Source organism: Eubalaena glacialis, chromosome 1, assembly GCF_028564815.1.
Source record: "Eubalaena glacialis isolate mEubGla1 chromosome 1, mEubGla1.1.hap2.+ XY, whole genome shotgun sequence".
In the NCBI taxonomy this organism is placed as follows: Eukaryota; Metazoa; Chordata; class Mammalia; order Artiodactyla; family Balaenidae; genus Eubalaena; species Eubalaena glacialis.
The window spans coordinates 20,081,656-20,365,854 of NC_083716.1; the positions used below are offsets into that span (position 1 = coordinate 20,081,656).

The 284,199-nt window shown below is 40.3% G+C and overlaps 4 protein-coding genes across 11 annotated transcripts; 3 read left to right on the forward strand and 1 right to left on the reverse strand.

Annotated features, from left to right (window-relative positions):
- Positions 1–1,716: 1,716 nt before the first annotated feature.
- On the reverse strand, positions 1,717–125,984 carry ADD3 (adducin 3). 5 transcript variants are annotated; one of them, XM_061196303.1, is made up of 16 exons: positions 124,143–124,361; positions 123,551–123,656; positions 28,678–28,901; positions 18,170–18,308; positions 16,244–16,395; positions 15,198–15,278; positions 14,190–14,339; positions 13,562–13,705; positions 13,351–13,449; positions 12,039–12,221; positions 11,220–11,477; positions 9,803–9,922; positions 9,272–9,358; positions 6,306–6,429; positions 4,577–4,672; positions 1,717–3,972 (listed from the first exon to the last, which is right to left on the reverse strand). In XM_061196303.1, exons 3-16 carry the CDS (start codon positions 28,870–28,872, stop codon positions 3,680–3,682), a joined length of 2,121 nt encoding a protein of 706 aa, XP_061052286.1. In that variant the 5' UTR covers positions 28,873–28,901; positions 123,551–123,656; positions 124,143–124,361; the 3' UTR covers positions 1,717–3,679. The 5 variants fall into 5 exon arrangements, with proteins under 5 accessions (XP_061052286.1, XP_061052198.1, XP_061052377.1 ...); XM_061196215.1 differs by having other exon boundaries at positions 124,134–124,155; XM_061196394.1 differs by lacking the exon at positions 124,143–124,361 and adding an exon at positions 33,022–33,083 and having other exon boundaries at positions 123,551–123,878.
- On the forward strand, positions 107,111–107,374 carry LOC133093564 (ATP synthase subunit f, mitochondrial-like). The gene is given in 1 exon segment (XM_061193481.1): positions 107,111–107,374. A coding segment is annotated over 1 exon segment (264 nt).
- On the forward strand, positions 122,557–124,653 carry LOC133090992 (proline-rich protein 2-like). Its single transcript, XM_061189727.1, has 4 exons — positions 122,557–122,561; positions 123,235–123,687; positions 123,823–124,105; positions 124,249–124,653. The coding sequence occupies exons 1-4, from the start codon at positions 122,557–122,559 to the stop codon at positions 124,651–124,653; spliced, it is 1,146 nt and encodes a 381-aa protein (XP_061045710.1).
- A 78,168-nt stretch (positions 125,985–204,152) lies between the features above and the next one.
- XPNPEP1 (X-prolyl aminopeptidase 1) lies at positions 204,153–256,945 on the forward strand. Of its 4 annotated transcripts, none has more exons than XM_061196701.1 (21): positions 204,153–204,260; positions 211,684–211,772; positions 216,397–216,521; positions 228,789–228,852; positions 230,053–230,157; positions 233,840–233,932; positions 234,186–234,329; positions 236,566–236,661; positions 238,796–238,877; positions 240,443–240,653; positions 242,468–242,557; positions 243,174–243,224; positions 244,424–244,482; positions 244,613–244,690; positions 246,594–246,665; positions 248,409–248,469; positions 249,964–250,033; positions 250,914–251,087; positions 251,729–251,805; positions 253,005–253,103; positions 256,391–256,945. In XM_061196701.1, the coding sequence occupies exons 1-21, from the start codon at positions 204,199–204,201 to the stop codon at positions 256,517–256,519; spliced, it is 2,031 nt and encodes a 676-aa protein (XP_061052684.1). In that variant the 5' UTR covers positions 204,153–204,198; the 3' UTR covers positions 256,520–256,945. The 4 variants fall into 4 exon arrangements, with proteins under 4 accessions (XP_061052684.1, XP_061052777.1, XP_061052959.1 ...); XM_061196976.1 differs by lacking the exon at positions 204,153–204,260 and adding an exon at positions 204,267–204,356; XM_061196794.1 differs by lacking the exon at positions 236,566–236,661.
- Positions 256,946–284,199: the final 27,254 nt, after the last annotated feature.

The window sequence follows — 284,199 nt, forward strand, 5'->3', positions numbered from 1 at the left end:
GTGAAATACTAGCACCCCCTTTTTGTTTTCTGCAAGCCTTAGTCTCTATCTACAAAATGAGGATAATATCATCTACTTTCTTAGGATGTTGGGAAGGCCAAAGGAGGTAATACATGAAAAGCATTTAGCATAATCTTTGATAAACAGAAGGCACCAAAAAATGACAGATATTATCAGTTATCTCCCCCCAAAATGTCAGTTATTGAAGCAGGCATTATATTACCACTCACAGGCACGAAAACTCCTCTGAGGAGTTATATTCTACCATGGTTTCTTTCTGAGACCACACCTCAACAATTTTCAGTGTGTTCTCCATAGGCACTGAGTCCCTGCTGGTGGTATTGGTATTGGTGAAATGGGACCTGCTGAGACAACTAGGTTGAGAACAGTCTAGAGAGGAGAATGATAAGCAACAAAGTCTTCTAAGTTCTGGGTATTTCACAACAAACATGGTGGTGCCTCGCAATTAAGAAAAGGGAAGTTAAGTTCAAGGACTAGAAACATACAGGATTGTTAGGTCTATTGCACCCTCTAGTGGCCAAAAGAAGATCGTTCTTTTTAAAATCCTAGTTCGGTCAAGATTGCAACTTTGATACTTCACCCTGGAGTTTAAAAAATAACCCACTTGCCTCTATGTGTTTTCTGCCTATGTCAAAAAAAAAAAAAAAAAAAAATGCTGATGTTAAGAAAAACCAATGCTGTCACAATTTGATCCATTTGGTTCTCTTTATTCCCTGCTGAACGAAAATACTAATCAATAGAGGAAAAGGCACAGGCAACATTACCTTTCATGCTATATGGACTCTCAAGTGAGAACTGAAGATAATTGCCTTTGTTGCTTTCTGAAAGGGAATTTTGAAATGAGCATCTTTCTAAAACAGCAGTTTTTCACCAAAGGATTATTTACAAGCCAAGGTAATAATTAAATATGCCCAAGACTATGAATCTATCCTCTGCCCAAACCCTTCATTTTAATAATGGGTAATTATAGCAAAAACTTCAATTAACCAGAACCCTCAATTAACATGATTTCCCCTCTTGCACTCTATTTTTAGGACAAAGTGGTAGAAAAAAATCACAAGAAATCACTCATGTGAGGGATTTGGTTTGAAAATCTTCTAGGACAGATTATGCTATGTTTAAGTAGAAAAAAAATCTTGAATACAATTACACTCACCCCATGATAACCAATACACAGGAAATACATACATAGCTGAACAAGAGCTAGAAGGGAGTAAAATATTTTGTTGAATGTTAATGTGGTGGAATTTTAACCTCTCTATTCTACTATCTTCTTTATTGTTACATTGTTACATAAATAAAAATCAAAGAGAAGTAAACTATAAACTCAACACATATTCTGCAACATTTTCTATTCTACATCCATAGATTCTGAGACTGAGAATCAGAATCCTAAGTCCTTCAAAGATCTCTAGATGTCAGAGAAATAGTTAAGGTTGCCATATCCTATCAAGAAAAAAAAATAGGTCACTTGGGGAATATTTCCTCCAAAATGAGCTGAAACAAGAAGGGTTTTATATAGTTGATTTTCAACTAATTTGAAAATAAATGTATTAGGACATTCCTTATTCAGAAGTGTCAGTCTTACTCAAAATCTCACTGCAGTACAAAACTCAACAGTCCACAAAGTAATTCAGGATAAGTAACCACCCTTGAATTGAAAGCTCTTGATACCAAGTCCATCTATTTAAAATACTGTTTATTTGTGATTTTACATTAATTAGCATTACATCTAAGAGCAATATCAGATAACATTTATACATTTTCCACATGACACAGAGGTTCACTGGCTCATTCTTTATGCCAAAGCAAGTAAATAGAGGCATTAGCAAAAGGTGCAAATAGTTCACTGTTGCATTTAAAAAATATTTATGCACATTGCATTCATTTAATATATATTTTTAAAAAGTAATGGAAAAGCATAGTTCACAGGTTACTGTTTCTACATACGTTGTAATACAACATAAATGATGTAGAACATAAAAGAATCCTCAAATACAGAATTAAGCAACTGAAAGCTTCCACTAAGATTAAAACACTGATTCCAGTAGTTAGTGAGATCTAGAATGAACTTTCCAGGCTCCGTTTCAACTTTGCATCATCATACCCTCACAGTCAAACAGAACCAGCCCCAGAACACACTATAATCAGTGTAATTTTTTACACGCCAACTCACCCTTCAGAAATACTTTGGATTATTTTTACCCACTGACTATTTTGGATCATTGATTTTACATTGATTTGTGACATGACTTGGGTGAAAGGGAAAAAAAACTATATTAAGCCTAGGTTTAAATTTGTATTTACATTAGAAAGAAAGTTAACTGAAAAGATAATAAAAATTGGTAAAAATTAAGAAGTGGTAGTTTTCTCACAGTGGGGGTGGGATTAGACCCACTGATTTCTTCTTGTGCCGCCTTCTGAAGATACACAAGTTAAAAGGAGGATTTGACCCTTTTAAAACTCAAATATCAACTAAGAAATACAATGATTTTGGCAGAGAAGCAGAATTTTAGAAATTTGGGACATGCGTCAAATAAATGACACTTCAAATCCTATCATGACTATGAATCATTATCGAACTAGAATTCTTCTTCTCATGACACCTCTCTTGTTCCCTTCATTTTTCACTTTCTCTCTCATTCTTTTCCTTTCCATTTGGTTACTTTATGAGGGCTTCTTCATTCATTAGCGATACTAAGAGAAAAATACATTATAAGGTTCAAATATGAATCCTGTTATGCCTTTAAATGCTCTAATCCCCTTCTGATACCAAGTCCCTGGATTCTTTAATTATATTTAAGTATACTTAGTACCAAGCAGCCTCAAATGTGCTCTACTGTTAAATGATTGGCTAATATGCTTAGACACTTTTATACTGAATGGTATACAAACATCTCAACATACAAAAATCGTTTTTGCCAGAGTTAAACTAAATAACCCATGTTATGTGTATAAAATCCCCTTTGTTGAAAAATAAGGGGCTTTCTAAACTAATAAAAAAGGAATTTTTCAAAAATTATAGTTTACTAAAATGATGTGTTTTTTTTGCAAACAAAGTTACTTCAGGTGAGGAAATTTTATACTATGAATAAAATTCCAAATGAATCTTTTCTTAAATTTAAAAAAACAATTATGTGCCAGTGTATACTAATGCTATAGATTCTTATCTTAGAAGCTTTTAAAGCATTCTGTTAATGCCCATTTTAACAATGGGAACCCAAAAGGGACAGTCAATAATCATGATAAAAAACTATAATCTGCTTACCAAGTGAAGCAGGTTTTGAGAAACAAAAATTCTCTCGCTTGTTCACTGGTAATTTCTTTCCAACAGATATTACGTAGAAGGCCTGAAGTAATTCAGACAGATATCTGTTTGTGGTGATTATAATAATACTTCATGAGGGCAGAGCTAATCAAAACTAGCAATTGTTTAAAAATTCAAAACCTTTTTTGGACATACGAAATGAGAGATGAATTTGAAAGTGTTTTTCATAATATGTTTTTCTTTTAGTAAAACCTCTTTCCAGTTCTTAAAGTCCAGTTTGCTACATACCCCCAATCTGATCTACCACTGCATATTAATGATCAACTTAAATGTGGTTTTTAAATGTGCAACATCACATTGTAATAATAATAATTACAAAAAAGACTTTATTTAGGCTTCAACTTTCTCCTTTTTTTTGTTCTTTTTCAGAAAAGAAGGAGTGCGGAATTTCTTCTTTTTCTTGGATGGTGATTTTGAAGGTGAGCCTTCAGGTGACAGGACTTCTTCAATTTTTTCTGGAGACTTAATGGTAATCTCGATGTTTTCTATGGTGGTGCTTGTAGTTAACCTGCTCACTCGCTCAGCAAGCTCGTCTTCAACACCATGCACGTCATCCTTGCCATTCACTATCAGGACAGGCATGTCCATGGAGATGAAGCTCTTGGAAAACAGCTCATGGTTTTCTACAAAAGGGGAGGATTTTTAAATTTTATATAGTCAACATCCTTGCTTTATTTTACAAAACTGACATGTTTAAGCAATGTACTTTAATTCCAATAAAGATAGATCATTATTTTAATAGACTATGGGCCTATTAGCATAAAGCTAATGCTCTTAAGTGGTATAAAGAGGACAAAGTTGTTAGACCAAAGAATGAAGGCTGGATAAGTCCAGTTTGATGACTTGACAGTTTCACTGTAAAGCAAGTCAGTATAAATGAGGAAGACAACATACGTACATTTTTCTTTAATTTTGGGGTCACTGGGCAATCAAAATTGAAAAAGATTTCATGCTTCTGATTGGAAGACATATGACAAACCAATTTTAATTTCACAAATTCTTAAAAACTATAGGTTCCCAATATCCAGATTAAGGTAAGTCAATATAAATGTTGAACAAAAGTAGCAGCCCATTCAATAAAAAATATAAAATTATTGGGAGCTTTAAGTAAAATCCATGGTAAACTTACTGTATCAGGTGTTCAATTTCTTTATATGAAGACAAATGACAGAGGGACAGACTCTAAAGATTAAGTCGGTGAAGGCTATGGGAAATTACATTGAATACCTTCTAATTTTTCAGGGATATTTTGCGGTGACTGAGTTTGAGACTGAATTTGTGAAACAGATGAAGCGTCATCTGAGAGTAATTCCTGCTCAGCATCTGTTGGATAAGAGTTTAGTTAAAAGCCATGCAAAACAAAGAAGCATAAGATTTCAGCGAGGTTAGTGCATACATCAAATACCTGCATACACAGGGATGATAAACTCCTCAGCAATGAGCTGAGCATGCTAACAGTTATCCCACATATCGATAATTATGCAGTAAGAGGAGGTTAATGTGTTAACATTTCTGGCTGCTACTGGTAATTTTATACACATGCTTTAAGGAAGCATGGCTAGTGGAAGCCCAGGCAAATGATATGTATGCATTTAACTTTTGCTAGAGTGTTAGAAAACCAAAATACATTGAGCAGCCAAATGAAAAGAAATATGAAAGCTTCACCAATGATGCTACATTAATGAGGCAGAATGGCTCACTGAATTTTTGATCAATATCCAATTAGTGACTCCTGTCAGCAATATGAGTGAGCTAATTCAGGTCATAATGAACGTGGAAGAAACTATAAAGTTATATATAAAAGGTGATGGTTCTATTGTGCAATATTTTTTACCTGGCATCTTTAGGCTTTCAAAAAATAAGAGATTAAAGAGGGACATTTTACAAAATACAAAAACAGAGAAAGTTTCCAACCTTATGTTAGAATAAACAAGTTGAATAGTATCACCTAACATTTAGTGTAATTACATTAATGAGTCAGGGGATGACTTCCTTTTGTGACAAAGACACTAACACACTGATAAAAACTGTTCCCTGGATGATCCAGATGTCATTAGTTCTTTCTACATGATATCTAACTGGGACAAAGATTCTTTAACTATTGGTTCTGTTTTGCATAAAAATTTCAACTGTATGTTGAAGATGCTCTAAAGCAGAGGGTCTTACCCTCTTTTGGGATTACAGACTTCTTGCCCTCCACCTTGCACCCTTGCCTTCCTCAAATCTGTATTGTACAAAATTAAGCATGTATTTTTCAGATGGCTCATGGACTGTCTGAAGCTTATCCAAAGACCCAAGATTGAGAACCCTTGCTATAAAGAATCTCTTATTCTTGAGAAAAAAGGAGCTAATATTCAATTGGCATTTTCATGAACAATTCTTAAATACAACCCTTGCTTAGGGCTCTGAAGTCAGATAAAAGCAACCTCACTAGAGTGCCCATGTACTTAAGGAAAGTCACATAAAAATTCTAGCAGTTTGCTTTATATTTTGATTTTGAAATTAAATATTGACATCTTGAGACATCCAGTAACAATAGAGATTTTACAAAGCATTAAAGCCACATACTTGTTAATCTATAATTATGTCAAAGTAGAAAGTTTTTTTAAAAAGCCACATATTCTGAATGTTTAAATCTATTAATGTATCTACATTTACTCTAGCTAGTGATTCTTTACTCATCCGGGGATTTCACTTTACTATAGAAGACTTTTTGCTAGCAATCAGATTGCTTTCTGAGGAAAACAGTCTTCTCTACATGTTAACATAGATGGTGTGTGGTAGCTATTTGCATTTCAGTCCTACTTATACTCAAGTAAGGACTGGGAGAGAGGATATGGAACAACTGATTGTAAAAGGAACATTAAAAAAAAACCCTGACTGCTCTCTATCATCCAACTCAAGAGGCTCTGTTAGCAGTGTGGTTATCCTGGGCTTAATCTCAAAACGAACTAACCTTCCAGTCCTTGCTGTTTACGTTCAACTGCCTTCTTATACTCTTCAAGTTCTCCTTCTGTGAGATGACTGAAGGGGTTGGGAGGAGCTGGTGGGGCATGATCGTCATCTTCAAACTGCATGGTCTTGCAAAGAAAAACAATGACTTGTTACCAAGAGCTTTACTTATATCTATATATTTATTTATATATATTTACATATATACACAACTTCATACACACACACTTAAATGTATATATGATGTTTGTGACACCCCACCTCACAAAAATCATAAGAAATGATAAAGTAACATGCTTTGTTTAAAATATTCATATCAGATTAATGCTTTTAGACTACTGATCCAATAGACTAAAATTGCCAGTGATGTTTCCTCAATAAGCCTGCATAGGTCAATTTTAATAACTCTGAAAAAAAAAACTAAGCCAAGTTCTAGAAAGCTTCATATAACTAAGAAATATCTTAAAAACCAAGAATTTCAAAAAGCCTTTGAAAAAAGTCTTAGAAAAATGAAACTGTACCAAAAGAACTTTAAATGTGCTATGAAAATAAACTTGTACCTATTTGCTCTAGAAAAGAAATTAATGAGACTTACAGCTAAACCTGGCAGATTGAACCCATGCATTTAAAAAAATTCCTCCCAAAACCCCACTAAAATGATAGTAAAGGAACAACAACAAAAAAGTATAAACTTTTAAGGACAAAAGAATGGAAGATGAGACAACAGAGGATGAGAAGTCGTAACACATTGTTGGAAGATGGAAAGCAGGTGGAAGAATGGGTGGAAGAGCTGAGAAAGTTGAAGCCTTAGCCTTGCAAAGGAGAAACCTGCTCATTTGCCCTGTGGAGGCCTGGTAAGGCTCAGGTATCACAGAGGCGCGGTGAAGAAAAGCTGAAAAGCGGGGACAAGTTAGAAGTGTAAATAAGGAACAGATAGACTCTCAGGTCCCCTTTCCTGCTCCACATAGCTGAGCATTTACTTCTTTCTCATCTCTGCAGAAGATCAGAGGCTTATTCTTCAGAACAACTGATTAGGGGACACAAAACATAGCTGAGGGTTCCCAGGATGATGGTGGGAGACTGGCAAGAGACTAGAGGATTCTCTGGATAAATTAAATGACCCCAGATAAAACAACTACAGATACTAACATTTGGGCATTCCTGAAAGAATCAACCTGGTCCACATCCAGTCACCCTACAGTGGAGCTTGTCAGTTCCCAAGCTCTGCACACACCCGAAGCTTCTGACTGGCTTTCAGTGTCTCATTCTTAAATACAGACAGACTACCACGGATTTCCAGACACTTGAGGAAAGTTTCCAACATGGAGGAAACCAGAATTAAGAAGAAAAAGGGAACTCAGAAGAAACAGACAATAAAGGCAGCCGAAGAAAATTTAAAATTGATTCCCTTAGAGCAATAAGAGAAAATACTGTATCCAGAAAGACCAGGATGTTATTTAAAAAGAAAAAAAAAAAAAGGAACATTCAGGGAATAAGAAGTCTTAAAAAGTAAAAAAAAAAAAATCAAAATAGAAAATTAAATAGAAGGCTTAGAAAATAAAGTCAAGCAAATCTCCCAGAAAGTGGGATTAAAAGACAAAGAGATATAAAATAGGAAAGAAAAAAATCAGAGGCTTAGTCAAAGAGATCCAACTAACAGTATATATATCCTGACAGAAAAAGAAATTGAAGGGAAAAGGACTACTTACTGAAGAAATACTTTAAAAAATTCCCAGAACTGAAGGACATGACTTTGCAGATTGAAAAGGGTTACTACATGCTAAAAGTGGAGACTAAATAGAAATTACTACAAAGCACACCATCATAAAATTTCAGAACAGCAGGAATGCAGAAAAGGTCTTAAAAAAAAAAAGCCTACACAAAGGTACACGAATCACAATACTCTCCTACTTCTTAACAATGATATGGAGTTAGGGGATAATATGGTGATGCTTTTCATTTTATTTGTAAACTAGAATTCTGTATCCATTACATGCACATTTGAAGGTAGAATACAGGTTTTCAGACTGTTACCTCCTATGTATCCTTTCCCAGAAAGCTATTAGAGGATGCGCTCAATGATAAAAGAGTAAGAAAGGAGTCTCCTTTCTTAAGTAGGAGACATACGATGCAGGAAACAGGACTACATGGTGAGAAGCACAGGAATCCTCAGGATGGGCCTGTACATCTGGCCTGAAGAGCACCTAGTCCAGATCTGGACCAGAATGACAATGACAAAGGGCTAGAACTGAGAGATTACCTGTTACCTCTGACCCTATGGAAAATAATATTAAGAAAAGTTTGGGAAGAACTAAGCCCAATGTATCCTAAGTACTAAGCCATTGAAAAAAGGAGGCAACTTTTTCTCCAAGGGGAGAAAAGTTGTATAAGAAAGGAAATGTCATCATGGGATACTACCTGGCTCAGCAGTAAGCGTTTAAAAATATAAACACTGAAAGCTGACTAGACAAAACATTGTGGTACAACCTTACTAGGAGAATGAAAAAGGGAAGCCTTGTGTAAACAGGCTAAGTCCCCATAGTCCATAAAAGAAGTCACTACTGTCTTTCATTAATTCTAAGATGCACTTTTCTCCCACATTTTCTGATCCTGAAATTGGGATTCATCTTATAATTGGTTTCTTACAATTAGGTTTTTTTCTCTTTTAGTGATACATAAAATAATGGTACTTCTCATAGTTGATGAAATAGATTTGATGAAATACAGCTGACGTCTAAAACTGATAAACCAAGAAAAAGCAGAATAAAGATGCTCTTTAGAAACAAAGGTATATGCTAGAATAAAGTCCTTGCCCCTAGAAATTGGGAACTGAAGGTGACATTTTAAGTCTTGGGGATTATTTGACTTTTTAACTTGTGTTTATATTAACTTTAGTAAAGACAGATATTCATATTTAAAAAGCAAAGAAATTAATGTGAAAACAAAGATCATATTGCTTTATGGACTTACAGAAGGAGGCTTATCCACAACAATTCCAGCAAGCAACTGAGATTGTGGTCCTGCTGTTTTCAAGTCATATCGATTTTGTTCTCGAATCTGAATTGAAAAACAGTAACAAGTTCTTGGGGGCAACTCTGCAGGTGACCTTTGGCTTACTATTTGACACCCCCAGGGTAAGAGCCTCTTTAATTCCCACCTCCACAAAGCCCTCTTTTACCATCATAACAACTCACATTAATCTCCTCCACTCTTCTTGATGTGTGATTTCCTATTGTCTTACACTGTTAGAGGACTACATTTTTCACTAATACAGCAGAAATATGTCTAATACTTACTTCTTCCCCGTATAGCCCACTCACCAGAAACTAGAACAGAGCTGGAGGTATTCAATACAAGCTAAAATTATACAGAATTAAATTTCAAATTCTTCTGTATTTAAACCTCTAAGCTTAGCATTAATCAGATTCAGTCACCAGTGATTTAAACATAAAACAGCATAAAAAGACCTCCTCTAGTCACAGAAGATCGACCGTGTCTTACCTTATTTCTCTTTTCTAGTACTTCATTCGGGTTTGTGTTTAAAGGAACAAACTGATTTGGATCTTCAATTTTGATAGGTGTTCCACTACTAACTTTTGAAGAGTCCTCTGTTTTCATCCACTAAAGAATCAAAAATTTTCTAGAATGAAGCTTTGTGTTAAGGAAATATGGTAGGTTCTTGACCACTGTTTATTGACTCCAGTGGGTGGGTGCATACACTGCTAATATTTTAAAGAATTTCACTGAGTAGTTTTTAGTGGTCAATTAGTGTACCTCCCATACTAGTTAGAATAAGCATTCACTTAAAAACAAACAAATGTCATTACTATTCACATGAATACTAAATTATGCCTATTTAAATTTTTTTCTTTTGGCATTTTACATATGTTGGTGAAAATATTTCAAGCATATAGAGCTTGATCTCACATTAACTCACATGCAGAGTTGCCACCTGCATTCAAGTTTTAAGTGATGATGGCTAAGAAGTCATCAAAAAGGACTCAAGAAATCTCTTAAGATTTAGTTTTCCAGATTTCATTTTTATTTTTGGCTGACAGAATGGGCCAAGCCCCTGACCAGCATTTTACAAAGGGGATAATCTTGTAGTAATCTATAGTATAATGGCACCACAGGGGTGGAAGAGCCTTAAATAATTCTTCTCATTTACCCATTATATCCCTTAAAGAAAGCTAATATTCATCAAGATTAATGATGACTGGCCATTAGTTTCTGTCAATAAAATTAATTCTGGGAAACTTATGTTCTTTTACTAGGAGATAAGAAATCAATATAGACTAGGGGAAAAAAAAACTTTGACGCCTAGGTATTTCCATATTAAATACTACTGATTTATATGATAGGATGAACCAATTTTGAGTATCTATAGAATATTTAGTGATAAGCACTCCAAAATTAAACCAAATCTGAGACAAAATGCTGAAAAATTTAAGATAACCTGTATCTTTATCTACAAGATCTTGCCTATGTGCAGTAATTTGCAAAATCTGGCACCGTTAGGTGTTGATAACTTTTATAGTTCTGATTCACAAGTACAATATAAACTACAAAGCAGTATCATGCAATGGGTAACACTGGGCTCCAGAGTCAGACTGCCTGCATTCAAACCCTGATTCTACCATTCACAAATGATTAGTTAATCCCTCTGTGCCTCAGTTTTCTCATCTATAAAATGGAGGAGAAAAAGAGCATCCTTTCCATATTAGGAGAAGTAAATGAGATAATTCATGTACGGCACTTAGAACAAAGTGCCTTGCACAAAGGTTACCTGATAAGTTATAGCGATATTATTGTTAATGTTATATTCTACTTCCCCAATATTTTCAACATAGACCATTCAATTCATCAGTAACTAGGCGAAATATTTAGTAAAGGCAAACCACGTAAAGTAGGGGCATACTGTGATTTTGGTCCTAGGACTGGTCTCCCCATTCCGAGACTCCTCAGGCACATTCACTTTCATGTAGGTATTTGGTGAGTTCAGCCATCTTGTTTTTTCACGCTGCTGCCTCTGTGCCATGTATTTGAGAGGAGAGAGTGGCACTGTATCATCTTCAAAGGAAAAGGCAGTCACAGTTGCTGGGATCTCCACATCACTCTTGTGCCTAGGCTTTTCTCGAATGAGAGGATGCCTGTAAGCATAGCCTGTTCTATATCCCTAGGGGAGGGAAAAACCACATTTGAAGCTATCAAGCTTGTACCAAACACAGCATTTAGAGTCTAATTCCTTAAACAAATGATTCAATAAGACCCTTTTACAGAAAAACAAATACAGGGAAGATCCTTCCAAACTCCATATAACCTCCACATAACACTAGAGTTGAAAATTAAGCAAATTTCAAGATCTGGTTAAAACTGATTTCAGCTGACAAAGCAATTTCCACTCACACAACTGTTCCTGACAAAGGTAATTTCAAAACTGCTCACCAGAAACATTTTCCTAGATATAAACTGGTTTTCTGGAGGCCAAATCTCAGTGCTCATTTAAGTATTTGTTCCTGGGTCTGAAGGCAATCTGCCTTCTGACTCTTAGTGCAAGAGGCTAATAACTAAGATAAGACGACAGTTGCATGTTTCACTGATTCTTAAAATACACTGAATTCCTTCCTAGGGTCACACTCTGGAGTAAGGAGCGTGTTCCAAAACCAAAGGGAGATGGAAACATCTGCTCTTGAATCTGGAAACATGAAATCAAGGTTATGTTCAATTTTTCACCTACCAAATTGTCCAGAGTCCTCATCAGCCCTTCAAACTCAATCTCGCCAACCTTCCATTTTTGATGGGAACCCATATTCACTCCTCCTCCTCCAGATGCTGCCACAGTGTGAGTGGAAGCTTTATACTTCTGAAGATCCAGTACAAGCAGATTGTCTCCTCCACCTGCCCCTGCTAATGCCCGCACCTGTAATCAATGGCAAAATATAGAGGCACAGGACTGTAAAGACTAGAATGAGTATTTCACTTTTAAAGAGGCATAAGTTTGATTCAGCAAATATCTGTAACACTTCCCTCCGGGCTGCCAACAAAGAAATACGCTTGTGAAAGCAGGCAGCTGAAGTATCTTTTCCATCTATCTCTACCTTCCAGGACTCTGACCCTCCCTGATGGAAAACACATTTAGAGCCATACCTTTTAATATATTTCAAGAAACTGAATTCTCTTGCCAAACTTTAAAGTTCTTTCCTTGCAGTTTTCCCATGGCAATCCAGTTAATACTTTTGTTGACAGTTATAATTTTAAAGGAATATAAACACTATACTGTGAATTTAAGAATATTTAGGCGGAAGTCAGCTCATTATCTCAATATAATTAAGCTTTTCATAGCCTCATTTGAGAAGAAGAGCGACCATTAAAGCAAAAAAAAAAAAGAACAAACAAGGTGGTTGTTAAGACAAGTTCGTAGAAAAAGTTTTTTCCCCCTTTTTTGCGGCCTTTCCAATAAATTCAGATTATTACCATTTGCTTCAAGAGAATCTGCTTGATTTTTCTTAAAGGGGGAAATTAGGGCCATTAAATGCATTCAGCTTCTCTGGGGAAAAAGTGGCTAATAAGTAATCCATCATAATAATGAGGCTGAGGCTGTGGCATTGCTGGAAACTGCATGAGTTCATAAAACTTCTGGCACTGCTCTTACACTTTTTATAAAAGTGGCCACAGCACAGCTGATCTTTGATAACTGGTAGTCACCTTTGTTTCTCAATTAGTACCACATCACTAGAGGGTGAAAATGGAGAAATGTGCAACTATACCATCTTAAAAAGTAGGATTATGAGGAAAATGATGTTTATGAAGCACTTAGATTTGGTGTGTCTGTATATGAATTTTAATTTTCTTTCTTCCTGTTTTCAATTCAAGAGATATCTCAGTTAACCCTTTTTTACTCAAGTGAAGCAGAACTTCTCTTAAAAGACAAAACAAAACAAAAAGCCACCAACTGATAGAACTCTGGAAATAAGTAAACACAATACCCAACACAACAAATAACAAAGCAAAAAAAAAAAAAAAAGAGGGGGGTAAACAATTTTTCTTACCTGAATCTCACAGGCTATCTGCACATTAAAAATGTAATGAAAAGCCTCCTCAACTGTTTCTCCAAGTGCTACCACACCATGATTTCTGAGTACCAGCACCTAAAATAGAATCCCAAAGCAATCACTTTAAATAACTGGCATAGCTCACACTGCTTTCATCAACAGTAACAGCAACAAAAATAGCTCCTTAGATAGAAACTCTACTACATACCTTACAACTTGGCCCCAGAACTTTCTGCAGTTGAATTCTCTCCTCCTGTTCATCAAGTGACCCTTGGTAGTCATAATAGGCGACATCTCCCAAGATCAGGGACTCTTGAGAAATTGGAAGGATCCCGCACTTCATGGAGGATACCTATTTGGTTGGGTTCATGCCAAGATAACACACTTAGTTACTAACTACACCTTCATAGGAACTGGATTCTTCAGTCAGCTCAGGAAGCGCTGGCCTATTCACTGTGTTCACCATTCCAGCCCACCTCCCACTTTAGTTCTTCACTTCTTCAAGAGAAAAAAAAAAGACCTTTTGGGGATACTACTCAATTTACATGCTGTGCCAGATATTAGGAAAGAAGCCTTGCTCTAAAGAACTCAATGACCCCATTATTAAACTGATGAGTTCAAAAATGCAAATGCTATCTCTCCAGTTGTTTCCTAGAACAGTAGCATTTACTCCAAAGGGTCTTTTGCTTTCTGGATATGCAGAGGATTAATACTTTGAAAATAACTTCAAATGGTGGGGTCTGAAAGAATGAAGATTATAAAGTATCATGTAAGGAAAGCCATGAAAAAATACACTTCCCAGGGTCATTGTTGATTTTGGCCCTTCAGTGACTTACAGCTGCCGTTGCAAGGGTATGGATGTGTATCACACACTTAACATCAGGACGTGTTGAATAGATTGCGGCATGGGGACTGAAGCCTGTGTGGTCAATTTTCAAATTAGTACTTCCCTGATCAACCACTTCTCCTATTATATTGACTTTCACCTGGAAAAATCAGAAAGACGTAGTTAACTGGCACACGTGCATCAAAGTTTCCTGTGTTTCATGAGCTAAGCCAGGGGGTGGCAAACTTTTTGTCGAAAGCCAGATAGCAAATATTTTAGATTTTGTGGGCCTCTGTTGCAACTACTCAACTCTGCCACTGTGGGATAAAAGCAGCCACAAACTACTGTAAAAGAATGGGTGTGGCTTTGTTCCCATAAAATTTTATTTACAAAAACAGGTAGTCTGCAACAAAACTTAGCATTTAGCAAGAAGCACAGTTTCCAAGAAACTGAATAACTTAAGCTTTTCACTGAAGGTCTGGATAAGTCTGGCATTTACTGAACTGGCTGGAAAATGTTCATTTGCTAATTAACACTATAGCACCAGAACCAACGTAGTTCCTACTCTTCTAGAGGCCAATGACAGTGGCTCGGGGTACAATCATGGAAAAATAAAATGCTAGAATGTCAGACCCTATACTCACACCAACTGAACTTTGTTTAAATCTAGCTATAAAATATACAGACTTTGTGTGTGTGGGGTTTTCTTTGTTTTTTGTTTTTTTTAAAAAAACAAATTACAGAGAGTACAGGGTGAAAAAAATCAAGATTCTCTTCAAAACATGAATAGGTTAACTGATTAGACCAATTCATTTATTAGGCTCTTCAACTACCCTGTTTTTCTTCAACGCTAAAGCTTTTCTTAAAAATCAACATTAGCTTTCCAAATTCTTCCCTGCTCACTAGTAAATGTTCTTCCATCCATACCTTTTCTTGTTCTGTCCTGTATTGAAAGCTAAAATCTGTCAGAAAAGTACAAGGAAGCACAGAAAAAGTAACATAGGAATGAAAATTGTACCAAATTGGAGGCTGTGGCTTCAGAAAAAGACAGGCCTCTGGGAATTATTATTATGTGGTCTTGCTCCTTACTTATTCTTACCTGGGAGAAAGAAAAAACAAAACAAAACAATACAGATTTACTATGAGGTGTTCATATTTTGCAGTGTAAACATGACTAGGAATATATTTACAATGAATAACTGTAAGATATCTGGGGGGGAAAACAAAGCAGAAATTAAAGCTGTGCAACATGAAACTTTCCTTGAAAAGTTTTCTTCCCTCAAGCCCTCAAGTACTTGCTAAAAAATTCTGACATTAGTTTCTCATTTACTGGACTTACCTAAAAGTGTTATTTTGGGGGTTCTAAGGTTATTTAGGGTCAGCTACATGCAGGAGAAACGAATGCCAGTATTGTTCAACCCAATACAATACGGAAATTAAGGGGAAATGGGCAAAGGAAAGAGAATAGATTCTCTTCCTAGGAACGAATTAAGGTGGAACTGGAAGGGGAAACCAAGGAATAGCTGGAGGAAGGGATGAAAAGTTGTAGGAAGACTGCACCTCACATCTGTGCCATTTTCATCACACAATATTTTCATACTTTTTGCTTCCAAATATTGTCTTGTGTCCAAGTGTGGCAACATGAAAACAAGATGATGATGAATGGGAAAAATATATTTAAAAAATACAGACGAGAGAGGAAACTTCCCTGGCCCCCTCTATTTTCCCTGCCCCAAGTGCTTTTTAAAGCATTTTTTAATATCACTGACTCTCAGATATAATTAACACAGAGAGAGAAAATTCTGCCAGGAGGATTTCTTCCTGGATAGGTTCTGCGACTGGTCTGAATTAAGGAAACAATGCAGATAACAAATGGAGAAGTACGCTGGGGTAACTGCAGCCTCTCCCTTAAACATAAGGTTTATATCAGGATGAGGTTGTGGTCCAGCGTGCTAGGTTCAGAGAATAAGGCCTGAAAACCAGACTTCTGAGTAAAGGTGAGGAGAGTATAGCTGCCTTTAAGTTGGGATTTTAGAAAAAGGAACTGAAAGACGAAGGACTCACTGAGATATATGTATTTGCCAGGTGGGCCCATCCAAACAAATCTGCAAGTCTGTATAGGCTGGCAAGTTTACAGCGAGTAAGCTTTTCTCCCTTCATGTACGAGGATGTATCTGTCCCAGGAAGGTCATTGATAGGCGTGACCATGCCGAGACCTAAAAGAGGAAAAATTGTGGAGAAAGATTCAGGTCAAATAATTCCTTACCTGAAAATTAGTTGCCAGGAAGCAGCCTGAGTCCAAGAGTGCCCCAGCCTGTAAATGATGATCTGAAACTTATCAGCCCACACAATGTTGCATTAGCTTATCTTCCTTCAGAGAAGTACACTGAGAGTAAAAATACGTATCAGCTATCGCCTTGCTGTTTCATCTAGTACTTGTTCGAGAGTGATGTTAGGGAGTCAGGCTCACACCACTGGGGAAAAATGGTCACAGGATCCCAATGGTAAAAGCGTTACTAATACTGAGGTTATTGCTAATTTTATGATGAAAAGATCTCAACAGAAAGCTATTGTACCTTTCTAATACCTCTTTTGACTTTTATTCAAACAAAAAATATTTAAGAATGCAGTCAAACAGCAGTCTGGTTTCTGCCCTCACCAAGCAACAAAAACTAGTCTTGATCTCTAATGACCCAATTGCTGAATTCAACTTTCGCTCAGTCTTCATTCTCCTGGACACCATTTCCCACCTCTTTCCTAGAATTCTTTTCCAGGCCTGTGTGGTACTATCGTGGACCTCTTATCCCTTAGCCCTTATGGACTCTTGTTAGGATGCATGGCACATGACAGATAATCAATGTTACAGAAAAAGTGAACCAAACTAGCTCAACATTTTAATTTTCCTGTTGATTCTGGTAGAATGTTTCTCCCAAGCTGGAAGAGTGAGTGATTTTGGAACTCATCGTTCTCACCATCCATCCGCCACCCCCGCCATCACCACATTCAAACCTGTTGCTAAGTCTTCTCTCCTCTTCCTTGGCTATGCCTTTCTCACTGATCTCTTCCTTCCTTTACCTGCAACTACTACTTTAGTTCAAGCACTTATAATTCACTTTGGGACTCTTTCAAAGATTCTTTAACCAGTATGTATGTCCCAACATACTGATCCACTTAGGAGTTCTACCCTCACCTTGCATGTTCCCACCGTCATGTCTCTTTTCATACCATTCCTCTATTTGGGAAGTATTTGAATTTGTTGAACTCCTGTTTGTAAATCTTTAACCAAAGAGGAAAAAAAGGAAGTAACAAAGGAAGAAAGAGAAGGAAATGAAAAGTCCCTGACGGTCTGGGACTCTGTGTACCTGCCCTGGTACAGCAGTGAGTTCTGTGCATGTCTCCCTGAGATGTAAAGTGCTTGGACTCAACGCCTTATGATTCTTGGTATCCTTAGTGTTCAGTCCACTAAATTGGTGCTCTCACTAAAGAACTGTTGAATGAATAAAATTTCCTAAACCCTTTTACACCAAGTTCTAACTGCTCCATCCTTTAAAGTCTGGTTAGTTGAGGCCTCTCTTCTTCCACAAAGTTCTCTCAGTCTACTTCAGCCAATAATCAATTCCAACTCTGAGTTCATAGCAAGATGACTTAGAAAAGGTCATTAGACAATTTCTTACGAGCTGCTTTGTAATTTTTTCCTCTACAGTTACCTTGCAGTTTTAAGCTTTTGTGCATTCACTGTATGTCTCCTCAATTCAAATACGCATTTATCTGGGGCAGGGACCACATTTTATAACTATTTTGTAATCCTCACAAAGTCTAATAAATGTCTGGTTGGTATGAAAAAGTAAGAGATCCTAACACTATGTTACTCTAACTATTAGATGTTATCAACTTAAGGACTGAACCAGATCAGAATATGCTGCTAGAAATGTGCAGTGTACAAAGTAGAGATGAAATTACGGTCTTTTAAACTTTACGAAACTGACGTACTGAGGGGAGGTGAAGTAAAGCCCGAGAAAGAATTGGCCATGATGTAATCTGCAATCTGTTGTAATGCTAGTAATCCAGTTGGATTGTGGCCTTTCTTCATCTGTTCTTGAATAAGACATTCCAGGTCTTCCCGAAAGGCCTGTAATACACAAAAATAATCACTGAGCACATGCATCTCGCTTGGAGCAGAACGACCCAAACATAACTTGCTCTGATGTAATCAGTCTTCTTCCCCCATCCCTCTCTTGAATAGCTTTCATGTACATTATTTTAAAACAAATATAAAACACAAAATAATAAAATTAAAACACTGGAAGAAGAAGCAAGAAGCTTGCTTTCAGGGGAGGGAAAATCATTAGGCATTCTTAATCTCAAAGCAAATGAGCTATTACAACATCTATAATAGACAGGTATAGGTAAAAGCAACTTTGTTAATAATATGCAACTAGAGCACCAAGTACAGACTGATGTAAAAAGAGACCCATTCCTTGCCTCGCAGCTCATTATCTAGGTTAGGACAGAGTTCTTATCTGAATGGGGCATGACTCTGACTATAGCAACTCCCAGCAAAAGTTTTCACTGAGACATAGTAAATCATGGCTTCCATTTTACGATTTCCATGGCAATTCCGTAGCTCTATAAACTCTGCAAGCAAACTTATAAAAGCTGAGAGCTGATTACTCCCCTTATGCAACACTGTGCTAAAGAAAGAACTTTCCCCCCCAACTTTGGGTACTGTATGTTCCTGTTCTGGAGCGCTGCTTTTCTTTCTTTTCTTTTTTTTTTTTTTGCGGGGGGTGGGGTATGTGTGGCAGAAGCAGTATTTATATAAATAAAAATACTGAACATTAAGAGAAAATTTTCTATTCCAGTAACCCTTGAGTTGCTAATATGATTCATTATTTGAAACATCTCCCAATCCTTCACATTAGTTGAAATAGCTGGTTTTGTATTTCTATCACACCCAACCAACACTTATTTTATTAAATTCATCATTTATTCTCTTGCTCATGCTTATATTCATTCATCTTAAACATGAAGACTCTTGCAATATAAACCATCTAGACCTTGCTCTTCCATTTGAGATTGGTTACATGTGTAGCAGAATGCCCTGCTGGAAATTAAATTCAGTTTGTTCCCACTTCACCTAAGAGGGAGAAGGCAGAAAACTGCTTTGGAAACATTACCTCCAAGAGGGGTAGATATAAACACCATGGAGATCACTGGGAAATCCTCCTTAGAAGAGTGACTCTCCTTCAAGTCGTTGAGAGTAGCCCTCCTCAGAAGGCTGGGAATAAGATCTCCTGGAGCAGTTGCTTAGATGTAGCTTTGCTTAGAGGATGGCTGAATACCTCTGAGGTTTTCAGAAGGAAGAACTTTTAAAAAAAATTTAAATAATGGCAGAGAAGCCCATAGTGAAAGTGGAAATGTGGTTGTGAGGCCATGAGGTGGTAGTACATATTAGAACCAATACTGACTCATGCTCGTGTTGCTTTTAGAAAACTTTCTGCTCATACAGCAAATGGATGTTTGAATGATTAATTTTAAAAATACTAGTTGTGACCATATTTGAATTCTGAGTTCATAGAGCAGTTTATACCAGTTAAACATGGTTTTTCTTTTACAAATTCAAGGCTTATTAAATGTAAATCCTTAGCATAATTACAAAAAAATTCTAAACATCTAATTCCATTGACTTTTATCTAGTTCATTTAAATACATGATTTAAACCGGAGAAACTATCGTATAAAATATTCTCTACAAAGACACATTACATTTATCAGAAAACTCCATTAATACATTTCTAAGACCTTGTGAACATAAAATGGTTGTGAGCTGCATATAAGATGGATGGACGCATTCATACTGATGAATAACATGAGTGTTTTACCATGTTTAAGGCTGAAAGGAAAAGAATCTTCCAGATATACTCATTTATCTTTATATAAACTACAGAAAACTTCTAGATACCTGGCAATGGGCCAAAATGCTCTTCTGAAACTATCTTCCCTTCAAAACCAAACTCTATTTAAACCTTCCACAGTTCAAAGCAGCTATAACCAATATTCTTTGATTCAGTGTAAAAAGAAAATTTATACCTACTGTATGTATCACAATAGCTCTGAGAAGTAGGCATAATTTATTTTATTGAATGCACCTTATGTTATTCCAGGAAGAATTTAAGGCAGATTCCATAGATTAACATGACACGAAAATAAATAAAATATAGGTAAGAAAAATCAAGCTAACAAGAAAATAGGCATATGAAGGTAAGATAGAGCCAGGAATGAGGTTAAGATACAAAGAGCATACTATAAAATTGTATCATTTGCTAGAGATGGGCCAACTTTTATCTAAAGTCTCCAGCAGCCAACATGAATCAACACAATCGCTCAATATGCTGGTTTACAAGGGTTTTAAGAAAAAAAAAAAAAAAAACCCCAACTAGTTGCTCAAGAGAATCACGACTATTTATGACCCTGATGAGAAATTTTTGCTGGGTGGATTGAGAAAGCTAAATAAGAAAGGTTGAAAAATTCGTTCACAGAGGTCACAGAGCTGGTAAATGTCAGAGGCAAGGACTCAGGTCAAATGCTTTATTTATCAGTGAAAATGCCTTTTTACTTCCATTAATCCCATAGTATGGTGAGTACCATCCTAAAGCTTTGAGATGATCCATGGTGTCACAGAGGAATGTATAAGCCCTTCTGAAATTAATTAAGAAAAAAATATGAATTTCCCCTTTAAGGCTAGTGAATTGCTTCTATGCAGTATAGGAGAAGAAAATAATTTTCAAAGTAAATGAAATGTCCCCAGCCTTTTTATATAGTTGACAGTGCTTCAACAGATATGAATTCTTCTATTCCAAAAGATTTAATATTTTTTTGTCATGAAAATTTATAACTCAGTTATTATGTTTCAAATATTTCTGAAATATTGTTCAGATAATTACCTAAGCCATAAAACCATCAGTATAAAATTTACTAATGATATAAAATTGTTTCAGCTGGTTTTTAAAATTTATCAGTAAACTTAAGCTTTCGTTAAAATAATAAAAATTTTGCTTGCCTTTATGGTGGATAGTTAATCATATTCCTACTAAAATTCAATGTTAATAAAATAATCCTTTACAGTTGATTCATTTGAATCTCACAACAAAGTCCTGAAATAGGCAATGACTTGCTCACGGTTACACAGCTAACAAGTAAATGGAATACAGATTCAAATCTCGAACTCTCAGTTGGGCACAGATATTTGCCTAATTTTATCAGAGATGGGTTCTATCACTGAAACCAAACACAGGCATACCTCGTTTTATTGCACTTCAGTTTATTGCACTTTGCAGATATTGTGTTTTTTACAAATTGAAGGTTTGTGGCAACTCTGTGCCGAACAAGTCTATCAGTGCCATTTTTCCAACAGCATTATTTTAAAATTAAGGTATGTACATTGTTTTTTTAGACACAATGCTACTGCACACTTAATAGACCACAGTATAGTGTAAATATAACTTCAACATGCACTGGGAAACCAAAAAATTCGTGTGACTCACTTTATTGCAATGTTTGTCTTATTACAGTGGTCTGCAACTGAACCTGAAATATCTCTTAGGTATGCCTGTACAGCTAATAAGGCAGCAGGTGTGCTGTGATCAGAAATATGAGTAAACCTCTTAGGCTAGATTAGAGCATTAGGTTATAATGATAGATAAAGCAAAAAAATTATACAGCAGATCTTGGAGTACCAAAACTTGCCCTCTTATAGCTAGGAATTCTCCCACCAGAGCAGAATGAGAAACTCACTTATAAGCAGGGCAGCAAGATCACATGCTGGGGCTTCTGAAGTCAGATTAAACCAACAATTCCCTAGGGTCTCTACTAGAGAAGAGTCAGGTTAAAATATCAAACAACACATACACATATGTGGTTTTACAGCATAAACCGTCTTCCTTCTCAGATAGAGAAGAACAGAGAAGAGAAGGCAGTCCCTGAATACATGAATACATGAACATGAATAAGGCAGAGTGCCATCGGGGTGATAGATTCTTTAAGGCCTTCAAAACCCAAAATACAGTCTAATGAATTATGACTATAATCTTCAAAGTGTTGTCACAAAAGCATAAAAATGCTTTAAGTTAGTGATATTGTATTTAACCCTATGTATACATTTCCACAAAAACAGTTGTCTACTATGTGCTAGGCACTGCACTACATGCTTTTATGTTATTTCATTAAACTGTCACAACCACCATGTGAGGTCCATTTTTACCAACAAGGAAAAGTGAAGCTCAAGTTAAGTGAGTTTCCTAATGTCACATAGCTATTAAGTGGTGGTGAGCCAAGATCCAAAACAAACGCTATATGCATATATGCATGTATAAAACATTTATATAAACAGATTAAAACTGGAAATGATGAGAAAATGGGCTGACCTCTAACTTAGGTCACAACAGTCTGGTACTCCAGGATCTCTACAATCTGTTAGGTCAATTTTTGGCTGTATCTCCCATTACTACCTCATGCTCTGGTAGCCTATGAGGTTTGCTGAGTATTCTCTGATCACAACTTGTACTTTTCTATCCTTGCTCACTGTATTTCTTCAAATGGAAATGCTGGCTTCTACTGTTCCTCTACCAGATGAATTCTTACCCTTTACTCAACACTCGTCTTAAAATGTCACCTTCTCCTTGAAGTCTCTCCTTTAATCACCACAGTTAGGAGGGATCTCCATATTTCTTCTCTTCTCACCCCACTTTGAATTATTTTAACATTTGCCTATACTACAATTAGGGTAGCTACCATGATTGTGATTTATTTTTCATACTCTACTATACAGTAATATCTGATGGCTGGGACTGTGTCTTTCACACTTCTAGAGTCTCCTGGACACAATTACTCAGTGCTCAATTATTATAATCGTAAGTTAGAGCTTCTTTTCTATATTTTCCTAGATATAAGGAAAGAATGCAAAGAATCTGATCTCCTCTTGAGTTAACGATAGCAAAGATCCATTTCGTAGGTTATTAGCACTGGAATCTGAAGTTCTAGAAAACAGTCTTATCAGTCTGTCACTTGAATGAGAAACTCCTCCTGTGTAATAAGGCTTGTCCATCATCAAATGGGAGAAATTCAGTTTTTTAAAATAAGAAATGACTCTTCACAGAAGGTTATACATTTTTAATTCTTCAACTCAAACAAAATCCTACTTGAAAACTTGGTTTGTCCCCAGAACATTATAGTTTGGACAGCTCTCTCATCAAACACATGTCCAAAAAAGTGTGGTTAAACAAAAAAAAATCACTAGGTGAAAAACAAAATGTTTAAGTTAGAGAGAGGGTGCCTGCCTTTAAAGCCTTCTCTGAATCGCACCTGTTTCATTTGATACTTCTCCTGTCAATGTTGAAGGAGTGATCCTGTAAACTTTGAATTCATAAAGGTATGGATAAAAATAAACTTGTAAAAACACAAAAGATTCAGAGATTTGAGATTCATGTAAGGTCAGAGTATACTTTAAGTATACTCTTAAAGTATATACTTTAAGTATTTACATATTCATGTATACTATACACCAAAAGTAGGAGTAATTTGAAACATCAGATCTTAAGGCTTCTGCATCTAAGATCAGAACTTTCAGGAGAAAGTGGCAATAGATGGAAGATTTTTTATTTTTAAATCACAGAAAAGAGAACCAATTTGATAAAAGAAACTGACTTGATGTGATTATTTTAGTTAAAGCTAAAAAAATTACATAGACTGACCTATAAGTAATGTCTAACTTACGAAAATCAGTTAACAGAATACTGGTTAAGTATCAGAACTGGATTTTAAATATCCACATCTGGATGTTCTACCTCATAGTAATTACTAGAAAGAAAAACTAGAGCAAAAAGGAAAACAGATTACAGACTTGCTGCTCCCAAGGCACCCTGCAATTATGTTCTTAGATCTCTCCTAAAGTGGGATTAGGAGCATAACAAACTTACTTAGAATTTCTCCATTAAGAAATGTATTCATTTGGAAATAGATTACCACTGGTCCTGTTGAAAGGAGAAAACACAAATAAACCAAATTTTCTTCTGGATGATCTTTCTCCTGTATCTATGTGTCTTAATTAATATAAAGCTAAAGGTTAGAATAATATCTTTTCTTAAAGCGGGTATAAAATAAAAATGCAAACAAAGTTAAAAAGAATACTTGCATCTGAAACTTCTGAAGTGACCAGATAAATCATGGTAATTTTGACCAACTATTCTAACTGAGGTGATCTGTTAACATTTTAGGCCTTGATTACAGTGATATTCTAACATGTATATGGCTTTGAAGTTTCTCCTATCTTTAAAATAAGTTTGAAGCATTACACACTGCCCTTTTATTAAGAAATGTTAGTGTGTCATGTGCCTGAGCAATCACCACCTACACTCCTGTTGTCCTATCTTTCAGAGTAACATTACACACTTCTGTTAACAAGTCTAAATTGCTTCTTATAGTGATACGGCTTAAGATACGTATCTTAAGTGATACGGTTTCTTTTTCTGAAACCCACCAACTGATTGTCATTTAAGCAGTCAAGTTCAGTAGGAGCTTGTTGGACAACATTCAAGTGTTTAATGACTCAAAGCCCACTCAGCTATTCATATATCCATCCATGTATTCAGAATTTACTAAATACCTACTATGCACAACGTGCTATTAGTTTTCAACTTACATGATTCTTTAACTTTGATGAGGTCCATCATTTAATTCTAGCAGTTTGCCCTGGACACTTCATTCCGAGACAAGGGCAATCATATATATGTCATCAGAGACATATATATGAGGAATATATTGGTCAAAGAAAACTTATGGATTCTCCCGAGTGCATTAACAAAATCTCTAGCTAAACAAGTTTACTCGCCAGCCCTTAATTTCTAAGAAAAATACTTTCTTAAATTAAAAAAAAAAAAAAAAAAGACAAAAGGCCATGAAATTCCTAGAAAGAAGTAATAACTTGGAGTTAGGATGAGACAAATTGCTCTTATTTTCTCAGCTCAAGGCAATAAGGTGTCATGCTTGTTATCCAAATTTACAGACACCAGAATGTCTTATGATTCGAAACTCTTCTTGAGTTGGGTTGAATTAACTTGAGCAAGAGAATTTGAAGAACAATGAAACAATAATATATGAGTGGAATTTTTTCATAGTTATTGAATGCTTTAAGTGGTACAGCCTAGTGGGTAAGGGTGTGAGCTTTGGAGTTTACATCCAGACCCCACCATTTAACTAAGCTTGTAAAAACTTCTGCAAGTTATTTAATGCCTCTAAGTTTCAGTTTATTCCACTGTAAACTAGGGATAGTAATACTTCTTTGATTGAGTTGTTTTGAGGATTAAATAGGATTTGATACATAATAGGTGCCTTGTACATAGCAAGTGCTTTAAAAAAAGTATTACACTTTGCTTTTATTAGTTTCTCTCCTGATTTCCTTTCTTCCCAAATGAACTCAGCAATTAAAATAGAAGGATTACAAATTTGTTTCTTACAAACATGAATTAGTAATACCTTTGATTTTGATCTTTATTGGTTATGGGTTTTGTCTAACAGAGTGAACCCCAATATTCACAGGAGACACACAAAGGTTTTAAGAAGATTATATTCACAGAAACATTACAAGCTTGGACTTAAAAAAACAAAGAGAGTACAAAAAGGAAAGAGGTCTTTGAACTCTAAAAGCTCTACAAGAAGGAAACAGGGTGAGAAAAATACACAGTTGCAAACACAGGCTACCTTTTAAGGAAAAGGAAGGATGATTCAGAGAGTGGAACCAAAAGCTCAGAGGGCAGAGCCAAGAACTAGGGAGACTCATTCTTACTAAGTAGAAGGACTGAGTCTTCATCAAGGGAACTGCCAAACATTTGCCCAGGTGAATTTCAGAATTGCTATGGACCAGTGACTTCTTTGTACTCCCAATTTTCTCCCTTTTTGAACAGGAATGTCTATAGCAGTTATCTTTGCCTGTCCTACCACTGGGTGTGTGTGGGGCAGATAACTTGTCTCTTTAGTTCTCCGGTCTATAGACTGAGGGGAACTGTACTTAAGAAATTACACTTGAGGAGTATCATCTATACTTGGACCATATTTAGATGATGATATTCTGGATTCAGGCTAATGTTGTAATGGGATGAAACTTTTGCAGGGGTGTTAGGAGATGGTGAGTGTACTTTGCATGTGGAAGGAAGGTAAATAAATTGTGGCAGACTGTGATACTTTTAAAATAAATTATGATCACAGAGTGGACAATCCTCCCCTCAAAAGGTGGAGCTTAATTCCTCTCCCCTTGAGTATGGGCTGAACTTAGTGACTCACTTCTAACTAATAAATATGGTGGAAGTGATGGTGTTTAATGTCTGAGATTAGGACATAAAAGGCATTGCAGGCCCCTCTTTGCTCTCAGATACTTCCTCTGGGGGAGAACACTCAAACAGCCTCAGGTTAAGGTCCATGTGGCAAGGAACTGTAGCCTTTTGCTGACAGTCATGTGAGTGACCCATCTTAAGATCAGAAACTTCCACCCCAGTCAAGCCTTCAGATGCAGCAGCCCTGACTGATGTCTTGACTGCAACTTTATGAGAGACCTTAAGCCAGATCCACTCAGCTAAGCTGCTCCTGAATTCCTGACCCACAGAAATGACAAGCTAATAAAAGCTTGTTGTTTTAAGCTGCTAGGTTTTGTTATTTAGCAATACAGGCCACCATGTATCATTTCCTGTGGTGAAAAGTTTGTTGTATTAAAAGAAATTTGAAAGCCATTGTCCTAAAACATGGCAGAAAGACAAAATGTATACACTTTTCCAAGTCTTTCACAAACAAGATTTTAAATTCACTAGCAAAGATCTAGGAAAAAAATGATCAATCCACAATTCTTTTAAATTTTCTTTGTTTCTCTCTGGGCTAAAAATTATCACTCTTGCTATATGAACATGGAAATGACAATCTATATACCTGCCCTTTCCCATTCTTTCATTAAGTTCCCCTGGGCATAAGTAAAATTGATACTTTTAAGCCAATCTACAAGTAGCAATACACAAGTAAAAACATTAGGTAATCTCCTCACTGTTACACTGTCCTTAGTTTCGTGGAGAAATTATTTTTAAAAATCCCTGGCATAGAAATGTAGTTTGGTACTTTTTCCTTTTAAACTTTAGTTAGAATTGAATGATCCTCTTTGGAGCACTTTCCAAAGAAATCTCAATATTTAATAATCTTGAACAAAATCTGAACTTCATCTCATTCTTTCAGTTACTTTATTCTATATATCACCATAATCCTTTGGCTAATGAGTTTGTTCTTCAAAGTGGAGTTTCTTTATAGAAGGAAATATATCTATATAATTAGCATGCTCTTCAAGTATTTATAAACATAGAAACTAGTCTGCATAAAAGAAAGCACTGAACATTTAGTCCCTCATGATGAATTTTCTGGTTAGTCTCCTTTTCATTGGGAAAAGGTTTCTTTAAGGGTTTATTTAAAGGATAGCTTTACATTTAAGCTATACTTAAATTCCTCAAAGCTTGCCTTGCTTTTATAACTTGTACTTGCTTTTATCTAGGCCACTGATATAGGAGAATTACTCAGGAGTGGAATTCCCCTTTGGCTTTGGACTCAGTCTCTGTGATTAAATCCACAAGGGCACAACAAAAATGATTCACCAGGGCCACCTCAGGCAGTTCTATGTCTTGGTGTTTATTTCAGTACCTAAGTTGGAAATCTAATATAACCCCAACCTGGGCATCGTGGGTCTATGTATGCTGAACTGTGTCTTAAGGGGCCCATGATCTTCATTATACATAAAGCCATGAATTCATTTTGCATGTTAAATCAAGCTGTTCACTCATTTTCTAAAACTTATATGTGACCTTTACAATTCCACTAAAGGTTTGTAAGAAACTTAAATCACTTGAATATGATTTACAAAGTCTGGATATTACTGTGCAGACAGAATTTTCAGCTTGAGTTAAGGTTAGAATCCATGTTTAATCTAGTTAGTTTGGTGCGTATGCATATACATGTGCCTACATTAGGTGTATGTAACATTAGGCTGCCAAATCACAGACATCCTCATGAACCTTAAGTCTTCCTACGCTGCTCTGAGTGTCAAGATACCCAAAGGAAGAAGAAAGTATGTTCATGGGGTGTATCTATTTCTTGGTTCCTAACACTTCACTCATACCTTTATTTTCTTCACAGATATTCAGTCTGTAATGGGGATCCTTGAGTTCAGTAGCATCTTTTGCCCTCCTTTAATGAAACATTACACTCAGAAATCACTCAAAATTTATCCCACCAAGACGATACTAGTTTATTATTAAAGCCTTGCAAATTAAATTTATAAATTAGGTGCTTATTTTGCCTCTGAAAGATTGGGGACAACTAGTCACTCTTCCTCCACTCCTCTTCTAACCTGAGAGTATCATTGTATTAAGGTTTCCAAAGAGGAAGAAAAATTATAGCCTTCAAATTATTTTGACTCACCGGACTTTGCAAGATCTGAGTAACTCGTTTCCTCTGCTCCATCATGTTGAAGTCTTGCCGTAGATCAGGAGACATGTTCCTCTCCCTTATGTATTCTGGGTCATTTTCATTGATGCGGTCAAAATACCTCTCTTTGTGAGGCACGCTGGGAGGAGGAGGAGTAGTGACCACGCCTTGGCTAGCATCTGAACTCATGCTTCAAGTCTGCCAATTCTCCTTGTTATCTGCATTAATAAACACAAAGTAGGACATTCATAATAAATTCATTATTAAATTCAAATTTTACACAGGTCATGCAGCACTTTTTTTTTTTGCCCTCAGAGTAACAGTGGCAACTTTCTTTAAAAAGTAGCTTTTCAAAAAATATTAGAACAATTTTTTAAGGTAAAAATATCTTAGATTACAATGCTAAATTGGAAATTGATATTTTCAGAGCTAGTGGAAACTTGTGGTTCAATTATAATAATGTCATCAACTGCTATATGAATTTTTTAAAGGAGCAATGATCAAAATACCTGAAAGTAAAATGCCACACCTAAGACAGCAAATTTTCACAATTAGTGATTACTGTTAGTGGAGATTCTCTTTCCTCTCTTACTCATGCTTTTACGTTAGACCAAACTCTGGCCATATTTAATGATCACTATTTTATAGTGAATGTAGTTTTAGTTTATTAACACATGAGAGAAACACAGTTGTAAGCTTTTCAAATGATTCAATAAGTTCCAGGGAAAATGTAGGAATTACTAAGGTTGCCAGACTATATAACTTTAGCAGATAGTGCTTCAAATCCAAGTAAGAAAAAATAAAAAGCCATTCAGAAACCACAGGAACAGCTGATTTATTTAATTATTACTGACACTTAGGATAATCCTTGACTTTATGCCAGGGAAACAAATTCATCTGGGCTTTGCTACAGCTGAGCACCTAATCAACCAACTGTAGCTAGATCAACAGGACAGTTATTTAACATCCATCCCCAGCCCCAGGCTGTGATGGCTTGTGCTAGAAGTTGATGAAGTCATCTAACCCGGTGCTTCTCAGACTGTCTGTGGTGAAGGACTTTCTCCAATTTGCTGTAAACCAGTATTTTTGTAAAATACAAAATAATGCATTTAGATGTCACGGCAATGTCAAACTGCACGAAGTTTCTAAACGCTTAATATTATATTCTGTACTTGTCACGGACTGCAGTCTGCAGACTGGCACCGGATCCTGGACCACACTTAGAGTATCACTGACCTAGCAGAGAGTAACAGACACTGCACACTGAAGGAATGCTTCCTCTAACTTTTAGATGTGATTTGGCAAAAGCCTAAATCAAGAGAACAGGACACCACTGATTAGTGTATCCCTTTACCTAGTTGTTCTTTTGAACTGAATGTAGAAAGTGCAAAAAATGTGCAACAAGGAAGAATAAAAGGAAACAAATTTTAAAAAAGAAATTGTAAAGACGGTTTTGCTTAACACAATTTTCTCTACAGGTGGTAACAAATGCAACCTGTTCAATATAAATGACTGGGTAACAGAAAAAAACATTCTCACTACAAAATGGTATTTATTCAACTGATTATTTGCCTAGTAAGAAGAATCACTTCATAATAAGGGAAATTAAATGTGAAAAATTCCAAGTATTCTTTTTCTATTTATGTAGAAAACTAAGGGGAGAGAAATATCTGTGGACCTGAAACTCTGCAGATTCTTCACAGTCTTGGATTCCCTCTCAGCAGAATAGTTTCTAGGTAGATCCAGAAGGGAAAAGGCAAGGGCCACCTTTTTCTTAGGGATCTGAATCCCTGATAAAGACCAGAGGTACCTGATCTCATCTTTTAAGCACAATAACAACCAGTGAGGTTACTGTATTTATCTCTAATAATAGTCTTCTCTGATAGAATTCATTTCTAAAGCTGCCTTGACTCAACTTAGCCCAAGCAAACTCACTGCAAGACATTAAACATTCTTGCATTAATTCTGGTCCTGGAAATGTAAACTTATTCTGTTAAATAATTTTTGCAAAACAATGTTAAAACTGTTTTCTCTTACTTGCCAACATCAATCTCATGCAGAACATTCTAAAAGCTACCTAAATTATTTTAGTGTACTACCCCAAAAATTCATGAAATATGGTTAAAAACACTTTATATCATATGGCTTTAATGAAATTCTGATTTTTTGACTAGAAAGCAACTAATCAGTGAAGGAAATGTGAAAAATAAGCTTTTCTATAACTGAGTCTTCCACATCCTAATTCATTAATTTAAAAATTGGGAGAAAACACTCAACTAAAGAATGAATATCTGATCATTATATGTGTTCTCCACAGGATACATGGCCATTTTTTCTTCTTTTTAGTATAACATCCACTATTAATGGAATGATCCTGGCCATATTATATTCTTCCAAAAATTAGGTTTTTCTACACTGTTATTAGACTGGCACTAGCCTATGGCATTTTATTTATTTATTTATTTATTTATGGCTGCGTTGGGTCTTTGTTGCTGTGCGCGGGCTTCTCATTGCGGTGACTCCTCTTGTTGCGGAGCGCGGGCTCTAGGCGCACGGGCTTCTGTAGCTGTGGCTCAAAGGCTCTAGAGCGCAGGTTCAGTTGTTGTAGTGCACGGGCTTAGTTGCTCAGCGGCATGTGGGATCTTCCTGGACCAGGGCTCGAACCCGTGTCTCCTGCATTGGCAAGTGGATTCTTAACCACTGCACCACCAAGGAAGCCCTAGCCTATGGTATTTATCATCATCTTGCTATTATCCAAAAATGTGGTGCACACAGCACCAACTGTAAGAAACTTATTTTCATATCCAGCTGGGTTATCAGCAGTCTAAAGGTCTAACCAATCTTTGGAACATAGTTTTCTTAGAAGCTTTTTATAATAAGGCCATTTGAGCTCCTTAAAATAGTTTACTGCTAGCAGATAAAAATTTCAAGGAGAATGAAAGTTTTTAAAAAAGCAAACAAACAAACTCACATATATTAGTAAATGTCATGCTGCTCTGGCCAAGTACAGACTAAGTGGGTACTCAATAAATGGAACATCAATTAATAAAGAAATCAATTCTGTTTAGTTTACCACACTAGGTCACTGGCTATGAATAAGTCATTTTTAAAAAAGAAATTCCACAAATATTGTCTTCAGTTGGATTTTAACCTATTCCTCAACCCCAAAAAGCTCTATTTAGCCTAATGGAGGAACAGAGTTAGATAATAAGCTTATGTCTAACTGAATTTGCTGATGCTTATAAACTAATTTTATTAAAACACAGCAAAAAGCAAGGAACTGTTGTAGTAGATTCATTTTGTTGTCCCAGCACTGGTTTAAGAAACTGATAATAGAAACATTGATAAGTAAAAGCTTAGAGTTTAAAGAACTCTTGATGAATGCATTTTTAGATGAGTAAGGTAAGGAGGAAAATATATCTAACCACCCATTTTAATAATAAAAGAACGTATTATATACATGTAACACTTTATATGGTTTATACCATGCTCTTACACCTTTCTATCTTATTTTACCTTTGCAACTACACAATGAGATAGAGGTTAATAATCTGGAGGTTCAGAGGATTAAATATCCTGCCAAAAATCACACTGCTTATGTCATAGGCAATATTCAAAGCCACAATTTCTGTCTCCTAGTCCGCTTTACAATGAAACATATCATAAAACATAAGAGGGCTACAAAATTTTGAGACTTTTAGTCTACATTCTGTCCTAAATATTAAACAATTCAGAGTTTATAGAATCTGTCAAAATTGAGGAAATGACACCAAAAAGGGGAAATAGGATTAGAAATGACTCAAAACACTCTGACCTTTTTAAAACTTCAAAAGCTCATTATTGAACAGACTTGTGGTTGCCAAGGGGGAGAGGGGTGGGGGAGGGATGGATTAGGAGTCTGGGATTAGCAGATGCAAACTATTATATATAAAATGGATAAACAACAAGGTCCTACTGTATAGCACAGGGAACTGTATTCAATGTCCTATGATAAACCATAATGGAAAAGAATATGAGAAAGAATGTATATATATGTATAACTGAATCACTTTGCTGTACAGTAGAAATTAACACAACATTGTAAATCAACTATACTTCAATAAATTTTTTTTTTAAAAAGCTCATTATTTAGCATGGCTTTTTAATACAAGAAGTTTCAAAGTTTTATGTACTTGGAATAAGAATTGAGAATTTATAAGAAGGATATAGAAATAAAGAATAAGAACACTAGTTTGCCATTTTGGTGCTCTTCTATACCTAGATACTCAACACTAAGAGTTTTACACAGATTTTTAAGCCAATCATAAGCAACAACTGATTATTTGCAATTTTACATACCAAATACTACAGACTGAAGTGCTATTTCAAGCCTGGAAAAAACTTAGGATCCACAAGATTATCTGAAATAAACAGAATTCAGAAAAAAAATAAGGGAAGCTTTCAGCATTATTTACAACAACCAAGACATGCAAACAACCTAAGTGTCCATCCACAGACGGATGGATAAAGAAAATGTGATACACACACACAATGAAATATTACTCAGCCATAAAAAAGAAGGCAATTCTGCCACTTGCAACAACATGGATGGACCTTGATGGCATTATGCTAAGTCAAGTAAGTCATACAAAGAGAAATACCATATGATCTCACTTATATGTAGAATTTAAAAACATCAGACTTATAGAAACAGAGAGTATAATGGTGGTTGCCAAGGGCTGAGGGGTGGGGGAAATGCGGAGATGTAGGTCAAAGGGTACAAACTTTCAGTTATAAGTTCCAGGGATCTAAGGTACAGCAGGATGACTATAGTAACAATACTGTATTATATATTTGAAAGCTGTTATGAAAGTAGAACTTTAATGTTCTCACCATAACAACAACAAAATAAGTATGTGATGTAAGGCTGTGTTAACTAACCTTATTATGGTATTTCACTATACATGTATCAAATCATCACATTGTACACCTTAAACATATACAATGTTATGTCAATTATATCTCAATTATATAGTTACCCATAAGACACATATCACCAAATACCATTATGGAAGATTAGGATACCAAAAGGAAAAGACTAAAGAATTTTTACTCAACCTAATAAATTTGCTTATACAATATAAAAATAAGTGGTTTTTATGCTTAGAGAGAACTCCTAAATTAGTCTGAAATAATGATAAATGGGCCACAGTTAAATAACGTTCTGTATATAAATATGTCAGAGGTCCTCTTTCCTTCCTTCAAAAATATTTATTGAGCATCTACTATGTGCCAGGCCTTGTACTAAAGGTATGGATGGAATGTTGAATCAAATCCTTCTGGGAGCTCCTAGAGTAGTTCAGAGGTGTCTATAACCCAATGAAAAGGATTCTACCCTTCACAAGGGGAAGCTTCCTAGAGAACATAACATTTTCTCACACTAAAGAAGGTACAGGCCCAGGGAAACAGCAATGTGCCAGGGAATAAAGTTAGCAACGGGATAAACAGCACATCTTACAGAAGCAATTGTTTAAAGATTTGGTTAAAAATCAGTCCTACAGGTAACTTAAAGCATTTAAATACATTATTGTTATAATAAAAAGTTACATGAGTTTTAAAGAAACAGGTGAATTTCACACTTGCTTAGAAGGCAATGCAAACTTACTAACAGACTGATAAGGCAAGCCAAGTAGTAATTTCCTACCATTTCTCAGAATTTCGTACAATATCAAGTGAAAAATTGGGTTTCCAAAGTGAAAACTTTAAACTTAATGATTACTCTAGTAATCATTACTTATTAATGCATACACTCTATTCTCCTTCACTAAAAAGTTGACCCAGAAGTTTTTTCATAGTATTTTGTAATAAAGTTCAGTGGTTTTACTAAGACTAGGAAATCAAGTTATTTGATTTCCACTAATTCACCCACTAATGTTACTTTACCCACTAATGTTAAAATATTTCACCCACTAATGTTAAAATATTCTTTTCTGGGAGCTGGGGAATAAAGTAGTCTAAGGAAAATAACAATATTAATGGGCCCCTAAAGATAGCAGCTAAGTAGACTTATTTAAATAGAAGTTTTCTCCTCAAGCTAGTTTCAAGAGTAAGATTTTAGGTCCTTGAGCTTAAAAAAATTCAACAAAAACTAACAAGTCATAAGCAGTATATGTAAAATGGTGCCAGTTTTATTAGTCTGAGGCTGATTTTTCTCAAGTTGTTTTTCAAGCTTCTAAGTCAGAAATGCCACAGAAAATGCATGTGAGTTCACTTAAACCGGGTGTGAAAACCTTTCTACACATTTGTGTCAGTCTTGCCTGACCGGAGCCCTTATTCCATCCTACCAAGAGTTATCGTTCTTAAATTCCATCTTTTAATTTGATCTGATTATGTCTGTCTTTCTTATAACCTTAAATGGCTTCCTGTCATCCATGGGATAAAACTATTTGTGGCTCACTTGTTTTATCTTTCCCTCATCACCTCAATACATAGAAAATACAATTGCTTTGTCTGTAATAGAAACATCCAAGCCTAAACTTTCACAAATATAATATAAAGAAAACCCCAGTAAAACCCACCAAACTATCTTTACAATGCTCCATTACAAATTCTTTTGCTTTTCTTCAAAATTACTGTATACATATAGAAATTCTAGTGATTCTCCAAAAGCTTTACAATATTGTTTAAAATGGCCCTTGCAAGAGAGCCTTCTCAAAAAAATGGTGAAGAAAGTGTACATCCATAGGCAAAGAAAAAAAAAAGAGAGAAAGAGAACCTCAACCTAAGTCTTATACCTTATTAAAAAATTAACTCACTTCTAAATATTAACCCAAAAGAACTGAAGACAGGTATTCAAACAAAAACTTGTACGTGAAATGTTCATAGCTGCACTATTCACAAGAGCCAAAAGGTGGAAACAACCCAAGTGTCCATCAACTGATGAATGGATAAACAATAAATATGGTGTTGCCACATAATGGAATATCTATCCATAAAAGAAATGAAGCACGGATACATCTACAACATGAATGAACCTCAAAAACATTAGCTAAGTGAAAGAAGCCAGACACAAAAGGCCACATATTATACGATTTCATTTATATGAAATATCCAGAACAGGTAAATCCATGGTACAGAAAGCAGATTGATGGTTGCCAGGGGCTGGGTTGTGTGGGGGGCAGAAATGGGGAGTGATTGCTTAACGGGTACTGGGTTTCTGTCTGAGATGATGAAAAAGTTCTGGATCTAGATAGTGGTGATGGCTGTACAGCATTGTGAATGCACTTAACGCCACTGAATCATACACTTCAAAATGGTAAATTTTATGTTATATGTATTTTACCATGATAAAAAATTAACTCAAACTAGATCAAATTAACTCCAAATAGAAACTATAAAGCTTTCAGAAAAAAACAGAAAATCTTCAGGATTAAGGCCCAGGCAGTGTTTATAGATTTGACACCAAAACATGGTCCATAAAAGGAAAACTGATAAATTGAACTTCCCCCAAATTTTAAATGTTTACCTGCAAAAGACCCTGTTAAGAGGATGAAAAGACAAGCCATAGACCATGAGAAAATATTTGCAAACCATACATCTGACAAAGGACTAGTATGTATAATATGTAACAAACTCTCAAAACTCAACAGTAAAAAGAAACCAAACAATTCAATTAGAAAATGGGCAAAAGACATGAACAGCCATTTCACTGAAAAGGATACATGGTAGAAAAGCATATGAAAAGATGTTTAACATCATTAGTCATTAGGAAACGCAAATTAAAATCACGAGATACTACTACACAGGTGCCAGGATGGCTAAAACAAACAAAAAATAATGATAATCTCAGATGCTGGAGAGGATGCAGAGAAACTGGATCCCTCATACCTTGCTACTGGGAATGTAAAATGGTACAGCAACTCCAGCAAACAGTTTGGCATTTTAAAAAACTAAATATGCAATTATGAAATGACCCAACAATTGCTCTCCTGGTCATTTAATCCAGAAAAAAGAAAACATATGTTCACATAATCTGTATACAAATAAAGCTACTATGGCCATTTGTAACAGTCAAACACTGGAAATAATCTAGATGTCCTTCAACAGGTGAATGATGAAACAAACTGTAGTATACCCACCCTATGGAACATTATAATAAAATGGAATGAATTACTGATACACAACAGCCTGAATAAATCTCCAGTGAATTACACTGAGTAAAAAAGCCAATACCAAAAGATTACATACAGCATGATTCCATTTATATAATATTCTTCAAATGACAAAATTATAGAAGTGGGGAATAGATTAGTGGTTGCCAGGGGTTGGAAAGGAGTATGCTCTGGAGGGAGGGAGGGAGGGAAGGAGGGAGGCAGGTACGGTTATCAAAGGAGGTATGGGGGCTTCCCTGGTGGCGCAGTGCTTGAGAATCGGCCTGCCAATGCAGGGGACATGGGTTCGAGCCCTGGTCTGGGAAGATTCCACATGCCGCGGAGCAACTAGGCCCGTGAGCCACAATTACTGAGCCTGCACGTCTGGAGCCTGTGCTCCACAACAAGAGAGGCCGCGATAATGAGAGGCCCGCACACCGCGATGAAGAGTGGCCCCCGCTTGCCGCAACTAGAGAAAGCCCTCGCACAGAAACGAAGACCCAACACAGCCAAAAATAAATAAATAAATAAATAAATAAATAAATAAATAAATAAATAAAACCCAAAAGTTAAAAAAAAAAAAAAGGAGGTATGGTTATCCTTGTGGTGATGGAATACTTCTATGTCTTGACTATGGTAGTGGATACATGAACATACACATGTGATAAAATTGCACAGAACTAAACACACAAACATACATACATACAAGTGACTTACAAGCAAAACTGGGAAAATCTGAATAAGACCAGTGGATTACCACAATGTCAATATCCTGACTGTGAAATTACACTATGGTTTTACAAGATGTTACCACTGGGGGAAAGTGGATGAAGGGTGCAGGATCTCTCTGTATTAATTCTTATAATTGCATGCAAATCTACAATTATCTCAAACTTTAAAAGTTTAATTTAAAAAAAGTCCATTCCATAAGAATGTGATCAACTCTACAGCAGAATAAAGCTTATATTGTAGTTATTTTTAGGTATCTTTTGTACCAGAATGTATTTTAAAAGCAGTTCCATCAATACAACTAAATTGCATCTGAATAAAAATGCATACATTCTATTAGCATCAACTGGTCACTGCAAAATACTTCTCATGGTGATTAGTCTAGAGCAACTTTGGAACTTAACATCTGCTTACATAGCAGTTTACTCAAGTCAAGGACAGTTAGAATAAGAAGCCCCCGGGAGACAAAATCAAATACTGTAAAAAAGCATTTAACGGATACTGTTCAGATTTCAGTACTAGGCTTTATAAGCCAGGGGACACAGCAAGGGGAAACATTAACTCAACTGTTGGCTTTGTAAAGGAACTTTAAAAAATCTTGCTGTGGTCAGATCAATTTAAATATGATTGTTTTCTATCAGAAATTTTCACTTAGTTGAAAATAGTTAAAATGTTCTAGGAGCCTTAGCTGATTATCAGACTAAAAAACTTCTAATTATATTCTAAAAATTTCCTTGTATGTAATCCTGTGAAGAAGAAAGTAGAGTGGTGCAGAGTACTGGACTGAGGACAAAGAGACCAGGACTCAAGTCTTTGCACGTCCACCAAGTACTGTGTGACTTTAGAGTAGCCATGGCACATTCAATCAGTAAGTGTCTGAGCATCTACTACGTGCCAGGGTCCTACTATGTGGAGATAAAAATGGCAAATAAGACACAGTTCTTCCTGCGGTTTGCAGTCTAGTGAGGAATACGAAGAAGTAAGTAAGCAATTACATCATAAAGTTCCCAAGATTAACTGTAAAATAAAAGGGCTATCTCAAAAGACCCTTCAGATTTTCCTAGTTCTAACATCCTGTGGTCCTACTGGTATCCCCTGATCTAGTGCCGTAATGAGGCAGATAAGGAACCTTGATATAGCTCGGTATTCATAACAGCTAGAGATTTTCCAACAATAACTAGGTATTCCTTACTTTAGTGATGGGTCATCACAGCATTTAAAAACTGTCAGTTACTGAGCTCTTACTATGTGCTAGCCACTGGAATTTAAATACATTAGCTCATTTGCTCCTCATAATCCTATGAGGTAGGTGTTATTATCTCCATTTTACTGATGAGGAAATAAAGTCACTGAGAAGTAACTTGTTTCAGGTCCAAGAGCTAGCAAGTGGTGGACCAGGGATTTAAATCTAGTCTGTTGATCTCTAAAGCTCATGGACTTAATCACAACTCAGACCCAGGCAGGGGTAACTAGTAGTTTCTTTTCAAATGCCAATTCCAGCTACTCGGTGGCACTGAGGGGTTGAAAAGGTTTTACTCAGGCCCCAGAAGAAAAAGTACCAGAATTGCCATGGCTTAGAAGGGAGTCAGGCATCTTCACTACTGCCCCCTAAGGAAAGATGTTTTAAGGGAAGTAAGTGGTAGATTCTAGTTTCTCTTAACCCTGAACAACTAATTCTAAGCATAAATATTCCTGCTTCCAGGTGATATTTGGAACAACTCAGTTCTAGGGCTCCTTCTCTTTAAAATTAACCAACCCTATTTTTTAATACCACATATACACAGTCATGCTTTCTACTACTTCAGAACAATATAAACACCAGTGCAAACAAGTATGAACTCCATTAGGGGAAAAAAATTAGTCTTTCAACAATGTTCTCTGAATTGAAAATGATGCAGAAGACAGATTTTTTAAAAAAAATAATGTTATAAAACTTGTTAATACTATGGGTTTTCCTCTGGCCATGCAGATTAGAAACAAGATATCAAGCATAAACAAAATTCTGGCTTTAAAAATCTTATCCAAATATTTATGCAGTAACTATCCAATATGTATGTTTAAAGAACATTAGGTTGAAGACAAAATTAGATAAAACACTTTAGAATGATGGCTTTTGAACTTTTTAAAAATGGTAATCCACAATAAGAAATACATTTTATATTGTAATCACATACAAATACATGAGATGTATAACTGAAACAAATTCAGGACATGATACTTCCCCTTACTATGTAGTATATTCTGGTATTTTCTATTTTAATCTCTTCCTTTTTTTAAAAAAATGCTCGTCAAATTGATTTATGATCTATCAATAAGCTGTTGTAATCTACAGTTTGAAAAACACTGCCCTAGGAACTCTAAGTCATGGTCAGATGGGAAATAGAAAGGAAAAGAAGAATGTGTGTGTGCATGTGTGTATATGTGTGTGTGTTTGTGTGTGTGAGAGAGAGAGAGAGAGATGGGGGGAATGAATATGTGCTAGAGGGATGGAAGGGAATAAGAAATGATTCCTTGATTTTTTTTTTTTTTTAATATTTATGGCAGATTATAGCAATAAGATCCTAGTGCTTTGTGGGATAACTAGATTTTCCTCCATCTGGGCACTTAGAAAGTGCCATCTGTACTACCCAATGTCAGGGTCTGTTTTTTTTTTTCTTCATTTTTCTTGACTCATATCTACTTCTAGTTCAATTTTCAAGACCTCTTTGCTTATGTTTGTAGTCCCCACAACAGCAGAATACTCCACAGCAGCGGCTGAATTGAATTATTTTACTATATCACAACTCCTTCCAAAACAACCTTGTTTGTGTTACTTCTAGACTGGGAATGGTAAAAACAACCCTATGAAAAGTTATTACTTATAAAAAGTCTTTCCAAACTTGAAATTCTTGGTAGTTTTAACAGCTTTCTCTAGAACATAAGCAAAAAGATGGCTGTACTTTCAAGTACCAGGCCCATTGTTTGGTATTTAAAACAATAATCAAAGATATGCCAAGACTTCAAAGCAGCATATTTGGTTAAAAACAACAACAACAAATGCTAGTTTATTTAGTTTTTCTTGATGAAAGTTACTATAAAACTGTGACGGTATTTAAAGTTCTAGAAAACAACTTGGACTCTGCATAAACTATGACAAGCCACATCAGATCGACCATTGAAATTTTATTCATTTTAAACTGCAAAATACATGAAGTACTTTCAACTGCTAGCCAAAATTTTATATACAGCTGACACAGAAATTGAAAGATATGGAAAATTGAACAGAAGTAGATAAAAGTCAAGAAAAATGAAAAAAGAAAAAAAAGCATTGAGTGGCACTGAGTAATACAGATGGCACTTTCTAAGTGCCCAAATGGAAGAAGATTTAATTACCCCACAAAGCACTAGGATCTCATTGCTATAATGGCTACTGATTCTATGAGAGCTCTCTTGGAATTTTTCAGACTAGATTCAAGGAACACATTTCACTGATGAGAGGAAACTATAATCAGAGGTGTTGAATAATTTTTCTAAAGCTACAATTTTTCTAAAGCTCAAGTATCAGATATTGCTATAAAATCATAATAATGACGTTTATTAGTATTACCATATCATTCACAGACTGCCCCGTGGTCATAATTTACCCTCAAATGAAATATAAGAAAAAAACAAGGCCCACCACACACAGTTTATGCAGGTAATTTATAAACAGTATTGACTGAGAAGAATAGACTATAAGGAAAGCCTAAAAATCCTAGTGCTTCTAAATGGATTTAATGTTATGATTGTCTGTCTGTCTAGCATGCACAGAAAAGTAGATGTACAAATGAGGTAGTTGTATAGTGGTGGTTTGCATGACTTAAATACCTAAGGAATACACTTTCTTTAAGTAACTAGATTTTTAATGATTAATAAGTATCTACTAACATATTACCAGTAAATTAAGGATCTGTCTTTTCACTTAAATTCTTTGAAGGCTTCGAAGCAAAAATTAAGAGATCAGTCCAAATCTCTTGTTTTCTAGGTTAGATAACTAATGAAAGAGGTCTTCATACAGAGACATGCCCAATATCATACACCTAACATCATCAGGGTGATCTAAGTTCTCCTAGCTCCTTATGCAACACAATATTGCCTCCTCATAATTGGCCTTCTTTTCTATCAGTACTTAGCAAACCAGATAAATAAGATACGTAAGGACAAGGAGTATTAGGACATGGGCAGACCAAGAAGCTTAACGAAGTAGGCAAAGATGAGTAGTATCATAAAATATCACGGGACATTCCATAAAATTTTGAGTTCCAAACAAAGAGGAACTAAATACATGCAGGGTAAGGGCCCTTAAACTGGTTCAAGTTCATCTGAAAACACCACCACATGGGCAATGATCAGTATGTTGGAAGCTGTAACTTAACCTAGCAGATGACTGCTATGTCTTAATTAGAAGTTATCAGAATGACAATGACTGTGCCCTGGGTAACAATAAATTATGTTCAAGTTTACATTTTTATCTCTAAAGTTAATTTAGCATCATTTTGAAAGAGTTGAGGGCCTTTAACTATTTATAATGAAACAAATCAACCCTCGGAAAAAGTTTATGTTGGCAATAATTCCACTGTATAGATTAAAAAAACTGAGATTTAATAATTTGCCTCAGACTACCAAATATTCTTCACCAAACAAGGAATTATTCACGGTTATAGATCTTAATTAGGTGTGGAAGAGTTGACCAAAAAAGATGGAACGGCTCAAAGGACTGTTATTTCCTAGAAGTATACACAGCTATTACAAACTTAATTACTGTCTTTCTTTACTGGGGCACCTGAAAATATATTATAGGATCACAATATTCAGCACCAAAACAGAAATGGTAAATATTATCAAAGTAGTAAAATAAAAAAATCTTGTATGGCTACCAAACTGGTATAAATGTGAAAATTTAACTCTCTGTGGTCTATTGCCAGAATCCTAAAATTGATCCAAATGGTCCTTAAATTTCTGAATACTTTTTTTGCTCTTCTGAAATGACTTCTGCTGAGTATATCTTTAAAATAAAACTATAAACTCTAAGCTTCAATACAAAAGTCTAGGAAAAAATGAATCTATAGTTGATTAGCAAAAGATACCATTAATCTGGGCCTGAGTCAAAAATGCAACTTAACTCAAAAAACTAAAAGTAGAATAACAGGGCTTCCCTGGTGGCGCAGTGGTTGAGAGTCCGCCTGCCAATGCAGGGGACACAGGTTTGAGCCCTGGTCCGGGAGGATCCCACATGCCGCGGAGCAACTAAGCCCGGGCGCCACAACTACTGAGCCTGTGCTCTAAAGTCGGCGAGCCACAACTACTGAAGCCCAAGCGCCGTACTCCGCAACAAGAGAAGCCACCGCATTGAGAAGCCCACGCACCGCAACGAACAGTAGCCCCCGCTTGCCACAACTAGAGAAAGCCCGCGTGCAGCAATGAAGACCCAACGCAGCCAAAAAAAAAAAAAGTAGAATACCATGTGATCCAGCAATTCTACTCCTGGGTATATATCCAGAAAAATGAAAACACTAACTTGAAAAGACACATCCACCCCAATGTTCATAGCAGCACTATTTATAATAGCCATGATATGGAAGCAACCCAAGTGCCCAGCAACAGACAAATGAATAAAGAAGATGTGGTGTATATATATATACATATACAATGAAATATTACTCAGCCATAAGAAAAAACGAAATTCTGCCATTCGCAGCAATGTGGATGGACCTAGAGAATATTATGCTTAGTGAAATAAGTCAGACAGAGAAAGACAAATATTGTGTGATATCACTTATATGTGGAATCTAAAAAAATACAAATGTATATGCAAAACAGAAACAGACTCAGATACAGAAAACAAACTAGTGCTTACCAAAGGGGAGAGGGAAGAGGAGAGGAGCAAATTAGGGGAATGGGATTAAGAGATATAAACTGCTATGTATAAAATAAACAACAAGGATATATTGTACAGCACAGGGAATTATAGCCATTATCTTGTAATAACTTTTAATGGAGTATAATCTGTAAAAATAGGGAATCACTATGTTCTACACCTGAAATTAATATAATATTGTAAATCAACTATACTTCAATAAAAAAAAATCTGACAATGTCAAGGAAAAAATGCCAACAATAATAAAACAAACTAATAACAGTAACAGCAACCCTTTATGTTTCTAAGGGTCTTGTACTTTTAATGGAAGTTGATAGCTGGCTCAGCATTTATTAAAAAAAACAGATACAAGAAAAGCATCAACTGGAGGGCACAGCTATGAGAGTATTTTGGTCTCAAACTGTTTTAATAATAAAAGCAATACTGCTAATTAACATAAACTACTTTAGCAAACATGAAAAATACATCCTGTGCTTGTATAATTGGAACATAGTAGTAGTTCTGTATAACCATAATACACGTTGTTTAAGTAGGTGCTTGCTAGGTCACACTGAGCAGGGTGATCCAAAGACCTAAGGCATTCACTGCTGGATAAAGCAGAAAATGAATCTAACTTCTTTCTCACTAAGGTATCAGTAGTTGATGAAGAATATTTTATTGATCAACATTACCTGTTGCAAGCAACGGAGAGCTGGACTTCTGTACGTGAAGAGTAGGGGCTGGGGAGAAGAGAGTCAGTCACTTGCTTAGACATTGGTAGGACTGGAAATAATGTTCACCGGTAACTTGAAAAAAACTTTCATTATAAATAGGTCAAATTTACCAGTTGTAATGGCCATGCGAGGGACAGAGTTATAAACTTGAAAACATGTACAAAAAGTTCAGAAGAAGTGTATTTTCTTGAAGCCTAAACTCTATCAATTTTTAGACTTAGCTCAAATTGTTCCCAACGTGAATCATTTGGAAAAGCAAATATAAGACTGATTATATATACATATCTTATAAAATGATGAGTAAAACAATCAACCATAGAGAGAGGCAGTCTCTCAAGTATCTTGCAGAATCCAAAAACACATGGCCTCAGTGCCTTTACCCTCCTTTCTACAAAACATGATGAACGTTCTGTATATATTCCCTCAGTCATCATTTGTCTTCAACATGGAGTGTATTGGAAATGGTTGGGAAAAAACCAAAAGGTGGGTTTTTTTTTTTTTTTTTTCCCTAAGAGAAAGTTGACAGAGACCAGTGGATTGATTACTCAGATGTGCCTCTAAGACATTTAGTTTCTGTTATTATGTCCCCTGGTATCAGTGAAAATTTTTAAATTGAGATCCAGGAAACTATCCAGAACTTGACAGCTCATGATAAATGAGAGGTTTAAAAAAGTGGAATCAGTGGAGATTACGATTTTTAAAGAAAGATTCATTGCTCTCAATTTCTGGAGATACCTTAAATCTTTGGCTCTTTACTATTTAGTAGTCCTGGAAAAAAGCTTTTTTTTTTTTAAAACAAAATTACATGTGCAGCACTGAGCTTGAAAAATTTAAAGCCATTGCTTTTGACATTTTCTTGAGAGCAATGTTTGAGGAAAAATCACTCTTACCTATTACTGCATATCTACTCTGAAACCTCAGGAAACATTTTCCAAAGTGAGTATCAGAATACAAGTAATATAGAAAACTTAATTCCCTCAAATTCCAATCTTACATATACCTATTTTTCAAAATTTCTGAACTCAAGAAATTCTAGTTCCTCATTCTGAAGAAATGCAAATGATCGTACAAAAGCTCATTATTAAAAATGAGTTGAGTTTGCAAAACAAAACATTCACCCAAAAGGCTGGTCTAGAAAACTGATTTGTTATAGTGGATGGTACTTCTAATGGTCCATTCCTAACGTGATTGTTGTGACCAGTGAGGGACAGAAGGGAGGCTGGCACAAAAAAATATGAGGCAAAGTTCCTTATTTTAAAAATTGGAGGAAAATATACAAAAAAATCTTAAAGAACACAAGGTATGAGTAAGTTTCAAGAGTTCATTTTGATCTACTATCAGGTATCCCAACTAAAGACTTCTGGCTTTCATGATTATAACTTATAAAATACAGCTGCAAAAGTCAGTCCAAAAGCTGTAGGTAACTCAGTACATCGTTACTGCAAAGAAGTCATTTGAAGGAGTTCCTACCTCTAGATTTGGCTGGTAAGGAGGATTTCAAGACCATCACAACCTCATCTGTTTTCTTTCTATGGAAAGTCTAATACTGAGTCACGAAAATGCAATTTATTAAGCTTAGGTAATAGTACTTGAAAATTATTTCCAAAAATACTGGCCATAACCCACCATTTAGAACTCTGATAACAGTTTTAAGTGGAAGTCCATGCAAAGAGATGTTTATCAACCTTGAAAATCTGTTTTTATAATAAAAAAACTATTTTTGTGGAACTAGCTTTTTCAAATGAATTATCCTTTAAATCTAAAGTTTGATATTACATCCTGTACTGGGTTGAATAGTGTCCCCTAAAATTCATATCATTACCTCAGAATATGACCTTATTTGAAAATAGGGTCTTGGGACTTCCCTGGCAGCGCAGCGGTTAAGAATCTGCCTGCCAGTGCAGGGGGCACAGGTTCGAGCCCTGGTCCGGGAAGATCCCACATGCCGCGGAGCAACTAAGCCCATGCGCCACAACTACTGAGGCTGCGCTCTAGAGCCCGCGAGCCACAACTACTGAGCCCACGCTCCACAACTACTGAAGCCCACGCGCCTGGGGTCTGTGCTCTGCAACAAGAGAAGCCACCGCAATGAGAAGCCCACGCACTGCAACGAAGAGTAGCCCCAGCTCGCCACAACTAGAGTAAAGCCTGCACGCAGCAACGAAGACCCAACGCAGCCAAAAATAAATAAATAAATAAATATATTTTTTAAAAAAAGAAAATAGGGTCTTAATTTGTAATTAAATTAAGATGAGGTCATATTGGATTACGGTAGGCCCTAAATCTGATGACTAGTGTCTTTATAAGAGAAAAGTAAGAGAGATGTGGATACAGAGACACACAAGGGAAAAAGCCATGTGATGATGGACGGAGGCACAGACCGACCTGATGCAGCCACAAGCCTAGGAACACCAAGGATTGCTAGCAACTACCAGAAGCTGGGAGAGAGACACAAAACAGATTTTCCTCAGAGCAGCCAAAAGAAACCAACCCTGCTGACACCCTAATTTTGGACTTCTGGACTCAAGAACTGTACGAGAATAAACTTCTGTTGTCTTCAGTCACTCATTTTGTGGTACTTTGTTATGGTAGCCCTAGGAAACTAATATACATACTGTTCCAATGGAATTTCTATCTTAATAATACCTATTTTAGGAGGCATTTCACCATCACAACAGTGTAGACAGATAGCACACCTTTGCAAAATCAAAGTCAGCTCTTTAGGAATAACAGAAATCAAAATAGCAACCCGAATGACATTAAAAAAAAATAAATTTATTTATTTTTGGCTGCATTGGGTCTTCGTTGCTGTGCGCGGGCTTTCTCTAGTTGCAGTGAGCGGGGGCTACTCTTTGTTGCGGTGCACGGGCTTCTCATTGCAGTGGCTTATCTTGTTCCCGAGCACAGGCTCTAAGCCGGCGGCGGACTTCAGTAGTCGTGGCTCGCGGGCTCTAGAGCACAGGCTCAGTAGCTGTGGCGCACGGGCTTAGTTGCTCCGCGGCATGTGGGATCCTCCCGGACCAGGGCTCGAACCTGTGTCCCCTGCATTGGCAGGCGGATTCTTAACCACTGCGCCACCAGGGAAGCCTCCCGAATGACATTTGATATACCATTTGATATACGTTAAGGGCAACGCAACATAGATGTCTTCCACAATGGTATGACTTTTGCAAACTATTACCATGTTAGATCAAGAAACAATGTTTCCAAGAAAATCTGAAGCAAGATGATATAAATGTTCTTGTCATATCAGATTCTGAACAGAAATTTCTTTGTAAAACTCCATGAAGATTCACAATGAATATCAACCACAAAGTAAAGATGCAGTGGGCTCTACTGGTTCTATCATAGCTGAAACACTTAAAGCAGTTATCAAATTTTAAAATATTCCAGTCTGATGGAATGTCTTTTCATTAAGCAAGAGTGGATTTAAAAAGTCACTCACTCTGTTTATCAGGTTTCTTGCCATGTGTACATACAAGCTGCATTTCTGCCCTTCTCCCCACATTAGGGACCACTAAACCCTAACCTGCAGATTCAGCATCATGTCAGGCTCTGGGCCCCCAGGATTATGAGAAACCTTAAGAAACTAGTGTAGCAGCTCAGCATCAAGTTAGTCTTGCTGCTGCTGTTCCCATTCTGATGACTGACTTTCACCTTAGCCATACTTTTATCTGATTGTTAATAATCAAACTCTGTTAATCTCTTAGCCACTCCACTCACTCTAAAGCAGCCTAAATCCCTTTCTTGTTTTTCTATCAGGTAACTCCAAATACTTTCAAAATTGAAGATCTATGCCTGAACCCTCTTTCCCAGGTCTCAGTCTTAGACCCTTCTATCAGTTTCTACCGTTCCCTAAGGTAACCTGATGGCTCACACCCTGGCTTACAGTAGGGGATTTCTGATGCCATGCAAACTTCCCTGGTATTAATTCCCCATCTAGGCTTCTACCAGTTGCCACCCTTTGCCAAAACACCCTGTTCCTATGCACTGCCTACAGGTCAGGGTTTGAAACCTACTGTCCAACCTCCCTGACAGTCCATACACCTGGGCTTTTTCCTACTGCCTGTTGCTAGGAATCTGCCCTGTCCTCAAGGGTCTGCCTGGATTCCAAATCTTTGTCAGGCATTCAGCCACTCCGACTCTGTTACTGACACCATCCTTCTTAGTAATTTAGCTTTCGTGTTTTTCTATTAAACAAGTTACACCAAAATTTTAAAAAACACAATTTTTGATGAAAATATGTTTTTATGGGGAGAGAGGGTTAATGGCCAGTAGTCAACATTTCCTGAGCATCTACTATTACCTAACATTGTTTTAAGAAGGCAGCATGTTTTAACTCATTTAATCTTCATAATAACCTTAGACAGGTAGGTGCTATTACCATACTCATTTTACAGACAAAGAAACAGCATACAGAAGTTACGTGTACAAGGTCACATACCAATATGTGTGCAGCTATGATATAAATTCAAGTAGATGGGCTCCAGAACCTGTGTTCTTAACCACTACACTATATTGCTTCTCTACCTTCTACTACCCTATCCCCATCCCTAAACTCCAATGATGTTTTCAAATTTTGAGTCATTTCAAATTTATACCTGTTAAGATCCTCTGGTAAATGTTTCCAACTCCTCCCCTACCCAGCCCCAAATCTAAGTCCCCACCTCTAATGTGAACTCTTTGACAAGATATATGTTTTCATAGGCTGTATTTTCTTACGATGAAGTTTACCTGAATGTAAAAGCAAGAAGTACAGGGTGTGACACTCAGGAATTTGATGATTAGATCAATAATAAATACGTAAAATCCCCCGGTCATTCATCAAATTTCATCCTCTACAAAGTGTAATCTAAATTACAACTATAATTGTGAGCTTTAGAAAGAGGTGAGGGGAGTCCTCTGGATCCTACTATCTAGATTATATATGCCCCATTATTTCATCTAGAACTGTGTTGGACATTTACTGCCATATAGGTTTGTCAATTCATTTAAAGAGGTCTAGGCTCTGACCTGGTATAAAATAAGATTTAGCCTTGCAAAGTAGGCCTAGTCAATATGAATAAGAATCCTGAAAATGTGTGCAGACATTTTGATATTTTATGACAATTCATTAAGAGAAACGAGATCGAGATTCTTTTCTGACATGAACATTGAGGAGACTGAAGATGATGGGAAGATAGAGAGACAACCACCCAAGCCTCTAAGCCACAGCTGGAAACTGGTCTTAATAAAAAGTAAAAGAAAATCTGAAAGAAGACCTAAAAAGGCTAACTGCCCAATTCACGGGAAAAGAGAAAGCATTAAAATAACTCATCGTTTAATTTATGGAGGAAAGTTTATCAAAAACAGCAGGCTGAAAAATACCTTTGTAGGAATAACAGAGAAACAAAACATTTATAAGTCCATATAACAACTCTTCCAAGAAATAAATACTGCCTTCCTTAATATTATCTAATTACAGCCCAAAGAGGAATAGCATCTCTAGAATTTAAAGGGGTTAGAGCTTAATAGGATATAAGGTATTATTACATCTAGTACTACCCCCTCATTTCTCCATATGAAGAAACAGGTCCCAGGAGAGACTCTGACTTGCCCAAGTCCCTCAATTTATCTTACTCAAGATTTTTCATATTATCTAGAGCAGCATATGATACACAGAATGTAGATCATATGATCTATCAATGTAAGAAAAGATTTAAATATGAACTACATTTTAAAAATTCCTTTAACTAAAGGTTTTGGCAATAAACTAATTTCAAAAGCTACTGTACGTTAAATAAAATGTTAACTTTCATGAAAAAGGAAAATCACCTAATGCCTCAAGCACCGGTTTCTTGATTTTAAGGGGTTTGTAGGTATGCATTCAGGGTTAAAAACACACAAAACAAATTTTCTTGATGTGTGCTTTCATAAGAATTGAGTCATTTATACCATTTTAAAATAATGAGAACACTTCTCCTTTAAGCTTTCATGGTAATTCACTAGAGAGAGTAAATTTTATGACTCAGCTTTTTGTGCTCACTCACACATGCCTGAATGGTCCACTTAAATTGCTTGCTATATTTTAAATTCAGGCCTGGAGTAGGATTCTTGTTTCTCTGAGGCTCACAAAGACTAGACTCACAGCTTAGTTCTACAGTGCCTATTTAGCTGGACTTAAAGCCTACATCAAGTAGTTTATTGTCAAAATAAAAAGCTATCTTCATGGAGCTTAGTAACTTAAGTAGCTCTCCAGAGTTTGGTAAATATTTTGTGTCTACTTTTTATATCTATTGTCAAGGAAGGGTTCTATAGAGTGGTGAAGTATTATTTTACACATCTAAAAGGTACTATGGATACTACAATCCTTCAGGTTCATGGTTACAACTGAGAAGCACAAAGCCTCCTACCATAATTTTCCAAACACACAATTTTCTTAGTCATTCCTGTTTGTTTGTTTGTTTGTTTGTGTTTTAAGCATCCTGGAGTCCCATCTTAATCAGGCTGGGGTTTTTTAAAATTCAGGCTCTGAAGATAGCATGGAAAAGGCTTTAAATATACCCCACAGACTTAGAGGAAAATGATGACCCTCCCAAACAAAAGCCATTTCTCTAACTAATGCTTTGCTCACCTTATTTCTCACACACTTGGACTGTTTCCCCTGCTCACCTCCATCCATTCAAATCTTCCACACTTTGTGGTGTGTTCAAAAATCAACTCCTTCCACGATGGCTTCCCAATCTCCTCTATCAGAATTAGCACCCCCCCCTTAGTGTTCCCAAAGCACTTTGTCATAGTCTGTGTTGCTTTTGAATTATTTGAGTATGTCTTTCTGCCCCAGTAACTAGGCCAACATCTTTTTCCTTTCTTCACTGTCTACTAACAGTTATACTCAATAAGCGTTTATTAAACTGAGTGAGGTGAGTAGGGCTATTAAATCATAATATCCCATTCTCTAGTCTTAGAGTAAACTAGGGCAGAGAATCTAGAGCAACTCTTGAAAAGTGGGCTAATCATGGTTTGATCAGAATGGCCAGCTACCCAAATGGTTGAGGTAATGAAAAAGTAATCACAAAAAAGTATGAAGGTATAAAAAGAGCAATTAAAAAAAAATCTATACCTACTGCTGTGTTCTGAGACCAGATACAAATGGTGCTACAAAATGTCATCTTAAAATAACCAAAAAACTACTTATTCAGTCAATCAGTAAACACTAATACAGCTGTTAGGTAAAGAGTATAAAGAGATATAAAGCACAGATCTAGGTTCTGCCCTTAAAGACTTCCCAGTTTTAACTATTGAGAACTAAAATTCTCTACTAAAATTCTCTATTGACCTCATGGAAAGAAAACTGATCATAAAAACCAGTTTATGACAAATGCCAAATGAAAGATAAATGTAAGATATCCAAGAGTTGCTGAGGATTGCTGATCAACAGAATTATGGATTAAGATAGTAAGGGAAGATTTCAATGAAGAGGTAAGGTCTGAGTTTCACGATGTATAAAATGAGGTGGTTTGAAATAGATGACCTCTGGGCTTACCTTCCAAATCTGAAATTTTATTGTAGTCTTATCACATAATTATATCAATAATAGTGACTTGATATTAACTAACCACCCCCTGAAGAGAGTTTTCTTCTTAATCATTATGAAAGTAACAGCTTTTAAAAAGCTGTCAGTCCTCAAGTAAGCAGTATTATCAAATTATTTTAAATATAAATATCCAAAACCGAATGTGATATATCTCACAAGAAGGTTTGGTATTTTGTAGGAGAACTTGAGTTGGAGGCTTTTTTTCTTTATACCAGTTTCTTGGTGTGGCTTCCAAAATTCAAAACAGGCTTTTAAGTGCACACTTTTTCATACCCAAAAGTTGTATTTGAAATCATTTTAATTATTCTTGTCTCTCTGTGGATAGGAAGTGAATAGAGTAAACCTGCAAAAGTTCATCACCACTATTAAAGCACTTTTTTCTTTGTTCTTTTTAACTGTCATGGCTTTTGTACCCAGCAGTTACTGATGATCAAATGTATTCTGAAGCTCGGCCAAAGTTTTTTTTTTTTTCTTTCTTTTTTTTTTTTAGGGCAACACTCAAAACAAAGCAAATATTGGCTTAGTTATGACACTTGTTGTTCTAATACATTAATAGCCTATTGTCCACTGTGGTTGTCTCAACAAGATAATACATTGAAAAACAGCGTTTCCTGATAGGAAGTGAATTCCCACTGTGTGTCACAGGACCCTAGCCAAAAGCAGGGCTCTAAAGGAGAAAAAGCAGTCCTTTCTGAGATTGCACACATAACAGACCAGAGTAATGATTAGACTTTTTCTTCCCTCTTGTTTAAAAAGGCTTTCTGCTTCAGCTCAAACTACAGTCTATTTGACTGATTTTGCTATCATAGGACTGTTTTTCTAAAATGGTTTCAAATGTTTTAGACAAAGTTTGTTCAACATCCTGTAGGCAGCAGTATCCTGCATATTTCTGACTCTGGAGAATTTCCTTAGTCGTAAATGCCACAATGGATAAGGTAACATGACAAAGAAGATATTGGGATGTGTCATAAAGACACAGTGTGACCATTTTCAAGGTTAGTTTCATACAAGCAATTGTTTAAGCCATTATAATATACAAGGTACAATAATTGCAACGGTAGGCAAAAATTGGGGCTCAATTAATCCATACATCACAAATGTGCTTATTTCATTTAGAATTTGATTAGTGAGAAACTGATGTCACTAGCAGATCCACACACAGAAGAGTAACTGACACTGCCCTAACAAGACATTAGTACCCCTTTTTAAATACTGAAAATGTACTTTTTTTCCATCTATTTTCACAGACTCAAACTTGGAGAACTTTCTCTGCCCAGTTCCACTTACCAGTGGATATTGGAAAACTCCAACAATAGAAGAACTAAGAACAGTTGTCATTTTGGTACATTCCAGTGAGACTGTCTCTGTCATCTAGGTTTTCCCACCTTTTAATGCAGTGCTTGCCTCCTAGAAGGTCCTCAACACATTTTGCTAAACTGAACTATGTCAAACAATGACATGAAAATTGACACAGAATTCTAGCATTATTTGGATAACAAATAATCTCTCGGGTTTCAGGGAAGTATACTTACTCAAGGTATGTCAAGCCTTCTGCTAAGAAGCTAGGGTGTCACCAGCATGAAAACACACAGACTCCCCTACCTCCAGGCCAAGAAAATGTCTTTTTATCTTCCTGTTGTAATTATATAAATCAAACGATGAATTCTTATTCCATTTTGCTTTCAGGACAGCTGTCGTTTGATGGAATTATAAGAATAAAATTGTGAAACAGGTAATGTTAAACATCCTACATGTGATGCAGCAAAAATTCCTGCTTCGGTTACTTTATAACTTTGCTGTGTAACTTGATAACTTTGCTGGCAGGATGGTAGTGCACAGTTCACCTCTAAGGCTGCTTCCTCAGCACCAAGTCAGAAAACTTTAGCTATGTCAAGCAACATCAATTTTAGCATTCAGTGAAACAGAGAGATGGATTAGAGGGTTAGAATGTGAAAACAATTTAAACAAGGGGACTGAAGCCAAGTTTCAAAGCCCTCAGGATTAACTCTGAATGGCTGGATTCATTGAAAATTACAAAGATCCATTTTAAAAACAAACATCACCTCAGAATCTTCTCCTCAAGTATTCAAGCTTGATAAAAAGATTTGCTTTTACTTCTGGAATGGATTTTATACTTTTGAAAGTAATTTTTTAGAAAAGGAGAGTTTATGTAAAATATAGTATACTATTCAACTTCTCTCTCTCTCTCTTTTTTTTTTCCCACATTCTTAAACTTTCAAATAGCTTAGGCCATATGGCAGGTCAAACAAATTACAGACCACACAATATACACAAAAGATGTTTTTAATTTAAATAACAGAAACTTCATACAATTTGGGTTATATATCTTAAGTCAATATTAAAAAAATACTATGTAACTATTACAGCTGGAAGGGACATTAAAACTCATCTATTCCAATCTTTCATTTTATACTCAATAGATGGTAAAACTGAGGATCAAGGGGGTTAAGTGACAGGCTCACAACCTCACACTCCAGTTACCAGACTTTGAACCCAATGTTATTTCATTAATCTGCTGAAAAATGACTCCTAGGGCAGTCTTAACCCACTCATGAATGGCTGGGACAGTGGGGCCTACTTTTGGTGTTCTAGCCAGAGGAAGTGAAGTTGGTGAGGGGTTTTTCCATTTCCACACAGCACTATCACCCCTTTCCAATAGCACCTAGGTTCTGGGTTCCGTCCCAAAATGGAGGTAGGAGAGAAGGCTGATAGCCTAAGTATTTCTGATGGGGAGAAAGGGAACAACTTGGAAATAATCCAGATACCTATCAAAAGATGAATGATTAAATATAGTATACCCATCCATACACTGAAGTACAATACAACCATTAAAAAGAATGAGGCAGATACATAATGGTGTGTGTAGTACAATTTTATTTGGATTTTTAAAAAAGATGTCCACTCATATTCACAGAAATTTTCTGGAAAAATAGAGAAGAAACTCCCCACTGGAGCACAGCGTTCAAAGATTAGGGTAAGAAAGAGCCGTTTTGTCATATGCCCTTTATACTGTTTCATCTTTTTACCATGTGCATTTTTTAAGTTATAAAATTAATATTTTTTAGAAGTACATTAAAGCAGAGAAGGGAACTTCTCTAGAGCCCTGGGAAAACTCTGAGGAAGACAAAGATGGGGTCTATCACGGGTAATTTGATACTCTGTATCTAATCTACGTGATACACAGTTTATTTCTCTAGAAAAGGCTTCCTAACCCTTTTCATGTCACGTTAGTTTTCACTAATACAGTGTGCATAAATAAAATTTGTATAGCATACTGGAGTAAAGAGGAGGGGGTTTGGGGGCAGCTATATAATAGGGCTAAGTAAAAAAAAAAACCCACTCCATTTTCTCTATATTACATAATTATTACAAGAAAAAAATGAGATAGAGTATTATTAGATATTAGCTATTGACTTTCTACAAAATTTCCAAATAAAAATCTATCTAGAAAATCTTCTAATTTCAGTATTTAACAGCAAACTAGTTGGCAAGCTTTGCTCTGGAGCAACTATAAAAGTCTAGGAGTAACTATATTCTCCTAGAGTTCAAAGGGACAGCAGAGGTCATCTAGCTCAGTGGATTGAAACACATTTTTTAAAAATAAATCAGAACAGATAATATAGCAGTGTGTGTTTTGCACTGTTAGGAGAAATTTATTTTAGAGATTAAGTGGTGTGTATGTGGTACATGTATTGGGTCGTGATGCAAAATATATTAAAAAAAAAAAAGATTGAAAGCCACTTACCCAAGGCTATACAACTAATAATTGTACACTGAGTATAACAGGCAATGTTTAATAAATGTCTACACGACACCTGTGGCAAGAGGTTCACCTAGTTCCTGCTTGAAAATTTATTTTCTTGTTGAGGACATCACTTATATACTAATTCTACTGCTCAGATATTAAACAGTAAATTTCCAAAATTTCTGATATATACAATTTATTTGAAGCAAAGCTTTAGTTTTCATGTCATTTGTAAGAATGACAAATGCCTTGGTGCCTCTTAATTCCCAGCCTAGTGCTTTTTTCTATGATATCAGGCTTTTACTTTATTCTTACATCCTTGTGATGTTAGAAAATAGCTAAACACATTACTACTACCAAAGAGTAGTAATTCAGCCAAGAGGAAGCTGAAGCAAGGAAATCCTAGGAAGTTTAAGTCCAGAAAGGATGACACAATGCCACCCCTGCAAGCTTTACAGAAATCTGCCGTTTTCAACCCGCAGCTTTAGATTTCAACTAACGCAAATGATTCAACTTGCTTGTACTGAATGGGTGTGTTTACCCCACAAGGGGACACAATGAACACGCAAGAGAGGAAGACAACAGTACAGACATCACAAAGCACAACCTCTCTCCCAACGTGCCCACTTTGATCAGTGCATAATTAAACACTTCACAGGCATTTAAAACCCAACTACAAAGAGAACTCCAATATGCGAGAAGAAAGGTTTGACCCCATTTGCAAAGAAATATTGCTGAATGTGGATCTCACTGAATAACAATCAATCTCCTATAGTTCAACTTACCGTTCACGTCACAAACTCTAGAAAGAACACAGAGGCACAGAGCAGAACTTTGGGCTGCAGCCTTCCCCAACTCCTCTGACAAATACCCAACAGCAGGAGGACAAAGCATCATTATGACAGAAATAAAGGCTCTTTAGATGCTGCCTTTTTTTAATTCAATGAACCCACTCTTACACACAGAGTTCATGCCACGATGTCTCGAAATACAGTATTGCCAGATTATGCTATTAATGAGTCCAATAAATTCAGTGCAATATTTTTAAGCATTTTTATCTTAAATAACTAGCACATTTGAGAGACTACCAGTATTTTCCTTAAACAGTCAATGTCATCCCCTAAACAATTAAGAACAATTCAGTAAACAGTTCAAGGGGGGTAAAAAGCGAACTAACAGGAAAAAATTTAATTGAGTGATAAAGCCACAGGCTCCTCCCCAAGAAGAATATTGCACGTTGCTAGCAGCTGGCACAAAATTAACCATCTATCTTACCTATGCTTCCCCCTAAGCTGTGAGCTATCGGTATTACAATAGACAATTTTGTACTTACTTATTAAGAAGAATGGAAGCTGCCGCACATATCTTAAGCTGGTTTTTGTGTGGCAATTCTGATGCAATGCTGCCCTAAAAATGAACTTTGTTTTAAACAGTGAGATATCCACACGGTGCGGTTAGAGCAGGGGTGGAGCCCACTCTGGGGGAAACAACACACCCAGGCCGACTTCAGTGAGAGCAAACGGCACGTTAATGTTGCCACAACGTTTTTCAGTGCCTCAGAGTCAAAATTAATTGGGTTAAACCCTCTTCATAGAAATGCGGGGAAAGTTCAGCTTTCCTGCCATGGAATGAAATATAGACATTTCTTTTTCGTGAGGAAAGTAAAGATAAAATGCAAGGTAGATCACGCAGCTCAGCCAACAGAATGTTAGGTGGAAGTGGACTACTGTAAAGGAAGTCCAACCATGCCAACTGCTAAGTTTAGCAACAGCAGCTTCTGCACATCTCAAGGTGTCAGCAACGCTGCTCTAGAACTTGACTTTGGCCTAGGTGGCCAAGACAGGGGACCTGAACATTATCAAGCATTACCTATCCTTCTCTATCAATGCTCTAGTTCTCCTGGCAATACAGAAACAATAAAAGCATTTTCTTATCAACTAATTAGCAAGAATTGCCTTCAAAAATAAGGGATTTGACTGATGCTTTAATATTGAAAGAAACACATAAAAGGGGAAATCATTTTGATGAAAATCATTAATATGCATACTATGCTTTAAAAAATTTGCAATCACCCACTTTTGCAAATAATTCCATAAGTTTTGATTTTTAATTTTTTTCTGATTTATTTCCAAATAAGATATTCAGGAGGATGTATACGTACTGTCTAAAAATCTTTAATAGCGTTTAAAATTTCAGTTATTGAAACTATTATTAAACATCCGATTATTGTTCAAAATGACTTTAATCAATACTACTTTCTGTATGCACGTTCAGAGACGCACCAACAGTTACTTTTAACTGAACTCCTATAACCCATGAAATAAAAAAATAGGTTTCTCAGTAGAATACCCAAGCATGTAAAAAATAAGCTATATAATCATTTACATAGAATTTAAAACAAACAATGGAAAAAGCTTTGGGAGAAGACCAGGAAAATATTTTTAATGATACATGTTGTCACATTACCCTCTCCAACTGCTACTCCCTCACACTGGAATAATAAATCAGTCTGGAGTACTGAATATTTCAATATTTTGAGAGATGGCCTAGAACACTGTCTTTCAGCATCCTGCGGGGAGGTGCTGACTGATTTCGTCTGTTGTTGGATTATGAGGTCACTCTTGCCATGATAAGTTAACCCATTCCAAAATCCTCCTTTCATAGTCCAAGTGCCTGATATAATTATTTTTTCATCCATATATATAATTATGAATTGCCTGCTGCCATCCCTTGCTCTTCCCCACCTAACCCCCAAACTGAACAACTCAAAGGTAGCAGTTGGATATTACATTTGAAGAATCCCATCTTGATACTTTCTGGATTTGCACTGCTGGAAATGTCTGTTTTCAAGTCAAACTTCACTTTCACAGCTGCAAAGGAAATGACAAGAGAAGAAAAACACAGCCAATACATATCAGCAATTAATTCCATCCACAACTGCCCAGCTGTTTGTGCATGGAAGAATCAGTCTGTTTCCTTTTGGGGCTTTCACCACTGAAAATTGATACTGCATATTCAGAGACACAAGCTGTTTGTAACATGTCAGGAATGTGCACAAGATCACACAGAGTTGAAGAGACAAAATGAAATCCAGATCTAGTTTTCTTGGGACTTGCCAGTATTATTTCATAGCTAAAAAAAAAAAGAAAGAAAGAAAGAAAAGAAAAAGAAACCATAAAAACACCTCAATCACAGAGAGAGAAAAAGACACACAAAAAAATTATCCTGTCTGAATATCACCCTACCAATAAGGAGGAAAATCTGCCAATGACATCAGATTTAGTATCAAGAATAGACACTCTGATTTATTGGCATAGACAAGGTGTGACACTGCTCGGAATACACATGCCCCTAGTACACTAAATCCAGCCAATACTTTCTGGACTACACAGCTGCTTGCCCAATGTGTAGTTAGCCCTCAAAACAAAATCCTTATAAACGTGAAAGTTGTTGGGAACCAATGCTTTCACCAGTCATGCAGAAAAGCAAGTTTTTCTTGGTTAGTTCAGACATTATTTGGCACCTACAAATACCTGCCCGTTTCAGGGATTCAGGTAAATTTACAGATCCAATCTTCTAGTGTTACAGTCAAGTAATCAAATTTCTCCTTTCCTCTCCCATTCAGTTTTGTGGGTTTTAAATAAAAATACTCTCTGAGTGCCAGAGACTCATGTGCAACTCAAGAAGTATTCTATCCCCTTCTCTCCCTGCACTCCAACTCCAATTTTATCTCAAAATGTCTGTTTCACTTAAGTCTTGTAAAATGTCGTTTTGTTACATTGTATTTTCAAATATACAGTGAGTCAAATAACTTGTGTTTTCAGTATGTAAAATGACTTGTGGTTAATTATTGTCATGAAAGTTAGAGAAAAGAAAAAGATGACATTTTTAGAACAAAATAATTCAAAACATATTTAAGCTATTTTACTGGTTTTTTTTTTAATATGACACTAGGTATCCCATGATTGAATTCATTGTTCTAAGCACCTCCCCTCTCCCCTTTTGCTGCACAAGAGTTCACATACTCCTAATGCCAGTATATTTTCAAGCACAACTTGGATGGCACACTCAATTTGGGCACCACTAGGGGATAGGGCTTAACCAGTGAAAAGAAGAAAAGCTCTCTGCTCCAAGTATGAGAGAGACATTCTGTAATCTTCAGAATGAAGATGCTCTCAAGTGCCAGAACTCAAACCAGCACAATGAGAAGCTGTCTCCAACTAAAGTGCTGTGAAAGCATGAAGTGTGATTTGTTAAAGAAATAGAAGGCATCTCAAACAAGTGGTAGACTGAAAACAAAGCACAAAACCAAAAAAGGTTTTTTTCCTTAACAAACACCATCTGATCGAGGATATATCTGGGGTAGGAAAGGGGAGGAGAAGAAAAGTTTAACCTTTGGCTGATGGTGACACTAACTTATAGAAATATGGTATAACTATTAGTGACTCAAACAGCCACAGAGACGAGCTTTGCTTGGCAAACTTCAGCTCTGTGGGACACAGACTAGTTTGAAATGTCTAAGGGAAGGAACTTTCCCACCTACAAGGTTGGCTGAGGAAAGAAAAGGTCTCTCTGAGCTGTTGAAATCAGGTCACTTAAACTCATGATAGTCTAACTAGAGCCTTGGGTAGCATTAACAAAGACCATTCAGGAGAGGAGGCTGGAGATATGAAATTGTCAGCTCATATTTAAAGTGATTTTTTTCCCTCAACAATTTATTATGATAATATTTAATACTAATATATATGGATTTACTATTTTATTCTTAAAAATTTTACATATACAGCAAATTTGAAAGAATTTTACAGTAAGCACCATGTATGCACTAGCTAGATTCTATCATTAACACCGTACTATACTTATTTTATCACATATCTCTTCAACTACCCATTCCTCTTTCCATCCATTAATCTATCTCACCTTTCGTGCATTTAAAGTAAATTACAAGCATTAGTATACTTTCCCCAAATACTTCAGCATACATATCATTACCTAGAGTTCAGTATTTGCTTATCGCTTTTTTCTTTTGATGTAAAATGTACATACAATGAAATACAGAAATCTAAGTGTACACTTGTATAACCCCAACTCCTGTCAAGATATAGAACATTACCTTCACCCCAGAAAAGTTCTCTCATGCCTCTTCCCAGGCAATCCCCTTCTCCCACATTCCCAGAGGCAATCACTATTTTGATTTTAAAAGTGATTTTAAACAACTCCAAGTAGTCATGCCTTCGCAACCTGTGCATCAGAACATTCTCCACTACGTCACATAACTTATACTTGGCTGAACAAAATGATCAGATATGAACCAAATAGATGGAAGGAGCCAAAGAAGAAATCATAAAGTTAAAAGGAAGTGTAGACTCATCTGCTCCAATTACTCAATTTCTTAGGTGAAGGAAACAAAACTTACAAAGTTTTGGCTGCCTGTACCAGTCATCCAACTACTCAGTAATTTATTGGGTGGGCCTAGTCTAAGGCTCTTAGGCAGCAGCTCTACACTTCATTTTAGGGTGAAGAGAACAAACTTTGGAGATAATGCTGGTTCAGAGGAAGAGCTCAACCACTTACAGGCTATACATCTTAAACAAGTTTTTTGGTTTTGTTTTTTTTAAACTCCTTTGAGTCTCAGTTTTCTCATCTGCAAAACAAGGAAAATCTTAATTCATAAAGTTTTATGGATTAAAAGAGATAACATTTGTAAAGTGCCCGGCATATTGTAAGTGATCAAAGGAAGGAAACACAGGAAGTGGAGGGAAGATTGACAGTACGAAGCACAGTTCAAGAATATGCACTTTCACATATTGCTTCTAAGTCCTTGTGCTACCTTGACATTTGCTCTCATTTTGCATATATGCAAAGAAAATAACAGCACTGAGGCAAGCCGTTTTTCACATCTAAAAAAAAAACAAAGGCTACTCCTTTTCTGTTTGCCCTTATGACAGAACTGGAGTGGTGGGGGGAGAGAAGCACAGACTTTTGACTTCATAGTGACTATATGTACCTTATATCCTTACCTGTCTTTGCATAAACAGCTCCCTTTGCCTGGACTGATCTTCCTTTTATCCACCAAATGAGAAGGTCCAGTTAAAATCTAACCTACCTTCCTGATCTACTCAGAACAAATTTAAAGCTCCTTCATCTGTGTTTCCATAATGCTTTAAATAACAGCATTACAGAACTCCTCATCCCAGCAGGCTGCTTCCATGTGTTTCCCCTACTTGAATGGGAGCGCCTCTGTATCCCAAAGCCTAGCACAGAGCTTAGCATACTGAAACCATCCGTAAGTATCTGCTGAATGGATATGCCTGGGTAAATCGGTATTCGGTTATGGTCAAAGTAGCAAAACAACTAAGTCTGAACACTCACCAAAAAAGGAAAGCAAAGTGCCAGAAAAATGGGGGGCAGGGAGATGATCACAGGGCATATTAAAAGGCATGAAATTTAGAAAAGATTAAAAGCCAACTGTGGACTTCCCTGGTGGCGCAGTGGTTAAGAATCCGCCTGCCAATGCAGGGGACACGGGTTCGAGTCCTGGTCCGGGAAGATCCCACATGCCGCGGAGCAACTAAGCCCATGTGCCACAACTACTGAGCCTGCGCTCTACAGCCTGAGAGCCACAACTACTGAGCCTGTGCATGCCTAGAGCCCGTACTCCGCAACAAGAGAAGCCACCGCAATGAGAAGCCCCCACTAGCCGCAACTAGAGAAAGCCTGCGTACAGCAACGAAGACCCAAGGCAGCCCAAAATGAATGAATGAATAAAATAATAAAATAAAATAAAAAAATAAAAGCCAACTGTGTGTAAACTTTTGTGTTCTCAAAGAAGTGACTGCCACTAAGCAGCTGAAGTGCCACTGGAATAATTCAGTGTGCTGTGTGCTTTATATACTTATCCCATGCACCACCCACGACAATCCTATCAGGCAGTACTATTACGCTCCTTTTATAGATGAGAATACTGAGACTCAAGGAGGTTAAGCAAATAAGGTCACACAACTAGTGGCAATGGAGATAAAAAGCAGAGTAGTGATGTTTCATTACAAGTCATTTTCATATTAGGCCTATTTTACACACAGCGTGGGGAGGCTCTGCATTAAAGAAGACCCAAACAGTTGAGGGGTAACCAAACAGTGCAAGAGATTCAACAGAGGGAGCAAAAGTCAATGGCAGAAAAAAAGGCCTAGACAAAAAACAAACCAAAGCTGAGGTGATAAGAGGTGTGTGACTTCTACGTAGGAGTTATTTTCACAGAACAGTTCGCCGCCCGGAGTTATGAAACATAAGCCAGAGATGGCCCGAGAACATGTAGGAGTGCGAAAGAGTAGCTCTTACTCTCGGCATGGCTTTTTTTCCCCAAACTAATTGTTCTCAGAAGTGATAATACAACATGGATAACTCCTTGATAAAAATGCTGACCATGGTGTTCATGCTTCAGAAGATAATGAGAGCCTCGCCAAGTTGGTGAAATGAACTCTTGTCTGCAGGCATCTCTGGCTACATTCTGTAGTTTCTCCTTTAGGAATACCCTGGTTTTGCCTCCCTTGCAAAGATGGATTTATGAAGGAAAGCTTCCTAGAAGCCTCCACCTTGAAGTTTAAAGCCTCAAGTCCCACAGCCCTCTGGCTTACCTCCAACACAGCACTCATTACACTGACTCACAATTGGCTGTTCACGGATATAGCTCTCACATGTGCTGTGGGAACCTGCAAGGCAGGGTCCCTCAGGACCTAGCACAGGGCAAGTTCAAAAAATATTATGGATGGTAAATGAACAATGTCCTTTGCCTATTTAATATTTGATAGATGGTTATCTGTCAAAAGAGGTAATACAGGATTTAAAGAGGAAGCAATTATAAAAAAGTCATATTATAGAAAAGGCTGGGGATAACTGAGACTTGGTTAATGTTCAAAACAGGTCTTTTTTTCTGGATTAAAAAGAAATGTATTCAACATAACATACAATGATTGGCGAGTTAAGTCTAATGGAGCTCAGGCTGAAATTCAGTAAAACATTGGGTCTAAGATTAGGCATGATCCCAATTTAAGACAAAAATTAACCGAACTAGTGAGCTTATATTGTATCTGAAGGTTGCCAAACTCCAAGTGGAAAAAAATGTGACTTTGACTCAACTATGGCATAATACTTCCAAAAACAATGCATTTCATTAACCACCCCTTAAAAGATGGCAAAGACTACACGAAAAGAAAAAAAAAAACCACAGAAAAAAATGAAGAATAAATATTTACGTGCTATTAAAAAACCTGCATTCACAAATAATTTTTGCTTTGAGAAAAAGTCCAAAAACAGAACAGAAAACAAGCAAAAATAAAATGTAATATGGCCATGCAACATATGAAACATTCATGACACGTGCAATTTCTTGTTAAAAGTATTACTTTTGTTTTGATCTGCACCATCTAAGGGTATGGGACTATGCAGCCATTTTTTAATTGTTGCTTTTTGTAAATATGAGGAAAAAACTCTTTAGTTGGAAAAATATGTGTCATATTTCAAATGACTTACCCAGTAAAAAAAGACATACCAAATTAGTTTTTTAATCTTGGGGAATTTAAGTATTCTCTTCCTTCCAGATTCAAGTACTTAGCTTCAAAGACTGCTAATAAGATAGGTAGGAGGCCAAGCTGACAAATCACAGGATTTACAGGACTAACAATCTTACTTCTCCAGGATCAAGCTCTGGAGCAGGGGTCTAGCGTCCGTGGCCTGTTAGGAACCAGGCCGCACAGCAGGGGGTGAGCGGTGGGCGAGTGAGCAAAGCTTCATCTGCTGCTCCCCATCGCTGGCATTACTGCCTGAATCATCCCCCTCCCCCAACCCCACGGTCCGTGGAAAAATTGTCTTCCAGGAAACCAGTCCCTGGTGCCAAAAAGGTCGGGGACTGCTGCTCTAGAGCACGTGCTGCCCATCCATGACAAGAACCACATCCCATCCTCTAAAACTAAAACAGCTTTGAGTCACCAAATCCTATCATAAGCTCTTTCCAAGACAGGGCAAGAGACAGGTTTAGGAATTTTCTCCCCATCTTCACTCCCATTCCTCAACGCCTCAGTGAAAGTATCCATGGATGGTTGGTAGATTTGCCAACTTTCTATTTCCTCAGGCAAACTGACAGCATGATAGGAGGTTTAATTAAAATAAAAACAAACACAAAAACAAAAGTAGCCTATAAACACATCTCTTCTTTGCATCTGGAGACACTTCAGTTTACTGCATCATACTTCCTGCCCCCAAATATTACTAAAGTTAGAGAATATCAACTTGTTCTGTGCCAAATCTATACTATACTGATTTTAATCTACTCTGATTTTAGATTTTAAAAAATTATCTTTAAATTCTAAGTTGGTTAGTCAATTCATCAACTAATTTCTCTACTTTTCTGCTTAAATTCATTTATTCTTTGAACAACAACTCATTCAACACCTATCATGTGCTACAACTGAGGAGGTGGTACAGTTGGAGAATGCAAGACATGAATGAGACATGATCCCTGACTCTAAAATACTAGCAACTTAGTGGGTTCGGGGAGGAAGAAGGGAGAGTTTCTTAAAAATTTATATAGTACACTGTATTATTACAGATGTATTACAAACTCAGAAAGGAGCCAATATGAAAGATTCCTGAGAAGTTACACTGGAGTCTGGTCTTAAAAGGATGAGTAGGTATGAGGGGTGGGGGGCAGACAGATATGCAAAGCAGCATACTTAATAAACCTGTCCTTTATCCCATGGTTTTACTTTAAATAAAAGTATTACAGATTGCCATTAATACAAAAAGGAAATCAAAATTGTCACTAGTTAACAGCTTAACAGTGGTTCGTATAATTTAAGCTAGAGGAACCCTACAATCTACTAGCAAACCATACAGTTTTGTACCATGTGCTTTTGCTTTCACCCTAATCTTTTGACTTGCATGCTAAGAAAAGAAACTCAAAAGCCATTTATATCCTTTCTTGGAACAATGCTTGTTCTTACACTGCACTAACCAATGACTTAGAAATAATTAAGACCAATTATCTTGAAGCCAGTCCAACTGCAATCTGCCACCCTATCATCATGAAAGGAGGCTTAAGAATGCCCTAGGTTAACACAAAGGTCAGTAAACAAAGACTTGATCAACCTGGCACAGATATACCACACCCTATGAGCTCAAAGCCTTAATGGTATCAAGTATAAAGCATGGTTGATTCAATGGGAGGGGCTAGGAAAAAAAAAAGAAAAACACAACTGATCACAAGCATTGTGTTTGTAAGGCACCTAAATGCTCAAATTCACTGGCCCAGAAAGATGCTGATACATACGAGAAAGATTACTTTCCTGGATTGGAAAATTTGGCTAATCTGATGAAAGGTGAAAAGAATGCCATGTTAAATTGCTGAGAATAGACCACCCATTTTGATCAAGTTACTATTGATGTGAAAATGCTGTAAAGTTAAAATTTAAGATATGTTTCCACATCAAAGTACACATAAGTAACAAATCTCCCATTCTTATGGAGAATATTATGAAGATCATTTACAATGCACACTATATGACAACCTGAGTGAAAAAAATCTAAAACAGAAAAATTAAAGCAGGATTACTTATATTATGTGACTTCTTTACTCTAAAGATTCCTTTGCCAGGTTCTTTTAAATAGCAATCTCCCCTGCATTTAATATTTTATATTAGGATACAGCCAATTTTTTAGAGCACATATTTTACATAAAGCAAGCACTATCTGTACTTTATATTCATGAATTCACACATATAATACCTAAGCTCTGACAAAAAAGAAAAAAAAGACCTCCTGCAAAATGTTTAAACTGAGAGGTTTAATCCTAGTGTAGGAATTTCTCAATGAAACATGTATCTTTGGACAGTGTATAAGTAACTTCCTCAAAATATTTAGAGAAAAGGGGAAAAAAAAAAACCTTATGAGAACTGCTCTTGAGCCTTTGAGAAGGGAGGTGACTAGAGCAGTATAAAAACTGGGTGGAAGAGGAAAAAGGAGGGGCTAAGACAGTAGATGAAGAGACAACTAAGGAGCCAAGAGATAAGGAGGATCAAGTAACTGCTGCAGCAGTCCGAGGCCGGCACACCCACACGGAGCTATGCGGCTTATTTCAAGGGGGTGGAACACTGAGCAAGTGAACAATTTTGGTTTTGTTTAACTGAAAGGTTGAGCAATCCTACAAATGGGAGAAGGAAAAAGGGGTGTTTTTCTAATATAGAAAAAGTTAGGATATAATAAATGGCTACCATTTTTTAAAGTATTAAACGAAAAAGAGAAGTAAATACCTTATATATGAAAATGAAAAATTGAGACCTTTGAGGAAAAACACTATGAAGTCCATGTAAATCCAGAGCCACGTCATTTATTGATTGTCACGATAAAGCTTTTTATCCTGTGGACTACACCAGCCTTCAAACAACAAGATGCCGGCAAAGTATACTGACAAGAATTTGGGGGGATGTGGATCAGTGTAGTTTTTCTTCAATCCAACTTTTGATTTGGCAGCTTATAGAAACAATTCTCAATGGCTGAGTTTTAAAAACTTACTCCAAGATAAGCAGGACTGTGACTCCAGTGGGCTATTTCCAAGCTGCCAAGCCATTAATCTAAAACAGCTCTCGAGTCCTTTAAACTGATTCCTGCTGGTCCAATATAATACATGACATGATGTTTTAAATAAAAAGGGGAGAGGGAGGGGAAAAAGAAGGTCCAAACAGTACCTTTGGAGTTGCTGTTAAGTTAAAAAAAAAACACAAAAAACTGGAAGTGGGAAGCAATAAGATAATACATATTTACTACTATATTTTTCAATCATGTGGCTAGAAATTACAGAACGGATTTTGGATAGGCCTTCTACCAGAAGCAAATTACTTTCTTCAATTTAAAGTTTAACAGCTATTTATTACATTTGCTACACTCTCAGAAATGAAAGCTGATAACAACCCCCCCCATAAGAGATATTTCAAGCTTTTTGCAGATGATTTACTACATTAATCACATCTCTTCATTCGTCTAGGCATTAATGAATACCTTCCTACAGGAATTGGAAAAGGGATACTGCATAGTCAAGTGTTTGCCTTTGTCAAAAGATGTACCTGATAAACCAGTAAGCCATCAGTGCACCTAGACCAGTGTTTTTAGTACAGTCAGAACAGAGCAACCAGCTGCAGCTTTAGCATTCTGACTCGTTGGTTTAACAACAAAAATCTGTAGATAGGGCTCAAAGGAGCAAACCTCTCTCAATATAAAGTCATTACACAGATCATACCACTATTAAGAAATACTCATGGAACTATTCTTTTATTTCAGTAATTTCAAAAAAACTAGACATTTAATTACATCACAAAGCAATATAAACAGCTTAAAACTTATGAAAGAATTCCTAATCAGAGTCAATCAATTTACCAGGGTAAATTGGATCAAAAGGAAAAAGTAAAAGTTGCCTAGTCTTCTGAAAATGATGTTATGAAGAAAAAATTGCTAAATTAGAAATCAGGTTTTCTTCAAGTCACAACTTACAGGGGTAGACAGAAAGAGAGTTCTTTCCAGAAAGTAGGGAGTTGTTATTAGACCTCCCTGCCACCACCCTCCTCTCAAAAGTCAGAATCCTGAAGGGTAATACCCTCAGTTAAAAGGTAGACAAAAAAAAAAAAAAAAAAAATCTGTCCACAAACAGAGGGAATTTAAAACACACACACACACAACCACCAAAAAGCCTTATCTGTCTTCTCCAGAGCACTGAGTGGGAAAAGAAAAATCTCTCCTGAGAATCTGTAACAACAGGTCTATCCTCCCAAGAACTCGGGATTTGAATTTACACACCATCATGGTCCACAAAACCCCACGCCAAGAGAATAACCTGAAGTGATCTTACACCCCCACCAGACACCTGGCGAAAAGGAAACAGATATATTTCGAGAAAGGTGCTCTCAAAAGTGGGCTACCTAAGGATTCCCACAGATAAAATCCTGCCAAGTTCAAAATTCAGAATTACAAAGCACATGCGTAAACAAACCACATTAAACAAAAGTCAGCAGAAACAACAGAATAGAATTTGACACCTCCCCCATGCCCAGAACTGCAGACAATAGAATACTGAGACATAGACTGTAAAATGAGTATTTTCACCATGTTCAAAATCCTTAAAGATAGAATTAGAAGCATGAGAAAGAAACAAGATGTTATAAAGACCAGTAGATTTGAAAAACTACTGAATAATTGAAAAAAACGTAATGAATGGAATAAACAGTAGACTAGACCCAAGTGGAAAGAGAATAAGCTGGAATACAGATTTGAAAAAACTAGCCAGACTGAAGCACAGAGAGACGAAATATGTAAAAGAGAGGCTAAGAAACATGGAAAATAAAGAAGTCCAACGTACTGGAATTCCTAAAGAGGAAATAGGACAGAGGTCATGTTCGAGGAGATCATGCCTAGAAGTTTTCCACAGCTGTCCAGAGACAAATCATCTGTAAAAGACTGACAATTAGATTTGCAGTAGACGTCAAAAGAAAAAATAAATATATGTCATGAGACAAATAATATTTACAAAGCGCTGAGAGAAGATAACTGTCAGTCTAGAACTGCATATCGAACAAAACTATCAAGAGTAAGTAAAATAAAACACTGTCTCACTAAAGTGTTCGATAAGCTCATTAAAGGAACTTTCAAAGGATTAATTTCAGAAAGAAATTAAAACTGGAAGGAAGAGCTGAGATGGAAGAAGGAGTGAGGGAAGAAATTGGTAAACAAGTGAGTAATTGCAAAAATGTTATATAAAACAATTCCAACAACAAATGTAGGGGGTTAAAACAAGAAAGAACTAAAACCCCATCACATAAGATTGGAATGGAGAATAACAGTTAAACTGTTTTAAGATCCTTATATTGTTCAGAAGGGGAGAGAGAGCTATTACCTTTGTCTAGAATATTTTCAAAACCACTAAAATCAGTACTAATAAAACATGACACCCTAATTCTGCCTATTAGTAAAAGATCTGAACAGGCACATCACAAAAGAGAGTATCTAAATGACCAATAAATACATAAAGAAGTGCCCAACATCATTAGTCATCAGGGAAATACAAATTAGAATCATAATGAGATACTGCTATCTACCAATAAGGTTAAAATGAAAACAAACACAATAGACTGTTAATATCAAGTATTGGCAAGGATGTGGAGCATCTGGGACTCCTGAACACTACAAATCCTTGTGCAATTAGTACAAACATTTTAGAAAATTGTTTGGCATTATCTACAAAAGCTGGACACACACCTGCCCTGTAATCCAGCCACTCCTCTCCCAGGAACAGATTCAACAGAAAAACATACATATGAACACCAAAAACAACACAAAAATGTTCATGGCAGAATTGTTTTTAACAGCTAAAAACTGGAAGCAATCTGAATGGCCATCAACGAAATGGGTAGATTATTGTATGTTCATGTAATGGAATACACACAATGAGAATGAACTATTGTTACATGCAGCAACATGGGGAAAAAAATGTTGAGCAAAAGAAGCCAGATACAAAAGAGTAGACAGTGAGTGATTCCATTTATACAAAACTCAGAAGCAAGCAACGCTAAGCTATGGTACGTCAGGATTACAGCTACCTTGCAGGGAGGAGGAAATGCCTGAGAAGGCATATCAGGGTGTTCCTGGTGTTCCGTTTCTTGATCTAGGTGAGGTTACACAGGGTTCACTTTGTGTATATTCACCAAGCTGTAGTACCTTATGATTTGTGCATTTTTCTATGTTATGTTTAACTTATACCTGAAAAAATTAAAACAATTTAAAAGAGAGAAAAGCCTCCTCTCTGTAGCAAAAAAAGCATATACAAATATTGAATCATTATGCTGTACACCTAAAACGCCGTACACCTAAAACTAACATACTGTTGTATGTCAATTATACCTCAATAAAATAAATAAATGTATATATTTTTAAAAAGCAAACAGTTAATCCTTCATTATTCCAGTCTATTTGTCATGGTAGATCTCCATACAAATGGATATTCCTTATTTCTCTACAAGCACCTGGATTTCATCTGTGTATTACAGCAACTATGTGCACTACAGGAAGTTTACTCTGTGTGAAGTATAGCACCAATTTGCTTCACTCCTTATAAAAATACTTCTTGAAGATGCTCTCATTCTGTGTTCCCAAAGGAAGGCTTAACTCCAGTCAATTCTCTCACTTAGACTTCCCCAAGGCCAACTAGCAGTAAGAGAAAAAGAAGATAATCCTTTTCTGCAATGTCCTACTCCAATAAAAGTGAGGGTCACTGAATAAGTCAATCCATTAGCCCCTACCACCAGTCCACTACCTACACTGTCAGGAGGCCACCAGCCTTACCTGTGTCTACTTTGGCTGTAGTTTGTGGCTCTGCTGGATGAGCCTAACCATCTGTAACACTATGGCTTCATCCTTCTAAATCAAAAAGCTCAACTGGCTTACCTTCTTTTCATCTTTCATATTATATAGTGGGTGTTTGAAGAAATAGCCATTAATATAATGAGAGAGACACCTGCATTTTGTTCTAGCAGAGAACTCATGCTCCAAAAATGTAAAATACAGCTGAAGGGACCTTTAAGGTCATCTAGTCCAATTCTCTCTTTTCACCTGTGAGAATTCAGGGCCCTAAGGCTGCTACCTAAGGTCACACAGAGTACTCATCTCCTGACTTCAGGCCAGTACTCTTTCCACTCTTATCATAAAAGTTAAAGTTGCCATTAAGGAAAGAATGCTCAAATTGGAATCCTCTTTCCTATGGAACTTGTTGATTGTCATTCCGCTGAATCATCAATAAACCATTCCATCCCAACTGAGATGAGATACTGAAAAACATTTCCAAGCTATCTGTTTAATGTCAAAAAATGAATTTGCACTGTTGAGAGCAACTTATCAGTGTAACGGACGTTAGAATATAAATCCCAAAGAAGGAAGGAGCTCTGGGTAATTAGTATTGTTCCAGTGGCAATCAAAGATTTTTAGGATGGTAAGATGAAAGACGTAATATCCTGAGGTTGTTCTGAAGCTTTAAGAGAGAATAAAGTGGTAGAATGGTTACAATACAGAGCAAGTATTTAGTTCTTTGTAAAGGAATTGTCTGGTTTATAAAAGAAATAGAACTGCTTCAATTATAGCATGAAAACTTCCAAATGTTCTTGGGACCTTCTTTAAAAAATTTATTCAGAAGGGGTTTCTCCTTGTCATTCAGTCTTTGCAGCACACATATTCCATATTTAATTCACTCTCTGCCTCTAACCCAGTATTTTACTAATGTTCACATTCTAATCTGGGCATATATCCAAGCCCTTGCTCCATGCAACACTGGAATAAACTTTAATATATTAGGAAATTAGAGAAATGAACAGGAGGGAAAGCAAATATATTTTCACACAAAGTACAGGATACAGCTGTGATCTGTCAAGCTTATGGGACTATCTCCTTAGCTAACAGCAAAGTTACAGGACACTCCTTAGCTGAACAGGAAGTAGCAACCTAAAAAGTATAAATGTTCCCAAGCCCCAATTCTATTCCCTTCCCTTCACATATTCAGCACACACTCACCCTTTGACCAGGCCTGTGTTGAACACACGCATTCAAATAGCCTTGATGAAGTGTCAGTAGTCTATGGATGACAAGTATTTTTGAGAGTCCACAAGAATAACCTTTAACCATGACGTCCCCAAATAAAAAACCTATGTTGGTTGTACTCTTCTGAGGAAAGAGGTTGTAGTAAGAATGACAAAACCAGCCTTGGCTCTTAAGAAATTCATATTTGTATGAATGATCTTTAGTTTCCCAGTTCTGACAGTTATTTCCATGGCATCAAAATATAACTAAAAAAAAATAGAATTTCCTTTCACATCCTTTGCAGGACACTATGTAAGCTCACAAACAAGACACCTAACCCAGGCCCAGGGCAACAGAGGTGGAAAGGGAGCATTTCATAGTGGAGCTAACGTGTGATTGTAATATATAAAATTTATATGAGACTTATAAATTATATATATTTGATTTATAAATTATAATTTCAAAGGATAAGAGTTGGCCAAGCAAAGAAGCAGTGAGAGAGTGTTCCAGGCACTAGCAGCCAGCATGAGCAAAAGCAACGGTGTATCTGGGACCAATGATAATTTAGCAGTAGTACAGCAGATCCTCCCTAGAGCTCCACTTTATTTATTTTTAATTATTTTTTTTGGAGTATAGTTGCTTTACAATGTTGTGTTAGTTTCTACTGTACAGCAAAATGAACCAGCCATACATATACATATATCCCCTCCCTTTTGGACTTCCTTCCCATTCAGGTCACCACAGTGCATTAAGTAGAGTTCCCTGTGCTATACAGTATGTTCTCATTAGTTATCTATTTTATACATAGCTCCACTTTAGAATGGGTTTGATACTGAAAAAGTCAGTTAGCTGGATACTTGGATGCTGATTAGAGGTGCTCAGGTGAATCAACAGGAGATCATATTCCAAATGGTAATTCTGCGTATATAAATAAGAGAGACTCAAAACAAAGGAAATAGGGATATGCTCAAATGGGTGTGCTTAGAGAAGGGAGGAAGCGGTGAGCATTTTAACCAAGAAAACACTATAGAATTACTTTCAAAAGAATACCCCTTTTAATTGCTTGATTTTCCCAGCTTACCTTTTAAATCAATAGGAGGAGAGCACACCAGTGTTGCCACAATCCTTACAAAGTGTTATCACCATGGGTCTGACTCACAAAAACAGAGCTCACTCTCAAACAGGAAGTCACCATCTTGTCAATTAGATGGTACACATTAGAAATGAAAAGATCAGCTGTATGGAAAAAGCAATTAAAAAAACATGTGGAATGGAGAGAAGGAACTCTTTTTGAGATTTTGCTCTCTGCCACCACAGGCTCCACAATTTATGAACAGCTGGGAAATTTCCTTTTCACAGGAAGAGGATGAGTTCTTAGTTCACATTAAAGCGGAAATGACAAAAACTGACTGTATCACCAGAAAAAAAGGTGTTTCCTGAAGAAAGGAGACAGAGCACAGCCTTTATTAAAACACACACATGCACACACACACACTCACACACACACACACGAAAAGCAAAATACATGAACACAGCAAGCAGAAAAAAATCTTTTTCAAGAGATAAAGGAGAAAACAACTAAACCAAGGAAATGTTTCACATGGTAGGAGTTAGCCTTAGTGGGATAATCATTTTGCCCCAGTGGGTTATCTCAAGTGCAAATAGGCTTAAGGGGAATGATAAGAACATATTTGCACTTTATATTCATGCAGGGATTTTTATATATATTTTTAAAAATAAATGTCTAGTTTCAGTTTTTCTTCCACACACACACACAAAAAGGATCCATGTTTCATCACTAACTTATCACAAGTTCTTATAGTTAAGATTATTTCAAAGAATTGATGCTTGAATGGTTTGTTCTTTAAATAAATTATACTAATTCTTAAGCATATTCTTTCATTCAGCAAAAAGTATTCTCTGAGTGCCTATCCTGCACTAGATACCAGTTTACATGTTTGAGACACAGTGGAGTACAAGCTTCCTGCCCTCTATGAACTTACACTACTCACAACGGTGAAGGGTATATTTTAAAAATTGCTTTGTCTAGTTTTGTTGTACTGAATAGTAGCAGTGATTTTAAAACTTTACTGCAAAACAGAATCACATGAGGAGTTTTTAAAAATCCCAGGCTGCATCCCATTCCATTTAAATCAGAATCTTGGGGGTGAGACCCAAACATCAGTATTCTTTTAAGCTTCCCAGATGACTTCAAAGAATAGTCATATTTGAGTACCGGTGAACTAGCACATTGGTTCTCACTGAAGAAATGAAGATAAAAATAAAGGATCCCTAGAAATAGATTCCTCTATGTTCTTCTCCTAATCCTACCAACCCAAAGTAAGAAGATTCATTGGGCATACAGGACAATTTTCTTGGTGGGGAGGTGAGATCTACTTGCTATCCACATCAGCAACTCCCCCACCCCTCACCCTAGTCAAAATATAATTCCTTTGGGGGGGCTACCAAGCTTGCCGTTTCTGCCTTCTGCTAGGACATCTGGGATAAGTGGGGACAAAAGAGTCATCTTGGAATATGCTGACACCCATGAAGCATATAGGGGTGCTTCTATAATATGATAATCATAGCATAAGAATTTAATTGTTTAAAAAATTCTGCTTATTGGATCATTTTTTTAAATCTTAGGATCAAAAAGTCACACTGAGGTTCAAATTAGCAAGAAGGGTTTAGGCACCATTAACTCAAGTATACGTTTGAAAAAAAAAAATAATCCAAAATCAAGATGTTTTGGTTCTCAATGGGAAGAATACAGGTAAAATCATTAGGAAATGCCCAAATCCAAAGGTAGGTATTATTAATAATGTTGTGGAATTAAAGGGAACAAAAGCCAAAAGACACAAAATTAAAGTCCTTTATAAAGCAAAATATAGTCCCTTTAATTTTCATATTTCTATATAAGTTTATTTAAAAAGCAATTTAAATTAACTAGTAAGAGCAAAATGGAACTAAATTTTTCACCATGAAAGGTCATTCCCTGCACTTAAATATCTCATAGAAGCTGATTTATAAAATTCTAAAGAGTTCCCATTCTAGACCTGCACAGATCTTTCTAGAGAATATACTTGATGATATCTTAAAAGTTGCATCTAGAAAGTCTGTCATTACCTAGTTTACAAACCCTTGTGCTCCTCCAGTTCACTACATCCATCAGACTTTACAGCCAAATCCTTCAGGCATGTCACTGATCCATTCCTGGTTGTTTTCGTTTCACATGTGAGTCACAAGCATTTCTCAATATTTATACCATGTGTTGTAATATCCACCATACTCAGTTTTTAGTATACATCTTTTCGAAGTAAATATTCTAAATGCTTTAAGCATGTCCCATTAGTATGTCTCAAGAATGTACTTGGTAATAGTCCATGATTTAAAAATAACTATTGGAAAAGTAACATCATACACAGACACCACAAAAATCACCATTTCTAAGATGGTAGAACCATTCATTACAGTATATTGCCTGTTAACCAAACAATACATTTAATCTCTTTTGACATGTTTATGTACAAAGTTCAACCCACGTTACAAAGAATACATTCCAAGTTGAAGACATCTTTCTTTCATCTATAAGTAGAGAGATAAAGAGATCTAGCGGCGAAAAACAAAGACACCTCTTGGTTAAGTAAAAATGCTTTCCCACATCTTTTCAAAGGAAGGAGAAGTTTCCAGAGCAGGCTATTAGGGAAAATTACTGGCAATTATTTTTGGATACATAGCAACAATGTAATACACAGAGAAAAGTTAGTTGTCACATAATAACCAATTAGAAAAGTGTTGGGTGGGATGGGATAGTGAAGGGGAGAGCTAGGGGTGTGAGGGAAGAATATGCAAGTATCACAGATTTCTTAAGAGTCTGTGTCACTGAGTTGCTACCCTCACCCCACCTCTTATCAACAAAGGCATCAAAGGATTTTTCAGCCAAAGGAACTCTTGAGGAAATCATTGGAAATAACCTATTAACCACTGTTAATAACCTAGTGTTTCCTTATAACACTGACCACAGGAATCCAAACAACTTTCTAATAAAGACATGGGTCTGGAAAGAACCAAAATAATCTAATTATAATTCTATCTTCCCATTAGTATCGCCACTGTCCAAACAGTCCTTTTGGAAGCTGAAGACAACCAATCAAAAGAAAGAGTTCTCCATCTGTTCTAGATACATGATGCGGGTACCTCTGAGGAAGGTGAGCTATAAAGTAACTTCATCAAGTTTCACTTGGGAGGGGCTGGAGGGTTGGATTTTAAATTTATGCCAGTGGTTTTAAATTCAATACTTTTGTGAATCTATTCAGTGTTGACTGGATGAAAAATCTGATTTGTCCATTTCCCACTGCCTCTGTTAACTCTTGGTCAGAACAAATTAACACCCTAAACCACAAAGTGCATTTTTCACTTTCTATACCAAATCCTGGAATTATTTTGCAAAAAATTCTATTTCTTCCCAAAGCATAAGGAAAGGTATTCTCCTACTTCTAAAAATTGTATCTACTATTGTTTGTGAACGGGGGAAAAATCCTCAACTTCAGCTGGGCTGTAACCTTCAAAATAATTTTAATTCCCAATATAAAAGGAGGTCAAGACTAATTTTTTTAAACCTTGCTTAGGTCTCACCTGTACTTTCCTGCTTTTTATAAGTATTACTGTTTGTGCCTGAAATTGATCATTAAAGGAACCAGCTGATTAGAAAACATACCATTCAATCCAGGAACAGAAAGTTTGCAAATGCAAAATGGAAGTCACTCTGGTATGCAATTTATTCATGGAACTAATTATTTGAGGCTCATCAGAACCCTTTTGAATTATGTCAGCTCAAGGATTAAGGCTTTCCCTCCAGTCTAAGCCTTGGAACGGAGAGAGGGTGACAGTTATGCAGCTAGTCATCTCATTAAGAACACTTGGGATTGTGATGTGATTTTTGGATTAATGTCTTTGTTGATGTATAAAAACCTGTTTGCAATTCAACAGCCTTCAGGTCATAAGCTCATATGCTACCACAGGCACTATAACAGTCTGCATGTTTAGCTAGGCCAAAAGATTTCATAGTGGTTAGCTTGGATTTACAATAAGTGTTCCATTTTACCATTACTGTCTAACTCCATTAAGAAAATTGGTATGATGAGCTTTTATGTCATCTAATAAAACATACTGTGCAAAGAAAGTCTAGATTGCAAAAAGATTACACAGTCCCTTTTATGCATAGTGCCTTCTAGTTTACAATACACTTTCATACCTATTGTTTCATTTTATGCTCAAAACAACTCTAAAATTATACCTCCATTACACAGATGAAAATCTATCAAGGACACAGAGTTAATAAATAGCATGATTAGGACTGGAATCCAAGTCTTCTGATGCCTGCCTCTTTATTCTTAGGCATACTTTAGAAACTTAAACTTTCAGCATATCAGTTTTTTAAATTAAGGTTTCCTTAGACTTACAATATGAAAAATCAAGCAAAAATAATAAGTTATTAACATTGTAAATATTTATAAAGACTTGAACCTTAGATAATCCCATCACCCCAATAATTTATATTGTGAAATTTTTTCAGTTTTGTTTTATTGTGATAAAATACACATAACATATAATTCACCATCCTAACCATTTTTAAGTGTACAGTTCACTGGTATTAAATACATTCATAATGTTATGCAACCATCACTACCATCCATCTCCATAGCTCTTTTTGTCTTATAAAACTGAAACTCTATCCCAATTAAGAAATAACTTCTCATTTCCCCTCCCCAGCCCCTGGTAACCACCATTCTACTTTCTGTCACTTCAAGTGAAAATTGTAGAATCTCATATAAGTGGCGTCATAAAGTATTGGCCTTTTTTTGACTGGCTTATTTCACTTAGCATAATGCCCTTAAGGTTCATCCATGTTACAGCATATGTCAGAATTTTCTTCCTTTTAAAGGATGAATAATATTCTATTGTAAGAATATGCCATATTATGTTTGTCCATTCATCCATCGATGGACACTTAGGGGCAAACCCGATTTTTGATCGACTCTGCCAAACATGGACCACTGTACTCAGCACTTAGCCCAAAATACACGTATTTTAAAGCAAAGTAATGTTCAGGAAGTACCACATGTAGTAACTCTGAAATTAAGGGTAAGAGTGATAAGCAGCTGAGTGGTCTATGTAAAGACACCGATTTACCACTATTTTCTACATCCACACAATGCCAAAATAATTCAGAACACTTGGGCAAGAAGTTCAACAGTTCAATCAAATACTGTGAATACATCTGCCTGGATGTTTTTATCACTACAGCTTTCTCCTGTTTCTTGTCTTTCTGGTATTTTTTCCAGTTTGACATCACGTCAATCAAGGAAGATTTCAGCAGCATTATAACAATTAATACTATTGGGAACTCACTAGATGCTAAACATTTTACTTGGATTTCATTAAAGAATGAGAAAATTAGCTCCTCAAGACCGGCTTTCTTCAAAGTTTTGTCACAAGTTGGGTGGTAGTTCCAGAATATGAATCTAGGACCTCTAACTCTAAATCCAGTGCTCCATCCATTACACACAAATAATATTAGCATTATCTGATAGTACTAAAATATTTTGTGACTAAGAGTTACAGCTCTTACATTTTATACTACATTCTTGAGTTCTGAAAATGTATTATTATAAAAACCATACTCATATTTACATACCATTCCCCAGAAATAAATTTAATCACAGTTTCTGAGGTTTCCTTTCATACATTTTCTCAGCATATAGAAACAGAAACATTCTTGTTCACACTTTTTTAAAGAAAACCTCATATTATACTGTATATTCTGTTCTACACCTTAGTTTTTAAATTAATAATTATGTAATGGACATTTTATTCTAAATCAGTATAAACAGAATGATGCCATTCTTTAATAGTCACGGTGAATGATTATGCCATCGTCATCCCCCATTTTCAGGTTTTTTGTTTTTGTTTTTTAATCATAACCAACTCTGCAGTAACAGACATCCTTGTACATATAACTTTGCACACGTTTTGGAAGTAAAATGTAAGGTAAATTCCTAGAAATGTCATTGCTGGGTCCAGGGTTAGGGACATTTAACCTCTGATAAATATTGACAAATAACCTTCCGTGAAATTTGGACTTATTAACAGTCTCATCACCACTGTACACATCAGAATTAAAGTTTCACTTATAATTTCTGTTCCAGGGGAATCTTACACATTTCTTTACTCAGTGAAAACATTAATGCTCAAGGAAAAGGAATCAGTGGTTCTATTAACTTTCCTGCAAGATTAGACTACTAATTATCAGTGAAGTTTCCATTTACAGTTTTTAAGTTAAAAAAAAAATCAAGCTAAAAAAACAAATAATTCAAGTACATTCTGTGATATAAACTTTGCTACTTTAAATTTATAGAAAAAGAATAGTCTTGGTATTAGAGCATAGCACTTGATTCTAATAGAGTATTACTAGAAATGCTGACATAAAATACACCTAAACACCCAACAGTGACCTTATAGAATCCAGATAGACAGTTTCTAATAGTAATAACCAAAAAGATAATATATTGAGGAGTGCTCACTGAAAAGTGAAAAGCTTTCATATTCCATATTATTTGCCATAAAAAAGAAATATTCACATTAAGTCCAAACAGAAACTGGCATTATTTAAATTCACCTACCTTAAAGTGAATCTAAAAGCATTCTCTTTATTACTATTGAACTAAACGGGAAAGTGTAGAAAGACGACTAATGGTAAATTGTTGAGTTTAGTTTTCCCCCTTCTACTATGATCTTATGCTCTCAGCCATCTGGATTGTATTTACTGTCCTACTGGGAAGCTACATTTGCTCACTAACAAAAGTAAAAGCTCTGTCTTTCCTATTGTGTTTGCACAGTTATTCCCATGTGCCAGGCCAGGTATTCTGCCCACCTCAGAATGGATTCTTTAAGGCCTCATGATTATTTATTAACGCAACAGAATATGCTATACTTCCTTACAATATCGTTGTTTCTGCACTACAGTTGAACGACGGTTTCTCTAAGCTGTAAGGAAATTCCTCTGTCCTACTCCAACTTCTTCAGCAACCCTGTCACTGTAAGGGCCTTAGTGCCTGTGATAGTTAATTTTATGTGTCAGCTTGACTGGCCACAGATGTCCAGATTAAATGTTATTTCTGGGTGTGCCTGTGAGGGTGTTTCTGGATGAGATTAGTATTTTAATCGGTGGATTTAGTAGACTGCCCTCCCCAATGTGGATGGGCATCATCCAATCCTTTGAAGGCCTGAATAGAACAAAAGGTGGAGGAAGGAGGAACTCGCTTTTCTTTCTGCCTTACTGTTTGAGCTGGGACATCTCATCTCACCTCCTGCTCTCAGACTGAGATTTACAGCATGGGCTACCCTGAGAATTTTAAAATTAAAAATTAACTTATTTTTAAAATAACTATACTTCAAGAACACTGCTCCTGCCATGAAATTCCATTCCCCAACACCCCTCTGTCTGTTCTCTGTATTTATGACTCTGTTTCTGTTTTATCTTTGTTCATTTGTTTTGTTTTTTAGAGTCCACATATAAGTGAAATCATTGGTATTTGTCTTTCTCTGTTTGACTTATTTCACTTAGCATAATACCCTCTAGGTCCATCCATGTTGCTACAAAGGCAAGATTTCATTCATTTTTATGACTGAGTAATATGCCATTATATAAACATTATATATATAATATGTATAACATTATATATATATGTGTGTGTGTGTGTGTGTATGTGTGTATATATATATATATGTATATATATATCAATATACCAATCACATCTTCTTTATCCATTCATCTATTGATTGGCACTTAGGCTTCTTCCATATTGGCTATTGTAAATAATGCTGCAATGAACATAGGGCTGTATATATATTTTGGAATTAGCGTTTTCATTTTCTTTGGGTAAAGACCCAGGATTCCACTGTCTTTAGGATGACAAATACTTCATCTCAGTAGTCATAATTTGTGACCTATGGACAAGCCTTATGGCATATGGTAAATATTACTTCAGAATCATACCGGATCGCAGCAGTGCTTGGATACAAACTCCAAACAAACGAAAAAAGGGACACATTATCCTGGATTATGACAGTATTTCAGGTTTTACTCTTTTCCAATTTTAAACCAATATTTTTCAAACCAGTATTTTATAATGCTTCATCAAGCATTATATGTATGAAGTTCTGGAAGCACAAACATAAAAATATATGATTCTTACTGTCAAGAAGCCAATGGTCTAATAGGCCAGAAGACACAATAATACAAAATGATAAATACTCGCATAAGGTCTCCCATAGGATATACTCAAACTATGAAGTCTAACTTCTAAAACCATAAGTTTCCTTTTTCTACTAAGTATTTAGCAAATTTTCTTATAAAAGATACATAAGAATATCTTCTCTAATTCTCATTCCTTCTAAAACAGAAAAATCAATCCTTCCTTTGAACTACCACAGCTGTTGAGCTGTACCTTCTTACCACTTTGTACTTTATACCATAATTATTTAAGTACACAGCATGTCCTCTCCAAGCGACTTGATATTCCTTGAGGAAAGGAACTATTTCTGATTTATCTTTGTATCCTTTATCCTGTTTAAAATATTTAAAATATTTTAAAGAATTAAAATATTTATTGAATGAAGAATTCAGAACCCCATGAAATAATTTGAAAAAAACATCTTAGTTTCAAGGGATTATTGTAGCTTTTAAAATTTCCTAGTCTACTCTTGAGAGAACTTATTCAGGGGAAAAATGTGGCTTCCAACGGTGATATTTTTTTCCCCCTCAAAGAAAGATAGGTTCTTTTCACCATGTCATTCTTCCTTGGTTGAAACATAAAACATCGGACTAATTTAACCATAAAAATAGAGTAACAGCAAATGGGTAAGTAAAATACATAAACACACTCAAATATAACTTACACAGTAAAGGTAGAAAGTCATAAGGAAAGACTAGCTATACTTTAGAAATAGGGTTGTTAGAAAATACTAAGGTGGGGGATCAATTTCTTTACATGATAATGTTATAGCTTTCTCTGAAAACATTAATTCAGATACAGTTGAAAATAAATCCTCCTTCTTTCAAAAATATACATGCACAGATTTGAAAAGTTTCTATTGCATGATTTTAAAATATCAAAAAACTTGATGAATATATTAATCTTATTTTTTTTAGTGCTTAAAGTTATTTAAAGAAAAAAAAAGATTCATCTGGATTTAAAGGCTAAGACAACCTCAAGTAAAGTTACAGCTACTACAAGAGCAGAAAGTGATGTCCACCTGTAAAGAGCAAGCAGATTGACTAAAAACTGAACTGGCCCAACAACCATACAGACCAAGGTCTCCAGCACAAAACTGAAGTGCAAACAAAATTACTATGTCCTCCCTAGGCTATTCCACAGCCTGGAAATAAGTTTTTTAAATCAACATTCTTGACCACTGAACCAGGATTAATCATTACTGGCCCAGTGCATGTAATTTGCCGAAAAGCTGAAATACATAATAATTCATGAAAAACAAAATAAAAAGTGACCCATTAAAACTCTGAAGTAAAAAAACATGCATTCTACTTTTTTTCTCAAAGTTTTAATAACTAGTTTAGATCAAATTAATTTAAATTTTCTTTGGTAGGTATATAATTTTAGACAAAGAACAAAATCAATTTGTTTTACCATTAGTGGAAACTTTCTTATGAAATAACCGGATGATGGAAATTGCTGAAGAAGTACTTATTTGTAATTACCAGGATAATTAGATTTGGTTCCTGAGTTTAAGACGTGAAAAAACTGATGGAAAAAATTACCAGACAAAATTAGTTATGAGTAAGATTATTATTAATATTGTATTACTGTGCTAAATCTAACCTAAAATCCACATTACATGTAATTCCAGAATATTCCCTGACTAATAATAGCATTATTTTAATTGAAATGAATTATTTTTTCTCCTTTTAAAACATGAGGTTTTTCTGTAAAAATATTTGTAGGATTATTTCTCACATAGGATTTCTCTTATAGGATTATTTTATTTATAGGATTTTTTTCTAGTTCACCTAACATATATTCCTAAACACCTCCAAGTCACTTGGGTCAGACCGAATTTGACAAACACGTTGCCATGAACAAGCAAAACACTTTTGTACTAGTCAAACCTCCTGAATGCCTGGGCTCTTTGTAACCTTCTGGCTCTGCCTCCCTCCCGAGATGATAATATAGAATGTTAGTATAAACTAACTAATAGTTATTTTAATATAGTTGTGTTTTAAATCACCTTATTCTTCTTAATGGTAATGTGGTTTCTAGTTTGCCCACAGAATAGGCAACTGTTTTCTAATTATGACAAGCTCCGATACAAACAGTAATAATGCCTTTAAGAAACAATGTTGTTTGAAAACTAGGACAGAATTCCTTACCTACAATTATCTAATCACAAAGTATATTTTCAAAAAGAATGAGGCCTCCTTTTGCAACATATAAAGTCATAAAATCCTCCAGGAGAAGATTTTTCTAAGATAAGGAATTTAATACAGGGCTCATGGATCCCAAGAGATTCCATGGATAAACTTCAGAAAAATTAATTTGGATTCTCTCAAATTAAATACAAAAATTATATGTGTACTTTTCTGGGGAGAGTCCATAGCTTTCATCAGATTCTCAAAGTAGCCTGCGACCTCAGAAGAGTTTAGGAAGTGATCTAACTAGATTGGGAGTTTTAAGTATGGTTTCTTTGGTACATGCCTATTAGCTGTGAGGTTATCTATCACGAGTAACTTCTTGCTGATTTAAGTACTCAAGTTTGTGAAATATTTGCTTTTTGAAATATATAATGGAGCAGACCTAAAATTATCTTTATATTAACATAACTCTCATTTACTTGCATTTCTTATATGACAGAGACTCAGAGCAATGAATTTGACCATAATTCTGAGCACACTTGTAGAAATGTGCTGTGCATGTGAACATCCTACGTTACACATAATCCTGCAGAAAAAAGCTTGCGAATATCTGATTTGAACCAACGTCCTCATTTTATAGATGAAGAAACTTAGGCTCAGAGATTTTAAGTGATTTGTTCAAAGTCACAGAGGAGTCCTGGTACTTCTACCTATGTAACCTCAAGTAGGGCTGGGATTAGAACGGATCCCTACAAGGGTACTTTTTAGTCTGGATTGTAGCTATAAAAAGAATGACTTTAGACCTTGATATCTGACAAAGTTCCATCCTGGGCATACTTCTTTCACTCTCACCTTCACCTTGGACAACCTCATCTGCCTCCCACGACTTCAACTATCACTCTCCTCTCTCATTCACAAATCTCTATTCCCAGTCCTGTCAAACTCCTTGCTTGCGCTCCAGATCTGTATGTCCAACTGCTCACTTTATATCTCCTACTGCTGTCCAACTCTCAACCTTCACATGTTGAAAAATCAAACTCCTATTTCCCACACATCCTTCTACAGAGACAGAAGAGATCTTTGCCACAGTTTTCTTTCTCTATGCCAGAAACCCCAGAGTTTCTTTAACTGGACCTTTACCTCCTACATCTGGGTAATAACCAACTCCTTCTGATTTTACCATTTTTCCTCTCAGGGCTTTTCCTCTCTCTCTCTCTCTATCCCTGAGACTGCTGATTTATTTCAGGCACTCATTCTCTCTCTCCTGGAATACTGTAATAATTTCTTTGCCTTCAAACTTTCATTCCTCAATCTACTTTCAATATTGCTGCCAAAATGAGATTTTTTAAACCACTCTGACCACATCACTCCTTTTCCCATAAATTCTTCAATGGCTCCCCATTTTCCAAAGAATAAAATCCAAATTCCTTAACATGGTAAGTAAATTTCTCCATGATATAATCTTTGCTATAACTTACTATCTGCTTTATACTGCAATGAAATAATGAGTACTTAAATTTGCAATTAACTCCTAATTATGGATAACCATTAAAAAATTACTGTAGAAGTATACATATATCAACAGGTACATATATTAATTGGTTGTAGATGTGTGCTATATAATCCTGTCAGTGTGAATTTGTTCAATCATGTTTCAGGTAAGCTGGCCTATTAATCACCTCTCAATCTTGGCAAAAGTGTTACATGATCTATCTTCACTAGGTAGAGAAAAAAGCTATATCACATTTTCCCACTGAGTGTATTCTCATCCAAAGCTCACTCAAACAAGCATCGCTGGCAATGTCTAACATCTCTTTATAATATAAAGGTTGGAAATCTGTGAAAATATTAACTTCCCTAGTGATTTACCTAAAAACACCATTAGTATTTGTGGTGGGCAGCCTCTAAGATGGCCCCCAATGAGTTCACCCTCCTGGTGTGCACGCTCTTGTGTAGTCCACTCTCACACTGTATTATGATTGGCCTGAGAAAGCAATAATAGCATGTGACAAGTGATGGTATGCCTGCAAGATTAGGTTATAAAAAGACTGTGGCTCCCATCTTAGATCCTCCCTGCCCCCCCTACACCCCACCCATTCCTTCTGGGGGAAGCCAGCTGCCATGTCTTAAGGACACTCAGACAGCCCTGTGGCAAGGCTCACGTGGCAAGGAACTGAGGCTCCGGTCTTGAGGAACTCAGGTGTGCCAACAACCAAGTGCATGAGGCTGGAAGGAGATTCTCCAGCCCCAGACAAGTCTTGAGATGGCTTAAGTCCCAGCCAGCAGCCTGACCGCAACCTCAAGAAAGAGCCTGAGACAGAACCACCCAGCTAAGCTGTTCTTGAATTCCTGACCCACAGAAACCATGAAATAATAAATGTTGTCTTGAACTGCTAAGTTTTGAGGCGATTTGTTACATGGCAGTAGGTAACTAATACATAGTATTTTGGGTTTTGCTTATTTTAACATCAGAGAGTGCTCATGTATGCTTTCCTCTTGGAAACAATGAGGCACACAAATTCTTTACCCATCTCTAATATTTTACCAGAAATTCCTTAAAGCAGCATTTGTCAAACTTGAATAATACACCAACTTTTAAAGGAAAAAACCCAAACACTAAAAAAACAGAACCAAACATATGACCTTATGATTTTGTCCCATAATGATTAGAAGAATGTATAACTTTCAGCCTCAAAACACACAATACGGAATGTTGAGTAAATCAATATATAAATAACCCTGGCCATGTTTTATCTTCTAATAATAACTTTACTAATTTTATTGATTTTATAAAAATGATTCATGCACAATGTTAAAATTAAAAAATACTAAAACATTTCTGAAAAGTTGATAAAAATCACAAATCTAACAACTCAGAGATAAATTACTGTTAACATTTTGGTAAACATCCTTCAAACACACATAAGGACATCTATCTCTTCTTATACACATACACATTCATATATTCAGTTTTACATACTATATATGCTACTCTGAAACCTAGCAGTCTCATTTGTTGTGACATCTTTCTAAGCAAATAAAGATCATCATTGTTAACAGCAGCACTGTATTCTAATGTCATATGTACTTATCAAAAGTTACTTGATCAGTTCTTTTCAAACAAATTCAGTTTTTTTCCTAGTTTTTCACTATTTTACAGATATAATTTTCATCCTTATGCATACAACTTTTTACATGTTTGCTCTGCTCCTGAATTCTTTGGAGTAGGATTTAGTCAAAGAGGATAAAACATTTTAACACACACGCAAACCTTCAGAAAGGGTGCATCAAGACAATGTGCTTTTCAAGAGCATCTAGAGTACAGCAGCTGTCTTTCACATCTGTTTAAAAACAGCACTTAATAATGGGATAGTTTGTAAGGGCTGCATAATATTCCAGTAGTACTTAATGACTAGGGGCAAATGATAAGCAAATGTTTTAATAAACAAGATACAAAATTGTTTTTACACTGCTGTCCCAGGTTTGAACACTAGTTCTTAAAAGCTACTATGGGTTCCTTCATTATCTCTCTCTTCCCTCACTTACTGGCCAGTTGCAAAAGATCCAAGATCCAGTGTGGGATCCAAAGGCCCTGAGGGATGGAGCCACTGTTTGGATGGGTCTGGATCTCAGAACCACCCCTCTCCCCATTTACACTGAACTACACATAGTGAAAAGTAAACCACTGCATTAAGTCACTGAATTTTGGAGATGTTTATAAGCACCGATAGCCTACTGTAATGTATTAGGCTCTTTCTGTGGGATGATTTATTCCTGGTTTTTATTTACTAACTTGTATCTGTATTTCCTAAACATTTTACAATGGGCTTGTATTATTTTTACAGTCAGAAACAAACATTATTTCAAAAAAATAAAATACACACATGCACACAATATATGCTATGATACGGCAGCAATTTCTTTGGATTTACATAATTTTTAAATCACCAAAAAATTATGATTTTAAAAATAAATATTATATGCCATTAATTTCTTAAGAAGCTGAACTATGTGGCTAGTTACTATCTCAGTATGCCACAAAATTTCTTCATTCCAGTGTCAAAGAGCAGCAGAAGCCCTGCAGCAAGACGGAAACAGTGGTCAAGTGATTTGTAAATGGCTGGCTATATGACTATGACCTTGGGCAAGTCTGGGAAACATTCCACTTCCTACCATGTCAAGTGAGAAAGCTGAACCAGATGACCTTTAACATCTATGAACAGTTCCTTGCACGTAGCATTTTCTTACTTTCTTATGATGCACCTAGTGCTCCTATAACTCTCCGTCCCCCAGAAACCCACCTGCTCATTCTCACAACTCAGTACCTGGCCATTTCTGTAAAGCAAAAAAGCACTAGTCTGATTAACCACGGGCCAGGAAGGGGCTGGGATAACAAAAGAATCTGTATTGTTTGAGGCTAAAGCAACAGTTGCTTGAAGAGGGATAGTCTGATTCTCCTTACCTAAATTCTCACTCAAGCAGGCTAGTCGTGACACTACTTTTGATTGCTGGGCAATGATCTGCACACCCCTCTATGAAACACTATCCTCCTGCCTTAAAATGCCAAAATGAATTTAGAAGATCACATATATGACAGTACCACAGAGAGTGGGAATCATCTATTTAAAAGCTGAAATGAATGGTAACTACACTTATGGTGATCACCTTGTAGTATATTCAGATGTCAAATTATAATACTGTACACCTGAAACATATAAAAAAAGAAATATAGGTCTTTCTGGAAAGGACAAGCAGTATGGAGTTGAAGCAGCACAGGTGATCTGAAGCTGCTCACGAATTTCATGAAGTCTATGGTAGAAGTTAAGAATGACAAGGCTGTCCCTGAAGCTTGAAGCCTGGGCATGGCACTGCAAGCTGAGGCCCCTGTGCCGGTGCTACAGAGCCCTTCCCTAGCAGTGAAAGTAACACCAATCTCCTTGGGCACACCCAGTGGCAATTGCCTAACAAGTCATTACTACAACTATTACTACAGCTCTATGGAATTACCTTTTGTTGCACACACAGTCACGCTTCCTGGCATGGCCCAACCCTGGAGGCTGAGCAGGATCCACTCCCGTCAACCACCTCATAGACCCAGAAGCTCAATCCCACCTCTCAACGACTAACTTTTTTGCCTTTTCTCAAGCAGGGGCAAAGCACCTTTCTTATTAATCTCTCTAAACCATAAAGGATCCTGTTGATGCTGCATATACATGACTCAGGAAGGCTACTGACATGACTTTTGCCTAAAGACTTTCTGGTAGAGCCTACGGTGAGGAGCAGTCCGAGCCTTCTATGGGTGGAGCCTTCTCTGGGTTAAGCCTTCTCTGGCCAGGGGGGTTATAACATTCCCCTGAAATAAAGAGTCTAACCCCATTTTTGATGTTTGACTAATTTTTCCTCCCAGTTTTATTGAGGTATAATTCTTATTAAAAAAAACTGCACATAATTAATGAACACAATTAGATGAATTTGGATGTATGTATATACTCATTTTCCCCATAGCCAAGGCCTTTTTTTTTCTTTTTTCCTTTTTCCTTCTTTTAGGTTGGGGTTCTGTTTTACCTTGCTGTTGTTGATTCACTTATATTTTTGAATTTTATTTTTTTTATAGAGCAGGTTCTTATTATCTATTTTATACATATTAGTGTATATGTCAATCCCAATCTCCCAATTCATCCCACCACCATCACCCCCTATATTTTTATGTTTTTCTAATAAATCTTTTATTTTTCTAATTTTATTTTATTCTTTATACTTTGTTATTGGTCTGCTCTTTTTGGCTTGTTCCCCCCCTTTTTTTTTCTTTTTTCTGTTGTGGTTTTGTTTTACCTTGTTGCAGTTGTTTCAATTATATTTTTATTTTTCCTAATATATTTTTTTATCTCTCTAATTTTATTTTATTTTTTATTCTTTGTTATTGTACCACTCCTTTTTCTTTCTTTTTTTTTTTGCCATGCCACGCAGCTTGCAGGATCTTGGTTCCCAGGCTGGAGGTTGGGCCCGAGCTCCTGTGGTGGGAGCGCCGAGTCCAAACTGCTGGACTAACAGAGAACCTCAGACCCCAGGGAATATTAATCAGAGTGAGGCCTCCTGGAGGTCCTCATCTCAGCACCAAGACCCGGCTCTACCCAACTGCCTGCAAACTCCAGTGCTGGACGCCTCAGGCCAAACAACCAGTAAGACAGGAATACAGCCCCACCCACCAACAACAACAAAAAAATGAAATGACAAAAAGTATGTTACAGACGAAGGAGCAAGGTAAAAACCTACAAGACCAAATACATGAAGACGAAATAGGCAACCTACCTGAAAAAGAATTCAGAGTAATGATAGGAAAGATGATCCAAAATCTCGGAAACAGAATGGAGAAAATACAAGAAACATTTAACAAGGATCTAGAAGAACTAACGAGCAAAGAAACAGTGATGAACAAAACAATAACTGAAATTAAAAATACTCTAGAAGGAATCAATAGCAGAATAACTGAGGCAGAAGAACGGATAAGTGAGCTGGAAGATAAAATGGGGGAAATAAGTGCCAGAGAGCAGAATAAAGAAAAAAGAATAAAAAGAATTGAGGACAGTCTCAGAGACCTCTGGGAAAACATTAGACGCACCAACATTCTAATTATAAGGGGTCCCAGAAAAAGAAAGGATCTGAGAAAATATTTGAAGAGATCATAGTTGAAAACTTCCCTAACGTGGGAAAGGAAATAGTCAATCAAGTTCAGGAAGTGCAAAGAGTCCCATACAGGATAAACCCAAAGAGAAACATGCCGAGACACATATTAATCAAACTATCAAAAATTAAATACAAAGAAAAATTATTAAAAGCAGCAAGGGAAAAGCAACAAATAACATACAAGGGAATTCCCATAAGGTTAACAGCTGATCTTTCAGCAGAAACTCTGCAAGCCAGAAGGGAGTGGCAGGACATATTCAAAGTGATGAAAGGGAAAAACCTACAACCAAGATTACTCTACCTGGCAAGGATCTCGTTGAGATTTGATGGAGAAATCAAAAGCTTTACAGACAAGCAAAAGCTATGAGAATTCAGCACCAGCTTTACAACAAATGCTAAAGGAACTTCTCTGAGCAGGAAACACAGAGAAGAAAAAGACCCACAAAAACAAACCCAAATCAATTAAGAAAACGGTAATAGGGGCAGGATCTTGGTGGATAGGGGCTTCCACCTGGTGGCGCAGTGGTTGAGAATCTGCCTGCCAATGCAGGGGACACGGGTTCGAGCCCTGGTCTGGGAAGATCCCACATGCCGTGGAGCAACTAGGCCCGTGAGCCACAATACTGAGCCTGCGCGTCTGGAGCCTGTGCTCCGTGACAAGAGAGGCCACGATAATGAGAGACCCGTGCACCGCGATGAAGAGTGGCGCCCACTTGCCACAACTAGAGAAAGCCCTCGCACAGAAACGAAGACCCAACACAGCCATAAATAAATAAATAAATAAATAAAACCAAAGTTAAAAAAAATAAAATAAAATAAAATAAAGACTTAAAAAAATGAAAAAAAAGAAGAAAAAAGAAAATGGTAATAGGAACATACATATCGATAATCACATTGAATGTAAATAGATTAAATGCTTCAACCAAGACACAGACTGGTTGAACGGATACAAAAACAAGACCCTTATATATGCTGTCTACAAGAAACCCACTTCAGAACCAGGGACACATACAGACTGAAAGTGAGGGGATGGAAAAAGATATTCCATGCAAATGGAAATCACAAGAAAGCTGGAGTAGCAATACTCATATCAGATAGAATAGACTTTAAAATAAAGACAGTTACAAGAGATAAGGAAGGACACTACATAATGATCAAGGGATCAATCAATCCAAGGAGGAAACATAACAATTATAAATATTTATGCACCCAAAATAGGAGCACATCAATACATAAGGCAAATGCTAACAGCCATAAAAGGAGAAATTGACAGTAACACAATAATAGTGGGGGACTTTAATACCCCACTTACATCAACCAGACAGAAAAGAAATAAGGAAACACAAGTTTTAAATGACCCAATAGACCAGATAGACTTAATTGATATTTTTAGGACATTCCACCTGAAAGCGGAAGAACACACTTTCTTCTCATGAAACGTTCTCCAGAATAGATCACATCTTGGGTCACAAATCAAGCCTCGGAAAATTTAAGAAAACTGAAATCATAACAAGCATCTTTTCTGACCACAACACTATAAGATTAGAAATCAATTACAGGAAAAAAACAGTAAAAAACACAAATACATGGAGGCTAAACAGTGCACTGCTAAATAACCAAGAGATCACTGAAGAAATCAAAGAAGAAATCAAAAAATACCTAGAAACAAATGACAACGAAAATACGACGTTCCAAAATCTATGGGACGCAGCAAAAGCAGTTCTCAGAGGGAAGTTCATAGCGATTCAAGCTCACCTCAAGAAACAAGAAAAATCTCAAATAAACAATCTAACCTTACACCTAAAGCAACTATAAAAAGAAGAACAAAGAAAACCCAAAGTTAGTAGAAGGAAAGAAATCATAAAGATCAGAGCAGAGATAAACGAAATAGAAATGAACAAAACAATAGCAAAGATCAATAAAACTAAAAGTTGGTTCTTTGAGAAGATAAGCAAAGTTGATAAACCTTTAGCCAGACTCATCAAGAAAAAAAGGGAGAGGACTCAAATAAATAAAATTAGAAATGAAAAAGGAGAGATTACAACTGACACCGCAGAAATACAAAAGATCCTAAGAGACTACTACAAGCAACTAGACGCCAATAAAATGGACAACCTGGAAGAAATGGGCAAATTCTTGGAAAAGTACAACTTTGCAAAACTGAACCAGAAAGAATTAGAAAATATAAACAGACCACTCACAGGTAATGAAATTGAAACTGTAATAAAAAATCTTCCAACAAACAAAAGTCCAGGACCAGACGGCTTCACAGGTGAATTCTATCAAACATTTACAGACGAGTTAACACCTACCCTTCTCAAACTGTTCCAAAAAATTGCAGAGGGAGGAACACTCCCAAACTCGTTCTACAAGGCACCATCACCCTGATACCAAAACCAGACAAAGATATCACAAAAAAAGAAAATCATAGACCAATATCACTGATGAACATAGATGCAAAAATCCTCAACAAAATACTAGCAACCAGAATCCAACAACACATTAAAAGGATCATACACCATGATCAAGTGGGATTTATCCCAGGGATACAAGGATTCTTCAATATACACAAATCAATCAATGTGATACACCATATTAACAAATTGAAGAAGAAAAACCACATGATCATCTCAATAGATGCAGCAAAACCTTTTGACAAAATTCAACACCCATCTATGATAAAAACTCTCCAGAAAGTGGGCATAGAGGGAACCTACCTCAACATAATAAAAGCCATATATGACAAACCCACAGCAAACATCATTCTCAATGGTGAAAAACTGAAAGCATTTCCTCTAAGATCAGGAACAAAACAAGGATGTCCACTCTCGCCACTATTATTCAACACAGTACTGGAAGTCCTAGCCACGGCCATCAGAGAAGAAAAAGAAATAAAAAAAATACAAATTGGAAAAGAAAAAGTAAAACTGTCACTGTTTGCCGATGACATGATACTATACATAGAAAATCCTAAAGATGCCACCAGAAAACTACTAGAACTAATCAATGAATTTGGTAAGGTTGCAGGATACAAAATTAATGCACAGAAATCTCTTGCATTCTTATACACTAACAACGAAAGATCAGAAAGGGAAATTAAGGAAACAATCCCATATACCATCGCAGCAAAAAGAATAAAATACCTAGGAACAAACCTACCTAAGGAGGCAAAAGACCTGTACTCTGAAAACTATAAAACACTGATGAAAGAAATCAAAGATAACATAAACAGATGAAGAGATATACCATGCTCCTGGATTGGAAGAATGAATATGGTGAAAATGACTATACTACCCAAAGCAATCTACAGATTCAATGCAATCCCTATCAAATTACCAATGGCATTTTTCACAGAACTAAAACAAGAAATTTTACAATTTGTATGGTAACACAAAAGACCCCGAATAGCCAAAGCAATCTTAAGAAAGAAAAACAGAGCTGGAGGAATCAGGCTCCCTGACTTCATACTATACTACAAAGCTACAGTAATCAAGACAATATGTTACTGGCACAAAAACAGAAATATATAGATCAGTGGAGCAGGATAGAAAGCCCAGAGATAAACCCACGCACCTATGGTCACTTTATCTGTGACAAAGGAGGCAGGAATATAAAATGGAGAAAAGGCAGCCTCCTCTATAAGTGGTGCTGGGAAAAATGGATAGATAATGTAAAAGAATGAAATTAGAACACTTCCTAACACCATACACAAAAATAAACTCAAAATGGATTAAGACCTAAATGTAAGGTCGGATACTATAAAACTCTTAGAGGAAAACCTAGGCAGAACACTCTATGACATAAATCACGGGAAGATCTTTTTTGACCCACCTCCTAGAGTAAGGGAAATAAAAACAAAAATAAACAAATGGGACCTAATGAAACTTAAAAGCTTTTGCACAGCAAAGGAAACCATAAACAAGACAAAAAGACAAACCTCAGAATGGGAGAAAATATTTGCAAATGAAGCAACTAACAAAGGATCAATCTCCAAAATATAAAAGCAGCTCATGCAGCGCAATATCACAAAAACAAACCACCCAATCAAAAAATGGGCGGAAGACCTAAAGAGACTTTTCTCTAAAGAAGACACAGAGATGGCCAACAAATACATGAAAAGATGCTCAACATCACTAATCATTAGAGAAATGCTAATCAAAACCACAATGAGGTAACACCTCACACCAGTCAGAATGGCCATCATCAAAAAATCTAGAAACAATAAATGCTGGAGAGGGTGTGGAGAAAAGGGAATGCTCCTGCACTGTTGGTGGGAATGTAAATTGACACAGCCACTATGGAGAATAGTATGGAGGTTCCTTAAAAAACTAAAAATAGAACTACCATATGACCCAGCAATCCCACTACTGGGCATATATCCTGAGAAAACCATAATTCAGAAAGAGACATGTGCTACAATATTCACTGCAGCACTATTTATAATTGCCAGGACATGGAAGCAACCTAAATGTCCGTCAACAGATGAATGGATAAAGAAGATGTGGCACATATGTACAATGGAATATTACTCAGCCATAAAAAGGAACGAAACTGAATTATTTGTAGTGAGGTGGATGGACCTAGAGTCTGTCATACAGAGTGAAGTAAGTCAGAAAGAGAAAAACAAATACTGTATGCTAACACATATATGGAATCTAAAAAGAAAAAAAAAAAAGGTTCTGAAGAACCTAGGGGCAGGACAGGAATAAAGATGCAGATGTAGAGAATGGACTTGAGGACACGGGGAGGGGGAAGGGTAAGCTGGGACGAAGTGAGAGTGGCATGGACATAAATACACTACCAAATGTAAAATAGATAGTGGGAAGCAGCTGCATAACACAGGGATATCAGCTCGGTGCTTTGTGACCACCTAGAGGGGTGGGATAGGGAGGGTGGGAGGGAGATGCAAGAGAGAGGAGATATGGGGATATATGTGTATGTATAGCTGACTCACTTTGTTATAAAGCAGAAACTAACACAGCATTGTAAAGCACTTATACTCCAATAAAGATGTGAAAAAAAAAATGTGGCTTCCAATGGTGATATTTTTTTCCCCCTCAAAGAAAGATAGGTACTCCAATAAAGATGTGGAAAAAAAAACTGCACATAATTAATGAGTACAATTAGATGAATTTGGATGTACGTATATACTCGTTTTACCAGCTCCACTGTCCAGGTAATAAACTCATCCATCACCTCCCCCCAAAAATGAAACAAGACTTTAAACTTTAAAAGGAAGATGTATTTTCTAAACTATGAAAGGGGATGTTTACATGAGAAATATCAAGGCTTGGAGAAAGTATAAAGAATTCCAAGACTGGTAAAAATATTGTACAGTTATAAATTGACTCCACTGTACAATGCTGTCTCACTGTAGATGGTTAAAAAAAATAAAGGAAACCAATATAAGAAAAGCTAATAAGAAAAGAGGGCTTCTGGAACAGTTCCAAAACAGAAGACAGCTGGCTTTGTTGGGGACAGCGGGTGGCATGAGGGAGGAAAAGGAACGAAAGGAAAAGAGAAGATTCAGAAAGATTTCCTAGTCTAGGAAAAAAACAGTGGTTCTCAAATTTGGTCTCCGAACAGCAGCATCACCTGAAAATTTATTAGAAATTCAAATTATTGGGCCTTACTCCAAACTGCTGAACCAGGAAGTGTGGGGTGCAGCCCAGCAATCTATGGCTTAACAAGCCCACCGGCTGCTTCCAATGCAGGCTGATGTCTGAGAACCATCAGTCTAAAAGGCTTCACACTATCACTGGCAGTAAGAGAGCCGGTCCCTCTACAGGTAACTGGGAAAGTTAGTTCCACACGTGCTGTTTCTCTTTCGTCAGCTCGTCTAGCTTGGCTGTAAAATTTTTGATCCTGTTTCTGTTGCTGAGCAGCTCCTTTCTGGTGGAGTTAGTTATCACTATAATCTTTAGGCTTCCTCACTAAGCAATCCTATGCATGAAAGTAAACTGTGTGGATAAGATATTTACCTTATGTTCCATAAGAGAGCAAGTTTAAGGATCTTGTACTGTCTAACATAATACTAAAGGGAAAAAAATTTTTATATTTCAGTAAAAGAATCTCTCCCTCAATTCCATTTGGGGTTTGATGGTCTAGTCATTAAATACTACTTAGTTTTAAACATGCCATTTTTAGTTATTCAGCAAATGGCAAGCCAAAGCTAACAGAAACATGGTCTTCCAAATACAACTGAAAATAAAATATTGTCTCATGGTTTAGTTTGGTGGTTAATGGGTAAGACAGCTATTTCTTTTCTTGTAGGAGGTTATATTTATACATTACATATCCCAAAACCTGAAACATGGCTGGTTAAGCTTTTTTGGTTTAATTTAATGTATGCACTGGCTCACACTAAGCTTGAATATATTTAGTATTTTTTATTACTCACAATACGACACAACTTTCCAGTTTTCCAACCTGGGGATGATTCAAGATCCACATTTAGCTGTAACATTTTTTAAAATTCTCAGATGTCATTTTTAAGGAATTCATGAAAAGCAAGAAATGCTTAAAATCCATGATGTATATTCAGGTTAGAGAATATAAATAGTAGGTTTTGATATAGATAAGTAATTTGTTTATCTGTAGAGTGTCATTGTCTAAGTTGACAGTCTCAAAACCTCATTTCATAGAACAAATTTCATAGCAGTAACTTGGGTTACTGAAATCTTTGATTTTCCTTCCAGTTCAGATAAAAACAATTACAGACTAGTTTAATTGCTACTAAAATGTCTCTTTACCTAATAGTTGAATTTAAAACAATTACATTTTATTTTATTCTTGAAAAAATATAAAATTAGAAAATAGCTTGCTAAAGAAATTATCTGGCCTATCAAAAGTAAATGTAAATTTTAAAGTATAAGAAAAATTACATTTACAAAAAACATCAAAATGCCCCCAAAATATGAATATCAATGTAAAGAAATGCCTCATAGAAATGAACATTTCTATGTAAAATTATAAAATTTCTATGTAAAGTTGTCTTATAATTTTAAAACAAAAGTTTTAAACACAAGCATTCTATCCCCCAGGCTAAGATATCTATAACTGCCAAATATAATTTGAATTGTGATTTAAAAAAGAAAAAGGAGTAATCAGGGCTTCCCTGGTGGCGCAGTGGTTGAGAACCTGCCTGCCAATGCAGGGGACACGGGTTCGTGCCCTGGTCTGGGAAGATCCCACATGCCGCGGAGCAACTAGGCCCGTGAGCCACAATTTTTTTTTTTTTTTTTTTTTTATAAAAATTTATTTATTTTATTTATTTATTTTTGGCTGCGTTGGGTCTTCGTTGTGGCATGTGGGCTTTTCGTTGCGGTGGCTTCTCTTGTTGCGGAGGCTTCTCTTGTTGCGGAGTACGCGCGCGGGCTTCAGTAGTTGTGGCTCGTGGGCTCTAGAGCGCAAGCTCAGTAGTTGTGGCGCACGGGCTTAGTTGCTCCGTGGCATGTGGGATCTTCCCGGACTAGGACACGAACCTGTGTCCCCTGCATTGGCAGGCGGATTCTTAACCACTGCGCCACCAGGGAAGTCCCCGTGAGCCACAATTACTGAGCCTGCGCGTCTGGAGCCTGTGCTCCGCAACAAGAGAGGCCGCGATAGTGAGAGGCCCGCGCACCGCGATGAAGAGTGGCCCCCACTTGCCGCAACTAGAGAAAGCCCTCGCACAGAAACGAAGACCCAACACAGCCATAAATAAATAAATAAATAAATAAATAAATAGATAGATAGATAGATAGATAGATAGATAGATAGATAGATAGATAGTAATCACAAAAATAAGCTCTGAGATCTGCTAACACATTACTTAAGGGCATTATTCCCCCCCAGTATATTCTAAGAAACAAGAGTTCCATGGGATATTAATACATTTTATCAGACAGACTGATTGATTGATTGATTTCCCTGGTCTATGTGACATATTTAATTTGTGATACACTGAGTTTTTTTTTTTTTTTTTTAAGGTAAACCCAGTACTTAGCAATACTTCTCAGTCTTTGCTATGCTAATGTTCATTATGAGCCTTTAAGAGAAAGAGTGCAGAAAATAGTTTCCCAAACATATTTGGAACTATTTTTCCTGGGAAATCTTTTAGAACTAATGATCTACAGAACATACTGTGGGAAATGCTACTCTGGGGCACGAGGTTTCTAATGTGAACATGAAAGTGTATATTAACACTTATACAGGTTAACTTTGAGGATAAAAAGTAGTCATTAGTTCTTCAGGTCTAATCCCCACGTATGTTGTTTGAATTCTTTTTCATTTGTGCCAAGTTGTCTTTCGCTAAGCCTATCTACCACCACACCTTAAACAGAGTATTAGTTTAAAGCTAATTCTACACAGAGAGTGAGTTGCCTACCTTTACTAGGTTTAACCCATCTGCACTTCAGTATCTTTCTTGTTCATAGAGATTAAGGGGAAGCAAGTTATGATCCCAGGAACTCAAATAGAAATAAAAAACAAATGAATACAATACAATGAACCTACTGTTCCTGCTGTTTATTATTTATAAAAATGCATGAAGTATCTGCACTACATATAATACAATGTTTATACTATATACATTTCAATATAGCACATGAGAATTTTAAAATTAAAATTTAATTTATTTTAAAAATAACTATACTTCAAGAATACTGTTCCTGCTATGAAATTCCATTCCCCAGAAATGGGCTCATCTGATTAGCACAACTGATCTGCCAGCTTGATGGATCCCAAGTAAATTTCAAACTGGCATTTGGCAAAATATCCCTGTAGCCAGCATTTTACATGGAATACAAACTAAAGATGCATTCCAGGATTGCCCTGAGAACCAAACAATTGTATGGTAAGATGAATACATTCAACTTATCCTCATTATGCTAAATTTACAAGATGAGCAGTTTAAATAATACTTCAAATTCTTTGCTTCAATTCTGCTTACATTCATTCTGTGTAAGTCTGTTGGTGTCTAACACTGGATTAAGAAAGACTGCCATCTGGTAGTTATAGCAACCCTTTACTAACTTGGTCGGAAGTTGAAGACCATGAGCCCCAAAGAAATGCAAACCAGATTTATTACTATAAATATATCAAAATCTTTTTAAAAATAGTCATTGAATAGGGCTTTTCACTTAAAGAGAAACATCGTGTGTGCTTGCACACTCATGCATTATATAATCGACCTACAAAAGTCAAGTTTTAAAAGGGGCTAAAAGGATGAATGAATTAAATAAGCAATTAGGTCCACATTCCCTTCACCCACAAGGCTGCCACTGTCCCTTTTATAAAGCCTAGGGATGTGAGCCAAATTAGTCCTACTTGTTGGCCATTTAACTCTAACTTCCCTTTATCATGTGTGTTCTTGGGTACCCATTTTTTCCTCTCAATGAAGTTTCACAGGTAAGCAACACTTCAGATGAAGAGTAAATAACAGTTAAAAACACTAAAAACATGCATACAGCACATGAGCATACCCAAAGTGTTTTCAAACTCATCACAATCTTATTAAACCATGAAGGAAAGTCAGAGAGGTAGAAAGATAATGATTATCTCAGATTCTATAATTTCCTAGGGTTACACAGTTAGGGGTGGTAGAGCTGGGAAAATTGAATCTACACCACCTAGTTAGAAATTTTATTTTCTTTCTAGTATATCACAGTTTCTTTCCTGAAATAACAGTATTTTACAGTTTACACAGCTTTTAGTATTATCAATATAATGTGTGTACATGTATAAAAGGGCTTTGCATTTTTTAATTTGCCCAAACCTCCCTGTGGCCCACCTCCAGTCTAGTTTCACTCCTTGAACCTCTTTGATCTTCCTTTTCTCCCCTTATTTTTTTCAAAGTCACTACCACTTGCTTGAGCCTAAGTGAAGGCAGCAGAGTAAATGCAGCATCCAGCCTTCCAGAGCACTCATGAGTTATGACTATATCTACTCTAATTTATAGACAAGCATGCCAACACATGGACTTTTTCCCCTTGCTCTCATTCTTAATGCAACAATGTCAAGGACACAGCCATTAAACGATGACCTAGGATTATACAAGACTTATCCAGCTCAATACGCTTATTCTATCCCATTATTTTACTTCACCCCCTTTGTCTATAAAAAGCCCCTTCCTTATATGGCCAGTCTCTGAAGTCTAAGATTTGATATTCCTGGCATTCAGAGTTCTCTTCTTGTATCTCTTCCTGAAGGCATCTGAAACATTCTTTGTTGATTGACTTTAAAGGTGGAAGGGATGCTCTTTCACAGGAGGCTTTTAGATTATCTGTCCTGCTCAACAAGCTGTCAATAAGCTTAAGTCTCTCCATTAATGTCTGGGCCACTCACTAGGTACTAGACAGGGAAGGAAAGTGACCTGGAGTGAGGAGCACTGAAGTCATTCACCAAGACAAAGGAAATCAACTTAAAGATCAGTCAACACCATTTGGCAAGAGACCCCTTTACATAGAGCACTCTGTTTCAGACTAAAGTACACACATAGTTAATGGAAAACATGAGTAGAGCATAATAAAGCAGAAAGAACAATGGCTCTGGAATCAGAGAGATTTGGGATGGAATCCTGATTTTGCCACATAGCTGCCACTAGCTGACCCAGGGCAAAGTCACAATGTATCTGAATCTCTTTTGTCATTTATAATTATCAATCTTGAAGAAGTGATGTTAGGATTCAAGATTTTATGTAAAGTATCTAGCACAGTATCTGGTACATGGCCAATAAATAGTAGCTATAAATTTATCTTTTTAATCACCTACCTTCAAGAAGAAGCTAGTCAGGAGATAACAACCGTTAGAGGTTGTGGGCAGAGAAATTTTTTTTGTAATTCCTCATGAAAATAAATAAATACATAAATACATACATACATACATACTTACTTCAAGAATTGGGAGAGTTAGAGAACAAGGAGAGACAGTGGCTGCTTGTAGGCAACAGCTCTCAAAACAGCACTGTAATACAAAGTGGCCCAGCCAAGTCAGCTGGAATAGCTGTAGCTAAGGCATCCTGAGGGAGCATTTCCCTGAACCTCTGCAAGCTCCCAACAGTAAGAACACAACATAAACTCTCTTGTCCTTATAATAGCATTGTCCAATAGAAATAAAATGTGAGCCATAACTGCTTTTATTTTATTTATTTATTTTTTTAAAATAAATTTATATATTTATTTATTTTGGCTGCGTTGGGTCTTCGTTGCTGCGCGTGGGCTTTCTCTAGTTGCAGCAAGCAGGGGCTACTCTTCGTCGCGGTGCGCAGGCTTCTCACTGCAGTGGCTTCTCTTGTTGCGGAGCACGGGCTCTAGGCGCGTGGGCTTCAGTAGTTGTGGCTCACGGTCTCTACAGCACAGGCTCAGCAGTTGTGGCGCATGGGCTTAGCTGCTCCGCGGCACGTGGGATCTTCCTGGACCAGGGTTCGAACCCTTGTTCCCTGCATTGGCAGGCGGATTCTTAACCACTGCACCACCAGGGAAGTCCCCATAACTGCTTTTAAATTTTCTAGTAGTCACATTAAAAACGTAAAAAGAAACAGGGTAAATTAATTTTAATAATATATTTTATTTAACCCAATATATCAAAATATCATCATTTCAACATGTCATAAATATAAAAATTGAGTTATTTTACAGTCTTTTTCTTGTACTAAGTCTTAGAAATCTAGTGTGTATTTTACACTTAACAGTACATCTCAATTAATTCTAGCTACATTTCAGGTGGTCAGTAGCTACATGCAGCTAGAGCTTGCTGTATTGGACAGTGGGGCCCTACAATCCTGACACCAAGCCTGGGCCCAGTCCACAGAATCAACCCCAATACTTGTTACTCACTACCCCACTAGGGACCTTGAAAGCCTTGTTATTAAAAGATCTCACTTTTAAAATGTAAACATCTCTGGAAAAGCAGTGAACTAATTAACTAACATTTCAACAGAGATTATCTGATACAGGTTAGCCACCTGGAAACTCAAGCGTAAGAAAGCAAAAGAAAGCAAAAAAAGGGGGTGCTGAGAAGGGAATCTTAAGGAAACCAAGGACATATTTTGCCTAGTTCACAGGTTAGCCTAGATTCATGCCACTTAATACATGGCACAAATCTTCTCTAGGTTGCCTAGCCCTAGATTACTATTATTATATCAAAAGCTCACACAATCAGTTATGACAAAGATCTACACAAGAATGTAACTAGTAACACCTGTAGGGAGCTGTAAGAAATTGGTAGAGGAATGCCAATCACGTCAATTAACACCATTTCTTGATTGCCAATCAGCACAGTGTATTCCAACCAGGTCAGTGCCTTCAAAATTCCACAAACCTTTAAGAACTTTTATAGTAAATAAGACCTCTGTCAGGGGTCACTAGAATAATGAAAAAGTCTGGACAACTTGAAAAGCTGGTAACTATAAGAATCCTCTATCTCAGGTGTCAGTGACAACAATCCATGCATTTGGACAATTATGCCTTTAGTTACGTTGTTTGTTAAAGTTCACCTATAACTGTAAACAACTTTCAGTCAGGTAAGAAAATATGTCATGTGGTTTGCTCTTTTGCAATTCAAAAACTACTTTCAAAGTCTGTAATGCAAAGTGCAACCAGATGCTATTGGCAAAGAACTGAATCTTCAAATGTGACCGATTTCCAAGAACATTACCACAGATGCGGGCTACACATTGGGTGCACACAAAGCTTTGAAAAGTTCATATCTAATCTAATCATCTATTCAGAACACTCCACGCCTTCCCACATTTCAATGAATTATAAATTTCTCAAAATGCATAGCAAATCAGAAATATATGTATGATTGAAAACTCCCTCTTAAATAGATTCAGAACATGCTATATAGCTAATGACACAGAAAGTCCCTGTTCTATCTAAAAATACAAATTGATGTTAATGTCTGAGCAAGAACAAAAGGTCACTTGCATTGTAACATAAAGCTTAGTCACCAAGTGGCAGCTTTCCTTCCATTTAGAAAAGATTTCCTCAGTTCCAATTACTACACAAGTTTACAATCATCAGTATACTATTACTCTGAAGACAAGCCTTCTGAAGTAGATGCAAAACATAAATTCCAAATTGCAAAATCCCTTGCGGTAAAAAGATAAAGAGGTATCTTTAATAATTGAGATTTTTCTCTTAAATAATTGAAACAAATTTTAGAAACATTTGCAGGTGCTATTTTTACTGATTATTGAAATAAGTATACTGAAATAAAATTGGCAAAATTCATTTCTATTTCAACAATGTAGAGTACGAACTATTTCACATCATTACTTTGTGAATCTTTCAGATAACGGTCCTGAATTAAAATCTCAATTAACCACAATGCTTAGGGACTAGTTTGTTCTGGACAAACATTGAATCCCAATCAGTTTAGTAAATGGGATAGGTTTCTTTACTCTATTTCGACATTTATTTTAGGCATACCTACCTCCTTCCTTATTCCTCTCACAAGCAGGGATTTGGGAGTGGGGGACATAAGCAAGCAACAATCATTTACTCAACACAAACTTATTGAGCACCTCATAGGTACCAGATACACAGGACATACTTCACATACATCATCTTATTTAATCTTCATAGCAACTCAAGAGATAGGTAATTTTATCCCAATTTTACACATGAATAAAGTAAAAAGGCTCAGAGAAGTGAAGTAACTTGCTCAAGGCCAGCAGGATTCAAAGTCAAATCTGTCCTATTTCCACTACGCAGTGCTGACTCTTCCTTTTCTACCCCAGCTCTCTTCACCTACGCACACCAACTGAAGCTGCCCTCTAAAGTTCTCATTCAGTAATACTGGCATTTCTTCAGCAGTACTAGTTTCTGTAAAGGCGAAAAATTGTTAAAACAAATATGATTGAGAATTGTTTTTTCTCTATGGAGTTTTTCATTTTCCACTCAATTATAGAAGAGCATACATAGAGATAGATGGCAAGACTGTAGTCCCCCCAAAATAAATTTCTAGTGGAAGAATCCTCAACACTGATGTGGGACAAAAGAGAAAGATGTTCTAGAGCTGTAATGTCCAATTTGGTAGCCACCAGCCACATGTGACCACTGAGTACTTGAAATGCAGCCAGTGTGAACTGAGATGTACTAAAATGTAAAATAAGTACAGGATTTCAAAGACTTGGTATATTGAAAAAAGAGCAAAATATTTCATTAATCTTTCACTAAATCAATATTTCAATTTATCAACACTTCATTAATATTGATTACATGTTGGATATTTTTAAATTGTGTTCAATAAAATTCACACGTTTCTTTTTATTTTTTTTCAACATGGCTACTAGAAAATTTTAAATTACACTTGTATTTTGGGGAAGGGGACAGCAGTAGTCTAGGGCCTTCATATGAGACTTCAAATCAAACTGTGTACAAAAGCCATCCCTGAACAGAAGGTCCAAACCCTTATGACTAAACCTCTTAAAAGAAAATGTAGTGGGCTATCAAAACACTTTGGAGAAACCCATAATTAATTATTCTGATCATAAATGGTAAATAAATGTCAATTCTTATAGTAACCAGCCAAACATGTGGCTTTCTCACTTATGTTCCTCCAAAATCTAAAAGCCATCATTCCAACTTCTGGTTTCATATACATTCGTGAATACATTTATCTTTATTGCTTAAGACTTGTGCAAAATATTACACTTTTCCCTCTGAATGTTGATTGTAAGTACAGTAGACCAAAGAAGATACAGGAGTCAAAGTGCGCTGACTTTAGCACCCACCTAGAAGTCATTGCTTCCAATACATCCCTGAAACTCCCTTGTGTGCTTAATCATTTGGTTATCTTCCATTAAAGGACCCAAGGAATTTCAGGTAGTTGAAGCGTCTATTTAAAAGACATTTTATTCTCTATAGACCAAAATCTCAGGGAGAAGCACCAATAGAAGCTTTTAAAAAATCAATAATTAACTTAAAAGAAATATGACATGGTTTACATAAAATTGACCTGTAAGGTTTTAAATACAAATACTGTCATCATGAAACACAGCTAGCCCCCAAGTAGTTTAAATCAACTTAAACACTGAACTCAAAGTTCTCCAGAAAGTACTCTGACCTTGTACCTACTCCTATTAACATTGGCTTAAAATCAGATCAAAACACATCTTTTATACTCATAGTAAAATCAAAAGCAATTATATTTTATTTACACACCCACCATAATAATGAGTCTTTTCAGTTCCTGAGAAGGATGTATTACATAAGGCCATATGTAGTAAATATTTTGAAAAGACCAGGTTATCTTGAACACTGCCTACTGAAACTGTTGTCATGAAACCAAATGCTATACCAAAACACTGAAAAAAAAATCTGATAGATTCCATTCAAAGTCCTTGGTATGATGCAACATATGATGGCTAAAAATCTTATTTGATAAATGAGTTTAATCACAAAATTATACTGAAACATTAACATTTCTAATATGACCAATTTCTTCCTTCGCTGTGCCTTATGTAATGGGACACTTAGTTGAAAATAATGGAAAATTGGGGCCATAAATTCTATCATCTATTTTACTGAAACAAATGACCTAAAACTTTTTCTTTTCATCAGAGGGTGGAACTGTTTCTCATTTAAATATGTTCTTTTCCAGAAAGAAAAAAAAAAAATCAAGGCAGCCAAACACATCTAGTTTGAGTTTTTAATATAATGTTCCTAAACATGTCAGTAACATTTACCATGTACATGACTTGCTTCAGTGGTGAGCATGCTTCAACTGGAACAATATATAGAAGATCAGCATAGCTTTTCGTCAAGATAACAAGGAAGTTCACGAAATGGTCCAGATTTTTAGAAGAAAAACTTCTTTACAATACACTCCCTAATTCAATGAAAGATTAAAACAAAGAAAGGTACTAACTATTTCTTGAAAAGCAGCTTCAAATCCCTAAGAGATGAAGGTCTCCCATCCTGCCTAAACCCTGCTCTAAGGAAGGTCAAGTGGAATTCTGGTGAACTCCCTCACCCTAGAATTGCATGAATGGGTTAAGATGGCTGGTAACGTGATAAAGTAGAAAAAGCACTAGACTGAGAGTCAGGAATCACAGTTGTGAGTCTAGATCAGCCACTCTGAACATGTCATTTCACTCAATCAAACCAAGTCCTTCGCCCATAAAAATGAGGTGAGGGTTTCTAAAATGCTATGAGTCTAGATTTCATCCTCCTCCCAAACTTTGCCTCTCCAAATGATAAAGTTTACAGAGAATTCCCACTTCTGCTCATAATAGAAAGTCTGAATGATTCAACAAAGGCAGAATTTCAGCATCCAGTGAAACCTGCAAACCTGTGGAACCCCAATTTCTATTACTGGGGAAAATTCCTTTTTATTGGGTCATGGGGGCAGAGGTCAGCTAGCACCAGTTTGCTGATCCCTGCCTCTCCCATAATTATCACCCCCTCTCCCACCCACCAACATATAATTTACACAGCTGAGGGGTGAGGTCTCTTCCAATTATAATGCAGCTAAATTTTTCACTTTGAAATATGTATCAAAGGCCATAGGTTCTGTGCCCCTTGTCTCAATTCCTGGGTCTTGAATGTCAATCATACATTCAAGATTGAATGTCAATCTTTGCTGCATAATACAGACCTGTATAGAGGGTTTCAAATTACAATCTTGATTAGGAACAGGAATAACAGATTTTGTATCACCCAAAATCTTGATCTTAATATTTCTGATCCAGGAATATAGGAGGGGGAATGGGAAGTTATTGCTGAATGGGTATAAAATTTCAGTGTTACAAGATGAAAAGAGTTCTGGAAATTGATGTTGGTGATGTTTACCCAACATTATGAATGTATTTAATACCACTGAACTGTACACTTAAAAATGGCTAAAATGGTAAATTTTATATTATGTGTATTTTAGCACAATAAAAAGTATTGGCAGACACCCAGGACTCCAAGATGGCATCAGTTGCACCAGTGAAGAAGAAACTCATGGATGTTAAAACAGGGGAGCTGCCAAGTTGGATCCTGAAGCAGGATTTTGCCCCTAAGGGCATTGCTGGAGTGTTCCAAAGAGGTTACCAGTGGTATGACAACAGGTATGTCAACGTGAAGAAAGGAAACACTGCTGGGGTTTCTACAGTACTGGCAGCTTAGGTGCTTTTCAACTACTGCCTTTCTTAGAAGGAACTCAAACATGAGCAGCTCTGCAAATACCACTGAAGAAGGCCCAGTGCAGAGGACACACGGTGCTTTCCTGACCATGACCTTTGCCCGACACTCCTCCTTGAGGAACCTGATCACTGCTGAATCTTTTCATATGCTAATTGAAAACAATGACCAATAAAAGATAACCAGTACAAAAATTTTAAAATACATTGGAAAACTTTTTAAAAGGACCTTTCCACACATAGCACAAATATGAAACTATTATTTACAGTATCTCCATAGGAATGACATTCTATTAAATACCATGGAAAGAAGAAAAGAAACCAAGTCAGGTAATCCCAAGGCTTGGGAGAATATCTTATGACTTGGTGGACAGCCAAAGGCAGAGTCAACAAAATAATGCCAAGTACTAAAAAACTAAAAGTAAAGTTTTAGAAGCAGTCCAGTCCAGCTGGCATAACAGGGTAGATGCACAAAGATGGGAAAGGCTGACCATTCTTTTCCTTAGGTACTAGAGAATGTTTTTGCATGGGAGCACTTCTCAGCTGGAATTTGCTTTGTTAGCATGTTATCACTTCATAGAAGTTACTTGTCATTGCCTAGGGTAAAATATGAGTGAAAGATGATTACAATTACCACCTCCCACTTTCCATACCTTTGCCTTAAGTGGAGGGGAAGCTAGGAAAGCACACTCTTTAATAAAAAGAGACAATGAATCTAGAAACCACACCTATGAGAAGAACAGGGCTGGCTATTTCCCCAGGTTGTTTTGAGCCTAAAGCTATACTTCTTTTGCAGCAATTCAACCACCAGGTGTAGGCAGGCAAAGCCTTGATTCAGGAATTTAAAAATAAAGAATGAAAAATATCTCTTGAATAATATACAAGGAAGAAAGAAAGTGTAGTAGTTCAGGGATGGAGTGACAACTTACTTTCACTTTATACTCTTTTGTGCCTTTTGGATTTTGTTTCATGTCCTTATATTTCATACTCAAAAGTTAATTTCAAATATTTTAAAACGAAATCGATTTCGTAAAAATGTGACCCAAATAGTAAGTTTACCTTAGAAATCAAGTTAATAAAATCATTCTTGCTTTAAAAAAAATTCAGCGAGTGCTCTTGTTTCTGATTTTTAAACTTTCATTATATTGTAATGTCCATAAAATATTTTTTAACTTTATTGAGTTGCTTTTGAATAGGTTATTTTAAACATTACTTAATACTTAGAATTTTTAAGCACAAAAGCAAGTTTTATACTGTGATATTTTAGAAGTCAGTTCTGTCAAATCTGGTATCTTCAGCCATTTATAAAAGCACTGTGTCCTAATATAACACCCTCTTTGTACATGTTTTATTAAAGGGAATTACAAACAAACAAAAATGGCCCATCATGCCTGTAAATAAGCGATGAGAAACATCAGAGGAGCCAAATCTTATATTAGTTGTTTCATTAAACAAATGTGCAAAAATGTCTTACTGGATGGGATTCTCCACTAAATTTACACAGAAAAAAACAAATGACTTTGCACGTACTTCTTTTGACATTTCTAATTGTTTCTTACAGGTGCTTACCATGTGTTACTTTAGAATTTACAAGATAAACCACTAAATGTAATAAAGGGGAAACTTCAAGATGGCACAATGACTTCCTGTAATGACAGCGTACAATACTTAATATTGCAATGCCCAATACTACCTTCAGTTCTTTTTTATTATTCCACTACACAAAAGTTTAAAATGAAACACAAAAGCACAGCATAGGGAGGCAGTTTCATTTGGAAACAAAAATACTATTCTTTTGCCAAAATGATGACTATTCAACCATTTCCAAATGCACAAATGAAAACATATCCAAAGATTGGAAAATTGAGTAATAGCTGACAAGCAGTAAAAATTAAAGAAGATTACGAAATAGTCACATTTCTAAAGTCTTTTATGTATAGTAAGGAAAAGATACATTCAAGACTTGCTGAATCCACCTAATTTCTAGTTTTACAGGTGCATCTTGCCTCTGTCATAAATCAGAGTATTCGAAATGGAGTAAAACACAATATTTAAATTTCTATCCCTGGTGATCAAATGTTCTCTCAACATCTGAACTGTTCAGCAAGTTGTATGGATTTCTGTCTCCAAAATGTCCCATTCCTCCCTTTCTAACCTCAAAGCCATTGCCTCAGTTCATTTGCTTATCTCTAAATGCTTCCTAACTTGCCTCTCCGCCAACACTCTCTATCACCACATTCTTCACAACAACAAATCTCAGACACATCTGATTATGCCTCTCTTTAGCTAAAATAAGTGCCACAGAATAAAACCTAAATTTCTTAAAATAGCACCCAAGGCCTTCATGATCTGGTGCTCTCAACCTTACCTTCCTGTTTTCTCTCCCACCACATCCATCCACAGATCCACATGCCTTTGCATAGCCTATTATTTCGGTCAGTAATTTACTCTCCTCTTCAACATTTAAGAGATCCTCTAAAGCTCAACTCAAATTCCATCCTCCTCCATGAATTATTTCTTCCCATTGGAATAAACATTTCCCTTTTCTGTGCCCACCTGCACTTCCTTTAAACTGTTGCTATAGCATTGCTCTCAGGTTGGTGCTGGAGTCAGTTACATAAGTGTCTCTTTTTCCCACTATGGTTCTGGTCTGGTTCTCATATGCTTCCCTTAAAATGCTGAAAACATATCAAGCCACTCAAATAATACGGACCTCTGTTCTCCAGACGTTTTTATTCTAATAAAGGACTATATGAATATATGTATATTCATAATAAAATTAGGGGGTAAATTTTATGGTATGTGAATTATGTCTTAATAAAAAAATAACATTAGGGTAAGTGGTACATGAAAGTTAAAGACAATCCTTTCCTGTACTTCCTCAACAGGCAACTCTTTGATGGTAATAATGTTTTTAAGAAGGTAAATATCATCTTGGGTTGTCTAAAAAAATTGCTTGGAATTGAGTTCTCCATATTTTTTTTTTTTAAACATCTTTATTGGAGTATAATTGCCTTACAATGGTGTGTTAGTTTCTGCTTTATAACAAAGTGAATCAGTTATACATATACATATGTTCCCATATCTCTTCCCTCTTGCATCTCCCTCCCTCCCACCCTCCCTACTCCATATTTTTTAATTACAGGTATGGAGAAAAAAATTAAGCCATCTTTAATGACTTAAGACCTAATAAACTTATTTATAAACTGGTTCCTGCTCTCTGAAACCCATAGAAATGATAATAATAGAGCCTTCTTTTGCTTATCTAGGTCATCTCCATGAAATTGGGTATTTAAAAACATTTAGATTCACCCATGACTTGCCACCAATAGGATCACAAACTGCTTCCTGATTTCTACCTGAATGATCTAAGTATCTTAACTCTGCCTCTTTAAGCAAACCAAGCTAAACCAAGTTTAGTGTGGTAATTCTTGCTTCATCAACTTTCTACTGGGAAAACAGTTTGATTTTAGAAATAAGACCCATGTAAGTTGTTTCAGTTGTTCTTGTGTACATATGGGTGTGCACATATACTTTTTTTCCTGGTATCTTCCTCTAAAAATTGAGATATAATTCACACACCATAAAATTCACTTTTAAACTGTACAATTCAGTGGGTTTTAGTATATTCACAATGTTGTGCAACCATCAACATTATCTAGTTCTAGAACTTTTTCATCACCCCAAAGGGAAACCCAGTACACATTAAGCAGACACTCCCTATTTCCCTTATCTCCTGCCCCTGGCAACCACTAATCAATCTGCTTTCAGTCACTATGGATATGCCTATTCTGTGCATTTCACACAACTGGAACCATACAATATGTGGCGTTTTGTGTCTTGCTTCTTTCACTTAGCATAATGTTTCCAAGGTTCAACCACGTAGTAAAATGTATCAGCATTTCACTCCTTTTTATGATTGAATAATATTCCATTGCATGGATATACCACATTTATTTATCCATTAATCAGCTGATAGACATTTAGGTCGTTTCCACTTTTTGGCTATTATGAGTAATGCTGCCATGAACAGTGGTGTACAAGTTTTTGTGTGAACATGTTTTCACTTCTCTTGTGTGTATAATGTAGGAATAGAATTGCTGGGTCATAATGGAAACTATCAATATGTTACTATTTTTAACCATTAAACCACATTAACTTTTGGGGGATCAGTCAAACTGTTCCATTTTACATTCACATACACATTTTTAAGGGCAGTAACAACACTTTTTGTTTTCACATTTTGCTTAAAAGTAAATTGTTCTGTCCCTAGAGGAAAAGATTTCCTTTGGGACTAAGTGTCCTTAGAAGTCAAAGTAAATTCTAGATTTTACAAGACAGACTAAACCCCTCCAAAGAATAAAGATGTATACAGCAATACATCAAACCCTTACTACAGCAAAGTTTATTCTCGTCATCAAAGGCATTAAATATGCAAATATTTTTAAATGAAAAAGGAAAATAATGACAACTCCCAATTTTATACAGTCAGCCAATAACTATGCACTGATCTCCACTCACAGAAACATCTACTCCAACATCACTCATAGACATTTCAAACTTAATATGTCTCATGGGACTTCCCCAGTGGTCCAGTGGTTACGAATCCGTCTTGCTATGCAGGGGACACCAGTTTGATCCTTGGTCGGGGAACTAAGATCCCACATGCCACGGGGCAACTAAGCCCATGCACCACAACTACTGAGCCTGCGTGCCACAACAAAGAGCTCGCGTGCTACAACGATAGATCCTGCATGCCACAACTAAGACCCGACACAGCCAAAAGATAAATAAATAGTTTAAAAAAAAAAAAGATAACAACAAAAAAAACTTAATATGTCTCAAACTGAACTTCTGTTCTCTCCTACTCCCCAAAACAGTTCCTCCTGAAAACTTTTGCCTACATCCCAAACCTTGGAGTCAAGTTTGACTTCTTCCACTCACCTATACCCCACATCCCAGTCAGTAAATTCTATTGATTCTATCATCCAGATACATTCAGAATCCACTCAAATCTCACCACCTCTATCAGATACACAATCTTTCACCAAGATTATTGTACCACTATGGTCTAGTGTCAAAACACAGCCAAAATAATCCTTTTAAAACATAGGTCAGATCGTGTCCCACTTCTAAGGGTCATCCAGTGGCTTCCCAACACCAAGTACCACATACTTGGTATTCCCTCTGCCTGCCATGATAGTCCCCTTGATATTACACAGTCATCTCAGTACTCGGGGGATATTTGTTCCAGGACCCTGGCGATACCAAAATCTGTGGCTACGCAAGTCCTTTATACAATATAAAATGGCCTAATATTTGCATATAACCTACGCACATCCTCCCATATACTTTAAACCATCTCTAGATCACTTATAATACCTAATCCAATGTAAATGGTATGTAAATAGTTATAAATACTATGTAAATAGGCTCTGGTACACAACAAATTCAGGTTTTGCTTTTCAGAACTTTCTGGAATTGTTTTTCCCAAATATTTTTGATCTGTGGTTGATTTAATCTGCAGATGCAGAAGCCACAGATACAGAATACCGACTGTACACGTTCTCTTACCTTCTTCAAGTCTTTGCATACATGTCACCTTCTTAGTGAGGACTTCACCTAGCCACTCTATTTAAATTTGCCATTGCCCACTAACACTCCCTTTATCTTCCTCCCCTGCTCTATATTTCTCCATAATATTTATATTAACAAAATATATACTTCACTTATTTATTTCTCTTTACCTCCAAGAATATAAACTCCATTAAGGCAGGAGGGTTTGTCTGTTTTGCTTACTGCTGTATTCCCAGCACTTAGAACAGGGCCTGGCACATAGTAAGTGCTCAATAAATATTTGTTGATTGAATAAATGAACAAGTGAAAGGAAGCATAAAGCTGCTCAGAAGAGCTAAAAAGAGGCCAGAGAAATATTTATGAGGAACTAATATACTAAACATAATAAAGTTGTGATGGGAATGGAAAGCACCATTTCTAGAAAAATATGCTACAATGTTTCTATAGTTGGCTTTAAGAAAAATTGCTATCCTTGCCTATTTCATTGTTTTCAAAAAGGGTCCATCCATTGTCTATTGCCAAGGGCCCTTAGCTTCTGAAGAACTGAAAAAAACTCTGGGAGTTGACAAGTTCCTAGAATGATGATGTCCTTTTCTAAACTGCCACATATACACAGAGCCAAGGACTTTCATGGTCTTGGCTTTCTATTAGATCTATTCCCAGGACCATCATATAGTACAATCATAGGTTTCTTGGCTACCTTCCAGCTAAAGCCACTAATTGGTAAACTCACCTTCCTTAGAACTACAACCACAGCATCTTCAAACTAAAATGTATCTTAAAGTGATCTCAACCCCTTACGTATTTTATATATTTAAAAAACTACAGTGAAAAAGAGATAATGACTTGCTCAAAATAACTTGAATAGTTACACTAAGTATTTTTCAAATAGTAAGTGATAAATACTATTAAATCTAAGAGAATTCAGACACTTGGAACAAATTCTCTAAAATCCAAAACCAGACAATGTTATTTATAAAAGCTAAGTCAAAATTATACCTCATAGTATCAACAACTCTATCTATCCACACATTAAAGTTAAAAGTTATAACAGAACCATCAATGAAACTTTACTCTGGCATTCAGCAAACAGTAAATGATGGATAAATCCAGATTTTAAAAAAATGTACACCTCTTCCCCAAAGGAGGCTTTCCTTGTCCAGTGTTGGGAATGATGAGGATTTCTAAAGTCTTTTTCAAGTACCAACTTTCTTAAGCATTACTGGCTTCAAAATAGCAGTAGAAGGATGTTTGTATGAACCAATCATTTTCACATGGGGTTCAGAGAGAACATCTGTTAAAAGGTACATGATTTTCACCACACCTACCACTCTCTCCCCCTTACCCTGCAATATTCTAACACACCTCCTAGGGAAGTGTGTCCTCAGCACTGTTTCTGATACGAGTATGTTGCAGCCTTCAAGTGCCTTACAGTGAGATGAGACTGAACCACGATTATAAACTATCTCCTGTCATGCTACACAAAAAGGATTACTATTTTCATGGACAGTAATTTCTTGCCAAAACCCTTTCCATGGTCTGCATCTAGTGAAATCCTACTGTGCCTTTAAAGGCCCACCCTTATTCCTCTTTCCTGGGGACCTTTTTCTGACCATTCCATCCATGGTGCTCTTTTCTTGACCAGATGACCTATGGCATTTGTCATCTGTACCTGTCATTTAGCATTCATCACACACTGGCAAGTAACATCTTTTGTATAGTCGTCTTAGTTGTTGCTGGCTTCTTTTACGTTTGACTGGATAGAGTCAGAATCCCAAAGAGTTACATAATTGATATTCCTATGGGGATTTTCTGGACAATAACGCTTTATGCTCTTACATATGAAGGGAAAGAGTCAGAAGTCCCAAAAGAGTAACTGGGTTTTACAATACACAGCACAACCATCACTGAACTATAATTTTAAAAGCTTTGGGTTATACCAAAATAATGATTCCCAACCTTTTAAAGTAATAAGGATGCCTTTTAAGATCAAAATATGTTTTAAAAAACCAAAAACATATTCAATATTAGTCAGGTGTTAAATTTCTTTTAACTGAGAATACATGCATTCAAAAGTATAAGTACACAATGTGAGGTATGGTACTCATTTGGTCTACAGAGCATACTTGATGCGCACAAGTTGAGGTTCCTCCAGGACCAGACTGGCACATGGTTGAATGTTACTGTGCTGTGGACATGGAATATTACTGCCACGTCAAAAAGTACTACTACCTAAAAGTATTTAGGAGCAAGCAAAATATAGAAAGACTAACAAATCCCTACCTACCCCCAACTCTGCTCCTCCCCCCAAATCCAGCATAAAATCCTTCAGTAACTTAACCCTTCCTCCCAAGAAGTAGCAGATTTTAAGCAATGTGAAACAATTCAATGTTTCAATAATAAACTTTTCTTGTGGTTTTAAGTTAATAAATACTATAGCAAAAGGAAAAAGAACATTATAGACAAACCAAATAGCAAATATTGAAAGTCCATCTCTCATATATTTCCTGATTCTAGTGAAATCTCAATCCCATTTACCCATTTCATCACCCTCTTAAAACAAACAAACAAAAACCACCAATATTTTCCAGCAGAGGTAGAAATATCATTCTAACCTCAGTTCAAGTCCTTTGTGCAGTCACCAACAAGAATGAGCTTAAATAAATAGCAGTAGAGCACAGCGTTTAAAGGAATTAGCCCTGGGCTCAAGTCTTGGCTCTGTCACTTATTAACTGTATGATCTTGGGCAAGTTACTTAACTAAACTTCAGGTAATTTATGTAAAGTGCTTAACATGATCCTTGGCAGGTTTAAGGGCTGAGAAAAGTGGTTACTGATTAATTAAGTAATTATATATAATAGATATATAACAAAGGTATTCTTCTTATCATAACAAAGTTTCCTTTCAATTCCTTCTTGTCTGGCTCTGACGGGTCTATTCCAGGTATCATAAACCTCCACTCTTGACCTATAACTGGTTCTACAACCTCCAATTCTACCCATGGCTACTACCATAAGCAGTTTCTGGAAGTTAGGGAAAACATAACAAAAAACAAAACAGGAGGCCACTTGAGCAAGCCAAAAGAACAACAAAATCCACTTTGAAACAGTGAATTCACTCAAGTAGGAATCACTGCCTTAGAACCTGAGACAAAGAAAAAGGCAAAAGAAAAAAACAAACCAAATTATTCAAATACTTTTAAGACCCTTACCTCCAGTTAAACAAATGATTGACAATTTGAAGCCCAAACAAATTTTAAACAACATTATTATTGTCTGCAGGACCATCAATAACCAGCACTACTAATGAAACATGCCTCATTAAAATACCTTTCTTTAACACTTTTAATTTAACAATGATTTAACCATTGCTAGACTATTTTTTAACATTAAGTCTCAACAATTGCTTCAAGTTTCTCCTTTCCCATGCATTCCAACAAGCAGTGAATTAGTTCTTCATCATGTGGTTAGGCCTCCTGCTGGGAAGCATAATTAAAATTAAGCAAGCAACAATTCCACTTGGTGCTAAGATCCTGTCACATCCTTCGATGAAGTTGAGTCTGGTTTCTCCAGGAGCCAGCTGAAAGTTCTGCAACAAAAACTTGGGGCTGCTCAACTCGATGCTGGCCATTCAGTAGATGGCACTCTTTCCTTTGGGCGCAAATTACAAAAGCACCAAGAAGCATGTTCTGTGACATTCAGGTGTGATACAAAACAGGGATTCCCTCTTCAAAGCACTTAACTGGTCATCACAATCCCTCCAGAAACCCATTCATCAAAAGCTGATGGTCCAACCAGACACTTTTAAAGAGCCCAAGGAAGTTCAGATTATAAAACATCAAATACAATATAAAATCACCTAACTCAAGTGATTACCAAGTAATCAGCTTCTCAGAGCCTTTACTATGTCAAGCAGATACACTTTTTATTCAGGCATAAAATTTCCCTTTCCTATTACATTCTGCTACAGAGGCAACAGTCTTTCAGTGGCTAGTGACCAAATCTTGTCTATTAAATATCTCATTAAGGTATTTAACGACAGCAAAGTGTTCAGAGAACTATGATTTTGTCATTATCAACATTCACTAAGACCAATGAAAGATATATTACTTTTGTATTACTTTCAACATTTTTGGTTGAAAAAATTCATGTAATCTTTGATACCCACTTAAAAAGAACCAAACATCCTAATATAAAATTACTGTAGGGCTTCCCTGGTGGCGCAGTGGTTGAGAGTCTGCCTGCCAATGCAGGGGACACGGGTTCGAGCCCTGGTCTGGGAAGATCCCACATGCCGCGGAGCAACTAGGCCCGTGAGCCACAACTACTGAGCCTGCGTGTCTGGAGCTTGTGCTCCGCAAGAAGAGAGGCCGCGATAGTGAGAGGCCCGCGCACCGCGATGAAGAATGGCCCCCACTTGCCGCAACTAGAGAAAGCCCTCGCACAGAAACAAAGACCCAACACAGCCATAAATAAATAAATAAATAAATGGATCAGCACGTTTAAAAAAAAAAAAAAATTACTGTACATCTAGTTTTGCCAAAAAAAAGGGTTTAAATAATATGGATTTCTGATTCATTAATGATATGTCTTTTACTTTAATACATAATGGCTCCCAACTATTACATGACAAGTAAGGTTTCTTACACTTCTGTTTCAGAGATTTTTTTTTTTTTAATTTAAAAAGCAGACAGTTGTGGAGAGAGATGGAAGGAAATTCTTTTTAGTGCAACCTCCAGGTGAAAGCCAAACTTTTCAGCAGTCACACAGGAATCACCTTAAAAATTCCACCTTTCTCTAGGAGAGATAAAACTCAGTCCTAGCAATAAAAGTCAAAGGAGAAAGGCAAGGTAAAAGGAACACTGTTTTAAAATTAAAAAAAGAAAAAAAAGCATTGGGAGTAGGGACAAGAAATAAGAAAAATGTATCGATTTCATTGCCAATCTCTTTCCCGTCCACTCTCACCCTATGCACTTAAGCCCATTCACAACTCCACTTGAGCTCTATCACCCTTCCCCAACCACTTCCTTAGATATTAAAAGGCTGACCTTACAGAATCTTTTTCTTATGTACTAATAAGACAAATGAGATTAGAAGTAACAATGCAGCTTACAGTTGCTGGTTCTAATTTCTGTAGGATTAAAAGTAGAGTGTTCTTAAAGAAGAGTCCCTGGGGAGGCCTTGATCCCAAAATATACTTCTTTAGACATACCAAATAAGCCTAACTACCTTCTCCATGAGGATACTGAGTAAACCTATCTTTTTGCTATGGCATTTAGTCATTCCAGCAGATCAAAAGATGACAGGTTAAGAATACTGTATGGAAAGGGGAAAAGGAAATGCTGTCCTTGCACAGGATGAGCTGAGCCATTGTGGAAGAACTTCACAGAAACATTGCTGATGTGACAAATTAAAGGCATATACTAAGTCCCCAAGACACTGATAAAACTCAGCACTTCTCCAACCTGACTGCTTTCTACATTGTTGGAATTCCAGCTCCCCTAGCAGGCAACCAACAATAGCCATGAGAGCTGAATTAAACAGGCTCCTGAACTCACACATGCACTGTCCTTTCCTCTTCCATCCAAAGTAAGCACTTCCTTGGTGGGGGAGTGAAAAATTACAAGAACAAATTCAAAGGGGTATAAGAGCTAGCAAAAAGAAAAAAGTAACAATTTCACGTATGTTACTTAGAATTAAGTTTTCATATTACTTGCCTTAATGCACATTGTGAGCAACAAATTTTTTAAATTGTTTTATTAATATATACGGTGTGCTTCTTGAGACATTGGTTTTAAGAACACATGTTGTTGTTATTGCCCTTAAGTTTATAAAAAGTGTTTTTACCCCCTGGCTGGCTGGTTGTGGGAAATTTTTTATCTTATGGAAGTCAGTATGCCTATGGCAGAAAAAGTGAGCTGCATAACCCAAGGTTCAAACTGTAGTCTTGTTTGAGGAGGTAGCAATCTTAAATGCTAGTTAATGTACTGCTATACACCAATATCCTTAGGCCCAGTTTCAGGCAATTTAAAACAAGAGGTTTCAAAGTTCATCTTATATCAGGGAGCCTTACCATTTCCAATTAAGCTTTAACTAAAGCCAACTTTTAAAACAAGTAATTGTAAAGTATATGCTGGTGAAACAGATCAGCTTGACATCAGGTAAAAAGCTCAACTTAGATCTAACCTCATTATAAAGATATAACTATATGTCAAAGCCTAAACATCTTTCATAATAACATTTCAGCTATGGCATAAAAACTAGTCTATACAATCTTCCTAAGAAGGAAATTTACAAAAACAAAAAGCCTTTTAATATCAGGGATGGGTTTCATCCATTTTATACCTTTTGGTGATCATGCAACTACTTTTTGAGCTATGCTAGACAACTCTGAAAGCCACATTCATTCTTTTAGGTTTCTAGGATACTCTTTATTAAATTGTTCCTTCAGTGTAGTAAGTCATGTCCTAGAAACCTAAAAGAGATTATTAACGCAGCTTTTCAAAGATACCCAACAAAAAATAGTTTAAAGAAACAAGAGACTGATTCTCATTATCTATGCTATCGTCTAAGACTTTAGGGTAAGTTAAACAGTACTTTCTTGACATTCAAGTATGTTTTCAACTGTGCAATTAACTTACTTTTGAACTTGATTTTGCGACTAGTCCACATATAACAGATCAAGATTAAAATACACATGAAATAAACAAAAAACGCACACACATTTTCTTCTCCAACACTTTCAGTTAATTTTCAGTTAAAGTTGCTGTTCTATGCATGCTGTTGGTATTCAAATATTCACTGCATGAATGCCAAGTGAATCATTTCTAACAAACCTGAAAGAAAGGGCATACCCCAAGTAGTATGGTTACACTCATGTGTGTCCATAACTAGCTACTGCTAGAAGAAAAAAATAAATTCATCTAACTATTATACATAAGGGATATACAAGGGATAACAGACTTTTTTCTTTCAAGCCATAGCCAATGAAAGGCCGATAACATATAATTTAGAGAAGATTCTTAATATATACAACCCATTGCAGTAAAAATTTGAGATTGTCTTGGCTTTCGGCCAAGAAAATTTAGTCACTAGCAGGACCTGAAAGACCTCATAACAATCGCATCTAGAAATACTAGGGCATGGACCCCAAGATCAAATGACAAAGCATTAACATAGAAGACATGAAATAAAGTATCAGGGCACCCATTTTCAATCTCAATGACAAGACACAGTCTATGACTGCTCAATTAATTTCAAATAGGGTGTCTATGTTTAAAAGAAAGAATAGTACTCTTGATTAAACATTTAAAATGTTTTTTATTCAAACTCTACAAGTTTAATATTTCCAAAGGAATCTGAAACAGCACTCAATTTTAATTATAGCAAAAACATATTAGCATTTTTAGTATGAGAAACAGATTAGTGACCTGTGTCTTCAGTACCGTTTGAGCTTTCTTAATTCAACGTATGCTTGTTTTTAAACATTTTTTCCTAATATTACCTTTCACTAACTTGCCAACAAAGGACATATTAGCTCTCTACAATAGTTATTCTAAACATTACGTAAAACAGCTACTAATTTAGGTTATAATTAATTTGCCTGATGTATCCACTACACTGGTGAAGCAGCAACACACAGTTCCTTGAAGAATGTGAATGATAAAGTAAAAGCCACAAGTGACATCTTTCCATGTAAGCCTAATTTTAAGAGGCAACTCAGGTGGAATTTCGAACAAACTTAAGTTAAAATTCACCTCAGGTTAATATGGTGGTGTTGGTAATCAGAAGATGAGGCCTACCGATTTAGTGCAGAACCAGAATCCCTCCAAGGGCCCTGCTGGACCATCTGGAGCCCTACACATCTGGCAAGCTTGAAAAACAAAAAAGACTTTAATCTTTAGCAATTAAAAAGATAACATACTACAGCCCAAATTCTAGCATCCTAGCTAAACATATGTTGTGTGAAGAGAGAATCCTCTTCCAAAGTCAAAAGGTGATTCTACTTAACGCAGATTACCACCATTCACATTTAAACACAACTTGGTGGTACTAACACAGGAGGGTGTTACTAAACAAGGCATATGCACACCTGTAGTCTTGGAGATACTGTGAAGGTACTTCATTGATTTGCTAGAATTACCACAAGTGTAATAGCAGCAGGGGCTACTAGTTTATGCGGGCTCACTCTCAAGCCAGGCTCTGGGTTCAGAACCAGCCCGTCTGTGCCTAGTAGCTGTACAAAATACTTAACCTCTCTATGTCTGTTTAGGCACTGGGTTGTCATGAGGATCAAGTAAATTAAATCATATAAAACTGTGCCTGGCACAGAGGTAGAGCAAATAAATATTGGCTGTTACAAATATCTGCTGAGTCTTCACTTGCTGGGTTGCAGGATATAGCCACCTTCAAAAAAATGTCATCTTATACTGACGATGATAAACACATAAAACACTGAGTACCAGACTATATTCTAAGCACTTCACATATAACAACTCAGTTAAGATTCTGATATTATCATTCCCCAACATTTTACAAACCCAATTTGTTCAGAGTTGGGTTTTTATGCTTTTATGTGACTTCTTCCTTCAACAGAAATGCTTCTTATACTCTGATGACATACATAAGTGCTGCCCTGTACTGCTAACCAACTACTTTGAGATAGGAGAGATTAAACAGCTAACAACCTGTATAGGCTTGAGTGTGACAAAAACACTCAGACACGACAGACCTACTTCAGGAGGCCTCACAACCCCAGAGGTTGGGCCCCACCCTGTATTTAGGTTTTAGGATTGTGTATAGGAGGTCGGCTGATGCTGTGTCCTCTTAGTCTCAAAAGACGTTCTGGTTTTACAAAGACCAAATCCACACTTCAAACATCATTGAGCAGAACCCACATTCATCCCAGTGTAACATTATTGAAAAAGGGGGTTAGAAATAGCAAAGTGTACAGTATAATTTTCTCATTCATTTTCTGAATGTAAAACTTATGTTCTGAAAATACAATCCTTCTATTATGCAAAACAGTTCCTAGATGTCATATGATCACCTATGTCATATGTCAAATGTTTACCAACAAACATTTCCTTCTATCATACCTGTAAAAAGCTGCAACATATTGAATGCCTCATACCCAACTACCTCAAGAACTCTTAAATTATGTTTAACATTCGAAACAGATACACCAATTTTTTTCCTTAAAAGCAACTATTACCAACATGCCAACATTTGCGGTCAATTTAAAGAGTTTTAAGAGCACAGACTGAATTCTTTGGAAAAATGAACACTTAAATATAGCAAAAGTGGCCATTTTTTTTTCTGGTCTTCCCTCTGCAAAGTTAATCTGCTCAATATAAGCAGAGGAAAATGAGTGAGTTACAGTGTAATTACAATGCAATGGAGACTCAGATATAAAAACTTTATACATAGTTAAAAAGTAACTTAACCCTATAAATGAATAGGTCCCATATCTTAATTACACATTTTAAAAAAGAGTCAAGCATCTTATTTAAAAACGACAAATTACGTTGTATTCTTAGTTTACTCTCTTTAACAGTCTCATTGTAAGTCTTCTAAAGTCAAAATTAGGATGTACCCGGTATGATGCAGTTGCACTCCATTCCAAGAAAATCAACCATTTCATACTGCTAAATCTAACATGTCGTACAATTTAACATAAACGTGCCTGCACGTTTATGTAGCTGATTCCTACCCCCCCCCCAAACCTTATCAACTCCTTCACCAAACTTGCATATAATCCTCACTCAAAGCCTCTTGGTTGAGTTAAATTCCATTTCTCGCCATACCGCTCTAGCAGGTCAATTGCAACAGCACATGTGCCAAAGAAATGAGTGGTTTTACTCACGCTCCCATTTTAAACGGGCACCTACTTACAATTAAATCTCTGCAACAAAAAAGTTTACCTGAGGCCATTCCTTCCATTCTAATAGAGGCCTAGCTTATTCTACCTGTCTCTGTGGTCTTGCCTCAGCTATAATAGCATACCCCCAAAGAGGCTGGACACCAGCAAAGCCGACCTGCTGCCAACTCTGCCTGTCACCCCGGGCAGGAAGCGCAACCTAACATGTATACGTTTGTAGGGGTGGGGTGGGTGTGGGTCGGGGGGGATGGGAACGCAAGTTACAGGAGAAAGGTTTGGTTGAATACTTTCAACTTGTAACAGAAGTTGTTTAAATGTGGAAAACAAAACTAACCAACACTCCCTCCCTTACCTCCACCCTTTCCAAGCGCGGGAACCTACCACCTTCCTGGAGCGCACCTTCAGTGCTTAAAGTACCCCGGGCCACCGACGCTTCAGCCAGCTCTTGATTTTTAGAACTCCCCGTCCTCCGGGAGAAACCAGAGGACGCCCGAAAGACTCGGGCCCACCCCCGGCGTCCCGAGATCCTCCCCTGCAGGTCCACCCTCTTCGAACCAGCCCGAGGCTCCCATTCCAGTCCCGGAGGAAGAGGGGTCCACCTGAGGCCGCAGGGGCAGCCAATAGGCAGTCCCCTCCACCCCGCGAGCCGTTGCGTTCCCCACTCCCGCGCGACCCCCTGGAAGGGTCCCCGCAGCCCAGCCCGCGCGGGCGCCCGCCGTCCCCGCCGGGAGGAGCGGCGGGAAGGCCGCGCCTTCTCTCCCCTCAGGATTACCTCGCAGCGCGAAGCCGGCTTTGTGCTTCCCTCCCTCCTTCTCCGCGGCCGCCGGAGCTGCAGCCGCCGCGCGATCCTCCACCGCCGCCTCTTAAGCGCCGCACGGCTCCAGAGGGGAGGGCAGAAGGGGAGGGGGCGTGAGAAGGGAGGGACCTGGGCGCCGAGCCCTGTGTAGCAGGAAGCGGCGACACCTGGGTCGCTCTGCCTCTAGCTCTCGCTCTCTGTTTTTAAAAAATATAATTTAAACCCCCCTTCTCTCCCCTCCCGCCCAGCGGTCCCGCGACCGTTACCGGCAGGCGGCTGGCGCTCTGGCGGGACTGGCCGAGCGCCCACCGAGCGTCCCCTGGCCCCGCCCCTAAGGCCCCGCCCTTAGGCCCCCGGGCTCCCCTGGCTCCACCCCCACAGGCCCGCCCCTCGCAGCCCCCGAACGCTCATGGCCCCGCCCCTCGGAATCACAGGATGTTCCTGGCCCCGCCTCCTCAAGGCCCCGCCCCGCGCGGCCCCTCGCGGCCCCTCGCGCCCCCTCGCGCCCCCTCGCGCCCCTCCAAAGCTTTGGTCCTGCCCCCTGCGGCCCTCTCCCTACCTCCCTCACCCTGTCTCTGAAGCCGCGGCCCCGGGCCCCTACTGGCCTGGCCTCTGGGAGGGCCTGGTGTGGGGCAGCTGCCTAGCATCTCTTCAACGTCCTCCCCGCTAGGCAGCTTCGATTAGCGGCGTCCCCTGAGGGTCGGAGGAGTAAACGACCCCGACGGAAACCAGACTACAAGCGGGAGGAGGGGAGCCTCGGAGATGCCGCCCTCCCTAACCTGAGCGAGCCACCCCCGCCCAGCTCCCGAGGCCAAGACACAGCTTTCAGAGTCAGCTTCAGCCGCCCGCACCGGCTGCTGGGTCTTCAGCGGGAGGCCACTGCTAAGGTTCCACCTCCGCACGCCCCCCGTAGGAGGGGCCTGGGTATTCTCAGCACAGTTGCCTTTGGGGGCGCCTCTTTCCCCTGCTCACCTCCACTGAGAGGCCGGGCAAGGGCTCTCTCCATGAGCTCCACTTGCATCTGTCGAGGGTTTCCACACGGACGTTGGCCCCTGGCCTTGAGACCTTATGAGAGCTGATCTCTTGGAGGTGAAAAGTCAAGGCACCGACAGCCTTCAAAATGAATTCGGGGCCGGGTAAACTTTGCACTCAGTGGCAGGGATGTGGATCCATCCACAGGTGACGCTGGGCCGCCCACCCCGGCCGCCCAGACACGACCTACTCTAGAAATAGACCTCCCAGCAACACACACCTTTCTCTACCACCCACGACTTGCACATCCCTCCCGCATACATGTCCTCCACAGTCACGAATCCACTACCAAGCACACCCTCCGAGCGGCATTCCGGTTATTCATGGTCCCTTGGGTCAACCCCACCCTAACACACAACAACAAACTTCATTCCCCACGCTTATCTCCCTGCGTTTCCAAGGTACTGGCGACAGTCCCCTTCATTTCCTTCCTCTTCTGCAGACTCTCTTCTTCCCCCTCAAATACTTCATGCCATCCCCCTCATCTTCATTCCCTCCCTCTTCCCTAAAAATGTGCTAATTAAAATGTAGTTTCCTCTTCCCACATATGAAGTGTGGGAAATGAATCTTGGCTTGGCACAAACTGTGATTCATTTATCCTCGTTTTCTCTCCCCACTGGACTAAAGCTACAGAAATTTTAGTCTACCATCTCCCATATGCTCAAAATCTAACCATGCCTTATGGTTTTTAAATACCCCTAAAGGATCGTGGGTAAGGCTTCCTGGCTTTGGGAAGAAAATATTGAGAAAACGCTCGGCCTGTCATTTTATGTGGCGTTTTAAAATATCTGCAGTATTTGAGAGAGATACTGGGAGTGGCTAGATGTTTTCTTGCATTTAAAAAGCAAAAAATGAAAAAAGCTTGGCACGCATCAAGGTTAGCCTTTTTATGAATAGCCCCCCCAAAATGTGTTAGGGGTACATATCAGACAATAGTCTCCACTCTACAGGACATTTGCCAGTCACAAATCTAGACCCCCCCCCCCCTCAAAGGAAGACAAATTAACATAATCCATTTTAAGCATGTCTGATGAGCAATCCTTTCCATGATCACTCCCTTTCCCACAGTTTTCGGACAAAATGGATAAAAGATTTGCTTACCCACTGAGGATCCAAGGCTTTCTTGTGTCCAGGGTAGTAGACGTGTGTTATCTTCTAGGTGTGGATTCTGCAGTGCTGCACGGAAACCCACTGCAGCCTCAGACCGGCGGTGGCGGCGGCAGCAACAGCAGCAGCGGCGGCGGCAGCAGCAGCAGTGGCGGCAGCAGCTTCTCCCAACGCTGAGTAGTAAAGTGAGTGACTTTGGTAGAGACTCCACAATTACCACTAGGCACTTGCTTATGAGAGAGGAGGTGGAATCTTTCTCAAAGGAATGGGTTTTGTTTTTCCTCTCCACTATTGCTTCATAAAAGGCAGAAAGGGTGGAAGCAGGGAGTTTTTTTGGACTGAGTAAGGCAGTACAGCTGTAGGAGGTCAAGGTTAAAATTAACTGGGTGATCGAGGGACCAATTTAGTGTGAGTCAATGAAATGCTAGAAGCATTAGTTTTAAAGAGCCCTCCTAACTTCAAACACTGGGGTCCATGGCAAAAATAAAGCCATGTGCCTTGAAACTGAATAGTATTTTGTGTTAATATTTAATTTCCAATCATTGCACTACAATGATAACTATATAAAGGAAGGTTATTTAGTATTTAATACAAGAATGTGAAAAGAATAATACATAAAATAAAACTGATTTACATGATTGGAAACAACAGAGTCCAATCTTACTAATACTTATAAGCATATCTGGAATTTCAATGAATGTCAGTATTAGAAAATATATTATTGTAAATCAACTATACTTCAATTTTTTAAAAAAAGAAAATATATTATTGACAGATACCACTTTGTACTTATAAAAATCACAATATTATTTATAGAAAAAACAAAAAAATCTAAAATAATTTAAGAAAATAATAGCAGGGTACTATTTCAGTGGCAATTCAAAGTTCAGCAAAATTAAGGAGCTCATAAGTAGATAACTTTAAATGCATGCAAATTTACTGTTTACATTATTAGAATGTGATGTGTCCACATATGAGGAAATTGAGAATCTGCATTATAACTTTAAATTTTATTTTAGACAATATTCCTCAATTTAAGCACTCAACATCTGTGATTTTTTTCTTCATAGGTAAGTGAGGAGGTGTGGTCCCAAAATATGAATAGAGAAAAATGTGGAAAATATTCTGCAATTGATTTTTTTGCACAGCCTTTGTTAACTACCTGTGTGATCTTGAGCAAGTAAGTAAACTCTTGTTCCATAGTTCCCTATTTTGTGAATTGAGGATGTTGGATTGAAATTTTCCTTTAGCATTCCAATAGACTATGATTTTATGAGATTTAAACTTTTTTGTGTATGATTTAATGCATGTATCTTTCAGTCTACACTACTTTTCCTGAAAACTTGGATTAAAAATAAATTTTTATTTTAAATGTGCAACCAGAGTTTGTTATTTACCACCATTCCAAAATTATTTTGCAAATCAAGTATCATTTTTGTAAAGTGAAAAAACAGTTTCATCTGACTTATGATTTTGTACCCAACTCTGACAAGTTTTCCTGAAGCAGGACCCTACAGTATTGCTAAGGATACTGACTGGCTGGAGCACAAAATGTATGTTTAATAGCGATGAGAACATAGTTAAAAACAACTGGTGCATCATTGGATGGTAGAGTTGGAACAGAATTTAGAGCTCACCGACTCCAGCCCTGTAATTTCACAAGTGGAAAAAATGGAAACCCAGAGAAGCAAAATGGGGACACAGGGAAGTTAACTCAGTCTCCACTCTTCCCATACACACAAGTCAAATAAACAGCACGTATGACCATATACACTGTTTCACACACCCACACTGGGGGCTGAGCAAGACCTGTCACAACAACAAAAAAGTAGTTTCACTCAGTGACACTATTTGTGTACATGTAGTATAAACTAAAGAGATATATCAAACAAGTGCTTATAATGTGTGTAAATATTAACACAAATTTTGCCTTCAGGCTTGGAGATGTTTATGCTAGAAAGTAAAGAAATTTGTCCAGGGGAATTTTTTTTTAAGTGACCTCTAAGGAAACTCACAACAATTATTTGCAAACTCTTACTTATCTTCCACACAAATGACAGGGCCTTGCACTTGTTTCCTTGCACCCATTGGTGCCTCTGTTCCCTTTAGTCTACATCCTCAAGCATACCTGCCAAGAGGAGAAGTTCATTTTGGAGCCAGGCAGGGGAAAGTACTGTAGAGATTTAATTCTGGCCTTCAGAGATGCTTTTTGGAAGTTGCTTTTGGGGCTAGATGCTAACATTTTTCCTTAAATCCTAATTTGGTATTCCTGATAAGGAACCTGGCACTAACCTAAGCCCACTCTCCCTAGTTTCAAAGGGGCATTACCTTAGATTAGATGACATAACAAAATCAGTGTTTTGTATACCTGGCAAGACAATTTGTCACCAACATTTTTTCTTTAAAAAAGCCTCCTAGGGACTTCCCTGGTGGTGCAGTGGTTAAGAATCTGCCTGCCAATGCAGGGGACACGGGTTCGAGCCGTGGTCTGAGAAGATCCCACATGCCACGGAGCAACCAAGCCAGTGCACCACAACAACTGAGCCTGCGCTCTAGAGCCAGCGAGCCACAACTACTGAGCCCATGTGCCACAACTACTGAAGCCCGTGTGCCTAGAGCCTGTGCTCCGCAACAAGAGAGGCCGCCGCAATGGGAAACCCACGCACCGCAGCGAAGAGTAGCCCCTGCTTGCGGCAACTAGAGAAAGCCCGCAAGCAGCAGCAAAGAGCCAATGTAGCCAAAAAATAAATAAATAAAATTATTAAATAAATAAATAAATAAAAAGTCTTCCTATAGGGAGAGAATTGAAGGAAATTAGTTGCCCAGTTTCTTCATCTGTTTTTATCTTGCTCTTCTGCAAGGAAGGCATTTCATCTACCAGGTGGTAATGGACAATGAAAAAAATGGCTGTTATTTGTATAATTCAAAGCAACCCCTCAAAATTAAATGCATTTCTTTGTATCTTCCCCAAAGTACTGAGCACAGTCTCTTATATAAAGGCACTTAATAGATACTTTAAAAAATGAATACACAAATTAATGAAATGAATAGCCCCCAAAATATCCAGAAACTGATTACAAAGTGTTTTTGTTTGTTTGTAATTTGGATTGTCTAAAACAACTGACTCCATTCTCTACTTCCTTTTTCTAACACAGTCATGACCTAAGAGAAACAAATTCCTTTTTGGAGAGCTCTTTAGGCATGCCTGATTTGTATTCTCCAATTAAATTGTAGCCACAAATCTCCACGTGAACTCTGGGTAGATAAAGCAGTAGCGGGAGAGTCTCTCTGCCAAGAAAGCACTGGATTAAATTTCAAAATTCCGGTGCTCTAGTTCTAGTTGGGAAACCAACTGGTTATGTGACCTCGAACAAGTTTCTCGACATGCTTGTGCCTCAGTTTAGCCATCTTTTAAGTGGTCGTGGTGTCTTATAATACCTGCTGTCCCTGCTTCATAGGGTGGTTATGAAGTTCAAATGATAATAAAGGAAAAAATGCTTTGAACTTTTCAAAGTACTTTGTAAATAGAAGGTATTATTATAGGCAGATGTATTTAAAATCAACTATCTAGTTCAAGGGACTTTACCCTAAACAACCTGTTTTACTACTTACTGGTTCGGAAAGCAAACAGGTTAATCTCTCTCCCTGTGTGCGTGCGTGCATGCATACACACACACACACACACACACAGGCTCGCGCACACACACGCATGCACCCTGCTGCTCCCAATTTAACAACTTCTCAGCTTTGAGCTTTTCCCCTTGGGTCGGGAATAACATCTGCAATATGAAGAGCTAAGAATTTATATAGAGATCCCTCTTCCATCCTTTTCCCCCAAATTTACCTTTTTAAAGCTCTCAGACCGAAAAGTAAACTCAGTGAAGCACAACAGCCTTTTAATACTTCCTAATGTCATGTATTCAATCAGTGGGGTTAGATGAACCATTCATTTTGAAACTTGGCCATGATACATACGTTTTGATCACCCTTTTGTGTCGAGCGAGTCTGGAAAGTACTTGGGGAACAGAGCAGGAAGGACTGACATGGAACTCATGCTAATGAGTTCTCCTCTCCCCAAGGAGATAGAATCGGGACGATACTCAAGGATTCATCAACATATTTTATTAGCACTATGTGACCTATATGGTTTATTTTAAAGGAATTACCTCAGTCAAATGCCTGACAGGTCCTTATACAACTGTTTAAGTAATCAGGCCTGATAAATTTCTGTAACGTTTATAAACTATCACCCTCGGAGTCCTCCTTTTTTTCCTAAAAGTATTTCTTGTCATTTATTCATTTTCCATTTGGTGAGTCTTTTAAAATCATCATGGCTAGATAAATTACTGCTAATACACAAACAACTAATAAACAATTGCTATAAATAAGATACTCCAAATGAGAGGCCCACACATAGGTAGGATAAAAACTCACAAAAAAGCAACTTACCAGTTTCTGTGGAGAGAAATGTAAAATGAATACAAAGTATGCAATTGCTATGTTAAACCTAAAATACATCATTTACCTATATATCTTATCATCTCATGCCTTAAAATTTCAGCTGCTAATTTTTTTTTTTTAGTGTGGCTGTTATATTAACAATTTTTTAAAAATTAATAGTAACCTTTTATTTATTTTTTTATATATTTACTTTTGGCTGGTGTTGGGTCTTCGTTTCTGTGCGAGGGCTTTCTCTAGTTGCGGCAAGCGAGGGCCACTCTTCATCGCAGTGCGCGGGCCTCTTCACTATCGCGGCCTCTCTTGTTGCAGAGCACAGGCTCCAGACGCGCAGGCTCAGTAGTTGTGGCTCACGGGCCTAGTTGCTCCATGGCATGTGGGATCGAACCCATGTTCCCTGTTAGCAGGCAGATTCTCAACCACTGCGCCACCAGGGAAGCCCAGCTGCTAATCTTTAATATATATTACATGATCTTAAAACTGGGTGTTTTAATCCTTATGACACTATTTCTAGAATGTGATCAGGAGCTACCTGCAACAAAATCACTTGGAGTGTTTCCTGAAATTCTGGTTCCTGGACCCTATCCTTGAATTAGAATCTTTTAGGATGTGGCCGTAGATTGAGGGTTTTTTCCAAGCATTCCAGGTGATTCTCATGTGCACCAAATTTGAGTACTGCTATCCTACAGAAACAATGTACTGTGTGTAGAATCTCAGAGACAGGATGAGAGAAACATAGGTGGCTCCTTTTTTATTATGTGAGAAGGGTTCAGAGAAGGACTAACACCGGCTCCACCCTTTCTGCAGTGTAAACTTGGGCAAAAATTTTAATCTCTCTAGGTCCTAGTATCCTCATCCATAAAATAATTCCTGTTCAACCGTGTTGTTGTGAGGATTATGTCACACAACATGTCAATCATAACATATGGAGAGCTTCTACTCTACAGCCTGGCCCGTAATGGAACTTAAGTATTTGTTCATTCCTTCTCTCCTTGTTCAAAAATGAGTTTCCAGGTGGTTTCTTCTTGTCCAGTGTTTTAGTATGCTTGGTAGAGGAATACCAACCAGTAGTTTAACGAGAGCTAATATTCTGAGTACTTATGGTATGCCATTGCTAAATACTTTATACTCATTATTTCATTTCATACCCAGAATAATCCTTAAACATAGGGACTATTATCATTTTCGGTTAAAGGAACTGAGGCTTGTAGAGGATAAGTAACATGCCCAGAATCTCAGAGCAAAGAATTAGCAGAGCAGAGATTCAAACCCAGGCATTCTGGCTCCAGAGCCTGTTTATAATGCCATATGTTTTGAATATTCTCTAAGTGGCTTAGATTCGAACATAGGAGCCAGTCTCTTAGAAGAAAAAAGCAACTGCCAAAATGGAGTTTATAAACCTGCCAGAAATACAGACAAATGAATGCCATCATTTGCCTATCTTAGAAGCCTTTGCCAGTTGCCTATAACAGAGTATGGCACATAGTAGGTGTTCAAAAGTATTGAATAGATGTACGGCAGACCTTTCACCAGCATACTATTTAAGCAGGTGACATATCTAACCTCAAGTTTTAAATTTTCCAGATTTTCTAGATCAGCTTATATTCTGACATAATGCAAGTCACTAAATTTCAGAGCTATGGATAATCTTATCATTTGCAACAAATAGTTCTTGAGCACTTGCAATGAACTATGCACAGTTTGGCACTTAGAGGATTATTTAAAAAAAAAACAACACAGCAACAAAACCTTGAGACATAGCTAGCCTATGCCCTAAACACCCAGCTGGAAAATAAAACACAAATGCATGAAGCAACCAGACTGCAAAATCACTACACATGAGGCAATAAATGTAAAGCTCCTAGCAAATAGTAAACAAGCAATAAATTTTATCAAAAATATTATTACCAATATTATATTATTATCAATTATTATCCATAATATTTTCTATTTCAATAATCATTGTCATAATTATTATAGTTTTATTAACAATAAGAAGAAATAATAATTGTTATAGCTACCATTTAATGAGTGATCATGTGCCAAGTATTGTGCTTGGTGTTTTATATCTATATATATATTTAATCATCTTATCAATCCTGCTAAATTAGTGCCATTAACCATATTTTTTAAATGAGGAAACTGAGGCTCAGAGAGGTTAAATAACTTGCCCAAGGCACATATTTGATACGTATTCCAAAGTCAAGGTAAATAGTGTACTCAAAGAATCCAAAAGGAGTCAGGGAAGAGAGAGATCAATTCCTGCTGGAGAAAACAGGGCGTATGAAGAGCAGAACTGTGACAGGAGAAAGATGGAGGAGAAGGGCCTTTGATGACAGAGGTGGCAGGAGCAAAGGTATGTGTGTGAGTTTCCTGAGACAGGTCCCCCAGCACTTTGCTCAGGCCATGCTCATGGTGAAGCACGACTTGGGTCTCTTCACTGAGCAGGCAGGAAAGTGTAAAGAATGTTGGCAGAACAGCAAGTAAACCTGTCTGCCTGGAATGAAAAGTTTGTGTGGGGCAAAGTTAGAATACATGTAGTCCCCAAACATGACCCTGAAAACTCAACCTTCATTTATGGATAGCCTGTTTAAGTAGCCCCATCTCGAGTTACTTTCCATTAATACACTCACTTCTTTTCATTCATTGAAGCAATAGCATTCTCTGATCTCCTATTATGTGCCAGCCACCAGGTGCTAGGGATAGAACAATGAATAAAGCAGACAAAAATCCTTGTACTCATGAAGTTTTATTGTACTGAGAAAACACAGATGTTAACATGTAAACAAGTTGACAAGTCAGGTTATTTCAGATGCTAAGGACTATAAAGAAAAGAAAACATACCATTGACAATGACTAGTTAGGAAGGATGAAGACGACCTCTTTGAGGAGATGACATTTGAGCTGAGACCCAAATGACCTGAAGTTGTCAGCTGGAGAGAAAAGCAAGTTCAAAGGTCATGAGGCAGAATAATCTTGGTATGTCTGGGAGACTGAGAGAAGGGAATGGTGGTTGAATACTGTGTGCAAGGGACAAAGCACCCCAGAGGTGGCCAGAGTGCTGGGGGTGGGGGTGGGCGTGGGGGGGGGGCTGGGCTGGATCATGCAGTTCTGGGAGATCAGGGTGAGAGTTTGACTTTTGGGAAGTTTTAAGCTAAGGAGGGATTGGGTCTCATTTACTTTTTTGGCATTTTGCTCTGGCTGCTGTGTGGAGAATGGGCTCAAGAGGGAAGTGATTAGGGACTGGGAGGCCAGTTAGGAAGTTATCAAAGCCATCCATGCAAGAGGAAATGGGGTCTCTTTGCAGGGGTGGCTGTGGAGATGAGGAGAAGTGAATGGACTTGGGGCACGTTTTGGGAGTAGAGCTGACATGACTTGAGAATGGATTCATGTGGTGGGTAAGGAAAGGGAAGGAAAGAGAGAAATCAACCCAGAATGACCTCTAGGCCTTTGGCCTGAGCATCTGGGTGGAGAGGGCACCATTATCTAAGACAGAGAAGACTTGAGAAGAAAGAGCATGACAGGTACAAGTGAACACTTCTGTTTGGTCATGTTAAGCTTAAGATCACCCTCTTTCTTCAGAACGCTTGCTCCACTCTAAAATTATCTTGTTTATTTTTTCTATTTGTTCATCATTAATTTCCTCCCTGTAAGAATCCTTGAAAGAGCAGGAACTTTGGTTATCTTGTTCATTGTTGGATCCCTAGAGGCCAGAACACTGACCGGTGCAGAGTATGTGCTCAACAGCTATTGGGATTTGTTGAGTCCCGTTCAGTGGTTCTCAAACATACATCAAAACCACCTGGGAAGCTTATTAAACGTTCAGTATCAGCCCCTGCCCGAAGCCCTCCCCACCAGAACTCGGCTTTAGTGGGTCTGGGATTGCACTCAGGAAACTGCATATTTAGTCAGGACAGGAGATGGGCAGTGGTGTACAATCTAAACCAGTGGTTGAGGTATATTAGTATTCATTCAAATATTTACTTTAGAAACCACATTTCAGCACCATCCCAAAAGACTGAAAAGTGTGGCTTTAGGAATTCAATGGTATTCTCAAGTGCAGTTAAATCATAAGGTGTTCATTTTAAAGCTTTTGAGAGAAAACCATTGAAAGAATCCTGGGGTCCCTCCCACCTCATTTGACTTATGTGCTCTCATTGCAAAGGGTCTCGTAGGAGGCTCCTTCATGTGAAGAACAATGGCTACCTGAGTGTGGAGACAATCCTCCTCTTCTTCCACAGCTCCAAAGTGTGTCCTGCACCCATTGACAGGTACGTGAAATGCCTTTACTTGGTGATTATAGTAAATGTATGTTTCTGTCTGCACAGCATCTGTTCCCTTTTCCACTAAGAGCGCCTCAGTATTCCTTTGTGGAACCTTTTTTCATCCCATTCTTGCAGTGGCAACCTTCCCTTTCCCTGAGCAAGGGATTGGCCTCAAGCTGGACCAACCAGATGTTCTCTCCCTAGCATTTAAATATTGAATAGAATGACACAAAAACTTAAGGAGATGAGAGTTCATTTTGAATGAGGCCCCTGAGGAGAATGTGATTAGATGCTGCTGCAAAGATCTTGCTTGACTTGGCTTCTGTCCTTTCCAAGACCTGATTCTTCAGCTTTACCTTCAATTTTATGAGCCGTGAGCCTTATTCTTCCAATAAATTCCTTTTGCCTAAGTTAATTAGACTGGTCTCAGTTGCTTGCAATATAATCTATGACCCAGCAATTAAAAACCTTGCAATCTGTCATTCGAGGTAAAACTTTCAAAACAAACCCTTCCTGAAAGCAGTAATACATTGACCTAAGTTTTCATTAAAGTGTAAACGTCTTATAGCAGAGACTGAACAGGCAGATGAGAGTGAAAGGGCTCCGTGGCTTGACATTGGTTCCACCACTGAGGTAGGAAAGAAAAGGCTGGCTGGGACATGACACATAAATCCCACTTTACAAATCTGCCCTGAATTTACACATGAGATAAATAGCTTGCTGGAAACTCTCAACACTTTTATTTCATAGCTCCTACTCAGCTCTCCCAGCTTCTGAATTTCTATCTTCAGACTAAACTTTCAGAGTAAGCCTTTCCAAAGCAGGGCATAATTACTGGGACACATAAACCTAACACATCAATTTATGAACATGAGAACTCATAATATTAAATTTAGTTCTCATTTCCTTCTGTGGCCCCTAGGGGGAAAAAAGAACATCCTGTCCTTTTAATCATTTCTGTTAAATCCTAGTCATTTGTTGACCTCTCCCCTCCCCCCATTTAAAAAAAGACCTATAACTCTTTAAGACTCTTAAGAAATTAATAATTTATGTGTTGTAAGCAATATTTTTTTGAACAAGTTTCTCACACCCTCATTCTTAGTGATTAAGCCACAACAGACAGGATGCTGAACAAAGCCAAGAGCGTGCTGAGTGTGAACCACATCCACGGAGGATAAGGAGCACGTTATAGTTTAACAGGAGTAATAAAAATGAAATCTAATCACTTGCAGATTGTACGCAGTGTAAGTGGAGATCAAATGTAAAAAACAGTCTCATTAATTTAAACATTTTAATTTTTAACAGCGGTTGCTATTTGTGAAAACTAGCCATAACAATATTCGGCTATAAATCTGTGCAGAGTCTGCATGGTCATTTTCCTCTCAGATGAGAGGGGTGGATCACCACTCTCATTATTAAAGCATAAAATAGTATTACAAGCATTTGCTGAGCACTTACTATATTCCAGGTACTATTCAAAGTACTTTATAATATAGGTGTCTCATGTAATCTTTACAACAGCCCCATGAGGTATTATCCTATTATTCCTGTTACAAACAAGGGAACTGAAGCACTGAGAAATTAAGTAATTTGCCCAAGATCAAAGAGCTGGTAAATGGCAGAGGTTGGGTTTTAAATCCAGGCAGTAAAATGGCTACAAAATCTGGGTTCTCAGCCCCTTCTCTTACCACCTCCCAACACTGCTTAGCCAATTAGTGAAATAACACCTGGTCTTTCTTTCCACCTGTACTTGAGGCCCTTCTGACCCTCACTTGGAATGTTTAAAACTACATTTTGAAAACTATGTGAACCAGGTAACCAAAATAATTAGGCTTTCCAGATGCCAAATTACTTGGATATTAATTGTTAACTAAATGGCGAGCCTTTCCAGCAGCCTTGACAGAAATTTACTTACCCAGATTTTACAGTAAAATAAATAAAATAGTAAGAATTTAGAGATAAAGTAAAATAGTAAGAATTTAGAGATCTAAACCAAGTCAAGTCTCCAAATGCATGAGCAAGGCCTTTGATTTTCAGATTCTGTTTAAGGGTTTATAAGTTGTTACAGTGGATTTGGGATGGAGGAATGGGTGGCGATCTCTCACAGAAAAGTGGGTTCTTTTTCTGATAGGTGGTTTTTACTTCTTTGCCAGAGAGGTAATTGAGAGACCAGCCTGGGACTTGCATCTGTACTCACCTGGGTACAGAGTGAGGGTGACACATACATTAAACAACTTATTCTTGAACATTCAGAGGCTCTGCAGATACAGCGTAGATTTTCTGAGCCAGTCTCCCTGCAGTCTGACCATGGCACAGCATGCTTCAGCCCAGAAGGCGGGTAGTTTCTTGAAGACTCTTCTTAGTCTTTTTTCTTTTTCTTTTCCTTGAAATGAGTTGTAGAATTGATCCAGTCCTGACTGCTGTCTAAAAGACTGCCAGAGTTTTTACAGGATGTACCTCTAGTTGGGCTTGGCTTTTGTTTTTTTCTGGGAGTATGCCAGCTCCTCTTCTCTCATGCCATTACTTTCTTTACATACAACATTAATACTCTTATTACTGGATTAGGAATCCAAGGCATTAAAAAAAAAAGAGAGAGAATGTAGGGTGACACCAAATGGTCCTGCCCTTGGTGTCTTTGCTCTTAGAAGAGACAGGAGGAGGGAAAAAAAGGAAGAGATGGGAGGGCAAAACAAAGGCATGACTCCCTGCCTCTAATCATGTATTTGTTGTGGGGTATCAAGGTGGAACCTAGGTTAGCTAAAGGCACAAACAAAGGAGTGCAGACATATCTCGGAGATATCGTGACTTCTGTTCCAGACCACCAAGATAAAGCTAATATGACAATAAAGAAAGTCACGCGAATTTTTTGGTTTCCCAGTGCATATAAAAGTGTGTTTACATTATACCCCAGTCTATTAAGTGTGCAATAGCATTATGTCTAAAAAAAGGTACATACCTTAATTTAAAAATACTTTATTGCTAAAAAATTGCCAACCATCATCTGAGCCTTCAGTCAGTAGTAATCTTTTTGCAATAGTAACATCAAAGATCACTGATCACACATCACTATAACATATATAATAATAATGAAAAAGCTTGAAATATTGTGAGAATTACCAAAATGTGACACAGAGACATAAATGAACAAATATTGTTGGAAAGATGTCATCAATAGGCTTGCTCGACGCAAGGTTGCCACAAACCTTCTATTTGTAAAAAAAAATGCAGTATCGGCAAAGTGCAATAAAACAAAATATGTCTGTAAAAGGGATTCAAAATTATGTAGCTAAGTGCTAGAAAGGCTACAGTCATGGAAGTATGTGTGTTCAATGGAAAGGTCAGTGGAAGAGTCACCATGATGCTTGGGTTCCACACTAGTTAGTTGTGAACTTGAGCAGTTACTTAAGGATTCTCAACTTCTGTTTTCTGATCTGTGAAATGGGTGTGGGAATCAAATTATACATTTGTAGACTTGGAAAGGGACTCAGAGGTCATTTGATCCAGCCTCTGATCCACTGCAAGAATTTTGTCTACAGTATTTTTGACAGAAAACCAATCACCCAACCTCCCATGAAAGGGCACTCATAATCTCTTTATTCTCCTTAAACTGAGCTAAGTTCTGTGAACCTCAGGAGGTACGTCAGGACCTCCATTCATTGGCCATGGTTCTTTCCTATGAAGTTCTGAGTTGGCAACTTGGATGGCAACAGAGATAATTACAGTGGAAAGAGAATCGGATGAGCCTGAGTCTGGATCCCAACTCAAGCACTTACCTAGCTGTGAAATCTTGACCATTGCATCAGTTCTATGAGGCTCAGTTTCCTTATCTGTATAATGGAGAAATTGCAACCCACCCTGCAAATTTGTTGGGACAATTAGAAATAATTTATGTAAAATGCCTTCACATAGAGAGAGCTTAATAAAAAGACCATTAAGAGGATTCTTCTTCTTAGAATATATAAAATCAATATCTATTGAGGCCTGAGGAGTTTATGGCATGTCCTTGTTAATGGTTTGTTCTGAAATTTGTTAGCTTTTCCTCTTGTTCCAGTCCTAAATAAATAACCACTTCCTATATATTTCAATACATTTCCCTTCCCAATAAATCTTCTCTTCCTTGTACAATTAGAAAAGGAGAAAGGAGCTTGAATGCAGACTTAATGAAATTGTAGGTGAGTGTATGCTAACCATTTAGGAAAAAAATCCACAGTAGAGGTGGAGTTTAATCTTCACTTTGAAACATGATCGGCTTCTGAGTTTTGCTGTAAAGAAATCATTTGCTTCTGAAACAAGGCATAGTTGCTAAAATGTGCACCGGGAGGAGAGATTGTGGCAATATAGAGAACATGTTCACTTTACTGGGGTGAAAGGAATTCTGTGAGTTAACCCAGAGCTGTGGATCCCACAGTCAGTCAAAACCTCATAGAGAGTTTCCTTAGGAGCAGAAGCTTCAAAGTGTGTCCTCTTAAATTTGGTCATAACTGTCAAAAATTAAAACATATGACTCTTTGATTAGGTAAATCCACTTAAAAGACACTACCCTACAGAAATCCTTGTATGAACATTTGAATGAGATAATTACAAGGATATTCACTGCCATGTGGTTTCTAATAGCAAACAAAAGAAACAACAATCTAAATCTTTAAATAGGAGAACAGTAAAAACAATTTTAATGGATCCATAAAACAATACTATGCAACACTGATGAAGCATGATGTTGACCTTGATATACTAACCTGGCACGGTGCCCATGATATATTGTTAAAGGAAAAAAGTAGGTTGTAGAATAACATGCTGAGTAATGTCGTATTTGTATATATACATACATACATATGTGAATGTACATATACTTGCATGTGCAAATAGGTATAAATATATGTTATATGTTTTAGAAAAAGGTTTGGAATGTGTATCTGAAACGGTTAATGTTAACAGTATGTATTTACTTCTGAGAAGTGGGATTAGGAGGGTGAGGGACACTTTGATTTTTTATTTTAAATGTTATATATTTGAATGTTTTTACATGTGTAAATTTTATTTGTATCATTTTGAAAAACAATGACATGAGAATAGCTAAATTCAGAAACATATATTTAAGCTCTTAGTTACCTTTTCCTAAGTTTCAGGAGTCCTCACTCTGAGAATACTTTTTCAAGGGAAATGGATAAAGTTAATCTGTTCTTTTGGATGAAAAGAGTCTCAGAATTGAAAAATCATCTTGTTTAACTCCCTAGAAATATACCCTCCTATCCAAATCCTCAAGTCAAGGGAGGAATCTGGAACCCCTGACATCCCAGGGTTTCTTCATACCTTTCCACTGCTTCCTTTGGACCTCAGAGAAGGCCAAAATTTTAACTAGAGTGCAAGTGTTTTCCTTGAAAGGAAGTGAGATTTGGTCATGAGATAACTTTCCACAACCTGATGTGTGCACTTGGGGTTAAGTGCTGGTTACTATGAGTAAAGCTCTGTGGCCCAGGAGCTCGCCTTCTCAAGTTCAGCACTGGAAACATCCGTCACCTACCATTTGCCAGATGAGAGTTCAGTTGATTAAAGATCGATGTTAATGAGCACTTGGGTTTGAGTTTTTTCCCAAGGGACAAAATTGCCTCACACACAAAAAATACTCTTCACTAAACCAGACTTCATCACTAACTCCAGCTGGTTGCATCTTGAAACTATTCCACCAGTTGTAAAGGTTAGGGAACTAGAGGGTGTGTGTGATTGGTTAGTCATCAATTTGTTCATTCAGTTATTCATATATCTCTTCATTCAATTGTCAGCAGTAAAACATTGTAGTCAGCAGTCAGCTGGCGGCTTTGAAGTCAGAAATACTTGGGTTTGAATTCCTGGCCTGACTGGTTATAGAATCTTGTCAAATTTCATAACTATCCAAGCCTCCATTCCTCATCTACAAAATAGGGGTAGTTATCAAAAGGTTGTTGTGAGGATTTTTAGAAGAACATTTAAAGAGCCTAGCACAGTACTGGCACATATTATACACACAACCAAAATTTACTACTGTCATTTAAAAAAATATTTATTAAGCACCTATGGTGTGCCAAGTTTTGTGTCAGATTCTGAATTTTTTTTTTTTAAGATTTATTTATTGATTAATTGATTGATTGATTGCTATGTTGGGTCTTCGTTTCTGTGCTAGGGCTTTCTCTAGTTGCGGCAAGCGGGGGCCACTCTTCATTGCGGTGCGCGGGCCTCTCACTGTCGTGGCCTCTCTTGTTGCGGAGCACAGGCTCCAGACGCACAGGCTTAGTAGTTGTGGCTCACGGGCCCAGTTGCTCCGCGGCATGTGGGATCCTCCCAGACCAGGGCTCGAACCCGTGTCCCCTGCATTAGCAGGCAGATTCTCAACCACTGCGCCACCAGGGAAGCCCAGATTCTGAATTTTTAATATGATTAGGATATGATCCTTGCTTTTAAGAGGGTTAAGTTTAGATCAGAGGTGAATTCAGGGACTTCCTGAACTTGAATGGGAAAAAAAAAAATCACATATCTATTTTTCACTAACCTCTTAACTGAAATTTAACATTCTTTTAATTATGAATTTATGCAACAAATCACAGAGGAATTCACAATACGTGTGACTTTGTCACCCACAGAAATCACAGACATTGCCATAGCACATTGTAGTTTTGCAGAAATTTTGAAATTTTATTTAGTGCATCATTACTTCAAAATTATAATAGTTATTAGACCCACTGCTGGCTCTGGGAATTGTGTTAATAAAGAAGCATATACATAGCTATATCTAAAATTTTATAATTTGAAAACTATATATTAGTTTATTTATTTTGTGGTCCTATGTATTATACTTTATGCATTTAAAAACATTGTTTTGAAATGCATACAGAATATAAATTTACCATATATGAGGACATGGTAAATGCATGAGGATGTCCATAAAAGCACTATTAATCACAATGAAAAACAGAACAAAACTACATCTTCATCAATAGAAGAATGGATAAATCAGTGGTGGTATATTCATACAATGAAATACCACCCAGCAATGAGACTGAATAAACAATTGCTACATTCAGCAACATGGGTGAATCTCACAAACATAGATTGAGAAAAAGAAGCCAGATGTAAAACGGAACATACTGTATGATTCAATTCATAGGCAGTTTAAAAACAGGCTAACTAATCTCTGGAGTTAGACATCAATATAGTGTTTACCCTTTTGTGGGGTGGTGGCTGGGATGGGTATGGGACTTTTGGATTATTTATTGATCCAGATGTTAGTAATGTCAATGTGTTCACTTTACACAAATGAATTGAGCTATCCATCTATAGCACTTATTTATAGTTGTTGTACTTTGGTAAACATTTACTTTAAAAAGAGGGGTCCATAGGCTTCACCAGTCTACCAAAGGGATTCATGGCACAGAAAAGATTAAGAACCTCTGGTCTAGATGGAGACACAAATCCAGAGAAATTACTATAATATGAGGTTTCATACACACCCTAGATGTTCTAGGCCTTTCCTGATCCCAGTATTCTATTGATCTCTTAAGTATAATTCATACTTTTGAGACCAAGAATCCTGTATTTGTACATTGAAATTATGGTCACTGCAGCTGTAGGAAAGGAATCACAAAGTACTGTGAAAACACAGAGAAGGGAACCATTAGTTTTGCCAAGGGTGGTCAGAAAGGAATCTCATGGAGGAGGTGATATTTGAGTGGGACCTCAAAGGATAACTCGACTTTCAACTAAAGGGCTTCCTGTCAGAGGGAGCAGCATCAGGAAAAATATAGGAAGCATGCTGTTTGGAGAACATTGAGTCATCTGGTGTGGCTGAATCCTGGGGAAGATAATTGGGGATGGGGGAGGAGGGGGACAAGTGGGAGATACATGAAAGACTGTGTATCATGCTAAGGTGAAGCAACCAATGCTGGCTGTTTGTTTTTACTTGTTGTTGAAGGAAAAGTCATAGAGAAGTGTACCTAAAACATAAGTATACAGCTTGATAGATTTTCACAAACTGAACACATCTATTTTACTAGCACCCCAATCATGAGATAGGACATTAACAACATCCCAAAAGCCCCTTTCACGATCCCTACCAATCCCAACAATTGCTCCTCACTTTATTGAGGTAAGATGACATGTAGAAAGCTATACATATTTAATGTATACAACTCAATGAATTTGGAGATAAATATACACCACGAATCCATCACCACCATCAAAGCCATAAGCATATCCATCACCTCCCAAATCTTCTCCCACCCCGTTTATTAGAATTATCATTGTGTGTGTTGTGAGAAAATTTAACATAAGACATACTCTCTTAGCAAATTTCAAGTGTACAATACAATATTGTTAGCTATAAGAACTATATTATATAGTAGATTTCTAGAACTTATTTAATCTTGCAGAACTGAAACTTTTTACCCTTTGACCATCACCTCCCCATTTCACCTTTCCCTAGCAATCACCATTCTACGCTATGCTTCTATGAGCTTCACGATTTTAGCTTCCACATATAAGTGAGATCATGCACTATTTGTCTTTCTGTGTCTGGCTTATTTGGTTTAGCTAATGTTCTCCAGGTCTATCCATGTTGTCACAAGAGGCAAGATTTCCTTTTTTTTTAAAGGTTGGATAATATTCCATTGTGTGTATGTATCACGCTTTCTTTATTCATTCATCTGTCGACAGACACTTAGGTTGTTTCCCTATCTTAGCTATAGAGAATAATGCTACAAAATGAACATGGGAGTGCAGGAACTCTTTGAGATCCTGATTTCAATTCCTTTGGATAAGTACCCAAAAGTGGGATTGCAGTGTCATACAATAATTCTATTTTTAACGTTCTGAGGAAGCGCCATACTGTTTTCCATAGTGGCTGCACCAATTTACATTCCCACCAATAGTGTATTAAGCTTCTCTTATCTCCACATCCTCACCAATACTTATCTTTTGGGGCTTTTTAAAGAAATAGCCATCCTAACAGGTGTGAGGTGATATCTCATTGTGCTTTTGATTTGCATTTCCCTCAAGATTAGTGGTGTTGAACACCTTTTCACATACCTGTTGGCCACTATTGTGACTTCTAACACCATAGGTTGGTTTTGCTGGGTTTTGTGCTTTATTTAACATATGTACTCTTTTGTGTCTGGTTCTTTCACTCATGTTGATAAGTGAAACATGATGTCATTGTATGTAGTCATGGATCATTGCCATCTAAGTTTTAAGCAGGAGAATGGCTTGGGCTGACCTCTGTGTTAGAAAAATCACTCTAGCAGCTTGGAGGAGGGTGGGGTGGAAAGATAAGAAAGAAGTTCCATGCAGGGAGCTAGAGCAATAATCGAGGTGAGAGATGATGAGGGCTTGACCCAGGGCGCAGGCAGTGGGAATGGAGAAGAGGCGGACAGATCAGAGTCACCCTGAGCTCTGGAGAAGCAATTCAAAACATATGTGCCATTTACAGTGTCCTTCAAACACAGAGGAGAGAGCTCAGAACCAGATCAACATTAATTGACCACAACATTAGTTTGGGTGTTTGTCAAGATTTAAGTGAAACAAGCTACATTCCTCTAAGAGTCTATTGTCATAGATGACAAGGATGAGACAGACCAAAAGCCAAAGAAATGTGGATAAATGAAGCCTATCCCGCGAGACTTTAATGGTCTCAAATGATATTGGAGGACTTCTGCCGTTGAGCTATTTTTCTTAAATATTTTTTGAGTAGTGGAGTTTCAACATAAAATTTAGATTAGTTAGAAAAACAAAATCAGGATTGAAGAGACAGCAGGGATAGGGGAGAATTTTAGCAGAAATTTGGGAGAAATGAGGCTGATGAGAGTATGAGATGGGTATGTAGGGTAGAGAGATGGGGAGATAGTTGGTGAAGCATGAAGTGAGAGCATCTATCTTATTGTTATGCTTCTCAAACTCAGGTATGCACACCCTTGACAACGTGTCAGGAGGGACCTGAGTCATCTGATAAATATGGTACATCTTGCTGGAGTGTCTCCAGGGTTGAGGAGAAGGATGCCATGTATATGAAAGCAAACAATATGTTATGGAATAGAATACAAATTTTATGTGAAGTGTCAAGATAAAACACAAGACTTCAAATAATTTTCTAGCCAAAATGCTTTGACCGGGGACTTCCCTGGTGGTCCAGTGGTTGAGAACCTGTCTTGCAATGCAGGGGACACCGGTTTGATCCCTGGTTGGGGAACTAAGATCCCACATGCCTCTGGGCAACCAAGCCCACGTGCCACAACTAGAGAGCCCGCCTGCCACAACTACAGAGCCCACACACTCTGGAGCCTGCTTGCCACAGCTAGAGAGAAGCCAGTGCGCTGCAACTAAGACCCGACACAGCCCCCCCCCCCAAAAAAAAGTAAATAAAACATTGCCTCTGCTTTAAAAAAAAAATGCTTTGACCTTCAGGCCCAGTGCTACCCTTTGCATTCATTACATGGAATTCAGAGGAAAAGTTTTAAGAAGCCTCATCTCCATCATTCCCAACTCCATGCTGCACTCCAGGATACTAGGACCTCCACTGAACTCAGTTCCAGATTGGGTGTTGTTACTCATTCAATAACATTCCTCTCTTCCTTTACTCATTCATTCCAACAATATTAAGTAAGAGCTTACTACATACGAGGAGCTGAGAGTTGTTTTTCTCGTATAATATTGTAAGCTCCAAAAAGGACTGTGCCTTAAAACGAACAAACAAACAAACAAAACTTAGAGTCCCCTTAGCATTTGTCAAATCTTGCATATATCAGATGTTCTATTTGTTGACATGAAATGAAATGAGATCTTTGCAAAAACCCGTGGAGAAATTAGGAGAGAGACAATAAAGGAGAGAGAATGGGATGAGTATATGTGAACTAACTGCTAACCATATGAACCAAACATATTGTTTCATCCATGAACAACTCTGAGATAGACTTTAAATCATATCCATTTTATAGCCATGGAAGTTGAGGTTGAGAATGAATAAAGTAACTTGTTTGAAGTAACACAGTTAGTGACAGAGCACAGATTCAATCCCAGCTTTGTCTGATGCTAAAGTCCATGGAGAACATTTATGGAGGTGTAAAATGCATATCCCCTTTGACCCAGTAATTCTACTTGTAGGAATTTATCCTCGTGATCTTGTGATTTATAATAAGAAACATATATTTGGTCTACGTCCCATTTCTGGCACACAGCTCCTAAAACTCTTGGAATTTCCTAAGTGATGAGAGAGATAAAGATGTCTTTTGTTCTGTTAGCGAGGTGACTTGTGTATCACACCTAAGGATGGAGCCTGGTTGCCGGAGGGGCAAACCACGTGATTAGAGGGTTGGAACTTTGAGTCACAGCCCCTTCCCTTTCCCCACCTTGAGCTTAATCACCAATGGACAATGATCTTCATTCCTCTGTAATGAAGCCTCCCTAAAAACTCAAAAAGGATGGGGTTCAGAGGGCTTCCTGTTTGGTGAATATGTGCAGTTTCGGGGAGAGTGGCACTCTCAGAGAGCACGGAAGCTCTCTGCCCTTTCCCCATACCTTGCCCTGTGCATCTCTTCTATCTGGCTGTTCCTGAGTTGTACCTTTTATAATAAACCAGTAATCTAGTAAGTAAAATGTTTCTTTGAGTTCTGTGAGCTGCTTTAGCAAATAAATTGAACCCAAGGAGGGAGTCATTGGAACTTTGAGTCTATAGTGGTCAGTCAGAAGCACAGGTCAGAAGCATCTGGAATTGTGATTGGTGTCTGAAGTGGAAGACTGAGCCCTTAACCTGTAGAATTTGATGCTATCTCTAGGGTAGATAGTGTCAGAATTGAGTTGAATTGTAGGACACTCAGTTGGTGTCAAAGAATTGCTTGGTGGTGTGGGGAATACCACACCCCGCCTCCGCATTGTAAATTGGGTGCAGAATCGATAATCCTGTAGATATACTGAAATAGGTGCTCAAAGATACAAACACAAAAATGTTCATTTCAGTGCTGACTACAATAACACTAAACTGAAAATAATCTAAATATTCTTTATTGGTGAATTGGTTGAATAACTTAAGGAACATCCATACAGAAAGAGGCATAGTTATATATACTGATACAGAAGGCTATTCAAGATATATTGTTAGTTGAAGAAAAACAAGTGTAGAACAGCATACATTATTTGATTACATTTTCTCTTTTAAAAAACAAATGCATAAATCATATATGCATGCATGTATAGGCACCAAAAATTCTGGAGGACTACCCAACTTTAACAGAGATTACCTCTGGGGAGGTGATGTGAAACTCTGCTCTGGTGGGAATGAAGAGAGAGGTCTCTTTTTTCCACTTTATTTTCTTTATAAATTATGTGAAAGTAAATTTTAAAACGTGACTATGTATTACTTTCATAATAAAAGGAAACAAGTTAATAAACTGCATAAAAATAAAGCCTTTTTTTTAACACTCCATGATGCATGGAGTAAGTAAAAGTCCCAAGGACAGGGAAACAGGAGAGAAGAGAGTTGAAAAAAAGCAGAAGGAGCTAAGAGGCAAAAGAATCAAGGAAAGGAGAAATGATAGCATTAGGGAAGCTCATGCCAAGGCTTTTATTTTTACTTTTTACTTCTTATTAGTTTCTATTTAAACAATAGAAATCTAGTGTCTCATGGTTCTGGGAACTACAAGTCCAAGATCAAGGTATCGGCAGGGTTAGTTCCTTCTTGGGGCTTTGAGGAAGAAGCTGTTCTCTGCCTTTCCCCCAGCTTCTGGCAATCTTTGGTATTCCTTGGCTTGTAGATCTCTGCCTTCATGTTCACATGGTATTCTCCCTGGGTGTGTGCCTGTTTCCAGATTTCCTCTTTTTGTAAAAACACTAGTCATATTGGATTGGGCACCCACCTTACTCTAATATGACCTCACCTTAACTAATTACATCTGCAAGGACCCTATTCCTGAGTAAGGTCACTTTCTGAAGTACTGGGGGTTAGTTAGGACTTCAACATGTACATATTTCAGCCAGGAAGGAGGACATAAAATTCAACCCATAAAAGCAGATATAAAAATTTTTGTGATCTGTGTGGTGTGCAAAGATTTGAACTTTAGGGTTTTGGATATCTCCACTTTAGAGATAAACCAATTTTTTCCTGTGAAGTAATCAACACACTAGTTTTAAAGTTTTGGTCAAAATCATATTTTATGCAAAGGAACTCTGGGAATATTGAAAAAACTGGAAGACCAGATATCTCAAGTTGATTGGAGATCAATATGAGCTGAGTGGAAGCTTGAGATACTGAGAAGAACAATACATAAATACTTGGTTTTGGTTTTCTTTCATTTGCTGTCTACTTACCCTGCTTTAAAGCAGGCTAATGCTTTTCGCTGCCTGAATGCTCTGAGATTTTACCAGTGAACCTTCACAATTTTACTGAAGTATAATGAGACTATAATAACTGTATGTATGCCTGTAACAAACTGTACAGGAGTTAGACACTTCTCATCTCTCTCTCTCTCCCTCCCTCCCTCTCTCTCTCTCTCCTCTCTTCTTTCCTATTATTTTTTTTAGTTAAAAGAAACTTAACTGTGGTAAAATACACACAACAATAACCATCTTAACCATTTTTAAGTGTACAGTTCAGTATTGTTCAGTATCTTCACATTGTCTGCAGCCAATCTCCAGAACTTTTTCACCTTGCAAAACTGAAACTCTATACTACCCATTAAACAACAACTCCCCATTTCCCAGTGCCCCCAACCCCTGGCAACCAGCATTCTACCTTCCATCTTTATGAATTTGGCTACTTTAGATACCTCATATAAGTGGACTCATACAGTATTTGTCGTTTTGTGCCTGGCTTATTTTACTTAGCATAGTGTCTTTAAGATTTATCCATGTTGTAGCCTGTGTCAGAATTTCCTTCCTTTTTAAGGATGAATAATATTCCATTATATATATCACATTTTATTTATCCATTCATCCATTGATAGACACTTGGGGTGCTTCCAGTTTCTGGCTATTGTACAAAATACTACTGTGATCATGGGTGTACAAATATCTCTTCAAGATCCTGCTTTCAATTCTTTTGGATATGTACCCAGAAATGGAATTGCTGAATCACATGTAATTCTTTTTTTGAGGAGCTGCCATACTGTCACAAGGCTTTTAAATTGTTATATACTTACTGCTTCGTTAGAAAGATAGAAGGCAAGAAGGTGGCTGTTTTTCAAGATATAAACCACACAACACCCAGGGAAGTAGCCTTGCCATCAGTAGAATCAAGACCTTTTTTTTTTTAAAGAACTCTATGACACCTAAAGCAAATGTAGGAGTATTCTCTAGACTGTTTCCCTGAGAAGTGGAGAAGGAAAAGCAGTTGCTGACTAAGTTGCTTAAGGATCTAAGTATTTTCTACTAGGAAATATTTATCCATTTGGTAGAGCTGCAAGTTCTGGGGAGTGCTCTCATTAGAAAACAGCTGATGATTCCAGGAAAACTTGGAAGAATCACCATGGTGATGGAGAGTGACCCATTTAAAGTGTAAGGCCTATTGTGAGTTGAACTTCAATAGATGTCTGTACAAAAGTTTCTGTTTCATTTTTAGTTGGACAAACGATATGAAATAAGGTAACATTATTATTATTATCTCCATCTCTCTTGCAGTCTAATATACTAGGGAGATCCTTCAGCGTCTTTTCCTGGCTTGGCTACTCCGTGGCTGCCAGTGAGTTGAGTAGACCACTTAAACTCTCCAACCTCACAGGGTTGACCTATAGAGCCTCTAAAATCCCTTTAGTTTGTGAATTTACTTCTATGCATATTTATAATTGCTTTTTGTTCGCTACTTACTTTCTCTGGAACTTGGCTGTTAAGCACTCACTTAATCAGACACAGTGGAAAATGAAGAAATAAGCCAAAAGACGCTGAATGGACAAGCACAACATCAAAGTCCATGTACTAAAGCTCCTTCACGTTATTGCTTTCCTGGGACCTCAGGTGCACAGGGTTGTGTTGATCACACTCATGGGTTCACGTAGTCTTTCTTCGTTAGTCTGGACAAGGCCCTTCTCTGTTTATCTTACTCTATTATTTTCTTCTCCTTCATCTCCTATCCCCCTTCTCATTTCCAGCACTGTGCTTGATGGTATAAATAGACTATTGTATTTAATTCTAATGGCAATGCTATAAGGTGGACAATGGTGTTATCCCCATCTTACATATGGGGAAACTAAGGCTTATGGAGATTAAGGGGCAGGGGAAGAATTTCATCCAGATAGACAGATCCAGAATCTACACTTCTAAACTCTACACCATCTAATCAGAAAACTTGTTTAAAATACAATTTGTCTCTAAGTTATTCTGAACTGCATGTAGGAAACTCCCCCTTCCATTCTTCAAAGAAAATGTTAACAGATCTATTTTGAGGCACTTTGCTTTTTCCTCATTCATCTTTTGCAGAACTTGATCACCAACTCAGGTCACCAACTCTTTGGATTTCCTTTTCTTCCTTTCCATTTATCTTGAAAAACTTGGAGTTATAATTGTCAGCTTGGCCCTTGACTCTATTGCTTGCTGGAGACATAACTGAAATGCTAAAAGATAGCATTTCCTCTCCATAAACAGAACACCTTTCCTCTCACATTGTACTCTTTCTGCATCTCACTTGTAAGAAGACGATTGCTGATGTACAGAATATGCTCTTGAAGTCACCTTTCTCCCCTGGATGAAGAGTGTAGGGATTTATAATAGAATGGAGTGCACATCACCTTTTAGGTAAATCCACTCCAAATTGATGGTTAGCTAATGTGATGGCCACTTGACATTCCTGGCATTCTTAACACAACTCTGATATGAGAAGGTACCAGATTGTTAGGGTAGGCTGCATTTTCTTTGCGAGCCCTCGTGGGAGGGGAGGACATTCCTGGGGCAGATGCAGGGGCAGAAGAGGCTAAGGGCTTTGTTGATTAGGAAGATTCTTCCCACAGTAGTCTGAAGATGGATTACCAGGATGGGGAGGTCAGATCATAGTTGAGAGGAGCCAAACTACAAATATTAATGATAATGATGATGATGAGCTTTGGATCCAAGGTTTAAGGTAAAGATAGAATGGGAGAATGCCTTTTGAAGGGGGTGATTGAGAAGATTTGCAGTGGGACCATATAAAGATGCCCAGGTCTGGTTGAGTGGTTCAGGATTTTACCCATATGTGGAGACAGAGCACCCCGGGGCGGTCCTCCTGACTGGTGCCAAGCATCCATGAATCCAGGCCAGGGCCACACCCTGTCCTTAGAATCATCTCTTTACTATCTTCTTCCCAGTTTTAAGGCCATGCTGTTATATAATTTGGATATAACAGCCAGAGGTAATGTTCTGCTTGAGACAATCATATTTTATGTTGGATAGGTTTGACGGGGTAAAAGACTTCTTTCTTCAAGTGAGCATTTTATGCTGTTCATTGTAGAAAGTCCTTGCGGAGACATTTTTGCAAATGATGGAATCCAGCTCTTCCCCTAAGAATTCCCAGACCTTGCAAGAAAATCATGCACCCCCAGCACTAACTTCATTTAGAGTCCCATCAGAGCATTCTAATGCAATTTTTATAAAGTGTCTTTTATTTTGTACTTGGTTCCCCTGTAACAAATGAGTCAGTGATTTTCAAAAAATTTAAAATGTATCCAGAACCTTTTTTTTTTTTTTGTCTTTGTTTTGAACAGCCACTCAGAAGCCAAAACCAGTAACCCTGTCCTGTCTCCCCATTGCTTTGCTGTAAAGATAGCTTTCCTCTGTACGGATCACCATGGTTTCTCTGACAGGAATGAGCAACTCTCAACCAGCCAAACTGTTGACCAGGTGAAAGAAGCACCTCACAAGTCTCTGTAAAATATTGCCCAGGAATTATCTTTAACACTTGTGTGCTCTGTTCCGGGAAGGTCCGAAAACAACAATAATTTAAAAAAGAACTTTAGGGCCGATCTCTTTGTGATTCACGAGGTATTCTACACTAGGGTTTCTTTGGAAGCCTCTTCTTGTGAGTTTAAGTAGGGAAGCTGACTGGAGCCTCACCATAAAACGGTGGTTGGGTACAATAAACCCCTGAGGACTAGTCAAAGATGGATTCACTTGATGCCAAATTCTTTTCTATCACCCAAGAGTGGCCAACGAGACCAAGGGTGGGAGTGGGAATTCACCAGGGCTTTCAACAAAGCGTTCCAATAAATTAAAAAACAACCTTTGTTAGAATGAAAAAAAAGTGTTTGTAATGCTTGTTGGTTAGAGCGCCCTCATGTGTCTCAGCGTGGTAGTATCATTTCAGGGTTTTCAAAGGGCATAAAATGCTCTTCTAGTCATGCCAACACCATTTAATGGCATTCTCTTCCTTCCCATCTGTTTCCAGGGCCACAAATGAAGCTCCTTCTTCTTTAGGTGTTAGAATTTCCAGTGTGATGATTATTTTTTTTACCAGAGGCTGAAAGCATAAACAATTTCAGTTTTCAGAGTCTACTTATATGCATGTTCAATAAATACTTGCTGAATTAGTGCTCATTTAAATCTCAGTTTCTGCCCCAAAGTGAAAATAATCCCAATGCCCATCATCTGGTGAATGGATAAATAAATTGTGGTAACCCATACCATGGGATGCTACTTAGTAATAAATAGGAAAGAACTACTGACATATACAACAACAAAAGAGTGCATATTGTAAGATTCAATTTATGTGATACTCTGGAACACAGACATATCAAATCAGCGGTAGTCAGGGGCTGGGGGAAAGGGGGTGGGATTGGCTGCAAAGGGGTACAAGGGCACTTTTGGGGGAGATGGAAATGTTCTATATCTTATTTGATGTTGGTTACCTGATTGTATACATTAGTCAAAACTCAGAACTGGCATTGGTGGTATGATGCTGAGTATAGCTTCTAAAACCGTACCCTCAAAAAAAGTGAAATTTACTGCATATAAATTATACTTCAATAAGCCTCACTAAAATTTTTTCAATTCCTTAAAGAATCACCATGGACTTCTTCCAATCTACAAATCCCCAACGCTTCTGGGTTAGCCTCTTGGCCTCCTTTTCTTTGCCTATCTGTAAAAGACACCAGGATGAACTCTTATGAGTCTGCAAGTTCTAGCCCAATTCAAAGCCCCAGTGGGGCCAGACTGCACTCCAAGCAGTCTGTTCCCTGACTCTGCCATCGTGCCGGAGACGGTGTGTGCAGTGACACGAAGCCTCCCTGGCATTTGGATATTGAAAAGGAAAACTTCAAAGTTCCAGGCCAGTGCTAGCCCTGCTAGCAACAAGTGGGAACCCACCGAGGGGAATTGAGATCTGGGCCCTGAAGGCAAACTTGTACTGTCAGTTTGCTGGCTTCCCTCCCTGACAGACAACAGCCAGTTGTTCCTGGGCAGAAGCTGTGCCTTGTTCAGACCACCCATTAGTCACAAGACTGAACATTCCACCCCAGGCAGCACCCAACATCTGATTCTAAAGCAAACAGCTTTGGTTCAGTGGCTTCCAAGTGTTCTACCCACCCTCATCCCCGACAGTGGTGACCCACAAATGTTGATCCAGGCCAGTGGTTCTTAAACGTTACCGAGCTGAGAATCACCTACCTTGCTAAGACACTAAATCGTATATGTTCTCACCACACCCACACACACAAAAGTAACTATGTGAGGTGATGGATGTGTTAATTAAATTGATTAGTAATCAATTAGTAATTTGATCAATTAGTAATTTGATTAGTAATCGCTTCACAGTGTATACAGTTACATTGTCATGTTGCATACCTTTTAAAAATCACAGCCTAAATATAACCAGTTTTTATTTGTCCATCATACCTCAGTTAAGCTCAAAAAAAAGAAGAATCACCTAAGGAGTATATTTTCTAAATAACAGTTCCCACTCATACCTGAGGTTCTAGTGCAATAGGTCTGGGAGTGGTCCCTGAAAAATGCATTTTTAAAAATTGAATATTATATAAGGTTCAGGTGTACAACATAGTGATTCAATATTTTTATAGCTTATACTCCATTTAAAGTTATTATGAAATAATGGCTATATTTCCCTGTGCTGTACAATAATATATCCTTGTTGCTTATTTATTTTATACAAAGTAATTTTTTTTAACTTTATTGGAGTATAATTGCTTTACATTTTTGTGTTTGTTTCTGCTGTATAAAAAAGTGAATCAGCTATACGTACACATATATCCCCATATCTCCTCCCTCTTGCGTCTCCCTCCCACCCTCCCTATCCCACCCCTCTAGGTGGTCACAAAGCAGCAAGCTGTTCTCCCTGTGCTATGCGCTGCTTCCCACTAGCTATCTATTTTACATTTGGTAGTGTATATATGTCCATGCTACTCTCTCACTTTGTCCCAGCTTACCCTTCCCCCTCCCATGTCCTTAGGTCCACCCTCTATGTCTCCGTCTTTATTCCTGTCCTGCCCCTAGGTTCTTCTTCTTTTTTTTTAGATTCCATATATATGTGTTAGCATATGGTATTTGTTTTTCTCTTTCTGACTTACTTCACTCTGTATGACAGACTCTAGGTCCATCTACCTCACTACAAATAACTCAGTTTTGTTTCCTTTTATGGCTGAGTAATATTCCATTGTATATATGTGCCACATCTTCTTTATCCATTCATCTGTTGATGGACACTTAGGTTGCTTCCATGTCCTGGCTATTGTAAATAGTGCTGCAATGAACATTATGGTACATGACTCTTTTTGAGTTATGGTTTTCTCAGGGTATATGCCCAGTAGTGGGATTGCTGGGTCATATGGTAGTTCTATTTTTAGTTTTGTTTTTATTTATTTATTTATTTATTTATTTATTTATTTATTTTTGGCTGTGTTGGGTCTTCGTTTCTGTGCGAGGGCTTTCTCTAGTTGTGGCAAGCGGGGGCCACTCTTCATCGCGATGTGCGGGCCTCTCACTGTCGCGGCCTCTCCTGTTGCGGAGCACAGGCTCCAGACGCACAGGCTCAGTAGTTGTGGCTCACGGACCTAGTTGCTCTGCGGCATGTGGGATCTTCCCAGACCAGGGCTCGAACCCGTGTCCCCTGCATTGGCAGACAGATTCTCAACCACTGCGCCACCAGGGAAGCCCCTATTTTTAGTTTTTTAAGGAACCTCCATACTGTTCTCCATAGTAGCTGTACCAATTTACATTCCCACCAACAGTGCAGGAGGGTTCCCTTTTCTCCATACCCTCTCCAGCATTTATTGTTTGTAGATTTTTTGATGATGGCCATTCTGACCGGTGTGAGGTGATACCTCTTTGTAGTTTTGATTTGCATTTCTCTAATGATTAGTGATGTTGAGCATCCTTTCATGTGTTACAAAGTAATTTTTATCTCCTAATCCCCTATCCCTATCTTGCCCCTCCCTCATTTTGTCTTCCCACTGGTAACAACTAATTTGTTCTCCATATCTGTGAGTCTGTTTCTGTTTTGTTATATTCATTCGTTTTATTTTTCAGGTTCCACATGTAAGTGATAGCACAGAGCATTTGTCTTTCTCTGTCTGATTTATTTCACTAAGCGTACTACCCTTTGGATCTATCCATGTTCTTGCAAATGGCAGAATTTCATTCTTGTTTATGGCTGAGTAATATTCCAGTGTGTGTGTGTGTGTGTGTGTGTGTGTGTGTGTGTGCGCACATGTATCAATCACATTTTCATTATTCATTCATCTGTCTGTGGACACTTAGGTTGCTTCCATATCTTGGCTATTGTAAACAGTGCTGCTATGAACACTGGGGTGCATGTATCTTTCCAAATTAGTGTTTTTGTTTTCTTCAGATGTATACTCAGGAGCAGAATTGCTGGATCATATGGTAGTTCCATTTTTAGTTTTCTGAGGAACCTACATACAGTTTTCCATAGTGGCTGCCCCAACTTACATCCCCACCAACAGCATACTAGTGTTCCCTTTACTCCACATCCTCAGAAACTGCATTTTTAATAAGCACCTCAGATGATTCAGATGTAGGAAGTCTAAGAACCACACTTTAAGAGATGATATAGGCCAAGAAAACTTTTTTTTTTAAGCTTTTGTTTTTACTTCAGAAAGTTGAACAATTTCCTTTGGAAATATATGACCTACAAAGTGGTTGAACAGCACCGTGATGAAGAGTGGGGCTCTTGAGTGGAGTTCCTGACTTCAAAGCCCACCTCCACCTATTTTTATCCGTGAGGCCTCAGACATTTTACTTAATCTCTCTACAGCATGTGTGTAATAGGGGGTGAGATCAAATAAGCTGACACTTGCAAAGCACTCAGAATAGTGCCAGAAAGCATTAGATAAACATCAATTATCATTCTGTCTGGATCAATAAAGACTGAAGGGAATACTGCAAACTGTGAACAAAGAGAGTTACTTCAAGGAGCTTTTCATTTAAAGCTTGGACATCTCCAAATACTTCAAATGATAGAAGTAACTATAACCACTTTATGTATGCCAACTTTCCTGCATTCCTAATTTCTTTGCCCTGTTTTAAATATTAAACATATAAGCTGAAAAAAAAAAGAGCTGACTTTAGCAGTACCCTTCTTTGATTGATAGCTTAAGACAACTCATATATTAGCTTACATAATATATGTAAGTATAAGTTGTACGTAATCTTTGGTGATTCTTAAACAGAGATGCAAATCAGAATCATGTGTAGAGCTCTTGAAAATTACAAAATTTGACTCAGTAGAAATTGGAGTGGAGCCTAGGGAATCTGAATTTCTAAAAAGTTCTCTCCGTAGTTTGGCTGTACATTCCAAACTACTGTTACAACAGGTGAAGGCTAGGATAATCTACCTTATTTTATATCTTAAGAAAAAGACCAAGCATGTTAAATACTTTGCCAAGGTGACTCAGTGAATTATTTGTGGAGGTTGGAGTTGGATTTTGGTCGGTAGTTCTAAGGTCACTATTCTCTCCGCTACAGTTTATACTGTAGAAGCCACTTGTATAGGGAGGGATAAGCATAGTAAATTTTTATTTGCTTATGACATAATACTCTGATCTGAATTTTAAATTAGGGCTTCTGATCTGGGATTCTGAATTCCTTTTAAATTCCATCTTTCACCCTCTTACCTGCATGTCCCCATTTACCGATTACCCCCATTAAATCCCTGGAAGTGTAAAAGAGAGTCGGCTCCTGTGGAGCCTGGGTCAAATCCCTATGGGAAATATGCTCATGAACTTGAGGATCCTTTCTTCTTCTCCACTCTTAGAGCATAAGAAACTCTAAGACTACAGTTTCGTCATGGACAAATCCAAGATAAACTGGCACACAAAGTTAGGAAACGAGGATCCCCTAAGATCATGATCCTAAGACTATTATCCTGTAAATCATCAACTGACAAGTTACTGGGACATGAATCAGGAGAATATCCAAAAGGCCATGCTAGTGGTTAAAGGCTGTGGCATTTTGGTGGCCTCTACTCTGGGCTGAGGTTTTTGTGGGCTTCTTTTTCATCTTGGGACATATGAGTGACCTATAAAGTCCCTCAGAAATCATTTTCTTTCATGCATTATCAGAGAAGAAAATCTGTCAGTCTGAGGTGGGAAGGGAGGTGGCCACCAGTCAAGTGAAATCGTTCTGCTGAACTTGAGCCAGGGAACCAAACTGGGGCAGTATCATTTCACTTACAAAATGGCCCAGCAGGCTGGACTCCCTGCCTGCAGACCCTCACACATCACCAACCCCTTGAGAATAAAACAGATCCTTTATTAGTTACTTCTTGGCATCCATTGGCTGCCTTCCTTTTACATTTTCTGTTGCCCATATTTCAATATCCCGCCTTTGCATTCTGCTCCTGCCCTTGTTAAAATACTGTTGTTGGTTTTTTTTTAAAAAGATCCCTTTTAATCAGATAGCTCCTGCTGGCATGAGCTGTCAGAGGTATTCATTTCAGTGGACTCTGGCATTATGCAGCATTACCGTGGCAACAAGATTTAGAAGCACGGTCCTGGCCTTGAACTTGTCATAGTCTCCAACGATGTGAACTCAGCACATATTACTCTCCAGCATATCAAGTTGTCATGCCAACCACAAACAATAAAATCCATCTCTCTCTTCTAGGGTTTTAATTCAATAACTTTTCAAATTGGTTCCTTTTGTAATTCAATTGGCCTGAAATGTAATATATGAATGCATGTGTGTGCGCAGGCACGTGTGTGTTTAACCAGTCACAAATGGTCTTCCACTAAATGACTGGAGATTGGAAATAAAATTTAGGACAAAAGTTCATCAAAAAAGCAAAGAATAACCAGTGCTGGATCTAACAAAAGGAGCCTGCAATTTTGGAAATTCTGACACAGAGGTAACTAAACAAAATCTTAAGAACTGACTTCTGCCCTTAGTATATATGGGACTCCATCGGCACTGCTGCATAACACATTCGATACCCAGAGTAGCTGCACCCCCATATGTATTTAGAACTCCTTTGATTAGTTTTTTTAACATCTTTATTGGAGTATAATTGCTTTACAATGTTGTGTTAGTTTCTGCTGTATAACAAAGTGAATCAGCTATTTGTATACATATATCCCCATGTCCCCTCCCTCTTGCCTTTGATTAATTTTGAGTACAAACCAACTTCAATTCCTTAAAAGCACTCTTATTTTTATACTTACATTTTATTTTCCTCTAAACCAGAAAGCTTTGTAGGAAGCTGTCCCCTTAGAAAGTCTCTTCAGGCAGGCAACTATTTTTATCATTTTAACCTCACAGAGTAAGAAATGGAGACACAGAGAAGTTAGGCAGCGTGTCCACAGCCCCATGGCTAGTAAGTATCAGGACTGAGGTTCAAACCCAGCAGTGTGGTTCCAGACTCTCAACTTTGTATACTGCTTCATTGGATTCTGGTTGACTGTTTGAGCTTCTTTGCAAAGTTTTATGTAAGAAACATCGACTATCTAAAATCACAAACTTTCTAGTTGAGTGCCTTTCACATAATACTTATTCAAAAATATGGTTAGCTTGGTAAAGATTGATCTAGGAGAATCCTAGAATACCAAATTCAAGGCCATTTTGAAAATAAGTTTAAACAATAGGGGCTATCATCACCTCCAACCCATAGCCTTATAGAGACCAAACTCAACTGAGAACAGAACCCGTGTTTCATGGTGTGATGGATATTTTTTTTGGCCTCACCAGAGACACTTTCTACCTTTTCCCCCTGTGTTCTCTGCCCAGGACATGGGACTTTTATAGACTATACCAACCGGGGTCTGTTGCCCTCTGGCTTTGCACTGGGCTGAAAGAAAATGAGAGAAAGGTTGGGGTATTTATTCCATAGCTTGCTCCTTGCCAAGGCACAGTTTGGTAATATTTGCTTCCCTCTAACGAAGACCATTGGTTCTACTGAGCAGCTCTCTCCCACAGCTATAGCTCTTGCTGGGATGTAATAGCTTTCTGCTAGTATTAGTTCCACGATGCTTCACCATTCTTTATTGGTGTCCTGTAACTGAGTGAGTTTTTTTTAATGTTTTTTAAACTGAAGTATAGTTCATTTACAATGCTGTGTTAGTTTCAAGTGTATAGCAAAGTGATTCAGTTATACATATACATATGTATATTATATTCTTTTTTTAAAAAGAATATTTATTTATTTATTTTGGCTGCACCGGGTCTTAGTTGCGGCACACGGGATCTTTGTTGTGGCACGTGGAATGTTTTAGTTGCGGCATGCAGACTTCTTAGTTGCGGCATGTGGACTCTTGTTGTGGCATGCATGTGGGATCTAGTTCCCCAGCTAGGGATCGAACCTGGGCCCCCTGCATTGGGAGCGCGGAGTCTTACCCACTGGACCACCAGGGAAGTCCCTATATATATATATTCTTTTTCAGATTCTTTTCCATTATAGGTCATTACAAGATATTGAGTATAGTTCCTTGTGCTATACAGTAGGTCCTTGTTGTTTACTTATTTTATATATAGTAGTGTGTATATGTTAATCCCAAACTCCTAATTTATACCCCCATGCCTCCCCACCCAACTATCCCCTTTAGTAACCATAAGCTTGTTTTCTATGTCTGTGAGTCTATTTCTGTTTTGTAAATAATTTCATTTGTATCATTTTTTTAGATTCCACATATAAGTGATATATGATATTTGTCTTTGTCTGACTTACTTCACTTTATATGATAATCTCTAGGTTTATCCGGGTTGCTGCAAATGGCATTATTTCATTCTTTTTATGGCTGAGTAATATTCCATATATACATATACTACATCTTCTTTATCCATTCATCTGTTGATGGATATTTAGGTTGCTTCCATGTCTTGGCTGTTGTAAATAGGTGCTGAAATGAACATTGGGGTGCATGAATCTTTTCGAATTAGAGTTTTCTGCAGATGTATGCCCAGGAGTGGGATTGCAGGATCAGATGGTAACTCTGTATTTAGGTTTTTAAGGAGCCTCCATATTGTTTTCCATAGTGGCAGCACCAGTTTACATTCCCACCAACAGTGTAGGCGGGTTCCTTTTTCTCCACACCATCTCCAGCATTTGTTATTTGTAGACTTTTAAATGATACTTCACTGTAGTTTTGATTTGCATCTCTCTAATAATTAGCAATATTGAGCATCTTTTCGTGTGTCTGTCGGCCATCTGTGTGTCTTCTTTGGAGAAATGTCTATTTAAGTCTTCTGCCTGAGATTTTATTAATAGTCCCTCCAATAAATACATCATTTGTCTCCTGACAGGATCCTGGCTCTTAACCCTGTCATCTGGTCCAGTGCTTCTCACGTGAGAATCACCCACAGATCATGTTAAAATGCAAATTCTTATTCAGCGGACTGGGGTGGACCTTGAAATTCTGCATCTCTAACAAGCCCTCAAGTAAATGGACACTCCACAGGCCACACTTTCAGTAGCAGAAATCTAGTAGATGGTCTATAGTTGTCATTTGATAGGTATTTTAAGTTGAATAAAAGAATGATCAAATGAACAACTTGGATGCAATGCTGCATTTGTTAACACTGGTGGAGGAAGCCATGCCCTTGCCACACCTGTCATGTAATAACTTACCCCTGAGGTCCCAGTGTGGTTACAGCAGACCCACCTGGTCACACCAGGAAGCTCATGGCTGGCTGGACATCCTTATCTTTGTCCTTCTCATTGCCAGAGCTATCCTGGTGATTCTCATCATCCCTGGTTAATACCGTTTATGAAAAATAGCAACTACCACAACCAACCTCCAAGAAATTGAATTCACACACATGAATTTTTTTTCTTCACAGATAAAAGTAAAATATATATTTTCAACATCAGAATTGATCCCCCCAAGGGACAATCCTTGCTGAGTGAAAGATGGTAAAGAAGTTAATGGTTTGCCAAACAGTAATTCTTATTTGCTCAGTTTCTGTACAGTCTTGTACAAACAAGTTCTATGGGCAAAGGTAAGGTCACGCTCTAAGAGATTATTCAAAACAAGACCCAACTCAAGGCAAAATACACCTAACTGTGCCTGTAAGCAAATTAAGCTTTCAGGAGATCTGAGTTCCCTTTTACATGTAGCTTAGCAACACACACTTTTTGAACACCTACTAAGTGCCAGATGCTTTGCAGGCCATGATTATGTATACAGTAAAATCTTACTAATTTCAAATTTGAATAAATTGAATATTGTAATAATTCAGGCAGATGCTAACCTGCATTTGGTTAACTAACCATGTGAAAGGATTTACTTTGCCAATAATAGGTCAATAAGTTTGCAAAAATACTGCTTAAGAGAATAAATGATTTTCAAGACTTCTTAATTGAGTTGTTTGCTTTTTTGATGTTGAACTGTTTATATATTTTGGATTTTAACCCCTTATCCATCATATCATTAGCAAATACTTTCTCCCATTCAGTAGGTTGTCTTTTTGTTTTGTCAATGGTTTCCTTTGCTGTGCAAAAGCTTTTAAGTCTAATTAGGTCCCATTTATTTATTTTTACTTTTATTTCCTTTGCTTTAGGAGACAAATCCAAAAAAATATTGCTACGATTTATGTCAAAGAGTATTCTGCCTATGTTTTCTTCTAGGAGTTTCATGGTTTCCAGTCTTACGTTTAGGTCTTTAATCCATTTTGAGTTTATTTTTGTGTAAGGTGTGAGAAAATGTTCTAATTTCATCCATTTACGTGTAGCTGTCCAGTTTTCCCAGCACCACTTACTGAACTTCTCAAGTGTTTTAGGAAGGCATATTTAGGTTTTGACCATGGAGTCACTAATTGATAGATTAATAATGTTGATTATTGTGCCAATTAAAAGCATTCTGCTAAATGCTATGTGATATCCTAGATTATATCTTGGAATAGGAAACTGTGAAATCTGAATAAAGTGTCGAGTTTAATAGTAATAGATATGTTAATAGTAATAGTAATGTGCCAAGTTTGGCTTCTTAGTTTTGGCAAATGTACCACAGTAATATAAGATGCTAATGTAAAAAAAAATCTGGGTGAAGCATATATGGGAATTCTCTAGACTATCTTTGCAACTTTTCCATAAATATAAAATTATCCAAAAAATTTTAAGTTTATTTTAAAAAATCTTGCACATTCATGAAGTCTGATTCTCCAAGAACTCCTAGTAGCAACAACAGAAGCTGTTTATTGAACCCATAAGCTGGTTGGCATATTGCAAAATGTCTTACCCATGTGTTCACGAACTGTTATGAAGTAGGTGTGGTTAGTTATCTTCATTTTCTAGAAACTTGCCCAAAGACACACAGATACAAATTGATGGAGACAGGATGTAACAAGCTCTGTCTAATCCCAAAGCCTGGGCTCTCGGCAACTCCACCACTCCACTGTTTTGCCTCTCTTAGTTTGAGTTTCTCTGGGTAAAAGAGAATTATCACTTATTCACATTGACACCCATCTTTCATTTGAGTTGGTGAAACATGAACCCAATTATTTACACTGCATCTTTAAGTAAACCAGAGTATCACTTTGAAAGTAACCAAACTTAACACACGGTCAAGTTGTCCACCTTTCTGCTTTGTTAAATTGGGCTCTAATTTTTCTGGAGGAGGGGGCTGGGAGGAGAGGCTGAGAGATGCATCTATTCCAAGGAGCTTAGGATGCTTGCAGAGCTAAGTAACTGGCCCTTTCCCCTCGGCTCCTGTCTTCTTTTGCCCATCATATGCTCACCTTGGGATGCTGGGCTTGATGCCCAGGATTCTCCCAGCACTTTTTAGTCAGCCTTTGGCCATGGATTGTTTACTCAGAAATGGAAAAAGGTAGCATGCCATTGCATGATACATGGTCTAGGGTCAAGTATGCAGCTTTATATGCAGAGAGAGAGAGAGTAACTGGTTCCCTTAATACAGTTACTGGAGAGGCCCTAGAATGGTCTTTGTTCCCAAATATCACTCCCACAGGTCCAGCAAAGTGCCTGTGATCAACTAATTCATGTTAAATGCAGTGCACCACTGTCATAGCACACATTCTTCTCACAGCCCCTCACGATTTTGCTTAGGTACACCCCTTCACACATTCCATGGGTCTGTGCATCCCAGCTGGAGTTTAGCCCGCTTTAATCCATCATTCATTCATTTGTGAAGGGACAAAAATTATTACACAGCAGAGTTCCCACCCTTTCCCCCCTCTTGACAGCCAAAGATGATTGTGTAATTGTGAATTGCTCTGCCTTTTGAGAAGGATTCTGTCACTGCCAGCTGAATGGTTCTTTGGGCTTTCTAGATACAGAATCAGAAAGGAAGGGGAAGAGTAGGAAGAGGCATATTAACCAGCAAGAAAGTTTTTGAAGAAGATTGCAGGGTGGGGGCAATTTTAGGTAATGAAACACAAGTACAGTCTTTAAGGCCCATAAGAAAGAAGTGGGGCTTAAAGAAATATCGCTCTATACTATTTTTCCGTTCTTAGTGTTCAGAGTAATACAGATTTAGGACCAGTCTTTTTTTTTTTGCTTTTTGGCTGCATTGGGTCTTCGTTGCTGTGCACGGACTCGTTCCAGCTGCAGTGAGCAGGGGCCACTCTTCGTTGCGGTGCGTGGGCTTCTCATTGCGGTGGCTCCTCTTGTTGCAGAGCATGGGCTCTAGGCACGCAGGCCTCAGTATTTGTGGTGCGTGGGCCCAGCAGTTGTGGCACGCGGGCACCAGAGCGCAGGCTCAGCAGTTGTGGCGCACGGGCTTAATTCCTCCGCGGCATGTGGGATCTTCCCGGACCAGGGCTCGAACCTGTGTCCCCTGCATTGGCAGGCGGACTCCCAACCACTGCACCACCAGGGAAGACCCAGGACCAGTCTTAAATGGATTAAAGACTTGAATATAAGACCTGAAACCATAAAACTCTTAGAAGAAAACATAGGTGGTAAGCTCCTTGACATTGATCTTGGCAACGATTTTTTGGATTTGACACCAAAAGAAAAGGCAACAAAAGCAAAAATAAACAAGTGGGACTACTTTAAAAAGCTTCTGCACAATAAAGAAAACCATCAACAAAATGAAAAGGCAACTTATAGAATGGGAGGAAAAATATTTGCAAATCATATATCTGATAAGGGGTTAATATACAAAATACATAAAGTACTCATACAACTCAATAGCAAAAAAAAACTAATTAAAAAATAGGCAGAGGAACTAGACATTTTTCCAAAGAAGACACACAGGGACTTCCCTGGTGGTCCAGTGGTTAAGACTCTGTGCTTCCAATGCAGGGGGCCCGGGTTCGATCCCTGGTCAGGGAACTGGATCCTGCATGCCGCAACTAAAGATCCTGCATGCTACACAAATGGCCAACAGGTACATGAAAAGATGCTCAACATCACTAATCATCAGGGAAATGCAAATCAAAACTACAAGGAGATATCACTTCACACCTGTCAGAACACCTGTCCTAAAAAGGCAAGAGATAACAAATGTTGTTTCTCACCAATGCTTGTTATGTCTTGACAGAATCCTTCTCCAAAGGCAGAACAGTTCACAATTACACAATCCTTTTCGGCTGTAAGAGGGGGGAAAGGGTGGGAACTCTGCTGTGTAATAATTCTTGTCTCCTCACAAATGAATGAATGTTGGATTAAAGCAGGCCAAACTCCAGCTTATCTCCAAGGGTTCCCTTGGAGATAAGGGAACCCTTGTGCACTGTTGATAGGAATGTAAATTGGTGTAACCACTATGGAAAACAGTATGGAGGTTCCTCAAAAAATTAAAAACAGAACTACCATATGACCCAGCAGTTCTACTTCTGGGTATATATCTGAAGGAAATGAAATCACAAGAAAAGATAGCTGCACCCCTATGTTCATTGCAGCATTATTTACAACAGCCAAGACAAACAACCTAAGTGTCCATCGACAGATGAACAAATAAAGAAAACGTGGGATATATCTATTATGTATATAACAGATAATTATATATATTATTTGGCCATAAAAAAGGAAGGAAATCCTGCCATTTGTGACAACATGGATGGACCTTTAGGGCATTATGCTGAGTGAGATAAGTCAAAGAGAGAAAGACAAAAACTGTATGATCTCACTTACATGTGGAATCTAAAAAAACTGAACTCAGAAACAGAACAGGGACTGCCCTGGTGGTGCAGTAGTTAAGAATCCGCCTGCCAATGCAGGGGACGCAGGTTAGAGCCCTGGTCTGGGAAGATCCCACATGCCGTGGAGCAACTAAGCCCCTGCACCACAACTACTGATCCTGTGCTCTAGAGCCCACGAGCCACAGCTACTGAGCCCGTGAGCCACAGCTACTGAAGCCTGCGTGCCTAGAGCCCATGCTCCGCAACAAGAAAAGCCACCGCAATGAGAAGCCTGTGCACCACAGCAAAGAGTAGCCCCCGCTCACCGTAACTAGAGAAAGCCCACGCACAGCAATGAAGACCCAGTGCAGCCAAAAATAAATAAATAAAATAAATAAATTTATTAAAAAAAAAAAAGAAGCAGAACAGATTGGTGGTTGCCAGAGGCAGGGAAGGGCGGTGGGGGAAATGGGTGAAGGTGGTCAAAAGGTACAAATTTCCGATTAGAGGATAAATAAGCTCTGGGGATGCAGTGTACAGCATGGTGATTATAGTTAACAATACTGTATTATTTATTTGAAAATTGCTAAGAGAGTAGATCTTAAAAATTCTCATCACAAGGAAAAAAATTGTAACTATGCTAGGTGACGGATGTTAGCTAAACTTATTGTGGTGATCATTTTGTAATATTTACATGTATCAAATAACTGGATTGTACCTTAAACGAATACAATGTTGTATGTCAATTATATCTCAATATAACTGAAAAAAAAATCATTCTGGAAAAGCATAACTTTGGGGTAATTGGTCTCTGAAAATTGTTAGTGGTCCAAAGCTGGGAGAACTTAACTTGTGACTCAGCCTTGCCCAGAAGCAACAGCTTACCAAAAGACAGTGAACAAAAGAGATGGAAAAACCAAAAACATTAAGAGACTTGGCATCAAACATCAGTGGCTGCTAACAGCACAGAAAGGAAAGAATTAGACATTAAGTCCCTTCTGATGAAAATAAACACTATGAAATAGTCTTTTAAAAAAATCAAACCTGAATCTAATCAAGACTTCAGATGTAATTTTCAATTTTTTTTTTATGACAAGATGTTCAACTTTATCAATAAACAGGAAAAAGCAAATAATGAAATACTATTTTTTAAAATTTATTTATTTATTTATGGCTGCGTTGGGTCTTCGTTGCTGCGCGGCCTTTCTATAGTTGCGGCGAGCGGGGGCTACTCTTCGTTGCAGTGCATGGGCTTCTCATTGCAGTGACTTCTCTTGTTGCAGAGCATGGGCTCTAAGTGCGCGGGCTTCAGTAGTTGTGGCACATGGGCTCAGTAGTTGTGGCTCGTGGGCTCTAGAGAGCAGGCTCAGTAGCTGTGGCGCACGGGGTTAGTTGCTCTGTGGCATGTGGGATCTTCCCGGACCAGGGCTCTAACCCGTGTCCCCTGCCTTGGCAGGCGGATTCTCAACCACACTGCGCCACCAGGGAAAACCTGAAATACTATTTTACATCCACTGAACTGTAAAAAAAAAAAAGGGAAAGTCTGTAGTCTTCAATTTTTAGGAAATATAGGAGTTAGGAAGGAGTGCGAGGAATATGTTAACTATGTCACAGGGAGGCAATCAGCAAAATCCAGACTGAAGGAAAGAAAGACACTTCTTCAATAAATAAGTTGCAAGGGGGAACGGGGGAAGAGAAATGAAAGGAGATCCTACTGATTTTTTGAAAAGGCCATTGCAATGTGGATCTTATCTGTATCCTGATTCAAATAATCTGTTAAAAGAAAGTAGACATTCATGATACCATTGGCATTGGAACACTTATTGGACATTTAATGATGTTGAGGGATTATTGTTAATTTTTTAGGGATGTTAGTAGTATTGCAGTTTTGTTTTAAAAAGAATCTTTATCTTTTAGAGATACATCCTGAAATACTTGGCGATGAAATGATATGGTTTCTGGTACTTGCTTCAAATAATACTGAGGAGAGGTACAGGGAATGTACCGGGAAATTGGCCATGAGTTGATAATTGTTGAAGATGATCATAAGGTTCATTATGCTGTCTTTCTACTTTAGTATATGTTTGAAATTCTCCTTAAAAAAAAAATTCAACAAAACAGAAAGTGAAGAAACAGGAGAACATGATGTGTCAGTTCTGCCATCACTGTTTAAAAAAAAAATCTTATAATGTCTCACTTTTCAAGATGGTATAAGTCACTTCTTAAAACTTAGTTCAACAGCACTTATTCAATAACACTTATACCACTTTTATCTTTTCCCGGTGGAGTTGCAGAAGAGACCCACTCTCCATTTCTTCCCATTTACAGATAGGATTTGGGTGGGGAAAAAAAAGGAAAGAAATACTACTCTACACTGTTTTCCCTTTTAGGTGTTCAGAAAATGCAGGTAAAGGACCAGAGGGTTGATTTTTTTTTTTTTTTTTTTTTAAATTTTTTGGCCCCACGGCATGGCATGCGGGATGCGGGATCTTAGTTCCCTGACCAGGGATTGAACCCGTGCAGTGGAAGCGTGGAGTCCTAACCACTGGCTGGCCAGGGAATTCCTGAATTTTCTTTTTATTTGTCAGACAGTATTTCTTTGGCAAGGACCCTACCTCCCCTGGACCACAAAGCATCCAACTTTAGCAACAATGCATGTACTTACCACCAACCTCTTCCTCTCGCCACCAGCCACCCCTCTCCTCCTGCCAGCTCTGCTTTTTTGCCCGCAACTCTCTGCTGAGCTCTGCCTGAATCTTCTAACTGATCTTCTAACCGCTAAAGTCAATGCATACTTTCAGCTTTTACTTAATGTCACCTCTCTGCAGCATTTGTCTGCTGCCAACTCTCAATAGCTGTCCCACATACTGACAATCCTCAGGTTCAAGGCTCCAGGTGCTTTCTATTCATTATTTATTTAATCTTCACAACTTTAGGAAGGAGGTTTTATTTCCCACCTCACCCTTATTTAGTTTTGCTAAATAAGTAAACTGGCTCAGAGAAATTAGTAACTTATCTAAGTTCTTAGAGCTAGAAAATGACAGAAGTAAGGCTTAAGCCTAGAACTAGTTGATTCTGAAATGTTTACTATTATTATTTAATAGTTTAATAAACTATTACTATAAAAACATTTTATTATAAAATGTTATAATACTATAATTATTATATTAGTATTATATATATTACATATTTATTATTATCATGCCAGTGGCTTCAGCTTTCAGATTTCATGGACTAGAAAAAAATTTTCAACTTTTTTGGGTCTCTAATGTGAGACTGCCGTGTGTGTGTGTGTGTGTGTGTGTGTATGCATGTATAGTCGTTAGGACATTTAAAATATATTCAATTACAATATATTATCACTATCATTTAATTAAAAAAAGATTTCCCAAATGTATTGATATGGAAATATCTTTACAATTTGTTATTAAGTGAAAAAAGCAAGATGCAGGATGCTGCCTGCTGTATTAAAAATGAGTTTCTATAAACATATCTGCTTGTATATGCATAGAGCATATCTTGAAGTATAAGAAATCAGTAACAGTGGCTGCGTCTGGGTTTGGGAACTAGAACTCTGGGGTAGGAGGGAGGTGGCCTACATAATCAATATTGGAGGTTTTCTCACATTTTGAATTTTGTGCTAAGGGCCTCATGTATTAGCTACTCCAAAAATAAGTAAGTAAATGCAAAATAAATCTCTAAAAGAAAAGATATTGCTATGGTCTGAATGTTTGTGTCTCCCCAAAATTTGTTTGTTGAAATCCTAACCCCCAAAGGTGATTACAAGGTGTGGCCTTTGGGAGGTGCTTAGGTCATGAGAGTAGAACCCTCATGAATGGGACTAGGGCTTTATAAAAGAGATTCCCTTGAGATCCCTAGCTCCTTTCACCATGTGAGGACATAGCGAGAAGATGCAGGCTATGAATCAGGAAGGGAGCTCTTACCTGAAACCAACCATGCTGGCACCTTGATCTTGGACTTGCCAGCCTCCAGAACTGTGAACAATACATTTCTGTTGTTTATAAGCTACGCAGTCTGTAGTATTTTGTTATAGCATCCCAAACAGACTAAGACAGGTATTTTAACATTTTCAGAAATATCTGGCAAACACAATCACAAAATACTTTGAATAAATTTAACTTTACCCTTATTTTTCTCTTTTTGACATGGCTTGGTGAAAACTTGGTTAGGGTCTGACAGTAGCCTTCTAGCTGACCCTCTAGTTCTCACTGATCACTCCCCGGGAATGTATAGATGTGATGTCCTTAAGTCTGCCTGACCCACAGGTGAAGGCATCTCTTTTGGTTGTCCCTTCTAGGCACCCAAAATTCAAAACAATTTTCCCAGCATTAGAACGTAAATAGGGGAGTTAGGCCTCGCTGGAGTCAGTGGTCTGAGATTAGGAACCCGGATCTGAGCAGTTCTCATCCTGATGCAAATTCTTGAATTTGACCACACTTCAGAATCAACTGGGTAGTTTGTTAGACTAGCATCCTCTTAGAGACTGTGTCTCAAGGTAGGGCTGGAAATCTGAATTTTAAACAAGCATCCTGGGGATTCTGATGCACCACTATTTGAGAAGCATGAATAGCTCAGACTGTGTATCCTCATGGACTGAAGATGATGACTGAGTTTTAGTACTAATTCAAGCTTTTCCTAAAAAAAAAAAAAAAAAAAGAAAGAAAAAGAAAAAGAAAAAAGAAAACAACAACAGAAAATGGAGGCCCTGGGATCAGTGACAGTCAAAAGTTAAACAGAACAGTTCCCCTCCCCCTCTACGCCAGAGGTCAAACAGGATGTGTCTCAGATGGAGTCCACTGATGCAAACAGGATCTGGAGAGAAATAGCAATTTTTCCTTTTCATTCTGAACCTCCATCTGACCAGTTCCGGAAACAGTCCTGATTAGGGCATAATTGATTTGGACTCGGTGAGCAGAGCAGGCAGGCCTGCACACGGCCTTCCCGCACAGCGCAAGCTGTGCAGGATCATCTGACTCTTTACTGCATTAAAAACAATGTGATATGACACGTGCTGGTTTTCTAACAACATTTGCAACCTAAGTAAGATCATATAGTCAATGACTGTGCCAACTGTACTTTAGAGGAACAGCAGGGCATTTCTACCCAGCCCCCAACGACAGCAAACAAACTCGAGGCATTGCAGTTGCATGAATACTAACTCTGGTCACACAGGATTTGGGGTCTTTTGCTGGTCAGGAAATGAACATGTATTACTTTCAAAGTTGAATCCGTTATTCCAGTTTAAACAAGGATTCTAAAGAGTTTGCCTTTTTGTTTTTTTCCATAACACACATCATAGAGTGACTATAATTCAAATTTATCGGAGATTGAAAAGACAAAGCAAATAAACAAAAAAACCCCCATCGTACCAGAAGCCTGGGAGGAAACAAGTTGAGTCAGAGAAGAATTCCAGCAGGGACTTTTTGGTCAGTGTGTTAGACTTCTTACTTTCAAGCAGTTGTTTCCTCTTTTTGCCCCAGTCTGTGTCAAGATCCCACTGAATGGCAAATAGGACACCAGCCAACCAAGGAATAACTGCTAGTCTGAAGCATCTCTTAGGTCCACACCATAAATCCTACTGCCTGAATTTACTGTTCCCCAAAATTAAGTCTACACAATCCAATTATCCCGGAAAGTGAGAATACAAACAGTGCTATAAACACTTTATCAGTGAATTTACAGGAAAGCATAGGCATTCTGTCATGAAATATTCTGATATACAAGAGGTTTAATCCATCGCTCCAAATGGCTTAACTTTGCCAGTGTGCCATTTCATTTTGTTCTATGTATACCTGAAACCAATGTCCCTTATGATGAATAAATTAAAAACAACCCAGACATATATTCTATTAGATCCTTGTTTGTATCTTTTTCTATGATACAAAATAAATATGTCTGTGATAACTTTAATTTAAACCTTTGTATTATGGAAAATTTCTAGGATCATATATAAAGGTAGAGAGACTCATATAACACTCTCTAAGTTTATGGCCAATGCCCAGCCTCCACCCCTAGCTTATTTTGAAGCAAATCCACATCATATCATTCATCTATAAATGTTCAGTATGTAGTTCTAAAAGATAAAGATTCTTTTAAAAACATAAACGCAATGCCATTATCATACTATAAAAATTAACGTTCTCTCTTTAATATCAACCAGTATCCAGTCATCTATTGATTTTTAAGCAGAAATCTTACAGAAAGTCATGCTGATGAAAATCTAACAATTCCTGCGCTGCTACTGGAACTGTGTGATTGCCCTCACCCCCAATGCCCCAAGGCAAGGCTGCTTAAGAATCAGATGCACAAAAGTTCTTTCAAGGACTTGAGGCTGAATTCATGTGTCCAAACCTCGCCGGCTGCGGAGACCGGGTTGGATTCTCCAGCACTGTTGACTTTGGTCTGGATGTTTATCCATTCATTTTTCAGACCTCCAGTCGCTTGTTTATCTTGGCCATCCCTTTCCAGCCCAAGACTTCCCACACTCTGCCATCTGGCACCCTCTCTGGTTTCGTTCCCACAGCCCCAGCTCTGAGTAGAAACCCCAGCGGAAGCCCAGATCTTGCAAAGGTCCCGAGTGCTGGGCCCGTGCTTTGGTACCCTAGTTTTCCTGTAGAAAAGAAAGGGGCAAAAAGATATTTTGGAGAGGATTCCCAAGGTTCATTACCAAAAGACTATCAGTTGATAGATTTATAGTCATTGAATATCTCAGTGCCTTGGTGAATATTATCTCATTGTGATAAGCTTAGAAATCAAGTGTAGAACTGTACCTGGTGGTTCCTCTTTAAAAAAAAAATCCACCATATAACTGAATATTCAACTTGCATCTTTAGACCTATAAACTGCGCTAGTCAAGAAAGCAAATTTTTTAGCTATGAGGACTTCAGGATTAACAGAGCACTTTAGATGGTAAAGAAAATTTTTAATCAATCTCATGCAAACTGAAGCAGCAGGGTTGCTGATTTCTGGCTAACAAGTCTATTCGACATTTCCTAAAATTGCTTCCCACTTTCCTGCTGTCTTGGGAATCACCCCTGACTTGTCAAACTTACCTATCCTTGAGGGTTCTATTGATTACTCAGGCCAAAGAGCTTCCCTCCTCACTTCCAACAACAGTGACACCATCTCCATCACCAGGATGTCTTTGACAGTTTCTGAGAACTTACTATGTGCTGGGCACTGTTCTTCATCCTTAGTGTATTATCTCACTTATCTTTAGTGTATTATCTCCATTAAACAGCTCCAGGAGAAAAACACATCACTTTATAGATGAGGGGAATAAGGAAAGAGTAGGTAAACAGCCAAGGGCACAGGGACAGTAAGTGACAGAGCTGGGTCACATGGCTTAGAGGACCTCTCCTCAATCTTTAAGCTGTATTGCCTTTAAAAAAAAATCATATCCTACCCTGTGTATCAACAACATGTGTATGTATACGTACCCTCTCCTTAACATAGGCTATATAAAATTAATTAGTGCAGTATCTAGCAAATACAGGTGGTTGATTCTCTATAAATGTTAGCTATTATTATTGTTGTTGTTACCAGCAATTATTTTTGCCTGGTGCAGAATAGTCTCACTTCCATGCTGAGTGCAGTGGTAGATGCAGAAGCATCATAGTCTGGCCTTATTGTTGCCAGATGTAGCAGATAAAAATACGGGATGCAATACATGGGGCACACTTATACTGGGAAGGTATTTGTTGCTTCTTGGAAATTCAAATTTAACTGGCATCCTGTATTTTATCTGGCAGCCTTAGTCGAGGGACTTAACATCAGTCAAAGAGGTGACCACGGCACTACAGAGGAGGAGGAGGAGGAGGAGAAGGAGGAGGAGGGGGGAGGGGGAGCGTTCCCTGCTCAACCATATGATGCTTATTAGAAGTGTTGCAGGAGTCCTGAGAAGGGAGGGCAGATTGGGTGTTGGGCAACCAGAGAGGGCCTCACAGAGGAGGTGGGGTTCCCAACGCAGGCAGAATGGGCATTTTAAAGGCTTATAGGCCAAAGAAAGGATTAAGCAGCAATAGACCAAGTGCCTTCTAAAATGTGCTTATTATGGAAATAAGTTCACAGAACAGAGCTGAAAGAAAGGGAGATGTCCCTTTACGTTGTTTTTGAAAGTGCACAAGATGGTAAGTTGTCCATGACATTGATCCAGATGTGTTCAAACAGCACGGTTCCTGCAAGGCCAGAGGTGTCCACATTCCTGGTCTCTTGTTAGGAGAAGTGGAATAAGCACAGCTCTAACCTCTGAGGCCCACTAGGCCCCAGAGTAAAGGAGTTCAGATGCGCTGAAGAGTAGGAGCAGTCTGACCTTTGTTGGGGGTGAGGGGGTAGGGGAGAGCATAACTGCTATCGTGGAAAGATGCTCCCTCATAGGCAAAGGTGCTGCCTTAACCCTCTCCTGTGGAGAGTGAGGATCTTCTGCTTAAAGATCCCATGATGCACTGCATAGGGCAGAGCATTTATTCAGTGCCTGTGGAATACAAGGCATAATTTAATTCTCATAAGAATCCTATTTTCTATTGTAATCCTCACTTTATACAAGAAGAAACAGAGGTTCAGAGAGCTCAGATATTTCACTGCACATCACTCAGCTAGCAAGCGGCAGAGCCAGGTTGCAGATTTAAGTCTGCCAGATTTCCAGTCCTGTTCCCTTTCTCCTCCACCATCCGCATGTGAGTCAGTTCTCTGCCAGTCATTTTTAAGGAAACACTCCTGTCGTCCTCCACGTATGTGACAATGACTATGTTCTCACTCCTGGTGAATGTCGTCTTTGGCTCAGATTGGTAACTGGATTACTCCTGGGTACTCAAGACTTCCTTTTTGACGGTGGGGCACGTCCGTGAGTCTTCACTCCCATCCTTGTGCCTTTGGGAGGGCAAATTCTTCCATGGTGCTTTCATCTGGATCCCTCAGGCATCTTTTTCTAGAGTCCTGGGGGGTCCTCGGCACCACGGAAGCCCCCTAAGAGGCCTCCGTCTGGTTTAGTGACTCCGAAGACCCCACCTGCCCCCAGATCCTCTGTATATGGGGCCTCCACCAAAGGAAGAAGAGGAATAAAAATGCATCTAATTAAAGTAACTTTCCAGGTGAAGGGAACAAAATCCAGGCTGATTACAGGCCAAGGGCAGGCTAGCTGCTTTTGCAGATGTCTAGAAAGAGCCCAATTATGACAAGGAGTAGAGGGAAAGACACTTCCAACCATAAAGAGCCAAATGTTGAAGTTGAAGGGCTATGAAAACAATCTATTTAATTTATTGGAACATGTTTTTCTAGCAGCTTTGGGTTAGAGCTGTGATTGCCTCCTGCAGGGATTTGTGACCTCATCCTTTCTTTCCCCCCTCCCCCTCCCCCTCCCCCGAACTGCAACTATAGGGTTTTCCCGTTATAACCTAACATATGGTTTGCAGCAGGAAGTGCGAAATCCCAGTTATGAGTAGAGGCTCAGATTTCAGACTCAAGAGAGACTCAGGTGAGCTACAAGGAATGGCCTTTGTTTCCTATGAAAACAGAGTTGAAAAGAGAGCGTTTCGTGACCCCTTGGTTTGGAATGAGGTAATTAATTCTCCAGAAACTCCCTCTAGTTTCCTGGGCAACAAAATCAATGTGTTGTTGATAGAAAAACTGGGAACAATAAATTGGTTTACATTACAGATTTTCTTCTTTTTCTAAAATAGGGATTTCTTGCCCAACAACCGAAAATATAAAACAAAACAAAAAGCAAACAAAAAATTCAAACCACACACACAGCATATAAACACACACAGCATACACACACACACACACACACGCGCGCGCACGCACACATAAACTTAACTCTTCCTCACACCCTGTGACTCAGCCTCACTCTTTTAAAAAAATTTAAGTTTAGTGCTGTGTGAATATTACTATGCTCGAGAAGATAGGGAAAGAGAAAGGGATCCAATCCTATGCATAACTGTACACAGAACAAGAACATTTTGGGGTAATCTTCAGGCCGAAGACTCTCACTCTAAGTGGGGTGATGGTAGGGTCAGCATATCAGAATTCCTGGGAGATGTCAGAGGGAGGGAACTGGTATGAGATTTGTCAAAAAGTGTTGAGGATTAAAAAAATAAAAAAGACTGAGAAACTGGCTTAGATGGTCTTGGCTTTTTTTTTTTTCCCATTTCAAAACCAAGTAAGTAAAGTTTTGCTTTTTAATGGCCAATTTAAGAACTAGGTAAGTGGTGTGGTCTTCCTGGAAATCCTATTCACAGCACTTTCTGAACTCCTTGTTGAAATCAAAGTGTATTTTTCCCCTACCCCCTCCCTGGGGCAGCAGGAGCTTCTCACTGTATGGCCTGAGCACACAGACGCCAGAAGCAAACTGTTTGGACTCTACCCTGGCTCTCTCACCTTCTGTATCTCATCACATTTAAGATGCCGTTGACTGTAAAACAATCATTATTTTAAGCCTCACTAAGAAAAAGAGCTGCCAACCAAATTATGACACAATGCTAATATGCCATCAATTGCAGGAAATATCCTAATTTCAGTGATGTTAAAATATGACAAAAATTTGTCTTAGAATTGATGAACAATGGCACTTGTTTAGGAAATTTAATCTTTCTAACTTAACCTCTCTCTGTTTCACCTTCCCACTTAAAAGATAAAAATAATAATGGTACCTACCTCATAGGGTTGTTGTGAGGATTCAGTGAGTTGGTTCACTTAAAATGCTCAGACCATTCCTTGACACATAATAAGCGCTGAAGCTGCTATTATTATATTCAATATACACCACTCTAATTGACAGATACTTGCTCAAATGCAGGGTGGAGGTTCTCGTGGTCATCATTTCTGCTAGGGGGAAAAAACAGCATGGTAACACCCACACACTGCAAATTGTGATTTTAGAGAAATGAAAGCAGGCCAAATTAGAAGAACGGTAACAGATTGTTTCTCTCTGCCTTCGTCTCTGGGTGATTTCTTCAAGTACACCCTGGTTCCCATAGAAAAGTACTTGGCTTGTCTGGTAATTGTTCTGTTGTGGGGAGAGTTTTTGTATTCATGATGCTCTTGTGGATTATTTTTGCCAAATTTTTGTTGCTCTAAGCACTTCCTGGAGGCACCCCAGTCACAGGAGGGTTCTGAACTCAGAGGGATGCCAGGCAGGGTTTGGTGCAAACAATCCATGCTCTGCATGGGCCAGATGGTTCCACACAGCAAGCACTGTTATTTCATTGACAAAAGTCAGAAATAAGCTGATTTTTCCGCTATAGCCCTAATAAATGGAAAAGTGAACAACCCTATCTTGATTAGCAGGCCCATGTTGAGGCAACTCATTTCTGCAAATAGATGAACATGAGTGCAAATGAGAATTCCCAAAGTAAATACTGCTTAGATGCAGTTGACTCAAAATTAAAACCCATAAGGGCAAGGCTCCAAGTCCACACATGTTTTCCAGACTCTTGGAAACTCTTGCATTTTGTTGTTGTCCTTAGCCTTCTGCTATCCCTAACTTCCTCCTCAAGTTATTGAAGAAATAGATATTTGGATGAATAGAATGTGATCTAGCTGGCACTAATTTAAAGGCACATGTCTGTTTTTATACCCAACCAAGTTTGATCAAAAAAAGAAACTGTGTGGGAGTTGGCACTAGGGCTTAGGATGCCTAGCTCCAGAGTTTGAGAAAAAGCATTGACTGGGCTTTAGGAGACATAAATCCTAGACTCTCTTTTTGGCCCCAGGGTCACTCTTCACCATTCTCTGCTTCTTAGATTCCTCATCTATAGAGTCTCTCCTAGCCCTGAGTCTTTATGATGTAAGGAACTTGTTTCTGCTGGGTACCTTTAAACAACACATGACAGTTAATTTTGTGTCCAGGTGTTTGGTCAACACTAGTCTAGATATTGCTGTGAAGGTACTTTGCAGTCATGGATAACATTTACAGTCAGTTGATTTTAAGTAAAGCAGATTACTCTTTATAATGCGGGTGGGCCTCATCTAATCAGCTGAAGATCTTAAGAGCAAAGACTGAGATTTCTTGTGATATAAGAAGGAATTCTGCCTCAAGACTATAATATAGAAATCTTGCCTGAATTGAAATCCTATTGGCCTGCCCCGCATATTTAGTATTCAAGCCTGCAACACCAGCTCTTACTTGGATTTCCAGCTAGCTGGCTTCCCTATGGATTTCAGAGTTGCCAGCCTCTACAAATGCATGAGTCAATTTCTGAAAATAAATCTTTCTCCTCTTTCTCTAGATATATATATTTCCTACTGGACCATTTTCCCTGACTCACCTTGCACTTGACCTCCCTATGTGACCTTCTCAGTTTCTGGCTTATTTTTCTGCACATGAACTTGCTTCACTTCTCACCTCTACATTTCTAGTTCCAACCTTGTGTGTTTCTCCTAGATGACCAAGATTTAAACTTTCTTTTTGGCCCAGCTACTGTTTATTTCCTTGAATAAAACTTCCTCTGATCTGCCTCCAATTCTGAGACCTTACTGAGTGACCCCAAGAGACCTGAATAGGTATGACTGAACTCAGCTAGGTACACGCACAACTGTCCACATGCTCACAGCCTCCAGGGCTCCTGCCTTTTTGTGCTTCAGCGGCTTATGGTGTTCTTGCCCTACATACTTCTGCTCAGAAACCACATTCTTTACACAATGTCCCCATACTTTTACAAAGGGTTAAAAAGCAGCTGGACTCATTTCCATCTCCTGGGTATTGTATTTCTTGTTCATGTCGCAGGATATATGTGGTTATAGAAGGACATATTTATTAATTAAAAGAGAGTATGTATAATTAGTTTTCGCTTATTCACAAGGGAGATTTTTAAGTATAGTTGCATGCCTGTGTGTAAAGTTATTTGACAGCAAATGTTTGCAAAGCTCCTGGAGATCCACAAAGGGTGGTTGCTTGGCCAATGCCAAGAATTATTAGAAACACAGGCTTTGCTATTGTTGACTCTACTCTAGAAGACTCTTATTATACAAGTGTTTGCCTTCATAAGGGGCACCTCACAGGAAGTCTAGGACATATTCTCTTTTTTTTTTTTTAACATCTTTATTGGAGTATAATTGCTTTACAATGGTGTGTTAGTTTCTGTTGTTTAACAAAGTGAATCAGCTATACATACACTAGGGCATATTCTGACTTCAATGCATTGCCTGTCGGAATCTAAAGGGTCCTATATATGGCCTCTCAGTCTGCTGTGTCTAGAAGACATTATACATTTTGTTCTCCCTTGTGCTGCAGTGGAATCAGGCTGAGTTTGCGTTATATAACACCGCCGTCTCACTCTGTAATGAGTAACTTCTGAGGAGGAGGCGGCAGGGGGAACAAAGCCACCTGCCCTTTGCCAACCCCTCCATGCTCTGCCAGTACACCTGCAGAGAACTCCAAGGGCTTGGCCTGGAAGAGAGGCCCCTTATTATGTTTCATTGTGTAGATGACACAGGGCCTTTCCAGGACAAGCCAGACGGAAAAAAATCTCTGCTTTGTTTCTTGGCCAGGTTTTACGCAAGGTCTCCTAGGGCTGAGGGATCGTTAAGCAGCTGCCTCGCTGAACCCTTGCCTTTCACTTCACCTGCTTTGAGAAATTTGATCGACTCAGAGAGAGACATGAAATATTCAAAGGAAGCTCCCAGCGACCAATGTCTCAACAGCTTGCAGTGTTTAAATTGGGGACGTGTCACATGTTGGTTACACCTCAGTAGCATTTGTCCACAGTTCAGGTCTGACCCATTGGTGTGCTAAGTCAGACTGAAGTTTCGTCACTGTTCTTAGTTATAAGGTAAGCATCACTCTCTCCCCCATGGTCTGCCACTCTAGGGTGGGAGAGGCTATCAGATAGGGCCCTTTCTGTTGAGATAGAGACCCAATTCAAACTGGTTTAAATGAAACAGGAAATGTATTAGATCAAGTAACTAAAAAGCCCAAGGCTAAGCTGGCTTCTGGGATGGCTGGCTTCACGGCTCGAATGAGGTCAGCAGGACTTGGTTTCTCTCCATCTCTAGGCTCTGCCTTCTGTTTGACTGGCTTCATTTTCAGCAGTCATGTGATGGGCCCCAGCAGTTCCAGACTCCCCCTTGTGGTAGGAAGGTGGCTGCAATAGTTCTAGCCTCCATAGGATAAATCAGGGGTCAGCAAAACGTTTCTGTAAAGGTGACGGATGGGGAATATTTTAGGCATTGTGGGCCACACAGTTTCTGTTGCAGCTTCCAGCTCTTCTTTTAAAGTGCAAAAGCAGCCATAGATAATACATAAGTGAATGAGTATGTCTGTGTTCCAATAAAACTTTATTTAAAAAACATGCAGTGGGCTGGATTTGGTCTGTGGGCTATAGTTTGCCGATCCCTGGAACTAGAGAGCTGCTATTGGAAAAATAGCTGCCCAGCCAGGGGCTAATCTCCCAGCTTTCCTTATAATTGGGTGTGGCCACATGACTGAGTTCTAGCCAACACAACACAAGTGGAAGTTATGTGGACCACTTCCGGTTCAAATTTTTAATAAGCCACAATGCCCCTTCACACTCTCTTTACCCTCTTGTTACCGATCCTAGTCCTTGGACTCTTTAATCAACAGAAATTGATGAGACCAAATGAGAATTTCAGGCAAGGCTTTAATGGGGCTCATGCTACAGCACAAGGGAGCGAAAGCAAGAAACAGGTACCCTTGCCCGCTTCCCGAGAGGAGGTGCTTGGGTCCTTAAATGGGATAACAACAAGGGTGAATCCATGGGTTAGGCAGGAGGTGTAGCTCAGGTGGTCTGTCCACCCTCTTGGTGGTGCTGTGGGCAGGGATCACGCGAAGCACCCTACTTTTTCTCCCGGCACCTCAGAAATGGCAGTTTGTTTGTGGCCTTTTTGTATCTTATTGCTCATAATGGCCCCAACTGCGCATGCGTGCAGTATTTTTAGTCTCTTATAGTTTCTTTGTATCCTATTGCTCAGGGAGAGGTTTGTTCAGGTGCAAAGCACTCCAGTAGAGGATCCCAGGTCCCAGCCTGTCTCACTCTGAGACTGGACACAGACGATGAGGAAGTTCTCGGAGTGGCAGAGCCACAGGATAAAGGAATCTGATTCCTGAATCACCGTGTGGAGGGGAGTCACTCAATTGACCAGGAACAACTGCCTCAGACTACAAGGAGAGTGGGAAATAAATTTCTATGTTGCTCAAATCATTATACACTTCATGTCTATTTTTAACAGCAGTTTACCTACCTTAATACAGAAATTGGTGTAGAAAGGGACTGCTAAGTAAGAAACACCTACATTATGTGGCACTCATTAGGCAGTTGTGCAATGAGAGACAAGAAAATAGAGTGGGCTGCAAAAATGGTGACCCAGGTCATGCAGTGGCAGAATATTTGTTCAGCTGTTGCCAGCAGTCATTTGGAATGCAGACCATGATGAACCTGTAGCTCTAGGGGAAGCCATTAAAAAGAGACAGAATGTTAGTGTGTGTTAGAGTTGAGTTCCTTGCTACTTATAACAAGTTACTACTAGAAAAATATGAGCCCTGGCAATAATTGGCCAGTTTATAAGCAGAAATAGAAGGGACTGAAGAAAGCCTCTGAATTTGAAAAACCTGATTCTGGGTCTCAAACAGTAAGAAATAAGACCAGAAGAAAAAAATTAAAACCCCAGACTTGGAAAGGACAAAAGCCTATTAAGAATTCTCAGTTAAATATAGCAGTTCAACCCCTGCAACAAAGATCAGATTAAGGGTGTAGCCTTTCCACTTGGGTCTATTGTTCAGATGGCCTCAAAGTAGCTGCCATTAAGTTGTGAGAAAGCTACAGAGACTCAGAACTACATCCAGGAAAGAATTTTGGGTGTGGTTATCCGCATTTGGAATTTACTAGAAGCAAATAAATGAGAAGCTTACCAAATTTTTTGAGGGGATTGTATTACTACTGGAGTCACAAACCTGGGTGAAATAATCTTAAATTGGTCAAGCCTTACCCTTTGGTCCTAAATTTGCATGAGTAGAAATTAGACTATGAAGGCTGTGGCGTCTTTAAGGAGGGCATGTCAGAAGTGGCCAAAAAGAATAGTGGGCAAGGAGGGATATCAGGAGGGTGGAGTAAAGGGGCCTGGAGAAAAGTAGACAGTGAATTCCTCCCAAAGAGCCGATTAAAGGACTAAGCAGGGAACTTACCCTTTCTTACCAGGCAGAGTGTCTTCGTACTGTCCACCTAGCAGGGCTCCATCGTGCTATTAACCAAGGACTCTGTTTTTCCCATTCTTCCTTTTTCTGAACTGGAATCTTATTGCAGTTATCAAGTCCTATTCCATCATGTTATAGTGGAGGTGTGTTAGAGGCCAGGTAACTGGTCTTTTAGTTAATAAATCACTGGACTGTGAGGAGCCACATACGGACCTGATTGAGAAAACATTGCATCCTCAAGAATCCCAGACTCTGAGGTGAATGGAGTGACTAAATGGAGCTTTAGGTCGTCTTCCTTGAGAAGGACATGAGTGCAGGCTCTTTATGTGGGAAGAAGGGTGCAGATGGTCAGTTAGTGAAAAGGGTGGACCTTTTCAGGGGTCCTTTCCAGGACCTCTGTGTGTAGTTTAACTGGATCAAGGCATTACGTCACCTAGAGGCCAATGTATAATTAATGTTTTTCAGGGGTCAGTTCAATTCAACAAACAGTTATTGAGGACTTATTACTAGTTGTATCACTTAGGGTGCTTTTGGTTGCAAGGGAGAGAAAATTCATTTCCAACAGTCTTAAAATATAATACAGTGAAAAGTGGAAGGGTGGACCGTGATAGATTGAAGCTATTTACTAAAAATCTATTTCTTCTTCTTGAATGCGTAGCTAGACCACACTTCCTGGGTTACATATGCAGTAGAACACAACTACATGAGTGAGTTCTAGCCAAAAGAATGTGAGTGAAAGTAACACAAGCCATTTCCAGGCCAAGAAGGTCATATGTCACATCCTTGCTTCATTCCCTTTCTGTTGGCTGGATATAGATAATAATGAGATCTTAGACCCTGGAGAATAGTGCAGCCACAAGCTAGAAGGAGCCTGGGTTTCTGAATCAGCACATGGAAAAGAGCTATCTTCAGACTGTTGAGTAAGCGAAAAATAAACTCCTACTGTTTTTGAGCATTTATGAAATTTTGTCACCCCAGCTTAGCCTACTTAATTAATACAAGAAACAAAATAGTCTCTGTGTCTGCTTAACCCTTTCTCTCTCTGAAGACTGGCTTTCGTTGCTCCTCTGTATGTAACTCAGATGTTAGCTGGAGCTTCCCTTCTCCTTGAGTTCTAGGTGAAACTGGAATGAACTCTCAATTCCTTGTCCTGTGCTTATCCAAAGACTTTTCTAAGATATCTCTGAATTCCCAGAGGAGCTTCTGTTCTTATGGATTCCTTTCCCTCTTGAGTTCCTCAGTTCTCTCTTCTGTTCCATAGTGACCAGACAAGAAACTCAACCCTTTTCTGACTTATACACACACATACACATCACACACACCTCTCATTCACACAAATTCTTTATGAGCATGAGAGGCTGTACAGAGAAATTGGTGAGGAAGAAATGGAGGAAGAGCTTACAACCATGAACTGTAAAACTTCAATGAAACAGTAGGTGTCACCATTCTTAAACCACCCACCCCTGGTGAGTTTCACTAGCCCTTCACTTCACCTTATCTCCTTAGTTTTTACTCTTCTCCCTTCCTCTTTCTCTTTCCCCTTTACTTATACCAAGAACCAGACAAAAGCTCTTGGATACAGTGGACAGTTTAACAATTTGTCACCCTGGGAAGACTGATAATTGGATGACTTTTCAAATCCATCTTTGGAGTGGAGGCAATGCCTTGCATGGGGTGCATGGGGGGAGAACAAAAGAGGAGCACCATACTCAGCCTCTGCTTTGTCTTCCTGAGCAATTCCACTCTGGCCCCAAACATGCACAGCTCACTGAGTAAAATAAAAGTATTGTGTTTAGCTTGACCCACTATCCTAAAAAGTTGTTTTAAAACCAATTCTCTGTTTTTATACAATCATGTTCCTGGTGGCTCATCCCAACCTATGTGGCTTATCAGAGTATCTGTTACAAACTTACACTTTTGTATCTGAGAGAAGTTTTGGGAACTTCAAATTTCCCATTTCCTTCACATTTCCAGTGGCATTTTTATAGTGAGGCTTCACTGCTGTTTATAGGTTGGCATTCCAGGCTGTGGCCTACCAACTTCCTCCTAAGACAGCATTGCTTAACTGTCTCCATTTTAGGAGAAAAACCAAGAAATATTTCCCTTTGTCTCAAGCAGTGTGGTTTTCTTCCTCCTCTGATGTCTCGGCACCAACTTATGTTTGTCATTGAAGGATTCCCTAAGTAGCTTATCAAGTTACTTTCCCATACAGAGATAATTTTTTTCCCTAAAATGAATTCTGGTAATAGCATAAAAATGTTTTTCACTTTATTTTACATGGACATGATGGAATATGGCCCTTTTAGCCCTGGAACGCAATTAACTTTGAGCTCCAGAAGGGTTGTCATGTACCCTTGTACAGGTTGTACACCAAGTGACTCTAGGGGGCACCTTTTACACTATGGTCTATGTGCTTGGTAATTCCTAGAGTTGTGTAGTCCACAACCTGTACAACCATATGTTACAGGCCTATCTCAAGGACCATCCACCATCCAACTGTCATCTCAATGGTCTAATTTCAAAATGGTCACCCATTGTGTGTCAGTTCACACCTGTTCATTCCTGTCCAATCAGATATGCCCAAGTTAGAAACATCATGTTATAGACACATGGATCCAGAGTTTCAGTCCTTTTGGGGAGCCTATGTGGGGGCACTGGGGTTATACGGGAGAGAAGGTATTAGATGGGAAGGATAGATGTCTCAAAACATGGCATCTACTAAAAGAATTTGGCATTGGCATTGCCAAGGGCTAGTGACAGAAAAAATGAACAGCCAAAAGGCATATAAATATAGTCAAGCCAATGTTTTTAAACTGTGAGCTATGATCCATTAATGAGCTGTGAAATCAATTTAGTGAGTCACACTTTTAAAAACATAAAAATGAAATTCAAAAGATTAGAAGCAGAGAAGCCACCTCTAATAATGGTAAACATTGTTTTGTGAAATTATGTTTTAGTTATTTGTATACTGGTTCAGTATATAAAGTATGGATTATGGTGCAAAAAATTCAAAACGCCAAACCAAAATCCAAAGCAGATGGTGATCCTCAGTCTTACTTGCCAAGCCACAGGTTTGATGCAGGTGCCCTGGGACATTTATCTCAGAGCGTGTCTCCGGACCTTGTCTCCCCCACTGCTCCTGCCATCTCACCTGATCTGCTTAGCTGACCCATTATTTTGTATCTGGTTCTTGCTTCCCAGTCACCCATGTCTCAGAGTGTCTTCCTCTCAGCTCCATGCCCAGCTCCAACTCTGGGGAGTCCAGGCTGGTTAGACTCCCCAGCATCCCCAGAAAGGGAAAGTTGGACAAAAGACAGCAGTCAGAGTCTTGAAGCCCAGCCCTCTCTTGTCCACTTTTCTTTGGTTCCTGAGCCCACCGTTATCTTGGCAGATGGTAAGTCAGAGTCTCTAGCCTGTAGAAGTAGGGTTTAAAGTTAGTTGTGCTCATCAGGGTCCAATATCCCAATGGCACTAGTTATGTCTCAGAGACTCACTTGTTCCCTGAACTGCAGCCTATTGCTACCTTTGCCTAATTGAAGCAACTGGGCTTTTGCTTAAACTTTTTGCTGTACTCTCTGTACTGGGGTGCTGCCTGGTGCCTAGATCTTGTAAACCAAGTTATCCTTGGAACTGGACAACATCCCTAACATCTCCTACCCCAAAGTCATAGCTGATTAGATCACAGATGAACACTTGTCATAAGGGCAGCTAGTCTACAGGCTCCCCAAAGCAGCCTATAAGGTAGCCTGGTACAGAAGTTCCACACAAGAGGATTAATATTGATTAAGTAAACCAATCAGATGTTCTCTCTCAGAGCTTTGAACTCAATAAGAGAAAGTGAGAGAGTCAGTTGGTAGGAGGAACAACCCTCACCCCACAACCCCTCAGCTCATACTGGCAGGGGAATCTCTAGATACTGAAGCCTGCTGGAACCAGCCTGGAACTTTGGACCCTGTATCTTGTACCTCTGCCTGCCCCTTGGAAATCTTGGTCCTGGCATCATCCTGTCCCCATTGACCTAACACCTAGCCCAGCACCTGGGTCAAGCTAGAGGTCAATGGATGCACATATGAATGTCCTCCATCTCTTTTGGGTTGCGGTGTCTGTGGTATGAGCAGTTAGACGCCCTGACTGTGAGTTCTGGCTCTGCATCCTCCTACCTATGTAACCTTGGACAAGTTACTGGAATCCTCTAAGCCTCCATTTTCTCCTCTGTTAAGGTGAGGGTGGTATTATTTACCTCTTAGGCTGTTGTGAAGTTTAAAATAGCAGATGTGTGAAAGTCTGTACTTAATGAGCCCTCTAAAAGCATTTAGTGCATCTGAGTATAAGGAAGTTACATGTTACATGAGGGTTGCATTCTGTAAGACCTCATGTAAGTAAAAAACAAACAAATTTCATGAAGCAAGACTCTTCCTGGCAAAGGATAGCAACCATCATGTTGGCCAGCTGGCAAGAGAATAAGCAGAATTTCCATTTCACTGGGCTCTCGGGTGAAAAATTTTGCAATTTTGAACAGATTTTTAATTTTAGAGTATTTTCAAATTTTCAAAAAAATGTCTTTATGATTACCTTCACATTATGCACTTTTAAATATACCCCCAATCAAATTTGCTTAAAATACACTGAGCTCTATGATTTGAGAGAGAAGAAAATGAAAAATGCACACTGTGATGCAAAATGAATGGTTCTTCACAGTCCCGCACAGCTGCATGTTCCCGCATCTCATTAACCTCTGGATCTGCTCAGCCTTCACTCTGGAATTTTTAAATGTCATAACAGTGTACTTTCAAAATAATATGCTTGTGTATCCCCCCACTTCCCCAAGTGTGTAATCTTGTCAGCATGTTTTATCTGGTGCCATATATCATGCACGTGAAGAATCCATCTCCCCAAACAAAACATCACACATGTCCACAGTGTCTATAAATTTTGAATCCTGACATCGATGTTATTATCCTCTGACATTTGGATTGGCCTGACTTGGGCATAATTTGGGGGTGATGTTTTTAAGGAATGAAGGGGATGTCACTCTTTTCTTCCTGATGGGTTCCCTCTGGAGAAAGTGATGTCAGGAACATGCAAGACTTAACCCTGCTGGAGAAGGCCCCAGATGCTCTCCCCAGGGTACCAGGAGATTAAGCAGGCCTGATCTGTAAGCATTCCCACTGCAGGGGTGATAACAAGGTCATTCTGTACTTAGGTTTGGCTTTATAATAATACATCTGGCATCGATAGAGTTTCCTTCTTTCCAAGTGCTTTCCTATTTATGATCTCATTTTGCCCTCACAGGAGGAGGAAAGGGAGCTGGTTGGGATGAGCAAACCTGAGTTTCTCCTTCTCTGGGTCTGGGCAAGTCGCTTCTCAGGTTTAGTTTCTCCATCTGTAAAGTGGTATCAGAATTGCTATTGGGTGCTTAGGGTTGGATACGTACAAATGTGCCTGTATAGCCCAAAGCAGGGAAGTGCTTTGGGAAATCCAAAAAGCTATGCAGGCATACCTCATTTTATTGTGCTTCACTTTATTGCACTTCGCAGATGCTGTGTTGTTTACAAATTGAAGATTTGAGGCAACCCTGCATTGTCAGATGATGGTTAGCATTTTTTTAGTAATAAAATATTTTTAAATTAAGATGTGTGCATTTTTTTAGATATAATGGTATTGCACACTTAATGGACTACAGCATAGTGTAAAGGTAACTTTTATATGCACTGGGAAACCAAAAACTCGTGACTCGATTTACTGTGATATTCACTTTATTGCCATGGTCTAGAACCGAACTTGAAATATCTCTGAGGTATGCTTACAGACAGATATGTGCTGTGATGATAAAAGTCATTTACACACTACTTAAAGAATTTAAGAAATAAAACAGTAAAGAGGTTTTCAAGCTTTCTCTTGTGAAGACGACAGATGAATGGTGGTCATGAACAGAACACCTTTCTTTTGTCGGTTCAGATTTTTGCTCTCTCACTTCAAGGGGTGCCTAAACTGTAGGTCAAATGCCTTTGTCTGTGTTGGCTCTTTCTCCACCTCATTCTCTTTCACTCAAGAAAGTGTATCAGAATGCAAGCAAGTGAGATGTTATTATAAGGGTAACTTTGATTTCACTCAATTTATTTTCATTCAATTTATTTTCCAAAAATGCAAACTCGGGATTCTTATAAGTAACAGAACCCCAACCCAAACTGACTTAAGCAAAAGATAAAATTCACTGACTTGTGTCATATAAGAATATGCAGGGGCAGATGCTTCTGTCATGGCTGGATCCAGAGGTACAAATGGTTTTATTGGGACTTAGACTATTTATCCATCTTTAGGTTCTGCTTTAGTTTGTGTTGACATTTTCAGGCAGAATCGCTTCATGAGTGATAAATGGCTGCTGGCAGCCTTAGGTTTGTATTCTCAAAGATTAGCACCCTCTGTGAAAAGAGAGCTTTATTTTCTCAATATTGTAATTCTAGCATAAATCCTAGGATTAAGACTCATTGGGTTGACCTGGAAGCACTGCCCGCTTCCTGAATCAGCCGCAGGGTTCAAGCCAATGGGAGGTGCTGATTGGCTGGGACTATATTGTCTCCCACTCTTTCCACTATGGGGGGATGGGGGATGGAGGTGGGGTCAGTCTTGTCTGAACCACATAGACTGAGTGGGTGTGGGGTATTCCCTAAAGGAAAATTGAGGGGCTGTTATAAGAAACTAGGAGAATGGAAGCTGGGTGGGCAAAACCAACAGATGTTCTCTACAGTAAACATGATACTTAGACAATTATTTTTAAGAAATTACTTAAAACGTACATTACAAATGGGTCGGGATTTACCAGGGTGTTCGAATAGTCTGACTGAAAACCTCTGATATAGTTTGATCCTCTCTTTTTCCAGATACTCTTGTAGCTTGGTAAGTTTGTTTTTGGACATAATGAGTTGAAGTTTTATTTGTGATTTTGACACTTCATTAAAGGTTTTCTCAACATATGGAGCCAACCTAAAGGCTCTTCGCACAAGTTTTCCAAGAAATAAACTGTCCTTCCAAAGGTGAGAAGATTGCTAAGGCCTCCTTTATATACATTGCATCTGTACTTCTTGCTATGTGAAGAAAACCTTACCAAAATTTAATGCCTCTGATTTCCCAACTTTTTCATATGCAGGAACAGTAGAAGGAAGTGCAAGTTCTATCACCTGGATTTAGAGACAAGGAAACTGAAACAGAGAGAGAAAACCAGGCTTATGTGTAGGCAACATGGCTAACTACTTCCATAGTATGACTGAGGCACTTCTCAAGGCCTGCTATTTCTGGAAACCTCTAAAACAAGCAGTTTGTGCCACTGAAGTGCTTTCTTAATGAGATGTGTGTAGTTTAACTGGATCAAGGCATTACGTCGTCTAGAGGTCAATGTATAATTAATGTTTTTCAGGGGTCAGTTCAATTCAACAAACAGTTATTGAGGACTTATTACTAGTTGTATCACTTAGGGTGCTTTTGGTTGCAAGGGAGAGAAAATCCATTTCCAACAGTCTTAAAATATAATACAGATTTATGGATAAGCCCAGTGGTAAGGTGGCCTTCAGGTGAGGTTTGATCCAGAACTTCACCAAAGACCCAGTTTCTTCTTTCTTCTCAGACCTCCAGGCTGTCTGCTTCACCCTAAGGCTGGCTGTCTTAGCATCACAGGATGACTGCCAGAATGTTCTGAGAGCTACATGCTTCCTTATTTACTTCCACTAGGAGAAAAGCAGTTGTCCAAGGAATTTATAAGGGTGAGGCATTTTTTTCCCCAGAGAATCTCCTCCCATCTCACTAGTTCAAACTGGGACATGTACTGCCTATTCCTAAACCAAACTTTGTGGCCCGGAGGATGGGATATGCTGGTAAACAAGGACCATGCCTGGCACTCTCTTTCCCAGACACTGGGGAAGATAAGATGGGCTGGGTTGTGGGGTGGATAAGGGTCTTGGCTGAATGTAAATTTGTCAACAGGAGGAAGGGGAATACATGCAAAAATTCATGTCATTAGGGGTTGTCTTTTTATTAATGAATAGAATGGTATTGAATATTTGTAACTACAACAAAAGAATCAAATTTCAAGGAGAAAAGAGAAGATAATTTTAATTTTGGACATACTGAGTTTCAAGTGCCCACAGAATTATTTGGGCAATACTGTTGAGTAGGGAGTTAGGAATAAGGACCCATTCATTACTCAGAAAGTCAGGTTTGGGCTGGAGATTTAGATAAGGTGGTTAAGGACATGACAGTGGAGACAAGTAAGTTCAGGTTGAGCGTCTAGGGGCAGTGCAGGGCCAGTGCCCAGGGGCAGTGCAGGGTGAGTGAGAAGGAACCCTGACACCTACAGAAGTGGGACAAGGAAGGGGGACCCTGGGGGCTGGAGAAAGTGAGGAGAACACTGTACCAAGAAGGCCTGGGGGAGAGCAGTTCACGGAGGAGGGAGGGATCATCTCAGAGGCCAAGTTAGATGAGGCCTCAGCGGTGTGTGCTCAGTTTGGCAGCTGGGAGGTCTGCGGAGGGATGAGGCAGGTGGAAGAGAGTCAGTGAGGAGAGAGTGGGAAGGGAGGTGGTGAAGGCAGTGACAGGGCTCCTCACCCTGTAAGCCTGTCTCTGAAGGTCAGGGGGAGCTAGGGCAGAACTCAGAGAAGAGGGAGAAGCCTATCTTTTTCCTGACAGGGTCTTAAATGGGTTAGTGCTTTTTGTATCAGGCCATTTAACCTTTTGATGCTCCTCTCTCTGGACAAGGAGGGCAAGTGTGGGCATAGGAGGTGGAGGCTGGGGTCTACTACAGCTGGCAGAGCCTAAATCCTTCCTTCTCCTAGACGAGGTAAGGACTGGTGGTGCCCCAGGGTGACCATCCGTAAAGCATCCAGGAACCCAGGTGACTTCCTGCTCTTCCTCTCCACCCAGACCAGCCCCAGGGCATCTTGGAGTGTCAGCTTGGGCATCCTGGGTGGTAGCGGGTATCTGCACTCCTCTCCACTCCCACCTTCCCCTAAAGGAAGTACTGAGGCTCCTCCAACTCCATACGAGGACCTCCCAGATTGTCTCGTGTGTAGACTACTTCCCACGATGTCCGAGCTTCCCCAGTCCTCTCCCTTTCACGCCTATCTTCACCTCGCTGCTCAACCTTCATCTGTTTCAAAAATCCCTATTTGAGCTGTGGGAGCATCTGGGCCTTGGGACGCAGCATCTGATGAACATCGTTAATAGGCTTTAGCCCCTGCGTGTCTTTCATCCTCCTGTCTCAAGGGACTCACAGGCCCTTCTCCTTTCTAGCTGTTGCTGGTAGTACTCCTGTGACCCACTTCTTCGCTGCCTGTCCCCATGGAAAACACCCTAGGCCAGTGGGCAGTGCCTAAGTTCAAGCTATGGGGACTGGGCCCGTGCTGGTCAGTCAGCACTTCAGAGAGAAAATCTTAAGCAGGGTGTTTCTGGGACTTGGAGAAGGGAAGGGAGAGTTCAGAGGAATGCTTCACAGGAATGCTAAGATTAACGCCTCTAGTTAGCGCCCAGAGGCGCTCCTGCACTCACTGTCCTGCTGCATTGCAATCATCTCTGCACTGGGCCTCAGACCTGGGCAGTTTCTGGAAGCGTGAGCCACTTTTGAGGTGCAAGAAGAGGATTCCAGGAAATGCAGGAGGCCTCAGAGGGATTGAAATACTTGGCTGGGACTAAAGCTGCCCTCATTGGGACACTGGGCGCTGCTTCTGTAACAGGGGAGCATTTGCTTCTTCCCTGGAGTCACCACCACCCCGCACCTCCCCTCTGTAGTGGAGCATCAGGTTACTTGTGGTTCCAAGTACTCCAGGCCTTGCATTCTATCTCTGCCTGTTCTGGGCGACAATTGATTTTAGCATGAGACCAACCTGCTCTGTGCTCAGCGTGAGCATAGTAGGGCCATTAAAGTAGATTTTTCCTACCTTTAACTCCCTCTTTATGCTAATGGTTCAGCTCCAAAGGCAACACTTAGGCAAATAAAATATTTAGAGAACCAATCAACATAGTATTCTGTTCTTTGAGGAATAAAATCAAGGCAATACAGGGAGTCAGAGCTGTACTATCCAATATGGTAGCCACTAGCCACATGTAGCTATTTAAATGTAAAAAAATAAAATTAAAAACTCCGTTTCTAAGTCATACTAGCCATAGTAGGTGCTCTGTAACCACATGTGGCTAGTGGCCACCCTCTTGGACAGAGCAAATGAATATTATTCCTCTCCAGAATGTTCTATTGGGCAGTGCTGGCCTAGAGTAATAGAGGTCAACTTCATAGAATAGGTATGGCTCGGGCTGGGCCTGGACAGATAGCAGAATTAGGTAGAAGAGGAGGGGTAGGGTCTTCCAGGTGGGAGAAACTGTGAAACTGTGCTCAGAGATTGGAATGAACCTGGCAGTTTGGGGCAACACCCAGGGGAAGAGGACTAGCTGGACAGAGACTTCCTTTTGAGGAACCATGGAAGCCATCACCACTGATGATAACAGCACAGGGAATGAAAGGGAGGAGGCTGTCCCCCTCCTCTCAGTTCTCAACCCCACATCCCATCCTTCACACTCACTCTACTCCCTCAGGAGGAGAGGGTTCTGATGGGACTGCAGCTCCTGATCTCCAGAGACAGGCATCTTGGTATCATAACTCATCTGCTCTTTTCGAAAAAACAGCTGGGAATAGACTGGGATGGGAATCTGGACCTGTGACCTGTGACCTCCCTCTCCCTACAGCCTGGATATCTGATGACCTGACCTCTAAACCTCCTTGGCTGAGCAGGGAGTGGGGAAGCTTAGAAGTCAGGCCCACCTGAATTCAAGTACTTGCTCACTAGCCAAGTGCCTGTAGCCAAGCAATTTAACTCCAAGCCTCAGTTTACCCATCTGCAAAATAGGGATGATAATAGCGTTGACCTCACAGGGTAGTCATGAGAGTTCAATGGATAATGTTTGCAAGGGGTGTGGCATAGTTCATGGCAAAATAAATGTTACCTATTCATGATGTTATTCCTTAGACTGAAGCTATTTACAGGTTCACTGCTGTTGTTTCTGTTTCCCTCTTAATTAAAAAAAGTTTATGTAGTAGATTAATCAATTTTTCCTTAATGATTTGTATTCTTTGTGTCTTATTTAAAAAATTTTCCCTACCCCAAAATCTTAAAGATAGTCTTCTGTATTTTATTCTAAAAGTGTCTTTAAGTAAAATTTTAATTGAAGAATAATATGGGAAAGTGTGTAAGTTGTAATAGTGCAGCTCCATGAATTTTCACAAAGTCAACATATCCATGAACCAGAACCTAGATCAAGAAAGAACATCATCAGTTCCCTGGAAGCCCCATTTCATCTCCCTTAGTCACTACTCTCCCGCTAGGGTAACCACTAACCTGACTTCGAATGTTACAAATAGGTTTTTCCTGTTATTGAACTTTATAAAGGCGGATTCAGACAACATCTACCTCTTAGGTGTCTGGGTCCTGTTTGTAAGATTCATTCATGTTGTGCATGAGCAGTAGTTTGTTCATTCTCATGGCTTTATTCTATGCAGTTGTATGGATATACCACAATTTATCAATTCTACTGTTTATAGACATTTGGGTAGTTTCTGATTTGGGGCTGCAATGAACAGTGCTGCAATTGTATGTGCCCTTTGGTGAACCTATGTCTGTCTGTCTGTCTGTTGACTGTGCAGACATAGGAGAAGAATATCGTGGTCATTCTTCACTTGATATTAGAGTCACCAAATGCTAGAGCAGGGACAGGGCTTGGAGGGCATCCATTCTTCCATATTACAGATAAGGGGATTATGGCCCAGTGGGGACAATGACCCCTGAGGTCACACAGTTCAGCATTTGGCAGAAGCAGGTCTCCTAAGACCCTTTCTCCTTCCAGTTCATCCTGTTGCTTCTCTTGAGAGATCAGCTGGATCCTCTTCTCTTTAAGCTCCATGCCAGTCTCCCCTGCCCCCTAACACACACACACACCTGGGAGCACAGTTGCTGTTCCAGGGAACCTGCAGCCTCTTAGGGCATTCACAGTGTGCAAAGGTCCTGAGACACAAGGGAAGGTCCCTCTGAGGAACTGGATGGTGAGGCTGGAGCCCAGAGAGAGGGGCATTGGTGAGGTGAAGGGCTGGACAGAGCCTTGCCCAGCATAGCAGCTTACGGTTTTTAGACTTTTAAAGCCCATTTGCAGTTGACAGGTGATCATGTCATACAACAAAATCTTCTTTAGAGAGCTTTAATCTATTACATTTATTTTTTATTACTTAACACCCACATGATTCCAATTCCACCTAACTTCAAAGAAAGGAAGAAAGACTTGGTTGGTGATGAGGTTATACAATAGAAACTTTTTGTTTTACTCTCTCTCCGTTGAAGAGCAGTTCCTCCTTTGCTCCTACTTCCTGAAGCCACTCCATGGCTGCTTTGTGCCAAAGAGCTGGGGGAGGCCAGGGGGACGGGCTGTTTTTACAGCTGTGCTGAACTCCAACCTGAGAGCCCTCCATCCCACTCTTCACACACTCGGGCAACTCCAGCAAAGAGGGAAAGGACGTAAATCATGCCCTCCCACATGTGTTCCGAGCTCATTTGTCTCTGAGCCTCACCCAAGGGCCTCTTAAGTCCTGACTTTTAAGTAGTGAGCCAAAACTGCCAGGAAAGGTGACTCTTTAGCATAACAGTGAGGCCTGCTCCCGTGGGCAAATGGACCCTGGAGTCTACAGGTGTGCCTTGCTTTACACAATAGAGGCACTGACAAAACCCTAGACTGATGGGACCACACACTGGTCAGGGCCACCACCTCATCTGAGGGAGGAAGAGACTGCTTTTCTCATAAGTTTAGTGAACTAGATGGTCTCCACAACTCCTGCGGTTTTGACAGTCGTGATTTTATGAAGATGTATAGGTATCAGATTTTTAAAATGCACTGTGGGAGTTCACCAGTAATAATAGAACTAACATTTCTTGTATTCTTTCTGGGCTCCAGACATAGTGCAAAGTGCTTGTCTTGTGTTCTTTTGTTTAGTCTTCAGAATCGCCTTTAGGGTCTCAGGTATTCTTTTTCCCCGGGTCACCAATTGGCAATTGATTAGAAGAGCTGCCATGCTGCACGGCAGAGCAAACTAGATGGCACTTCCTGGAAACAAGCAAAGCCCAGAGCCTCATACCTGGGGAGGTGAAGGGCCCCAGCTCACAAGGCGGCGTGCTGTTCCCAGACTTTCTCTTGTGGGGACTTGTGCTCTGAGGCTACATGCTGTCTTGATTTCTCTTTGAAATCTGTGGCGGCCTTGCAGCATCTGCTGCTTATTTTGTGAACTGTGGCCGAAAGGAGGCCCCGCAGAGGCCCAACAGCTTCTCCCAGCACTCTGGTGTTCCTGTTTTGATCATCTGCTGCCCTGATAAGCCTTGCAGAGATCTCAGTTGCCCACCAGTATTCGGCCGTCTGTCTTCTCTCTTTAACCAGGGCCATACAGAGTGTGAATACTCCTGCAGACAGCAAACGCACCAACACCTCACCCAGGTCTCAGTCATCTGGACTAAGAGCGCTGAATTCAAATGCATTCAGGAACATGGCCTGTAGCATGATGAGTGGGGCCCACTAGGTGGGCCCTTGGTGGTGCTGCTCAGCTCCAGCCTGTTTGTTGCAAAAATTAAGCAGGAACCACAGGCCCAATGTTAATAGATCTTTCGGGGGGGTGAAATCTCTTCATTTTTATGAGTTGGCAACTATTTTTTTTTTTAAATCTTAAAATACCATGTAGCCTAAGCTAAACATACCTATGGGCTAGGCTCAGCCCTCAAGTACCCGATTCACAACCTGCGATCTAGGTTTTGACTTGAGTGGCTTTTGTCTAGGAATTATCCAGGGAATCACCTAATTCTTCCCTTTGCTTGGTGTGTGTATGGATGCAGCCCTTGCTCTTGAAATTATAACTGCCCCAGTGTTTGCTGAGCTGGGTTTGCTCAGATCACTGAGTGACTGGGTTGCACTGACAAGACCAATAGTAGAGAATCATCAGAGCTGGGTTCCAGTCTTATTCTGCAAGAAACCAACTATGTGGCATCGCTCACATGAATCTCCTGGTTTGAGCATCCTCATTTATAAAACGAAATCTTTGGTGGGGGGTTGCTTCCAGTTCCGAAATTCCATAAATCTATGGCTGTAATTTACGTGATTGAATTACTTTCTTTTGTTTGTAGCTAAAATATGTAGACTAGGTGCTTAGAGACTCAGGTTTATGGCACACTGTAGAAATAAATCTGATTTACTAGAGTAATGGGGACCTTTGAAGTATACTTTTTCCAATGGCTTCCCTGAAAAGAGAGGCTAAGTAAGGCTTCTCTCTAAAATGAAGTGCCACTTCACTTCCCCAGTGGCAAAAGTCATTTAGAATTTCATTGAAATCTGGGGAGAGTTGACGGAGGAAGGAGGACAAACATATCAATCAAGAATAGCAAGAATAGACAAGGATGTAGAGGAATTGCAGCTCTTATTCATCACAGGTGGGCATATAAAATGGCACAGCCACTTTAGAAAACAGTTTGGCAGTTCCTCAAAATATTAAACATAGAGTTACCGTGTGACCCAGTAATCCATTCCTAGATATATAGCCAAGAGAAAGGAAAACTTATATCTACCAAAAAAAACTTATACATGAATGTTCATAGCAGCATTATTCATAATAGCCCCAGAGTGAAAACAACCCGCATATTGATTAAAAATTTAATTAATTAATTAATCTTTGACAAATAAAAATTATATATACTTAAGACGTACAATGTGATGTTTTGATAAATGTATACATTGTGAAATGATTACAACAATCATACTAACATATCTACCACCTCCCACAGTTACCTTTTTTGGTGGTAATAACACTTGAGATCTACCTTCTCAGCAAATTTCAACTGTATAATACATTATTATTAGCTATATTCATCATGCTGTATATTAGGCCTCTAGAACTTATTTATCTTATAACTAAGATACCCTTTGATTGATATATCCTCTTTTCCCTACCCACCAGCCTCTGGTAACCACTATTCTACTCTGTTACTATGAACTTGACTTAAAAAAAAATTCCATGTATTAGTGAGATCGTGTGATATTTATTTTTCTGTGTCTGGTTTATTTCACCTAACATAATGCCCTTCAGATTCATCCATGTCTCAAGCGGGAGCACTTCCTTCTTTTTTGAAGACTGAATAATATTCTATTGTGTGTATATACCACATTTTCTTGATCCATTCATTCATCAATGGATGCTTAGGTTGTTTCCATATCTTGGCTATTATGAACAATGCTATAATGAACAATGCTATAATAAACATGGGAGTGCAGATTTTTCTTTGAGTTTGTGATTTTATTTCTTTTGGCTATACACCCAGAAGTGAGATTGCTGGATCACATGGTAGTTCTATTTTTAACTTTTTGAGGCACCTCCACACTATTTTCCAAAATGGCTGTAACAGTTTACATTCCTACCAACAGGGTACAAAGTTTCCCTTTTCTCTACATCCTTGCCAAGATTTGTTATCTTTTTAATTTTTTAAAATCATAGCCATCATAACAGGTGTGAGGTGATATCTCATTGTAGTTTTGTTTTGTATTTTCCTGATGATTAGTAATATTGAATACCTTTTCATATATCTGTTGGCTATTTGTATGTCTTCTTTGGAAAAATCTCTATTCAGGTCCTTTGCCCATTTTTTAATTGGATGATGATGATGATGATGATGATTGTGATGCTCCTGCTGCTGCTGCTATGGGTTTGTATGAGTTTCTTATATATCCCAAATGTCCATTTGAATGGATAAATAAAATGTGGCATATCCACACAATGGAATATTATTCTGCAGTAAAAAGGAATGAAGCACTGATAAGTGCTACAAAATGGATGAACATTGAAAGCATTATGCTAAATGAAAGAAGCCAGACACAAAAGATGTCACATTGTGTGATTTCATTTATATGAAATGCTCAGCAGAGGCAACTCTACTAAGACAGAAAATAGATTAGTGGTCGCCCAGGGCTGGGGAAAATGGGAGAAATGAGGACTGATGCTAAAAGATAAAAGGTTTCTTTTTGGGGTGATGAAAATGTTCTGGAATTAGATAGTGTTGATGGTTGCACAGCTCTGTGAATATACTAAAAACCACTTATTTGTACACCTTAAATGGGTGAATTGTATGGTATGTGAATTATATCTCAATAAAACTGTTTAAAAAAAGAATAGTAAGGATAAACATATTTAAATGAAGGAATGGATGAGTAAAGAGTTAAACAAAGGTTGATGAGAAACAGGGGAAAAGAATGTTATATGACTAGGTTAAGTTACTAATATATCTCTTTAGACATTCTCATTTTATTCTAAGAGGGGGCCGCTTTTGGAAGGCAAATTATGATTAGGGAAAGGGATGGTCAACAGTCAGAAATTGTGATTTTCACTCCTGGCTATGGTCTTAAGCACAAAATTGTTTTTCTGGTATTTTTAGGCAGTGTTTTGAAGCTCAGGCAGCCTGTTACTGTATTTTTCAACTCCATTTTTTGAGTTTAACTGGTTTGAGTTAGTAATGAGGATGCATTATGGCAAAAGGGACACTCATAACATCAGCACCAACAGGGCTGCCAAAACCCTGGAGGCCTTGCCAAGCCCCAGTGAGTTGCCTCACACCTTACACAATCCAAATCACCAAAGCAGGAAGAGTGGGGGACTTGCTTGTTTGTGCTAAGTTTGGGGGAGTCTGTGTTTAAGTGCCAAAGGTGAAAACATTCTAGCAAGAAGTAGTTGATTCAACTCAATTGCCAGGGCAATTTCAGTGGAGTGGAAATTCAGTCCGTGCTTTGTCAAATTCTTTAGGAGAGGGAATCACTAACTGGGATGTGTACAGAGGCCTAGCAGGTAAAACAGAAAAGACAACGTGGTCAAATGGAGGGCTCCCTGTCCCATCTCAAGGGAGTAGCCCCTGCTCCATTCACGCTGGTGTTGCTGAAACAACCAGCAACAAGAAGGAAGGACCAGTGTTGCTAAAACCAAACTTCTGATTTTCCAGAAGAAGCTGAAGATGTGGATTCTTATTTTTATTTATTTTTTAATGAATTTACATCCTTTTTTTTTTGGCCGCCACGCCACATGGCTTGTGGGATCTTAGTTCCCCCACCAGGGATCAAACCTGGCCCTCGGCAGTGAAAGCGTGGAGTCCTAACCACTGGACCACCAGGGAATTCCCAAGATGTGGATTTTTAAATAGTGAACATCTCCTTTTTAAATGTTGCTGTCTAATTAGAATAAAAAAAGCAACGACCCACAGAATGGGAGAAAATATTTCCAAGTCATATATCTGATGAGGGACTTCCATCTAGAATATATAAAGAATGCTTACAACTCACTAATAATAATCCAATTTAAAAATGGGCAAAGCATCTGAATAGATATTTCTCCATCAAAGATATACAAATGGCCAAAAAAGCATACGAAATGAAGCTCAACATCATTAGCTACCAGGGAAATGCAAATCAAAACCACAGTCAGATACCATTTCATATCCACTAAGATGGCCAGAATCAATAAGAAAAATAATAACACATGTTGGTGGGGATTTGGAGAAACTGAAATCCTCATACACTGCTGTTGGGAATGTGAAATGCGTAGCCACATTGGAAAACAGTTCAGCAGTTTCTCAAAAGGTTGAACATAGACTGATCATATGACTCAATATTTCCATAGGTATATAATCATGAGAAATGAAAACATATGTCTACAAAAAAACTTATACATGAATGTTCATAGCAGCATTATTCACAATATCCCAAAAGTGGAAACAACCCATGTGTGCATCAACTAAAGAATGGATAACATTATAGGGAATATTGTTTGGCAATAAAAAGGAATCAAGTTGATACATACTACACCATAGATAAACCTTGAAAACAGTATGCTAAGTGAAAGAGGCCAATCACAAAAGACCATATATTATGATTCCATTTATATGACATGTCCAGAAGAGGCAAATCTACAGAGACAGAAAGTGGATTAGTTGTTGCCTAGAATGGAGAGGGTGAAGGGAATTGGGGAGTGATGCTAAAGGGTGTAGGTTTCTTTTTGGTGTGATGAAAATGTTCTAAAATTGATTGTGGTGATGGATGCACAACTCTATGAATATACTAAAGAACTGCATACTTTAAATAGGTGAATTGTATGGTACGTGAATTATATACCCATAAAGCTATTATGAAAAAAGGATACAGTGAGGGCCGCATAAAACTTATCTGCCAGGCTGCCAACTTCAAGTCCTCTTATTAAGGCTTGATCAAATGCATAGCAGGTCTGGAAGGGGCTGGTCCAACCCAAATTCTTAGGAAACCAGAGAAGAGGGTGCTCTGCTAGTTCTAAAGTCACATGACTTTCCAGTGGCTGAGCCAGGGCCAGTACTTGTCTCTTGACCTTGACCTCTAGGCCATGCTACCTCTGTCCAAAGCCTAGGTTTCAGGGCATAGCCAGGAAGGGACTGTGAGAAGTCAACATCAGGAACAGCTGGATATACTCTCTTTCTTTTGCTACATTTTACAAAGGTCCCTCAAAGACTTCTTGAGAAAGGGATAAAATACGGTAAAAAGGAATCCTCTTTAAGGGAAGAGACAAACATAGTGCTTCCCTGAGTGCTAAGTTTTTTGTATAGCATGGGAGGGTGTGTGTGTTTTAGATTCACTTACTCTGTATGTTTCTGATTCATTTACACTTAGCTCATCAATATGTTGTTTGTGCAAGAAACTTTTGATGTCCAAGAAAACCTCTGGGCCTCCTGAGGTTTTTTGTTTTTTTTTTTGAACCAGAGAACTGAACTTTGCCAAGAGTAAATGGAACTCAGATATCAAAGGTCTGAGTTCAGTTTTCATTGAATACAAAGGGTGAGTGGATTCTGAACTGAGCCAAATGCATTCTCCCACCCTTAATTTACAGTACATTGTTTTGGCAGACTCTACAATCCTGAAAGTTGGCTTTTCTTCTCTGATTCCTTTCTAGGGTGTAACCGCAACCCTATCGTTCAGTTAACTTTACAGAAAATAAGACCATATTATAACAATTTATGAGAGCCTCACTCATCACTGTTCCTATAACTATCAATTTTATTAGAACAAATTGAAATGTTTGAAAAGGTTAAAACCATCCTCTGAAGTTTGTAATTTTGTTTGATAGCTTACAGGAATCTCTCTTTTTTTTCAGTCCTCTCATCTGGGTGTTTACGAAAAAGGATGTTGCCCTTCGCCGCAATCATTGGTCCGGGCATCAACCAGTTATCAAGTTGACTATTGAAGGACTACTATTGCATGTGGTGCTCAGATTTGAAGGATGGAACAGGTTCCCCATTCTCTCTTCAGAGGTGAAAGGCTCAGAGAAATGATTAGTACTTTGAATTTCTTTTAAATTAAAAAATAAATCTCAAAAAAAAACAAAGAAGCAGAGCAAAATTAAGATCATCCCAAATTCTGCCACCTTGAGATAAGCGTTATTAATATTTTGTGGATCGTTTTCTTTTTATTCTAAAAAATAAATCTATATCAGTATAGACATATTTATATAAAATTATAAAAATGGGATATTACATTGTTTTACAATCTATCAATACTTGTTCCATTTCTTAGTTTAAGATCATCAATATTAATACAATTATATCTACTTCATGCATAAAATCCAGTTGTATAGATGAAGCATAATTTACTTAAATGATTCAGTGAGGAGTCTTTTGATTGCAAGTGACAGAAAATCCATATCAAACTGACTTAAACACAAAAGGAAATTTTTTGGTTGACATCTGAAAAGTCTAGTGGGAGATCTGGTTTAAGGCATGGCAGGATTCAGGGATCAAATGATGTTATGAGGTTTCCGCTTCTCTTTCTTTCTCTTTGCTCTGCCTTCTGCTGCTTTGGTGCCATCCACATGCTGCATGTAGAGGCAGCAGTTCCAGAGTGGATACATCCAGGTTTTTGCCTGGCAAAGGTGAACAAGGCTCTCTTCCAGCACTCACCATGGAAATTTTGTTGCACTGGTCCCAAAGCAATTTCTGAGCCTATCACTGTGGCTTGTGCCTGGAATCCAAGTGTTTCACCAAATAACATAGACTGAGAATGAGAGAGGGAGGGATGGAAGAAAAGATGGGTCCTTAGAGGGAAATAGGAGGAGGGTTACCAGAAGAATAATGGTGGAATGTTGTGTGGCCAAAATAACAGTTCTGCAATTCATACACTTGGGCATTTAGAAGTCATCTTGTATTGTTTCCTAGGGCTTTTGTAACAGACTACCACATACTGGGTGGCTCAAACAGAAATTTATTGTCTCACAGCTCTGGAGGCTGGAAGTCCAAGATCAGGGTATCCTCAGTGTTGGTTCCTTCTGAGGGCCAGGATGGAAAATCTGTTTCATGTCTCTCTCCTAGCTTCTGGTGGTTTGCTGGCAGTCTTTGGAGTTCTTTGGCTTGTAGATGCATTGCCCTGAATTTTGTTTTCATCTTCACATGGCATTTTCTCTGTGTCCAAATTCCCTCTTTTTATAAGGACATCAGTAATTTGGATTAGGGGTTCACTCTGCCCCAGTACAACCTTATCTTTACTAATTACATCTACAACAACCCTATTTCCAAATAGTGTCACATTTTGAGGTATAGGGGGTTGAGGCTTCAACATATGAATTTTGGGAGGACACAATTCAACTCATAACATGTTTCCACACAATGTTTCTGGCTACATTTAAAACCCATCCAGTCTGAGTTTGAATGATGAATCCAGTTGCCTCCCGCTTTCCACTGTGTAGACTAGGAGGTTGAATGAGGTGACCTCTAGGGTCCCTTCCATATAACTTAGTGATGATTAAGTGCTTGGGGGCTAGGAATCCATCCTGCTGCCTGTATGTATACAACACTCCAACCACTTACTAGCTTGCGGACTTTGGGCAAGTGACTCAACCACTGTAAATCTGTCTCCTCAACCAGTAAAATGAGGATTACAGTCCTTTGCTCATTGGGTTGTTGTTGGCTAGGCACATAGCACTCAGTAAATGTTAGTGTGACTGTTCCACCTCTTCAAACATGTGAGGACTGCAGAGATAGGAGAAGAGCCTGACATAGCCTCAGTGTTCTCACCCTCTGCTGATAATTCGGCTCAATAATTTCTCCCTGAGGTTCTCCTGAAAGAAATTCAAGAAGGGGAGGGATGCTTTGTTATCCTGCAAACAGAAATTCAAATCCAGTTCAGAGAATACAAAGTATTTCTCTTTCTCGACCAAAGCCAGATGCGATAAATCTTGAGCAGCCTCCTCCTAGGCGATGTGATTACGAAATACCTGTTCCCTTTAGGTCCCACTTATCTGTCTCTCAGACATCTCCTTTTTTTCGTACAACTTGATCTTTCCCACCATCTTTTAGATGTGGGCTGGAACCAGTCATTATATTTACATTCTTTTTTTTTTTGGCTCCATAAATTTGGGGAAATGAAGCAGACGGTCTGCTGCTTTCCAAGGCGCCACATCTTTTAGTTCTTTTATACTTTTTCTACAGGGTCTAATTTAGCTTGTCTAAATGCTGATTGAATAACAACTAGAACTCTAAGCTCTTGCAGGCAGCATAACCTACTTGTGATACAGGTGTATCAGGGGTTCACCAAGGTCAAAGCAAGAGGTGCAGGTTGCTTTTAAAAATGTGGTCACTTTCATTTAGCAAATATTTCTGAAGTGCTGACTCTGTTCTGGGAGCTGTTCTAAGCACCAGGGTCAGAACAATGAACAAGAGAGCGACCATCCCTACCCTTGAGTACTGCACATTCTGGGGACATTCACTGATGCAGAAAATATGTAATGAGAACTTACTGCATGTCAGGTATCGTTCATCATTAAACAACACAGATACCATTCCTGCACTGATGGCTATGGTGTGTGTGTGTGTGTGTGTGTGTAAAGTAGGGGGCAGAATACAGTACATATAAATATATTTTTTAAATCATGTTAAATGATAATAAGTGCTACAGAAAAAAACTGAGCAGGTTAAGGGGGATTAGGAATGTTGGGGGTGGTTTACAATTTTAAATAGGGTGATCAGGGTAGGTCTGTTGAGAAGGTGTTACTTGAGCTAAGATTAGAAGGCAAGGGGAGGGAAAGGTGAGGAAGGGACCCTGGATTTTGGGGGAAGAGCAAGTCCAAGGGCCCTGGGGCATGAGTGTGCCTGGCTTTTTCAAGGAAAGCAAGGAGGTCAGATTCACTGGAGCAGAGCGATCAGTGTGAGAACAGCAGGAAATGGTTAGGGGCAAATCAAGCAGAGATTTTAGCCTGAGTGAAATGAGGAACCATCAGAAAGTCCTAAGCAGAGCAGGGACAGGATCTCAGAGTTCAAAGGACTGAGCTGGCTGCTGTGTTTAGGCTAGATTGTGCGAGTGCCCGTGGCATTAGGGAAGCCTGAGTAATCAATCACAAGGGTGAGAAGGTAGTGACGCAGACCTAGAGGGGGGACAGGTGTGGGTAGTGAGGAGCGGTTGGATTAGGGATCTGTTTTGAAGACATGGCCGACACGATTTTCTGACAGACTGGACGTGGGGTGTGAAAGAGGAGGCAGGGATGACTCCAAGATCTAGCCACCGATTGGTGGAGCACAGTTTTGTTTTGGTGCATTGGGCCAGGAGTGCCGTTCGGACATTGTAAGTTTGAGGAGCCTATTGGCCATCCAAGTGGAGTGAGCAGCTGGATTTTGCCTGTATAATGATCTGGGGGATATAGTAAAGCTTCAGGAAGTGAGGTCGTGCTGAGGTACTTCCAGAACCGGCCACGTCCTCCTAAAAGCTAGAACATCCCTGAAGGGCAGCTCATCGCGCCGCAGCCCCTTCAGCCGACAAAGCCCTTCTTTTTCCTCCTTGGGGAATGGCGAGAAAAAGGAACAGAACTGACGCGCCGCGTCAGAGAGAACAGAACTCTCACTCGCCGCGAGGAAAGACGAGATGCGTGTTGGGATGGGAACGCAGACGGGTCCCAGCGGGTGGGGCGGTCTGAGGGGCGGGTGGGCGGGGGCCTGAGGGTGGGCGGGGCCGCGGCGCTGGCGCACGTCACCGAGGGGGGCGTGGCCGGCCTCCTTCCCTCCCGCAGGTCCACGGGAGATCAGCTGGTCTGCGCTGCCATGACGTGGGTCGGGGCACGTCACCGCCGAATGGCAGCCTCCAGAAAGGCACCGCGAGTAAGGTGAGGGCACTCTGCCGCGGAGCCGGTGTCCGGGCAGCGCGCGCCACCACCGGCCCCGAGCGCGCATGTTGCACTCGGGAGAGCAGGGACGAGCGGGTGAGGAGCGGCGGGCTGCCCACCGCAGTCGGGCGCCGGCCGGGGCTGACCGGAGCCCCGCGAGCGAGGCCACGGGGAGGGAGCCATGCAGCCGGGCAAGTTCCGGTTCGTTTCCGGCGGGGTCGCGGGCACCCCCGGGCAGCCCGAGCCGGGTCCCCGGACGAGTGTGTGTGCGGAGCTGCGGCGCTCGGCCTGAGGGGGCGGTGGCCATCGCCGCCCCCTCCCCGGCCCGGCCAGAGGCCCCGCTGTGGCAGGAAGTTGACCCCGCCTGGCCCCTCCCGGGGTTCGAGGAGGCCGGCGAGCCCCTGCCCTCGCCCTTCTACCCTGGGAATCTAATTCTCAAGTTACATGTATGACAGTATGACACCTGCAGTTCGTCTTCCTGATCTGTCACCGCCACTAGGATCGGCAGCCGCGGCCCTTCCCACCCAAATGGTTTCAGAGGCTGTGTACGGGAATACTTGGGCATAATCTCCAGGAAAATCCCACCAATAACCTGCCCTGGGTTCTCCCTGGATTCAGGGAGGTGAGAAGGATAATCCCCTGGATTCACATTAAACAGCTTTCAGCCTGTGCTTCCGCCACAACCAGGGTATATTTACCAGAGCAGCTAACAAAATGGGAGACTGAGAGATACGTTGAGAGGTCACAAAGGCCAGAAGCCAAACTCCCTGGCAATCCACACGGGGTCAGCTCTCCTCTGACCAGTTGCAACTTGAATGAACAGGCTGGACAGCATGGCCAGACTCACTTGCTGAACACAGACCATGGCTTGTGCTTGTGTTTGTGAGTGGACAGATCCCAAGCTGACCTTGACTTGGACTTGGCCTTGCCACAGCATGTTGGGGATGAGTAGAGGACCTGCCCGCCCGGTGGAAGGGTGTCTGTTGTGGGGCTAACCTGCATGGGGAAGGAGCTGCCTATGTGTTAAGTGCTGGAAGTGGGGTCAGGCAAGTGGATAATGAGTTCTCTTTCTAGAAACTTCTAGGCCGAGAAGTAGCCTTTGAGGACCAAGTTGGTCTTTGCTGGATTCATAGAATCACAACATTTTAAGGGTAGAAGGGTCTTTCAGCATCAGCTGAGAGAGCCTCCTTACCTCACACAAGAGGCAACTGAGAGGCTGAGAGAAGGGAGGCCATTTGCCCCAGGCACCTCCCCTAATGGCAGAATTTGAGTGCCATTCAGTGTAAACATGACTTAGTTTAGGTGATGGAAACTAAACTCAAATTGACTTATGTAAGGGGGTGAGCTGGCTTCTAGTGCAGCTGAGTCCACGAGACCACACTGGCATCAGACTTGGCTTCTCTCTTACACCTCTTGGCTCTGATTTCTTCAGTGTTGGCTTCATTCTCAGGCAGACTTTCTCCTTTGGCAGGTTATGACAGTTCTAGTCTGACAGCCCCCACAGAAATAGGGCCCTTTTACCTAATGGTTGGAGCAGAAATTCCAGATCTGATCGTCACTGGACTGACTTGATCCTTATGTCCATCCCTGAACTGATCATTGTGATTTGGAGGGATGGATTGAGCAGGTCTGGGTCCCAGTACTTGGTGGGTGAGTGGGTGAGACTCATTCCAACTCTGTGGACTGAAAGTGGAGAAGAGACGTTCTCAGAAGGAAAACCTAGGTGCTCTGATCAAAAGGAGGGTTGGATTCTGGGTAGGCAAAATAACATTGCCCAATTCTTCATCCTAGAACTTGTTCCATTCTACCCTTGTCTCACCTCACAGGGCATGATTGAGCATTTTGGTCCTTGTGTTGCCCCATCCTGAATGATATACGTGTACGATTCTCATCGTGGACTGGGGGAAGGGGGAGGGTAACAGCACTGCTGGGATTTCTTTAAAAAGAGAGAGGGAGAAAAATGTGCCATAACCATCGTATAAAAAGATTGAATAGGAAGTTCTCTGCATGCTTCTTTCTTCTTACCCATCTCATGGCACATCATGACACTGAGAAGGTGTAGGCTGAAGAAGTCCTGGGCAGGAGAAGAGCACTGAGCTGGAAGTTGGGAGGCCTGGACTCCAGTTCTACCTGTGTCATCCTATAGCCCTGAGGCCTTGAGCAAATTGTTTGATCTCTGTTTCTCAGTTTCTTTCTAGAGGGGGGAGCTGAGCCGGATCATCCCTGAGGTATATTCTAGCTCTAACATTTAATGATAGCCCTGCTTTGACCGAGAGTCTGAGAATGTGTCTGTCCAAGTAAGTGAAGGGTAGATGGATCTTGGACTCTACAGAGACCAGGGTATGACAGGAGCATGACCATTTTAATGTTTAGCTGCTTTGTGGCTCCTTTGATCCTTACAGGCAGGTGGAGGTGGTGATGCTGACAGAGAGAGCTTAAACTCAAGTTCTCTGTGAGCATCAGCTGTCAGACCTGATTTCTGGTCTTGGCTTTGCAGCTCCTGATGTGTATGGCCTGTGGCGAGTTATCTTTGTTTCTTCTCTTGTGAAGTGAATGAATAGGGCTACTTCTGAATAACCTCCCTCCAGCTCTCTTGTCCTGTGTGTGAACCAGTCACTGGCACCAGTTAAATTTGAATAGATAGAGAAATTGACTTCCTTGGCTCACCATCTTGTAAATGTGCGTAGGAAGTCAAGGGAGATCAGGTGAGAATGTGACTTGTATCGCTGTCCAAGCAAAGGAGGTTTCTTACTTTGTAAAATATAACAGCTTTATTGAGATGTAATTCGTGTACCACACAATTCACCTATTAAAAAGTACAATTCAGTGGTTTTGAGAATATTTCCAGAGTTGTACAACCATTACCACGGTCAATTTTTAGAACATTTTAATCCTCCCCAGAAGAAACCCTGTACACATTGCAGTCACTCCTCATTTCCCCAACTCCACCGCAGCCCTAGGCAACCATTAATCTACTTTCTGTCTCTGTGGATTTGCCCATTCTGGACACTGAATATGGAATCAAACAGTATATGGTCTTCTTTGACTGGCTTTTTTCACTTAGCATAAAATGTTTTCCAGGTTTACTGTGATGTAGCATGTATCAGTAATTATTCCTTTTTATTGCCAAATAATATTCCATTGTGTGTTTAGACCACTTTTATTTATCCATCAATTGATGGACGTTTGGGTTGTTTCTACTTTTTGGCCATTATGAATAATGCTGCTATGAACATTTGTGTGTAAGCTTTTTTTTTTTTTTTTCATTTTTGGCATTTTAACATGGAGACAAAAGTGGTAACAATAGCAAAGCAAAAAATAATAAAAAAGACCAATATTTAACTTTCCCGTCACCCAAGTCTCACACTGAAGTTCTATTCCCGTGTCCCCCATCAGCACCACTGAACTGAAAAATCTATTTTAAAGCACCCAAACCAGTCCAGACCCTCTCGAAACCAAGAGCCCCAGCCAGAGCTGTCGCCTCTCTTGGGTCCAAGCGAGAGGAGGGTTCCGGGAAAGGCACCTCATAACTCACGCAGCGCAACACCGGGGACGGTTTCGGGCACAGGGCACTTGGCGGGGAGCCGGGGTGGCAGTCACAGCCTCTGTGCTGACACGCAGGGAAGGGGACCTCTTCCGTGATCCCAACTATTTGGTTACACAGCCAAGTAAACGTGACTAGAGAGTTGGGTTAGCGGAACAGGAACCCGGGCTCAGAAACAGACCGGGCCGCTTCCAGCAGGATCCAGCGGGGGGAAGGGGGTCGGAATAAAGACAGAAGCACAAAGGCGATAAAGGCTGGTTGTGTGTAAGCTTTTATGTGGACTTAGTTTTCTTCGGTATGCACTTAGGAGTGGAATTGCTGGGTCATAGGCTAACTCTGTATTGAATCTTTTCAGGAATGCTAGACAGTTTTCCAAAGCTATTATACCATTTTACATGCCCACCAGCAATGTCTGGGTGTTCCAGTTTTTCCACATCCTTGCCCATACTTGTTACTGTCTGTTTTTTTGTTTGTTTGTTTGTTTGTTTTTAATTATAATCTTCCTAGTGGATATGAAGTGGTATCTCATTGTGGTTTTGATTTGCATTTCCCTAATGAATGATGATGTTGAAAATCTTTTCATGTGATTATTGCCCATTTGTATATCTTCTTAGGAGAAATATCTATTAAAACCTTTGACCATTTAAAAATTGTAATATTTGTCTATTTTTGAGTTGTAATAGTTCTTTATATACTCTGGATACTAGAATCTTATCATATATATGAGTTGCAAATATTTTCTCTCATTTTATGGGTTGTCTTTTCACTTTCTTTATGGTATCCTTTGAAGCATAAAAGTCTTTAATTTAGTGAAGTCCAGTCTATTTTTCTTTTGGGGCATGTGCTTTTGATGTCATATCTAAGAAATCATTGCCTAATTCAAGGTCAGGCAGATTTATGCCTGTGTTTTCTTCTAAAAAAACATTTATGTCTGTGTGATCCATTTTGAGTTAATTTTTGTATATAGTGTGAGGGTAGACGTTCAACTTGGTTCTTTTACATGTGAATATCCAGGTGTCCCATCATCATTTGTTGAAGAGACTATAGTTTTCTCCGTTGAATGGTACCCTTGTAAAAAATTGACAGTAAATGTGACGGTTTATTTCTGAATTCCATTTCATTGATCTATAAGTCTATCCTTTTGCCAGTACCACACTGTCTTGATTACTGTAGTTTTATTAGTTTTGAAATCAGGAAGGGTGAATCCTTCAACTTTGTTCTTTTTCATGATTGTTTTGGTTATTCTGGATTCCTTGCATTTCCGTATGAATTTAGGATCTGCTTGTAAATTTCTACATAGACGCTAGCCGGAATTTGATAGGAATTGCATTGAATCTGTAGATTATTTGGGGGAGTATTGCCATTTTAACAATATTGTCTTCCAACCCACGAACATGGAAAGTCTTTCCATTTATTTAGGTCTTCTTTAATTTCTTTCAAAATGCTTTGTAGTTTTCAGAGTATAGGTTTTTTACCTCTTTTGTTAAATTTATTCCTAGGTATTTATTGGTTTGATGCTGTCATAAATGAACTTTTCTTAATTTCATTTTTGCATTGTCCATTGCAAGTATGTAGAAATACAATTGATTTTTGTATATTGATTTAGTATACTGCATTCTTCTTCTTTTTTTTTTTGGCCACATTACATGACATGCGGGATCTTAGTTCCCCAACCAGGGATCAAACCCGTGCCCCTGCAGTGGAAGCGTGGAGTCCTAACCACTGGACCACCAGGGAATGCCTGTATCCTGCATTCTTGATGAGCTTGTTTGCTAGTTCTGATTTTTCGTGTGGATTCTTTAGGATTTTCTACATTGAAGATAATGCCATTTGCAGTAGAGATAGTTTTACTTCTTTTTTGCTAATCTGGATGCCTTTTATTTTATTTTCTTGCCTTATTGCCCTGGATAGGACCTCCAGCACAATCTTGACTAGAGGTAGCAAGAGTGGACATCTCTATTTTGTTCCTGATCTTAGGGAGAAAGCATTCAGCCTTTTGACATTAAGGTTGATGTTAGCCATGGCTTTTGTAGTATTCTTGATCAGACTGAGGAACTTCTCCTTTTCTAGTTTGTTGAGTACTTTCATCATGAAGGGGTGTTGGATTTTGTCAAATGCTTTTTCTGTGTCTGTTGAGGTGATTATGTAGTTTTTGTTCTTTATTCTATTGACATTGTGTATTACATTAATTTTTATATGTTGAACCAATCTTGCATACCTGGGATAAATTCCACTTGGTGATGGTGTATGATCCTTTTATATCTTACTGGATTCAGTTTGCTAGTATTTTGTTGAGGATATTTGCATTTATATTTATAAGAAATATTTAGGTATCTTACTTTTTAATGAAAGAAAATACGGTTCCCCCAGTAAAGGACACCTCATTCTGTCCAAGGAAATTAAAGTAGCAGTCATCTAAGAGCAGGCCTGGAGGGACTGGTGAAAATGTCTGGCTGTGTGGTGGACTAAGCACATACAAATGTGGTAAAATTATAACAAAACGATTTTTAAGTTCATAGCTGAATAAAATCTAAAACCCTTTCTATAGCCAACAACAGGCTCCTTGTTGCCTCTGATCTTGTCTCCTAACCGCTTACCTCCCTGTCCCCCAGCACACACATCAATACCACACTGGCCTCCTTGCTTTCCTTCAGGTATACCATGCCTTAGGGCCCTTGCACTTGCTGTTCCCCTTTTCTGGAGTGTTCTTCCCCTAGACATCCACATGGCTCCATCCCTCACTTTTTTTTAGGTCTCTGCTAAAATGTCATCTGTTAGTAAAGAGGCCTTGCCTGGCAACCCCATCTAAAATAACCTTTCCTCTTACCTCTCTGACACTGTCTTCCCCTTGCCCTGCTTGACTTTTTTTCATAGAACACATACTCACTGCCTGATAGACCGTTTTCTTGTGTCTGTTGCCTCTCCTCCTATATCCTCCCCTTCTAGGATCCTCCCGCTTTCCCCTGCCCCACCATGTAAACCTCTTGAGGTCAGAGATGTTGTCTGTTTTGCTCACTGTTGTGTCTAGAATAAGGCCTGGATTATAGAAGATTTTCAGTAAATATTTATTGACTGAATGGGCTTGAAAGGAAGAGAAATCCTCAGGTGCCAGAAACGTAGGGGAGCTTAAAGCCTGCATGGCAGCTGGTAAGCTGAGCCTTGAGGGATTATACATGCTGTAGGCCTTCGTAGTTGGGGTCCACGGCACCAGACTATCCTTGTATGAGGACAAGACACTTGTATGTAAATCTCCTTGCTAAGAAGTTAAAGTGAAAATTAATCTCAGAAGCAAACGACAGTGACAGCAGTGCTTGTACAATCCAGGATACGTCTCATTCTCATAGATAAAATAGTCTGTGAGTCTATAAGAAAAAGAATGACCCACGAAGAGGGAGCCAGCAGACCAAGCAAACTTGAGGATTACTATTCCAAGACCTTCTAATGGAGGGTCTGAAATGAATTTTAAAATAAGGGCCCCAAATAATTAAAGCTAAGAGAAGGAATAGAAACCATAGTGAAGGAATATGACACCATGAAGAAAGGACAGGCAAATTTGAAAAAGAACCAAATAGAACTGTACATGTGAAAAATATAGTCATTGCAAATAAAATATTTTTAGACTAGTTAAACAGGAGATTAGACATAGCTGAAGAGAATTCATGAATTAGAGATTGGGATTGAGAAGGTTTACCTGCCATGGTGTTGTTGTATCTGCAAGTTTTATCTGAAACTTATTTATTTCATCACTGATACTGGGGTGAGAGTTTTTCTGACTCACGAAGGAAAATGGCTAAGTCAAGTTGATGTTCCTCTCTGACTAAGCCTTGCCACGTTTACTAAGGTCAAAGTCTGCAATATCCTGTTCTTTCTCTTCCTTAGGGCAAACTACCAGGATTTTCAGCTGAAAAATCTAAGAATAATTGAACCTAACGAGGCAACACACTCAGGAGACCCAGGTGTAGAAACAGGTAATAATTTTGTTTGTTACTGAGATGGAACATCTCAAAAGGATTTTGGATTCCCTCACCCCAACACCAAGTTGGGAGCGAAGAGAGGGTAAGGGATTAATAATTGATCATGAGTGGGGATGAAGGGATATATATCTGGAAATTAAAAACCATTTTGTCTTTTGGTTTCCCGGGTTGTTGGTTATTGTTTTTGTGTGTGTGTGTGTGTGTGTGTGTGTGTGTGTGTATAGCTATTTTTCAGTAGAAAGTCAGAGTTATGGTTTTTGCATTTCCTGTTCTTGGGATGGTGGTGATGGTGGTGGTAGTGGTAGAGACAGGTTGTTATTGAAAAAGTCTTATTCTGATTTTTCTAATTTCTAATATAATCCTTTATTGACCACCTTAGAGATTAGCTTTCAGTTTTCATCATAAGACTATGAAATAAGAAAAGTTTATAGTGTATTATTGTGCTTTATAAATTGAATGGGCATTCAGGAAAATCTTTTTGGGAAAAATTTCTGGAACCATATCCTCTTTCCAGGACTGGTTAGTTATATTATTGGGTTGCCAGAAACCTGAATTTTGAAAAGTGGTGTATTTCTATATTTCTATCCCATGTAAACTGGTGCTTTTCTGTGGGCTACCCAGGAGAACTATAGTGTTTCCTTCTAGTTGACTGAAAAAATTAATCCTGTGAAGCACATTAGAAACCATAACGGATCTCTCTTTGGAAGGTCAGTGCTGCAACTACATGCAATTTTAGGTCCTTTTTCTTTAAAAATGTAGATGTATCCAACACATTTTGGGCCGTGTTAGGAGGGAGGAGAGGAAGGAATGGGAAAAAGAGGAAGTAGGAAAGGGAAAAGTGATAGAATAATTGAATTTAGAGTTTGAAGAGAACTTATCTTTCTTCTTATTACATATGAAGAAATAGAGGTTCAGGGAGCTTCAGTTGTCCAAGGTTGTAAATCCCAGCTGGAAACTGGAACCCACTTGTTTCGATTCCTTTGGTCTTAAAATGCTTTAAGAGAGCCTCTGTTATGTTCCCTAGATAATATGATCTAATAGAGCATGGGCTTGGTAATTGGATAGAGCTTGGGTCCTGGTCCTGATGACCCAGTTGATTTGGGCAAGGATTTAACTCCTGTTTATTTATCTGTAAAATGGGAATAGTGAAATCTCCCTGGGGAGGGATTATTGTGAGAATTAACCACTAATGTATGTAAAGCCCTTGGCCCTTGCTCAGCAGTGGGACAGAGAAACAAACCACCATCTCTAAAGCTATGGATGCTGGAAAAGCAGCTTGGCATCTGTGCAAATGTTAAGGTGCTGAAATTGGAGTAAGCCAGTCCCTTCTATTCTTATAACAAGGCATGTAGGAATCCCAGCTGGTGCTTCAGATTCAGATTCAAATAATATTTCTTGAGCTTCTACAATGTATCAGATGCTGTGCATGGAGCTTTCACACATGCTGTCATGTTAAATTCTTCTAGCCACCCAGTGAGGTAAATAGGGTGTGCTCTTCATGTACTTCCAAGCAGTGAAAAGTCTTTTGTTTGTGATAAAGGCTGAAGGTTTAGGAGCTTATGTCTAAAAGCAGACCCACATATGCAAGAGACTTTCAAATGAGTCATTCTTTTTAAAGCTTGATTTAAAAATACCTGGCAATGTATGGGCTAATTTTACATCATGGCCTAGGTTTGTTGTTCTTGGCTCCCCACTTCCCTGCACACCCTGATTAGCTCTTGGCTGCTTCTAACATTTCTGAAAAGTAATGGGATGTGGAATGAGCAGATGCTATTATACAGCATCTTCTAGGATCTTAGCTTTCTTTCACTGAAGATTCATTACTGTTACGCTGAGTCTGAAAAGATCATAGACACAAAGTTGTGATATTCATTCAGCCATCTTTGTGTGAGTGTATGCATATGTTAGGTGCTTGGCTCGATACATGGATTCAGAGATGAAGTTGACATGGTCCCTGCCTTAAGGAGAAGCAATATATATACCTAATGCACCATTTATCACATTGCTTTCATAGTTAGTTAATTGTGTATCTACCTCTAGTAATTGCAAACACAACATTTACTATATGCCAGGCACTGTTTCTAAGTGCTTTGTATATAGTAGCCCATTTAATCCTCATAAAAATTACCCTATGAGGATCACCAGCCATAATTTTCACCTCCGCCATCTTGACTCATTTCAACTGCTGCCACCTCAGTGGCTGGGTCTTATAACTATACCTGCTTTGCTGCTAGCTGCTCACCCATTCAGTCACTTTTAAGGCCTGTTGGCCTGTGGCCACCTCTCCCTCAGCCACCTTTGCCCATTGTATCCTCCTCCTTGATAGGTGCCTCCACTGCCACAGGCCATTCGTTGCCCCAGCCACTGCCCCTTATCACAGCCTATCTGTTAGTTGTGGTATTGGGAGTTCTTTCATTGGGTCTGATATAGGTGACAGGTGGCTGCATCAGACTCAGGACACCGACCAAATATGAAGGGCATGAAGGATGAGGAAGGAAGGCGCAGGCGAGAGGTTAATAGTGGTGAGGGGGGCAGGTGGCATTGTGGAGGGAAGTGTGAAGATGCCACTGTAGTGGAGTGAAACTGAGGATGCTGGTGATTCTGGGGAGGCCAGTCAAGAGGAGGAATGTAATGATGAGGCAAGAAATGGTGATGAAGGTCAGAATGTGGTGTTGAGGAGGCCGGTTGTGGTGACCAGGAAGCAGAGGATGTCTTTGACTGGCTCCATTTTGCCTTTGATGGTTTTCAGTTTATAATTGAGGATTTTGTGCTTGCCATTGGTTCTGTTGACTTTATTGATGAAGTCAGTAACATAATATTGATCCATACTACAGTCAGTGCTACAAACACCCAGTCGGTGCCATCAAAATCTGTAAGTCAGGATGTGCCCAAATAGAAGCCAAATTCTATAAGGAAATTAATGATCTTGAAAGAAAATATACTGGCTGCTGTCATATAGTTGCTTTTTAAAATTCCAGATGCTCAGGCTGTACTCCAGACTAATTAAATAAGTTCCCCAGGTAGTTCTCATGTGCAGCCAAGGTTGGAATACTGCTCCAAAGGATGTCTACGTTTTTGCTTGACTTTTAAAAATGTTAAATTGCTCAGAAATATGGTTCAGAAACACAAATTTATTCTGAAGCTCCTGAAAGATGTCATAATAAAGTTTTCAGATGCTGGCAAGCTTATGAGGTCATAATAGGCTTCATTTTGAACCCAATGGAGGTATTGACATATAAATTTAGGTCAGGTTAGATACTTCTGATCCCTCTTTTTCAGGTACGTGAGAAATTATAGGCTCAGTAGGTCAGACAAAAGGAAAGGATGTCCCTCTGAAAAGTATTCAGAAGCATCTGTAATGCAGGGATCATGGACATGTTTGAATCATGAATAGGACCATTTCCATTGTCTCTCTCTTTGAGTACTTCTGTCTTTTGGAGACTTCTGAGTGGGAGCCCTGAGGCCAGCAGCTGAAGCTGCCCTTGCAGATTATGAATAAAATGGGGCACTTTTTCAGTGAGTCCCAAGAGTAGTAGTATGGTACCTCGTAGGGGAATCTGTTGGAGATAACCATAAAGACTGAGGCTTTTATAGCCTAAGGTGCTGGTGATGATGGAGAAGCAGCAGATAAAAATGCTAAAGAAAAAAACAAAAAAAGGATCTATACCTAGCAGAGTACAAGCCACAGTGAGCCAGGGTGTAAATTCTTGAAGATAACCTGTAGTACAATAGCCTCAACGTAAATTATTTACAGCATTGTGCATTAGGATGTTTTTGGTTAAGTCAGGTATTTTTTATTTGTTTAAAAAATGGGTTGGCAAAATCCAAAAGTCTGACAACACCAAATGGTGGCTAGGATGTGGACCAGCAGGAACTTGCATTCATTAATGGTGGGAATGCAAAATGGTACAGCCACTTTAGAAGACATTTTGGTAGTTTCTTACAAAGCCAAATATACTCTTACCATATGATCCAGCAATCATGTGCCTTGGTATTTATCCAAAGGAATTGAAAACTTATGTCTACAGAAAAACCTGCAACATGGATGTTTTATTTTTATTCATAATCACCAAAACTTGGGAGCAACCAAGGTGTCCTTCAGTTTGTGAATGAATAAACAAACTGGTACATCCAGACAATGGAATATTATTCAGCAATGAAAAGAGATGAACTATTAATCCATGAAGAGACATGGAGGAATCTTAAATGCATATTGCTAAGTGAAAGAAGCCTATCTGAAACGGCTATATACTGTATGATTACAACAATATGACTTTCTGGAAAAGGCAAAACTACGGAGAGAGTAAAAAGATTAGTCATACCAATGGATTGGGGGGAGGGGAAAGAAGGATGAATAGACGGAGCAAAGAGGATTTTTAGGGCAATGAAAACTATTAAACTTAAATCATAATGATGGATATGTGTCATTATACATTTGTCAAAACCCATAGAGTATACAACACCAACAGTGAACCCTAATGTAAACTGTGGACTTTGGGGGATCATGATGTGTCAATATAGATCATCAGTTATAACAAATGTACCACTCTGGTACTTAACTAGTCATTGAGTGGCGTGGAGCAGTCTGGTTTTGGTACAAACTCTCCTGTTGTTGCAGACAGCAGAATGGCTCCAAAGGTAACTTCGGAGCTGCTTCGGCAGCTGAGACAAGCCATGAGGAACCTGGAGTATGTGACAGAACCAATCCAGGCCTACATCATCCCGTCGGGAGATGCCCACCAGGTACTGAGTGGAGATGGGCTGGCGATGGAACTCGTCAGCCCCTCGTTTCTTTTTATTCCTTTCCCTCAGCCCCAATGTGTTTGTAGGATTCAAGTTGTCAACCCACATCTAAACATGTTCTCCAGGGCTAGGCACAGGGACCTGTGTCCAGTAGAGTCTCACTGAACGCTTATTGATTTGGCCCTGGCTTCCTTATTTCCAATGTATATAGCTAGCTTTCAATAAATTGTGGAAGAATTAGGAGATAAATGAAGGGGCAGAAGTCTGGACCTTTCTGTTGCTGATGCACTTTACCCCATCTCCTTTGCCACATCATGTCCCTAGCAGAATTGTCTATCCTGCCTCCCTTCTCCCCATCCAGACCGTCCTGTCCCACTGGCACAGCCAGAAGGGCAGCCAGAAATTCATCTTGGATCTCCACTCTAGCAGGTTTTAGGGATGATTCTGTATATTACCCCCATCATCCCCCCAGCCACCACCTTTGGTGGAAGCATTTCAATAAGTGCCCTCTATATCTGAGAACACGAGTGATTTAATTATGGGAGAGTCGGGTTTAGAGAGGTGGAGACTGCATGTGATGGGGCTGAAAAGCGGAGGACGAAAGGATTCTAGGATTTACTTTTTTAGGTCATTGAGTCAGCAGGTGTTTGGATGCCTACACCATGGTCGTGGTACTGCAGGGTTAAAAAGACGAATTTAAGTTTGAATTCCTGCCCTCCCCGTGTTTACGGTTTAGTAGAGACCTGAGACGGTATACAAAGTGCTATTCTTCCATAGAGTCATCCACACATATACTTTTTATAGCCTTTGTTTATGTGCCCTGCCTTAGGTATGGTACATGACACAAAGATGAGAATGGTCCTGGTCTCAAGAAGTAGACAGTTTAGTAATGGAGTTAAGATATGCATACACATGTCTATATTGCAAGGTGGAATGTGGACGTGCCATCAAGAAAATCTGGGCAGAGGGCTGTGGATGTTTGAGGGTGAGAGGGGAGGGTGATGGAAGGCTTCATGGGCAGGGGAGGCATGTGAACTGGACCTTGAAGGACGCATAGAGTTGGGTAAATAGAGAAGGGGGAAGGGATTCTAGATAGAAGGATTAGTAGGAGCAAAGGCAGAGAAGCAGGGAAGCTTAGAGTGCTTTTCAGAAACAAGGTGGTAAGTTCCTCTGGCAAAAGCCTAAGGAAGTAAAAAGCAATAGTCAGAAATACTGGTGTTCTAGAATTCTTTAGTTGCAGGCAATAGAAACCACCTTGAAGTACTTTGAGCAATAAAAATGCTGCTTTATAAGGATTTAGGGGCAGGGCCACTGCACTGGCACAACTCCAGGTTGTGAATGGTACTCTCTGGAGTTGTGCCTCAGGTAGTCTGTCCCGTGGAACCTGAGGGCAGGGTGCAGCTGGCCCTCTAGGAGGACTGGAATGGGAGGGGTTTCAGCTCTTGCTGCAGGTAAGTTTCTTTCTGTCTCAGGCAACAAGGTAGATAGTGAATAGATGGCCATCTCACAGTTTCTGCATATATATCTCTTTATCTGTTACTTTCAAGATACCAGATTGAGCCAGAACCTTAATTCCAAATCCGGAGGCCTGGGTGAGAACTTGATTGGTGTAGTAGCTTGGTGTTTACCCTTGGTCACTGTGGGTGTATAAGTACGTGTGTGTGTGTGTGTGTGTTGTGTATGTGTGTGTGCGCATGTTGCATGTGTGCTCACATGTGAGATCATGTGTGGCACTGACATGACTGATGAGAGTCTGCCATGATGGAGGGGGTGGCAGATAAGGGTATTACCGTAAGCTGAAGCAAAGTTCCCGAAAGAGGTCCGCTCTAGCTGACCTCCTTTCTGCCCCTCCTCCAACGGTGGTAAACCATATGGTCGTGACAATATCAGGCCAGTGTTAACCTGGGGACAGCATCAAGATTGGACACCTGCTTGGAGGCACAGGAGATTTCCTGGCCTCAGGAGCAAATGAAGGGCTGAAATGAATAACCAAAGGGACTGGATGATTTGAGGCAACAGCATGACATTCAGGATATTTTGATGTTTAGAACAGAGTTTCCCAAACCGTATTCTACAGCATTCCTGTTGTGTTTTGTAAGGTGTTCTGCAAAAAATGTAGTCAGGGGTCAAGAAAATAGTGAAATGAGCTGAACAGTTTCTTTTTTTTTTATTGTGGTAAAAAAACTTAACATTTAACCATTTTTCACACCACTGTACAATGCATCAGCGTTAACTGTGTGCACATAATTGTACAGCAGACCTCTAGAACTTTTTCGTCTTGCAAACCTGAAACTACAGCCACTGAACCCCTCTCCCTGTCCCCGCCAACTGCCATCCTACTTTCTAAGAATTTGACCACCTTAGGTGCCTCATCTAAGTGGAATCATGCAGTATTGTCTTTTGGTAACTGAAAAAAACTTATTTCACTTAGTGTAATGTCCTCAAGGTTCATCCACGTTGTAGCTTATGACGGGATTTCTTTCTTTTTTAAGGCTAACTAATAATCCATTGTATGCATATACTACATTTTCTTTATTCATTTGTTTATGAACATTCAGGTTGCTTCCACCTCTTGGCTCTTGTGAATAATGCTGCACTGAGCATGGATCTGTAAATGTTTCTTTGAGATCTTGTTCAATTCTTTTGGATGTATACCTGAAGTGGGATTGCTGGATCCTATAGTAATTCTATTTTTAATTTTTTCAGGAACCTCCATACTGTTTCCTATGGTGGCCATGCCATTTTACATTTACCCCAATAGTGCACAAGAATTCCAATTTCTTTACATCCTTGCCAACACTTGTTATTTCTTTTTTTTGATGGTGGTGTCGTAATGGATATGAGGTAATATCTCGTGGTTTTGACTTGTATTTCCCTGATGATTAGTGATGTTGAGCATCTTTTCATATGCTTGTTGGCCATTTGTGTATCTTCTTTGGAGAAGTGTCTATTCAAGTCCTTTGCCCATTTGAACAGTTTTCTAAACTGTAGGATTTCTCAGGGCCTTTAATATATGAGTGTGCACTGTACAACTCTAAGGAACAGATGCAGTATTCAGCACTTTTCCGATTTAAATGTCCATGGAATTCCCACACTCATCTCAGGAGTGGGGTAGGGGACTCTGTTCCATGGAATTCCTTAGTCTGTTGATCTTCAGTAGCACTTTTTGTACCACAGTGGGTTTGAACTTGCTCCTTGAAGACGTGAGAGGAAGGGGAGGTATAAAGAGGAGAGGCCCCTGAAGATGAGGGTTTGGCAAGTAGACGCGGTTGAAGGGGTGAAGGGGGAGGTGGGAGAACAATGTGTAAGTGTAGGAGAAGCAGCAGATCAGGCCGGAAAGGGGCTGTTGGCATGTGAGAAAGCCGAGGTGGCCGTGTACTGTAATGTTAAATTTAGTAGGCGGTGGAGGTAAGGAGAGACTGGTGGGGTTTAGGGTGGGGCTTTGGTAACAGAATTCTTCCATTCACCTCTGTTCTGTAGATGAACAAGATTCACCAGCTTCATAGGAACCAAAGTTTCATCTTGACTAAGGGCTGGATGAGTAGGTAGGGTAGCCAACATAGCTTGGGCCTGAGGAGGTGTAAGTAGCAGAGGAACTGGGCATCCCACCATTTAAGAAGGGCAGACCTTGGCCTTGTCCTCAAGGAACTCCTTGATTCTTCTCCTGCCTGGGTACCTCTGATGGGCTCTTCCTTGCCTCCTGTCAGGCCCAGGCTTCAGCCTTTGGACTTGGGCTTCCTGTCACATGGATTCTCTGCTGGATTCACCAGTGGTGTTTTTCATTCTCTGCCTTTCAACTGATTGGATGCAGCCTGTATGTATCGGTGAGGGCGATCTTTATTGGGTCTACCAATTCAAATGTTAATCTTTTCCAGAAACAACCTCACAGACACACTGAGAAATAATGTTTTACCAGCTGGCTATCTGGGAATCCCTTAGCAAGTCAAGCTGACACATAACATTAACCCTCACAGCACTAGCACACTGCTGTCTGAAATTGAGTCTCTCCTTTGAAAGGGCCTCACAGGCTGTTGTGGAGCGGCAGCCCAACTCCTGCTAGTTCTGCTTTACTTGTGAACCTTCACCTCCAGGTGAGGCCTCATTGTATGGAAAGATTGGACCTGTGAGTATTACTTGCGTTAACCTTTGAAGGCTTCCAGTTAAGGGTGTGCTGGAAGCTTTGTAGTGTTGGTATTTCAGTTTGTTTTCTTTTGCCTGGAGTTAGGATAAAATCTGTATGTTTACTGGTAGGGGACGTTCTTGTAGCCAAGCCAAGTTTATCTTGATGTTCCTGGTCCTGGGTGCTGTTCCTGAGCCAGCTTTTTTTGGTATCATAATGCTGGTTTTTGGTCTGATACTCTGATTGATTTTTTAAAATTCTGTCTTTGACATTAGGTGTGACCTAATAGACCCAAAGCAATTTCTTTTTTTTTTTTTTTTTTAAAGGCTCTAGGTTTCTGGGTTGGGAGAAAGCGAGGCTTTATTTTATTTATTTATTTATTTATTTTTATTTTTGGCTGTTTTGGGTCTTTGTTTCTGTGCGAGGGCTTTCTCTAGTTGCGGCGAGCGGGGACCACTCTTCATCGCGGTGCGCGGGCCTCTCACTATCGCGGCCTCTTTTGTTGTGTACGCGCAGGCTCAGTAATTGTGGCTCACGGGCCCAGTTGCTCCGCGGCATGTGGAATCTTCCCAGACCAGGGCTCGAACCCGTGTTCCCTGCATTAGCAGGCAGATTCTCAACCACTGAGCCACCAGGGAAGCCCTCAAAGCAATTTCTTATTCAGCTTTGGGAATGGCAGCGACACTGGCCAAACCCCAGTGATGTTCCAGGCTTTCCCTCAGTGTTTCACCTCCTGCTAATGGATCTGGAATATCAGAATTGGATGGGTCCTCCCTAAATGAGGAAGTTGAAGCTCTAATCCTGGAAAAATGTGTTTTCCAGCAACATCCTGAAAACACAAGAAGTTAAGCTTGCTTGATATGAGCGGTCACTTTTATTGCAGGAGTCACTATTTGTTTAGGCTTCACAAACTTATATTCTTGTACTCTTGCTGTCCTCTTCTCTCTCACCTCCCTCCCCACTCCCCCCCCCCCATTTTTCTTTTATAATCTTTGGTTATCATTTCTATTGCTGTAGCTTAGCCATCTGCCTTGCAAGGCGGGAGAAGTTGTGTTTTGCTTGTCTGGTGCATATTTCCTGACTACCATATCAGGGCTAAGTATTGGGACAAATGTAAAAGGCAAGCAGTTAGCATATAGGTAAGCGTATGGGCTCTAGAAGCTGTCTGGGTTCAGGTGGCAGATTTGCCACTTAACTAGCTGCTTGACCTCAAGTAAGTTACCTCAAACTCCTAAGTGTCAGGTAATCTCTCTGTGTCTCAGTTTCCCCACCAGCAAAAATGGGACAGTGACATATCTATCTCTTAGGGCTGTTGTTAGGATCAAATGAGTTAATAGATATAAATGCTTAAAGCATGTCTGTCACCTAATAAGTCTCATTATATTAGCTGCTATTTCTGTTGTTGTTATTATTACTATTATAGAAATGAACGAGGGAAAATATTCCCTTAAAGAGGTTAAAGAGTAGATAGCCCCAGTCACAAATCTAACACAAAATGCGACTAGTAAATGTCATAGGAAAGAACTCAATCAGCACTGTCCAGTAGAAATATATGAGGCACATATGTAGTTTTAACTATTCTAATAGCCATAGTAAAAAAAAAAGTAAAAAGCAGTGAAATTATTTTTAATAACACATTTTATTTACCCCAGTATGTCCAAAATTATCATTTCATCACATCATCAGTATAAAAAATCATTAGTGAGATAGTTTACATTTCTTTTTTTATACTGAGTCTTTAATTCCGGTATGTATATCATTACAAAACATCTCAACTTGAATGTGGAATGTTCGTGGGAAATATTTGATCTGTATTTAGATTTCATAAAATTTACAGTTGAAAAAGTGGCCTTACATACCAAAGTTGTTCTAAACATACTTAAAAAGTTTTGTAATAACTGAGCCTTGAGCATCAGTTTTAAAATTTATATTTAAATTAGTTGAAATAAAATCAGACATTTAGTTTCTCAGTCACATTAGCCACATTTCAAGTGCTTGGTAGCTACATGTGTCTGGTGGCTACTCTAATGCTAAGCACAGATTTAAAGTGTGGACTGAACTCATAGGTGAGAGGGAATATTTTAAGCTGGCAGGGTCAAGGAAGGCTTCATGATGGAAATGCATTTAAATTGGAATGTGAACAGGTAGAATTTGGGTGCTTATAGGTAGAGAGGTACAAGAAATACCATGGGCAAATCCATGGAAGTAGGAGAACATGAATAACGATAACCCTAAAGAAGAAAGAATAATAGGGTCTGGTCAGGGCCACTCAGGAGCCACCAGAGTCAGGAGTTTAGGTTTCTGTTAGACGGTAGGGACCCACTGAAGGTCTTTGAATAAGAGAGTGATACGATCAATCAACGGGAGCAGTGTTCAGTGTGGATTGGAGAAGGGAGACACTGGGAACTGAGAAGCCTGTTCCGAGGCCACTGCAGGATCCCAGAGTCGGGCTACAGAGGGCCTGGACGTGGGTGCTGGTCTTAGGAGCAGAGAAGAAGGGAAGGATTTGGAGGAGAAGCGGTAGATAGAGGGAGCGAGGACCTTGCAGGCAGATGACCGAGGGAACTGGGAAGTTTGGAAGCTGAGAGGGTTTGTGGTGCCATCCACAGAAAGAAATGAGGAGCCCCACGTTCCTTGTTTCAGGCCCCGTGGAGAGGAGGGCCCTCGTTGGGATGACTGGTAGGTGGGACTCTGGGTCCTGCCAGGGCTGTGAGGACAGGGAGGAAGTGCTGGCTCTGTGTGACCTGCCGCAGGAGCCTCCTCAGTAACAGAGAGGCTGCTGTTCTCTGGGGCTCTTGCTCCTGTTTCGTTTCAGGCTAGATTCAGCGTTGCTGGAATTTCTCCTACGGGTTGGGGAGGGAGGGTGTTAGAGAAATGAAGAGGAGTCTTGAATTCTGTCCTTTGTGTACTTTCCAAAGCACAGATACACACACCCACACACTGTTGCGTGTTGGAGACAGTACGCACCCCGAATACGTAATTGTGCAAGGACTTGGCGCTCCAGGGCTCTGCTCCTCTCTGTCCTTTGCGACTCTAAGGGTTTTTTCTTTTAAACTCAGAACAACGGTTGTAGTATTAATGAGTTTGGGCCCAGGAGGACTTTTACAGCGAGGAAGTGTCCATTGTCTCTTGTAATCTGGGTGTTTTCATGTACCTTCTAAGCCAAATGTTGGGATTTGTGGGCACTACTGGCCCCAAATCAGGAGAATCATTGGCTGGGGCCAGAACTGCACTGGCCTCACCTTTGAGAAATCTGAACTCTTCATCCTCCCCTTCTGTGAGGACCCTCGTCTGCTTTTGGGCTTGGCTTAGTCCAAAGATCCCGTTCTTGGGGGGGCGGCTCTGCCACCTTGAGCTTTTGGCTGTGTTTATGGTTCCTCCTTCTGGAAGACATGACTCTGATTTTCCGAAACTCTTTTTGATTCTACTCCCATTCCTCCAGGAGCTGGCTTCCTGTTTTTATTTCTTAAATAGGCTCTCTCCTGGGGTGGAGGTAGTGATTTTTATCCCAGAGTGATTTTATTCACCGTATTAATTAGAGTAACGCTAGCTGTGGTAACACATCTCAAAGTTTCAGTGACTCTGTATTGTAGAGCCTTATTTCTTGTTCATGTAGCAGTCCAGAGTGGGTGTTCCTGGTTGGTGGGTGACTTTCTTCCACTAGGAAGAAGAGTGATTCAGGGATCCAGGCACTTTCCATCCTGTGATGCCACCATTCCAGCTGGCGGAAGGGAAGGAGTATGGAGAGGGTGCGTCCATCTTTAACTGCCCTGACTCAGATATCACTTCCCACCCACTTTCCGTTGGTGAGAACTAGTCATGTGATCCCTCCTAGATGCAAGGGGGCCTGGGAAATGAAGTCCTGGATGGGAAACCAATCGTTCTTCAGTGACTTTACAGTAAGGAAAGGGCATGAATCTTTGGGCAGCTATCCGTTTTTCCCACATACCTTGACTTGGTTTCATTTAAGAGACAAGAAAGCCAGTAAGTGGGAGCCAGGCTTGAACATAGGTTTGATTCCTGCATGTAGGAGACATCTATTATGTGGTTGATGAAGGTAGAGGTGAATGGGTGGCATACCTGTGTTCCTTGTTCCCTCAGAGTTTATAATCCACTTGTGCAGATCAGATGTGCACAATCTCTGTGCAGAATAGAAGAGGTTGCTTGGCAGTGTGGTAAAGGCATGGGCTTTTGAAAGTCAGACCTGAGATCAGATCTCGGCTCTGCCACTTAGAGCAGTGGTGTCTTGATTGGGGGGTGGTGGTAAGTAAGTAATTTACTTCTCTGAGCTGCTGATTCTTCTTCTTTTTTTTTTTTTTTTTAAGTCTGTAAATGGGAAGGATGATACCTTCCAGAGCTGCTGTTGGGGTTAGAATTAGGGGAAATGAAGATAGTTATTGGCAAGTAGTCAATCTTAGCCAATACTATTCGTTATCATCACCCAAGGTGGGGAGCATCGATAAGTGCCATTGTGGATGGTTTGGTAAAATTGAGAGGTGTGGGAGATCTCTGAAAGCTGGATGGGTCAGAAAGCTTTGTGGAAGAGGGCATGTTTGAGCTGGATTTGGAGACATGGCTGAGGCTTTTTTTTTTTCTGTAGTTTACTGATATGCTTTATTTGGCTGTTTGTTATTTAAATTGTTTGAATTAGATGCCAACATTTAAAAATTGAGTGATCTCTCACGAACGTACATATATTTAGCTTTTCCTGAAATATTGAAGGTTGGCAACACGTGGTTCACATTCCAGCACGACAGGAATCAGAGCTGAGTAGGAGCTGCTCTCTCTAGAAGAGACAGCCTCTTGTCCTGCTTTACTCATTTAGTTTACCTGCCTGTACCCTAGGGCTTTTGAGTTTGAAACCCCAGTTATAGTCCCTTCTGGCCTTTTTCCTGTTGGATAAAGCATTAGTTTCCTGTTGCTGCTGTGACAAACTTAGTGGCTTACAACAACACAAATTTATTATCTCACAGTTCTGGAGGGCTGGAGTCTGCAGTGGTCAGCAGGGCTAAAGTGACTTCTGGAGGCTCTGGGGAGAATCCATTTCCTTGTCTTTTCCGGTTTCTACAGGGCACCTGCATTTCTTGGCTTGTAGCCCTTTCTCTGTCTTCAAAGAGGTGGCTAAGGTCTTAACTACGGAGAAAGGTTCATCTCTCCTCCTGCTTGTTCATTTATTCTGCAAGTATTGGTTGCAGGCCTAGTGTGTGTCACCTGTGCCCTGTACAGGGACAGTGACGAACAAGACAGACAAACACCCTGGTCTCATGGGACTTACATTCTGTGGGGCAGGACGATAACAGTGTAAAAGAGTCATTAAGAAGAGAAACATCTAAAAAATGCGCTATACAGAGAGGTAGAAGAGGCTGAGTGGCTACTGTAGCTGGGTAGTCTAGGCAGGCCTCTCTGGGGAGGTGACATCTGACCTGAAATACAATGATGGGAAGGAGCCTGCCATGCCATGATCGGAGGGAGACTTTTATAGGCACAAGGAAAAGCATGTGCAAAGGCCTTGAAGCAGGAATGAGATTGGCAAGCGCAAGGAGCAGAAAGCAGGTGGTGTGGCTGAAGCATCGTGAGTGGGAGGATTGTGGGAGGAGAGCAGGGCCGGATCAAGCTATGCCTTGGGGACTGGGCTGGGGTTTGGATTTTATCCTAAGTGTGATGGGAAGTCACTGGAGGATTTTAAGCAGGATGCTAACATGATATATACACATTTTGAAAAGCTCACTCTGAGTGTGTGTGAAGAGTGGATTGTAGGGACAGTGGTCCAGGTAGAGATGAGGGAGGCTTGGACGGGGGGCATATTAGAGATGGAGAGAAATGGACAGTTTTGGAGAAAAAAGCCAACGGCTGTGTTTCTTTGCGGCTTTTTCCTAGTATGCTAAGGCTTTGGCTTATTTTAGGCCTTTTGCTGTTCTCTAGGGAGAATGTTCCCGGGCTTTGCCAGCTTCATGGCTGGGGGAAGAGTGGGAGGCCCGGGCCCAGTGCTTGTCTGGCCTCTGCTTAGCCTGTTGGTGTGGAGGTGACAGCTTTGGTCAGTGATGTCTTTCTGGCATGTTGGCCACTTAGGTCATGTCTAGACTTTCTTGCTCCACCCTCATCTCGATCCCAAACCAAACACATCCACCTGCTGTTAATTCCATCTCCCTTTGGAGAAACTCTTCTCCTGCCTTTGCTGAGAGGCAGCTCCAGGTAACCCCTGAGGGGCCGTGAGCCTCCGCCCAGGCTTCCCCAGGTAGGGGTGGGGCACTCCTCGAGAGCTGTGTCCCTGCGTGCCGGAGCTCAGCCAGGCTGAGCCCCTCATCCGCCTCCTCACTGTGCGTCGGGTGGGAGAGCACCCAGCCAGGGGGACCTCCTTGTTGGTCCAGAGTGCCCCCTCTGTATTTTCCCCGTTGTGTACTCTGATTTTTAGCGCAAGGTTTTTTTTGTTAACTGAGTTTCCTCAGCCTCTTAGCTGCTTTTTCACCACTCAGGAGGAAGAGATTAATAGCATCTCTTCTGGTGCATGTGCGCAGCACCCCCGGGTTTCTGGCGAGTTGTTCTGAACACTCACTTACTGCTCCTCTCACAGCAGAGCTAGGAGAAGGGCAGGAACAGACTCCCCCATGTTGGCCTTTCTTTTTGAGTCTTGCACTCACTAATTCCTGGGTGAATAAACAAAGGAGGGCGCTACAGTTCATAAATGATGCTGGAGGCCACTTCTTTTTATGTCCTTAGTGCTATCTGGTCAATGTTCCCTTGTGTTTTCGGGATCAAACATGTGCTTGCCATTGCATTCAGCAATCTGAAATGACCCGTTGTAGAAATGAGGAACTGAGGCTGAGAGAGGTGAGGAGACTCGTTGCAGACCACGTAGCTGGGCCTGCTAGAGGGCAGGTGCGGCCCAGAGCTCTCAGAGCTCCTTCATCCTGCCATCATGATTCTTTCTGCTGACCCTTCCAGCACCTCTGTGGGTCATGGTCTTGTGACTGGTCTGAGGCTGCGATTGTGGCTGCCTTGGTGAAAGGGGCAGCTCTCATCCACGCGGCAGGACTAGAACCTGGGAGCCGTTTTCCCCTACATCATGTTGACTGTCCCAAAATGCCTTGGGGTCCAGCCAGCAGCCCCCTTCTCTATCCTAAGCATTCTTAACCCTGCCAAGTCCTTTAGCTCAGGAAAAACCTGCTAACAGGAGAAGGAGCAGTGGCTCTGGTCTCAAGTAGATCAGATCCTGGCCCTGCTATTGACGTGTTAGTTACTTAAAGATTCTGTGTTTGAACCTCAGTTTTCTCATTTGCTATTGGTATTATCCTGGAGAGTTATTTTGAGGATGGGAGACAACGTGTTTTACGGGGGCAGCATGGCATAGGGCTTCAGAGTTGAGGCTCTGAAACTGCCCAGGTTCAAATCCTGCCTCTGCTACTTATTAGCTGTGTGACTTTGGACAAGTTACTTGACTCTCTGTGCCTCACTGGCTATTACCAGAAGTTACACAATGTGGCCTCGTACCCTTTCCCCAGGAATGGGAACCTCTTATTTTCTTAGCCCTAATCCCATTCCATTCAGAGGCAAGGGATTATCGGCTGGGAAGGACCTGGATTTGAACATGATGTTTTATTTTGCTGAAGCCTCCTGGGTTAGAGGAAGCATTTCCCTTCGTTCCCTAACAGGAAGGGACAGGGTCTGCGTGGGAGAGATTGGTGACACTGCCTTGGATGGGGGATACAAACAGGAAGTTCAGAAATAAGCTGATATCTAAAGAGACTTAAGTTAGAGAATTATTGGCACATAAAACAGAAATTCGGGCTTTTGAGAAAAATAACAGATGCCTAAATGTCAGTGGCAAAGAAGGGAGAAGGCTATTGGTTTGTTTTTTGAGTAAGATCTCGGTGAGGAAAGAGCAGTTTTGATGTTTCTCTTGACTTGCTTTGTTCTCCAGATGAAAAAATTGAGGTTAAAGGGAACAGCCCTTTAGCCCTTAATTAATTAGGGTCTTCTTTAGTGTGCACTAATTAAAAAAAAAATGTTCAGCTTGCCTTTTCAGCTAGATTGGCAGTGTCTTGAAGGCAGGTGCCCAGCTTTTGCCAGCCTTTGCAGTCCTGCTGGGCTGAGCAGGAGTCGGCATGTGACTGATCAAGGTCCAATTCCTTGTCCTTTTTGTTTTCCAGAGTGAGTACATTGCTCCGTGTGACTGTCGGCGGGCCTTTGTCTCTGGATTTGATGGCTCTGCAGGTGAGTTTCTAAACTCTCTCTTTGTTCTTTTGGTACTTTTGTTTGCCTCTCAAAAATAACTAGACCCAGTTTCAGCCTGTGATATAGAACCAAAAAGAAAATGCAAACCAGACGTCCCCACTGAGCCTCTGCAGAGGGGATGTGGTCCAGTCACCCCCAGCTCCTAAGCTTACATTTTAGTGTCTCTTTTCTCTATGCCTTTGCTTTTCAAGTCTTAAAAAATGTTACTTAAAAAATATTTTTGAACTTTTTACTAACTGTAACATACATACAGAAAAGTGTATCAATTAACCTGAATACCCCTGTGTAACTAGCACTCCAAATAAGAAGTGGGACACTAATAGCATCCTTAAAACCCCCTCCTTAGCCTATTGGTCCTGTGTAATTGTCTAAGCGCTTGACTTTTGGTTTCTCTGTTTTCAGTTTCAGCTTAAATAACAAAGATGAATGTTGAGCTACATTGTTGCCCTGCCCTAACTTTTCCAAAGCTGTTGTGCCCTTGAGTTTTAGGATGGGTTCCCCCCCTCAGACTCCCATCCTTCAAGCTGCTAGACTTGGCGCGAGCCCCTCTCCTCGCAGTTAGCGCACTGCTTCCGTTGATGTAAAAGGCACTTTAGGATTGGTTTTGGCTGACACCTCCGCTGAAAGCCCTGAGTTCTGCTGGGGCTGTGGGAACTGAGGGCAGGTAGAGGTGGGAGGCATAAACTCCCGGCTGTTGACCAACTGCTGCATCACAGTGAACACTGACAGCATCCAGGTGGTCTCTCTTGGGAAAGGTGAAACACCTCCTTTAGGGTGTCTGCTGGAGCAGATGGCTGTGATCACTGAGCAGATCCACCACTATCTTGTTGTTAATTACGAGACCCTTGTGGCCGCAGGTCCACAGACCTCTTTCTACTGGCCTTGACTCATGCTGTACAAGTGGGATCCTTTCTGTGCAGGGACCAGTACCCAGGCTGACTCAGGACTGTTTCTTTCAGAGCTTGGCCCACAGCTGGTTTTCAGTGGTATCATCTTCTCTTGCCTGGAGGTTCTCTTGGAGTTAAAGGCCCCGCTGCCCCACCAGAGGCCCCACCAGAGCGGTGGTGAGGCCACATGGGATCTGGTGCCCCTCACCGTGCTTGCCTGCCTGCTGCCGTTTTGTGCAGCTTCTAGGTGGTGGTCAGAAACCTTTCTCATCTCTTTGCTCCCCTGCTGTAGGCACAGCCATCGTCACAGAAGAACATGCGGCCATGTGGACTGATGGGCGCTACTTCCTCCAGGCTGCCAAGCAGATGGACAGCAACTGGACGCTCATGAAGATGGGTGCGTAGAGGCACCGCCATCTCAACTTTAGTTGGCAGCTCTGGCAGGGGACCCTAGGGCTCCTCAGGGCTTCTGGATCTTACCCCTTTTATGGGGCCACGGACCCCTTTTAGAATCTAAGGTGTCTTAGTCTGCTCAGGCTACCAAAACAAAATACCATAGACTGGGTGGCTTCAACAACAGAAATTTACTTTTTCATTTCTGGTGGCTGGAGGTCTGAAATCAGGGTGCTGTTGTGGTCAGGTTCTGGTGAGAGCTCTCTTCCTGGCGTGCAGACAGCCTCCTTCTCGCTGTATCCTTCCATGGCTCTCTCTCTCTGTTCCCCTGCTTAGAAGGCCACCAGTCCTCCTGGGTTTGAATTCTACCTTACGACTGCATTTAACCTTAATTACCTCCTAAACCCCCTGTCTCCAAATATAGTTACATTTGGGGGAGGGCTTCAATGTATGAAGTTTGAGGGGACACAGTCCAGTTCACGGCACAAGGAAAACCAAGAAAATGACATGCTGATATACACATACCATTACGCGTTCAATTTTGGAAGATCCTGGTTCAGGATACTCATTTCAGTGAGGAGAAACTGAGGGCCAGAGAGGACAGTTGCTTTGCTGCAGCTCACGTAGCTTGCTGTGCATTTGATTCATGCACTGGGGCCTTTCCACTGCTCTTTGCTGCCTCGTGATTCAGAGTGAGATAAAGGTAAGGGGCCACTAGCAACTGAAGCTAGGAAGCTCTCCCTCTGAGGATCCTGACTTGCTTCTGGCAGCTCAGCCATAGGGCAAGAGCATGGGTCTGGAACTTTCTTGGGCAAGTTGCTTCACCTTCAGTGCTTCAGTTTCCTCATATGTAAGGTGGAATAGTAATAGTAAGTACCACATAAAATGGTGAGGATTAAAGAAATAGTATATGGGAAGCATAGAGCTCAGTGTTTATTGGATAATGATTGTGTGTGTGTGTGTGTGTGTGTGTGTGTGTGTGTGTGTGTACTCTTGTATTTTCATTTAATTTTGTGCTGTAGTTTTCCTTGTCACTATAATAGTCTTTTGAAACATGATTTTAGTCGTTGTACAAAGGTCTCTGCCTGCTGAATTTTGAACTTGGACAATAGAAGGAGGGAAAAGGAGCTACCAGGGCTGAGTGAGGAAGAGAAGATGAGGCCAAATCCCTGATATTTCTTGTTTGTAATTGGAAGTAATGAGGAAATCAGGTTGTTACCAGACTCATGGTTCAGGGAACAGAGGGCTGTTGACACTGAGTTGAGTTGAGTTGACTCCAAGATCCAAGCAGTTAGCCTACTGAGGTAGAGTGTGTGTGTGTGTGTGTGTGTGTGTGTGTGTGTGTATGTATGTGTGTTTCACACACTCTCCACATATATGTGTTGTTTGTCTTAGGGAGGGAGGAATTAGGAACGTTTTTATCCTGGCAGTGGATTTATTTTAAATTTCCGTTTCTTTAAAAATATAGAAACATCAAAGCTACAGGTGGTTGTTGCCCCAGTTGTTGTCCCTCTTCTCTCTCTCTCTCTCTGTCACTCACACACACACACACACACACACACACACACACACACACACACACACAGAGGCACTTGGGGCTGTAGGGCTATTATAAATGGATAGGCCACTAGACCTTTACACTTCTTGATTACATGCCTCTGTTGACGGTATATGCGCCCAGTCCATCTGTATTTCAAATAAAACCAAAGATTAATATCTTATTTTTTAAGAAAAATTACAAATGGAAGTCCTAATACTTTCTGCTTGTACCCCAGTGGATCATTCAGTGTGCCTCTGGGGTGTGGGCATCTCTCTTTGGGGCCTAAACTCCAGCTGTTAGATAAGTCAGCGCTTTGGGGTTCAGAGTGTCAGAGGAGCGAATACTGTCTGCCTGTCCTCTAGAACAGCCCCAGTGGATGAGTCCTTCTCCCTTCCAAGCCCCTCTCTAGTTTCTGCCCTAAGCCCACCTCCTCACTGTCTCTCCTGTGTAGGGAGATTCTGGTGGGTGTAGTTGGGGAGTGGTTCATCCCTGGGGTTTTTGCCAAACATCTGTCTGCTAGGAGATGATATGACTTCATCCTGTGAAAGTTATACTAGGGGCATTAAAGAAACTTGGTTAGTAAGTGGCTTGTTCAGCGGTTTGAAAAAAATAGGAAAGAATCAAATAGCAAAATAACAACTCAGTGCCAGCTTCTAGGCAGTTTTTTAGAACAGATTCATGAGCTCATTTCTTTTTAAATATTTATTTATTTGTTTGCTTTTTTTGGCTGCATTGGGTCTTAGTTGCGGCACGCGGGGTCTTCGTTGCGGCGTGCAGGCTTCTCTAGTTGTGGTGCTCAGGCTCCAAAGCGCGTGGGCTCTAGTTTGCGGCACACAGGCTCTCTAGTTGAGGCGTGTGGGCTCGGTGGTTGTGATGCCTGGGCTTAGTTGGCATCGAGGTGGTTGAGGCACGTGGGATCTTAGTTGCCCGACCAGGGATTGAACCCACGTCCCCTGCATTGGAAGGCGGATTCTTAACCACTGGACCACCAGGGAAGTCCCATGAGCTCATTTCTTTTTTTTTTTTTTTTTAATAAATTTATTTTATTTTATTTATTTTTGGCTGCGTTGGGTCTTTGTTGCTGCACGTGGGCTTCAGTAGTTGTGGCTCGCGGGCTCTAGAGCGCAGCCTCGGCAGTTGTGGCGCACGGGCTTAGCCGCTCCGCGGCATGTGGGATCCTCCCGGACCAGGGCTCGAACCCATGTCCCCTGCATTGGCAGGCGGATTCTCAACCACTGCGCCACCAGGGAAGCCCGAGCTCATTTCTTTACAAACCTTTGAACTTCCGTTCTGTGGTTATGTGGTTATCAGTACTCGCTAGGGAGAATAGTAGAACAGTACTATTTCAGAATATGTGAACTTTTGCTCTTAATATTTTACCGAAATGTTAATTGTTTAGCAAAAATTTGATGAAAAAAGTATACATCCGAAACATACAAGATACTGGGTCGAATTAAAGAAAAACGGGGATATAAAAATAACTTTAGTTCCTTTTTTGAAGCTTATTTGGTGTCCTATGACTGTTTGCTCTTGGTAGTTGGGAAGCCCAGGGAGCCAGTTAAAGACACGATGCTGGGTTCCTGTGTGTCCCTCTTACAGTCTTTGGATACGTTTCTCTGCTGCCAGTCAGGCCTGGTTGTCTGGTGGGGGCCTTCACTCTGCAATGCTGCCCTCCAAGTAAGGGGAGGGCACTGTCGTGTGTGTTCCCTTTACCTGGTGTGCAATGTAAGGGAGGCTCCCATCTCCAGCCTTCACCATATCACCACCCACCCTCTCATCATCAGTAGTGGTAAAGTGACCGAAGGCTGATACAAGATGATCTTCACGATGACACCATGTACCTGTATTGCAGCGATTCCTGGGATGCCTTTTACCAGGGGTCTAATGAAAATCCTGTTTCTTTTTTTCTTCTCTCTCACCCATTCCTTATATACCATCTTACTTTATGTTTTCCTTTTATAGCATCTTACACTTTTCATAGCCTTCCAGGATTAAGTTCAGATTTTCCAAGTGCCGTCAATTCTCTTTGAAGAAGGTGCTTAATAAAGACCCTGCTATCATGATGTTGGTGAATTGCCTTCTTCTGGATAGGACAATGAGCTCGGGTCCCCTGGGAATTGTTTCTCATCTGTTCTTCCCTCTGTAGGTCTGAAGGACACACCAACTCAGGAAGACTGGCTGGTGAGTGTACTTCCTGAAGGATCCAGGGTTGGTGTGGACCCATTGATCATTCCTACAGGTGAGTAAGCATAGGCCCTTTCATCTTGGGTGAGGAAGTGAGTTCTAGAGGCCTCTCCATCCTCCCTGTTTGCTTGTGGGTTGTGGAACATTTGGGGGCTCAGCATGATTTGATGTCACAACAAAGGTCAAGGTGAGGAGAAGAGTTAGCACAGGGCCACGGGATAGCCTTTCAGAAGGTGCCAGGCTCTCAAAGCCCTGCTGCCTGTAAAGGGTGTTCAGTTCATAGCTAGACCACGTGTGTTTCTCCTCAGATTACTGGAAGAAGATGGCCAAGGTTCTGAGAAGCGCTGGCCACCACCTCATTCCTGTCAAGGAGAACCTTGTGGACAAGATCTGGACAGACCGTCCTGAGCGTCCCTGCAAGCCCCTCATCACACTGGGCCTGGATTACACAGGTCAGAACCACGGCTGTGCCCAGAAGGCCCCCGACCATCGGCCTCTTCACCTAAACAAAAGTCCTCTGAATCCAGGTCGAGCTTGAGCTGATTGGAGGATTTTGCCCCGCCCTGGCACATGGGGCATTTGATGCAGCAGGAGTTCAGTTTGTTTCCACAGTTGCCACCTACTTGCCACCTACTTTGGCATAGTTTATTCTTGCAAAGCTCTTCTGGGCAGGCCTGTGGGTGCTGCTGAGATGGCTTTTTTACCATTCAGTTGCTAACTGCCCCTCTAACGTGTCTAATATTGGAAACAGACTAGAGGTTTCTTTTCTTTTTTTGATTTAGTCACCTTGAGAGTTTTATTTCTTTATTTAAATTTTTTTTCCTTCTCACATATTTATTAATCCACAATCAGTGTCAACAGCTGATTGGGTTGTATACACACCCCAGCCTTAGCAGATTGTCTTTTGTTTTGTTTTGTTTTTTAAATTAATTTTTATTGGACTGTAGTGAGCCTAGAGGTTTCTAGATTCCATTTCCTTTTCTTCTGTCAGCATTTGTAGGTTTACCTTCCCAGGCCCCCTCCTTCTGTCCGTCCTCTGCTTTAGTAACTTTTGGGTGTGGGTGGGTTTCTTTGGCTTGTGTGACAGTGGTGAGTGAGGGGCAAGCTCTGTGAACATTCTGTGGGCGATGAAAGTGCGATTTACGGGAGAGTGAGGAGTGCAGAGGGAAGGGCCTGGGAGGTGGGGCTGCGGGGAGGGAGCCTTGCTGTAGAAACGGCAGAGGAGAGGTGGATGGGGGATGTCTGGAATGTAGGCACATTGCCCAGAGGGGTCCTGGGAAGAAAGCGTTACAGCCCAGACTCTCAGTCAAGTTTGAAACAGCATTCCCGAGCTGGTCTTCACAGCAGCGTTTGGTTGTGGGGACAGCCCCCAGCTTGCTTTCCTTGTGACACCCTCACCTGAGGGTATTACAGATTAGGGGGATGGGTCCGGTGAGTGGCCCAGGGTCAGCTAAACATTTTCCATCAGCGTGTTCTGAGTTTTGTTCAACTGAAGCAGAGGCTCTGACCTATTGCTTATAGAAGGGGGGAGAGCAGGTGTGGCTGGTAAAACTTCTGTTCAGCAGACACATGAGTGCCTGCTGTGTGCAGGACACTGCTAGGTGCTGGGCGAATAAGACAGATGCCTGCCGTGTTCACAGGTGGCTGCGCCCTGCGTTACATGTGCTGTTTCAGGCTGGGTGGTGGTGGTGGTGGTGCTGATGGGGTGAGCTCCTCTAGGACCCCAGTTTCATCCTGGGGAGAGCAGGGAGGCCGTGGCTGTGTCTGACAGCGCAAGTGTGATTTGGAAGTGGTTGTCACACTGAGTCAGACTGTAGAGAATTCCTCGGTCTTAGCACTGAAAGGCAAGTCTCGTATCTCCAGGAATGTAAAGTGGTAGGTGATATTCCCCTGACCTCTAAGACTCGGTGAGTTCTCTCTGCTGGGTAGTGTGTTCTCAAAGCTCCCTGTACAGAAGTGTAACTAATTGCTGGTTTTTTGGGTTTCTTTTTTTTAATTAATTAATTTTATTTTTGGCTGTGTTGGGTCTTCGTTGCTGTGCGCAGGCTTTCTCTAGTTGCGGAGAGCGGGGGCTACTCTTCATTGCGGTGCGCAGGCTTCTCATTGCGGTGGCTTCTCTTGTGGAGCACGGGCTCTAGGTGTGCGGGCTTCATTAGTTGTGGCTCACGGGCTCAGTAGTTGTGGCTCGCGGGCTTAGTTGCTCCAAGGCATGTGGCATCTTCCCAGACCAGGGATCGAACCCATGTCCCCTGCATTGGCAGGTGGATTCTTAACCACTGTGCCACCAGGGAAGTCCCACTAATTGCTGGTTTAATTGTCTGTCTTCCCCTCTAGATTATAAGCCCCATGAGCGCAAGGACTGCCTGTAGCTCAGAGCTGTAACCACAGTGACCAGCATGGTACCTGCAGATATCTATGCCTGGGAAGTGTAGATGCTTCATAGACATTTGTTGGATGAACAAATGAATTACTTTTTCTTTGAGGCAGTCAGGGCTCTTGACAGTCAACTAGCTTAGAGTCACTTCTCACGTATGGGGCTTGAATCTGGGCCTTCTGTCTGCTCAGATAACATGCTCCCTGGGATATGGTGCTGGTTAAAAATGTTTGGAATGGGTTCTTTCACTTGGCTTCCGCAGGTCCCTGGGACCAGACCAGGGCTGGAGTCGCAAGTACGTTTGTTTCTTGCAGGCATCTCCTGGAAGGACAAGGTTGTAGATCTTCGGTTGAAAATGGCCGAGAGGAACGTCGTGTGGTTTGTGGTCACTGCCCTGGATGAGATTGCATGTGAGTGCTCTGGTTTCACTGTTGGGGTGTGTTACCCAGTCTCTGCATTGGTTCTCTGGGAATCTGTGTGTTCATGCAATTCAGCTTTCTGAGTGGCCAGGGAATAAGCAAAACACTGTCACCAGTTGGGTATATGATATGCCGAGTAGGATGGAGAAGTAATTATAGGGAGTTGGGGAGGGGAATGTAGCTTGGTCTGGAGCTGTATTACAGCCAGGGGCTGATGTTAAATCTGTGATGATGTCCCCCTCTGGCCAGTCTACTCAGGACTGTGACATCTCTGAGGAGGGACATTTCCAACAAACTTTTGGTGCCTGTCAACATTTGTGTGTCTCTATGGGTATAGAAGTAAGATCATAGGAGGTAATTTTTTCTTTATCCTTTTCCTGTATATCCCCAAGTTCTTCACAATGAGGATGTTCTACAAATATTTCTACTTCAGAAAACTCAGGAACTGAAAGTTCTTCAACAAGCCTTTTGGTACAATAGCAGTTTTTTAATCTTTAGACCTTAAACTATCCCCATGGAATTGTTCAGTGCCTTCTAGAACCTGAAGGAATCTTCTTATTCTGTCTGCTATTTTCTGACTGGATTTGACCCAGGGTACCTGAGACAAGGCACTGCCTTATCCTTTGATTTTTCTCACTGGAGAAAGAAAGTTTACTGCACAGTGTCCTAGCTCTCTAATCCCCAGTTCCAAACTTTGTCAAGAGTGTCAGTGATTTATATCCCTAATTAACTAAATAACTTTAACATCAGAGGAAATAACATATAAAGCTAATTTCTCTCCTTTATTATTAAAAAGACACACATTTCCATTGCGGAAAACCTGGAAAGTGCAGAGGAAGTAGAAAGAAGAAAAAAAATCACCTATAATTTTCTTACACACAGAGAATCACAGTTAACATTCTGCACATATACAATTTTGTAGCTAGATTTCTTCCAATGTATCGGGATACTCTAAGCATACATAAGCATAATTTTAAGTGAATATTAAATATCTCATCATATGGTTGTATCATAATTTACTTAACCATTCCCCTACGTATGCCCTTTGAGTAATTTCCAATTTTCTCGTGATTTTGTTACATCCATCGAAGTCTTGGTGCATCACAATCCATGTCTTAGTTTCTGATAATTTTCTTCCAGCTTCTGGTTGGCTTTAGCGGTGGTGTTATGGATTAGAGGGTGTGTGCATGGCAGGGCTTTTGACCATTTTGCCATGTACCTGCCGGAGAGGTTGCACAGGGGTGTATGAATACACCCCTCTCGCCACACCCTCGCCAGCCCAGGTGCTGTCATTTAAAAAGAGTGCTAGTTTGGTCTGATAGGTAAAACATGTTGCCTCATTGCTTTACTTTGTGAAACCAGATTTTAAAATAGAGGCAGTGCTTTTTACGCCAGGGTCTTCTCTGCACTCTCATCCTCAGGGGAGCAAGCATGAGGCAGCTGGAAGTCCTCGGACGAGAGCTGTGCTCTCTGCTGGTCCCTCCAGTTTCTCCAACACGCAGTGACCTCACTAGACCCCCTGACACTGGCCAAGGCAGGTCCTCCACCCAGCCATGGTTCCGGGTGGGCCGCAGGCCCGGGTTTCATTCGTGGGCCGGAGCCCCGCTGACTCACTGCTTTTGTTCCTCTGCCGGGAAGCCCCGCCTTCCTGGGGCTCTTGACCCTCGCACAGAGGGCCTCATCTGGCCTCCCTCATGGGTGGGTCTCAGTTTTTCTACTCTAGGTCGTTCCCCTCAGAAGGGAGCGAGTGCTTGGCTCCCCTCCCCTGTATTTGGGAGTGCCAGAGCATTTTTCTGTGGCACGTCAGGCCTGCTAGGCCTGGCAGGTCACCGCCGGGTGGACCATTTCAACTCTTGTCTGGAGGGCATTTGTTGGGTTTTCTGACTAATAACTCTTCCATCCCCTTCTCGGGCTGGTGATGCGGTAGCATAAGAAACAGTTCTGGTGCCATCATTTGGTGGATGTGAGCAACTGCAGCTCAGAGGTGGGACCAGGAAGTGAGGCTCTCAGCTTCTCGGAGAGATGCCGCCCAGTCCTTCCCTAGCGAGTGGAAGCTCTTCCCTTGCTCTACAGGCTGCCCCTTAAACTCTCACTCAGGCAGGTGACAGGAACTTTTTTTTTTCAGGGCTGTTCAATCTCCGAGGATCAGATGTGGAGCACAATCCAGTGTTTTTCTCCTATGCAGTCATAGGACTAGAGACCATCATGTGAGTGCTGGCCCCGCGCCTGAAAGTCCTTCCCCACAGCTCCTCGGAGCCCCAGTCGCCCCCTTCTGGCCCGCGCCCGCCAGTCTCGGCCTGACGTGCTCTAGTACGCTGCTTTTCTCCTGCCTTTTCCCTTTCCTGCCTCTCTTCCTTCCCCTTCTTGTCTTCCTTAACAATAGATATTTATTTATATCCTGCCTCTCTTTTAATCCTGAAAATGATTTGAAATCTCTGAAAGTCTCTGTAGTACTAGGAGATAAAAAAAAAATAGGTGGTCGAGGACATCAGAACAAAACTGGAGAGAGTGAGGTTAGTTCACAAAATTCCTGCTGCAAAGTCTTGTTCGGGCCATACATTTGATTCCAGGTTTCCTAGCAGCCAATGCCAAGGGGAATATGGGCTCTGTTATACAATCCTGGGTCCACGATGCAAATAGACCCAGTCATTTGGAAGGTCAGAAGTGACACAGAAAAACCCCGAGTTGTGCCTTGTCAGTTTCTCTTTTAAACTGCTGCTTGTGGCCAACCTGCCATTGCTCTTCTTATTTGGATGGCTTTCTGCATTCAGACAACATATTTATTGAGTGCCTCTTATGTGCTAGGGTCTCTGTTAGGTGTTGGGGTGACTGAGACAGACAAGGTCCTGGGTTAGAGTTGCAGAGATGAGAGGTTTCCTGAGGGCATTCGGGCACATAGTGGGCACTAACTTGTCATTGGGGTGGGTACGGGTGTTACTGGAGGGGCCGGGCCTGGCCTGGTCAGAGGAGGCTCTTGGGGAAAGTAATACTGAGTCCGAGATTAAGGGTACATGGGGGTTAGCTAGGTGAGTAGGGGGCGAAGGGGAACGGTGATCTAAGCAGGGGAAGCAGCGTCTTCAGAGGATCTGGGCAGGAGAGAGCACAGTGTGCGTGGAGGACCCAGAGTGGTCCAGTGTGGTTGGAACCTGGAGTGGGAAGCCGGCAGGTGGGCAGGGCCCCGATAAGGAAGGCCTCGTGAGCCAGGTTCAGGAGCTTGGGCTCTTGTCCTGAGGATGCTGTGGAGCTATTGAATGAGTTTTTCACATGGAACTACATGGTCAGGCTTGTAAATCATAAAGAATGTTATGATTGGAGTGAAATTACGGGGTGAATTATGATTGCTGCGAAAAATAGGGTGGATAGGGAAGACTGGAGGCAGGGAGACCAGTCAGGAGGCTGTGGCACGGATCCAAGTGAGAGACGGTAGTGGCCTGAACCTGGGCAGCGACTGGGCCCGGCTGCATTGAAAGCTGGAGAGGTCTGAGGGGTGTTTAGGCTACAGGTTCAAAGATCTCAATGTAGGAGGGAAGGAGGAGCATCAGGGAGGACAGTGCCCAGGTCCTGGCTTGGGGAATGGGGTGGAAGGTGACAGCATACACAGGGCAGGGGACGCAGTTTGGGGAGCAGGATTTGGGAAAGGCATGGAGGAAAGAGAAACTGCTTGGTTTGGATGCCGGGAGGTAGAGCCTGTCGCTTGTGCGTGGGTCTGTGTTCTCGTCCTCTCACTCCTGTGCCCGCCTTTTCTGTCACCTCACCTCTGGCCCCTCTGCAGGCTCTTCATTGATGGCGACCGCACAGATGCCCCCAGTGTGAAGGAGCACCTGCTGCTTGACTTGGGCCTGGAAGCTGAATACAGAATCCAGGTGCTTCCCTACAAGTCCATCCTGAGCGAGCTCAAGACCCTGTGCGCCAGCCTCTCCCCGAGGGAGAAGGTGTGGGTCAGCGACAAGGCCAGCTATGCTGTGAGCGAGGCCATCCCCAAGGTTCGTAGCCCCAGAGACCCATCTAAACCTGCCACTCCAGCTGCCAGGCCCTTTCCAGTCCTGGCATCGTGCGGCTTGTCTTTGAAGCAGAGGTTGTTCAGGCAGATTTCCAGGACTGGCTGTTGGGTCAGAGGTGTCGTCTCCCTGGATGAGCCCTTTGGGCTGGAGTGTGAGGCTTTTAGAACCCATTGAGTTCTGTGTTTTCCAAAACATGACATGAGAGATGATTTTAGGTGGTACACATTCATACTTAGGTTTATTTAAATGTATCTGTTTTAAAAGCGTTTTAACAGTTACCGAGAATGAACTAGTGGTTACCAGTGGGGAGAGGGAAGCGGGGAGGGGCAAGATAGGGATATGGGATTAAGAGGTACAAGCTACTATGTATAACATAAATAAGCTACAAGGATATATTGTATAGCATAGGGAATATAGCCAGTATTTTATAATAACTTTGAATGGAATTTAACCTTTAAAAATTATGAATCACTATGTTGTATACCTCACACTTATATAATACTGTATATCAACTATAAAAAAAGTGTTTGTGTGTACTAGAAAAAAATATGATTAGCATATGAGACCACATATTATAAAAATTGTTTCTTAAGAGAGAGTTGAGTTCAGTAACCTATGTTGATTCAAAGATAGTCTAAAGAAAAGTCTTAGTAAATAAGGGTCCAGGGGGTAGCAGCTAGGGTAAGACCTGTGCAGGTGGTATGAGAGTATCTGAAGTTTGGGAGACACTACACCCACCTCTCCCACCACATTTCATAGTTAAGGAGACCTGAGGCCCAGGGAGGCTTTGGGAGTTGGGGATTTGTCAAAGGTCAAATGATACTGATAGCCCTGCCCTTGACTGAGCCCCTGCTGGGTGGTGCTAAGCAGCTGACGCCTTCCCCCTCATTTTAACTGAGGCCTGGCACAGGAGTTCAAGGCACCATAGTTGTAGCCTTTTTGACTGTCCTGCCCTGGGCCTCTCTCCTCCACTAAGCAGTGGGCCATCCTGGGAGGAGCCCAGGCCTGGCCCTCTAGACCTGGCCTGCCATTGCACCCCTGTCACTGTCACACTGCATGACATAGTTACTCAGAGCTTTACCTCCTTGGGGATCATGCCTGCCTTTGTCTCATGACGGGTAGGTATCTCAGAGAGAGCAAGGAGAGTGGAGAGAGGGAAAGCCCTTTGAGAAGCTCTGTGCTAGTGCAAGTGCAAGGTGGTGCAAAATCCCTCCCCCCTCCCTGTAACACAGGGCTGGATTCTAACTTGTTTTCAAATTGGGAAGGCTCTTCCCCGGCCCTTTAAGGCCCTTTAAGATCAGGCCTTTAATAGTAGCTGATCCCTGAGCAGGAGGCAGGAAGGAGCAGGAGCCTCCCCTCCCCCCTCATCCGTCATGTGCATCCTTAGACAGTGGGAAAAAGCCTCCTTTGTGCAGCCAGAAAGGGGTTGTTTTGGTCAAGCTTTGATCTGTTAGTGAACTCTGACCATGACCTTGGAGGTTTGAAAAGCAGTATCTCTCTGATGGCTGGCAGCCAGCAGTCTCAAAAAGCCACGGGGTGGGGGATAGACGAGAAATAACTTGTTTTATGTTTTTACTTTATCTTTTTGGATGAGCTCAAGCACCTTTCGCCATGCTCAGAGTCACCAACCAAAAAGGGCAGGTCTTCGGGCCCCAGGGGACAGCTGGGTGGGTCCTGAGTGGGAGCTCTTCCAATGATTTGTCTTAAGTGTGCTGTGCTGGGTGGAGAGGTGATAGCCTTGGTCTTGGGTGAGTGGAGCCAGACTCGATTTCCCATATGACTGCCTTTCCCCCCAGGATCATCGCTGCTGTATGCCTTACACCCCCATCTGCATCGCCAAAGCTGTGAAGAATTCTGCTGAATCAGAAGGCATGAGGAGAGCTCACGTGAGTAAAGCAACCTGTGCAGAAGAGGGGATGCATGGTGGTCAGAAGGCCCAGCTCCCTCACCTGCTGTGTGGCCTTGAGCCTGGCACAAGGTGGAAACTTCTCTGAGCTTTCCAGAGTTAATGAGAGAATGAAATAAAATACTGGATGGGCTAGATCTTTACATAATATAACATAAAACACAAAAGGAGATTGATGATGATAGTGTAGGTGATGGTGATGATGAAGGTGAGACCTCTGAAGAGGCCTAGATTTGTGTTTCAAGGCCAGCAGTGGATCTAGAAAGATTTGGGGCCCAGGGACGGCTTTTGACAGTGGCCTGTCTTTCCTGCTCCAGTAGTACAGGAATGACCCCTCTGAGGGTGCTCGTATGTGCTCTGAGGTGGGCCCCTTCCTGATTGTGCCTGAACTACTCAGCAGCAGGGGAGCCCTTTCCCCCATAGTGGAAATTGCTGCACACTTGTTCACAGGAAATGCCTGCATGTAAAGCCCTGATTGCTGATGGTTTGTAGCCCTATAAGTGCAGCCCTCTCAGTATCACATTAGGGCTGGGCTTTGAATCTGCCCATCTGATTTTCAGTAATAACTTTAAAAAATGTCTCTGTTATTTGCACAGATTAAAGATGCCGTTGCCCTCTGTGAACTCTTTAACTGGCTGGAGAAAGAGGTTGGTTCTTAGTCTTTGTTTAACACATGGATATAGATTATTCAGAAATTATCTACATGTGATTCGAACTGTGGCTCTGGTTGACCACGAGGTCTAAGATCTTGATCTAATTTTAGTACTCTCTTTTAATAGTTCTTTGTGGAAATTTGGTGTGTGTGTATTTAAAAATTCTTTAATTATAAATAGTAGTAACAAAGATGAAGCAAGAAATTCCTTAACAGAATGGATCCTTTCTGGTTAAGGAATTGTCTTATAACTAAGTGGAGTTTCATTATAAGAAAAAATGACTCTTACGATATTACAGGCAAGCTGACTGTGTTAAGAGAAAAAAGATCTTTGTGTATATTTTGAACTTTAAGCCATAAAACTTTTTATATTAAATTGACTCCTGGGCATTAGTTTCTTGCCCTTTCACTCCTTGTAGTTGACAGGAAGGTGATTTCTTTGTGCTCTTATTAAACAATATCATATTCCCTTTAAATATTATATAAACAACTCTTTTAAAGTAGCTTAAATTGGAAGAAGAAAATATCACCCTGATTCCCACTGGTGAAACAGTTTTTTCCTCTTTGGCAATTGTTCATCTGTGTACATTGTTTTTTCAACATAAATCATTTTTACATGTCTCTCACTGTACAGCTAAGATTTTGTATTTTGTTTATTTTATTTACTTATCATAGTGTGAGCATTTTCCATGTGCTTTGAGGTCTTTCAAAAAATGATTCAAATAGAGACTGTTTAGTAGCTAGACTGATTTATTTACCCATTCCTCCTATTTTCAAATGTTTAGATTGTTTTAAATTTTTTTTGCACTTACCAAACACCTTGTAATAATATCTTTGCATTTATCTTTTTTATTTATTTAGGATCACTTTCTTAGGATGATATCCTAGGTGGGGATGCTTTTTAATTTTTAAATTTAGGTGTATTAAGTTTTGGGAGGTTTCAGGATATAACACTGAGGGAAATAGTTGAGTGAAAAATTAAATGTATAGAAACGCTTCTACTTTTAGATGGCTTTGGTAAGAGCCTTTGGAAATTCCCTCCTTGTAAAGATGAGACATATGCTGTGTCCTATAGATTGGACAATTGGGACGTGGGGATTGAGGAAAAAGTAAGCTTTTAATGCACCCCCTATAATATGTAGGAGACGGATGAATTTATCACACCCCAGTGGTTTATAAGCAACTTCCTTATAGGTGCCCAAAGGTGGCGTGACGGAGATCTCCGCTGCCGACAAAGCTGAGGAATTCCGCAGGTAAGGATCACTTTGGGGGCCCATGAACCTTGTGTTCATTTCCTTGGCAAGTTAAATGGAGCTGGGAGGGCCCTGATTCTTGGCACAGTAAAAAGCTTTAAGCCACTCTGCTCTTGTCTTTCTGTTCCAGGCAGCAGGCTGACTTTGTGGACCTGAGCTTCCCAACAATTTCCAGTACGGGACCCAACGGCGCCATCATTCACTACGCGTAAGGCATGCGGAGGAGCACGCCGCCTGGCTTTGCTGCTGCTTCTGCGCAGGAGCCTGAGCAGGGGAGAGACATTATTTTACCAGAGGCCCTGGTGCCCACCTCCGTGTGTCTGTTGAGATTGTTCTTATATGGGAAATAAGACCTTGGAGGTCTTATTCTCTCTTCGTTGCTCTAAATCCCCAAGCCTCTGCCTCTTGGGAGCCAACTCTTAGGCACAGAGGTTTCGCATTGACATTCCTGTGATGTCAAACGGGTTGTCCCTCTTTCCTTTGAGGCTGCAGTATCTGTATTCATAATCCCTGAGTCTTAGTAGTTAGAATTTTTAGTGTTTTTCTTTTCTGACAGTGGCAGCCCTCTTGATGCACTAGTCCAAACATCCTGTGAGCGCCATCACCTCCATACCAAAAAGCTTATCACTAGGCTGTGGAGCGCCCTGCTGCAGTTGAAGAGATAATCTGTAACCTCTCTTTCCTCCCCAGCCTATGGGGATTTGTGCCACATGACCTACAAGAGCCCACGGGCCCACAGAACCACGCATCCTTGCACTGTGAGACAAAGGGGGCACTGATGAATGTAGGACTGCTAGACCTGCCTGTAGAGGTGGTGGGAAATGGGGCTCCAGCTTCAGCTTCGCCTGGCTTACGTGGTTCTGCCTCGTGTGGGCATCTTGAGTCCTTCGCTCCCCACCTGTGATGTGCATAGTGAAGGAACACTTGGCTGTCTCACTGTGCTGCAGTGCTGTACGTGGGCACAGATTCCTGCCCCCCGCCTTTTTAATCGCTTTTAGAGTTTTTAGTCTTGGGACAAATTTTGAAGCTGTTGTGTGGGAGACAGTCACAGATATGTGAGTGTACAGTTCTCTCACATTAATGCCTCTGTTCCAACATTAAAATAGCAAAAGGATTTCAGTTTTGTCTTAGATTTAATGCAGGTTTAATTTCCTGGCTGGATACTACTCTAGAATTTTGCATATAATTAACACAATAAATAATTTCAGACCAAGGGGGGAGAATTTTGCTTCTCCTTTGGTGTCTCTTCGTTGTGGCTGTTGGAAGCCTGTTGACAGAGAGGGTGCTGAAACTGGGCCCATGTCTGGTTGTCTTTTCTCCCAGTTGGGCTCGAGTGCCCACTTTCACCCTTATTGCCTGGAAGTGAAGGAGAACCTCTCTGAGAACCTCTCTCGGCTGCAGGGCGGAGACTTGGAATGCTCACGTCCCTTTTAGCTTTTCCCAGTGCAGCATATTGTCTGGAAAAAGGCATGGAGAAATCAGATCACTTTAAAAAATACCTGATGTTCATTTGAAAAAAGAGCTCTAGCATAAGAGCATCATGATCCATTCCATTCCCCAGCAAAAATCCCGTTAGGTTTTCTCCCAGGCTGAGACATTGACCTTCTGCCTGTCTGGTGGTCTAGGAAGCAAGTGGGGAGGCACCTGGTGGGATTAGGACTGAGGGAGGGAAGTGGAGGCTGAGGCAGGGGCCTGGACCGCCTACCCGCCCCCACCCCCCCCAAAAAAAAAGAGACAAATGACTGCGGCTGCTCTCTTCCCACTTCCCAGCTTGGTCCTATTGCTTCTATTGATTATTATTTTTGTAGCTTTTATAATTATCTGATGAACACTTGTTTTCTTCCAGTCACAAATGGAGGAAGATACAAAGAAATATGTTATTTCCTTCTCCTGACCTCTTTATCTGTTGGGGAGATAGGTTGACTAGGTCTTTGAATAGTAGAAGGTTAACATTAGTTGAAATAATTAACCTATTGGGTAACTTTAGTTTGATATAATTTAAGGCTTACATAAAGTGTTCGCACAGTACAAAGAATTCTTGTATTCCCTCCTCCCAGATTCAGGAAGCATTTACATTTGTGGAATGATTAATTTTTAATTAACTTTCTTAGGCCGGTCCCTGAGACGAATAGGACCTTGTCTCTGGATGAGGTGTACCTCATTGACTCGGGTGCTCAATACAAGTAAGTGAATCGGGGCTGCGCAGAGCTTGACTCCACTGAGTCAAGGCAGTTGAGTAGGTGGACAGGCCAGGCTCAGCCGAGAGTGCTCAGCTGGTCATCTCATTCTGCGCCAGCCGCTGATGGAATTGTTTCCATGTCTTGTCCTTTTTTTCACCCCTTGTTGAAACAGCCCAGTTGTGATCCTGTTCCCACAAAAGACTGTTTGATAGAAATGTTTAGTCCTTGGCTGGAAGCTGTTAAACACTAAATAAATAACTGAAAGTAAGCTTTCAGAACCATTGGGAAGTCGTCTGCTCCAGCCCATAAACCACCTGGCAGCTCCCCAGACTTTTAGTGGCCCCAGGGCCTTGTGAAGTGAGGGCTTAATTTTGAATGAATGAATGAGAAACGAGGGTTGTCCCTGAATTTCTGAATTTCCTTCTTCATGCCTTGCTGCTTTCACAGTCGTCATCTAGAATAGTTTCTCAGAGAAACCAAGACTTGGTTGGGTCTTGATGTGGAACCCACGAGGAGGAGCAGGAATAGGTGTTGGCTGCGTTGGGAGAGCACGAGCAAGGCCTTTTACTGCTCTTTTCTCCACTGAAGTTGGGACTTTGGCTGGTGGACATGGAAGCCACAACCTAGCCTTGGGACGTGTGGGTTGGAGTTAATAAAAGCCTAGAGCTAAGGGTATTTGGATTTCTTGGGTAATGGTGTAACTTTGGTTCACGTCTAAATTTTAGCAGGATTCTAGAAGTTACTCTTTCTGTGTCAAGGGGTGGATTAGGGTGTTCTAAAAGATGCATTTGGGTATTTTTAGGGTCCAGTAAACCGCTTGCCATCCTGACAGGAGGAATTAGAGTTTGACCTTCTTTTGCTAGAAACAGGTTCCTATTTACTTTGTCCACCTCCCTTTCATTCATAACCCCAGGGATGGTGTCTTCCATGAAACAGTCCTCACACTGTAGACCAAGAGTGTGTGTGTCAGGGCCTGACTGAGTTCACTCCCACTACACTGGGCCATCCTTGCATTCACACTTTGTCTCATTTAATTTTTTTTTAACAATGTCACTGAAATATAATTCAGCTTACTCATTTGAAGTGTACAATTAATGGTTTTTAGTTTATTCATGGAGTTGTACAACTGTCACCACAATCAATTTTAGAATATTTTCATCACCTCAAAAAAGAAGCACCATTCCTGTTAGCAGTCACTTCCCACTTTCCCCTACCCAGGGAACCACTAGTGTACTTTCTGTCTGTATGGATTTGCCTATTCTGGACATTTCATATAAATGGAATTATATGGCCTCAGTGGCTGACTTACGTCACTTAGCGTAATGTCTTCAAGCTTCATCCAGGTTAGAGTGTGTATCAGTACTTCATTCCTTTTTATTGCTGAGTAATATTTCATTGTATGTGTATACTACATTTTGTTTACTCATCAGTTGATGGATATTTAGGTTGTTTCTACGTTTCGGGTATTATGAGTAATGCTGCTATGAACATTCGTGTACAAGTTTTTGTGTGGACATTGGTTTTCGGTTCTCTTGGGAGTTTACCTAGGAGTGGAATTGCTGGGTCCTAGGGTAACTCCATGTTTAACCTTTTAAGGAGCTGCAAACTGTTTTCCAAAGTGGCTCTACTGTTTTATATGTCCACCAGCAGTGCATGAGGGTTCTAATTTCTCCACATCCTCATCTGTCTCACATTTGAGCAAAAGCTTATCTGAGTGAAAACTAATTTGTCCTTCCTTTTGGAAAGGGATGGAACCACAGATGTGACTCGTACCATGCATTTTGGAACCCCTACGGCCTATGAGAAGGTAAGAGAAAACTCGAGAGGCCCTCTCTGCTCTTTGACAGTTCTCTCTTGTGAAAAGGATTGTATACATAAGTAAAAATTATATGTGGGACAATAAAATAGCTCATTACTGTGGAATCAGGCTTATCTGCTTTATGACATCCATTTAGTTAATTATTGGAGAGATTTTAAAAGCATTCTGTCTGCTAAGGTCAGAGTGGCTCAGATTCAAGTTTTAATAGCTTTGGCCTTCTCTTCAGTCAGGAAATTTCTTTGGGGAAGGGAGTGGGGTAGTGAAATATATGCCTTTTTACGAACAGTGTCTAGATTTGATTCTGAAAGCTACCCCCGTTATTTTTTCAAGTTCAGCATTCCTACTTATAGGCTCAACTCTCTAGGAACCCTCTGAAATGACATGCACTGCTCAGTTTCTGGTCTGTGTGGCATGGAAAACAGGAAACAGCTGTAAGGTAGAGAGATGTGTACCATGAGTCTGCAGACTCGGCTTCATATCTTCTCTGCTGTTTACAGACTCCATGACCTTGAACTCAACACTTAGACCATCCGTAAAAACGGTGAGAAGAGTACTCACCTCCAAGGCTGGCTGTGAAGGTTCCGTGAGCCCAGCAGGTTCTTGGATGACAGTCACTGCTTGGCAAATACTGGCTGAATCTCTGAGTATATCTCTTTTTCCAGGGAGCTCCTTCAGGAAGCTTGTCCAGGGAAGAAGGCTTTATGGGATAGAGCAGGGCAGATTTCCCAGTGTTGGTCCCTTGTGTCATTCATTTGTAGGCACCAGCAAATGAAGAAGGGTTTGACCTTGGGTCCAGATACCTACCTTTGATGTGACTCTTCTTGTACTGTGTTCAATCCAGACCAGATTGAACAGTGTGGGGTTTAGTCCTGACTCTGCACCTTACTGGCAAGCCACTACCCTTCCAAACAGCACTTTTCTTGTCCAGGCAGTAGGGACTAAACCCTGAGTATAGATGGTGGTGAGGTGCACAGAGGTTGAAGCAGGACTTCCTGGCTCCAAGGCCACATGCTGCCACTTACGAACTGCGCGACCTGGCATTCATCCCTCTATGAAGTGGGGATGGCAAGAGTGCCTCCATCGTGAAGTGTGGGATTAAACGTAGTGCTGTACGTATCGTGCCTGGCACAGAGGAATAGCTCAGTAAGTGTTAGCTAGTGTCATCAGTACTTTTTAGTGCTTTTCCCCAGTCTTTCTGAGGCTCAGATGGCAGAGAGTATGGCAGAATGTTCATTACAAGGGAAAGACTGGTGGGGTCGTCAGTCAGTTCTCTTTTATTAAATCGAATTCAAGGTTTTCTGGAAAATTGGTACCAAGGCCAAGGTTTTTTTCCACCACCAGATTTTTTTCCTTTTTCCTCTGATTTTCTCTGTGGTATTGCTACAAAACCTTCAGAGGCAAGGTTTTCAGAACTACCCGAAAACTATAGGATTAAAACGTCTGTGCCAGTCCTGAACATGCCCTCTGGGTTTTCTTTGGCAGGAATGCTTCACGTATGTCCTCAAGGGCCACATAGCTGTGAGTGCAGCTGTTTTCCCGACTGGAACCAAAGGTAGGTGATTCCTTCAATCGTATGGCAGGCTTTTTCTTGTTCAGGCATCAGATGTGTCTAAGTTTGGGTGAAAGAACATGTCCTTCCCTCGCTGTATCAGCCCCCAGCCTACTTCAGGCCCATCCTGGGCAAATGGGGGTGCTGCATGGACTGAGCTGAGAGGACCTCCAGGGAGCCAGGCTTAGGATTGGGCCCAGGGTCAGGTGTGAGCCTCCCTCCTGACCAATTATGGTGTCGGGTGACCCATGTGGGTGGCTCCCAGGGGAGGGCAGCAGGGCATGAAGGCCTCAGGGCCCCAGTGGAAGTTGGTGCAGCCTCCTGTCTGCCCTTCAGTGCTGGGCCAGTGCCTCCTTTCAGGACCCTCACTGGGATTTATTTTACTGAGAACCTGACTTGAGATATATACCTTTTTGCATGAGGATGGGTGGGTGGGCCATTGCATGGGGAGTTGACAAGACCTGGGCCTTGAGTCTGCTTAGGCTGGGCTGGCACTCATCTCCCTGGGCACCACTTTCCTCATGCTTGCAGTCTGGTTAGAATCTCATCTTGTAATTCTGAAACTGTAGGGTCCCAGCGCTGGGAAGGGAACGTCCATGTCATCTACTGCAGCCCTTACCTGCTACAGGTGACCATTCCTCACCAGCATCCTCCAGCTTCAGACTGAGCTCTGACTGGTGGGGGAGCTGCCCTCCTCAGGAGCTCTGACTGTTAGAAAGTTCTTCTTTGTGCTGGGCTGAAACCTGAATCCTCCAGTAACTTTTACCCGCTGGTTTCTGTTTCACCTTCTGGAGCCAAACATAACAAATGTTATCTCCAAAGTGCTTTGCAAGTTGAAAAGTACTGTACAAAATCACCAAGTGGTTCTTAATATGTCTTTCAGGCCACCTTCTTGACTCCTTTGCCCGCTCAGCTTTATGGGATTCTGGCCTGGATTACCTGCACGGGACGGGACACGGTGTTGGGTCTTTTCTGAATGTTCACGAGGGTCCTTGTGGCATCAGTTATAAAACATTCTCTGATGAGCCCTTGGAGGCCGGCATGATTGTCACTGATGGTAGGTGTCCCTCACCTAGAGGGTGTGCGTGGGTCCTCTGGCCTTTCTGAAAGCTCTTTGTTGTTTCTTATATTTTAATTATTATAAAGTAAATTGGAAATAATTTCCCTTTCCTGAATTAAACAACAACAACAAACAACAACCTTTTTTGATTATAAAAGTGATAAATATTCATTGTAGAAAAAGTGAGACTATGGAACGGTATAAAGAAGAAAATGAAAATCATTTGTAATCCAGACACCCAGGGGAAACATGACTTAATATTTTGCTATGTTAGCTTCTTGTCTTTTCCCATATCGTTACCACATCTTTGTGAATGTATTTTACTGCCTGCATCATTGTAGGATGCATTGTCTTATGGATATGCCCCATAATCTATTTGGCGGATCCTCTGTTATTGTACTCCCTACCCTGCAGCCAGTTCTCAGGAACTTCTGAGCCTTTCTCTGTCTGGACCTCAAGTGCCTATTAAAAGTGCCCCGCGGGAGGAGGTGTCTCTGGGCTCTTACACCCAGATTGAGTGGCCCTTCATCTGTTTCTCCTTCTCCTTCGGGGAAGCGCTGTCATCCCAGGAGTCCAAGCTTCTCTGTGCATATCTTCATCGTGGGCTGCTTCTCATTTTGGGGTTTGGTTTGTTTTAGAGCCAGGGTATTATGAAGATGGGGCTTTCGGAATTCGCATTGAGAATGTTGTCCTGGTGGTGCCTGTGAAGACCAAGGTGAGTAATTAGGTTTTTGTTTTTAAAATTCCCTTATTCCTTAATGGGGGAGGATGAGGACTTTTGTCCTTGGAACCAAGAGCATGTCATTCTGGGGCCAAAATGGAGCCTCCTTCCCCTGATAGTGGTGTCTCTCCTGGAATTCATTCTCCTCTGCAAAGCCAGAAGGAAAATCCTTAGTGAACTGGGACCCAGAATTGGACCTCATGGAGCCCCAGGCAGGCCCCTGCTTGATGTTAGCTGGGGCTCTGAGTTTACTGGAGGCAGCTTCTTGTCGTGAAGCCGCCTCTGCTGTGGGGGAGGGGTGCTCGCTTAAAGGCCCCTTCCAGACACTGAAGCAGAATCTCCACGGCTGGGGCCCGGGAACTATTTTCAACAAATGCCCCAGATGATTTTTATCAGGTAAAGCTGAGGAAGCCTGAGTTATACCCTGGGTCGGGCCCCACAGGCGTGGTGCCCTCTGGAAGACAGGTGTGTCACCCTCTCCCCATCACATTACCAAGAGGTCGCAGGCTTTAGGTGCTGGGCTTGACCTAGAAGACCTGTTTGCTCCTCCTCCATGGGTGATTTTGGAAATGGAACAGTTGGAGGGAGGTGGCTTCCTAAGTCTTCAGGGAAGCTGACTGCAGGGGTCTGCTCTCTGCTTGCACACTGACGTCACTCTTCTTGAGAGTGGCCTCTCCCCTCACTCCTGCAGGCCCTGCCAGGAGCAGAGACCCAGCGTGCCCTGTGTGCCCCAGCCATTCCATGCCACGTGCACTGGACAGACCTGTTACCTGTCACCTGATGGGCCTGGCTGGGTCACGGCAGGCTGCGTGGCTGATGTCAAAAAAAGGGATCTGCTGGGGGACTTACGCCTTAGCAGAGGCTCGAGAACCAAAACCAGAGATCCCCCTGCTTCCAGACACCCTCTGTGCCTCTTCTCCATCACAGCAGGCAGGAGTCTTGTGGACCTGCTGCTGGGAGCCCCTCAGCACTCTTTGGCTTTTCCTGGTGGCACAGGCTGTTGTTTGCCCAGTGGAGCAGCTCTTGGAAAGTGGCATCCGCTGTGTCTATTAAAAATGGTGACCAGCGAACCACGTCTTGATTCCTAGTTACACCCGGCTCTGAGGGACGGTCCTGTCTGGTGGGAGTGACCTCGTGGCGGGTCATTGTGGTAAAGAGGAGTAAAAGCTTCTGTTTTCTTCCTTCTCCCACAGTATAACTTCAGTAACCGGGGAAGCCTGACCTTCGACCCTCTAACTTTGGTTCCGATACAGACCAAAATGATAGATGTGGATTCTCTTACAGACAAAGAGGTAAAGAGGAAGCCTTGGGGGAGGGCAGAAGCGTGTGGGATGGGGAGCCGCCCTACGTTCTCCCCTCCGCTCTCATTTTTAAGTTAGAGCCTAGGCCAGCTGAGTTGGAAAATCCTAGGTCTCCTGAGGACTGGAGGTGCTTTTCCTGTATTTTTGGGTCTCGAGGTAGATGTAGCCCTGCTCTCCTCACTGTTGGGGATGGTAGGGCTTCACAGGTGGGAATGAATAGTGTGCTGTTGCTTTCCAGGAGGGCCGGAGCCATAGCTGCCCTGAGGCGTGTTTAGCAAACATGGGCAGGTGTCTTCCCTGCATTTTTGTGGGTGGGTGGGGCCACTGCACATGCCAGATTGTTTTCTTGTGTTGCGTGAAACGTTAAGGAACTGAGAAGCAAATGCTATTATCATATGCCGAGTTTTGTCACAGGCAGGGAGAGAGGTTGTTGCTTTGGGCTCTGAAGCCCGTCACAGAGCAGACGCACAGCAGTGCTCACCTGTCAGGCTCAGAGGGTGACAGGCCTTGGAACCCCTGCAAATCCCAGCACGGGTCCCCAGGCTCATGAGGCCAGGTGAGACGGCAGGCCCAGGAACCTGGAGTACGGCTTGAGGGATCAGGCAGGTGATCAAGGTCAGAGCAGGGACAAGGGTCAAAACAGGGTGGAAACACCCCCCCCCCCCCGGCTTTCTGCTGTGAAGTGGTCAGGCCCAAGCCAGGAAGACAGAAGCCAGAAGGACACAAATTCCAGAGCAAGGCAGGCAGGCAGAAGTCCAGCAGAAAGCAAATGCGTAGCAGAAGCCAAAGGCAGGACAAGCGTGGTGCATCACTCTAGGCATGAGAAGTTTCTGTTACCAGAGGCAGCCACTGGCCTCATCCCAGAGGCTTTTGAGGCAGAAGCGTACCCTCGGTGGCGCCTACGTGGGCCTTGTGCTTGGCACTAGAGGACAGTGCCTCTGAGGGCTGGGGAGCCCCCTCTGCAGGGCTGTGGAACGGGCCCTCCCAGCCAGGAGCCCCCTCTCTGCCTCACCCAGCTCACAGAAGGGTGACAGAGGAAGGTCATCCGCTTGCTGCTTAGATTCCCTCTGTGCTTGGGCACCTCATCTTGACCACCAGTGCCTCGATTCAGCCAAATGTTCCCACTCACAGCACCCAAACAAGCCCTGCTGATGCTGATTTATTCAATCTGTAGATGGATACAGAACAGGAAGCAGCCTGTCAGCAGCACAGTGTCAGGTGTGTCTTTTCAGCGGGAAGAGTCTCTCCTGCGGTCCTGGGGCTCTTCTCCGGTCCCCACAGGGGTGGCTTAGGTGAGAGGGGATGACGACACAGAAGTGAGCATGGGAGCCACCCTGCTTACAGCCCTCTGCCCAAGGAACCAATCTCTCCTCGTGGCCCTCGAGCACAGCTTCCAGGGTCTTAGCAAGGGACCCTCTACTAATACGTCACTTTGCCCTCTTGGAAGCCCAAGGCTGTGGCTTTTGCCAAGTGATTCCAGGTCGCATAGGCCTTGCTGTCCGCATGAAGTGTACCAGTCAGGAGACATTTCTTCCACGTGACCTTCCACTTTATCCAGGGAAATAGTGCATTGAGGAAGGTTAAGCGAGGCCATTTTTTCTTGAGGGAGAGTCTTTTTAACCTGTGACTCCCCCATGACATTGGACAAAGACCAGTGTTCTCTGTCTGGTCCAGTGTTCATTACTGTACCTTACATACCCCAATCACTGAACTATTCTTTTAGCCAATTAGTTTTTATAGGACAGATAATATCTTCTTACCTTGGAATCATTAGCAAGTTTCCACAAATTACAAGTAGAGGACAGTATTTAATATTCCAAGCAGAGTGTATTTATTATCTCTTTTAGCAAAAGTGTTCATTTCCCATATACCACTCAGTAAATCTGGGGCTTCATTCTGTCTTAAGGCATAGTAATACCCCACAACAAGATTCTGTCCATTGGGCTTTTAAAATACCAGTCATTGCCCTTTACCGTCTCCCAAACAGTCTTAGTAGAAACTTTAGGGAGTTTGGGGGTTAGGTCTGCATTCCCATCGATTTGTCACCAGGTGGCAGCAGAGGACTTTCGTTGGACACGAATGTGGGTGCTGCAGGCTGCCAAGGCCTTTGTGACCTTGCTCCAGCCCCCTGCGGGTGCCCCAGCTTGCCCTAACCAAAAGGGTCTTGGGAGTGTCTGTGGCCCCAGGCTTGCTCCTGCCTCCTGCACTGTTGAGCTGCTTTGGACGGCAGGCTGCCTTAAGCCCTGCCTGGCCTTGCTGCTGACATGCAGCCGTTTGCTTGTGTTTGATATCCCACCCCTCTTCCCCACCTCCCAGAAAGACTAGTAGGCTCTTATCAGTGGGCATAGGAGCACCAGTTGGGTCAGTCATCGGCAACACCACCCCGTCTGTCTGATGTGACGTGGTCAGGCCCCCTTCGGGGCAGTGGAGAGCGTGGGTTGTCATTCTCTTGGCAGAACGTGCTTCCCTCCAGCCCTCATCCTCCCTCACTCCTCACCCGGAGGAGATTGGCAGAACCCTTCTCATCAGGTTCAGCGCATCAGTACCCCCCGCCCCGTCCCAACAGACAGACAGACAGACAGACAGACAGACACACACACACACACACGCCAAGTCCCATCGGGCTCCATACTTTTACCTCTTTTTTATCGCCTGGTGTGGTGGCCCCATTCATTTGAGGCTCTGAAAGTCAAGCTTACTCCCAACCCCACCCTGCAGCAGCGCAGTCCTTGACCTCCAAAGGCTTTGGGCGCATCTAGACGGCCACACTCACAAGACCCTCACCGGCTTGACTGATCCTAGTTTATTCAGCTTTGTAGGTGGATACGGGATAGGAAACTCAGCGCGTTGGTGTGTCTTCACAGCAGTTGAGGCAACCAGGGTGGGTGCAGGAGCTGTGAGACCCCTGCCCCCACTCTCGCGTCATGGCTTCCAGGGGTGCTATCGAGAGGGACACCCGGTTACAAGTTACTCTGCATTCAGGGAAGCCCAGAGCCACGGCTTGCCGTCAGGCATTCGTGGTTCCCTCACAGTCACTCCAGTCCACATGCAGTAGATGGTTCCAGGAGCATTTTCACCATCAGCCATGTGGCCTCGTCCCATCTATTTCCAGGGAGGTAGAACACAAGGAGGTCGCTTGTCCATGAGCAGGGAGAAAGGGTTTTGTGCTCCTTTACTCTCATCCTGTGATCTCAGCACATGGGGCCTCACTGCTCGCTGCGCAGCCTTTGGTGAAGGTGTGATGGTGAGACCACGTCTGTATTCCTTCCCTCTTGCAGTGCGACTGGCTCAACAACTACCACCTGACCTGCAGGGACGTGATCGGGAAGGAACTGCAAAAACAGGGCCGCCAGGAAGCCCTCGAGTGGCTCATCAGAGAGACGCAGCCCATCTCCAAACAGCATTAATACCTCCCTGTTTTTTTTTTTTTTAAAACGCTCTAGGGAAAGGAAGAAGCCTGGCCCAGCCCTGACATCTTTCCCCTTTCTCTCCTTCTTCCTTACCTCCCCGTTTTACTTTTAGACTCTGAGAAGAACTCAAAATCTTCTTATCCTCTTTGATATTTTCTTGCAAACACTCGATCTTTTATGATTTTTTTAAAATTGTTGAGAATGAGCCAAGAATAAATTGCTGCCCCAGCAGGAGGATCGCCACAAAGCCAAAAGCTTCATCGGGGGTACGCCCCGAGCAGCTGCAGGGAGTCCTCCGGCCAGTGATGGTGAAGCAGTGCGCGCTCTGTGACAGTCACGCTCCAGGTGCTAGCCCCTTGTTCATGATCCCCTTTGTGCGCACGAGACTGTATTTATGACCAGTGAATAAAATGTCAGAACGCGCTTCATCTGTGCCATCTCTCTTCTTCCGGCACCATCCACCCTGTGTGTGGGGTGGGCTCACGTCCAGGACACGTTTTCTAGGTGGAAGGACCCCTTTGAGGAGAGATTCCCTGGCCTCCCTGCATATTTTCTGACTTAATTTCAAGCCTCTCAGTTTTTTCTCTAGAAAGCCTAATATTTTGTTGAGTATTCTTATTATAAGTTTTTCTTTCCTGATTTTAAAATATGTCATTGATGTACAAAAAAACAACAAAAAATCATGTCGAAAGTGGCAGTCTACTATGGTCTACCCTACAGTGGACGGTGCAGGCGTCTCACTGTCTCACTACTTATAGACAGTGGTCTTTGGCAGGTGCCTGCTACTCCCTATCCTCGGGCGTTCTCTGGACTTGCACGCGTGGGGCAGCCTGAAGGGCCGGCAGAGCTAATGCCTCTGAGGCCTCAGACCATGATGGGTGGGCGTGGGAAAACGGACTCGTCTTCCCCCGGCTGGGATGTCCGAGGCGTGGTCTACACTGCCTCCTGGGGTTCCTCAGTGGGGCTGAGCCCTCCTGGCCCACTGTGGGAACTTGTTCAATAACACACCCTTTATTTTCTTCCTTCCCTTCTGCGTCTTACTTTCCCTTTCTCCCACCAGTGCTTCCTGGAGCCATCTCCCATTAAACCACTTACAGGCAAATCCTTGTCTTTGGGTCTGCTTCTTTAGGAACCCAAGTCATACCCCACAGGTATAACCACTATTTGCTATGTATTTTTGCCCATTTCTTTCTTTGTATTTAGCATTCAGTAATATATAGAATAAGTATGTGTGCATGGATAAAAGAATATCTATGCACACATACACATCACATGCACAGACATTGGGCCATTCTGTACATATGCAATTTCCTTTTTTAACTTGGCAATATATCCAAGTTATTTTTTCATATTGGTACCTATAGATCCAATTATCTTTAATGACTGTAGACTACTCTATTGCATGACTGTCTTCTTTTTAAAACCAGTCTCATTAAATCTCAGACCACATCTTTGATTTGGATGGCTGTGAAAGGTAAGTAGAAAGCATACTTTGGCCTTTCACCAAAGCATGGTTGGCAAGGTCCAATGCTCATTACTTTCTCCACCTGGGGAGCAGCAAATGAAATGAACTAATCTGTATTTACCATTCAGATCCAGGGTAGCAGCAAAGAAAACTTTACTGGTAGGGTGAGCCTAAATTGACAGAGTACCTAAAAATGGACGTGTCAACATTTACACCGCCCCTCCTGCCTTCTTTCAGGGATCATTGATTCCAGCTTGCTATGTGGGAGGAAGCAAGAGAGACAGCTAGTTCTCAGGCTATATTTGTAACAAGGCCAGGAAAACACAGGAGCAGTGCCTCACAATAACATGGGTAGGGCAAAAGAAAAAAGAAAAAAGAAAAAACAGAGACAAAAGAATAGGGATGGGACCTGCACCAGTGGGAGGGAGCTGTGAAGGCTGAAAGGTTTCCACACACTAGAAGCCCCTTCGCGGGCGGAGACTGCGGGTGGTGGAGGGGGAAGCTTCGGAGCCACGGAGGAAAGCGCAGCCACAGGGGTGCGGAGGGCAAAGCAGAGAGATTCCTGCACAGAGGAGCGGTGCCGACCTGCACTCACCAGCCCGAGAGGCTTGTCTGCTCACCCGCTGGGGCGGGCTGGGGCTGGGAGCTGAGGCTCGGGCTTCGGTCAGATCGCCGGGAGAGGACTGGGGTTGGCGGCGTGAACACAGCCTGAAGCGGTTAGTGCACCACAGCTAGCCGGGAGGGAGTCCGGGAAAGCCTGGAGCTGCTGAACAGGCAAGAGACTTTTTCTTGCCTCTTTTGTTTCCTGGTGCGCGAGGAGAGGGGATTCAGAGCTCCACCTAAACGAGCTCCAGAGATGGGCGCGAGCTGCGGCTATCAGCGTGGGCACCAGAGACGGGCATGAGACGCTAAAGCTGCTGCTGCCGCCACCAAGAAGCCTGTGTGCGAGCACAGGTCACTTTCCACACCGCCCCTCCCGGGAGCCTGTGCAGCCCGCCACTGCCAGGGTCCCGTGATCCAGGGACAACTTCCCCGGGAGAACGCATGGCGCGCATCAGGCTGGTGCAACGTCACGCTGGCCTCTGCCGCCGTAGGCTCGCCCCGCATCCGTGCCCCTCCCTCCCCCCGGCCTGAGTGAGCCAGAGCCCCTGAATCAGCGGCTCCTTTAACCCCATCCTGTCTGAGCGAAGAACAGACGCCCTCAGGCGACCTACATGCAGAGGCGGGTCCAAATCCAAAGCTGAACCCCGGGAGCTGTGTGAATAAAGAAGAGAAAGGGAAATTTCTCCCAGCAGCCTCAGAAGCAGCGGATTAAAGCTACGCATTCAACCTGATGTACCTACATCTGTGGAATACCTGAATAGACAACGAATCATCCCAAATTGAGGAGGTGGACTTTGGGAGCAAGATATATTATTTTTTCCCCTTTTCCTCTTTTTGTGAGTGTGTATGTGTATGCTTCTGTGTGAGATTTTGTCTGTATAGCTTTGCTTTCACCATTTGTCCTAGGGTTCTCTCCGTCCGTTTTTTTGTTTTTTTTACTTAAAAATTTTTTTTTCTTAATAATTATTTTTAATTTTTTATTTTAATAACTTTATTTTATCTTACTTTATTTTATTTTATTTTATCCTCTGTCTTTCTTTCTTTCTATTTTTTCTTCCTTTTATTCTGAGCCGTGTGGATGAAAAGCTCTTGGTGCTCCAGCCAGGCATCAGGGCTGTGCCTCTAAGGTGGGAGAGCCAACTTCAGGACATTGGTCCACAAGAGACCTCCCAGCTCCACGTAATACCAAACGGCGAAAATCTCCCAGAGATCTCCATCTCAACACCAAGACCCAGCTTCACTCAACGACCAGGCAGCTACAGTGCTGGACACCCTATGCCAAACAACTAGCAAGACAGGAACACAGCCCCATCCATTAGCAGAGAGGCTGCCTAAAATCATAATAAGGCCACAGACACCCCAAAACACACCACCAGACGTGGACCTGCCCACCAGAAAGACAAGATCCAGCCTCATCCACCAGAACACAGGCACTAGTCCCCTCCACCAGGAAGCCTACACAACCCACTGAACCAACCTTAGCCACTGGGGACAGATACCAAAATCAACAGCAACTACGAACCTGCAGCCTGCGAAAAGGAGACCCCAAACACAGTAATATAAGCAAAATGAGAAGACAGAAAAACACAAAGCAGATGAAGGAGCAAGGTAAAAACACACCAGACCTAACAAATGAAGAGGAAATAGGCAGTCTACCTGAAAAAGAATTCAGAATGATAGTAAAGATGATCCAAAATCTTGGAAATAGAATAGACAAAATGCAAGAAACATTTAACAAGGACGTCGAAGAACTAAAGAGGAACCAAGCAACGATGAAAAACACAATAAATTAAATTAAAAATACTCTAAAAGGGATCAATAGCAGAATAACTGAGGCAGAAGAACGGGTAAGTGACCTGGAAGATAAAATAGTGGAAATAACTACTGCAGAGCAGAATAAAGAAAAAAGAATGAAAAGAACTGAGGACAGTCTCAGAGACCTCTGGGACAACATTAAACGCACCAACATTCGAATTATAGGGGTCCCAGAAGAAGAAGAGAAAAAGAAAGGGACTGAGAAAATATTTGAAGAGATTATAGTTGAAAGCTTCCCTAATATGGGAAAGGAAATAGTTAATCAAGTCCAGGAAGCACAGAAAGTCCCATACAGGATAAATCCAAGGAGAAACACACCAAGACACATATTAATCAAACTATCAAAAATTAAATATAAAGAAAACATATTAAAAGCAGCAAGGGAAAAACAACAAATAACACACAAGGGCATCCCCATAAGGTTAACAGCTGATCTTCCAGCAGAAACTCTGCAAGCCAGAATGGAGTGGCAGGATATACTTAAAGTGATGAAGGAGAAAAACCTACAACCAAGATTACTCTACCCAGCAAGGATCTCATTCAGATTTGATGGAGAAATTAAAAACTTTACAGACAAGCAAAAGCTGAGAGAGTTCAGCACCACCAAACCAGCTTTACAACAAATGCTAAAGGAACTTCTCTAGGCAAGAAACACAAGAGAAGGAAAACACCTACAATAACAAACCCAAAACATTTAAGAAAATGGGAATAGGAACATACATATCGATAATTACCTTAAATGTAAATGGATTAAATGCTCCCACCAAAAGACACAGACTGGCTGAATGGATACAAAAACAAGACCCGTATATATGCTGTCTACAAGAGACCCACTTCAGACCTAGGGACACATACAGACTGAAAGTGAGGGGATGGAAAAAGATATTCCATGCAAATGGAACTCAAAAGAAAGCTGGAGTAGCAATTCTCATATCAGACAAAATAGACTTTAAAATAAAGACTATTACAAGAGACAAAGAAGGACACTACATAATGATCAAGGGATCGATCCAAGAAGAAGATATAACAATTGTAAATATTTATGCACCCAACATAGGAGCACCTCAGTACATAAGGCAAATACTAACAGCCATAAAAGGGGAAATCGACAGTAACACAATCACAGTAGGGGACTTTAACACCCCACTTTCACCAATGGACAGATCATCCAAAATGAAAATAAATAAGGAAACACAAGCTTTAAATGATACATTAAACAAGATGGACTTAATTGATATTTATAGGACATTCCACCCAAAAACAACAGAATACACATTTTTCTCAAGTGCTCATGGAACATTCTCCAGGATAGATCATATCTTGGGTCACAAATCAAGCCTTGGTAAATTAAAAAAATTGAAATCGTATCAAGTATCTTTTCCAACCACAACGCTATGAGACTAGATATCAATTACCGGAAAAGATCTGTAAACAACACAAACACATGGAGGCTACACAATACACTACTTAATAACGAAGTGATCACTGAAGAAATCAAAGGGGAAATCAAAAAATACCTAGAAACAAATGACAATGGAGACACGACGACTCAAAACCTATGGGATGCAGCAAAAGCAGTTCTAAGAGGGAAGTTTACAGCAATACAATCCTACCTTAAGAAACAGGAAACATCTCAAATAAACAACCTAACCTTGCACCTAAAGCAATTAGAGAAAGAAGAACAAAAAAACCCCAAAGTTAGCAGAAGGAAAGAAATCATAAAGATCAGATCAGAAATAAATGAAAAAGAAATGAAGGAAACGATAGCAAAGATCAATACAACTAAAAGCTGGTTCTTTGAGAAGATAAACAAAATTGATAAACCATTAGCCAGACTCATCAAGAAAAAAAGGGAGAAGACTCAAATCAATAGAATTAGAAATGGAAAAGGAGAAGTAACAACTGACACTGCAGAAGTACAGACGATCATGAGAGATTACTACAAGCAACTTTATGCCAATAAAATGGACAACCTGGAAGAAATGGACAAATTCTTAGAAAGGTATAACCTTCCAAGACTGAACCAGGAAGAAGCAGAAAATATGAACAGACCAATCACAAGTAATGAAATTGAAACTGTGATTAAAAATCTTCCAACAAACAAAAGTCCAGGACCAGATGGCTTCACAGGTGAATTCTATCAAACATTTAGAGAAGAGCTAACACCTATCCTTCTCAAACTCCTCCAAAATATTGCAGAGGGAGGAACACTCCCAAACTCATTCTATGAGGCCACCATTACTTTGATACCAAAACCAGACAAAGATGTCACAAAGAAAGAAAACTACAGACCAATATCACTGATGAACATAGATGCAAAAATCCTCAACAAAATACTAGCAAACAGAATCCAACAGCACATTAAAAGGATCATACACCATGATCAAGTGGGGTTTATTCCAGGAATGCAAGGATTCTTCAATATACGCAAATCAATCAACATGATACACCATATTAACAAATTGAAGGAGAAAAACCATATGATCATCTCAATATTCAACACCGATTTATGATAAAAGCCCTGCAGAAAGTAGGAATAGAGGGAACTTTCCTCAACATAAAAAAGGCCATATATGACAAACCCACAGCCAACATCGTCCTCAATGGTGAAAAACTGAAACCATTTCCACTAAGATCCGGAACAAGACAAGGTTGCCCACTCTCACCACTATTATTCAACATAGTTTTAGAAGTTTTAGCCACAGCAATCAGAGAAGAAAAAGAAATAAAAGGAATCCAAATCGGAAAAGAAGAAGTAAAGCTGTCACTGTTTGCAGATGACATGATACTATACATAGAGAATCCTAAAGATGCTACCAGAAAACTACTAGAGCTAATCAATGAATTTGGTAAAGCAGCAGGATACAAAATTAATGCACAGAAATCTCTTGCATTCCTATACACTAATGATGAAAAATCTGAAAGTGAAATTAAGAAAACACTCCCATTTACCACTGCAACAAAAAGAATAAAATATCTAGGAATAAACCTACCTAAGGAGACAAAAGACCTGTATTCAGAAAATTATAAGACACTGATGAAAGAAATTAAAGATGATACAAATAGATGGAGAGATATACCATGTTCTTGGATTGGAAGAATCAACACTGTGAAAATGACTCTACTACCCAAAGCAATCTACAGATTCAATGCAATCCCTATCAAACTACCACTTGCATTTTTCACAGAATTAGAACAAAAAATTTCACAATTTGTATGGAAACACAAAAGACCCCGAATAGCCAAAGCAATCTTGAGAACGAAAAATGGAGCTGGAGGAATCAGGCTCCCTGACTTCAGACTATATTACAAAGCTACAGTAATCAAGACAGTATGGTACTGGCACAAAAACAGAAATATAGATCAATGGAACAGGATAGAAAGCCCAGAGATAAACCCATGCACATACGGTCACCTTATCTTTGATAAAGGAGGCAAGCGTATACAGTGGAGAAAAGACAGCCTCTTCAATAAGTGGTGCTGGGAAAACTGGACAGGTACATGTAAAAGTATGAAATTAGAACACTCCCTAACACCATACACAAACATAAACTCAAAATGGATTAAAGACCTAAGTGTAAGGCCAGACACTATCAAACTCTTAGAGGAAAACATAGGCAGAACACTGTATGACATAAATCACAGCAAGATCCTTTTTGACCCAGCTCCTAGAGAAATGGAAATAAAAACAAAAATAAACAAATGGGACCTAAGCTTTTGCACAGCAAAGGAAACCATAAACAAGACCAAAAGACAACCTTCAGAATGGGAGAAAATATTTGCAAATGAAGCAACTGACAAAGGATTAATCTCCAAAATTTACAAGCAGCTCATGCAGCTCAGTAACAAAAAGAAAACAACCCAATCCAAAAATGGGCAGAAGACCTAAATAGACATTTCTCCAAAGAAGATATAGAGATTGCCAACAAACACATGAAAGGATGCTCAACATCATTAATCATTAGAGAAATGCAAATCAAAACTACAATGAGATATCATCTCACACTGGTCAGAATGGCCATCATCAAAAAATCTAGAAACAATAAATGCTGGAGAGGGTGTGGAGAAAAGGGAACACTCTTGCACTGTTGGTGGGAATGTAAATTGATACAGCCACTATGGAGAACAGTATGGCAGTTCCTTAAAAAACTAAAAATAGAACTACCTTACGACTCAGCAATCCCACTACTGGGCATATACTCTGAGAAAACCATAATTCAAAAAGAGTCATGTACCAAAATATTCATTGCAGCTCTATTTACAATAGCCAGGACATGGAAGCAACCTAAGTGTCCATCATCGGATGAATGGATAAAGAAGATGTGGCACATATATACAATGGAATATTACTCAGCCATGAAAAGAAACGAAATTGAGTTATTTGTAGTGAGGTGGATGGACCTAGAGTCTGTCATACAGAGTGAAGTAAGTCAGAAAGAGAAAAACAAATACAGTATGCTAACACATATATATGGAATCTAAGGGAAAAAAAAAAAAAAAGGTCATGAAGAACCTAGTGGCAAGACGGGAATAAAGACACAGACCTACTAGAGAATGGACTTGAGGATATGGGGAGGGGGAAGGGTAAGCTGTGACAAAGTGAGAGAGTGGCATGGACATATATACACTACCAAACGTAAAACAGATAGCTAGTGGGAAGCAACCACATAGCACAGGGAGATCAGCTCTGTGCTTTGTGACCATCTAGAGGGGTGGGATAGGGAGGGTGGGAGGGAGGGAGATGCAAGAGGGAAGAGATATGGGAACATATGTATATGTATAACTGATTCACTTTGTTATAAAGCAGAAACTAACACACCATTGTAAAGCAATTATACTGCAATAAAGATGTTTAAAAAAAAATCTTAAAAGAGAAATAGGTTACATGTGTAACCTTGGGTTGGAGATACCATGTTAACCAAGACAGCAAACCCAGAAATTATAGAGAAATAATAAATAAACATATTTTATTACAAAAAAATAACAAAAAAAACACAATGTTCACTGTGACTTTAATATTAAATACCTAAGACATAATCTCTCATGAGACAGACATGAAGTGGAGTTATTTATATTCTTTCACTTTAGTATGTTAACTTACTGTATTATTTAAAACCAAATCCACTTTTCTGGGAGCATCCTTTCATGTGTTTGTTGGCAATCTGTATATCTTCTTTGGAGAAATGTCTATTTAGACAAATCATCCATTCTCTCTTTGTCTTTTTTGACAGTGTCACTCAGCCCTTTCATTGAGCATCTATTTCATTGGTGGAACGGGAAGGGATAAGAGAACATGTCTCTACTACTGAAGAACCTACACTGTATTGGAGTTAGAGTTTATTAGGTGGAGATGGGGTCACATTAAACATGTGATAGAAACTGTACCAGCTGGATTCTCATTTGCAAGAATCAGAAACTTTGCCCATATTTAGGAAAAAATGTGGAAGGGAGAGGGATTCAGGGAAGGTTGCTGATAGCATTGGTGTTGGGGCATCAGGAACAGTTGGTGTCAGAAGGCTGCAGTCACTGCCGAATCTGCCCTTCCACCACCCGTCCAACTTGGTGCGACTTGGCCCAGGGTCAAGGTCCCAGGCATGAACATGTGCCTGGTCTAGCCTGGGTCACTGGGTCAGGGTATAGTAAAGAAATGATGTGGCCTCTTGACATGTCCTGGTAGAGGAGGCAGTGCGAGGTGGCAGGGACCAGGACTTAACTTCTGTCAAGATCTTGCACGTGGGGAATTCTCCCAAACAAGCTAACGGAAATAGTTGCGAGGGCTGAAGGCTGGACAGCCCAAAACAAAACGAAACTGTCCTCTGGGGAAACAATGGCAAAACCCACCAATTATAGGGAGATGCTGGTATATATCTTGCTTTATGCAAAATATAAGGTTTAAAAAAAATTATGTTTATAAGGAACCCTATGTCAGACGGGCCAGGATACCACCAATTAAAAGACACTCTTGATGCATCCTTTTGCAAAGTTGTGATGCAACTAGGCTCAGGTTGATTTAGTTTTAGGTGGAATTGTTCTATAAAGGATTGTTCCAAAGGAGAGTCAGCTACATATGTAACTGCACACGTTTAGGAAAGGGAGATCTGAGTTTCTCCTTGACGGTCTCTCTCCTTGAATTGATCTTGACGGAAAATTTCATCACAGACACCATAATCTCACCAGACAATTATTTCTTAAGAACTGGGAGCACTGGGATGTTCTTACTTTTCTTATTTCATGTTTATCTTTTTGTCTCCATGGCTCCTTCAGGGCAGGGGATGAGTCTGAGAAATTTTTCTTTTGAGGTTTCTCCATAGGGTAAACGTTGAATGGATGCTGGTACAGAGGGACTCAAACTCCATCACAAGTGGTATGTTTACAGCAACCCAGGCAATTTTTCTTACCTTCTGCCCCAGAAGTCAGTGCAACATGCTTTTTTTTTTTTTTTTTTTTTTTAAACTGAGTGCCTGCCGTGAGGCACTGCAGTCTCTTCAAAGTCCTGCTTCAGCTCTGAGGGCCTGAGGACATGGCCCACAGCCCATCCTCCTCTTCCCTGAATTCCTGAGTTGAGGACTCTCAGATTTGAACTGAAGCTTTCTTGCTCTGTTTTCTGGTCCTGTCCTGTAAGTGGGTTACAGACTTCTTTGCTGCCTGAAAAAACCCCATCTAGTCTTTTTTAAAGGGAAGTTGCAACTATTGTTTACTGTCACTGTGTGGACGCAGTATGGGGGGGCTACAAACCTCCCCCACTTCTCTTTCCTCTCAAGAAAAGCCAAACGTTTTAGTTCTGCAGCTTCCCAGGCCCCGCTGAGAGTCTATGGACTTCATTCCTTTCACACTCGGCCATCAGAGGGGGCTCTGATCAGAAAGCTGCGACTCGAATCTCTGCCCAGTACATCACGGGACCCAGAACGCTGGAGCTCAATCAGACCAGCAGGGCCCACGGTTGGGGATTTCCTGGCCCAGTCAAATTTCAAGCCAATATAATTTAGAGAGAGAATTTGCTGAACCGGGACAAACACAAATGTATCAACAATAAAACAAACAAAAAAACAACCAAACTTCCAGGACATTATTACAAAATAGATAGACGAATATCGTCTCAGAATAAAGGACTGTCATTTAACTTAAACACACTTTAACTCACTGTAAAATTCATGGTATTCTTTTTTTTTTTTTTTGCATTTTTGGGGACTAGATTCTTGCAAACGTCCTCATTACACATGGCACCATGGATGATGCTGAATGGAAGGAACCAGGCACAAAATAGGGCACACTCTAGAAGTCATATAGAGGCGGGATGAGCACAGGTGAGGCTGATCTATGTGGCCCGAGGTCAGGGTCTGTTTACTCTGGGTGGGGAGTTAGCAACTGGAAGGAAGCATGAGGGGCTTTGGAGCTGCCAGTGATGCTCTGTTTCTTCATCTGGGTGTTGGTTTCATAGCATGTCCAGTTTGTGAAAAGAGAACTGTGCACTTATGAAACATGCACTTTTCTGTATGTATTATACTGGAATTGTGTTTAAAACACACAGTTCATCATTGTCTACCCTGAGCCTTTAGTCCTTTGGGACCTGCTGATCAAGTTCAACCCCACATTCGACAGATGAGGAAACCGAGCCCCCCAAGAAGGGAGGCACCTGTTCTGGGTGACAAAGCAAGTCACTGGCCAAACTGGGACAGGCTCCCCAGTCTGAGGCTTAGCTCGGGGACCCCTCGTTGCTTCAGGCTTCCTGGTCCTTTAGTAAACGCAGTGCTGGCGGCTGCGCTAGCAGGAAGGGTCCCGGCTGCCTTGGGGGGTGGCCTGCCCATGGGGAAGGTGCTCCGTTGATGGGTGAGACGTGGAGTGGGTGTTGCTGATACCCTGTCCTCACCCTGAGGCTCTTCAATTCCCTCTGCTGAAGAGATGTCTACTTCCAACCTGCAAGTCCTTTGCTCACGACAGCTTCATTTTATTTTTCTTTAGAGAAGAAAGTTCTTCTCCTCCCTTTCAAGGCAAACTCTTCTCCCACTTACACCCCTGAGGCCAGCCAACCTGCTTTATTGCATTAATTCCTCTTGTATTGGCATCTTTTATCTTTTTTTCCCCCATAGGGTCTTATCCTTCTGACTGCAGTTATACCCAGTATTTTTCCCTCCTGAAAACAATCCTTTTCCTGGTCCTGATTAATGAATGAGTCAGTACATATTTGGGGAGTGCCTATGCTGGGCACTGTACCAGGTGCTGGATAGACACTGCCTCTGCTCACAGACATGCAGGTCTGGCTGCCTCGCAAGTTGTTTTCAATGTCTTCAGACTTTTTGAGGAAGCTGAGTCCATCTTCATTCTTTCCAGCTCCTCATGTCCTATTTCTCTTCCACTTACTGTTATCTGACTCCATCCTCACTACCATTTTATTTTGTTGTTTAATTAATTCATTTAATTAGATTTTATACAACCAACGTCCTTTGAGTTGGATGAACACACGTGTAGCTTGCCTGGGACAGTCCCATGGTACCCGAGCTCTTATGACTAGCACCCCGTTTAGCTCTCTGAAGTGTTCTGATTTGGATGTGAAGCTATCCGGTCACACTACCTCTTAGTAGTCATATACAGTGGTATCTTCTTTTGCTCATTTGTGTTGAACCTTGTGTCAGTTTTGGCCAAGTGTTGGTTAAGAGCTCAGGCGTGAGTTTAAATCCCAGAACCTCATCTATGCACAAGCTCTGAGCTTCAGTTTATCTGTAATTGGAGGAATAAAGGTAATCGTACCCACTTCATAGGGCAGCTGCTGGCTTCAGGGAGGGAAGCGTTTCAAGTGCTTGGTGTGCCTCTGGGCACGGGGTGAGTGCTCGGTAAGTAGCTTCTGGAATCTCCCCCCTCTCTTGATGTCTGGCCTCCCCAGGGTCTCCTCCAGCTCTCTGATGCTTTCTAGAATCTTCTCTGGCTTTTCAGCCTCTCCTGCCCTAACCTGCTGGAATTCACAGCTCCCCGATTTCTGGGATACAAGCCTAGTCTTGTAATGAAGCGTGTGGGCCATGGCGACAGATGCGCTGGTTCAAATCCTTGCGCTGACACTTAACCAGCTGAGTGTGCTTGGGCATGCTGTTTAACCTCTTGGTGCCTCAGTGACCACACCTATAAAATGGGGCTGCCTACCTCGTAGGGTGGTTATGAGGATCCTGTGGGCTAAGACTTGCACAAAGGGCTCAGCACAATGCCTGGCACCAGGGAACATCCAGTAAGTGTTGTTGCTATGCCCAGCCTCCCAGGTGTCCGAACTGATTCCTTCTTCTCCTGTACCCTGTCTCGTGCAATTTTGTCCATTCTGCCCCTGGGAACCCCTCAAAACTGTCTCCTCTCCCTTCCCATTGCTGCTGCCCTAGTTGTTTCAGAACCTGTTCCTTCTTTCTGACCTACTCATACCAGCAACCCTGCTACAATTCCCTTCCCTTTCCAGTCCATTTTCCATGTAAATAGCAGCTGAATATTTTCTGAAGCACATTTCCGACTGCATCACTCTTCTGCGCTAAAACCTCCTACGGTCCACAAGGCTAGATCTCAAATCCCCAGTTTTGCGGCTCAAGCTCTGCCAGCTGGACCCCACCTACCTAACCAACTTCATTCCCCAGCTTCACCCTTCCTGTGCCTGAAGATCCAGCTCAATGGACTTGAACTTTCTCTCTCACGTCCTCCCTGTGATTACCCATCTCAGAGCTTTGTCCCTGCTGTCCTTCGGGGACACCCACACCCTCCCACATTCCCAACTTCTACCATCCTTCAAAGCCCAGAGGAAACAATGCCTTCTGTTTGTAGCCTGTCCTGATTTTTCCTACACCCCAAATTGGAAGGATTCTCTAGAACTTGTCTGAATCTCTCCAATGACTGCTCCACTTTCTATGCTGCATTTTGTCTGAATATAATTTATCCACCACAGGTCATATGCCACTGTTCCTGTGTCTTCTTGTCTCTTTCCTGCTGTCATTAGCCTTGGCCGTCTCCCTCAGCATGTCCAGGACAGGAGCTATTTAATGCCACTGTGTGCTGGGCCTGTGTGCAGGCTCCGAGGTGGGTGTTGTGAAGACCATCTGAGTCTCCTTCTCTGCTGCGAGGGAAGAGAAAGCTGAGCTGGGGGAACGACGCGTGCACCTGTGTGCACACACACACACACGCATGCAAATGTCTCAGGGACCTTCTCAGCAGCACAGCACATAAGCTGGGGCAGACTGAGGCGGCGCCCCAGAGAACTGGTGAGTCCGGAGAGGCTGCAGAGCAGGAAGAACTTGCCTCGTGGGTAATGGGGGAGCCTTGGCGGAGCAGGGAGTTTGCACAGAGACTGGAAGGCAGGGAGGCACAAGGCTTGGCTGGCAGGAGGTGGGGACCCTGGGCAGGGGGCAGTCTGATCTGTTTCCTCATTCGCCTGAGCGACAATTCCTGTCCCAGCTGTGAGACCTCTCTGAGTCTCCGTTTCCTCATCTGCCTACGTCACGGTCTAGGGACCAAGATCACAGGCTTGGTTATCAGAGTGACCGGGTTTACATCCTGGATCTCCTAATTGTTGACCGAGTGACTTTGGGAAAGTCACCTGAGCCTGGGTTTTCTCATCGTGCCAGGATTGCAGGAGGTAGAATGACAGAGTGAGCCTAAGTGCCTGGATGATCATAAATGCTCGATACGGCCTAGGATGCAATTCCAGAGCCTCAAGCTCTTTGCCTTCTCTGGGGAATGCTGCAAGCTAGGCTCTGTAAGGGCTGGGTACACAGTGCTTAATTAAATCACAGGTTACATCCCAAAGCAAGATGAGTCTAAGGTTAAGTGATGCAATATGCCAGGATGTGTGAGCATTATAGACATAATTATGACCACAGCCCCCATTCTCACGGGGCTTGTAGCCTGTTTAGGGGGATTAAGCCACCTTGAGCCAGTCTGTCGAGCACCTTGATTTATTGGTCAGAGAAGACAGACCAGGAAGGTGAAGCAGCTGGGAAACTTGTCTTAGAGAAGTTTTAGCAGGAAGGTCAGGGTCTTCAGCGTCTCAGAAGACTCTGCAGAGTGAAGACTCATTCATTCAACCGATATTTATTGAGTGCTACTCTGTGGCAGGCTCCATTCTAGACACTGGGGTTACAAGAAGTAAAAAGAAAAGACAAAAATTCCTCCCAACAAGGAACTGAATTTTTCCCTGCAGGAGGAAGTTGCAGCAAAAACAAGCTCGGTATCAGGGTGACCTTCCTACAGCCACTGATTCATGTACAAAACAAAATGTGATAGACCTAGGACTCTAAGTCATGGCTTGGAGTTCTTGCAGGGTGAGGTGGCATGTGGCTGGCGGGCCCTTCGTGACTGAGGTCCTCATTCAGTCACGGTCATCCTGGGTCAGGTAGAGTGACAATACCCACGTGGTGGCCTCTGAGCTCACCTCCCGCTGAAGCTGAATGAGTTAATGAATGACCACCAGGAGGTGCACCATACTTTCATACGTCTGGCCACAGACATGCCTTTCCCCCCCCATTATCGTCATTAGTATCTCTGAAGGACAAAGGGCCAGTACAGGAGGGTGGGTTGTCATGGATCTACTTGGAGATGATTTCAAAATGACTATTCCTCTAGGAACAGATGTGTCAGTTTAGCACCGAGAGTAAAGCTCAATCATGAAAGCATATTGTTATTACTAAACTTCTGGTTAATATTTCCCCCCTTTCACCAGGCAGTTCCTCCTTTTGTAGCGATAATTTTTATACTGGCTTTGAAACCCAAATTCAATGATGTTAACGCTTTGCTTAAACTCCTCCAATGACTTCCCTGGCTCCCAGAATAAAGACCCTGGAACGTGGGGTTAGGGGCCTGCATGATCTGAAGCCATCCTTCCTCTCTAACGTATCGCTTGCCACCCGCTCCCTAATTCTCTTCCCTCCAGCCCTACGACCCTACTTTCAGCTCCTGGCAACTTCCAAATTCCTTCCCCTGGGCCTTTGCACACTCACTCGCTCAGCCTGAAATGCTCATCTCCTCTGTCTTCACCTGTCACCTCCCACTCATGAGTCAGATCTTAGCTAAAGCTTCATATTCTCAGGGAAGTGTTCCCTGATCTTCTAACCAGATCAGGGCTTCCACCATAAACCCTCTCACCACCGCACAGCCTGCTCCTTCTAGCACTTATCGCGTCTGTGAGCCAACATTTATTTTGTCATGATGTGACTGAGGGTCTATCTCCCCCACTAGACTGTGAACTCCACAGTCTAAGAGGCCATATTTTTTCTTCTCACAACTTCATCTCTAGCATATAGCACCATACCTCACACATGGTAGCGAAGTTTCACAGTTAATTTTCTATTCATTCAGCAAATATTTATTGAGCATCCACTACGCAATTCTAGTGATTATTGTACAAAGTGAGAAAGGAAAAAAACCCCAAAAGGTAATGGTGGTGGAATCACCAGAGAAAGGAAAGTTGCAGAGGCAACATGATTTAAAGAGGCAAATGAATAAAATACAGAAGTTAGTAAAATGTGTTTCTCAGTGTCCGACAAAGGCTCTTGGCTTTCCACGCTTCAACTCATGGCTACTACCAGGTATTTGTGGTTTCCCAGGATTACAGACTTACTGATGTAGCCTGCACTTCCCATGAGACATCAAAACAGTAGTGAGGAGTTGTTCAGAACTCTGGGGAATTCAACGGAGAATTTTTATTTCATTTAGCAAATAGTATAAATACTTAGGCAGAGTCTTTGATGGGATATCTCTTACATGTTAGGAGCAGCGGGAAGAGTCTCACCTGTTCAGGCATGATTCAGTCACAAGGCAGAATGTACTTTGGTGACTGCAGGGAAGAGCTAGAGCCTAGATTTTTTTTATGTCAGCTAAGACGAATCTAGAGAATACCATTTTTCAGAATGGAAATCAAATCCTGGAGATGAAGAACTGTTTTTTAAGGGAAGTTTGTTTGCACTGACACGATCACTTGAGAGCATCAGTTTGAGTCTCTGTATCCAGAATTTACTGAATTGTAGAATGAATATACTACATATCATCTGCCTTAGGCATTGCATTGTAAATATTCCATGGCTTTAAATATATGCCATGATTAGGTATGTGTTTTAGTAGTCAAGTGAATAAGGGTTTAAAGCAATGAAATGAAAATATTTCCTTTCAGTTCAGCATATATTCATCTGGGGGCTTTAAAAACATGTCACAGAGAAAATTCTATTCAAAGCTGAGGTTCTCCTGGTGATAGCAGAACTGAGGATGGGAAAGAGATACCGAGTCTTGGTCTTTAGTGTTCCTTCCCATTTTTTATACAAGAAAATTCCCTAAAAATGCTCATAAACGTCCTCAGCTATTTCACAAATTTGTTTTGGTATTAGATAATATTACTCCAAAAGCCAGTTTTTAAATACATTAGTCAATAAAGATGGGGAAGAGGGTTTTACTGTTGAAGTGGCCTTGAAATCAAATGAACAAATAACATTCAACAAATCTCATTGAGCACGTACTATGTATTGAGCTGTTTATTATCCAATTTGAGATGACACTTAGCAGCTCCTGGCACCTCAGAGATCAAGTTAAGATTTATTTGAACCTCTAAATCCATGTCTTGTGAAAGTACATATTCCTCTAGCCTTAAAGGAATGTACCATTTAAGGGGGGAAGTAAGGCAGGTTCAGCAGTAATTATAGAAGAAGTAAAATCTACAGAGGGGAAAGAGGCAAGTGTTTAGGGAGAAAGAGAGAGGAACACTTCCAGCTGGAAGAATCAGAGAACGCTTGGAACTATGGAGATGGGTTTAGATGAACAAAAAGGATACAATTTTGGATCAAGGATATAGTGTGAGCGAGGACATGGCGGCAGGAACGTGTAGGCAGGTACAGGGAAGACTCATCCTTTGATCTGACTGGAGTGAATGGTACATTATGGGGAGAAGTGAGGATTAGGCTGGAAAGGCAAGAGAAGGCCGGATTGGGGGGGACTTTGGAAGTTAAGGATTTTACCCTTTAACCTGTAATCCAAGAAGAAATTATCCAGATGTCCTGTTCTTATCCCCTGACACTAAGGACATTCGCGTATGATTTGAGCACCTATTTTCAATTCTTTTGTGCAAATACCCGGAGGTGGGCAACCTCTGTTCTTAATCCTGACCTGATGGAAAATCCCATTCCATTTTCACAGCTTGGTCCCAGATCCATCCCTCCTGAGGAACTCAAAAGCACCATTTCCCTGCTTTGATTTAAATAGGTCTTATCTTCTCTTTGTTGGAAGGCAGTGTGGGATAGGATAAGGGACACAGGATTAGAAGCCAGGAGACCTGCAGCCTAGGACCAGACCTATCAGTTGGTTAGCTAACTGTGTGTCCTTCAGCTTTGTTAAACCTCAGTTCACTCAGCTCTACCCTTTATTCCTCCCAAGCCTGTGATTAGCACTGAGGCAACTGGAGTTTTGGAGAGTATTTTCCAAATATGAACAATTGCTCCATGTAGGTAGGTACTAGGTCCTTAAAATTTCAAGCCAGAAAGAACTTTTAGAGATTAACTGCTGCAAAATGCTGTCATCTCACAGATCTGAGGCCCAGAGGGGTGGGCTATTTAGGGGCTGAGTTAGGGGTAATCTCCAACCTTCTGACTCGAGGTCTGGGCCCTTTCAACCTCAGCACAGCCAGACCTCCTTCTGAGGCTCAATCAGATCCTTTGTCCTTTCTCCTCTTACTGGGAAAAAGCAAAAGCAAAAACCGTCCCTCTGAGTCATTCATTTAATCAGTTCAGCTCAGATTTATCTCTGAAGTCTGGCTGCTTTGTGACCTTTCCTGAATTCCATTCTCCAGGCGTGGGAGGGAAGTCAGTCCTTCCCCGGCCCCCCTGCTTAGTATCATTGGGAATTCTCTTATTTGTATTCCTGTCAGTGCCACATTTAATGCACCAAAGCTGGCGTTTAAAGCAATAACCAGCCTGAAGTTTATGAAATAAAAGATTGATATCAGCTTCATGAAACTAGGCAAAGGCAATATCTTTTCTATATCTTGCTATGCCTTTAACTCCAGGAACCTTAGTATTTGGTGGTCACTGAAAAATGAAATAGCAATAATAATAATGACAATAATAAAAAAAGGCGATGTCGTCTAAGAACTAGTTTTGAGTAATGTTGTCTTTAATTTCTTTATTGATTTAATGACAAGGGAAGATTAGACCTACTACTTTCTTCAGTTTCCAAGTACATTTTCACTTTTAAAAGAAAGATCAGGGACTTCCCTAGTAGCGCAGTGGTTAAGAATCTGCCTGCCAATGCGGGGGACACGGGTTCGAGCCCTGGTCCGGGAAGATCCCACATGCCGAGGAGCAACTAAGCCCATGTGCCACAACTCTGAGCCTGCACTCTAGAGCCTGTGAGCCACAACTACTGAGCCCGTGAGCCACAACTACTGAATCCCGCGCGCCTAGAGCCTGTGCTCCGCAACAAGAGAAGCCACCGCAATGAGAAGCCCGCGTACCACAATGGAGAGTAGCCCCCGCTTGCTGCAACTAGAGAAAGCCTGCGCGCAGCAACGAAGACCCAACGCAGCCAAAAATAAATAAATAAATAAAATTTAAAAAAAAAAAAAAGAAAGATCACATAGCATGTAGCTTAAAGATTCACATTTTGTTTGTCACCTGGCCTGTTTAAGCACTGGGGGCTTGGGCAGCTGAAATGCATGACCACGGCCACGCTGTTTCCTCACGAGGAAAGAAAAAACCAGGAGATGGGAGAAATATTTGCTTTTCTTATGAAATAAAATATTCTGGAAAGTAAGTCAGCTTTATACCTGTTCTCCCAGAAGGTCATTCCACTTCACAGGGTGGACTATTTATTTGCACGCAGAAGGCACAAGTGACTGTAGTAAGTATAGGTTTTGACATCTATGACACAACATAATTTGGCTTCATCAAACTTCCCAGGCTTATCTCTTGTTACTTACCTTTCAAATCTAATGACTTCGTTAAACTGGACATTTGCCATTTCCCACGTGATTCTTTTCTTTTCTTCTTTTAGTTTTACAAGATATTTTTATTTTATTTTTTGATTTTCTTTTTCCCCTTCCTCCTTTCTTTCTTCTTTCTTTCTCTTTCTTTTTCTTTCCTTCTTTTTTTTCTTCCTTCCTTCTTTCTTTCCTTTCTTTCTTCCTTTCTTTCTCTCCCTCTTTTTCTTTCTTCTTTCTTTTCTTTCTTTCCTTCTCTCTCTCTCCCTCTCCCTCTCTCCCTTCCTCCCTCCTTCCCTCCCTTCCTTCCTTTAATTGAAGTATAGTTGATGTACAATATTATATAAATTACAGGTGCACAATATAGTGATTCACAATTTTTAAAGGTTGTGCTCCATGTATAGTTATAATAAAATATTGGCTATATTCCCTGTATTGTACAATATATCCTTGTAGCTTATTTTGTACATAATAGTTTGTACCTCTTAATCTCCTACTCCTATATTGCCCCTCCTCCCCTCCCCACTGGTAGCTACTAAAAAAAAATACAACTAGTGAATATAACAAAAAAGCAGACCCACATGATTATTTTCAATTTTACTTTTATTCAGTCAGACATCATCTACCCTTTAACTGGAGGGTTTCATCTACTTACTGTCAGCTGGATTTGAGTCTAGTATCTTGCTGTTTGTTTTCTATTTGGGTCACCTATTCTTTGTTCCTTTTTACCTCCTTTCCTGCGTTCTTTAAGATAAACTGAAAATTATTTAGGGTGTTATTTTATCTCCTGTAATGGCTGTTTTAAAGCCCTTTCTGCTACTCCCATCATCCCTTTCATTTCTGTATCTGTTTCTGTTGACTGATTTCTCTCTTGGATTTGGGCCACATTTTCATGCTATTTCATATGACTAGAAAGTTTTGATGGTATGCTGGATGCCATGGTGTGATTACCTGTATTTCACTGTCTTCCTTGATAGCAGTGTTAAGTTGTGTTCTGGCAGGCAGTTAATTTACTTGTGGATCAGGTGATCATTTCAAGGCTTGTTTTATGCACATAGTGAAACAAAAAATATTTAGGGGATAAATCACCTAGGATTTTGTAGACATCAGTGCAAAATCTGGATTTTACTGTGAGTAAACAAGAAGCCATTAGAAAATTTTCAGCAAAAGAATGATATAGTCTGGTTTATCTTTTTTAAAAGATTACTTCAATAAATAAACCCTTATTGAAGCCCCATTAAGAGCCAGGACAAATGATAGGCACTGGAAACAAGACCATGCATGAATATATAGGATCTTCCTGCCCTTGAAAAGCTCACAGCATGACTGGGGCTATTATGCGTAAATGCCAAATGGAGGGAAACTCAGGGAAGGACTGGGAGCAGAGCTGGTGCCTCAGAGAAGGGCTCCTGCAGGAAGTTACTCTCAGCTCTCTCTCCAAAACGCTAAGGCTTATCCAGATGAAAAGAGGAGAGGCGTCAGAGGCAGGCAGAAGGCCTTAATTAAAGGTATGAAGGTGTGTCTTTCTGGTTCAGGTGTTTAAAGAGACTCGCAGAGGGGACTTCCCTGGCAGTCCAGTGGTTAAGACTTCGCCTGCCCATGCGGGGGCGCGTGGGTTCAATCCCTGGTCGGGGAGCTAAGATCCCACATGCCTCGCGGCCAAAAAACCAAAAAAACATAAAACAGAAGCAATATTGTAACAAATTCAGTAAAGACTTTAAAAATGGTCCACATCAAAAAAAACCTTTAAAGAAACTCATAGAAATTCCAGTGTCATGGGAGGGACAGTAATTAGCCCATCTTAGTTCAGCTCACCTTGGAGTTCTTATTAGTCCATCTTGGTGTTCACTGGATACCACCCCGGTCCAATCAGCTGTGACCCAACCAAGGGTACCTTAGTTTCTTTGACATGGGGATGGGGAGACAGTGGGGCTGAGCAGGAAACCCGAAAACTATCCGTTTCAGCACTTGATAAGACACTGTCTTGGATTATTCTTTAATTGACATAATAATTATATTGACTTTGCCATAAGCTTCCCAACGGAAGTGACACCATCTTTTCCATCTTTTGTGCTTTACTCTCACAGCACACATTCAACAATCCCATGGCTGGTTAGTTTATCAACTGATCGGGATTGGAGCAGGAAACACTTTATTTAGAGAACTGCTATGTCCTAATAGTGGGCAGGGCATATTACTAGATGTATTAACATCTCAAAAATTTTCACAAAGACACAGCTGTGGTATCATGGAGGGATACTTGGTCTTTGTCCCTGTTTTCTAGGGCAGAGCTCCTAAAACCCTTGATAAGTGTGATAGGACGCTCTTTTGTTTTAACGAGGTGACTCTTGGTGGACCCTTGGATAGCTTCAGGGTGGGAGCTTGGTCCAGAAAGACCAACCCTTGATGAGACGCTTAGGACTTTCAGCCCTACTCCCCAAACTTCGGGGAGGTTAGGGGGCTGGAGATTGAGTTAATCACCAGTGGCCAATGATTTAATCAATCATGCCTACATAATGAACCCTCCATAAAACTTCCCTAATGATGGGGTTTAGAAAGCTTCCAGGTTGGTGAAGACACTGAGGGGTTGGGAGGGTGACACACCTGAAGAGGGCATGGAAAACTCTGTGTACACCTCCCTCCAGTCCCATTCCCTGTGCATGTCTTCCACTTGGCTGTTCCTCAGTCATATCCTTTATAATAAATTGGTAATAGTAAGTAAAGGGCTTTCCTGAGTTCTGTCAGTTGTCCTAGCAAATTATTGATCCTGAGGAAAGGGCTGAGGGAGCCTCTGATTTATAGCCATTTGGTCAGAAGTATGGGCGGCCAGGATTGTGACCGGCATCTGAAGGGGGCACCGTCTTGTGGGACCGAGCCCTTCCCCTGTGGGGTCTGTGCTAACTCTGAGTAGTCTGTGTCCGAATTGAACTGAATTACTGAATACCCACTTGGTGTCTGGAGAATCAGAGAATTGGTGGTTGGTGTCAGAAAACACCCTGGAACGGCCAAAGGGAAAAGCCCAGCACCAAGGAGGTAGAGAGATTCTCTGAACAACTGGGCTTAACAGAACACACTGGTATCCAGTGGCTTAACTGCTCATACTGCATGAGGGGAAAAAACAACACCTCTCTAAACTACCCTGGGAAGTTAGAAACTGGCGGTACCACCAGGGCAAGTAGCAAAGCAAGATACTGCAATTTTCCAAATGGTACTCAGCTCAGGGTGACCAGTTGGTGGAGGTATACAGCCTGGTCTCAGCATCTTCCAAAAGTCTCACCTCAGGAGCACTGGGCCACGTGGAATGAGGTTTTAACTCTAAGCTTCTCTTTCCATCCCAATTTTGACCTTCCCTGTGAATCCACACTCCCTGTCATAGAAGAAAAGCACCTTAGGGTGCTTAAAGGGACTCACAGAGGGTCTCTGAGGGCGCTGCCCCCAGCGGAGCTTGTCCTTAGAGGAGGCACCCTGTTATATTTAGCTTCACATACGTCATGGCTCCTGGCACAAGCCTGGGCACACTGCAGCCATTCCCAAGGTTTGCTTCGCATGCCCTGATTCCAGGTGAATCTTATGCCTCAGCTTTGTTCAGCTCCAGTGAACTGTGACCCAGGGCTGGGCTCACACAGGAGGAGGAGGACTCTGGCTGCCAAGGCCTAAATGAATTGTGCTGTGAAAAGCTTCGTTCCCTATGAATGAAATGTCAAGCTTTGTCAGACAGCATTAGAGAACACTTCTTCATTTTCACCAAGAACTAGCACTGTCTGGGTGTCCACCGGTGCTGTCTTCAGGCAAATGTGGCCTGCATCCTCTGTGTCTGCAGGAAAAGTGTTCACCTCCTGCACTAATGACAATGGTGGCTTCTTAAAAATACTGGAAACAGATCATCCAGGATGGCTAGTTCAAACCTTGCCATGTTTTGACAAGCCACACAAAAACGTTGGAAGGTACAACTATATGCCCTAGTGAGAGGAGAATGATAAACAGCACTAAAAGGCAATTCAGTCAACTAATAAACATTTACTGAGCACCTACTCCATTCCGAAGACTAACACGGGTAACAAGATGTTAGAATCAAATAAAACATGGCGTCCTATCCAATACAACAAGCTAAGGATTTCTTTACACACAGGCTTATCTTTTTTTCTTTTTAAATAATTATTCCCAGCACTGCTCGTCTACTGTTAGGGATAAACAAAGTTATTAAAAATAAAAAAGGAGTGGCAACTAGAACTTCTGACCAGACTTCAAACAAAGCTTGTTTTTCAAAGAACTGCCTCAGCTTACAACTCTTTTCCTTTTGGCTCCAGCCTCCTAACTCTCTCCTCTCCAGCCTGGGCTAGAAACATAGGCAAAAGCTCCATGTGCTGAGAAAGAACGTTTGATTCCCGAGCGGGCCTCATTCTTTCCTCAGGGACCCTAACCCCATGAGCCTCAGGTGTGGGTTGGCGGTTGCAGAAACAACTTGGATATGAAGTTTCAGAGTCAAACTGCAGCGATGCTGAGTAATGGATCTCTACCGAGTAAGCAAGGATCAAACCGAAGTGTAAGGAGAATATGAAAAAGAATGTGTATAGATGTATAACTGAATCACTTCGCTATACAGCAGAAATTAACAAAACATTGTAAATCAACTGTACTTCAATAAAATAAATTAAAAAACAAAGAAAAAACCAAATCATAATGACTTCCTTGACTACAGCTCCTCAGACCACGGTCCCTCTGACCCCCATCTTCTCCTCAATACACATGCAGAAGCATCCTTTATTCTCATTGTTTCTCACATCTTCAATTCTGGTGGAAAAGTTACCATGTAATATTTATACTGCAAGTTTTAAAGTTCAGTAACCTTAAAGGCAATTCTTCCATTTGGAAGTTCCTGTCTTCTCTTTCTTATTTTCCATGTTAGTAGGTCACAAATAGCGAGGTGAGGCAGGGAGAGAGAGTGGGAATAATCTTCCTTTGAAGAGATCACTGGCCTATCTATCTATATTGCACGTTTGCTTTCATTCAGTTTTTTAAAAATATATATTTATTGTAGAATAATTGCTTTACAATGTTGTGCTAGTTTCTGTCGTACAACAAAGTGAATCAGCTATAAGTATACATATATCCCCATATCCCCTCCCTCTTGAGCCTCCCTTCCATCCTCCCTATCCCACCTCTCTAGGTCGTCACAAAGCATCGAGCTGATCTCCCTGTGATATGCAGCAGCTTCCCACTAGCCATTTTACATTTGGTAGTGTATATATGTCAATGCTACTCTCTCACTTCGTCCCAGCTTCCCGTTCCCAGCCGTGTCCTCAAGTCCGTTCTCTACGTCTGCGTCTTTATTCCTGCCCTGCCGTTAGGTTCATCAATACCATTTTTTTAGATTCCACATATGTGTGTTAGCATATGGTATTTATTTTTCTCTTTCTGACTTACTTCACTGTGTATGACAGACTCTAGGTCCATCCGCCTCATTACAAATAACTCAAGTTCATTCCTTTTTATGGCTGAGTAATATTCCTTGTATATACATCTTATTTATCCATTCATCTGTTGATGGGCATTTAGGTTGCTTCAGGAACAAGACAAGGGTGCCCGCTCTCACCACTATTATTCAACACAGTTTCAGAAGTTTCAGCCATGGCAATCAGAGGAGAAAAAGAAATAAGAGGAATCCAAATTGGAAAAGAAGAAATAAAACTGTCACTGTTTGTAGATGACATGATACTATACATAGAGAATCCTAAAGATGCCACCAGAAAACTACTAGAGCTAATCAATGAATTTGGTAAAGTAGCAGGATACAAAATTAATGCACAGAAATCTCTTGCATTCCTATACACTAGCAACGGAAAATCAGAAAGAGAAATCAAGAAGACACTCCCATTTACCATTTCATTCAGTTTGACAAGGTTGAACTTTACCTGAGCCCTGGGCTCCCAGAAAACAGTGATAGTTAGGAAATTCCCCCGACCTCTGTGTCCCAACAGACAGCTTACCACAAAGAACTACCCTTCCTCATGTGACTTAGTTGAGGCTTAAAGTGCACTCTTTCTCACGGTTCTCACAAGGCTTGGGAGGTGGCTCCCTTATTTACCTGTGACAAGGCCAAGCACAGACCTTTGCCTTTTGTCTGAGCCTGCGGACAAGGCTGGACACAGCCCCTCCAACTTCCTGGTCTTTGTCTCATGATTGATCAGCTGAGGTTAGAACCGTTTGTCCCCCTGAAACTAGCTAACCGCAGAGAAAGACATTTCCTGGTCTGACAACTGATTGAAACTTGTCCTGCTTGCAAAACAACCCCGACTGTAAATCACCTCATCTGTAACTTATTTATTCTCCTTCCCTTCCCATTAAAAGTTAAAGAAAAACCACCCTGTGGAGACATTCTGATCTTGGGATCTTTTTATTGCAATAGCCTGAATACAATCAATCTTCTTATTCATCTGTTTTTTGCCTCCCCCCTCCTGCTTTACTGAGATATGATTGACTGGTTTTTGCCTTTGACAAGCTGCCCAGGATTTACTGAACCTCTAACATACATGTGGGAGGGGGGACAGAGATAACTCTGACACTCTCTCTTCTCTCAGAGCTCATCATGGAATCGAGAAAAGATCCGTGAACCTAAGGAATCCTTGTACCTGGCAGGCTGTAAAAAGTGCTCGGGTAGGTGAAGAGTGCCAGGGTACCTGTGGAGATGGAGAGAGGAATTCTACCTGGGGAATTTGAAATTTAAAATGGGTACAGAAGAGCAAAGCAGCCCCCCAGTGAGGGGTCTCCTGCTAGTGGTACTGAGGCCTGAACTGGGAGAGTTCTCATTACACCTTGCATCAGCTCTCCCCAAGCTATCTCGAGTAAACACACAATCGAAGTACACCCAGTGTCCTTGATATGCAAATATGATAGCATGAAAAAAAAGTCTTCTGGCACCTATTCCAACCAGATTGCTTCTTTCTGTAGAGAAAATCAGTGGCAGATGCTGTCTGCTTTCTAGAGTCTGAAAGTTACCAGAGCAGCCAGAATGAGACCAACTGACCTGGGGCAGAGGGATGTAGTATCCACCCAGCCTCAGAGAGGTGATAAAGGGACTGATTTGCTGAACTGATTGTTGCAGGAAGGTAATTTACACAAACCCAATCTGGTCCTGCCAGTGGAAAGTGGATTGAATGGAATTATCAATTAGTAGTTCATCATGGCTTCAGCTTTGCCTGAGTATGCCTGGGCTCAGATGGCAGCAAGTGAGTTGGTCTCCCTCCCTTTCAAGATTGAGGATGGGGGAAAAGGGGAGATAAATGCCCAAACAAAACCAGATTGCAGAGGGCAGTCTATCACAGCTTCCAAGGAATCATAAAGGGCACTGTCTTTATCATAAATCACAAATGTGCATGAACTTAAATGCACATCACAGTAGCTGAAGCCTGGTCTAAATTGGTACATTTTGTTTCAATAGCATTTGATTATTCTTGTGATATTACTATGATCACAACTATTGCAATTTGCCAGTATATAGAGACAGCTTGTCCAAAGAGAGACAGCTTGAAATCAAGAATAACATAGATGATTTGCTGTGAGCACTCATTTGGAGGGCAAATGGGCAGGCAGCATTCCATTTCAGGAAGCTCACTCAGTGTGTTTGGGAGAGCCTAGTCACTTACCACTGGGGAGAAAGATGCCGTGGAAGGAGAACTATCCTTAAAGACAAGTCTTGAAGAGTGGTAGAACCTTGGATCCAAGTCACTTGGCCCCTGCCCCTGCTATGAAGTTCTGTGAACACACTGTACTGCAAATCAGTGCTGCCATTTCTTTGCATACCCTGTTGCTCTCATCTCTTTTTCTCAAAGGTTCGTCCACTTGGTGAACTGTCTTCCTTCAAAAAGAGCATCCCGGGCT

Bases quoted from the DNA above. Each gene is read 5' to 3' on its own strand.
- ADD3 (XM_061196478.1), bottom strand. From the start codon at position 28,872: ATGAGTTCAGATGCTAGCCAAGGCGTGGTCACTACTCCTCCTCCTCCC. The intron at 18,309-28,677 runs GTGAGTCAAAAT...TGTGTATTACAG, and splicing joins CTCAGATCTTGCAAAGTCCG to GCCTTTCGGGAAGACCTGGA. The intron at 14,340-15,197 runs GTACAATTTTCA...TGATTTTTCCAG, and splicing joins AAGCCACAGCCTCCAATTTG to GTGAAAGTCAATATAATAGG.
- LOC133090992 (XM_061189727.1), top strand. The intron at 123,688-123,822 runs GTGAGAAGGGAG...CCTCCCGCCCAG, and splicing joins AGGGCAGAAGGGGAGGGGGC to CGGTCCCGCGACCGTTACCG. The intron at 124,106-124,248 runs GTCCTGCCCCCT...CCCGCTAGGCAG, and splicing joins CGCGCCCCTCCAAAGCTTTG to CTTCGATTAGCGGCGTCCCC.
- XPNPEP1 (XM_061196701.1), top strand. From the start codon at position 204,199: ATGACGTGGGTCGGGGCACGTCACCGCCGAATGGCAGCCTCCAGAAAG. The intron at 204,261-211,683 runs GTGAGGGCACTC...TCTCTTCCTTAG, and splicing joins AGAAAGGCACCGCGAGTAAG to GGCAAACTACCAGGATTTTC. The intron at 211,773-216,396 runs GTAATAATTTTG...CTGTTGTTGCAG, and splicing joins AGACCCAGGTGTAGAAACAG to ACAGCAGAATGGCTCCAAAG.